Here is a 288,358-nt window from a genome sequence, read left to right as displayed (position 1 = left end):
GGAAAATTGCCCAATTTCATTTAAGAGTACACCCTAAACAGGCAGGGGCATATTCTGGACAGACAAAGGGTATGGTCATGAGGCCCCACGTACATTAATGGAGACTTTATGGTGTACAAATCTTTCAAACATAAAGAAAGTATGTGGAGTGGTACAGTAAACCACTCGATAAGGGTTTTTCCACTCTAGCCCCGTGCTCTGGAGCAATCTATTGTTGGATCTAAGATTGACATGACAGTGAGGCCCTGGTTGAGCTCTTGAACTTTGAACCCACAGTTACTCTACCCGGCAGGAAGGGAATCCTCACCCGTTGCCTGTGATTGGAATATCCTGATGTAGGGTTTCATTGATGAGTTTGAACTCAATGAGTTACTTCTGCAATATTAAAGATGTTAAATATCTGGGTGCATTCTATAGCGCAAACCTATCCAAAAGGTTGTGGAGCGCTGTACACTGTCAAAGGCAAGCTAAAAGTTGTCAATTAATAGAAGTGGAAGCTGAGTTGCAAAGTGAATGCACTGTGATGTAGTGTTCTTTAAAGAGGTGAGTCTTTAACTCTTTCCTAAATTGGAGCTGCATTGATGAAATCCTGATGGATCCGGGGGGACATAGAAGGAAAAGGCCTGCTGTCTTGCTTTTTTCCTTTTATACACTTCTTAGCCTTCAGTCTGATGGTGTCCTGGCCGTGGTCACAAGGTAATGTATAAAGGAAAGTACCAGAGGAAGTGTTGGCAGTGTCAGAGGCAGAGCACCAGGGACCGTGTTGAACGAGTGTTAGGGGAGTATCGGCTGGAGCATCAGGGAGTGTATCAGGGGAGTGTTGTGTAAGTATCAAAAAGAGTGGAGGAGATGTTGTGTGAGGCCCTAGCAGAACTGTCATGATGGGCACCGGGGGAGTGTTTGAGGAGTACCAGCTGTCATTTTGACACCCTTGCACCCTTGAAATTGCATGAGCAACTGCTCATGCAATCTCCAATTCATTCCTATGGGCCTGGAGGCCTATAGGAATGAATGGGACGGCTTTCCTTAATTGCGACTCGCAATTTGCGAGTCGCAATTAGGAATGTGTAGGAATCGCTATTTTTATAGCAATTCCTACATGCATAGGCTTTTGCAATTCCTTAATTGCGATTCCTTAATAATCGCAATTAAGGAATCGCAAAAGCCTACGTTGATGCATGTGCCAGTATATTGTTATGGTTTTAACTAACTGAAACAATAAAATATTTGATTGATTGTATAAGGGTCACCACTTTTTTTTTCATCCATGGCTAACAGACAGCTGTCCATGATCATGTTTGTTTAGAAAAGGATTAGCAGGGGATTAGCAAATGTTTTCAAAACATATTGATTCTGGAAAAAACCCAGAGTGACCACTTTCGTATAAAAGACCCTCACTCCCCCTTAAAAAGGCAGAGGAGAATTCCTTCTGAGCTGGACCGAGACTCTGCAGGCTAATCCTTCGATAGGCAGAGATCTAACATCCCTTGCGGGGTGCCATCCTCGACGCAGAGACGGGGTCCTTCATTCAGAACCATCAGGTGAGGGGTGAGCACTTCCATGGAGAATTCTTGGCTGCATTGGTTTCCATTAGGACATATCCTAGCACTTACACATAAATGATTCACCTACGCCTCTAGGCTAGGCGCATTATAGGAGTAGGTCAATGCTATTGTTTTATATAATATGTTCTCATTCATCTTATTAGCACTATGGTAGAAATGTATCTACTTTTTATGATATTTGTACTAGCGATTACATTTGTCTGCTCCTGCCTTTTGATTGTCGCAGCTAACATGTTTCATACTAGACTGATGCTTGACCCTTAATAATTATTGAAACCGTTCCAATCTATAAATTCTGAGAAAAGCAAGCACGAGTGACTGAGTGAAAGATACCGTATTGTTACCACGATATCCGAGGAATCAGGGTTGTCATGTTCAGTGGTTGCCAGAAACATACACCATTGTAGAATACAGGGGGGTGGTAGTAGCACCGTAGAGATAGCTGGTCTAAAGGCAGACACATCCTGTGGAGGTGTCCAGAGTCTGTCTGTACACCAAGCCTGCAGTTTAGATCATCCAAGACGCACAGGTCCTGGGGGGCCCTAGGAACTACAAGACATGGCGCCGCCAACTGAAGCGGGAAGGTTAATCCACCTCAGCTGAGCAGGCACACCCTGTGTATTGACTGAAGGTATTAGACTATCTTATAAGGATTAAAAGTTCCCCTATTGTGCTAAACCCTACCTCTTAAAACTTTATTTTCCTCTCCTTCCAAAATGACTGAACCGGTAAGTAGCAGTGAAGTGCGGAAGGAGACAAATTTGCTAAGGGACGCGCCTTACTTGAACTTGCCTATGCCTTGAGGGGAACGGCTGGAAATCCTCCCTCTTCCTACAGCCTCCATCTCTGCTGCAGTCCTGCTGCCGCCACCTTGTTACTTGTGACGTTGCCGTGAGGGGAACGGCTCGAACTCCAACTACATCTCCCAGGGGGCTGTGTGAGGGAGACGCCGAGCATCATTAGAGGGCGCTGAGGACTATAAAAACCGCGAGAGCCTCCCGCAGCACGGGACGTGCCTTATTTGAACTTGCCTATGCCGTGAGGGGAACGGCTGGAAATCCTCCCTCTTCCTACAGCCTCCATCTCCGCTGCAGTCCTGCTGCCGCCACCTTGTTACTTGTGACGTTGCCGTGAGGGGAACGGCTCGAACTCCAACTACATCTCCCAGGGGGCTGTGTGAGGGAGACGCCGAGCGTCATTAGTGGGCGCTGAGGACTATAAAAACTGCGAGCGCCTCCCGCAGTGCGGGACGCGCCTTATTTTTACTTGCCTATGCCGTGAGGGGAACGGCTGGAAATCCTCCCTCTTCCTACAGCCTCCATCTCCGCTGCAGTCCTGCTGCCGCCACCTTGTTACTTGTGACGTTGCCGTGAGGGGAACGGCTCGAACTCCAACTACATCTCCCAGGGGGCTGTGTGAGGGAGACGCCGAGCGTCATTAGTGGGCGCTGAGGAGTATAAAAACCGCGAGCGCCTCCCACAGTGCGGGACGCGCCTTATTTGAACTTGCCTATGCCGTGAGGGGAACGGCTGGAAATCCTCCCTCTTCCTACAGCCTCCATCTCCGCTGCAGTCCTGCTGCCGCCACCTTGTTATTTGTGACGTTGCCGTGAGGGGAACGGCTCGAACTCCAATTACATCTCCCAGGGGGCTGTGTGAGGGAGACGCCGAGCGTCATTAGAGGGCGCTGAGGACTATAAAAACCGCAAGCGCCTCCTGCAGCGCGGGACGCGCGCGGGTTCGCCCGGGCCAAGGGCGGGCCCGTCCTTGCCCGTCACTGCCCGGAGAAGCCTGGACTGGGCAACCCCTCTGATCTGTGCACTACTGGATCCTTGCTCGTTGTCTTCACTCAATAATCCGATCCCCTCTACATTCAGGTACTGTTGTATCTTGGTTCTGATGGCGCCAAAACTCCCCCCTTCTCGCATACAGGGAAAACGTGCTTGTGTAGCAAAACGTTCTGGTCTACAACTGCTCACTCCCTCCCCAGCTCTCCCTACCTCTATTGATCTAATGCTCCAGAAGGCTATTGGAGTTGTCACCTCTGAAATTGAACAGACTGAGAGGCGTCTTTCTATCACCCCGGACTGTTTCCATTCTAACCAGTATTCCTCGAATGACTGTCCAATTTCTTCTGTCACTAACTGTGATCAAAATGAGGTTCTTGTTGTCTCTGATTTCCCCCCACTTCCAAATAATGTGCCCACAACTGAGGGATCTGTAACTAAAACTAGGAAGGATAAACCTGTTTCACGGGGGGGGGGCAAAGGGAAAGAAACATAGAGCGAGACCTGTATTAGGACCGTCCTCTACCTCCTCTAAATCTCCTCAATCACAGTCTTATCCTCCCTGGGCTCAAGCCCTTCTTACTGTCTTACTTGCCCAGTGCCGACAGATGGTGAGGGAAGAGATTGCTCCCGTTCTATCTATACTCCACAATAGTACATTCATGAATAATACTCCACAGGTACACCTGAACCAGGAATCTAGGCCAACTTACTCAGAGTCCAATACAACCGCAGGGACCTTACACACACAGTATCTAAATTCCCCATTGACTCTACACCCTCCCGCAGTTGCTAACTTGTTGCAAGACCGACCTATTTTGAATCTTGCAGATTCCAGTAATAAACAAGCTGCCATCCCAGTTGTTGGTCAGGTTAGGGATGGTTTACCTCTTCGTAACTCACATAACACTACCCATCTCAAAGCGTTAGGCAAAGTGAAACCACAACTGGACCCCATGCTGTCACTTCCAATAGCCATTTTCCCTCTATTTTAGAGAATGCTGGGGGGGCCAGTTCTCCGCCTACACAATCTTGTCTCCGCACAATCAACTTACCCCCGGAAGCTTCCCCCTATGTATTAATACTCTCAGGGTTGCCTGAATTAAAGCATGGTAGTAGAGGATCTCAGCTGGAACTCCGTAACAAGTGTCTATTTTGGTTAGCCAGAAACAAGCAATTTCCATACAGTAAGGCTGACGATATTTTGCTGGTTAGGCGGGATGCCTGGCGGGATGCCCTGGTGGGCCCCACCCACAAGTCCCTTCCTGGGGACTGTGTGATCATAAACTTTAGAACTCCAGCACTTATTTGTAGTATATTAACCCAACATCCTACACCTAGGGTCCCTCCCTCGCCAATTTGTGCTCATACTCTTGACTTCTATTATCCCCGCCCTCGGAGGTCGGATGCTTCATTCTCCTTATTCAATTCAGATAGACGCATTTCGCCTCAACAACTTCCATCTCTTAATTTGCAGCACTACACCTCTTTATGTAATTTACCAGTCTCAAATCGTTATGCTCCACTGGAAGATGTAGATTGACTTATTAGGCGATCCAATCAGCCTCTAGACAGTTATCAGCAAGGCTTTCTGGTCCACGACAGAGATCCCACCGTGATTACTCCTAATACACCTAAGAGCAGGCCTGATCTTCCTGGGGGTCTCTCTTTTCCCCTATCTCCACCTGCTGCTGGGTTTCAACCAGTGAAAGCTACTACTAAAGTAGCAAATTACCTGGTCAGATTTCCTTCTTTTCCTGCACCTGTGGCTCTTAGTTCAATAAACACCAATGGTCTTGAAGCCTCGGGTATTGCCAACAAACTCTCTCTTTTGTCATGGAATGTAGCGGGGCTTCGTAACAAGATGGACTCACCAGACTGGGGTTCCTTCATCGATCAGTTCGATATTTGTTTATTCCAGGAGACATGGTTTGTGGAACACTTCACCAGGTTGGGTTTTTTATCTATTAACAATCTGGCTTCTTCTGCTGTGAGGGGCAGACCATTTGGGGGTATGTCTATTTTAATTGGCTCACACTTAGGTTGTACAGTGTCTCATGTACCTAGTCCTTCTCCGGATATCCAGTGTGTTAGACTTTTATTTTCCCCAAAACTTCCCTGACTCTCATCAATGTATATTCTCGGCCTTCCCAGTCTGGTAAAGAATCACCGATATTAGTCACCCTGGACAAATGTATTCCTACTGTCCAGGGCGAGACTATTTTGATAATTGCTGGTGATTTTAACTGCCAGTATGAACCCCTGCCGGGTCTTGTAGAATATATTACCTTAGAGGAAGATTCTCTTTGGTCTATCCCCGACCTTCAAGTTCCACCGATCAAGTCCTGGTCTCCCCTCGCGCTGCAGCTTAACTCCATCACTCTCGCACACTCTTTGAGAGCTTGTAACGGCCGTTCTCTATCAGACCTGGAAGGCAGACCAACCTTTAACCGTCCCGGTCAGTCTTCTCGTATTGACTACATTATGGTAGAAACCAAGACCTGGCCTAGGGTAATAGATTTTAAGGTTCACCCCCGCCATGACAGTGATCATGATGCTCTTGTTATCGATGTAAGCCTCCCCGTGTCTGGTTTAAACACCGAGGATAGAGATGTTATTCATGGCATTTCTTTACTTTCCAATGACAGAAGAAGGCTTAAATGGCCACTGGTCAAAGGATCTCCAGAAATAATGACTTCCCTATATCAAGTGGTTCATCAGGCACTTTCTGAACTAATTGCCCATTCTGTTATGTTATGTTATGTTAATTTATTCAGCGCACAGCTACTCGGAAGTGTCCCGGCGCCATAGACCGCTGGGGAACCCGTCCTGGCTATCCCTGTGAGATGGTCCCTTTCTGGGTATCTCCAAGGTGAAACCAGGCATCCCCGGCGTCCCCGGCGTCTGTGGGGGGCCGTTGTAGAGATGAGGCAAGCTTAATGCCCAGAGTTGCTGAGTGTGTTCCAGGTTAGAGTAGGTACCGAGGCGAGAATTATCGAGTCCGTTTTGACCCTGGTCCACGACCCTGCCGCGTCGGGAATTGAACCCTGGTCCCTGGCCGATTCTCTGCTTACGGGTCTGCCGCCTCTAACCAGTGAGCCACACCTCTGTACAGATTCGTTCACTCATCAGATACATCATATCTATCTGGACTTAGTGTCCTCCCTTGCTGAAATACTAAATCCCCCATCGACCAAACGTGGAAAATCCAGGCAACCCTCCACCTGGTTTGACCACAGCTGTAAGTCCGCAAAGGGGGCACTGTTGGCTGCCATTAAATCCATGGACAGACCATTGATAAGGCAACAGAGACTACATTATAAGTCAGTGCTAAACGAGGCTAAGCTGAACTGGGACAAAAGTAAATGGGAGGACATAAAATCTGCATTGGACAAAAGAGGTATGAGGGAATTTTGGCAAATAGTCAGAAATGGAAGCAGGGATGCTTGCACAGCAGATGACCCTAATATTGCCCCTGAGAGCTGGATTGAACATTATCAATCCCTGTATTCCCCGCCTATTGTCCCTCACCTTATCTCCAAACTTCCTTTTTACCCTCCATTGCAGTTTGACGAGACCACGTCCGCATGCTCACCAGCCACTCCTACCTATATACCAACTGAAGCATACCATCTTAGAGTTACTTTACTAGAGGTCGAATCGGCCATTAAGAGGCTTCCTGCTGGAAAGGCGCCAGGGCTCGATTATATCCCTGGCGACCTTTATAAGGATCAAGTGGCTATTTGGGTCCCTTATCTTTGTTATTTATTTAACGCTATAATTTCGGGAGCCAAAATTCCGGACACTTGGGCGGGAGCTGAGATCATCCCAATCTTTAAAAAGGGTTCCCCTCTCCTCCCAGTTAACTACCGACCGATTAGCTTGATCGATGTCAGTCAGAAACTTTTTTCCCCGCATAATACTCGATCGGCTACAGTCTTGGATGGTCGACCACTCGATCCTTAGTTGTTACCAGGCAGGTTTCAGGGACAATATATCAACGCTAGACCAACTACTCAGGCTTCTTCTCCTATATTGGAAAACAGTTAGTGTAGAGGGTGGCAGCCTCTACCTAATTTTTGTAGATCTTAAATCTGCCTTTGATCTTGTCCCTCGTCATATCCTATGGGCAGTGATGGAGGATATGGGAGTGCCCGCATACCTTCTCAATATTATCAGGCGTCTTCCACGGACAATTTTGCTCAGGTCAGGAGTGGTAAAAGGGGTGCTTTAACACCTAGATTTCCAGTTTCGAGGGGAGTGAGACAGGGTTGTGTCTTGGCCCCCACTCTGTTCTGTCTTTTTGTGAATGGATTAATCAGCCACCTTAAAGGGGTTAAGGATATTGATGCCCCATAATTACTCAATGATCAGGCGGTTGCTTTGATGTTTGCAGACGACACTCTACTGCTTTCTAAATCACCCATGGGTATTCAACGTGCCCTGGATTGTTTTGCCAACTTCTGTCATATAAGGGGATTGGAGATTAACACCCAAAAAACCAAATTTATGGTCTGCAATCCCCCTAAGACCAGGTGCTCCAATCCCTCCTTGAATGGCATATTATTAGACAGGGTTACTGTGTTTGAATACCTGGGCATCACCCTGAACGATAGAATGGAATGGGGACCTCAACTGGCTAAAGCCAAATTAAGATTGTCACAAACCGTAGGCGGTATACTTAGACTCCATAGAGAGTCTCCTACCAAGCCAGTAGCTCCTATCTTGGAAATATATAGCTGCCAAGCACGCGGTGCTATACTGTATGGCGCCGAGTTGTGGGGATACTCCACGATTCTGGATATCTCCAAGACCGAAAACGCATTCTTTAGATCGCTGCTGGCTCTACCCTCGAGCACCCCCCTAATTCCTATTAGAATGGACTTGGGCATCAGACCCATTGAAGAACTTGTCTCTTTACGTCCTTTATTGTTCTGGCGAAGACTCTGGGTAACTCCCGAACTGCTCCACTTTAGACTGGAGATCCAAGAGTTGCTATTACTTGCGGGTACCCATAATTTGCCTTTGTTTGCCCACATAAAGAATGTAAGCGCGAAATTAGGCATCCCAGGTCTTTGGTCTAATCCTGCCTCTTTCTGCGCTGAGATGTCCCGTGTTGATTTGGTCAACTTATATCGTACCCACAATACTTCGACCATTTTTTGCAATCCCGGGTTGGGTCCATTAACATCGGCCTACCTTAACCATAAAATCTATTATAAAGTAGAGCCATTCCTTGATGAGATTGTGCCTTTTTCCGCGAGAAAACTGTATTTACAGTTCAGATACGGCACACTCCCACTAAGGGCCTTTTCCCACAAATGGACGAATGACAAACACATGGTATGTGCAGCTTGTGGCGCTTAGGAAGAATCCCTTGCTCATGTATTTTTTTTCTGCAAAGGGTACAAACAGATACGACATCGTTGGCTTGTCCCACCCTGTAGAAATTTGGAGTTAGAAACTACAAACAGGCACTTAGTACTTTACACACTAACACTTCCACGCCCATAGTTTTTTCCGTCTCACGTTTTATTAATGCTATGTGGCGTAGGAGAAAAACATTTATATAACTATGTGTCCTTCTTTTACTGTTTTTACCCTGGAGATTTGTATTTTACTTTATCTTTTAATTGTAGATAATTTTTATGGATAATTTTACTCGTGCTTTTATTTTTTTTTGTCTTTGATACTCATATGCTTGTAATCTTGTATCTTTGAAGGTCTTTGACCGAAATAAAGATTATTTGACTGACTGACTGGCTAATGCTCTTAACATTACAGAAAACTGCAGTCAGGCAGGAACTCTAAAATTATTATAACATGGATTACCTGCAAAAGGTGGCCATGTTACCTTCGTGATTGAGGCACACAAGGTGTTCGGATCAGATGTGTTCTATTCTTGGGTATTTCCTGCTATTTGAATCTTCACAATCGACAGCACCAACATTCCAAGACTTCAAGGGCCCGATTCACAGAACTAACTTAAGACAAAATCCTAAACTTACCACCATTTTGGTATTCACAGAAGGCACTTAATCATTTTGGTATTCACAGAAGGCACTTACTCATTTTGGTATTCACAGAAGTTAGGAGTCCTAACTTTAGGATTCCTAAATGCCTTCTGTGAATACCGAAAGTCTTAAAATTAGGATTTTTCTCAGTTTAGAAGTAGTATAGTTAGGACTCCTAACTTTAGGACTCCTAAATGCCTTCTGTGAATACCGAAAGTCTTAAAATTAGGATTTTTCTCAATTTAGTAGTAGTATATTTAGGACTCCTAACTTTAGGACTCCTAAATGCCTTCTGTGAATACCGAAAGTCTTAAAATAAGGATTTTTCACAATTCAATAGTAGTATCGTTAGGACTCCTAACTTTAGGACTCCTAAATGCCTTCTGTGAATACCGAAAGCCTTAAAATTAGAATTTTTCTCAGTTTACTAGTAGTAAAGTTAGGAGTCCTAACTTTAGGACTCCTAAACTGAGAAAAATCCTAATTTTAAGACTTTCGGTATTCACAGAAGGCATTTAGGAGTCCTAAAGTTAGGACTCCTAACTTCTGTGAATACCGAAGTGAGTAAGTGTCTTCTGTGAATACCAAAATGAGGAAGTGCCTTCTGTGAATACGAAAATGGTAGTAAGTTTAGGATTTTGTCTTAAGTTAGTTCTGTGAATCGGGCCCCAAGATTCTAACCTAAGAAGTCCACAACAATCATAAACGGACGAATTGGGATCAGCAGAGCCCTCGTCCACAGCTCTGGTGGTCGGCGCCAGCTGAACAGCTTCTCCCAGACCCTCAGAAATGTCCTTCTTCTTGCCCTTGGGTGCTGATGAAAGAAATTAGGAAGATAAATAAAAGTAGATTAGTGATTTAGTTAATAATTTCCGCAAAATGTTTTATGAAAAGCAAATGCAGTTGCAAAAACAGATCACCTATAGTACTAGAAGTTTCGACTCAAGTCTAATGACTGTCATTAGACCCATATTCGAAATTTCATTAACAAAAACTGCATTTGGAACTAATGTATTGCAGTGAATGATCTTTGATTCTATCTATTCCAATTTATCAACACCATTGATGAGCCAACTCAGTCTTCCTTTTTGTGCTATGCATAGATGCATACTTCACATCATCACTATGAATTTAATTAAATAACCTGGAACTGTGCCAGCTACACGCAGAGTCACAGCGAGAACGCGCTACTTAGTGATTCACTATAGTGACAGGAGAAAAGTCTACAATGGCTTCTTAATTAATCAGCGAAAGCGAGCACCTGATGAGTGCGTTTAGCAGCACTGAGCATCTGCCTAGCAGAAACTATAAACTGGGTCCTACAATAATATACCAGCGTAAACTAAACATAACTTACCTCTGAGTGTGAGCAGCATGGTATTCAGAAAGAAATTGTTAGAATTGTACAATGCAAACACAGCAAATAATTAATACTCACCGAGTCCCGTAACACGACACCTAGCAGCTCGAGCAGGTTCTGTTCCTGGTCCAGAATGTCAGCCCAGTGGTTCTTTAGCTGCTGGGCAGTGCACCGAACCTAGCTGGTGCTCCGCACACACCAGCGCACCATCCCCCAGCACCGCCGATGCTCCCGCAGAGGGTAGCTGCTACCAGGCCTGTGGCCTGCTGCCAGCATTGAGGGCAGGTGGCACGGCGCGAAAAGAAACTAGTGCTGCCACCTCCTCCTCTCCAAAGATTGCCCGGGCTGAACACCTAGGTGGCAGCGCCGGCCTCAACGAAGACGTCTCTCTGCCTTGGCGCTGGGTGGGGTAGAAATAATGAGGAAAAGGAAGGGAAAGTAAAGAAGAAATAAATAAGGAAAGAAGGGGAAATAAAGTCAAACTGTCACAAAAATACAAACAAATGTACACAAAAACATAAGATACACAAAGACTCACAATAATATAAAACAAATAAAAATGAGGGCTAGAAATTAATAAAGGAGTAGGATTACAAAGATTAAGGACAGATAAAATTTAGGCCCAGAACCCTTACAGATAGCAAAAAAACAAGGGGCCCGATTCACAGAACTAACTTAAGACAAAATCCTAAACTTACTACCATTTTGGTATTCACAGAAGCCACTTACTCATTTTGGTATTCACAGAAGACACTTACTCACTTCGGTATTCACAGAAGTTAGGAGTCCTAACTTTAGGACTCCTAAATGTCTTCTGTGAATACCGAAAGTCTTAAAATTAGGATTTTTCTCAGTTTAGGAGTCCTAAGGTTAGGACTCCTAACTTTACAACTACTAAACTGAGAAAAAAACTAATTTTAAGGCTTTCGGTATTCACAGAAGGCATTTAGGAGTCCTAAACTTAGGAGTCCTAAATTTAGGACTACTAAATTGAGAAAAATCCTAATTTTAAGACTTTCGGTATTCACAGAAGGCATTTAGGAGTCCTAAAGTTAGGAGTCCTAACTATACTACTACTAAACTGAGAAAAATCCTAATTTTAAGACTTTCGGTATTCACAGAAGGCATTTAGGAGTCCTAAATTTAGGAGTCCTAAATTTAGGACTACTAAATTGAGAAAAATCCTAATTTTAAAACTTTCGGTATTCACAGAAGGCATTTAGGAGTCCTAAAGTTAGGAGTCCTAACTATACTACTACTAAACTGAGAAAAATCCTAATTTTAAGACTTTCGGTATTCACAGAAGGCATTTAGGAGTCCTAAAGTTAGGACTCCTAACTTCTGTGAATACCGAAATGAGTAAGTGCCTTCTGTGAATACCGAAATGAGTAAGTGCCTTCTGTGAATACCAAAATGGTAGTAAGTTTAGGATTTTGTCTTAAGTTAGTTCTGTGAATCGGGCCCAAGATGCCTGCGCCCATGTGGGCCGAGTAGTGCTGTTCGTGCACGATTTAGAACGCAAGAACACACTTGAGAACTGCGTAGTGCCATTCACGTGCGATTTTGGAGCCTGCGGATGCACTCTGCATTAATAAAGCAAAGCAAATGGGGCACCGGCACCCGCATAGTGCGGAGGATGTTTTCTTTTTACTCCACAGAATTCTGCATAGTAGGGCTCCGCAAACTCCTCACACCCCTAGTCTGTGGTCGGCAGCAGCACTAGATTGCTTGCAGACCCTGAAAGGCTGTAACCTGGAGTTCAGATGGGCCCCAACAGAGCCCCCCCAGTACATGGTATCATACTTCCAGCACTGGAATCGATGTTAGGTATGATGTCAACATGTTTGATGCCAAACATGTCTGGGTTCAGGGCAGCCACTATATAGTTAGACATCTCGTAATCACTGATGTCTTCTATATGCCTAAAAATGGCTGACCGCACTTACAAGGCCTGGAGAATCTACTCTGTGGTTTGCAGGGGTGCCCTGTGCATGCAGGGGACCCCTCACACTTATAACCAAGCACTCTGCCCTCAGGACTAAAGAGCCTGCCATAGGCGTGGCTTATAGGTTTTAAGTGCAGTGACCTCAGATATCAGGAAACATATCTGTAGTGAGAGGTGCAAACACCAACTCACACAGGCAGCAATGGCAAGTCTCTAGTCACAGTTTAGGTGGACTCCTATGGGTGGGACCCCTGGTGTACCTATGCCTAGGGTGCTTTAACATCATACACTAGGGACTTACAAGTGTACACCAGTACCCTATTGTGGATGTACCAAAGTACTTACCATGTCAATTTGGGGCAAAAGCACCCTCAGGCTGATAAAGAAGTTATTTCCTTTCATCCCACAACATCTTCAGGAAGCAGTGGTCACCTCCCTTGTGCTATCCAGGCTTGACTACTGTAATGGTCTGTACTTCAATGCACATCAACATGTGCTCAGCGAACTCCAAACTCATCAAAACACCACTGCCTGTCTCCTACTCAAGGTCCCAAAACACCACTCGGTAGCCAAACCCACAAGAAAGCTGTTCTGGCTGCCCATCAAGCTGAGAATTTCTTTCAAGGTTCTGTGCATTGTACACAAAGCACTACACGGTCAAGGCCCTGTGTTAATTTCAACTAATATACTGCTAACAGCCCTTAAGATTCTCTTCTGCCAAATCCGTGATTGTGCCCAGATTTATATGTGTGGCTTGGAGTGGCTGCAGCTTTGTGCTGGTAGCTTCAAAAGCCTGGAGTTAGCTTCCTCTGCACATCAAAACGTCTTCTAATCTTTTGGCTTTTAGGAAGACCCTCAAGACTTAGTTGTTCAATTCTTTATAAATTCCTCCTCCTTGACTCTTCATGCCGCATATATAGCCAGTGCCAAGACACCCTGGGGTATTCAAGCACTTAATAAAACTATTTAACATAGCATTTTTGCCAGCAACGTCCCTGGAAAAATTAGTAAGCAACTGTGTCCCCTCTCAGCCAGTGCCACCCCTAAGGTGCCTGAACTGAAGTGACCTCCACCCCCTTCTTTCAGAATCTTCCATATTGTTTTGGAGGACTGTAGCCAATAGGGCTAGGAATATGCCCCCTCCACAGAGGGAGTAGACATACAAAGGGATACCCCTGAACCTTAATCGTCGGATTACAGATGACCTATGAAGAAGAGGACACAGAAGAGCCGATCCCTGCATGACAAAAAGCTCCAACTACTGACTTGTTCCCAGCCCTGCCAGCCTGTCTGCCAACTTTGAACTTTGCAAGCTTCCACAACTCATTTTGCAGATCAGCGACCTCCAACACCCTTACAGTAATACCTGCCTTCCATAAAGACTCCTGATCTCCAAATGAGCCCTCATCGGGACTTTCAGGGTAGCTCGGCCATCTGGACGCGCTATTGCAAAGCATTGCATGTGACCTAATTGCTTAGGGATCACCCTAAGGTCGCACTGTTTCTTACTGAAAGGGCTTCTGATTGTTCTTGGAGGAGATGGGGACTTTGCAGCCTGGGTGCTCAGAGCCCCTGCTGGGTCTCAGGCACGAGGCTACGAGGGGGGCCCCTGATGGACCTCTGACTCGGGGCTCAGTCGGAGCACCTCCCTAGCCTCCAGGACCCCATCCAGGGCACTTTCCCTCGGGGCTGGCCTAGGACAGGGCACGGGATGGGGTGCCCAAACCCAATGGCCTGTTTGGATTGAGTCAAATCCCCGGGCCACACAAGGGAGGCCTCCTCGGGACCACGGGGCCCTGTCCTGAGAGCTTGGCGATTCGGGATGGAGCCCAGGACAGGGGAGGACTCACACTAGGCCCCACAAGGGCCCGCCGGGGCCACGTTCAGAGCTTCTCTGGGCCCGATGGACCCCCTTAACAGGCCGTTTGCGTTACCGCAAGCCAGAGTACAGAGCTCAGGGCGGAAGTGCCCAATCAGAGGCCCTCTCAGTGCTCCAGGACCTGTCTGAGCAGGTGAGGCATACCCAGGCCCGCGGAAACCCATCAAGGGGGCTTGACCAATTGGCAGAATGGAGGACACAGCCCAGGTTAGGAGGGCCCACAATGCCCACAGAAGGGCCCCCAGGGCCCACATGGGCCCCTGTCAGAGCTTCTCAACCCAGCTAGGCAGGGTAAGCCTCCTCGGGCCCAATGGGCTCTGTGAAAGGAGCTTAGCCATGAGTGGACCGCAGGACAGAGCCCAGGTAGGGAGCCCCAAATCCAAGGTCCTGCCAGGGTACCAGTCAGAGCTTCGGGACCTAGCCAAGCATTGGGAGTCTCCCGGTGCCTTAAGGAACCCCTGTACTGGGCCGTTTGCAGTGCAGCAGACCGGAGGACAGCTCCTGCCCTGGAGCACATTGCAATTGCACATAGTCTTTACCAACCAGTGTAGCCTATGATTTGTGGATCATGAGGCCAGAATGTCAAGCCACAACTAGTCAGATGTAGTGCAATCATAAATATGTTTGCAATTGAGACCCATCACAATATGCTTCAAGGTTGTGTAGTTACTTGAAGTTTGGTGATGGCTATTGTGTCATACACCTGGCTTCATGTAACATCTTGTGAGCCATCAGGCCTGCCTTCATAGAACACCATGCGTGTCATTGCACCTCCCTCAGAGGATTATTGTGTGTCAGTTGAATGCTATGTATGTCATAGGCTATGTCACAGGGAGGCTAAAGGAGGTTGTTAAAGCTGTGGCAGTTGACCCTCAGCAGCTGTTGGCGATGGGTTAGAACTTCTACGTAGAATAAACCTGAACTGTCAAATCAACTCTGTGCATTCAGTGAAGTGCTTCATTTAGGATACCACACTGGCGTAGTCGGCAGGTGTATGCCTACAGGAAGATCTCAATGCAAGAAGCTGAATTTGGTCTCTTGGTGATCTTTAGACCCAGCCTTCTTATTTGGTGAGACCTAACTTATTGGGAGAAGCTGCTTTGTGCATGAAGAGAGATTGTTATTTTTGTTGTGAAACTGTGTAGTAAATTACTTGTCTACTGTTCTCCACTGTACTGCTCTGCTAGAATGTTCCATGACATCATAGAATGCCTGTGTGCCTCTCTGGGTTAGCGTGTCAGTTGGTTAACTCAGGCTGAGCTGTTGGGAGCCTGCTCCTGGTGGGGCTATCTTTGTATCATCTATCTTCTCCTACCATCCTGACCACCTATGCTGGAACCAAGCTACTAATAAAGAAGTAACCTACATGTACAGATGGACTCTGTATCTTCCTTTACAACAATTTTGGCGACGATCTGAAGAACTGACGCGTGAATTAAGGAGTAAAGACAACTAAGGAATCAAGCAACCAAAAGACAAAGATCCATGGACATTAAGGACTTTCAAAATGTCAATTGAAACATATAGGTAACGCCCTGGTCAGCCCCACCAGTGTCCTGTACCATCTGGACAGCCTGCAGCCTGGGCGTTTGTCTTCAAATTACTGAGGAGCCTGCTGTCACCTGTAAGACTTCAACAGTGAACAGTCTCTCTGCCAACAAGCCTGTGGTGTTTTCTGGCTTTCCCCACCACGTCCTGTACTATTTGGAGCCTGCAACCTGGGTGTTAATTATTCTATCACTAAAGACTCTGCTGTAACCTCTCCAGCAACAAGCCTTCCTGCGCCTCAACAGGTTTGCTCTTCTTGGTGTGTTTGCATGTCTTAGTTGGGCCCAATCTGTGTGGGGAGTCTGAGCTCGACAGCAGCTTCTTAACAAAGTCTGCACTGTTCACAGGAGAGTATCCCAGGGTCTTGAGCGAGACTGTTTTTTTAACATTGTGTAGCCTAAACAACAACAACAAGCACCCTTTGGGTGTGTAATTTGGGGCAGTGCTTTATTGCGGACAGTGATTGCTTCAAACGGCTTTCACCAAGCAACGCACGCAACTCATTCACCCTACTCACCTGCTGCGTGTGGCCTGCTGCCCGCTGCGTGTGACGTTGCTGCGACAGTTGCTTCGGGAGGAGCTCCGCTGCCTTTGACCTCCTCTCTCATTCTGGTGACATCATAGAATCTTCACAGGAGTTGGCGGAACTCTTCGTCATTCCACACCGTGAGTACTTCGTGCTTGCGTCCTGTCTATGCCGTCAGTCGTCCCAATTACGCTGCTACGTAGGCACGTTTCATACGTGGTGGCCATCTTTGTTTCTCATTGCCGTGACAACGCTTATTTGCCGACAGCTGATGAGGACACTCGGCGCTTGGCAGACATCGTAATTCCCACAACACGTCGTCTCCTGGTTACAACGGTGATGCACACGCCTTTGTGTGTCCTTTGGTGACTGAATATCACGTTTACTTAAACAGTTATTCGCCAGACATTTTTACATGCTTATAGTCTCTACATCGACTTCAGAGCGTTCATAGTGATACACATGCCGTTGTATGAGTGAAGGACGAAATACATCGTTTCAACGGGATATGGAACTCTTGGCTCCGCTTTGGTTTCTGGCTACCGTATGGAACTGTCTATCAAACTGTCTGTCGAGGCGTCGGGTGAGAGAACGCTCACCGGAGCTCCTTCTTTTTAATTGCCTATATTGATAATTCATGTATTGGTCTCTAACTTTCTTTTGTGGGCGCACTCAGTTTACTTTATAGTCTCTTCGGTGGGCAGTTTATGTTTAGATGTTTCTAGGCGGTCTCTGCCTCAGCTCTAGCTTGTTTTCTAGGGTGACGTTTACTTGCTTACTCTCTGTGTACCCTACTAAGGGGAAGTTGTGTGCTTTTCCACGTTGAGTACACCTGTGGTGTACTGGGGTGTACCCTTGTTAGGGGAGGTTCTGTCATTTGTGGGTAGTCAATGCCCCATATCAGTTCGCAGGGTGAGCACCCGGTGGTGTACCCTTCTAGGTTTAAACTAGTTAGGGGAAGTTGTGTTTGTGGGTAGTCAATGCCTCATGTCAGTTCCCAGGGTGACTACCCTGTGGTGTACCCTTCTAGGTTTAAACTAGTTAGGGGAAGTTGTGTTTGTGGGTAGTCAATGCATCATGTCAGTTCCCAGGATGACTACCCTGTGGTGTACCCTACCTAGGGGAAGTCGTGTTGTTTTTTAAAGTGTTTAACTCGTAGTGTACCCATCTCTTTGGGGAGGTTGTGCCTCTAATTTAGTTTTCAGTTTTCTAGGGTGCGTGTACCCTTTGGTGTACCCTATCTAGGGGAGGTTGTTTTATTTTCATGGGTTAGTACCCTGTCGTGTTCCTTGGTGAAGTTTTTTGGGTTGGTTCCTAACATTATCTTGGGTCTTCCTTTCATGTGGACACTATGCTCCGGTCGAAGTCTACCTGCGTGGAATTCGTGGCCACAGGTTTCACGCTTGTACAACTTTGAGTGGGAAGCTTTCCTCTAGTGTTTAGACCTCTTTAAGTGTCAGCATGCCTTCTACCAAGGGACCTCGTGTTTCTTTACAGAGCGTTTCCTCTCTGGAGTATCTTTGTTGTTGAGGTGGCACTCTTCTTGTTATCTAGAGTGTATCTAGCCCCTATTGTACCTCTCTATTGGGGATGTTGTTTTCTCCCAATGGTTAGTGTTTGCACCCACCTTTGTTTAACAGGGTGTCTACCCTGTGGTGTACCTGCTTATGGGGAGGTTGTGTGGGCGATCACCCTTCTCTGTTGCATTGTTTTTTTCACATGCTTTGTTTTCTCTGAGTGAGGGGGGTTGGGCGTGTGGTAGTGTTACTTGCAATTTTAATGTTTCTTTTATTTTTGCATCACATTGTCGTTCATGCCAGAGAAATTCTTGATACCTCATGTAATACACCTTTGGATATGTCGTTGTTGCACTTTCGTGTTAATGATATATTGGAGGTATCTTACTTGTCTTCATCTTTACTTCTGCTGTTGTTCCCTAAGGAAGGAGGATATGTAATAAATTACTTGTCTACTGTTCTCCACTGTACTGCTCTGCTAGAATGTTCCATGACATCATAGAATGCCTGTGTGCCTCTCTGGGTTAGAGTGTCAGTTGGTTAACTCAGGCTGAGCTGTTGGGAGCCTGCTCCTGGTGGGGCTATCTTTGTATCATCTATCTTCTCCTACCATCCTGACCACCTATGTTGGAACCAAGCTACTAATAAAGAAGTAACCTACATGTACAGATGGACTCTGTATCTTCCTTTACAACAAACTGCCTAGTGGGAAAAACTGTTAATAATTATTTGTGTGTCATTCTCTGCCTTGAGCGCGGAGCCTCTGAAGTGCGCTCGTGCTGAACTGTATTATTATCTGGCTCGAGCGCGGAGCCTGAGAAGTGCGCTAGTGCTGAACCGTAGCGCACCACCAGTTTATTGATTACTCAGAGCTTTGTAAGAAATCTGTCCCTATTGCAGCTAAGTGAGACTTACCTCTCTCTTCCATGGAGGTTCCTGCCTTAGGCTCTCTTTGTTCGCCTCTATCTTCTCCCGGCCAACTTGGAACTGTACTGACTTATTAGCGGGCTTCTTGTTGCAGCATTCTCTTCCGATCCTGCTGCTGGATTTCTCAATGGGACTGATCTACTCCTAAGAAACACTAGTGCGCTAACTTGCCTCGTGAATGGCTTATGTGCTTGTCATTTGCAGTGACACGCACACTATTTCAGTAAATACTTTCGACACTTGAGAGCCAACTTGCCTCGTGTAAGGCTTCTGTGCTTGTCATTTAAGTAATAATCACACTATTTACAGGAGTACTTTTGTGTATGGCCTATGTCCTTGTCATTTTCTGTGACTTTCACACTATTTATAGTAAATACTTTTGACACGTGTGCACCAACTTGCCTAGTGAAAGGCTTATGTGCTTGTCATTTTCAGTGACACGGACACTATTTACAGTAATATTTTTATTTATGTGGTGAATTTAGCCTGTGGATCTTTGGTGCTCCAATCTTCCTCTTGGAGGGTTCATGTCTTGTTTTCAGTGATGCACACTATTTGCAGTAATATCCTCGTTTCTCTAGTGGATTCAATCTTCAGTGGCACGCACACTTTAAATTCTTGGCATGGCTCAACTACCACATCTATCTGCTGTTATACACACACCTTCTGGGTCATAGTTGCTTTCTACTGCACTCTACATTTTTTAGTGTGTTGTTCATTGACAGTCATTCAGAATATATTTGCACCACCATTCTTCATGTCTCGTCCAGGCACTACTGCCATCAAATGGCAGAATTGAAAAAAGTTTTTTGACAGATATGCCAAGGTGTGTGGGGCATCATTAAGTGCAGAGAGAAAGACCTCCTTACTACTTCACTGCCTGGGTTCTGAACGACAGGACATTTTTGATCATTTTATATATCTGCCAGCTATGGAAGCTGAAGATCTGAATGAATATGAAATTTGTATTAAAAAAATTGACAAACAATTTTTACCAAAAGTTAGTACACTATTAGAGAGATACCATTTTGCCAAAAGGACACAGAGGGATGAGGAGTCAGTCAAAAGTTATCTAACAGATTTAAGGAAACTTGCATCTTCATGTAAGTTTGCAAATTTGATCGTGTATAAAGACAGACTGTTTTCTGGGAAGAATTATTTTTCACGGAGGGGTCACAGTCTCATCAGTTGGTTGCATCAGGGTGATTTGGTGATAATGCTCAATCCTAACGGTAATCCTCCCATTCTACTTAGGGAGAGGGTCAAAATGTGTGCTGTGGAGATGCACTCTGACAATGTTTTTTTGAATGTCTTGAAGTGTGATTTCCGCAAGGCGTTCAGGGATGAACTTGGATGCCTGAGGGTTTACAAGCATAAGATAAGGCTCAGCCGGGATGCCAAACCTGTGTATTGCAAGGTCAGAAATATACTCATCTCTCTTAGAGAGGTAATGCAGTGTGAAATTATGAAGTTGAAACAAAATGAGATAATTGAAGAGATAGAGGGTACAGAATGACTTGCTCTGTTTGTAGCGGCCAGGAAAGCCAATGGTAGCTTATATCTGGGACTTTATTTGAGGCAACTCAATAAGAATTTTATCATTGATGGGTACCCTTTACTTAACATTATGGAGCTGTTGATATTGCTAGGGGGTGCTAGAGTATTTAGTACCATCAATCTCACCTCCGCATATCATTAAGTCTAGTTGGATGAATCGTCCAGGGATTACACAGCTTTCATTAAACCTTTTGGCATGTATAGGTTTAGCAGGCTTCCTTTTGGGTTGGTTTCTTCTTCATTGGTCTTTCAGTGTGACATGGAGAGGGTGCTGAAAGATATAGATGAGGTATGCATCTATCAGGATGATATCATAATCTTTGGAAGGGATGAGGCGAAACACACTGTTCCCCTGAGGTTAGTTTTGGGGAAGTTGTGTGAGTGCAATCTCACGATTAAGGTGGAGAAGTGCACTGGTTCCATTAATTATCTTGGTCACAACATTACTGGTGTGAGCATCAAACTGAATCACAATCTAGTTTCCACTATTCAGCGTATGAGTTCTCCTTCATCCAAAGAAGAGTTGATGACATTTTTGGGGATAGTGGAATACTATGGCAAATTTGTCAGGAATTTTGCGGATCTGAGCATTAACATGAGGAATCTTTTAAGAAAAGGTGTGGATTTTGTGTGGGATGATGGTCGTGAGAAAGAATTTCTCATAATCAAAGAGAGGCTTTGTACTGCGACCAGTATGAAAAACTTTGATCCGAAAAAAAACCCTGTTTTAACAGCAGATGCGAGTGCAATCGGACTGGGTGCAGTGTTACAACAGCGAGGCACTGATGGTATGAATACCATTATGTTCTTATCATGGAGTTTGAGAGATGAAGAGTCTAGTTACTATTTGGTGGAAAGGGAAGCCCTTGTCATCTATTGGGCAGTTAGAAATTTAAAAAATATGTGTGGGGTGGTGATTTTGAAAGTCGTACTCATCATAAGTGTCCGATTTAATTATTTGATAAAAAAGAATTAGACTTAGTCTTATGCAGAATTGCCAAGTGGGTATTTGCCCTAGAAGAATGCCGTTTTTCTACAAGATACATTCCAGGTGTGGAGAATGGGGTGCCGGATACTTTATCACAACTTGTTCCTAAAGAGGACCCTTCCGTGATGGATGGGGATATGTTGGAAGATGAGTCAGAATGGGTGTGCTAGTTGGAAAGTGAAGCCATTTCTGATCAAAGGTGGCGGGAAGAAATGACTGCTGATCTGGCCATAGCTGAAGTGTTGTTACTCATTCAGAAGGGCTGGTACAATAGGAAACAAGGATCAGAATTTTCAAAATCTTTTTTGGGGGTGAGGGAGTAACTTGGTGTGCATAAGGATTTGCTATTTCGAGGCATGAGACTGGTGCCTCTGGATAGCCTCAGGAGGGAATTAATTGATGCAGCTCATGAGACTCATCTGTGAATCACAAAAACGAAGGAGAGATTGCGTGCTCCTTATTGGTGGCCAGGCATGGATAAGCAGGTGGAGAGAATCATACATGATTGTTTTTATTGTGCCATGAGTGAGAGGTCCAAGAGTCCAAGAGTGTAACCCATGGTTCTAAGAGAGTATCCCACATGGCCTTGGAGGGATATTGCTCTGGAGGTTTTGGGGCCTATTCATGGGGATGGTCTTCAAGTCTATGTTATTGTAGTTGTATCGTTAGCCCAAAGTCTGCTTCACTTCTGTAATTGATACTAAGCATATCATTATGTTCCTGGATAATCTTTTGTCTAGACAGGGGGCCCCAGAAACTATTCTAATGGAAAATTGTGTTTAACTGGTTTCTAAGGAAATGGAAGAACTCTTGTGTAAAAGAGTCATACAGCATTAAACCTGTGCTTTATCACCCAGAAACCAGTGGCATGGTTGAAAGGTTTAATAAAGTGCTCAAAGAAATGATGAGGATGGCTAAGTTCAATGCATTGAACTGGAAAAAAGATTGAGATGTATAGTTTTACATCACACAGCACAACTGGGAACACTCCTTTTCAACTCTTGTGTGGTTGCTTAAAGTTTGGTGATGACTATGCATTTAGGTCTTAAGTTCACCTGCGATTTCCTAGCCACATTGGAACACTATGTCTTGGGATGCATCAGTGCACGGCACCTTGGCAATATGGACCTTGCTTTTTGTGATTTCTAATGCTCAATTGTTACATATTCTGAATCTGTGTGTTGTGTCTTCACATTGATACTAAGACTATACTGAGAGGAGTGATGCCGTTGAGTGCAATACACCAACATGGTAGGCTACTTCACTGCTTGTCCCATTGGCATGTAAGTCTGGTATGGCAAGTGTGGATATCTTCTCACTAGGTAGACACTGTTGCACTGGCAAAGTATAGTATATGACATTCGTATGTGTGACACAAGATCTCCTAATGGATTTCATATGTGGATGCAAATTTTGATGTAGAATATGTTGACTGCAGTTTTATGACTGTGTTCCCATGCACATACTATGTTAATCACTTCACAGTCATCATACTATGAGTGGACTCTACTGTCGTCCACAAGCATGAGGCCGTACAAATGACTAGCTGTAGGAGAGACACACACACAGTCATAGCACACTGTCTACTTTAGCACACCTTGTGGCAGGCAATGGAGGACTATTTGCTACAGGTAGTTGGCATGCACACTATTTTGTTTGTACTAGATGTTGTTCAATACTGTTTGCTACACATAGCTACATAAAGTTTATGTGTGGCAATTAGTAGCAGATATGATGAGAATGTTTTGATGTGGCTATAAATTCAAAATGCTTACGCACTGGTAGTGCTCATATATTTATTTACATATATAGGTACACCGTTTCACGCAGTTACCATTTTGTGACTTCATGAAAGTCACTCATGCATATGTGAAAGAATGTTGAACTTCAAGGTCCCTCTGCTGTGTTGCTGCTACTGATGGAACAGTTTGATGTGGCTCCTCAGCTTCCTCATCCTCATCATCCAGTAGTTCCTGTTCCTCATTGGCATCAGCCCATGGTACATTTGTATGCACACAAATATTGTGCAACATGCAGCAAACAATTATAATTTGCATGCCATTGGTGGCGAGTAGCGCAATCAGCCCCTAGACATATCCAGACTCCTGAAGTGGGATTTGCGTGCGCCAAATGTCCGCCCTTCTATGGGCCAGGTCTTGCTTAGGGCATGATTGTGCCTACGCTAGAGGCTTTTAAGAGGAGTCATCACCCAAGGCTGCAGAGCATATCCTTGGTCAGCTGCAATTAGTTAAGAGTCATGACAGGGGATGGCCCCACACTCATGTCCGTTCTGTTATGTGCCCTGAATGACTTATACACCTTGCTTACTGTAAGAGACATGTGTGGCATACACGCAAGTAGGAATTGGAAATTACTGATCCTGTGCTACACATACAGATGTGCTGACATCTGTGGTTCACTTACTATTTGTCATACTTGTGAGTGCCAATGCCATGAAGGTGATGATTAGCCACCAGTAAGGAGAGTCAATTAGCCATTGAGCAGACAAATCTCTCACACTCATCTATGTATCTTTCTGCACAGTCTGGAGCCTTGGAAGAGGGACATAGTGGCTTGTGTACCTCAAAACAGTGTACCCATAGTATGGGATGTGTATATGATGAATAATGTAATGCAGCATGGTAGAGATGATCTTGTGATATGACTATATTTCTCAGTTTCACAGGTCTGGGATACATCCCATGCCGAATTACCATGGGAGTTACCTGTGGACACACAGACAAAAGAAAGGGAATCTCTTCAACACGGTGTTTGGACACAGCATTCCTCATAGTGTTGCATTAGTGAGGCTCTTTCAAACAATTGAATGCACACACAGGGCCATTTAGCAGTTGTTGACACCCGGCAGCACTGGATGTCACCTGGCTGCGCTGACCTTCATCCACAGTGAAGGGCTGGAATGTGCCACATTCCTCACATACAGCACATCCATGGTTCATCCACATATGCACCATCACATGGTAGTGACTAGTGCCATCACCTCCCCCCTTCCACTATGGTGCATGTGCGTCGGCGTTCTGTCCTCAAATAACTTAATGGTTTAATTTCCTCATTATGACACATAGAAATTGAACATGACAAAGAGACGTAATTATGAATCATTATTTCACCTCCCCTTGGAAGGCACAGCATAAGCAAACAGTCCCAAGCTCCCTGATCCTAGGATATATGGAAATATGTGAGATCCTCATTGGTGTTGCATGAGAAAAGCCACTGCAAGGCCCATGGAACATTTAATAAATTTAGAGTGCTTCAATGAAGAAATTTCCTCTTGCTTGCCTTACTGTATATCTATGAGGCCATGCAAGGGCACGCAGGCTGACATTGCATTGCCTCATAGATATGTGTTGGGGACCTGCTCCACCAGAGCATCGTGAACAGTGATGCTCCAGCAGTGCAGTTCACTTATACATGTGACTGACAGTGGAATAGGCGGTCTCAACATTCGTGGCTTGTAGGGTTGTGTTGCGCATCTGCCATGTAGAATGGAGCATGTATGTAGGCCCACACCTACTGCGTATGAACTGTCTAAATTAGCCCAAGACTTATATGGCAATGTATTCCAACATAATTGACTATCATGTGGTCTGTCATGTGCTTCAGAAGTACTTACCAGCCAGTGGCCATTCCCATTGGTCCCATTATGGAAGCGCTCATTGATGGTGGAATGACGGAAGATGAAGGAATCTTGAGCACATACTGGGTACTTTACGAGGACATTAATGAAGAGACCCAGATGGTCCACGATTGCCTGCATGTTCATGGAATGGGTGTGCTTCTTATTGAGGTACAGGTGTGATGCAGCCAATGGAGGACCAAGTTCTGCAATCAATTCCCTCCAACTCATGTGGAAATTCTAAAATTGACCAAAAGCATTTCTTGTTTTCGGTTGTTGCTGCGCTGTGATGGAGAAGATGAGGTAGTGGGGTATGAGGCTTATGACGTCATCCAGGACAGAGGGGAGGAATCTAGAGAACGTTGACTGGGATACTCTTGCCACTCTGGCTGAGGTGGGTTGGAAAGTTCCAGATGCCAGCATGTGTAGGATAGCCAGTAGCTTGGCCTGCGCTGAGATGTTTGTGTACCGCTGCGAGACTGGCTGCAGCCTTGGTGCAATATGGTGCAGGATGCAAACAATGGATTCCCTCCTGAGCCTGTTATAGGAAATGACGTCCTCCTCCCTGAGGTCAATGAGGTTTATCCTCTGCCAGTATGTCTGCCCTTCTCCTCCGCTGCCTCCATGGTGATGGTGGTGGTGATGATGGTGGTGCTAGTGGTGATGGTGGAGGAAGTCTTCTGGTGACCGAGCTGCAGTAGGAGTAGGGCCATGGTGTTGTTGAGCTTGCCACAGTGTTTTGGGTATGCTGTGCTTTTATACCAGTGGACATGCATCATTTTATGTCTGGTTTGCCGTAGCAGTACATTTTTGCCACTATTGGAACTCTGCATTCCTTTTGCCAAACTAGCATAGTTTTCCCATTTCGTTGTGAATAGGGCAGCATCAGTTTTGTTTCGCTTTTGGCCCGTGCAAAAGAGCACTGTTTAAATCACTTCCAATTTTTGCTGGACTTTTTGCATAATACAATCTTCTGACTAACTTCCGCATTTGAGAGTGATGTGCTGCTAACATTCTGAAATGATGAAAAACACTTTGACACACTTTCTAGAAAGACAAGCCAGAGAATGACCTTACAAACCAGTATTTTTTCTCACTTTGCAAGGATCTAGTCCTTGCAGCATCTTAATCTTTTGTTTAACACTTTTGTTACTGTATGCTCGTAAAAAAGTTCATAAAATATCAATAGGCTCCTGTCGTATACTACAAATACTACTACAATCCCAAGTATACACTGGGGCTTTACTATGTCTCCCTAGAACTACATCAACTATCACTTCTTTGAAATTTCCAGGGACCATCTTTTCTTTTTTAATTAGACAACCGTTCTTCACTTTATAAGCACGACCACTGGTTTCAACTGCGTACACTAATGTATTGGTTTGAAAATAGCTCTCCTCATTAAAAAAAGGCTCTGAGCTCGAACTGTTTTTCATTCACCCCAAAAAATATCACAAACGTTAGTTCTGTTAATTACTCTCTTCTTACTTTTGGCCTTCATAAAATGTATTGGTTAATACATCATGTTTTTAAGTCTTTGTTTTTATGATGTGCTTTTGTGATTTAATTGCTTTTAAATCGAATAAAGCGTATATTTTGATTTGATTTGTATTGGTTTATCTAATGATCAAATTCTGGTTAAAACTAAAATGAATAATTCCTTTTTAATTCAAAAGCCTTTTCAACTATAGTTTCAATCTGTATCTTCTTTTTATAAAATGCTGATTTTTTTTATATTTCTTGAGGTCTTTTAACATTCTTTTCCTTATTTCATCAAATTGATTCTTTCTCCTTTGACATAGATTGTTTTTTGAAAACATAATTTCCCATTAATTTCTCCTTTTTTCTTTTTATTCTTCTTTGTTGTTGAGGTGTACTTTCTACTTTCCACAATGTGCAAACTGTTTCTAGCCTTTGAAAGTCTTTTAATAAATTCTTTTGTTCTCTTACCGCAAGACTTTTTCTTTTTTCCCACATGTTGTTGTTCATCTAATTCCTGCTGTTGTCTTTTGTTGTTTCCTCTTTACTGTTTTTTTAGTCATGGTAAGTCTTTTTTAATGATGAAGAATATCTGTAAAAAAAAAGTTACATTATTAATATACATCTATAAAATATACCAATCTATTACTAAACAAACATGTTCCACATAAAAAGCATTTAAAAGCTTTGTTTTGAAATCACAATGCATTTACTGTAGTAAACAGGTACTAACCGGATAATTGTAGGAGTGAATGAGCAGTGTTTAGGTGTTTAGAGGACTGCATGGGCAGTGAATAGAGGATTTTAATAGTGCATGTATTAGTACCTGGGTCGTTGCATACATACATGGGTAGTGACTGTATGATTAAAGAACTGCAAGGACAGTGTATGGTGAATTTATAAGTGCTTCTTTTTTGGTGGAGTGATTGGATTAGTACATGGTATTGGCCGTGTGATTGGAGGAGTGCACGGAAGTGACAGTGTGATTGCTGGACTGCATGGGTACTACCTGGATAATTGGAGGAGTAAATCAGTAGTGTGTAGCTGGTTAAAGGACTGCATTTATAGTGGAGATATGATTGCAGCCCTGCATGTGTTACTGTCTGGGTCATTGCATGAGTACATGGATAGCGACAGGATACTTAGGGGCAGATTTATGATCCCCTTGCGCATCATTTACCCCGCCGTTGCGTCACTTTTGCGCCACAGCAGCAGCACAAATCCTGCGCCATGCTGTGGAGTATTTACAACGTGACGCATCTGGGAGATGCGTCACGTTGTAAAGCCCTGTGCCAGCAGTAGGCGTACCTGTGCAGGGGGGGGCGTTCCGTCGCAGGAACGCCTCCTAAAAGTGGCTGAGTGAAATCTACAAGATCACTTTTGAGCCCATGCTGCGTCAAAACCCTGCGCCTGCTTGAAGCAGGTGTAAGGATTGATGCAGCATTGTAATGATAGGGCACCCCCGAGCCTTGCTGGAGCTGCGTCATGCTTGCGACGCAACTCCAGCAATGCGCCGCCTTTCCGACAGGAGATGTGTCACGCATCTGCCCATCCGAGTGCCACGGTGCACCGCATTGTAAATGCGGCGCATCAATGGTGGCGCTCGGGTGGGCAGATGCGTCGCAACTCTTCTGGCGCATCTCTGCTGATTAGCAGAGATGCGCCAGATGTCATAAATCTGCCCCTTAGAGTGCTGCAAGGAGAGTGCATGGTAATTTTATAAGTGCTTGGGTTTTGGCAGAGTGATTGGATGAGGACATGGGACTGGCTTGGTAATTGGAGGAGTGCATAGGTAGTAACAGGGAGATTACTAAACTGTATAGGTAGCACTCAAAGGATTGTAGAAGTGCATGAGTTAGTGCCTGGGTAATTGCATGAGTACATGGGTACTGACTGGATGATTAGAGTACTGCAAGGAGAGTGCATGGTGAATTTATAAGTGCTTGTGTTTTGGCAGAGCAATTGGATTAGTGCATGGTACTGGCTTGGTGATTGGAGGAGTGCATGGGGAGTGACAGTGTGATTGCTGGACTGCATGGTACTACCTGAGTAATTGGAGGAGTGAATCAGTAGTGTGTAGGTGATTACAGGACAGCATGCATAGTGCACTTGTGATTGTAGCACTGCATTTGTTAGTGCCTGGGTCATTACATGAGTACATGGATAGTGACAGGATACTTTGAGTGCTGCAAGGAGAGTGCATGGTGAATTTATAAGTGCTTGGGTTTTGGCAGAGTGATTGGATGAGGACATGGGACTGGCTTGGTAATTGGAGGAGTTCATAGGTTGTAACAGGGAGATTACTAAACTGTATAGGTAGCACTCAAAGGATTGTAGAAGTGCATGAGTTAGTGCCTGGGTAATTGCATGAGTACATGGGTACTGACTGGATGATTAGAGTACTGCAAGGAGAGTGCATGGTGAATTTATAAGTGCTTGTGTTTTGGCAGAGCAATTGGATTAGTGCATGGTACTGGCTTGGTGATTGGAGGAGTGCATGGGGAGTGACAGTGTGATTGCTGGACTGCATGGTACTACCTGAGTAATTGGAGGAGTGAATCAGTAGTGTGTAGGTCATTACAGGACAGCATGCATAGTGCACTTGTGATTGTAGCACTGCATTTGTTAGTGCCTGGGTCATTACATGAGTACATGGATAGTGACAGGATACTTTGAGTGCTGCAAGGAGAGTGCATGGTGAATTTATAAGTGCTTGGGTTTTGTCAGAGTGATTGGATATAGGACATGAAACTGGCTGGGTAATTAGAAGAGTGCATAGGCAGTAACATGGAGATTAGTAAACTGTATAGGTAGCACTCAAAGGATTAGAGAAGTGCATGACTTAGTGCCTGGGTCATTCCATGAGTACAAGAATGCACAGAGTGATTAAAAGAGTCCACAGGGAGTGACAGGGGGATTGCTGAACTGCATGTGTAGTGCTCTTGAGATTTTACCACTGCATGAGTTAGTGCATGAGTCATTGCATGAATGCATGGGTAGTGATTGGATACTAACTGAGTGATTGCACAATATAGAATCAGTAAATCATTTCTTGTGTACTTATAAAATCACATTTCCACTACCTTAGCACTCCTCTAATCAGTCGGGCACATCTCAATACTTCAGTAAATATACATACAACTATATAAATACAATCTGAACACATACATGAGTCATTACATACTATCTAGTTAAATAGATAAGTACAACATCCCAGAAAGAGTAATATGTGGTTGTTACTTTTGAGCTACATCTTGACCATTAAATCTAGAAATATGCGACATTATCAAACTATACCTCTCAACAGACTTACAAAAGAAGTCTAATTAACAACACCTTTATGAGCATTTCTAAAACCACGCTTTTATTATACATCTTCACCATTGTATCTAAAATTATTTAGCATAATTCAACTATACCTTTGCTCAGACTACAAAAAGAAGCATACTTAACAACACCTTATTTCACCATTCTATCTTAAAACATATGGCATCATTTAACTTTACCTTCTGTACGAACTAATAATAGAAACTTAATTATTAAGGCCTTATATGATCATCTTTCAAACAGCACGTTGTGCTGCATTTTACCAAACTACCTATAATTATGCAGTATCATTCAACTATACCTTTGTAGAGAGAAGAGAAAGTGATGCTTAATAAACTACACCTTATATGAACATCTTTCAAAATACACATCTGTACTGCATCTTCAACCAACAATCTAAAAATATGAGGCATCATTCAGCTATACCTTTGAACAGATTTAAAAATATATATATATTACTGTACAGTCTGTTTTTTAAACAAACTTCAAGTACAATAAAACTAATTCCAATGTACATCTCTACATTTAATAATATATTTCAAACAACACAGTTTTAGAATAATGTCAAATCTTTTTTAAATAAACCCCAAAAATAAATAAATAAATAAATCTGTTGAATGAAAAATCTCAAACACTCAGACAGGATTTTCGTTTACACACAGTCAATATAAATCACCAGACTCTGCAAGGTAAAACCAGTAATGGCAAGGTTTCCCTCTCTTTTTCCATACAAATACACATAAGCAACAAATGACATTGCTTCCCAGAGATTTTCAAATTGTAAAACACATTTCCACTGGGCACAAATAATATCCCTTATCAACTGACTTTTTCACCCCTTCTGCTTAATGTCAGTTTCCATAGCAACAGGTCATGCAACATTCAACTTAACTGACAGGTCACAAGTTCACCACAGAATGTTGCAAATAAGAGCAGCAGCTGTGGTTGCCTTTGCAAAACATGACCTTATCCTTTCTGCTGTACCTTTCAAACATTTTTTACTAACCAATATGAAACTTGCTTTTTAAACAAGCTACACTGCACCCTATTTTTGAATTTATAATCTTCTTAAACAGCCAATCAAATCTCTACTTTCTTAAAAACAGCATCTTCTCCACCATTTTAGATACCTTTCATTCTATCAACTGACTACCTCAGCCATAGACATCTTCTGATTACCTACAGACACCCCTTCAAGATGTTTTCTGTGTGGATTGTTGGGCACAGCTATGTATTCTGGTGCAAAAGGTATGCTGAACACAGAGGTATTGACAAACACCTAGCATTGCAAAATGTAGACATTAAATGGAATGGACAGAGAGGATTAAAGTGGTACCAATTGATGCCTTTGGTTAAAACCTTTTAACATCTCCAACCTCATGATTGTGCACTGTGGTGGCAATGACCTAGGCACATTGACTGGGGTAGGTCTGGAAATGCTAATGAAGGACACCTTTGCAGAACTGATGTTGCTTTTCCCCTAAACTGCCTTTGTATACTCTAACATATGCCAAAGACAGAAATGGAAGTGGTCCAATCAATTTTGTCCTCAGATTGAGAAAGCTAGAAAGAATGTCAATAAAGCTGTTTCTGTTACCTCAGAGCCCTTTGAATGGGCTCCATATATAACAACAATCTACATTTCCATATGGAGGGCATCTACAGAAGTGACGGAGTACACTTCACTGAGAAAGGGAACAGAGTGTTTCTCAACAACCTAAAGCTCTGCATCCGCCCTTACATGTAGCTGCAAGAAACTCATAATAAACACAAGGGGTCTTTTTAGAGCCACCTAATTAGCAAAAATATAACCTAGATTTATATTAAAAAAATCCGAATTATTTTTGCTTGGAGTCGCGAATCCATCGCGATTGAAAGCCGTGCACCCATTGCGTTCACACAGGGGGCCACGCTGAGTGCCACGCACCCCTCGCGTTCACACTAAGGGGCCGCGCTGAGCGCCGAGCACCCATCATGTTCACACTAGGAGGCCGTGCTGAGCTCCGCACACCATTCACGTTCACACTAGAGGGCCGCGCTGAGCGCCGCGCACCCATCGCGTTCACATTAGGGGGCCACACTGAGCGCCGCACACCCATCGCGTTCACACGAGGGGGCCACGCTTAAATTGCCCACTTCCATTAATTTACACTCGCCCCGGGGACCCCATCCCCGGGGCAAACCCAAATATAATTTTTTTATTTTAATTTTTTTTTAAAGAAGGAGGGGGTACTGCCACTCCCCTCCCGGGCCATTTTGGGCCCCGGGGACCCCATCCCCCGGGACCTGGCCTCATGGTTAGGGACTGTGGGGGGAGCCTCAATGACCCCACGGTCCCGCCGGCTCCCCGTCTCCTGCAGGAGCCGGCATTGCTTTTCCAGACAGGGAGCTGCTGACATGCAAATCCAAAGCAGAGTTTGCTATGACAGGGCGAGAGCCATGCTCCCGCCCTGTCATAGCAAACAGCAGTGTACCGGGGGTAGGCACTGGGGGGTGGCGGTCCCCAGGACCATCAAGGGCTCCAGGAGGGGGGACGCCTGTCCCCGGGAGGTGCTAGTTCCTGGGGCTCAGGGGGGCCATGGAGGCCCCCCACACATTAAAACACAAGCCCCAGGAGGTGGTGGTCCCTGGGGCTGTGGGGGCCCCCACGGGCACCCACTAATGAATTTATAGTGCCCCCGGGACCTGGCCCACCTGGAGGCTTTTTTTAAACGAAGCGCAGGAGTCCGCACTTTGTTTTTTTAAAAATGTCAGAGGGATTCGCGACCCCGGCGCAACTTCTGCCAAAATAAAAAAAAAAAAAATTAGTCCCTAGGGGTCCTTGTGGGACCCCCCTGAGCAGGCCTAGGGGGTCAGGGTGTTTCTACCCTGCCCCCTTTTCTTGTTTTTAACATTTTTTCAACTGTTTTCTTGTGACTCAGTTCTACCGAGTCACAAGATGGCTGCCAACACTTCCTGGTTTGGAGTGTTGGCAGCCATTCACAGTGAAGCTCATGGTCAGGAGGGTTCGCGAATCCACCGCTGGCCTAGATATTGAAACTTTTATTTTTTGCATTTTTCAACAACTACTGAACGGATTTACACCATTTAAAAAAAGTCACTTTCTGAACCAAGCACTACCTTTTTGCCAAATTTGGTGTAATTCCGTTCAGCAGTTCGGGCTGTAGCCTTGGCTAAAGTTTCCTATGGAAAATTGATTATCCACCTTTTTTAAACTTTATTTCTCAGGAACTACTGAATAGATTTACACCATTTAACAAAAAGGAAACAAGGGGAAAACGTGTATTGGGACCCCCTTTTTTCTCAGCTCCCGCTTGGTGAATCTAACCGAAACTTTTAAGACGGGAGATGACCGGAACTGATCACAAGTTTTGAGAATTTCACGGCGATTCGTCAACCGGCACCAAAGTTATTGGAAAAACAAAAACGCTTTTCCTATGGAAACTATATCCTAACTATAACTTCCTACTGGCAACTGCCAGTAGGTAATTAATTAATAAATATATGTATATATATATATTACCTACTGGCAGTCGCCAGTAGGTAGTTATAGTTAGGACCTATTTTCCCTAGGAAATCTGCTACATTCTATTTGGAATAACGTTGGCGCTGATTGTCGAATCTTCGCGACATTTTCCAAACATTTGGCCAGCTCCGGTCTGCTCCTATCCTGAAAATTTCACGGTGATTCCTCAAGCGGGGGCCGATAAAAAAGGGGGGTCCCAAAACATGTTTTCCCCATGCATTTTCCCATAGGACCTTTTGATGCAGCTACAGCCCGAACTGCTGAACGGAATTACACCAAATTTGGCAAAGAGGTAGTCCTCAGTGCAGGTTTGTGCCTTTTACTTAAATGGTGTAAATCCGGTCAGTAGTTCCTGAGAAAATGAGAGTTAAAAAGATAGATATATCTGGGCGGAGCCTAACCACACATCTCATCGTGAGATCTTATTGGCTGTCAGTACTTCATCCAAGAAGTGTTGGCAGCCATCTTGGGACCAATATACATGATAGCACCTCATTAAAAAGCATTGCAGTTAATAGAAGGTTTTAAGACTTTAGTTACATTATAAATCATTTGTTGATGGTACCATACTCATTTTAGGAATTGTGGTGTGTTTTAAGGTGATTTTACCATGTGAAAAAGCCTTCTGCTGTGATATCATGAATCATGTTTGAGAGAAAACTATTTTCTCATGCTTTTCCCACAGAGGTTTGGAAGGTGATCTATAAGCTAAACTGAGAGCATATTTTCGGTAAATCACATTATCTTTCTCAGTCATGTGAAAATGAAGTCTGACATTCTCAGTAAAACATGTACATCCAACAAGGGCAGAGACTGTCAGTTGATTCCTTTGTGTTCTACTGCAGCTTCCCAGAGTGTTCTAAAGAACAACTAGAGTGCTAACAGTTCTACTTATGATAAACGTATTGCACACCTGAAGCCATCTTGATTGGAATAAAGTGGTAACTCTTAAAACATTTAATTTCAAAAGGAACAAAATGAGGGGGTTCATTTTGCCATAGAAAGTATGATTAGTGCTGCAGAAAGAAAAATTAGGGCACATTTTGAGTGACTTCTCAAATCCTCTTCTATTTCAATAAAAAATTCTGACATGCAGACTGAAACATGCACTTTCAATACCAGCAGCAGACTTTCCCGGTGAGCAGTAGCTTTACTACAATGATCTAATAAGCAACTAGATTGCTAACATTCTGAATTTATGGCAAATGTGTGACACATCTGAATGCCTTCTTGATGGAATCAAAGTAAAAAACTGAAAGTATTTCCTACCGAGAAGACTGTAGTAAATGAGGAAATTAGGAAACTTCATAACAAAGAAGTCTCCCAAAATGGCCACCAGAGACAAAAGAGCCCAAATGTAGCACACATTTCACCCAGATGTAGCCCAAGTATAGCCCAATGACAGAATGTCCCAGAGTGTTCTAACGAACAACTAGAGCGCTAACAGTCTTACTTATGACAAAAGTATGGCACACCTGAAGCCATCTTGATTGAAATAAACCTGAAGCCATCTTCATTGGAATAAAGTGGTAACACTTAAAACATTTAATTTACAAAGGAACAAAATGAGGGGGTTCATTTAGTCATTGAAATTATGATTAGTGCTGCAGAAAGAAAAATTAGGGCACATTTTGACTTCTCAAATCCTCTTCTATTTCATAAAAAAATTCTGACATGCAGACTGAAACATGCACTTTGAATACCAGCAGCAGACTTCCCTGGTGAGCAGTAGCTTTACTACAGTGATCTAATGAGCAAAAAGAGTGCTAACATTCTGAATTTATGGCAAATGTGTGACACATCTGAATGCCTTCTTGATGGAATCAAAGTAAAAAACTGAAAGTATTTCCTACTGAGGAGACTGCAGTAAATGAGGAAATTAGGAAACTTCATAACAAATAAGTCTCCCAAGATGGCCACCAGAGACAAAAGGGCCCAAATGTAGCCCAAATATCACCCAGATGTAGTCCAAGTATAGCCCAATGACAGAATGTCCCAGAGTGTTCTTAAAAACAACTAGAGCGCTTACTGTCTTCATTATGACAAAAGTATGGCACACCTGAAGCCATCTTGATTGGAATAAACTGGTAACACTTAAAACATTTAATTTAAAAAGGAACACAATGAGGGGGTTCATTTTGCCATAGAAATTATGATTAATGCTGAAGAAAGAAAATGAGGGCACATTTTGAGTGACTTCTCAAATCCTCTTCTATTTCATTAAAAAATTCTGACATGCAGACTGAAACATGCACTTTTAATACCAGGAGCAGACTTCCATGGTGAATAGTAGTTTTACTACAGTGATCTAATGAGCAACTAGAGTGCTAACTTTCAGAATTCATGGCAAATGTGTGACATATCTGAATACCTTCATGATGGAATCAAAGTAAAAAACTGAAAGCATTTCCTACTGAGGAGACTGCAGTACATGAGGAAATTAGGAAACTTCATAACAAATACATCTCCCAAGATGGTCACCGGAGACAAAAGAGCCCAAATGTAGCCCAAAATCACCCAGATGTAGCCCACATATAGCCCAATGACAGAAGTGTGCAAAACACTTATTATTTTCTTTTTTTGCAGTGTTATATAGTGCAGACTTGTCAGGTATTGGAGTGCTTTACATGAGCATTGGTTACATCACACAAGAACAAATTCATTTTGGTTGTAGACATGGGGAGACTAAGTGATTTGACCAGAATCACAGAATGTCGAGCTGAAGCAGAAACTCCAACCTGGTTCCCCAGTTGCAAAGTCTGCAGTTCTGGAAGTAACACCACATCCTCTCCCCTAAGTGCAACATTTAATCAAGTGGTCAACTGAATAAAAAAACATAAAGATAACAAATAATTTAAAAGTGCTTTGTCGCTTTTTGAAAACTCAGAAAATATGTCCTTATTTTAGTCTTTTAGAGCACTAACCATAATTTTGATGCCAATAAAGACCCTCTCATATATGTAATTTCTAAAGGAAATGCTCTAGGTATTACAGTTTTGATTACATCAAGATGACGTCAGGCGTTCCACACTTTTGTAATAAATATAGAATGTTAGCAATCTAGTTGTTCATTAGGATACTGTTGAGAGGCAGAGGCCAGGGGCACGGACTCTGAAAATTGAAGGCAGGTAGGAGGGTGCAAAGGCAACAATTTAACCACACTGAGCAGGCAGGAAGGGCCGTGGCAGCACAACAGACTATGGAGGGCAGTGGAAAGGGGGGCAGGGGCAACAAACCAACAATACAGGACTTGCAAGAGAGGCTGTGGCAATGTAATAGACCATTGTGGGCAGAAGGAAGAGGCAATGGTAGTACAACCATATATGCCAACAGACCCAGATTCAGCCAGGAAACGTCCAATGTTTTTAAGCTCCAATGGGCTTTATTTGATCTGTCTCCTGTCTACAATCTCCTCTTTTTCAATGTAACTCAAAGGGGAAAATCAATACCCCAGTTGTTTTTTCAAAATCTCCCTCTTACCAAGTTCAAAATGTTCGCAAGTATGGTACATTGGATCAAGGAAGGAAATGGGGTAGGGACATGGACTTGGATAACAGAGGACAGGAGGGACATGGAGAGGTGCACCAAACTGACCCTGCAGGGCAGGCATCAGGGTTTGCAGCAGCACAATACACCACACAGGGCATGCGGGTCGGGAGTGCAGCACAACAATCCATAGAAAGCAAGAGGGAGGGGACAGGACCATGCACATGGACAACAGAGAACAGAGGGGCAAGAGGCAATGGTAGCTAGCTGACCATAATGGACAGACAGGAGAGAAAGCTGCAGCATAACAGACCATAAAGGGCAGGAGGGACGGATCAGGGGCATTACAATGGAACAGACAAGCCAGGAGGGAGGGAGTAGGGGTTTGCACATGTAAACAGAGGGCTGGGGGCAAGGGGGCAGGGCAGGAGCAGCAAGATAGCCATGGAGGTCAGGCAGGATGGGCACTAGAAGCAAGACACACCATGAAGAGCAACAGTGAGACTGTGATGGCATACACACAGACCATGGAGGGAAGGTGGGAGGAGGTCATGGGCAGCTAACTGACCACACAGGGAAGGTGGGAGGGGCCATGGCAGCACAGAAGACCATGCATGGCAAGTGGGAGGGTTAGTGGAGCACAATGGCTATGATGGGCAAGAAGGAGGGTGCAGGGGCATGCACAAAGGACGATGGAGGATAGAACGGAGGGTCAGGACCTGTGCACAGACAAGAAAGTTCAGGGGAAGGGGCCTCACAACAGACCGCGCTGGGCAGGCAGGAGGAGCAGTTGCAGCACAACAGACCAGGGAGCGCAGAAGGGTGTGGCAGTACAATGGACCATGTAGGACAGGAGGAAGAGGATAGGGGCCTGGCATGTGGACAGGCAGGGTGGAGGTGGCAGGGACAGGTTACAGTCATCTGACAATGCTAGGCAGGTGGGAGGGGAGTTGCAGCTCAACAGAACACTCAGAGTAGATAGGAGTGGCAGGTCCATGGAACATGGTGGGCAAAAAGGATGGAGCAGGGGCATGCACAAAGACATCGGAGGGCAGTGGGAAGGAGAATAGGGGCAGCAAGCTAAGCACAGAGTTTAAGCAGGAGGTCAATGATGGGGCATAGAATTGGGCAATGGAGGGCAGGAGGAGGGGACTGGTACATCATACTAAATTGAGGGCAGTGGCAACACATCAGACCATGCATGCCAGGAGGGAGGAGGCTAGTCCATGGATTCACACAACAGAGGATAGGGAGGAGGGGGATGGGGCAGCAAGCTAACTGTTCAGAGAAGGCGGGTATTAGGAACTTTATTGTTTTTAAAACGTGTGTCTGTGCGAACTACTTAAAATATGAACAAGTATGCAGCATAATCTCACTTTTATTCAGGAAGAAGAGGACGTTTGTGACTGTGACTCCGGGCTCACTTGGCAGAAACACCCCCTGACCCTCCACCCCCTATAGCAAAATGTAATGCCCGTGAAAAGGGTAGGTGAACACAGTGTTATATAGAACATAGTCCTGAGAGCACGATTGAAAATGAAAACTAGATATAGTGTATGGTATAAACTATGCACCAAAAAGTGTGATATAAGATGAACCGGGCGTGAAATATAATATGCAATACATTGTGCGCAATGCCAGATTCAATGGAGAGCGCGAGATAGCACCGGCACTAGCGCGTGCTATGCGATGTGCGCCTTGGAGTGTAATATGCACAGGGCAGTGTTGCGTAACCTAACTAGTCTCTAAAGTTGTAATATAAAATATGTGCTGGGGAGTGTAACGTTGCATATGCACTGTGACAAAGATATGGATCCCAGATTGTAATATGTATGGCATAGCACTGTGCGTTATAACATAGGCATCGAGGAAGGCACGTTAGATGGTGCAATATAACCCGTGCGAAGACAAGTGTGGCATGACATATTCACGGGGTGGTGTTACAGTGCACATGGGCTAGAGAGTGTCATAGCATATGCACTAGCTGGTGGAATACAACACAGAGGTGTGTGGCACTCGGCAGGCAATGGTGGGTGTAACACAGCATTGGGCTCTGCCAGGAGCGCGCTGTGACTCTCAAGTGATGTTCGTCCCCTTTCCAGAGAGTAAAATAAAAAGTATTACACATCCGGCAGTGGATGTGTGTTTTATTAACCGTGAGGGGGGTTTCTTACATAGTTTTGGTCGAATTTTTGTCGAATCCCCTTTGAATGGCTTGGTGTGCATGTGTATTAAATGTGCCCGTCAATAGCTACCCATGTTTGTATAAATAAACGACAAGGGTGTCTACCGGGATTAGGCACGGTAGGGCATCAGACATGTCAGAGCTTCACTAGTGGTGTAAATACATTCCACGTGGATTCATTGTATGCATAGTCGCCTTTTAATGAATATCACTCAAATCGTCATGGTGATATGTACGTACGGTTTGTCCAGCATGTCCTAGGTGTGTCTATAAATATATATTTTTTTTAAATAATAAAAAACAGTGGCCGGCCCTGGGGATTGGGGTAAAAAAAATATAATTAGGAGACAGGCCCTGGGGGTGGGGTCATCAGGGCCAATAAATTAGAATAAGAAAGGGAACCACACAGCCCCCCTTCTTAAAAAATTAAAATAAATGAAAGACTGGCATCGTGCCAGAGGCCACGCCCCCTCCTTGCAGCACTCTGCAAACGCGCCCCCTAGCGAGTTGTAAGTTGGGGAATTAATTCCTCTTCAATACTGAGGGTCCCTGAGGGCCAACTAGCCCAACAGGCATCTCCAGTATGCGCCAGGGAGCTGCGCTGCAGACAGGTGTTCTGAGGCCAAGCCCCTTTTTACACCTCTCTGCCACGCAGCTCTGTGGCGCTTACTGGCGGTACCTAGTGGTCTAGTTTGACCCTAGGGACCCTTAGGATTCAAGGGGACTTAATCTCTCAACTTAGAACAGCCACAGGGCGCGTTTACACAGTGGTGAAGGGAGGGGACGGGGCCTGAGGTGACGTGTGCGAACACGCACTATGGCACGTTTTAAATTGGGGATATAATTTCCCTTCAATACTGATGGCCCCTGGGGGCTAACTAGCCCACCAAGTGCTTCCAGTAAGCGCCACTGAGCTGCATTGCAGAGAGGTGGTCCAGGCTGTGCCACTTTTTACACCTCTCCGCAACGCAGCTCTGTGGCACTTACTGGAGGTACCTAGTGGGCTAGTTGGACCCTAGGGACCCTCAGGATTCAAACGAACTTAATCTCCCAACTAAAAACGGACACAGGGTGTGTTTACACAGTGGTGAAGGGAGGGGACAGGGCCTGAGTTAACGTGTGCAAAAACGCCCTGTGGCCTGTTTTAAGAGGTAGTTTTAATCCCCCTGCCCTATTATATACTAGGGGCTTACAGAGGAGGTCATGCTAATCACAGGGGAACCCCAACGCATAATGTTCCCTAGTGTATGTAGGTGTTTTCACTGTATTCTAAGTGTCTTTTAACATAGCACTGGCTCTAGGACTGGTTAGTCAGACTCAGTTACCACCAGTATCCGTCTGAAAAAGTTGAGGGTACAGGATGATTTTGCAACAAGGCTTTTTTCTGCTCTTCTTTTTGTTCTTTCTGCACGTTATCCTTCTTCATGCACTTTTCTTCGTCTTTGAGGACTTCTGTTGCTTCTTTCTGCACTTCTTTTTTTTCTTTCTGTGCATTTTTTCTTCTTTCTTCACATGTCCTATCTCTGTAGGCATAGTTAGAAATTAGCATTTAAAAAACCTTTGAAATTCACAGAAAAAACCATAGGTTTCAGGCACGTTATGGTTAGGAATTAGCATTTAAAAAACCTCAGAAATTCACTGAAAAAACCATAGGTTTCAGGGGTGTTATAGTTAGCTGGACTTTTCACTTGTACAAAACCATTGAAATTCCCCCGTTAAAGTTAGTTCAGCTAACTATAACTCGCGCGCCCGCAATACACTGCTGATGACGTCACATATTACATCACTCATGACATGGTCAGTGACATCACTCATGACATCACTGATGACATCTCAAATGACATCACTGATGACATCACTGATGACATCATCCTTGTGATAGAGTGGCAGACCTCCTCTCACCCTAATATAACCTTTGATACACACATTCAAAAATAGAGACTACAATTTTCAAAACAATGGACATACCAATACCAGTTACAACAACCTCTTCAGTAATTCTAAGATCCACATCCACATCCACTCATTCACCAACAGTCCTATACAGTCACTCATACATGTACTCACTCATCATATGTACTCATACACCTATACATCCTGTTACACAATGCCACTCATCCATAGAGTTACTCACACACATAGTCACTCATGCTAATAAAGAATCAAACATACATTTACTTGCATATACAGTTATACACACACCACCACACTTACTTCTACGGAAACTTACACATATTTAGTCTTTTAAACAATCACTTATAGAAACACATACTTATTCATACAGGAACTCCTTCAATCTCTCACTCTCACATATACTCACTTATATACACCAATAGTCACATATACTAGTTTAAAACATATGTAGTTACTCATAAAGACACTATTGAGACAGTCATTCACTCACTAACACACCCATACACACACTCATCCACCCATACAGTCCTGCACACATGCTGTCTTCAACACATACAAACAGTGAGTCACTCATTCATGCAACTATGCACTACGTAATACCCCCCACCGAACCATGCAGACACTCAGACTGATACTCAAAAAACCAACTAATAACCTATATAGACACCCATGTAGCTACTCACCAACCCATGCAGCCACTTATACACAAAGTGAGAGACTGATACAGATATTTACATATTTAAACATTACTCATTAAGCCATGTATTCACTATGATACACTTAATCAGTCAGTTACACAATCAATTTTCCAAAAACAAATCATCCATTTAGACACTCATATACCCATTTATTCTTCCATCGACCTTGAGATATACATATGTAAAACATATTTAATTTTCAGAAAAACACACATTCACTGGATGATGTCATCAGTGATGTCATCAGTGATGTCATTTAAGATGTCATCAGTGATGCCATGAGTGATGTCACTGACCATGTCATGAGTGATGTAATATTTGACGTCATCAGCAGTGCATTGCGGGCGCGCGAGTTATAGTTAGCTGAACTAACTATAACGGGGGAATTTCAATGGTTTTGTACAAGTGAAAAGTCCAGCTAACTATAACACCCCTGAAACCTATGGTTTTTTCAGTGAATTTCTGAGGTTTTTTAAATGCTAATTCCTAACTATAACGTGCCTGAAACCTATGTTTTTTTCTGTGAATATATATATATATATATATATATATATATATATATATATATATATTCACAGAAAAAACAAAGGTTAAAGCAAAATTTTAATTAGGTGAATTATCAATCAATCAATCAATCAATCAGTACATTTGTAAAGCCCACTGTTTACCTGTGAGGGTCTCAAGGCGCAGGGGGGAGGGGTGCCGCTACTGCTCGAATAGCCAGGTCTTGAGAAGCCTCCTGAAGGTTAGTAAATCCTGGGTCTGCCGTAGGAGGATGGGGTGGGTGTTCCAGTTCTTGGCGGAGAGGTGAGAGAACGATCTGCCGCCGGTGATCGCTCTTCGGATGCTGGGGACGGTGGCGAGGTCGGCGGAGCTGAGCTGTTGGTTCAGGGTGTAGAAGGTGAGTCGTCTGTTGAGGTATTCCGGTCCGGTGTTGTGGAGCGCCTTGTGTGTGAGGGTGAGGAGCTTGAAGGTGAGCCTCTTGTTGACGGGAAGCCAGTGCAGGTCTCTCAGGTGTGGTGTGGCTGTGGCACAGGATGTCGAGGATGAGGCGAGCAGAGGCGTTCTGTATGCATTGTAGTCGTTTCAGGAGCCTGCTGCTGACGAGGGCCTGGGTGACCGTTCTTCTTGTCTCGGTGGGGATCCACCTATAGATCTTGCGGAGCATGCGGAGGTGGTTGAAGCAGGGGGGCAAGACGGCGTTGACTTGCTTGGTCATGGAGAGTGTTGAGTAGAGGATAAACCCCAGGTTGCGTGCATGGTCGGTGGGTGTCGGTGTTGCTCCCAGTGCGGACGGCCACCAGGAGTCATCTCAGGCCACCAGGAGTCATCCCAGGCTGAGGGGCTGGAGTCGAGGATGAGGACCTCTGTCTTGTCAGTGTTCAGCTTCAGACGGCTGTTCTTCATCCACTCGGCGACGGCTTTCATTCCTTCCTGGAGGTTGGTTTTGGCAGTGAGGGGGTCCTTGGTGAGGGAGAGGATCAGCTGGGTGTCGTTGGCGTAGGAGATGATGTTGAGGTCGTGCAGTTGGGCGACGTGGGTGAGTGGTGCCGTGTAGATGTTGAACAGTGTCGGGCTGAGGGATGATCCTTGGGGTATGCCACATATGATCTCGGAAGCATCGGAACGGAAAGGGGGAGGCGGACGCTCTGGGTTCTGCCGGAGAGGAATGAAGTGGTCCATTCCAGAGCCTTGTCTCCTGCGTCGTGGAGGCATTTGCGTAGAGTGCGGTGTCGAAGGTGGCTGATAGGTCCAGGAGGATGAGGGCCATGGTTTTGCCATTGTCCAGCAGGGCCCTGATGTCATCGGTGGCGACGATGAGGGTGGTCTCGGTACTGTGGTTGCTGCGGAACTTGGATTGGGACAGTAGTTATCCCTTCAAATCTAGGGGGACAGAATGCCTTTCTGTTGCCCCCTATACAGCTACGAAAGTCTAACAGCAAGATAATCAGAGTGCTTGCTCTTTTGAGACTCGAAGGAGCCTTTGATTCCCATGGGACCGTGTAGGCTCATGGCAAAAAGGGGCCTCTCACCCAATCACAGGGCTTCATTTTTTAATTTGCGATCTTGTGACCCCAACCATCCAATATCTATATTTTTTAACCTAAATAGCTCAAAAACGTCTGAAAGGATTTACACCAAATCACAAAAAGCACAGCGAACTAAGATCTAGTTTCCTGCCTAATTTGGTGTAACTCCCTTCAGCAGTTTTTGCTGTAGCCCATCTTAAAGAAGTCTACGGAAAATGCATTGGAAGTTTGCGTTCTGGGACCCCCCTTTTTTCTCGGTCCCTGCTGGACGGATCACCACAAAACGTTCTAGGAAGGACTGAGGTGGATAAACGTTTTTTTGAAATTTTTGTGACAATTGGTCAAATAGGGCCACACATATTACCAAACCTAAAAATGCGCAGTGTATGGAAAAACAGATATAACTACAAATACCTAGTGGCAACCGCGAGGTAAAATATTATTCAAGACAATCTGGAATGAATAAAAACAACCCCCTACTCATGTTTCACTCTTCTTAGTGGTATAGCTTTGTTCAGACATAAGGGATCACCCTGTATAAGTATATATACCTATAAGTAATGCCCTAAGGCAACGATAACTAAAGCCTCCACAATGCACAGTTTTCTTATCAATAATTTAATTGAAACTTTGCAGTGATATTATCAACAATGCCATAGAAGAGGTTATGAGTAAGGTAATATGAGGGGTAATCAGGAGTGCTTGGCGAGGGCACGAGCTACAGTTACCTTAAGTTAAGAGTTATAGTTACTTGAGATAACTATAACTGTAACTGGTGAATTTATATGGTTTTTAGAGTTTGAAATGTTACGCTGATACTGAAATTTTCACCAAACTATAAATTTACTTTAACCTTTGTTATTTACAACGAATTTCAAGGTTTTTTTTTTACCATAAAGTAATATTTTATATATGTTTTGGCCCTGCAGCAAACCACCCCCTCCTCTCCACACCCAACACCCCATATAAAGTAGATCTCTTATAATTCCCCCTAAATGACCAATCATTTTAGTCAAATATATAGTTCATTAGGGAACACAATGCAATGTTTATTATTATTGATTGCTTGAAAATATTTAATAAATTGTATTAAACTACATGTCTTTGACTTTCTTTTACATAGTTTCTATTATTACATTTTGAGGGGGAAAAATGTGAAAATAAATAGTCAAAGATCTATTATTATTTCCTTCTTTAAGAAAAAAATTAAACAAACATGTCTCTGAGTCTACCTTTTAACATTTTCCACCCCAATGAACCCGAGTCTAACTAGCTATCGTGCCTCACTTGGCCTCCTAATCTTACCAGAAAAACAAGCAAATTGGTGTCCCAGAACACAACACTCTCGACCCTCTCAGGGATGGCAGTAACAGGACGCACCCTTTTGCTCTCTCATTCGTACTAGTCCACATAAAATAAACAAAAGACACAAAGACAATGTAGAATATTTATTCAAACTATTGTATCATAAAATGCAGTATTCATGCCACAACTGGAAAACAAATGCGTATCAAAAACACTGTTAGTATGGCTAATAAACCATATACTATCAAAAGCCTTAACAGGTAATAATAAGACAGATTAGCCTAAACCCCCCACTTACTACTGAGGCTAAATAATTATATATCTAAGATCTCTTGGACTAGTGGTGAAAACCCATACCTTAGCATACACAGTTGGACGTTCTAAATCTCAGCTGACATAGAAATCTTGTCTCAGAGTTCTTGCTCAGTCTTCGTGTTTAAACTCTTGTACTCAGCAATATGACTAGATATGTGCTCACAAACAGCAGCTGTATTCTCGTCTTATGTCTAGGTAAAAGTGTCTGACCAGATAGAATAACAAGGGACATTGTTGTTTGAACTTGTCTCTGGTGTTCGGAATAAATCCCAGGAAAATAATTGAACACGAAAACAGATGCAGGTTCTGTGTGAAAGCACATACGAAAAAAAAGCAAGCGTGTGTATAGATTAATGTTTACAATTAAAAATGCAGCCTACACCATGCACAATTAGGCTAACATAGTGTTGTAAATTGAAACGACGATGTGATTAAGCATTTACTAAAGACATTAATTCCCTTCTCCAGATCATGTTTTCTCCGTTATGTTGACCGTAGTTCGGACTCCATTTTGTATTGGTATGCTTCCACGTGTTCCCCTCGAGAAGAGTCCAACCTCTGTGTTAGTTGCTCTTGTAATCTGCCTAGTAACAGTCTATAAATAGCTCCTTTGTCCATCTGGCACATGCCCAGACTTGACCACATCTGTTATCAGTTAGCCTTGCTTGACCATGTTTTCGCGGGCTCAAGGAGTGTGTTAGCTCCGCCCACATATTGATTCAGTATCGAAAATGACCATAAATGGTAATGTTCTTCGGCCTCATGTTGTATCCACCCACTTATGAGCCCCTCTATTGTGTATAAAAGGGGACCATGTACGTAAGTTCTTTGTGCTACTCTATGCAATACTGAAGAGTGTTGTATGGATTGTAGGACCACCCTTAAGGGTTAATAAATGCTGTCTTTGTACTTTGCAGTTTCCGTGCCAACTTCCTTATAGATTCCATTACAGGAGAGCGAACCCTTGTGTCCTGCGGGCCTAGCTGGGGCCTGTATTCATCAATTGGCGCCCGTCACGTGGGGCTCATCGGCGACTCGGATGCTCGAAGGACTGGTCGCGACGAAGGTGAGGAATTTGGCCGGGGACGTGATCACTGCCAGCGGCGTCTTAGCCCTGGCATCCCGAGGTTTTTCTTCCTTCCCTTCCGAGCTGACCGTCTGGGTGGCGCCGGTCCTCGACTGAGACCTCTTCTGTCGGTCTTGCCGTGAAAGCCGTTTGGGCGATTGTGGAGCTTGGCAGTTGGAATCTGGACTCTTGATTGGTAAGAACCGGTGTACGGTACATGCTCCGAGTTTTTGAAGCCTGATTTGGCTATTTGAGTTTGATTTGTGATGACTAGTCATATTTTGTATTTGTCTTTGTGAAAATATATGCGTTGCAACACATATAGGCAGGTAATGTGGAGAGATTTCTCCGGAGCTGTGTAACTTTGAACGGCGCAACGATTAAGTGCCATTTTTCTATAATATTGCATATTTTGCATTATTTCTGAGCATGCCTGCTTTCAGCGCACTCCGTAAGTGGTGTTGCTGTTTCGGAAACCGGTTGAACCTCGAGGAATCTGCTCCAGCTCCCCCAGAGGGGACTCCTAATAGGGATATGTATGTGAAGCATGGTCTTTCTTCCATAATGTACAGCGCAGTATGGAGGAAATATACTAAAAAAGATCCTGAGTTGCGATGGCCTTTGTATGGATCGTTTGATATACGTAAGATTGAGTATGTGGAACAGTGTATGTGTAAGCGGCGTGCTCGTCAGGATATGTTTGAGTGTGTGCGGTTGTGGGTGAAGGAGGTGCGTGAGCGAGAGAAGCGTGAGAAAGCGCTGTTTGATAAAGAACAACGGAAGAATGATCATGTGCGAGCCCAGGAAGCGAAGCGTCGGGAAGACAGAGAACAGACAGAGAGACAAGAGAAAGAGCGTAGGCTGCAAGTTTCGGGTCAATATGCTGTTCGGCAGCCACTTTATCCTGTCCTTAATAATCTTGATGATGATTTTTATTTACTAGATCGCTCTCCGCCCCCTTATGTCGGCGCATCTGCTCCGAGGCCGCAAGATTCTGTCCCGGGTCCGGGTAAGGTAGATACGCGGTCCATGTTATCGGCTGAGCATATGGCTGAGCTTCGGCAAATTTCCTTCCGTGCACTTAAGGGTAAGGTGTCCGTGGATGAATTGTTCCATACGTGGGGGTCGTGGCAGGATAGAGAGAGATTGTATTTTTTGAGCCATTTCGCTGAGGAAGTGATTGCTGCTTTTCGGAAATATTCTAGTGTCTTTGAGCCTGAAGAAGTGACATCGGATGCTAAAGCATTGCATGATGGTGTTTTTTCTCCCTCTAAGGCTCCTGATACGGCTCGGCGGCTATTCACCTTGCGGGACGCGGTGCTGGCCCATAAAGAAAAAGCGCGCCAACGAGCAGGGGAGGAGACGCAGTCGGATTCGTGTACCGCAGGAGGCCACTCATCCACCTCTCAATCAGATAAGAGCGATCTAGTGCATGCTAAGCCAATGCGCGAGGCGGCGCCTTTGTATGTTCCTCCTAAAGGAGCGGGGACTAGCTCGGACATTACCTCCGCCGATGCTAAGGGATATTTTGTGTATAATTGGGTTTACACTCCGTGGCATAGAGCTGATGTTATGGCATTAAAGAATGCGCTGCCTGACCCCCGCAAGAATCCAGCGGCCTTCTATGAAGAAGTCGAGGGGGCCTTGAATTCTTGCGTTATGACTTTAGCAGATATAGACCTGTTCTTTGGCCTTATTCTACCACCGGATATGTGGCGATCTGTCCGAAAGGTAGATGATATAGTTGCCTTTAAGGCCCGGTGGTCTGACCTTGAGGATGCGGATAGGGAGCGGAAGCCCGCGCAGAAACCGCCCCAGAGTATTTTAGATCTCCCCGCTGCTATTGTGGCTAAGTTGAAGACAATTATCCCCCCTAAAAAGATTGACTGGAATATGTTAGCTAAACAGAAAGTTGACGAGTCAGTTGCGGACTTCTTTACGCGCTTTGAGGAGACGTTTCATGATTTTAGTGGCCAGTCGCTTACTGACGATACGGGCCGCCACCTTTTTGCGGATAAATATGTGGCTAATCTGCTGCCGGCAGTTGCAGCCCGTTTAAAAGCGAGTGAAAGTTCTTGGTCTTCCGCTACACCGACGGCCCTCCTGACTATCGCCCAGTATTATGAGCGTCAGGAGCAAGAAGCAAAGGGCCAGGAGGAAAAGAAATCGAAAGATTTGAAAACAAAGGTGATGTTGGCACAAGTCTATGGCCCGCCCCGACGGGGTGGTAATAGAGGTAGGGGTGGATCTTATGGTCCTCCCTCGGGCCGATCTGATTTGAATAGGAACCAATGTGCGTATTGTAAGCAATCGGGTCATTGGGCTAGGGACTGCCCGGTGTTGCATGCATCGCGTCAGGGGCATACCCACGGTGGCTCGCGAGGTAGAGGGGGTTTCTCGAACTTTCGAGGGAATTCTAACGAACAGGCTCGTTTTGACTCTGCTGGGCAGCACCGCGATAGATCAAACGTTTTTGATCGCCAGCATCAGTACCAAGCGTCGGGGATTGACCGGTCGGGGTACCATGACTCTCAGCTTGCATAGGAATGCGTTGGATGGGGGTTAGAATCAGTTGAGGTGCCAGTCGATCAGAAGGGTCCTTATGTATCGGCTGAGGTTTTGGGCTCTACTGATCAGTTCCTAGTGGATACAGGAGCGACATGTAGTGCACTGTCTAAGCAATTGGTTCCGGGGGCTCCCCCATCCGGCTTAATGGTCACATCGGTAGGGTTTGACGCTACACTCTCCCGAAGCCCTCTTTCGCAGCCCCTCATGTTTAAGGTTGATTCTTTTTCTGCACCCTGTCCGTTTCTGCTTGCCCCGTACACACCAGACAACATTATGGGTCTTGATATGTTAAAGCATTTTAGGGCTACGATCCGCTGCTCCCCTGCTGGGGTGCGGGTAATATTGAATGACAATTACCCCCGATCTGAACGGATGTGTGCGATGTCAGAGGATGCGCTGTTATCTACCCTCCCTCGTGCTTTGTGGGCAACTTCGGATACTGATGTGGGACAAATGGTAATTCCACCGGTCCACATTAGCGTCCAGGAGGGGGCGGTGTTACCACGCCTCCCACAGTACCGTATTTCCCAGGAGGGTGAGGAGGCTCTTGTGCAGATAGTGCAGGATTTGATGGCGGTAGGAGTAGTGGAGGAAGTCCCCTACAACATTTGTAATAGTCCGATTCTTCCCATACTGAAAAACGATACGGATGCCAGAGTTTATCGGTTTATAATTGATTTGAGAGAAGTGAACAAGATTGTGATACCTCAGTACCCAGTGGTTTCCGATATCACAACGTTGCTTACTTTGGTACCACCTACGGCGACTATGTTCTCTGTGATCGATTTGAAGAATGCCTTCTTTTCCATTCCCATTCACCCTGATAGCCGATATCTCTTTGGGTTTACATTAAATAATAGATCTTATCGTTTTTGTAGGATCCCCCAGGGCTACACAGAAAGCCCTAGCATTTACAGTCAGGCTTTGAAAAGACAATTGGATTCCTTTGTTTTGCTCGAGGGGGTCGCCCTCATTCAATATGTCGATGACATCTTGCTGGCGGCTGACACCCTGGAGTTGTGTGAAAAAAGTACGTTATCCTTACTCTCCTTTTTAGCATCCCACAATCATAAGGTATCTAGGAAGAAATTGCAATTCTGTAGACCAAAGGTGACTTATTTGGGTCACCTTTTGTCTAAGGAGGGACGTGCACTCACACCGGATCGTATCCAAGTAATTTTGGACACACCGAGACCGTCCACACAGAAGGATGTGCGTGCATTTTTGGGCCTTGTTTCTTTTTGTAGACAGTGGATATTGGGGTTTTCGCACATAGCTAAGCCATTGTTAGCCCTCTTGACAAAGGACACGCCTATCCCAATCCCTTGGTCAGATGAGTGTGATACTGCTTTTCAGCAACTCCGACAGGCCCTTTGTTCAGCACCAGTGTTAGGGACCCCTGATTATGCAAAACCCTTTTCGTTGTATGTGCATGAGAAAGATGGATGTGCATTGTCAGTTTTAGTGCAGATGCACGGCGATAAGCAGCGCCCTTGTGCATATTTTTCGGCTGTACTTGATCCTGTCGCACGAGCATTACCAGGGTGTTTTCGCTCGGTTGCGGCGACAGCTGTGTCAATACGCCAAAGTGAGGGAATTGTGTTATCTCACAAGCTGTTGGTATTAGTCCCCCATGCTGTCGATGCCCTGCTTAATCAAACAAAGACGCAGCATTTGACCAGTGCCCGTTTAACGGGATATGAGTTGACGCTTTTGGCTCCTCATATTACGTTAAAAAGGTGCGTAACGTTAAACCCGGCAACATTGTTGCCATACCCCGAAACCCAGCCTGAGGCACGGAAAGCGCATGATTGTATTCTCGTGACTGAGGAACAAACAAAGGGTCGTATTGATCTCCAGGATACGCCCTTTCCAGATGTAGATGGAGAACTGTGGGTGGATGGATCCTGTCTGAAGCTACCAGATGGTACGACTTCAGCAGCGTATGCGATTACCACATTGCAAACGATAGTGGAGACAGCACGCATACCACAGAAATCAGCTCAAGCAGCGGAACTGATAGCATTAACACGAGCATGTGAGCTCAGTACAGGACTATGTGTGAATGTTTATACAGATAGCCGCTATGCCTTCGGAGTAGCGCATGACTTCGGCCTACTCTGGAAGGAGAGAGGGTTTTTAACGTCACATGGGGTACAGATAATGCATGGAGAGTTAGTTCACAATCTTTTAACCGCATTGACATACTCAAAGAAAATTGCCATCGTTAAGTGTAGCGCCCATAGGAAAGTAGTTGATAAAGTTGGAGAAGGAAATGCGTTAGCGGATCGAGTAGCACGGGAGACTGCGATGCAGCCCGGTACTACTGCCATGTATGTAGTGAAGTCACAGGTGGAAAGATGGCATGATGCGAAGGAGGAAGTGCGAGAAATGCAAAGGACCGCTTCTGACAAAGAGCGGGAACAATGGGCTAATGAGGGAGAACTGGATGACGAGGGCTGCTGGAGAAATAAGCAGATGGATAGATGGAAATTACCCACGGCTTTTGTACAACCTATGGTTCAGATGGCACATGGGCTAGCACATGTTGGAGCTTCCGCAATTGTGAAATTGCTTACCCAAGTCTGGGAGCATCCAGAGATTGCTAGCACAGCGAAGAGGGTGGTGCAGACCTGTATGATCTGCCTGAGGTATAACCCAGGAAAGGGGACTCGAACTCCGGCAGGAGGATTTGTGATACCTACTGCACCCTTCGAGGTTTTGCAGATGGATTACATCCAGCTTGAGCGCTGTAATAATCTGAAGTATGTTCTAGTAGTGGTCTGCGCTTTCAGCAAATGGGTTGAAGCATACCCTACGAAAGACAATACTGCAATGACTACTGCGAAGTTGCTGCTGAAAGAGTTCTTCCCTCGATATGGCGTCTGTAGACTTCTGTGGAGTGATAATGGGCCTCACTTTGTAGCGGATGTTATAAAGTACGTCTTGAAGGGCCTGGGCATCACCCAGAAGTTTCACGCGGTATTCCACCCCCAGTCTGCAGGACTAGTCGAGAAGTATAATGGTACACTGAAGCTTAAGATCGCTAAAATTCAAGCTTCGACGTCTTTGACTTGGCCAGACGCTCTGCCACTGGCGTTATTGTCAATTAGATCGGTACCGCACTCTCGAACTGGCCTTACACCGTATGAGATTGTTTTCGGACGCCCAATGAATATTTGGGGTCCACCAAAACCTAAGGCTGTGTATGATGTACCTTGTGTAATGATGAACGATTATCTGGCACAGTTAACGGATAACTTGGTTTCTATTCATCAACAGGTCCGAGAGGCGCTCCCTGATCGGTCTACCGGTGAAGGACATGGTCTCCGGCCTGGGGACCACGTGATGGTGAAAATATTTGACAGAACAAACAGCTTGGAACCGAGATGGGTGGGTCCTGAGCAGGTCCTCCTCGCAACGAGGACGGCTGTGCGAGTCTCCAACAGAAAGAATTGGATCCATTCCCTGCACTGTAGGAAGGTGCCGCCCGGATTGGTGGAACCTGCCGTGCTGACCGATCAACGAGAAATCTTGGCTGCAGAGACAGGCCGTGCTGCGGAGCCAAACGCCACTGAGGAGCTCTTTCCGGACCACGCGACTCCTGGAGGAAGGCGATATCATCTTCGACCAAGGAAGTGAGTTTTCCAGTACCGGGACATACTGTCAGAACGGCCCTTGGGTTAGTGAAACGGAGAGCCGATGAGGCAAGGGGGGGGGATCAGCCCTGCATTAGTGTAGCGACACCCGTCTTGGCCCGCTGGTGAAGAAATCAACCGCTGCCCAAGGGGAAGAGTTCTGACAGACTTTTAGTTTCAGGAAGATATTGGGTTTTATTTTTACTTTGATATGGAGAAAAAGAAAATCCTTTGTGCATTAGGGTTCATGTTGACAGTAGCCATTGTTGGGATAACCACATGGTTCGTGGAGGATGTAACTCCCGCTCGGAAGATTCTTGTGTTGACAACTCCGGTGCCTGAGGAGCACTACTTTTATACATTACCGTATCAAGAGTTGAAGCATCGACAATCTTACTTGAATAACACTTTCATCCAGATGCTGCATCATACCCACGTTGCTACGAATGCTACGAACTGTTGGATATGTGGGATGATGCCAGCTCATCAGAAGAAAGGAGGAACGCCATTTATACCACTTCCTTTCTCTCATAATGGCTCTTGTAGAGCATGGTATACTTTGCTTTTTGCCACTCGGAAACCGACAGTGGGACGATTGCTTTTTAGACTTAATAAAGAATGCCATCAAGACAAAAATGGGTATCCACAAGTGAATGGGACAATTTGGGAGTGGGAAGAGTACCGACCAGACAATGAATCCATTCCCTACATCTTCACGAACACAAGAGACACTGTGGGAAAGGACAAATTTGTGATCCAAGTAGCCCAAGCTCAAGTGGATCTGTGTGTCCAGAGTGTGGGTTTTATCCCTGTTGGTGTTAGTGATTGTATTACTGTTCTGAATATTGATGGGTTGAACAATAGTACCTTTTTGGCCTCCCATAATACGTACTTTGTGTGTGGAAATAAAGGTTATTACCGTCTGCCGGCTGGGTGGTCTGGGGTATGCTATGTATCATTTCTATTACCTCCTGTATTCCTAGCTCCCGCATCTTATCATAAGGATTTGAAATTATTGAATAATGTGACTGTAAATAGGTATAAACGTACTTTATCAATTGACGATGTAGATCAGACTGATACCAGTCTGCAGCAGTATATTGATTTTAACTTAGGACTGTTTTTCTTTGTTGGAGCTGCCCTGAACAGTAGGAAGATCCGAAGATTAACAAGAGTGGTAGAAGCTGTGACAAATCAGACTGCTGCTGCTCTTGGGAATCTTACGGAGGAATTGCAAATTACTAGAATTGTTGCATTGCAGAATCGTATGGTATTAGACGTTATGCTAGCTGACAGAGGAGGAGCATGTAAAATTATTGGAAGTAGCTGTTGTGTGTTTATCCCTGATCATACGCCATCAGTTTATAATGCCATCAATAAACTGCATAAAATTGCAGCTGAGATCCATACAGAAAACGGCACTTGGTCCTTTTCTGGATGGTTTTGGGCGTTAATTACTGCCTGGGGATGGAAGGTTCTAACTGGTCTCTGCATTATTGTAGCGGTTCTGTTTTCGTGCTGTATCTGCGTTCAATGTGGTCCCTTGCTCTGCTCATTATGTGTATCATTCTGTATCCCTGATAAGAAAGCTATTGCCGATGTTGCTCACCAAAAACGTTTAGCTAAAGAAGTTGAAGAAATGATGACAATTGACATACATGATGATTATCCTAATAAACCGGATGTCTTCAGTAAATGCTGAAAGGGTCGTCTGTTGTAAATTGAAACGACGATGTGATTAAGCATTTACTAAAGACATTAATTCCCTTCTCCAGATCATGTTTTCTCCGTTATGTTGACCGTAGTTCGGACTCCATTTTGTATTGTTATGCTTCCACGTGTTCCCCTCGAGAAGAGTCCAACCTCTGTGTTAGTTGCTCTTGTAATCTGCCTAGTAACAGTCTATAAATAGCTCCTTTGTCCATCTGGCACATGCCCAGACTTGACCACATCTGTTATCAGTTAGCCTTGCTTGACCATGTTTTCGCGGGCTCAAGGAGTGTGTTAGCTCCGCCCACATATTGATTCAGTATCGAAAATGACCATAAATGGTAATGTTCTTCGGCCTCATGTTGTATCCACCCACTTATGAGTCCCTCTATTGTGTATAAAAGGGGACCATGTACGTAAGTTCTTTGTGCTACTCTATGCAATACTGAAGAGTGTTGTATGGATTGTAGGGCCACCCTTAAGGGTTAATAAATGCTGTCTTTGTACTTTGCAGTTTCCGTGCCAACTTCCTTATAGATTCCATTACAGGAGAGCGAACCCTTGTGTCCTGCGGGCCTAGCTGGGGCCTGTATTCATCAATAGGGAAAACTACAATGGGTCATGCAGGAGACACATGACACCGGTCCCACCTGGGACACCCATTTGTTTTCTATACAGGGGGCATGGGGAACCTAAGGGCCCCCACAACCCTGATGGCTCTCTGCAAGTGGAGCTGGATTTTTATTTTAGTTTACTAGGTGCCCTGGTGCCCAACAGGGGAACCCGAGGCTATTATTCTGTCTGCAGAATCCAGCATTATTGCACATTTTATTTATATACTGACACAGCCACAGCTGGTCCCACATTGGGAGCCCGCATGGGGAGGCCAGGGGCCTGTGCAGGCCTGTCCGCTCCCCTGCCTGTACCCATCGCAGGTGCAGGAGAAGCTGGGATTGCTCCAAACCCACGGTAGCAGTCTTCTGCTGTAATGCAATGCATTTTCCAGCCTAAGAGCATGGCCAGGGAAATGTTTTGTTCTCTCACCGGGCAGCAGCACCTTTGTGCTCCTGCTTGGTGGAAGAACAGTTGCACTTTCCCTGGCCACACCCGTGGGCAGGGAAACAGACGGTATACCATAGTTATGGGGAGGAGAGCCATGTGCTACCACACTACAGGCCGATTTTTGCCTCAGAGACCCCATCCCCCAGGGCCCGGCCACAAAAGCAAAGTGGAGGGGGACGTGTGCCCACCTCCCAGAGCCATTAATAGCCCTGGAGACCCCATCTATCAAGGCTGGCTTCTGCTATGTCCTGGGGTGGCCAACCTCCGGGACAAAGCAATTTCCCTGTCCGCACTGGTGTAGGCAGGAAAACCTGTATTTGCTCTTGCTTGGCAAGAGCAATTTCAAGCTCCCGCCAAGCGTGAGTGAGCATGAAATCCAGTCCAAGCTGGTGGGAGCTTTGAAAATTGTCCTGCCAGCTGGAATTGGAATTCAGAACTGTTCCCCTGCCCTCAGTGATGCAGCAAGAGAAACGAATATGAATATTTCTTCTGCCCGCTTGGAGCAGCATTTTTTAGCTGGCACCTGCAGCCAGGGGCAATGCTAGCTCCTGCTGGATGGGGGGAGCTGGCTGGAGTCGAAGGGGCCTTGGGGCTCTCAACAGCCCCTAATGAGGATATGGTGGGTAGCCGGGCTCCTGGGGATGGAGTCCCTGAAGCCAAAATCAGCATGAAAAGGAGGGGCGCGAGGTCCCCTTTCCCCTTTAGTCATTGGCCAGGCCCCAAGGGATGGGGTGATTGGGGAGGAAATTGGCTAGGGGAGGGGGGAAGGTGCCTGCCCCCCCTTTACAAATGTGCTGGGCCCCGGGGGATGGGGCTGCCAGGGTTGTTTGCTCATGCCTTTTCACTTCCTGCTGGCCATATACTAGATCATGAAGCCATTCACAGCAAGGAGAAGAAATAGGATCCAGTGGACTCCTTGGATGTAGCTTGATGAACTGGACTTTGCAGATGACCTGGCCCTACTCTACCATACCCATCTGGAGATGCAAGAAAAGACAGACAATGTAGCAGCCACATCAGCACAATGTGGGCTCAACATCCACAGGGGAAAAACCAAAGAGGGGAAAAACCAAGATCCAGCCAGCACAACTGCAGTCTCTCATGCAGGTGATGCACTGGAAGAAGTTGAGGCCTTCACCAATCTGGGCAGTGTCATAGACAAGGAGAGAAGCATAGATGCTGAGGACAAGGTAATAATAGGCAAACCCAGGGCTACCTTCATTCAGCTAAAGATGATCTGGAGCTCCAAAGCTCCTAAGGTTTAATGCAGCAAACTTAGAGTACATCAGTGACCAAAAATAGAATAAGAGGGCCTGGGGGTAATACATTTCTAGCACATACACTCCCACATATATAATATCCAACAAATTGCCATTGATTTGCTAAGACACATAAGGTAAGAAAAACGTAAATTTTTTTGGTAATATAGGAGGACCTCATCTCCCATCATATTCCTGCTTCATTTATTTTTAACCTTAAACAGGTATTTTTTCAATAAAGTACTTTTAAGGGATTCCCTACTTAATTTTAATACTTTTGAGTTGACACATCCAGTCAGCACTGGGCTTCTGAGAGAGTTCTCAGACTCAGAATGCATAATAAAGAAAAGATCTCTGGCAAAGAGCCCCTTTTCGGGGCCCATTGGGCATTGCAAACCTGGCCTCGCAAGGAGCTAGCCCAATGATGAACCATGCCACCCCTAGAGGTGTGTGAGGGATCTTTTTCCAATATTCACAATATCCCTTCTAGCCTGAGATTTGTTAGGTTATACGCTTGGTGTTATCCTTAATTCTTTGAAGGATTGGCACATTGTTTTGTTGGACAACCGTCACCACCACGAACAAAGTGCAGGCCTTCATCAACACCTGTATAAGGAAATTCCTTGAAAGCCACCGGCCAATTACCATCAGCAACATTGATCTGTGGCGGCAGACTTTCCAACATCCTGCTCATGAGAAACCATGAAAAGATGCTCGAGCTGCATAGCTCACGCTCTCCACAAGTCTGCATCAAACACCACCGGCAAGCCCTGACCTGGAATCCTCAAGGGAAAAGGGATAGAGGAAGACCAAGAAACACCTGACGCTGAGGCTGCGGGGCTGACTGCAAGAAGATGGGTCACACCTGGAGTCAGACTGAAAGAATAGTTCAGTACAGAGATAGATATGCCCTGTTTGATGGCCTATACTCCAGAAGGGGTAGTAGGCATAAGTAGTAAGTAAGTGTACTGCCTTACATGGTGGGGCTAAGTGAATACCATTCTGCGTATGGTGCTTAACATGCTGAGGCAATATGGATAATGGCCTATTTATGGTGGCCTGCATGTTGGTGCAATATGACACTGGGCTGTCAATGGTGTTTGCATAATTTTAAAAACTGATCTGGCTATATTTCTTTTATAGAAACTGGCTATGTTAGAGTTTTGATTTACAGAGAAATTGCGAAAATTGGAATTGTGATGGTGATCTATATACTGTGATAGTGGGAACACTGGCATAATGTCAATATCAACAACCTTTCAGATCTCTCCATTATCTGTGGCCACATTCTTTAAAATAATACAATAAAGTAAAACAAGCATGCAGTATGTTTCAAGCACATTGTTCAATTATATATTGTCTAGGGTAAGGAAAGAAAAATCAAATTTATGGACTAATATGGTTCATGCAAACAAGTTCTAGAAAGAGAAAGCTAAACATATGCTCTAACACTGAAAGCAATCAGCAGGTCCAGCATGGAGGAGAGGCTACAGCCCTCTCTGAGCGGGTCATTGGGAGGTTCTAATTGGATGATGCAGGTGGATGACAAAGCAGTCACTGTACCACCACGTCACTGCTAAAGGGCAAATCCCTTCGGAACAATGAAGAGAGTGGCAACCTTGAATGCTGCTCCTTCTGAAGAGGAAGTAAGAGCCTTCGGGAAGACGGTTGGAAAATGGCTAGTAGTGGATCTTCCCCAGTGCCTGGGCAGAACTGGAGATTGAAGATGGCAGCATCAATGCAGTGCCTGCAGCCAATATGCCCAGTACCCCAGGAGGTGGGGGAGTGAAGGACCTCCAGTACCAACAGCAGGTCCCACAGGAGGCTTCATAGAGATTGACGAGGAGCAGGCCGGGGTCATCTAGATAGAGGCCATGGCTTTCATTGGAGGATGTGCATCTGGGTATGAGGAGCAAAACTTGGCCATCAAGGCAAAGGGACACATTTTCTCAACATCAGCATGGTAAATTTAACAGCACCATCCAAGTAAGGAAGAGGGCCACAGGGTGGGCCACCAAGCACAGAGGAAGGCCCTTAGTAAGGCATGTGAGCACATGAAAAACATAGAGAGGGCTTAGGCTGGAGAGCCAGAGACTGAACTAAAGGGAGACTGGCAGGAACTGCCAGGCCACTGATGAAGGCTTACATCATGGTAATTCAGAACCACAAGATAAAGACGGTCATCTCCAGAGGAGAACACACCCAAGCTCACTCAAGGACCCTGATTTAGAGAGACATGTTCACTGTGGCATTAATCCAAGTGAAACGGAAAAAGGAGAGGCAAGAAAGTACAGGGGCAAATACAGAGAAAGGCAGGGTGGTTTGGGAGGGGGTAACTTCTGCTTCAAGTAAGTACGAAGTGGAGGATCCAATGGAGAACGGTGATGATGTGATGATATATGAGAGGATTAGGAGACAGGAATGGGAGAAGGATGCTGAGTTATAGCCTAGGGAGAAACAACAGCAGTGACATGCTGTACTCCTGAGGAAGAAAGAAGGTAAAAAGAGGGGCAGATTAGCCAGTTTGCAATGCAAAGAAAGAAGGTAAAAAGAGGTTGAGATTGGCCAGTTTGCAATGCTTCCATAGGAAATCCACTTTTCTTGTATGGTCTCCCTGGATTTTTTTGCCTTTTTGCTGAAAGCTATTTTTCGTTGCGGTAGAACTCTGTGCACTTTACCCCTGCTAATCAGAACTAAAGTGCCAGTGCTCCCCTTTTATACATGGTTGAATTGGCATTACCCTAACTGGTATTTATCAAGTGTACCCAGCACCTGTGAGTTAAATGACACCTATTGTGCTATCCACTACAGTGTCAGTGTTAACATGGCTCTAGGCCTTATATTGTAGCCAGACTGGAGCAGTTATAACACTGAAATTCAGCCTGCCAAAATAACCCTTTTTAACAGGTTAAACTTTCCTTTTAAATATACATTTTTGTCACCCCTAAGTAGGGTGTGTAGCCCATAAGGCTGGTTGCATGGCATTTGAAAGTAGGACATGTAGAAATTGAATGTTAAACATGTCCTAACAGTGTCTAGCACCTAAAAACCTTTCTCACTGTAGCATGGCTGCCTGTTCCTTAGAGAAACAGTAGGATGTACTACTAAATTTAATAAAGCTATGTTTAGCTAGGAAACACTAAGAAAATACATTCTTTCACTCTTTGTAATATTTATTACAAGCCCATTTACTTGAGCATTTTGAATAGTAATTAAGGAACAAAAACTTTCAGAAACATGCCATTTTGCTGTCTAAAGCCTCTGGTGGCTAATGGGATAATTTTTGTGCAGGAAGATGGAGTAATTATCATCGCCATAGCTGAGTACTTTACTCCTGGTATGCTGAGGGTAATCCGCCTGCCATATTTAGAGATGGTGATTGCCCTTGCGAACATCTCTTTCATTTTTAGGAACCGCCCCCTCAGCAGTTCCAGGAAATGCAATGTATGTTTGATGGATGGCTCCATCAACATGACAGAGATGTATGTCAAAAACTTACAACTTTATTTTTATTTTCAAAAAGAAAATCCCAAAGCGAGATCTTCTTTATGAAGATGAAAACCAAAAGAAATTCCCCCTTTGCCCTGGGAGTTTCCTCCCATTGCGAGGGGGTGGGGGGCATTGAGGACTTTTCATTGTCCCTTAATGCCAAGTATTTTCTGGCAGTCACAGGCATTGAAAATTGGCTGTGGGCACGCCCATCTAAATTAGGTGGGGAGACATATAGTCAACACTCTGACGATCCTTAATCTGTCAGGCCGTCGATGGGTTTGATCACGGCAGAGATGGAATAGTCTCTGCCATCTTCACAACTATGGTCTACCTGACTTTAAATTGGGTGTGTTGACCATTGTGTTGGCAGGTAGGGAACTCTTGCGATGGAGTTCTCTCCCCGCTAACATATAAATTAGGCCCGAATTTACATTAGCTTCCAACTGCAGCCCTCTAAGTGCTCAAGCCCTGAATGAGGAATGAAACTGCTTTTGACTTTTACCAGGTGAAATATGCCTGGGCAAAATTGCAAAAGATTCAGAACAGGGGTTTCTAAGACAATCTTAACGAGGTGTATTGAGGTAAAGATTGATTTTTAAATGAATCAATTAATTGCACTAATTTAAGACAAAATACAGAAAATTTCCAAAAAGACTAAGGGGCAGATTTACAAGCCCCTTGTGGGACATTTACGCCGCCGTTGCGTCACTTCTGTGATGCAGCGGCAGCGTAAACCATGCGCCATGTTGCGCCTTATTTACAACGTGACGCATCTAGGGAGATGCATCACGTTGTAAAGCCCTGCGCTACATTAAACCTGCGTCAGGTTTAATGTATGCAGGGTGGGCGTTCCGTCGGAAAAAGCCTCGGAAAAGTGACGCAGTGAAATCTACAAGATTTCACTGAGTCACTTTTCCGACGCTGCTGCGTAAAAACCCTGCGCCTGCTTGCAGCAGGCGTAAGGCATGACGCAGCATGTTCGGCATGGGCAGCCCCTGAGCATTGCTGGAGTTGCGTCGTGCTTGTGACACGACTCCAGCAATGTGCCGCCCTTATGCCATCAGATGCGTCACGCATCTGTTTATCCTTGCGCCATGATGCGCTGCATTGTAAATGCGGCGCATCTGTGGTGGCGCAAGGGTAAACTTGCGTGACGCATCTTTCCTGGCGCATCCCTGCTGATATGCAGGGATGCGCCAGGAAACATAAATCTGCCCCATAGCCTATAATGTAAAGCACTCAATTATCGCAAACAAACATTGTTTAACTGTTAGTGGGTTAGTATGTCACTATTCCATTGATTAACTGTTAGTGGGTTAGTATGTCACCATTCTATTACTAGCTGTTCCCAAACAGGAGTTATCACATATTAAGTGTAATAGGGCAAACCATCGTGAGCTAGTCTTACTACAGTGAAAAACGACTTTTGGAATTTTTCACTGCCAGAACATGTAAAAATAAATACAGGTGTCCCACCATTTACATACCATACACCCTGCCCTATGCGTTGTTTGGGCCTACACTAGGGTTGACTTTTAACTATTAAAAACAAAAGTTTATGCCAGGCAAAAGGTTTATTTTGCTAGGTCAGAATGGCCGTTTTAAAACTAAACCACAGTCTGCAGTGACATGCCAAGAACATGTTTGACAGTGCTACTTAAATGGGTGATAAAATGACGGCTACATCCCACTTGTAGCATATAATTTATAGGCCCTGGCTACATGTAGTACTATGTACTATGTACTTAGAAGTAAATTAAATGGGTTAATCAAGTTTATGCCAATTTTAACATGTTTGGAAAGGAGAGTAAAAACATGTTACAATTGATTAGCGGGAGTATAGTGTACAGAGTCCTTTACCCTGCAGAAAGTGCCAGGTCAAACAGTGATCTGAAGGGAAGAAGAGATAGAAATGTTTCACCCTGTTTAACACACTTTCCTAGGCATGATACATTCACATGTCATCCAATCTAAACAGAAAAGTTGATTCTTGGATCTGATCTATGTTTCAAGCACGTTTTTGATTTATTAAATGGGCTCTACCACAGATCGAATAGAAAACGTCTGCACTGAAACATCTTCTTTACCTTCTCAACAGACAAATCTGTAGAAAAGCATCATATACTTGTATGTTTGTAACATCTGAGTGTTTAAAAAAAAAGACAGCGGGGATGATTTAGAGTTTGTCTGATTAGGAAATTCAGCCATAAAGCAGGTGATGTCTTACTAACCCTATTTGCAGGGCCGGACTGGTGATTCCGGGCACCGGGCAATCCCCCGGTAGGCTGCATGGGGTGGGGGCCGGTTTTTTTCAGAGGGGGCTGGTTTTCCTGCTGGGGCTGATTTATTGTAATTCACCCGTCCGGTCCACACAGTCCGGCCGGGAGTGATCGATGACGTCAGGTGCGTCAGCGTCACCACCTGACCACCAGAGAAAGATCTAATCCTCCCCTAGGGTTCGGCCGTGCGAGACAGGCGGGTGAATTTGAGGAGGGGGCACAGATCATTGGTCTGACTCAGCGCGACGCTGACCAATGATCTTCATCCCCTCCCAAAGTTCGCCTGCTTTCATTATGCATAGTATAGTAGTGCGCACGTTCAGCTTCTGCCTGATACACGGACATGTCGCAGGCGTCGCAGACAGCAGCACACAGAGTAGAGACAGTGCAGAGTGCAAGGCCGCCCGCCGCCACCACTGTATAAAGTGAGTGCCCCGGCGACTGTCACCTGGCTGGCTTAAGTTAAAATTGTAGCAGTCCCACTCCCGTCGCGGCCTCGCATGATGATGTATACAACAAATGCGTTTACTCTGAACATTGAAAACATTGAGAGAGTGTAAGAAACCAGGGTTAAAGTTCACAGACTGATTTCGTAATTCAAAAATGCAAGGAAAAACACGTCTATACCACCATTACTTCTGTATCGTCTGTGAACAAAAAAGGTGGTTTATTCAGTACAAATGTTGCTATCTTTTCTGCAAATGGGTGAATACTTTCACTTCTGGCAAAACACTAGCGTGTTTATTCTTACAAAGCTGTTAACTAGTGAACCTAAAAAGCGTAACGTTGTGTTTACATACAAAATACATTTGGATGCAAAAGCGTCTTATGATGGTAGCATGGGGTACACAGCAAAGACAATAAAGTTACACAGCGACTGAGTGACATGTTTTTATGGCACAGTACTGGATAGGTAGCTCTATGCCATTTACATGCACAGTAATTATGCGTATCCCTTTATAAAATACTAACTTTAGGTTTGGGCATTTGGTGCACACTAAATGATGCAGCTGTCGTTATTGATAGTAGTACAATTGACCTGGCCTTGTCAAAGAGTAAGGGGCAAAGGGTATCTTCCATCGAATTTAGCTTCTGGAAGACTATAAAAAAAGGAAAAGAAAAAAAAAACGCCATTTCAGTTTTGTCTTCATGTGAATAATACCTATTTAGTAGTTTATCACGGCGTGATTGCGTGAAGGACTCACAACACTCCAAACTTAAAGGGCCCTTTCAACCTCATCCCATCCACCATATTTCTGCCAACACGACAGCATGTTGCACCATCAGCCAGGCACACACACGTTTTTCCGAATAATGCACTGGGCATTGATGAACCTACATTGTAGGTTCATCATGCGAGGCCGCTACAGGAGTGGGAGTGCGACTGATGGAGGTGCTACTACAGCAGGGGGCAAGGCCCTGGCCCGGGGGCTGCTCTTGTTATGTATCCTCGTGCATCCTGATGACATAGCTGCCACGGTTTCAGATTGCTATGTGTGACATTTTCATAATTTCACTGTAATTATGAGGGACATTTCAGCGGCTATGAGTGACACTTTGTTAGGAGCAAAATCAAGTAATGAAGATGAGGGAAGAACCCATTTGAGCAATGAAAAACGATAAGATCTTAAAACTGCTGGAAAACACAAGAAATCAGGAGAGCAAGCACACATTACAGCCAACTAGGATGCTGTATAGATCTTGACTATTCTACCGCGTGTTCAACCCTAATAAAATCAGCACTGCTGAACGGTGTCTGCCTCAGTGGGCGCACTGCTGCCTGCTGCCCAGCCCCGCAGCACCAAATTTGCCAGTAGGCTGCGAGTGCGGCTGCCACAGAGCTTCTATGCACACCAGGCTCTTGTAGAGTAAGTGCCACCGGCTGCGCGGAAAGTTGACAGACACCAGTGCAGGCCTGCACCGGTGTGGTCACTCACTGCAGGCTGGCGCTGTCTGCACTCACTAGGGCTGAATGGGGCTCCGGAGCTCTCTTGGTCCTGGGAGGAGGTATCCCAGACCAGTTCTCTAGAAATCCATGTGCTACCTGATCCTGTGTCCCACAATGGCTCTGGAGGTTGTGCCAAGAGGTTTTGTGCCTGACAGGGTATTTTGGCCTAGATGTGGAAAGCACTACATTGCTGGATTGCGCAGGCGGGATGCGGCTGCCACAAGGTCCGTTCAAACACCGAGTCTTAGCTGGCGCCGCTGCCGGCCTCAAAGGGTTAGACGGGGGCAGGTGTGTGCTTGCGCTCGCTGTGGCGCTATGGTTGGCACATTTTAAGTGAAGGAATCACTTGGTTTTGCTTGGTGTGGGGACGGGAGCGGCAATTTGTGCGGGCAACTTCATGGCCGCGGCGACTACTCCAGTGGCAAACGCTGGCACGGCCGCGATTCTGGGCCTGGCTCGGCAAATCAGCAATCAAGAGCAAACCAAAATCCCCACACTTAAACTTCAGGATTTATCGCCGCAGAAAGGACTGGGGGTGTTCACGGACGTTCAAAATCCACTCTCTAGGAATGTTTGTGATTTATGACTGGGTATCCTGGTGCTCCATAAGGTAATCATTTACTATGCTTTAAAAGTTAATGCAATCTAATATGTAATGAAAAATGTGTTGAAAAATGCATTGTTTTGGCCTTTCTGTTTCCAAAATTTTCTTGGGGGGGGGGGGGAGAACCCCTCAAACTCCCCATATTTGTGGTTGCTCACTGCGCTTGCTCGCTACACACCATATGGGGGCTGGTCTCACTGAAACTTTGTTCTCTCTGATTCACTACTCTTGTGTCTATTTTTGGTGCTCTCTGTAAGAATGTCTATTGGTACATATGACTCGGTAACCTGGTGCTCTTTAAGGTCATCATCTACTATTTACTGTGCTTTGAAAGTTTATAGAATTTAATATGTAATGAAAAATACACTGTAAAATGCACCATGTTGGTCTGTCTTTTTCCAAAATTTTCTTGAGGGAGAACCCCCCCAAATCCCCCTAATAGCTGTCGGCCTCGCTCTCTGCGCTCGCTCGTTACGCACCAGAAGGGGGCTGGTCTGGCAAAATTTGCCCGGGCTGCTTTCAGTTCCCAGTCCGGCCCTGCCTATTTGGAATGTACAGACATCAACACCTTCTTAAGAGCGTGCACAGGACTTCCGCCACTTTTTGGAGTATGTCGCGCTTCCACCGAACTCGACGATTCTGATAAACTTACACTAAAATTGAAATGCATTTTATGGCATCTTTCGTTTGACTTTTTGTAGTGCTTTCCATAGTATACAATGCCATTCAAACAAGATTTTCAAGAAGATTAGAATAAGAAATGTCTAACAAAACGAGGCCTCACCCTTTTGTAATGTATCCTTTCACTCCATAATAAGAGGCAGACTACTGTTGAAATCAATCCCCAGGATTAGGTCATCAACGCACAAAATACAGTCGTCATCAGCATCACCCTCCACCCCCTCTGGTTCAGAATCATACATAACACATTTGACCGTGGCATTTCTGGATTTCCTTCTGCAGACTTTACCAAAGTGACCCATTACATAACATTTGACTCGCAATGCAGGACACAGCCTGTCGTTAGCCATATGTGTGGGACTCCCACACCTATAGCAACTGCCTGTGTGGTCGCTGGGGAATTTGTTGGGTCCTGTAACTTTCGTCCCCGGTTTCTTGCTGTTTCTGGACCCAGTATTGGGTGGAGGTTTGTCAGTGGGCGTTTTCGTGTCACTCACTCTGCACACAGTGGGTTTGCTCTTACTGTCTCTCTTTGCCGCTACTGAGCATCTTTTGGACAATTCAGCCTTCTTTACTATCGCAATGATCTCGTTAAGGGGGGCATCCCCACTAACCCACAATTTCTCTTGTATATTCGTGTTGACTATGTGCATTATGATTTAATCTCGCACTAGATCCTCATGAAGATGGCCAAATTTGCAAGTGACTGCTAGTCTTCTACAGTCTCCGTTTAGTTTTGCTTCCTTTGGAAGAAATTGTATCAGCCTATGGCTGTGCAAACAACTGGTTGATAATGATTGTCCAAGTCTTCCAACGCATGTTGGAAAACATCCGTATTGTTGGGACCCCTAGTCTTTTTTACCATGCTCTCGTGTGCTCCCAAGCCTTCTGGCCCCAGATTGTGCAACAAAAGTTTCTTCCTGCGTCTACTGGAAAAGGCCTCTTTCCCTTCATCTTCCAGGGCTGACAGATAGTTCAGGAAGTAGCCCTTCCAATCCGCCCACTTCATCGCCGGCTTGCCTGGCTTTGGCAGGAAAGGGAAAGAGTTGGTGAGCGAGAAGGTCTGCACACCTTTCCCATGTAAACATTGAATTAAATACACTGGGGCAGATTTATAACGGACTTGCGCCACTTTTACGCCGCCGTTGCGTCACTTTTGTGACGCAGCGGCGGCGTAAACCCTGCGCCATGTTGAGCCCCTTTTACAACGTGACGCATCTAGGGAGATGCGTCATGTTGTAAAGCTTGCGCCACATGTGGGCGTACCTGCACAGGGGGGGCGTTCCGGCGCAGGAACGCCTCCGAAAAGTGGCTGAGTGAAATCTACAAGATTTCACTCAGTCACTTTTCTGGCCATGCTGCATCAATACCCTGCGCCTGCTTGAAGCAGGCGTAAGGATTGACGCAGCATTGTAACGATAGGGCACCCCCGAGCCTTGCTGGAACTGCGTCGCGCTTGCGACGCAACTCCAGCAATGCGCCAACCTTCCGCCATCAGATGCGTCACGCATCTGTCTATCCTTGCGCCACGATGCGCTGCATTGTAAATACGGCGCATCTATTGTGGCGCAAGGGTAAACTTTCTTGACGCATCTTCCCTGGCGCATCCATGCTGATTTGCAGGGATGCGCCAGGGAACATAAATCTGCCCCAAAGTATTCTAGTTGGGCTTTCAGAACATCGGAATATTTTAGTAGCCACATCACAAACTGCCCAGCCAGAATGAGCAGTCTACTCTACTGTGCAAACATGGAGCAAATACATTTTGCTGCTTCATTCTTAAGGAAAAGAGCAACCAGACTTTGCGGCCAATCTGGTTCCGTCTGTCACTGTACTACAATGGAGAACATTTCATTTTCCCTTCTAAATTAAGTAAACATAGCTAAAATAGCGCAACATAAAAATAAAGACATATATATTTTTTAATCACATTAATGTCCAATCCCTTTTAAATGTAAACTTCAACTTCAGCTGAACTGAGAGAACGATGGATCAGAAACAATAGTTAAAAGTTCTGGTGCTCCAGTTGTGGTTTTGTCTTTCCCATGTTGGCTTCTTTGTACCTCACTGTAAGAAAATATATTACCCGTTTCATTCTTTATTGTGATTGGCTATGTTCCTTTATGTGAGCTACTGATTACAAAACTGTATCCTCCTCAATGTGCGCTCCCTGCACAGACAAGCCATAGAGATCTGAGACCTCCTCGACACCCTCTCACCAGACTTTGCCTCCCTCACAGAAACCTACACCACTGCCTCCTCCGCCCCTGACATCACCACCGCCATCACGGATGGATACAAGATCCAGAGGAAGGACCGCCCCAACCGCCCAGGAGGAGGACTCGCCCTGGCACACAAGAGCTCCCTCCGACTCTCCACCTCCACCACCACCAGTGACTCCATCTCCAACACCGAACATCTCCATTTCCAGAACCAGACCAACCCGAGAACCACACTTCACCGGACCCTCGTCTACAGATCCCCTGGACCCTGCGCACCTTTTGCCACCGTCGACCCCATCTCACCCCACGCCATTTCCTCCATCGACTACATACTAATCGGAGACCTGAACTTCCACCTCGACAACTCTAATGACCCCAACTCCACCACCCACCTGGACAACCTCAACAACATTGGCCTGAAACAGCTCATCACCACGCCCACCCACAAAGTTGGACACACCCTTGACCCCATCTTCGCGGGAGGCAACAACATCCACATCAGCCACACCATGCAACCCCCATGAAAGGACCACCACTACGTTCACTTCCATGTCAACAACTCCACGCTGCCCAAACCCGCACCACGCCCTCCAGGAAGGAACTGGAGCAAAATCACTGAGGAGCAGCTCAACTCCACCCTCAACCACGACACCCCCACCACCTCGACAGACACCAACCTCGCAGCCAAAGAACTCGACAGAAAGGATCTCCAACTGCGCAGACAAGCTCACACCCCTACCTCACCCCAGCAAAGAGCACCCCAGGAAGGCTACCTGGTTCACCCCTGACCTCCTAGAACCCAGACGCACCTGGAGACACCTCATGAAGAAATGGAGAAACAGAAAATCGCCTGGAGACCAGACCACCTACAAGAACGCCATGATGGAATACCACCAAAGCATCAGATCCACCAAAAAGACCTTCATGCAAAACAAGATCCTCGCCAACTCCAGCAACTCCAAGGAACTCTTCAACCTCATACAGGAATTCACCAAGACGGCCAGTCAAACCAAGGATATCACCCCTTCCCAGGACTTTTGCACCAAGCTGAAAATTAAGAGCCTCTATGGCAACTTCAACGACTAGACACCCGTCTCCGAAACCACCTCCCCCCAGCAATGACAGCCAGCCCACCATTTCCTCCTGGACCCCAGTCACCACTGAAGACACCACTTCAACCATGAAAGGCATCCACTCAGAGGCCCCCGTGGACTCCTGCCCACCACACATTCTCCACAGAGCCATCACCTCCATCGCTCCAGAACTACAATGCACGATCAACGCAACCTTCAAGACTGGCATTTTTCCCGATGACTGGAAAGGCACAGAAGTCAGACCCCTGGTCAAGAAGCCATTGGCAGATCCTACGGACCTCAAGAACTACCGGCCAATCTCCCTCCTCCCGTTTGTAGCCAAAGTCACTGAGAAGACCGTTAATGCTCAACTAACTAAATTCATCGAAGAGAACACCATCCTTGACCCCTCCCAATGAGGATTCCACAGCAACCATAACACCGAGACCGCCCTGCTTGCCGCCACAGATGACATCCGCACCCTCCTCGACTAAGGCCACACCGCGGCCCTGATCCTTCTACACCTCTCGACAGCCTTCAACACCATCTCCCACTGCACACTCACCGCCAGACTCCACGACACTGGCATACAAAGACTGGCCCGCAACTGGATCTGCTCATTCCTCACTAGTAGAACCCAAAGAATCAGACTACCTCCCTTCCACTCTGAACCCTCTTCAATATCTACATGGTCCCCTCACCGCCATCGTCAGGCAGCACAGACTCAGCATAATATCCTATGCAGACGAAACCCAGTTCATCCTCTCCCTCACCAAGGACCCCAGCATGACCAGACTCAACTTCCAGGAAGGAATGAAGGACGTTGCATCCTGGATGAGCAGCAGTTGCCTGAAGCTCAACTTGGAGAAGATAGTGGGCCTCATCCTCGGACACTGCCCCTTGGCTTGGTACAACACTTGGTGGCCCTCCACCCTCGGCAGCCCTACCACCCACACCGACCACGCCCAGAACCTCAGCGTCGTACTCCACTCCTCACTCTCCATGACACGACAGGTCAACGCCGTCGCCTCCAGCTGTTTCAACACCCTCCTGAAGAACTCCAAATGGATCCCCCCCGAATTGTGAAAGACCGTCACCCACACACTCATAACCAGCAGACTCGACTACAGAAACGCCCTCTACACTGGGATCAACAAGTCTCTGCTCTGCAAGCTCCAGACCATACGGAATACTGCAGCCAGACTCATCTTCTGCATCCCTCAACAAGAAAACATCACCCAACACCTGCAAAGTCTCCACTGCCTCCCGTTAAGAAGAGAGTCACTTTCAAGATACTCACCCATGCCTACAAAAGCCTCCACAACACCGGGCCCCAATACCTCGACGAAAGAATCTCCTTCCACATACCCAAAAGAAACCTCTGATCCGCCGACCTCGCCCTCACCAAAATCCCTCGCATCCGCAGAGCAGGCGGTAGAGCCTTCTCCTACATCGCGACCAGGACCTGGATCAAGCTCCCTATCAACATCAGACTCGGCCCCTCCCTGAACATCTTTAAGAAGACACTCAAGACCTGGATCTTCGACTAAACACAGCTGCTGCCCCCCCACCCCAGTGCCTTGAGATCCTCACAGGTGAGTAGAGTGCTCACAATTCCACTGATTGATTGATGAATTGATTGATTGATTGATTGATTTTTATCAGGGGAGTGAAAAGTTGGAGGCCAAAGGCCAGTGCATTGTTTGTAAAGAATTGTTGCACAGTGCAAGCATGCTTACTACCTTTAAACCTCAGCTGAAAACATATGTTCTGACTTCAAACTCATGCAAATTTGTGAGGTAACACTACTGGATGTAAGATTTGTATTGGAGCCGTGTTCAGATATTTTAAGTTTATACTGTTCTATAGTTTATGTCTATGTTCATTTTGTCCTAGGGGAGTGGGCTTGTGAGCATGTGCACATACACTCACACACTCATCTCTCTCTCTCTCTCTCTCTCTCTCTCTCTCTCTCTCTTTCTCTCTCTCTCGAACATGGAAAATGCAACCCCCCCGGAACCATGTACCAAGATCTGAGCATCCATGCCTCCATTCATCTCTCCATCCACCCACCTCAGCATACATCCATCTTCTCTCCAACCAACTGCCCATCTCTCAACCTTCTATTTCTTCCTTCTTTGACTGCAAGAGGTTGGTTTTATAGATTATTGGAGAGCAGAGTCTAGAAACTAAGTTAAAGAAGCCATAAATAAGAACCTAAATGTTTAATGTTACACAGAATTACCTAGAGACTCTGCCACCTCAGTGCCCCCACCCCACGCTCAAGCTGCTTAAGTGGGGATAAATGATGCCCCCGCATGGAAATTCTCTAACCATTTATAGAAGATTAAATCTAAATTAAATCTAAATATATATTTTCAAATATCATAAATAACTATACTTTTTGAAACACATAAAAAGAGACCACTTTGTTATTCAAATATTTAACATTTATTTCTGAATGAAAGTACAACAGAGGTTTTTAGCAGTTTAGATATAATCTACTTTTTTGAACGAACCAACCCTGGGGCTCATGGCTCCCCAATCGCTGTACCTTCTGTACTCCCCAGGTCTCAGGTAGTATTGACGTCCTCTGTAATTCGGCTCGTCATAGAAAATCCAGTGCCCATCTTGCACATTGCACGAGTGGATGTCATTGAAGTTGAACCGGTCATAAACATTTGGGCAGTCATCTGTGAAGTCCATCATCTGACCCCCAAAGTTGTCTCTTTCATAAAGCCTGATCTTGAATAAACCCTGATACTGTGGAAAGAAATAGAACAAGAAAATACTTTTTAAATATAGCACTGGACGTTGGAAGTTATAATTGACAACTCACTACGTAGACTAAATGAAATATAACTCAGACTTCTAGCATACATAGGGGCAGATTTATGTTCCCTGGCGCATCCCTGCAAATCAGCATGGATGCGCCAGGGAAGATGCGTCACGCAAGTTTGCCCTTGCGCCACCGCAGATGCGCCGCATTTACAATGCGGTGCATCGTGGCGCAAGGACAAGCAGATATGTGATGCATCTGCCGGCGTAAGGTTGGCACAGTGCTGAAGTTGCATCGCATGCGTGACGCAACTCCAGCACTGTTCCAACCTACCCTATCCCTAACATGGTGCGTCAAGCCTTACGCCTGCTTCAAGCAGGCACAGGGTTTTGACGCATCAGCGTTGGGAAAGTGACTCAGTGAAATCTTATAGATTTCACTGAGTCACTTTTCAGGGGTGTTCCTGCGACGGAATGCCCCCCCCTGTGTCGCAACGCCCACATGAAACCTGACGCAGGTTTCACATGGCGCAGGGCTTTACACCGTGACGCATCTCCATAGATGCGTCACGATGTAAATCGGGCGCAACGTGGCTCAGGGTTTACGCCGCTGCTGCATCACAAAAGTGACACAACGGCGGCGTAAAAGGGGCGCAAGTCCCACATAAATCTGCCCCATAGTGTTGTCACAAATGATGTAACTTGCGATGTCATGAATGTTGCTATTAATGCTATAATTTAACGTTGCATAAGTAATATAATATGAAAGGATATGAGCTGTGCATGGTAGAAGGGTGAGTCCTAGTTCATTTAGTCTGTGCAGCAAGTTCACAACACTCTGTAAGGAGGTGTGCGAGTCATATTAAATTTTGTGTGGTGCTCAAATTATAACTTTCAGTTATAAATATAGTTTACGAATTTCTCAATTTTGTGTAGTTTAATTGTTTTTTTATACAATAAATACTTCTCATCAACCTTTGTTTTTTATTGAATTGATTTTTTTATAGTTTTTTAATCATATAATGTTTATTTTGGTATGAATTCTTCCATATACCATTGTTTTACACTTTTAAATAGTACCTCAATACTTTCAGTAATAATTATAGATAATTTATATGGCCAAAGGTGTTAGCTAACAATGGAATTCATAGAAATAGTTATAATCTTTCCTATCTGACACTTGCCCCATCTGCAAATCTCCAGAATTAGTGTATTCCTATAACTACTTGTGACACCTGAGCTTGGGTATTTTAGAACACTTTGGGGAAGATTTACGTTCCCTGGCGCATCCCTGCAAATCAGCAGGGATGCGCCAGGGAAGATGCGTCACGCAAATTTGCCCTTGCGCCACTGCAGTTGCGCCGCATTTACAATGCGGTGCATCGTGGCGCAAGGACAAGCAGATGCGCGACGCATCTGCCGGCGTAAGGTTGGCGCAGTGCTGAAGTTGTGTCGCAAGCGCGATGCAACTCCAGCACTGTTCCAACCTGCCCTATCCCTAACATGGTGCGTCACGCCTTACGCCTGCTTGGAGCAGGCGTAAGGATATGACGCACCAGCGTCGGAAAAGTGACTGCGTGAAATCTTGTAGATTTCACTGCGTCACTTTTCCGAGGCTTTTCCCGACATAACGCCCACCCTGCATACATTAAACCTGACGCAGGTTCAATGTGGCGCAGGGCTTTACAACGTGGCGCATCTCCCTAGATGCGTCACGTTGTAAATCTGCCGCAGCATGGCGCTAGCTTTGCGCCGCTGCTGCATCACAAAAGTGACGCAACGGCGACGCAAAAGTGGCGCACAGGGCTTGTAAATCTGCCCCTTTGTGTGTATCCTCAGCCATCTTACAAATGGAACACTGAGAATGTCATGAGGCATCTCATAGGTGGGCTGAGGGAAGAATGTTAAGTCTTTGACAGCTGAAGTCAGTTACCCTCAACTTCTTGATGTGATGGATGAGATCTTCTCTGTGGAAGAAACTTCAAGTTATCAAACTATCTTAATGAATCTTGGTGGAGTTCTTTACTCAGATACCACACTACTATTCATCAACAACTATTTGTTTAATCAAGAAATCTTTTGAAGCTGCCCATTCAAGGTCTACTATTTATTTAGCTTGTTAGCAGGAGGAGCAATCCATGTTATAACATCAAATGCCGCAAAGCTAAATCTTTCCTCATTAATGAGATTAAATCCTGCATTCCACCTGTGATCAGGAAAGCTAGATCTGATTATAGGTATACACTTAAAAAATTTAAAGGGAATGGGATGAGGCTGTCTGGATGGACCACTTGAATTCTTAGAGTGCTTAATATGTGATATCCTTCTGGCATATAATTTCACATGGTAGCAGACAGGGTAAACATCCCCTTGATTATTCGATACAACCTACAGTATGAGTGTCTCATTTTGAGAGTTTCTTTTCTTCTGTACCTGCTTTGGATGCCTACCTTGCAACAGATTCCAAAAATGTCTCTGTACCTTGTGCCTCTACTCCTAATACAATTTATTTTTCCCATGGCTGATACTATGGTTGCTGTAGACACACTAAAACCAGGGAAAGCACTGGGACCTGATAACAATTCAGGGGATATCTTTCACCATGATCCGCAATTATGGTTCCCCTACATAAATTTATGATCACATGCTATATTTTAATGAAACAGAGATCCCAAATTTGGCACAGGGCTGCATTGTGCCTATATACAAAAAAGGGGACAAAGCACTGCTAGTGAACTATAGAATGATACGTCTAGTAGTTAATCTCCAGCAGATCTTAGCCAGTTTTTGAATAAACTTGAACAGTTGATATCAGATAACAACATCTTTTCCCCTTTTCGGACAGGCTTTGGAGCTAAAATAGGTACAGTTGACTAATTGTTTTGTTTTGAACTCATATACTGGAAATATGTCACCGGTCTTAAGGATCATTTTTATTTTGCAATTATTGATCTGGACACAAGATACATACATTGCACAACTCATTTCATTTTATGGCACAAACTATTTTCGGCCAACAGAATGGCCATAAAAGTACAAACACACAATAAAATATCTTATTAAAAAAATGATCAGTACATATCAGTTTCATCATAAAATCAGGTTGCAAATAACAGCATCAAAATAAAAGACACATCTCCATCCAACATAAAAATGCTATAAAGCATTATAAAAGAGCCTAATTAGTCAGAATACATTGTGCTTCTCGAGCGAACCGCAGCATGCAAGAATGAACTAACACAAAAACAGGTTTCAACATCTGGTAGCTCCATTAAACAGTGATATGCTAACCTGCACTCTCCATGATTTCTCGTTTTAATAGGGGAACCAGTATTGCTTAGTACATCTGGTATAATAACCACACAAAAAAGAAAATGCAGTACAGACTGACCAGAGTGATCATATGGGTACGGTTGAAACTTGAACTTTTGCTGAAAACCTATAGGGAAGGACAGCAAGTATTTCACGGTGTCGTCTCTAAAACAAAATATTTCTACCAATACCCCACATGCAGCTAGTGAGGGGCTTCTCTGGGCACAATTATAGATAACTGGTGACCGTAGGCTTGTGGGATTCTGACCTATGTCTGTAGCCTTGTGCCAGTGCTGATAGCAGAGCTTGAACTTGTTTTTTCTCGGCTAAACTGTGAGGTTCAGTGTTGAAAAAGGCATGGCTAAAGCTGATTCCATCAAATGTATTCTTTACACCCGCCAGCCATAGTATGGTCAAACCTTTGCCACATGCTAAGCAGTAACTGATTATGGCAGCTGTAGTGACGGGACCTAAGGCCTGGAAATAAGGTCACACCACACGTGTATTTAGGTAGTGGCCAGTGTAATCCCTGGTCATGCCCAGCGCTCCGGGCTATTTATTAGCATAACAGGCACGCCATCTGTGGGGACGTCGGGCGTAGCCACTGTGCACACACTCAGGGGGGAGTTTGTCCCAACACCACCTGGGACCCTCGTGACAATGGTCCAGTCCAGCTTGGGGCAACACTACAGCAGCTTCCTCCGTTTTCCATATAGACAACTAAAGCAGGGCCAGGCAGGTACTGAGTCTTTCAGTCATACAACCTAGGCCCAGCTCATTCTGACATATAAAATGTGGGGTCGGGGGGAGTGAAATACAATATCGTTCTATAAAAAAATGTTTTGTCTGTTTGAATAGCTGTGCAATTACTTATTCCTCCAAGTTCACACTGGGAGGTATACATTTTATTTATTGGGGCCAAAGGCCTGCCTCCTGGTGGAGAAGAAGGACTGAATAATGATCCAGAAGTTTGCAATAACATTGGAAAAACTCTTAGGTCAATGGGTCTGCCTTCTCCTCTACTGTCAGTCATTATTAGGTTGCATGAGATCTAACTATGCTCAAGTGCATTTGGGCAAACAGGGTGAGCTTGCGGAGCGCATTTCTGCAGAAAGAGGAGTGAGACAGGGTTCTTGCCCCACTCTTTTCTCCCTCTTTACTAACAATGTTTTTAAAGAACTGATGGGCTGTATTCACGGCCCCCCCATACCTGCATTATGATTTGTAGATTATATCCTTCTCTTTTCTATAACGCTCAGGGGCTTACAAAACCTTCTACCTAAGTTTAAAGACTATTGTGATTACAAGGACCTGGAAATCAACACCTCAATAACTAAATATATGGCTTTGAATACTCAAAGGTCTTTTAAGAGTAACATCCGCATAGGTACAATACGAACTTAAAAAGGTGTAGAGCTTTGAATATCTGGGAACAAATATTGACAGTAGATTTTTTTGGGTGTCCCAAATGGAGAAAAGTAGATTGATGCTGCAGCATGGGGCTGGTGCACTCTTAAGGTTCCAACATGCATCAATCAATAGAGCAGAATCACAGCGTAGGAGATTCATAAAGCCAAGAATCAGACAGCACACCTTTACCGGCTGAGATTTGGGGCTATGTAAATACATCAAGGCCGATAGTACCAGAAAATGTGTTCATTAGATCTCCCCTTAATCATCCTCAAGCTACTCCTTTGTGTTTTTTACATAAGGCTACTGAGAATTGAGCAGATGGCTGATTTGAGACCCCTTTTATATTGGGTACATGTCTGGACCATGGCCAAATTATCCCCCTACAAGGCACATGTTTCTAAAATAGTTTAATCTTGCATGTTTAGTACTATACCTTGGTTCTGCGGTGTAAAATATCTGTTAGCCACATTAGGATTAGGCCTGGGCAGTGATTACAGTTTTGCGTAGTGACAAAAAACTCTGCTAACCTACGTAGAGCACCCCGAGAGGCGGAGTACGTTACCTCGAGCCGTTGGCAATGAATGTTATCATCAGTTGTTTGTCCTGTGCTGTAAAATCAGCACAAACAGCATCACGACCAGCGAAAGAGGGTGCTGCTTCTTTCTGCTGCTCGAGTAGAAGTTCTACTCAAGCAACAGCTTCCTCATCGTAAATGAAAGGCTTCTCAACGCGAGCGGTAGCGACCATCCTGCGTTGAGACATCTAGCTGAGACGATGTATAGCGTTGAACTTGCCTTTGGTGAGAGAGAGCGAGGAAAAAACTCTGCTATGTGGAGTGGAGTTTTTTGGAACTCCGCAGAGCAAAAAGTGGGAAAAACTCTGCAAACTCAGCGAATGGAATGGAGTTCACCACCAAGGCCTAATTAGGATTAGGAAGTTGGTGGACTGATCCCTCATTCCTAACTCCTTTTAGCTAAGGCTGTTGTTAAAACAATTGCAATGGTCATATGTCATAGACCAGATGCACTGGAACACTGCAGAAGGGAGCCCAACTGCCAAGTATTTGGAGCATGAACGCTCACCTTTCTTAGAGATATTTCTAGACGCAATCTACCCACCCCTAGCAAAAGCATTGTTCATAAGAAGGGAACCCAACTGCCATGCATTTGGAGAATAAACCTTCACCTTTCTTAAAGATATTTATAGACAAGATCTATGCATTCCCTTGCAAAAACAGTGTTCATGGGGTTTCGGTATAGAACTTCGTGTATTAAAAGTTTTAGTTCAAGTTGGTCCACTCTACAATTCTATAATATGCACAGATCTCTTTGTAACTGTTTGGCTGTTGAGGTTATAGAACTTGTATTTTACTTCTGCCCAGCATACTGTATAGTTAGGTGGAAATCGATAAACCCTATTTGCCTTCATTTGAGTACACATCAGTCATCGCGGATGGTACAATTTGATACCTTTCGTCCAATTTTGTTTCTACTAAGCAAATACTTACACTGCCTGTGGCTCATCCAGAAATGTTCAGGCCTGCCATTATAAATTTTTTCTAACTACTTCTTCTAAATTCAGCAATAGTAGTTGCAGGGCCTAAAAAAGTATGTGTTGTTTATATAAGGGATGTGTTCAAAACATTTATACACCTGAGCACTTGAAAGTTGAGTATAAGTATATCCTACTATTAACATATATAGTTATAACATTTTAACTAATTTGATCTATTGTATGATTTATTTACAATGTTTTTATTCAATTTCTATATGTATGTTTTTAAGCAGTTTTTTTGCAATAAAAATTAATTGATCAATCGATTGATTGAATTTCTCTCACCTGTACCCAGTTTGCTAAAGTCCCTAATGTCTTTCTAGATATGACAAAAATCGTACTAATGTATGTTTGAGTACAAAACACAGAACCCACACAAACAATATGGCTGACTTTTAACTTTTTAAGGACTGTAATGAGGCAAGAATTTTGTCATCACCATGTACTGTGGTATACCTCACAATTACTGTGGTATATAGCGGCTCAATATATAACTTAGATTTTGTCCCTTATTATAACAAAACTACAGAACCAATTTTCATAAACTACCAAAAAGGATCGTTTCCACGCCATAATCTATATTCCTGGCACATTCCATGAAAATCCTTTCAGCCATTTTGCTGCTGCGTCTGTGTAAAAAGTGTATGGGAAATGCATTGGTGAAAAACTGTGCTTTGCCCACCCATTTTTTCTTTGCACCCATGTAACTAATCGCCACAAAACTTTACATCTCAGCCAATGTAGAAAAAAAGAAAGAAGTCTGCAAAGTTTTATGTAGATTCTTCAAACAGTGGCAAAGTTGCATACAGAGGTTAGGTGCGGATTTTAACACCCACTGTGGGAATTTGGGCAAGAAAGATCTATAAGGCCACATTAATCCAAATACCGGAACCAGTGCAAAAATTGTTTCGCTCTGAATTTTGTGCTAGGGAACATAATAAAGTAGTATTCTAGCTTTCAAGAAAAAATGCAGACGATAACAGCTTAGTATTTCTGCTCAAAATAGAATCTACCAGTACCAGTTGTGCAGAAATTACTGCCTAAGAAAATCAATCCTTGATATAGATGGGAAACACAATCATGAAATAGTAAATCATATAATGGCATAAAATCTAAACTCACTTGTGGGATCATCCGGGTAGACCTGATGGAGTCATTGTAGCCATCCCACCGCTGGTAATCGGGGTACTCGCCCTTTTTCAGGTGATATTGATGCCCCTTGTAGTTGGGGTGCTCATAGAGCATCCAGCACCCGTTTTGTACTTTGATGGAGTTACAGCGGCTGAAGTAGGAGTGCAGGTCAGCACAGTCAGAGCTGCACTCATAGCAGCGTCCACCAAAGTTACGGTCCTCGTAGAAGATGATCTGCAGGAGAAATTGATAGTAGGGTTTGGAACCTTAGTTGCATCACAGAGCGCTCTGTTCATCAGGCAAGAGTGATGTTCACAGTCAGAAAATTGGAATGGTATTTGCTGGTTCTGATCCAAGTTTTCACCATGAAGTTAAGTTCATATTGCACATGTCCGCCTCACTAGTTTTGAAACGATACATTACTTAGAGCTCCATAAGTTAAGTGGCGACAGACCCAGCTTATACATTGTAACTACTAATAGGGACCGAGCACCACCACAATCCGCAAGAGTGTCTGTAGAATGCTTTTACAGGGATCAGAGTTCTGAGTTGTGTGATAATTATCACAAGACTCCTGTTTTATTTCAGCAGGTCCAACCTGACAAAATATACTGGATGAAAAGGCTGAGAGAAAAGGCAAAACAGGAGTTGTTTGGAGCTTTAAATACCGATTCTGTGAGTGAAAACCTGGATTAGGAGGTATTGCACCCAGTAAATACCTCATCTAGGGGTATAGGATACATGGGGTCTTGTAAATCTTTTAGCCCTAAACAGCCCGCTTGTATTCATGGACAGAGCATCTTTTCCTGGGCAGCACTGCTGATGTGTAAATGCCCTCTGCAGTAATACGTAGATGCTATGATTTTGCTGTAAATTCCCTTAAACCATATCTCCGTGTTGTGCATTTGTTTTACCATTACAGAAGCCTAACATGGACAAAGAGTAAATGAAAGCACTATACCCATCTGCATACCTCACTCAACCAGTAGAACAAAACTGTTACCCAATGTGGCTTGGAATTCAATCAACTATATTCTCCAGCAGTCACACTGGCTGCAAAGTGACTGCACTGCTCGAAATCAAAGCCGGAGTCACCATCTGACCACTTTGCTTAACACAAGCATTAGTCCACGGTAAAACCCCAAACTTCCTCAGTAGCAAATTCGAATGTTATATCCCTGTGAGAGTTTAGGTTATGCCCAGAAAGATGTGCTTCCAAGCAGTTAAACACCCCAGTTTTGCAGGTGCTTTTGTGAATAGCTGCACCAAGAGTGACTACTTCCCTTTTGGAAAGAAGCTGAAGAAAAGCCTTTCATGAATATCAGCATTTCTCCACTACTTCAAGCCAGGAAGCACCGGGAGATGCTGCCTTGTCACCTCATGTATACATTTGCGCTTTTGTTCTTCCATCTATTCATCATTTTTTTATTTGTTTGTGTGTTCATTCACTCGTTTACTTTCACTTTTGTATTTATTGATTCACAATGTTTTTAGGTCAAGTCTGAGCAGCGCATGCACTGCTCTGCGAGGCATGCTATATTCGAGTATGGACTTGAAGCTCTGCCCACTCTCTGCCCATATTTTTAATTGGCTTTTCTCATTGACCTTTGTAAATGCTGGCTTCTGATTCGTTAATACGCTATTCAGTCCCTCCTTAGTACTGCCTTGTCTTCAAATGTAACTTTCCATGAGGTTTGGCCCTTTTACTACTGTTTTTACACGTTATGTCTTATTTAGTCTGTAAGCAGACTTTAATGAGTTTCTCCTACTGCAGGCACGACATGCTTTCCTGCAACATTCAGCACAGCATGCGAGCTTTCACTTGTCAAGCAGTCCGGGACAATGGTGGCAATGTCTCGCATTTAAAAGAGTTTGAGCTATTGGATTTGTAAATGCCAATGCCTTTTATTTATGTGTCAATTATCATAACAAAATAAAAATAAAAGGTATGGTCATTTACTATACAAATAGCTTAAACTCTCGAAAATGCGGAATCTATTGCATTGCAAATGCTTGTTGTTTTTAGGTGGGGCTTATTTTCATCGTGGACATCCTAAAAATGATAATCTAATGACATTTTTATCCCTTTGCTAATACAAATATGAAATAGTCAATATGTGAATCTGGTGTATATACACTATTTAGCTTATGGGACCATAATTAGATTTTCTTTCTAACTATGTTTCTACATGTTCCCAAAATCTGAACATTTTAAAAGACTCTATTTACAGGTGTGTGTACAAAGATAAAAATATGTACCAAAACTTTTTACACAATTTTTCAAAATAAATAGTGTTAGACCTGGCACCTTGGCGTAAGTCTCCCTTCCACTTTTTGTTGCTGTGCCTCATGTGTTTTGCTGGTGTTAGCTGCGCAGAGCACTGTGCCACTGCCAACCAGTGCCACAGTGCAAGTGCTCCCTATATAAAATGTATATGTTGGTTGGATTCCATGATTGGCTTATTTGGTTTACTGTCAGACCCCAGTAGAGTGCACCTGGAGTTCCCAGGGCTTGTAAATCCAAATGTGCCACCCACAGAAGCAGCCTTGTAAAATGTGTCTAAGGTCTGCTATTGCAGAACCTGCGTGCAGTCTGGTACTGTCATGCTGACTGGGCAAGTGCACCCACTTGCCAGTCCCTAAACCTTCCCTTTTCTTCATGTGAGTCACCCCTATGGTAGGCCCAAGGGCAGGGTGCATTGTAAGCATAAGGTAGGACAAGCCCTGATGTGTGTGGCATGTCCTAATAGTGAATTGCAGCCATTTTCGTTTTTTCACTATTGCAAGGCTACCTGTTCTCCATAGGCCAGAATGGGCAGTTAGAATTGTTACATTCTATGATCCTAACAGACCCAGGGAACATGGTAGAAATTCGAGTTTAGTATGCCTGAACTCAGAATAATAAAATACATCTTTTAGTAAAGTTTATTTTAATATTCTGTGTTTGCAAATACCACTTTTACATAGCTGGTATTTGCTTGCCTAACCATTTCAGCCCGCCTCTGCTATGATGTGTATCTGCTGTCTGGCTTCTGTGAGTCACAGGGCTGGGGGATTCCAGAGGGGCAGGGCTACGTAGCCTGGTGGTGAATAGTGAGATTGACATCCAGATGGGTGAGAGGAGTGCACCTGGACTCTGAATAGAGCTGTGCTCTGCTACCACAATGCTGGCTCCACGTCCTGCGGAGCGGCGATGTTTCTGCCCTGCACCTTAAATAGAAAGTCAGAGTCATGTCAACAAAGTGCTCAGGAACTGGTTCTGGCTTGGGGCAAAGGGCCCTCTACCCCAGAGGAACAAAGGAATTAGGGGTATAAGTATTGGGACCCTGCTCCCAAAAATGTATATCCTGCTTGACAAGAAGAACTTCTGCCTGAGGAGAAGGAACCGGGAAAGCTGTAGGGAGGAGTACTGTCCCTGACCTGGGGGATTGGCCTGCAGCGGTTGCCTTGCTGCTGAAGGAGAGGAGAAAGACTACAAAGAAACTTTGCTTCAACTTGAGCTTGCCCCCTGAACGAAGTCCCAGGACCAGTGGACTTCATCCGCCTCGCAATCCGCTGCTAGAAACGCTGTTTTTAGCATTTGCCGAGGCCGGGAGCTGTGTACACCTCGTACCTCCAATTCGTGTCCATCAACGCACCGTACCCCGCCTGTCCGCCTCAATCAACACGCCCTACGATCCGTAGATCGCACCGTGACTGGCCGACTTCGCCGCGTACATACGCTTCGCTTCATCGAGTCATCTTGGTTGGTACGACTCGCACCCTGCCGCTGAAGTTCAAGACTGCCGCACGCATCGAAGGGGGGAGTACGCACCGTATGTCCGCCCCGCACCGCAGCGAAAGACTGAAAGCCACGGCTCCTACAATAAGGCTCGTACGCCGCAACGAACAGCAACCGCACCGCACAAAACCACCGTCCCCTCAAGCAATGCGACTCTGGGCCCCTACAAGCCGTAGCTCGCACCGTGAATGAAGGACAACGCTGCGTGCAACGCTTTTGTTTTCACCGCTTCGTCCGTGCCGGACTCATTGAATTAAGGTAATGTGTACGTCTCGCACTGCATTTGTGTGCGCTTCGGACCGGAGCGTCCGCTGCGCCTGTTTGACTCTTTCTGGGCATTTTCATCACCATGAGAGCCGGACAAAGGGTATGAATCGCACAGAACTCTAAAATCAAGCATTTTAACAAGAACTCTTTATTGCTAATAGTATTGTGGTCATTTTTGTCGTTATTTGGTCTTGTGCTAAGTCTTTACATAAAGATAACTATTTTTAATATAACTCTAGTGTGGTGTCCATTTGTGGTGTTGTCACTGGGTTACTGTATATGGTCACAAATGCTTAACCTATAACGCTCTGGGATAAGCCTTGTCTGCTCGCGCCAAGCTACATAGAGGGTGAGCAGGGTTAATTTTAGGAGTGTAACCCCTTACCCTGACTAGAGGAGAGGGTCCCTGCTTGTCACAAGTCTCTACCTGTGCCAACCAGAGACCCCCAATTCTAACATAGGTGGTCAGCGGTGAGGATCCTGAATTTGCATTTGTGATTCATGTACAGTGATTGGTGAACACCACTTAGTGAGTTCAGACCATAGCGCAGCCACATACTTTTTTGATTTTTGGTTGCCAAGAAATCTCCATTATTGAAAAAGTTTGCCTGGTTCAGTCATTGTTGAGAAAGCGCCATCTGTAGTCTCTGAAAGCGAAGAAGTAGAATGGGAAGAGGAGAGACTAGAGAGCTACACCAAGGCCCAGCTGAAGGACTTCTGCAAAAAGTTCAAAGTTCCCCATGCTGGATGCAAGGTCAAGGCAGATCTACACAAGGTGCGAAGGGCCTGGATTGAGTCAAGGTCGCCTAAAGAGGTGGTAGTAATTGAACCAGCAGAAAGCGTCCATAGCTTTGGCAGAGGCCTGTCGCCAGAAGAGTTGGCAGACAGGAAAGAAACCTGGATGCATGAGATGGAGATGGCAAGGCTCAGATTGAATGGGCAACTGGAGCTGGAAAGCAAAAAGCTGGCTCTGGAAGAGAGAAAAATCCAAATGGAACATGAAATGAAGTTGAGGGAATTGGATCTAAAGGCTAAGAGTTTAGAGTCTACTCCCTCTGGTGGCAGCACACCGCCAGTGCAGGTAGAATCAAGGGTGTACATACCAAAAGATGTGGTGAAAGAATTTTTTAAGAATGATGACATAGGGCAGTGGTTCAAAGCCTATGAGGTAGCCATGTTTTCCCACCGGGTCCCTGAGAAAGATTGGGGAGCGGGGTTGTGGGGACGGTTCCTTAGTGAGGGGCGGGACACACTGCTAGACTTGCCTTCAGATGTTTATAATTCTTATCCCCATATGAAGGAAGCTTTGATGACTAGGTATGGGTTGACCCCTGAGTTGTATAGACAAAGGTTCAGGGGTTGCACAAAGATTCCAAACAGTACGTATGTTGAGTATGTAACTTTTTTTTGCAGTGGCTCACACAAAGAGGGGTTAAAGGAAGAGCTAGGCTACCTACAACAACTGTTGTCCTATATGTCTTCCAAATTGAATAAATCTCACATGTAATATAGGGTAGCACAGTAAAAACTAAGGACCAACCATTACCTTGGGCATGTGCCAGTTATGGACGAAAACCCTCACTCACCCGACGGTGACATGCTTCATCATTGGGTTTCTCCAGCACACGGGGACCGCAGGGTACCCCGTGTGGGCTACAACTTAACCCGAGAGGGAAGGAGCAGGAGTGCAAAAGCACGCGTTGGATCTACCAACTCGAAATGGTAAGGAGGGGAGAGTGCAAAGTAATAAATTGGAAAAAGTGAAGGTTAAAAACTATCTATTTAGGGGAAACCATTTTATTCTTCCTGCCTAAATGATAGTGATTAAAAGGCAAGTGAGTATAGGGTTAGATTTACCCTATCTATTGATCAACATGTTTCTGCCCAGGTGACATAGCTGTTCGAGGCATTCGTCAGGATCAAAAGATAGTCACTCTGCTGTATCAGTGCTCAAATCATAATAAAATTGTATACTTAGGCCTCAGGATCTTGACCTTCAAACGGACAATCGTTCAGCGTGATAGGTCAGGGGGCTCTGAAAAACATCAAAACTTGTAATAATACTCTTCAAATAGTATTCACCCATGTGACCATAGCCCAAAATGGTGGTAAAAATTGTGTTATAGGAAAGAATTCTTGTCTTACCTAAAGCATATTTGTGTGTGTCAACTCGACCGACTTCAGAGTCTTACATCACGCTTGATATGCTATGAAAATTAAAATAAATGAGCTCCTCTACTTGTTTGGTCTAGCTCATAATACAGACACCATAGTATAAGACCAACCTTAATAATTGCATTACTTGTGTAGAATATATCTTCAACAAAACAGAAAGAATGGCTATGTTGAATCAAATGGCAGTACTCTATCAGGAGTGGTAACGCACTGATTGTTACTGAATTCCGGACGGTGCAGTCAATTTGTGATTACTGCAGACCCTAATTGCCAACCCCGTAGAAAGGACTCTTACAGTAAACGGAGACAACGTCTCAGGGACCAATGATGCCGGCAATCGTAAAAACGATTGTGCAGTTAAAAGTGCAACAAGCGAGGCAGAAAGAAGGCTTAGCGACAAAACATCTCAATGATAGCTTACTTGATCAACGCGTGATGCTGCTTCAAGGACTCTGCTGGGAGTTACGCTTTGGTAGAGCGTGTTTGTATTTATGCGGAAGTGTTTGAAGGTTGAGTCACGTGATAACGTGCTCAATGTAACTGCGTGTGTATGAAACGATCGTGATAGCACCAAAATGAAATAAAATAAACACAGCCCGGGACTGTAGAAATGTTGACTTTCAACGCATTTTACTATTATTCACAAACATGTGGATATCTATGTTTCTTATAAAAAGCGTGAACGGGATTAAATTAAAACCAACAACGCTTGCCTTACTAGAATATGGGAAAGCTAAAGAGGCTGATCACGTGATCTATGTTCCTTGTCTATTGAGATGTATCCCCTCTAGTTATCGAAATGGCAGATATCGAAGGGTATAAAAACAGATACTGATCAACACACTCGTATATATCATACAGTGCCTCCATGTGTTCAAAATAGTAGAACCACCATCTGGAAACATTATTAAAAGGTGAATAGTGGTCTCAGGTCTGCTCCTAAATTATCCGCATCAGTATTAGACTGACAAGCAGTATATGGATGTCATGTTAGCAAATAATTTTTTTTTTGCCATATATGAGCCACAACATGGAATTAGTAGACAAGGAGTATGTGAACATATTATATTCTCTTTAATGGCCAATAGCCATAAATAGCCTCTTAATATTCCATACATTTGAACACATATAACATACAAAGGTGCAGAAAAAACTGATCTGATATACTACTAGGATGCTAAAAGAAATATACCACAAGATCGGCATGTATGGAAATGAAGTTCGTAATATTGTAGTAATGGCACATGGCATCATTTAGTGGGGGTTCAGTGCACACCAGGGTATATCATCATTGAGCCCAATTATATGACTACCCAATCTGAAAACCCATCGTTGTTCTCTTTGGAACAAAACTGTCTCCAAAGGGCCCATGTTCCTATGATAATGGGGTTTGTCTAGGACCACCCATTTAAGATCCATTTCAGTGTGGTCTGCATCTAGAAAGTGCCTGGTCAATTTCGTATTAGATTTCTTGCACCTGATGGAACTTTTGTGTTCAATCAACCTGGTTTTAACCTTACGAGTAGTCATGCCTACATAGTAAAGTTTACAGGGACACTGTATGAGGTAAACAACTCCATCAGAATTGCAATTTGTATGTGTAGTAAGACGCCAGGGCGTTTTTAATCCCAGATCTAATGAAAATGTTCTTGTGGTAAGGTGACATACCGCGCAAGATCCACATGGATAATGACCTAGAACTGGTGTACCTGTATTGATTGTTCGTAGCTCACCAGTGGCACAAGTAACTCTCGGCCGAGAATGTACTAAAATGTTGCCAAGGTTCCTACTTCATCTAAATGCAAAGAGGGGTTTCTCACAAGTTTTTTTACCCTTATTAAGGATGTTCCAATTGGTGTTGATTGCTTTTTTTTATAGTTGTGCTGAGATGGCTGAAAGTACTGACACAAACTAAGCGATCGGAAGAGGGTTTGTCATATGTTTCCAGCAAAGCCTCTCTGTTGTTGTTCATAGCTCTCTTATTTGCCTTGTGTACCAAGCGTGCTGGATATTGACATTTCTGAAGTTGCGCGCTGAGATTGCTGGCATGTTTCTGATATGTCAAAAGTTCGGTACAGTTTCTTATCAACCGTAAGAATTGTCCGATAGGGAGATTATCCCGGAGTGTCCGTGGATGGAAGCTTCTGTAGTTGAGCAAGGAATTACATGCCATGGGTTTTTGATATAATTCCATGTAAATGTTACCTTCATGTGGATATAATCTCAAATCAAGAAAGGGCAAAGTCTCCTTGCTGGCTTCCCATGTAAAATTGAGGTGAGTGTTAAGAGAATTAAGCCAAAAGGAAAATTCAGATAATGAATTGTGGTCACCTTCCCAGATGATTAAGATGTCATCAATATATCGCTTCCACAGTAATCACAAATTGACTGCACCGTCCGGAATTCAGTAACAATCAGTGCGTTACCACTCCTGATAGAGTACTGCCATTTGATTCAACATAGACATTCTTTCTGTTTTGTTGAAGATATATTCTACACAAGTAATGCAATTATTAAGGTTGGTCTTATACTATGGTGTCTGTATTATGAGCTAGACCAAACAAGCAGAGGCGCTCATTAATTTTAATTTTTAATAGCATATCGAGCATGATGTAAGACTCTGAAGTCGGTCGAGTTGACACACACAAATATGCTTTAGGTAAGACAAGAATTCTTTCCTATAACACAATTTTTACCACCATTTTGGGCTATGGTCACATGGGTGAATACTATTTGAAGAGTATTATTACAAGTTTTGATGTTTTTCAGAGCCCCCTGACCTATCACGCTGAACGATTGTCCGTTTGAAGGTCAAGATCCTGAGGCCTAAGTATACAATTTTATTATGATTTGAGCACTGATACGGATGTATGTCGTTACAACGCACACTTTTACAACGCATGCACTTACAACGCATTTTTTACAACGCACAATCCATTACAACGCATGACATTACAACGCAGGACACTACAACGCATTTTTAAAAACTACCTTTACAACGCATTTCCATTACAACGCATACTACCTTTACAACGCATACCATTACAACGCATAATATTAAATTGCATTTAAGGTAAGTATTAGATAGTATAGGGGTAAAAATTACTATTCTAACTCCAGGGGGTGCAACAGTAGGGTAAGTGTTGGATAGTATAGGGTTAAAAATTACTATTCTAACTCCAGGGGGTGCAACAGTAGGGTAAATGTTGGATAGTATAGGGGTAAAAATTACTATTCTAACTCCAGGGGGTGCAACAGTAGGGAAAGTGTTGGATAGTATAGGGGTAAAAATTACTATTCTAACTCCAGGGGGTGCAACAGTAGGGTAAGTGTTGGATAGTATAGGGGTAAAAATTACTATTCTAACTCCAAGGGGTGCAACATGAGGGTAAGTGTTGGATAGTATAGGGGTAAAAATTACTATTCTAACTCCAGGGGGTGCAACAGTAGGGTAAGTGTTGGATAGTATAGGGGTAAAAATTACTATTCTAACTCCAGGGGGTGCAACAGTAGGGTAAGTGTTGGATAGTATAGGGGTAAAAATTACTATTCTAACTCCAGGGGGTGCAACAGTAGGGTAAGTGTTGGATAGTATAGGGGTAAAAATTACTATTCTAACTCCAGGGGGTGCAACAGTAGGGTAAGTGTTGGATAGTATAGGGGTAAAAATTACTATTCTAACTCCAGGGGGTGCAACAGTAGAGTAAGTGTTGGATAGTATAGGGGTAAAAATTACTATTCTAACTCCAGGGGGTGCAACAGTAGGGTAAGTGTTGGATAGTATAGGGGTAAAAATTACTATATTATGCGTTGTAATGGTATGCGTTGTAATGGTAGTATGCGTTGTAATGGAATGCGTTGTAAAGGTAGTTTTTAAAAATGCGTTGTAGTGTCATGCGTTGTAATGTCATGCGTTGTAATGGATTGTGCGTTGTAAAAAATGCGTTGTAAGTGTAGTGCGTTGTAAAAGTTGCGTTGTAAAGGTTGTTCCCCCACTGATACAGCAGAGTGACTATCTTTTGATCCTGACGAATGCCTCGAACAGCTATGTCACCTGGGCAGAAACATGTTGATCAATAGATAGGGTAAATCTAACCCTATACTCACTTGCCTTTTAATCACTATCATTTAGGCAGGAAGAATAAAATGGTTGCCCCTAAATAGATCGTTTTTAACCTTCACTTTTTCCAATTTATTACTTTGCACTCTGCCCCACCTTACCATTTCGAGTTGGTAGATCCAACGCGTGCTTTTGCACTCCTGCTCCTTCCCTCTCGGGTCAAGTTGTAGCCCACACGGGGTACCCTGCGGTCCCCGTGTGCTGGAGGAACCCAATGATGAAGCATGTCACCCTCGGGTGAGTGAGTGTTTTCGTCCATAACTGGCACATGCCCAAGCTAATGGTTGGTCCTTAGTTTTTACTGTGCTACCCTATATTACATGTGAGATTTACCTTTTTTTGCAGAGCACTGGATGGTTGGGCGAAGGGTAGCAAGGTTGATGATTTTCAGGGGCTTCTTGATTTAATGGCATGGGAGCACTTGTCCAGTAACTGTTTTCCTGAGCTACGCCAGCACCTGATTGATAGTAGGCTGACTAACCCTAGGAAGCTTGCTGAGGAGGCAGACCGCTGGGTCAGTACCAGGGTCCACAAGGGTCCAGTGGGAGACTCCGCCAAAGGTGGGCAGGGTCCCCAGCAGAAGAGTGGGGGGGACAGGGGTAACCAGAGGGAGTTCCCAAGAAGGCCCCAAAGTAATCCCCAAGGGAACCAAGGGAAAGGTTCTCAGCCTCCCCCACCCCAGAAACCGACCGGGCCCCGACAGGCCCCCCTGTTCAGAAGGGGCCCCTAAAATGTTACAAGTGTGGTAACATGGGTCATTTTGCCTCTGATCCAAAGTGTCCCTTGTTTGTTAAACCAGCACCCACTGGTGCTCCGCCCCGGCAGACGGCTTGTGTAGCCTTGGGGGAGGAGAGGGTAGGCCAAGGTGGGTGGGGTCCCGCAGAGATGTCCCTTGTCTCGTTAGGAGACTGTGAGATGGTCCCCCAAACCCAGCTGCCTGATAACACTAAAAAATACAGGCAGTGGGTGACCATCAATGGCCATAGGGTTGAAGCTCTGAGAGATAGAGGAGCCAGTGTGACAGCTGTCAAGTGTCACCTGGTGTCTCAAGAGCAGGTGGTCCCAGGAGCATTCTATCCGGTTGTTGCCGCTGACAACACAGAGAGTCACTGCAAGGTGGCTCAGGTTCCTTTTGAGTGGGGGGTCTCTGGTACTCTTCAGGTAGCTGTGAGGCCCGCCATGCCTGTAGACTGTCTGTTAGGGAATGATTTGGAGAGCTCTCCTTGGGCTAAGGTGGAGCGAGTGCTCACCTGGAGATGTTGGGTATGCCGGATTGGGTGTGTGTCACCACACGGTCCGTGGCAGCAAGTAGAGGTGCTCAAGAGGTCCTGGAGCCTGAGAGGGAGGCTGAGGGACCGGCCTTAGAGAGAAGAGGAAGGGGGCACGGGAAACCGGCCCCTGAAGTTCCCACAGTCCAGGAGGAATCAGACCTTGAGGGGGTTGCCCTGGAGCCTGCAGGGGAACAGATAGCTGAACTGGGGGACCTGTCTGAGCTGACCCATTGGCAGCAAGAAGGAGGGCCCTCCATGGAGGACTTTTGTAAGGCGCAGAAAGAATGCCCTTCTCTCGTGGGTATGCGGCAGCAGGCTGCAGCCCAGGCCGCAGGTGATCAGTCTGGGTTACATTTCATTTACTGGGAGAACGACCTCCTGTATACAGAGCCTAAGGTTGCTGAGCCTGGGTCAGCCCGTGTGCTGGTGGTACCCCAGAGCTTCAGAGCCTTCCTACTGGGGCTGGCTCACGATGTGCCATTGGCAGGACATTTGGGGCAGGACAAGACCTTTGAAAGGCTTGTCACCCACTTTTATTGGCCTCAAATGTGCAGGAGTTCAGACACTCACTGCAGGACCTGTCAGACTTGCCAGGCAAGTGGAAAGAGTGGGAGGAAGCAGAAGGCTCCTCTCCAGCCATTCCCTGTGGTCCGTACCCCATTCAAGCGAGTGGGGATTGACATTGTGGGGCACTGGACCCCAGGACAGCCATGGGCAACAGGTTTATCCTGGTCCTGGTGGACCATGCCACCCGGTACTGGGCTGGCAGTGAGCCGTCATTTGAGTTAGGGAGGTACTACAGACTGCCTAGGACCCTGTCAATTCGATTTAGCGCCTTATTTTCAAATTGTGGCGGTGGGATTTCTTTATTTGAATATGTCAGCATTTATGTGTTAACCCTGTCCTGAGGAGGCCGAAGAAGGAGTAAGGCCGAAACGCGATTGCGTAGACACTTCAAAAGGAGGAGTCGCGGAAATATAATATTGTGTTGATTTTGTTTAATGGTACACTAGGATGGTCTATACTAGTTAAGAGACCTCAGTGTATTATCTAGACTACCTCCTAGTGGCCCTCTCAGAAATTGTAAGGAGGACACTAGTAGAAAACAGTTGGTTTTAGGGTTAGTATTGATGTCTTACTGTATGTTTTGATTTATGTCATGTCATTGTGTATGTACATTTTTTTGTGTATACATGTTCTTCTTCATGAGCAGATGTCATTTTCTATGTAGTTTGAAAAATATTTTGATAGAATCTTTTTAGAGTAATTACCTAAGAGAGAGTAATTAAACGTGCTCTACTCAAAAAATTTTCTCTGAGTATTAATTCCTTTAGACCATTTTGCTTTGTATGATATCCCAGGACAGCCATGGGCAACAGGTTTATCCTGGTCCTGGTAGACCATGCCACCCGGTACCCGCAAGCGATCCCTCTGAGGACAGTGACGGCCCCCGTGGTGGGACGTGCACTGATGGGAATTTTCTCCAGAGTGGGATTACCTCTAGAGGTGGTGTCTGACCGGGGTACCAATTTCAGATCCAAGTATATGAAATCCCTTTGGCAAGAGTGTGGTGTAACCTACAAGTTTACCACACCTTACCACCCCCAAGGAAATGGGTTGGTTGAGAGATTCAACCGTACCCTCAAAGGCATGATAATGGGTCTGGAAGAACCCATGAGGCGTAAGTGGGACGTCCTCTTACCATGCCTTCTCTTTGCTTGCCGCGAGGTGCCACAGAAGTCTCTAGGGTTCAGCCCGTTTGAGCTCCTGTATGGCCACCCAGTGAGAGGACCTCTAAGTCTGGTCAAGGAAGGCTTGGAGCAATCTCCTAGGAAACCTCCCCAGAATGTATATAGCTACATGCTGGCCTTCAGGAATCAGACTAGGCGATTCAGGCAACTTGCTGGGGCAAATCTGGAAGCCAGCCAGGAGGAGATGAAGCAGTGGTACGACCAGAATGCCACTCTGGTAGAGAGTCAGCCTGGACAGAAGGTGTGGGTCTTGGCCCCCGTGGATCCTTGTGCCTATTTGGTGGACTTGCGGTCTCCCAGGAACCCCTTGAGGGTCCTACATGTCAACCGTCTCAAGCCCCACTTGGAGAGGTCCCAAGTGGGCATTCTCTTGGCAACAGATGCTGGGATGGAAGAGTAGACCGAGCCTCTTCCTGACCTCCTGTCAGCACAGGAGCAAGATGGGTCAGTGGATGGTGTCATCCTCTCTTCCACCCTGACCCCTGAGCAACAGAATGATTGTCTCCAGCTGCTGGGACAATTTTCTGATCTGTTTTCCCTGCTTCCCGGTGACACTGATTGGTGCATCCATGATGTGGACACTGGGGACAGTACACCTGTGAGGCACAAGGCCTACAGGGTGACTGACAGGGTGAGAGCGTGCATCAAGGAGGAGGTCTCCAAGATGTTTTCACTAGGCGTAATTGAGTCCTCCAGCAGTCCTTGGGCCAGCCCAGTGGTCTTGGTCCCAAAGGCTGCAGCGCCGGGAGCCACACCCGAACTCCGGTTCTGTGTGGACTACAGAGGACTCAATTCAGTCACCAGGACTGACGCACACCCCATCCCCAGAGCTGATGAGCTCATAGATTGGCTAGGGGCTGCCAAGTACCTCAGCACGTTTGATTTAACGTCTGGGTACTGGCAGATCGCCTTGACCGATGGGGCCAAAGAGAGGTCAGCATTTTCCACCCCAGATGGGCACTACCAGTTCCGGGTTATACCCTTTGGGATGAAGAATGCCCCTGCCACCTTCCAGAGGTTGGTCAACCAGGTGTTGGCTGGGCTGGATTCGATCAGTGCTGCTTACCTGGATGACATCGCAGTGTTCAGCTCCACTTGGGAAGAACACCTGCACCACCTCTGGGAAGTGTTGATGGCGCTGCGGAGGGCAGGCTTCACGATCAAGGCCAGTAAGTGCCGGATCGGGCAGGGTTCCGTGGTGTACTTGGGGCACCATGTTGGGAGCGGCCAGGTGGCGCCCCTTCAACCCAAGATAGAAACCATCCTGAATTGGGAGTCGCCCAAAACCCAGACAGAGGTTAGAGCCTTCCTAGGTCTCACCGGGTACTACAGGAGGTTTGTCAAGGAGTATGGCAACATTGTTGCCCCCTTGACAGCGCTTACTTCGAGGAAGCAGCCCAGGAAAGTGATTTGGACTGACACATGTCAGAAAGCTTTTGAGGCCCTGAAAACTGCTATGTGCACGGCGCCCGTGCTCTTGGCTCCCAACTTCTCCAAAGAGTTTATCATTCAGACAGACGCTTCAGAGCATGGTGTGGGGGCTGTTCTTTCACAGATTAATGAGGAGGGCCTAGATCAACCTGTAGCCTTCCTTAGCAGGAGGTTACTTCCACGGGAACAGAGATGGAGTGCTATTGAGCGTGAGGCATTTGCTGTGGTCTGGGCACTGAAGAAGTTAAGACGATACCTGTTTTGGTCTCACTTCAGGGTTCAGACAGACCACAGACCCTCAGATGGTTCATGCATATGAGGGGTGAGAATCCTAAGCTGTTGAGGTGGTCCATTTCCCTACAGGGTATGGATTTCACGGTGGAACATCACCCTGGCACAGATCACGACAATGCTGACGGTCTGTCCAGATTTTTCCGCCTTAGTGATGAGGAACTTCCTGGGGTAGGGTAGTTCTCCCCACATTTCTGCTGGAGGGGACACATGTTAGACCTGGCACCTTGGCGTGAGTCTCCCTTCCACTTTTTTGTTGCTGTGCCTCATGTGATTTGCTGGTGTTTGCTGCTCAGAGCACTGGGCCACTGCCAACCAGTGCCACAGTGCAAGTGCTCCCTATATAAAATGTATATGTTGGTTGGATTCCATGATTGGCTTATTTGGTTTACTGTCAGACCCCAGTAGAGTGCACCAGGAGTGCCCAGGACTTGTAAATCCAAATGCTGCTAGTGGGCTTGCAACACTGGTTGTGCCACCCACAGAAGCAGCCTTGTAAAATGTGTCTAAGGTCTGCCATTGCAGAACCTGCGTGCAGTCTGGTACTGTCATGCTGACTGGGCAAGTGCACCCACTTGCCAGTCCCTAAACCTTCCCTTTACTTCATGTGAGTCACCCCTATGGTAGGCCCAAGGGCAGGGTGCATTGTAAGCATAAGGTAGGACAAGCCCTGATGTGTGTGGCATGTCCTAATAGTGAATTGCAGCCATTTTCGTTTTTTCACTATTGCAAGGCTACCTGTTCTCCATAGGCCAGAATGGGCAGTTTGAATTGTTACATTCTATGATCCTAATAGACCCAGGGAAAATGGTAGAAATTCGAGTTTAGTATGCCTGAACTCAGAATAATAAAATACATCTTTTAGTAAAGTTTATTTTAATATTCTGTGTTTGCAAATACCACTTTTAGAAAGCTGGTATTTGCTTGCCTAACCATTTCAGCCCGCCTCTGCTATGATGTGTATCTGCTGTCTGGCTTCTGTGAGTCACAGGGCTGGGGGATTCCAGAGGGGCAGGGCTATGTAGCCTGGTGGTGAATAGTGAGATTGACATCCAGATGGGTGAGAGAAGTGCACCTGGACTCTGAATAGAGCTGTGCTCTGCCACCACAATGCTGGCTCCACGTCCTGCGGAGCGGCTGATGTTTCTGCCCTGCACCTTAAATAGAAAGTCAGAGTCATGTCAACAAAGTGCTCAGGAACTGGTTCTGGCTGGGGGCAAAGGGCCCTCTACCCCAGAGGAACAAAGGAATTAGGGGTATAAGTATTGGGACCCTGCTCCCAAAAATTTAGATCCTGCTTGACAAGAAGAACTTCTGCCTGAGGAGAAGGAACCGGGAAAGCTGTAGGGAGGAGTACTGTCCCTGACCTGGGCGATTGGCCTGCAGCGGTTGCCTTGCTGCTGAAGGAGAGGAGAAAGACTACAAAGAAACTTTGCTTCAACTTGAGCTTGCCCCCTGAACGAAGTCCCAGGACCAGTGGACTTCATCCGCCTCGTAATCCGCTGCTAGAAAAGCTGGTTTTAACATTTGCCGAGGCCGGGAGCTGTGTACGCCTCGTACCTCCAATTCGTGTCCATCAACGCACAGTACCCCGCCTGTCCGCCTCAATCAACACGCCCTACGATCCGTAGATCGCACCGTGACTGGCCGACTTCGCCGCGTACATACGCTTCGCTTCATCGAGTCATCTTGGTTGGTACGACTCGCACCCTGCCGCTGAAGTTCAAGACTGCCGCACGCATCGAAGGGGGGAGTACGCACCGTACGTCCGCCCCGCACCGCAGCCAAAGACTGAAAGCCACGGCTCCTACAATAAGGCTCGTACGCCGCAACGAACAGCAACCGCACCGCACAAAAGCACCGTCCCCTCAAGCAATGCGACTCTGGGCCCCTACAAGCCGTAGCTCGCACCGTGAATGAAGGACAACGCTGCGTGCAACGCTTTTGTTTTCACCGCTTCGTCCGTGCCGGACTCATTGAATTAAGGTAATGTGTACGTCTCGCACTGCATTTGTGTGCGCTTCGGACCGGAGCGTCCGCTGCGCCTGTTTGACTCTTTCTGGGCATTTTCATCACCGTGAGAGCCGGACAAAGGGTATGAATCGCACAGAACTCTAAAATCAAGCATTTTAACAAGAACTCTTTATTGCTAATAGTATTGTGGTCATTTTTGTCTTTATGTGGTCTTGTGCTAAGTCTTTACATAAAGATAACTATTTTTAATATAACTCTAGTGTGGTGTCCATTTGTGGTGTTGTCACTGGGTTACTGTATATGGTCACAAATGCTTAACCTATAACGCTCTGGGATAAGCCTTGTCTGCTCGCGCCAAGCTACCTAGAGGGTGAGCAGGGGTTATTTTAGGAGTGTAACCCCTTACCCTGACTAGAGGAGAGGGTCCCTGCTTGTCACAAGTCTCTACCTGTGCCAACCAGAGACCCCCAATTCTAACATAGGTGGTCAGCGGTGAGGATCCTGAATTTGCATTTGTGATTCATGTACAGTGATTGGTGAACACCACTTAGTGAGTTCAGACCATAGCGCAGCCACATACTTTTTTGATTTTTGGTTGCCAGGAAATCTCCATTATTGAAAAATTTTGCCTGGTTCGTCATTGTTGAGAAAGCGCCATCTGTAGTCTCTGAAAGCGAAGAAGTAGAATGGGAAGAGGAGAGACTAGAGAGCTACACCAAGGCCCAGCTGAAGGACTTCTGCAAAAAGTTCAAAGTTCCCCATGCTGGATGCAAGGTCAAGGCAGATCTACTCAAGGCGCTGAGGGCCTGGATTGAGTCAAGGTCGCCTAAAGAGGTGGTAGTAATTGAACCAGCAGAAAGCGTCCATAGCTTTGGCAGAGGCCTGTCGCCAGAAGAGTTGGCAGACAGGAAAGAAACCTGGATGCATGAGATGGAGATGGCAAGGCTCAGATTGAATGGGCAACTGGAGCTGGAAAGCAAAAAGCTGGCTCTGGAAGAGAGAAAAATCCAAATGGAACATGAAATGAAGTTGAGGGAATTGGATCTAAAGGCTAAGAGTTTAGAGTCTACTCCCTCTGGTGGCAGCACACCGCCAGTGCAGGTAGAATCAAGGGTGTACATACCAAAAGATGTGGTGAAAGAATTTTTTAAGAATGATGACATAGGGCAGTGGTTCAAAGCCTATGAGGTAGCCATGTCTTCCCACCGGGTCCCTGAGAAAGATTGGGGAGCGGGGTTGTGGGGACGGTTCCTTAGTGAGGGGCGGGACACACTGCTAGACTTGCCTTCAGATGTTTATAATTCTTATCCCCATATGAAGGAAGCTTTGATGACTAGGTATGGGTTGACCCCTGAGTTGTATAGACAAAGGTTCACGGGTTGCACAAAGATTCCAAACAGTACGTATGTTGAGTATGTAACTTTTTTTTGCAGTGGCTCACACAAGGAGGGGTTAAAGGAAGAGCTAGGCTACCTACAACAACTGTTGTCCTATATGTCTTCCAAATTGAATAAATCTCACATGTAATATAGGATAGCACAATAAAAACTAAGGACCAACCATTACCTTGGGCATGTGCCAGTTATGGACGAAAACCCTCACTCACCCGAGGGTGACATGCTTCATCATTGGGTTCCTCCAGCACACGGGGACCGCAGGGTACCCCGTGTGGGCTACAACTTAACCCGAGAGGGAAGGAGCAGGAGTGCAAAAGCACGCGTTGGATCTACCAACTCGAAATGGTAAGGAGGGGCAGAGTGCAAAGTAATAAATTGGAAAAAGTGAAGGTTAAAAACGATCTATTTAGGGGCAACCATTTTATTCTTCCTGCCTAAATGATAGTGATTAAAAGGCAAGTGAGTATAGGTTTAGATTTACCCTATCTATTGATCAACATGTTTCTGCCCAGGTGACATAGCTGTTCGAGGCATTCGTCAGGATCAAAAGATAGTCACTCTGCTGTATCAATGCTCAAATCATAATAAAATTGTATACTTAGGCCTCAGGATCTTGACCTTCAAACGGACAATCGTTCAGCGTGATAGGTCAGGGGGCTCTGAAAAACATCAAAACTTGTAATAATACTCTTCAAATAGTATTCACCCATGTGACCATAGCCCAAAATGGTGGTAAAAATTGTGTTATAGGAAAGAATTCTTGTCTTACCTAAAGCATATTTGTGTGTGTCAACTCGACCGACTTCAGAGTCTTACATCACGCTTGATATGCTATGAAAATTAAAATAAATGAGCTCCTCTACTTGTTTGGTCTAGCTCATAATACAGACACCATAGTATAAGACCAAACTTAATAATTGCATTACTTGTGTAGAATATATCTTCAACAAAACAGAAAGAATGGCTATGTTGAATCAAATGGCAGTACTCTATCAGGAGTGGTAACGCACTGATTGTTACTGAATTCCGGACGGTGCAGTCAATTTGTGATTACTGCAGACCCTAATTGCCAACCCCGTAGAAAGGACTCTTACAGTAAACAGAGACAACGTCTCAGGGACCAATGATGCCGGCAATCGTAAAAACGATTGTGCAGTTAAAAGTGCAACAAGCGAGGCAGAAAGAAGGCTTAGCGACAAAACATCTCAATGATAGCTTACTTGATCAACGCGTGATGCTGCTTCAAGGACTCTGCTGGGAGTTACGCTTTGGTAGAGCGTGTTTGTATTTATGCGGAAGTGTTTGAAGGTTGAGTCACGTGATAACGTGCTCAATGTAACTGCGTGTGTATGAAACGATCGTGATAGCACCAAAATGAAATAAAATAAACACAGCCCGGGACTGTAGAAATGTTGACTTTCAACGCATTTTACTATTATTCACAAACTTGTGGATATCTATGTTTCTTATAAAAAGCGTGAACGGGATTAAATTAAAACCAACAACGCTTGCCTTACTAGAATATGGGAAAGCTAAAGAGGCTGATCACGTGATCTATGTTCCTTGTCTATTGAGATGTATCCCCTCTAGTTATCGAAATGGCAGATATCGAAGGGTATAAAAACAGATACTTATCAACACACTCGTATATATCATACAGTGCCTCCATGTGTTCAAAATAGTAGAACCACCATCTGGAAACATTATTAAAAGGTGAATAGTGGTCTCAGGTCTGCTCCTAAATTATCCGCATCAGTATTAGACTGACAAGCAGTATATGGATGTCATGTTAGCAAATAAAAATTTTTTTGCCATATATGAGCCACAACATGGAATTAGTAGACAAGGAGTATGTGAACATATTATATTCTCTTTAATGGCCAATAGCCATAAATAGCCTCTTAATATTCCATACATTTGAACACATATAACATACAAAGGTGCAGAAAAAACTGATCTGATATACTACTAGGATGCTAAAAGAACTATACCACAAGATCGCCATGTATGGAAATGAAGTTCGTAATATTGTAGTAATGGCACATGGCATCATTTAGTGGGGGTTCAGTGCACACCAGGGTATATCATCATTGAGCCCAATTATATGACTATCCAATCTGAAAACCCATCGTTGTTCTCTTTGGAACAAAACTGTCTCCAAAGGGCCCATGTTCCTATGATAATGGGGTTTGTCTAGGACCACCCATTTAAGATCCATTTCAGTGTGGTCTGCATCTAGAAAGTGCCTGGTCAATTTCGTATTAGATTTCTTGCACCTGATGGAACTTTTGTGTTCAATCAACCTGGTTTTAACCTTACGAGTAGTCATGCCTACATAGTAAAGTTTACAGGGACACTGTATGAGGTAAACAACTCCATCAGAATTGCAATTTGTATGTGTAGTAAGACGCCAGGGCGTTTTTAATCCCAGATCTAATGAAAATGTTCGTGTGGTAAGGTGACATACCGCGCAAGATCCACATGGATAATGACCTAGAACTGGTGTACCTGTATTGATTGTTCGTAGCTCACTAGTGGCACAAGTAACTCTCGGCCGAGAATGTACTAAAATGTTGCCAAGGTTCCTACTTCGTCTAAATGCAAAGAGGGGTTTCTCACAAGTTTTTTTACCCTTATTAAGGATGTTCCAATTGGTGTTGATTGCTTTTTTTTATAGTTGTGCTGAGATGGCTGAAAGTACTGACCCAAACTAAGCGATCGGAAGAGGGTTTGTCATATGTTTCCAGCAAAGCCTCTCTGTTGTTGTTCATAGCTCTCTTATTTGCCTTGTGTACCAAGCGTGCTGGATATTGACGTTTCTGAAGTTGCGCGCTGAGATTGCTGGCATGTTTCTGATATGTCAAAAGTTCGGTACAGTTTCTTCTCAACCGTAAGAATTGTCCGATAGGGAGATTATCCCGGAGTGTCCGTGGATGGAAGCTTCTGTAGTTGAGCAAGGAATTACATGCCATGGGTTTTTGATATAATTCCATGTAAATTTTACCTTCATGTGGATATAATCTCAAATCAAGAAAGGGCAAAGTCTCCTTGCTGGCTTCCCATGTAAAATTGAGGTGAGTGTTAAGAGAATTAAGCCAAAAGGAAAATTCAGATAATGAATTGTGGTCACCTTCCCAGATGATTAAGATGTCATCAATATATCGCTTCCACAGTAATCACAAATTGACTGCACCGTCCGGAATTCAGAAACAATCAGTGCGTTACCACTCCTGATAGAGTACTGCCATTTGATTCAACATAGACATTCTTTCTGTTTTGTTGAAGATATATTCTACACAAGTAATGCAATTATTAAGGTTGGTCTTATACTATGGTGTCTGTATTATGAGCTAGACCAAACAAGCAGAGGCGCTCATTTATTTTAATTTTTAATAGCATATCGAGCATGATGTAAGACTCTGAAGTCGGTCGAGTTGACACACACAAATATGCTTTAGGTAAGACAAGAATTCTTTCCTATAACACAATTTTTACCACCATTTTGGGCTATGGTCACATGGGTGAATACTATTTGAAGAGTATTATTACAAGTTTTGATGTTTTTCAGAGCCCCCTGACCTATCACGCTGAACGATTGTCCGTTTGAAGGTCAAGATCCTGAGGCCTAAGTATACAATTTTATTATGATTTGAGCACTGATACAGCAGAGTGACTATCTTTTGATCCTGACGAATGCCTCGAACAGCTATGTCACCTGGGCAGAAACATGTTGATCAATAGATAGGGTAAATCTAACCCTATACTCACTTGCCTTTTAATCACTATCATTTAGGCAGGAAGAATAAAATGGTTGCCCCTAAATAGATCGTTTTTAACCTTCACTTTTTCCAATTTATTACTTTGCACTCTGCCCCTCCTTACCATTTCGAGTTGGTAGATCCAACGCGTGCTTTTGCACTCCTGCTCCTTCCCTCTCGGGTCAAGTTGTAGCCCACACGGGGTACCCTGCGGTCCCCGTGTGCTGGAGGAACCCAATGATGAAGCATGTCACCCTCGGGTGAGTGAGTGTTTTCGTCCATAACTGGCACAAATGCCAAGCTAATGGTTGGTCCTTAGTTTTTACTGTACTACCCTATATTACATGTGAGATTTACCTTTTTTTGCAGAGCACTGGATGGTTGGGTGAAGGGTAGCAAGGTTGATGATTTTCAAGGGCTTCTTGATTTAATGGCATGGGAGCACTTGTTCAGTAACTGTTTTCCTGAGCTACGCCAGCACCTGATTGATAGTAGGCTGACTAACCCTAGGAAGCTTGCTGAGGAGGCAGACCGCTGGGTCAGTACCAGGGTCCACAAGGGTCCAGTGGGAGACTCCGCCAAAGGTGGGCAGGGTCCCCAGCAGAAGAGTGGGGGGGACAGGGGTAACCAGAGGGAGTTCCCAAGAAGGCCCCAAAGTAATCCCCAAGGGAACAAAGGGAAAGGTTCTCAGCCTCCCCCACCCCAGAAACCGACCGGGGCCCCATCAGGCCCCCCTGTTCAGAAGGGGCCCCTAAAATGTTACAAGTGTGGTAACATGGGTCATTTTGCCTCTGATCCAAAGTGTCCCTTGTTTGTTAAACCAGCACCCACTGGTGCTCCGCCCCGGCAGACGGCTTGTGTAGCCTTGGGGGAGGAGAGGGTAGGCCAAGGTGGGTGGGGTCCCGCAGAGATGTCCCTTGTCTCGTTAGGAGACTGTGAGATGGTCCCCCAAACCCAGCTGCCTGATAACACTAAAAAATACAGGCAGTGGGTGACCATCAATGGCCATAGGGTTGAAGCTCTGAGAGATAGAGGAGCCAGTGTGACAGCTGTCAAGTGTCACCTGGTGTCTCAAGAGCAGGTGGTCCCAGGAGCATTCTATCCGGTTGTTGCCGCTGACAGCACAGAGAGTCACTGCAAGGTGGCTCAGGTTCCCTTTGAGTGGGGGGGTCTCTGGTACTCTTCAGGTAGCTGTGAGGCCCGCCATGCCTGTAGACTGTCTGTTAGGGAATGATTTGGAGAGCTCTCCTTGGGCTAAGGTGGAGCTTAGTGCTCACCTGGAGATGGTGGGTATGCCGGATTGGTTGTGTGTCACCACACGGTCCGTGGCAGCAAGTAGAGGTGCTCAAGAGGTCCTGGAGCCTGAGAGGGAGGCCCAGGGACCGGCCTTAGAGAGAAGAGAAAGGGGGCATGGGAAACCGGCCCCTGAAGTTCCCACAGTCCAGGAGGAATCAGACCTTGAGGGGGTTGCCCTGGAGCCTGCAGGGGAACAGATAGCTGAACTGGGGGACCTGTCTGAGCTGACCCATTGGCAGCAAGAAGGAGGGCCCTCCATGGAGGACTTTTGTAAGGCACAGAAAGAATGCTCTTCTCTCGTGGGTATGCGGCAGCAGGCTGCAGCCCAGGCCGCAGGTGATCAGTCTGGGTTACATTTCATTTACTGGGAGAACGACCTCCTGTATACAGAGCCTAAGGTTGCTGAGCCTGGGTCAGCCCGTGTGCTGGTGGTACCCCAGAGCTTCAGAGCCTTCCTACTGGGGCTGGCTCACGATGTGCCATTGGCAGGACATTTGGGGCAGGACAAGACCTTTGAAAGGCTTGTCACCCACTTTTATTGGCCTCAAATGTGCAGGAGTTCAGACACTCACTGCAGGACCTGTCAGACTTGCCAGGCAAGAGGAAGCAGAAGGCTCCTCTCCAGCCATTCCCTGTGGTCAGTACCCCATTCAAGCGAGTGGGGATTGACATTGTGGGGCCACTGGACCCCAGGACAGCCATGGGCAACAGGTTTATCCTGGTCCTGGTGGACCATGCCACCCGGTACCCGCAAGCCATCCCTCTGAGGACAGTGACGGCCCCCGTGGTGGGACGTGCACTGATGGGAATTTTCTCCAGAGTGGGATTACCTCTAGAGGTGGTGTCTGACCGGGGTACCAATTTCATATCCAAGTATATGAAATCCCTTTGGCAAGAGTGTGGTGTAACCTACAAGTTTACCACACCTTACCACCCCCAAGGAAATGGGTTGGTTGAGAGATTCAACCGTACCCTCAAAGGCATGATAATGGGTCTGGAAGAACCCATGAGGTGTAAGTGGGACGTCCTCTTACCATGCCTTCTCTTTGCTTGCCGCGAGGTGCCACAGAAGTCTCTAGGGTTCAGCCCGTTTGAGCTCCTGTATGGCCACCCAGTGAGAGGACCTCTAAGTCTGGTCAAGGAAGGCTGGGAGCAATCTCCTAGGAAACCTCCCCAGAATGTATATAGCTACATGCTGGCCTTCAGGAATCAGACTAGGCGATTCAGGCAACTTGCTGAGGCAAATCTGGAAGCCAGCCAGGAGGAGATGAAGCAGTGGTACGACCAGAATGCCACTCTGGTAGAGAGTCAGCCTGGACAGAAGGTGTGGGTCTTGGCCCCCGTGGATCCTTGTGCCTATTTGGTGGACTTGCGGTCTCCCAGGAACCCCTTGAGGGTCCTACATGTCAACCGTCTCAAGCCCCACTTGGAGAGGTCCCAAGTGGGCATGCTCTTGGCAACAGATGCTGGGATGGAAGAGTAGACCGAGCCTCTTCCTGACCTCCTGTCAGCACAGGAGCAAGATGGGTCAGTGGATGGTGTCATCCTCTCTTCCACCCTGACCCCTGAGCAACAGAATGATTGTCTCCAGCTGCTGGAACAATTTTCTGATCTGTTTTCCCTGCTTCCCGGTGACACTTATTGGTGCATCCATGATGTGGACACTGGGGACAGTACACCTGTGAGGCACAAGGCCTACAGGGTGACTGACAGGGTGAGAGCGTGCATCAAGGAGGAGGTCTCCAAGATGTTTGCACTAGGCGTAATTGAGTCCTCCAGCAGTCCTTGGGCCAGCCCAGTGGTCTTGGTCCCGAACTCCGGTTCTGTTTGGACTACAGAGGACTCAATTCAGTCACCAGGACTGACGCACACCCCATCCCCAGAGCTGATGAGCTCATAGATCGGCTAGGGGCTGCCAAGTACCTCAGCACGTTTGATTTAACGTCTGGGTACTGGCAGATCGCCTTGACCGATGGGGCCAAAGAGAGGTCAGCATTTTCCACCCCAGATGGGCACTACCAGTTCCGGGTTATACCCTTTGGGATGAAGAATGCCCCTGCCACCTTCCAGAGGTTGGTCAACCAGGTGTTGGCTGGGCTGGATTCGTTCAGTGCTGCTTACCTGGATGACATCGCAGTGTTCATCTCCACTTGGGAAGAACACCTGCACCACCTCTGGGAAGTGTTGATGGCGCTGCGGAGGGCAGGCTTCACGATCAAGGCCAGTAAGTGCCGGATCGGGCAGGGTTCCGTGGTGTACTTGGGGCACCATGTTGGGAGCGGCCAGGTGGCGCCCCTTCAACCCAAGATAGAAACCATCCTGAATTGGGAGTCGCCCAAAACCCAGATAGAGGTTAGAGCCTTCCTAGGTCTCACCGGGTACTACAGGAGGTTTGTCAAGGGGTATGGCAACATTGTTGCCCCCTTGACAGCGCTTACTTCTAGGAAGCAGCCCAGGAAAGTGATTTGGACTGACACCTGTCAGAAAGCTTTTGAGGCCCTGAAAACTGCTATGTGCACGGCACCCGTGCTCTTGGCTCCCTACTTCTCCAAAGAGTTTATCATTCAGACAGACGCTTCAGAGCATGGTGTGGGGGCTGTTCTTTCACAGATTAATGAGGAGGGCCTAGATCAACCAGTAGCCTTCCTTAGCAGGAGGTTACTTCCACGGGAACAGAGATGGAGTACTATTGAGCGTGAGGCATTTGCTGTGGTCTGGGCACTGAAGAAGTTAAGACGATACCTGTTTTGGTCTCACTTCGGGGTTCAGACAGACCACAGACCTTCAGATGGTTGATGCATATGAGGGGTGAGAATCCTAAGCTGTTAAGGTGGTCCATTTCCCGACAGGGTATGGATTTCACGGTGGAACATCACCCTGGCACAGATCACGACAATGCTGACGGTCTGTCCAGATTTTTCCGCATTAGTGATGAGGAACTTCCTGGGGTAGGGTAGTTCTCCCCACATTTCTGCTGGAGGGGACACATGTTAGACCTGGCACCTTGGCGTGAGTCTCCCTTCCACTTTTTTGTTGCTGTGCCTCATGTGTTTTGCTGGTGTTTGCTGCTCAGAGCACTGGGCCACTGCCAACCAGTGCCACAGTGCAAGTGCTCCCTATATAAAATGTATATGTTGGTTGGATTCCATGATTGGCTTATTTGGTTTACTGTCAGACCCCAGTAGAGTGCACCAGGAGTGCCCAGGACTTGTAAATCCAAATGCTGCGAGTTGGCCTGCAACACTGGTTGTGCCACCCACAGAAGCAGCCTTGTAAAATGTGTCTAAGGTCTGCCATTGCAGAACCTGCGTGCAGTCTGGTACTGTCATGCTGACTGGGCAAGTGCACCCACTTGCCAGTCCCTAAACCTTCCCTTTACTTCATGTGAGTCACCCCTATGGTAGGCCGAAGGGCAGGGTGCATTGTAAGCATAAGGTAGGACAAGCCCTGATGTGTGTGGCATGTCCTAATAGTGAATTACAGCCATTTTCGTTTGTCACTATTGCAAGGCTACCTGTTCTCCATAGGCCAGAATGGGCTGTTAGTATTGTTACATTCTATGATCCTAACAGACCCAGGGAACATGGTAGAAATTCGAGTTTAGTATGCCTGAACTCAGAATAATAAAATACATCTTTTAGTAACGTTTATTTTAATATTCTGTGTTTGCAAATACCACTTTTAGAAAGCTGCTATTTGCTTGCCTAACCATTTCAGCCCGCCTCTGCTATGATGTGTATTTGCTGTCTGGCTTCTGTGAGTGACAGGGCTAGGGAATTTCAGAGGGGCAGGGCTAGGTAGCCTGGTGGTGAATAGAGAGATTGACATTCAGATGGGTGGGAGGAGTGCACCTGGACTCTGAATAGGGCTATGCTCTGCCATCACAATGCTGGCTCCACCTCCTGTGGAGCGGCGATGTCTCTGCCCTGCACCTTGAATAGAAAGTCAGAGTCATGTCAACAAAGTGCTCAGGAACTGGTTCTGGCTGGTTCTGGCTCTGCCCCAGAGGAACAAAGGAATTAGGGGTATAAGTATTAGGACCCTGCTCCCAAGAATTTAGATCCTGCTTGACAAGAAGAACCTCTGCCTGAGGCGAAGGAACCGGGAAAGCTGTAAGGAGGAGTACTGTCCCTGACCTGGGGGATTGGCCTGCAGTGGTTACCTTGCTGCTGAAGGAGAGGAGAAAGACTACAATGAAACTGTGCTTCAACTTGTGCTTAATCGAGTCATCTTGGTTGGTACGACTCGCACCCTGCCGCTGAAGTTCAAGGCTGCTGCACGCATCGAAGGGGGGAGTACGCACCGTATGTCCGCCCCGCACCACAGCCAAAGACTGAAAGCCACGGCTCCTACAATACGGCTCGTACGCCGCAACGAACAGCAACCGCACCGCACAAAAGCACCGTCCCCTCAAGCAACACGACTCTGGGCACCCACGAGCCGTAGCTCGCACCGTGAAAGAAGGACAACGCTGCGTGCAACGCTTTTGTTTTCACCGCTTCGTCCGTGCCGGACTCATCGAATTAAGGTACTGTGTACGTCTCGCACTGCATTTGTGTGCGCTTCGGACTGGAGCGTCCGCTGCGCCTGTTTGACTCTTTCTGGGCATTTTCATCACCGTGAGAGCCGGACAAAGAGTACGAATCGCATAGAACTCTAAAACCAACATTTTAACAAGAACTCTTTATTGCTAATAGTATTGTGGTCATTTTTGTCATTATTTGGTCTTGTGCTAAGTCTTTACATAAATATAACTATTTTTGATATAACTCTAGTGTGGTGTCCATTTGTGGTGTTGTCACTGGGTTACTGTATATGGTCACAAATGCTTAACCTATAACGCTCTGAGATAAGCCTTGTCTGCTCGCGCCAAGCTACCTAGAGAGTGAGCAGGGTTTATTTTAGGAGTGTAACCCCTTACCCTGACTAGAGGAGAGGGTCCCTGCTTGTCACAAGTCTCTACCTGTGCCAACCAGAGACCCTCAATTCTAACAAATAGGCTGCTTTTTATGACAGTTTTTTGGGAACATTCAGAACTCTAATTGTGCAATAAAAATGTATCTCATAAAAAATATATACATATAAGTAAATTATTAGGTTTAATGCATATTTTAATTGCCGCTAATGACCTCAAACATAATGGTGTTTTAGTAATTTTTGGTAAATTAAATTGAGTTACCATGGTTACAATGTTACCCCAGGAGTGCTGCCATTTTTGTTTTACACATAAACTCAATTTTTATTTTTTACTTTGTATTAGCCACAATGTACATCAAGCTAAATACAACTTGGGGCATGGGCTTTATAATAGTCAGATTGCTTATTGGTAATCTTCATTACTCTGATTCTTCCTTATTTATTTGGGAGTTTTATATAGCGCTAGCGAGACCCAAGGGTATCTGAGCGCTTTACAAAAAAGGAGATGGGAAAATCAATACAAAACGTATCAGTAGTATACATATTGATTCGAGAGTCTCAGAACAGAATGCAGCCTTAATATCCCAAAATTTACAAAATAAAGGGGTGATATCCACAGGGGTGAGGTAGGACTAAGTTGGTAGGTGGGTGGGGTAGAGTTCTTAAACTTAGGGTGACTGGATGGTGTGGTGGGCAAGAGTCTGCATTCAACCGGCAGCTATCCATTCAGCAGGGAGCGATTGAGGAAGAGCTCTTTGAGCTGCCTTTTGAATTTTACAAATGAGGGGTTAGTCCTGATATGGACTGGGATGGCGTTCCAGATTCTTGGAGCATTTCCAGAGAAGGATCGAGAAGAGGCTTTTTGTTTGCGTGTTTTCGGGGGATGCGGAGTAAGGTGTTTGAGCTCCGGAGGGTCCTTGTCTGCCCGGCTTTCTTGAGTTTGGCGGCCAGGTAGGTGGGCTTCCCAGTGTGCAGGGCTTTGTGTGTGAGGCAGGCAGTTCTGAAGTTGGCACGCATTTCAATTGGGAGCCATTTTAACTCTCAGAGTGCCGGTGAAATGTGTTCAAATTTCTTCACTCCGGTGACCATTCTGGCTGCTGCATTTAGAGTTGCTCTCAGAGGGGCTAAGTGGGATTTTGCTGTCCCTGTGAGGGTTGCATTCCCATAGTCCAGTCTGGAAAGCAGCAGGGACTGGCTGGCTTGTTTGAGATCGCTGGGATGGATGAATGGTTTTATTTTGTTGAGCGGTTTAAGGTTGAGGAATGCGCTCTTGGCGGAGTTCCTAATGTGTTTGGTCATGTTCAATTTTGGATCCAGAGTGATTCCCAGTGATTTAACTGAGTCGGTCAGGGTGAGGTTGCAGTTGAGGGCATCCATTGCTTTTATCCACTCTGTGACTTGGGGGTTGTGCTCCTTAGTGGAAATGAGCAGGTTTTTTGTCTTGTCCTGGTTCAGTTTCAAGTAGTTGAGTGTTATCCAGTGCTGGACTTCCCTTAAAGTGTGGTTTAGTCTATGAATGTCTTCCATAGAGGAGGTTTCGAGAAAGATCTGGGTGTCGTCCTCATATAGGTGGAAGGGGATGGTTTTTTTTTGAGGATAGAGGTGTGGGGTTCCATATAGATGTTAAAGAGTTGCGGAGAGAGAAACTGATCCTTGGTGAACACCCCTGCTGACGGAGTGTGAGTCGGACAAGAAGTTATTCATTTTTATTCGTTGGATGCGATTCTGTAGAAACAAGGTGAACCATTTTAGGACCACCTTGTCCGCTCCTACTCTTTCTTGCAGTGCCTTAACGAGTAGATTGTGGTCAACAATGTCGAAGGCTGCCGATAGGTTCAAGAGTACGAGGAGACAGCATTGATCCCTATTGAGGGACTTGTGGATGTCGTCTATGACATTCAAGATCGCTGTCTCTGTGCTCCAACCTTTTCTGAAGACCGATTGGTGAGAGTCGAGAAGGTTGTTGCAGTGTATGTGCTCGGTAAGTTGAAGGAGGACGAATCTTTCCAGGGTTTTATCTAGGAGGGGGAGGTTGGAGACGGGTATGAAGTTGTTAAGATCATTGGTGTCCGATCCCATTTTTTTTAATAGTGGTGTGACTTGGCCAACTTTGAGACAATCCGGCATGACTCCAGTTTTCAGGGAGCTATTTATAATCGTGGTCCCGATCGGGGCTAGGGTGCCTTTAAGCTTTTTGACCAGTTTGCCTGGAATGGGGTCCAAGATATGAGAGGAGGGGGTGGAACAGGAAATCATTTTTTCAACCTCAGCTACAGAGATGAGGTTAAAGGATTTCCAGTTTTTTGGGTGGAGCTTGTGTGTAGTGCCTTCTATCTGAGCGAGCGAGCTGTTTCAGGGGGGGGGGGGGGTAGTCACCCAGCGATATCTCAATCTTTGTGATTTTGTCCTTGAAGAAAATGGCAAAGTTGTCGCAAAGGTCTTTAGAGGCCTGGAATGATGAAGCAGGGGGCTTGAAGGTTTGTTGTCTGATTAGATTGTAGAGTTCTCTCGGCCCGTTTTTTGCGTTGTCAAGAGCACTGCTGAAGAAGGCCTTTTTTCCATCCTTGATGTGTTTATTGCATTTCCTGCGTACTGATTTGAATTGATTGAGGTTCATTGTGGACGGGTGTTTCTGCCAGAGTCTTTCATTAGCTCTTAGTTCTCTTCTTTCAGAGTTTATGCTTGTATTGAACCATGATCTAGATGGGGTGTTCCTTACCCTTTTTTGTTTGCACGGGGCTAGTTGGTCTAAGATGGCAGTCATAGTAGTGTTGTAATGGGAGGTGAGTTCGGTTGTGGAGAGAATGTCAGTATCGATGGGGAGGAGTATGCTTGCCTTTTTTTCCAGGTCAATAAGGGGGATTTGATTTAGATTTCTCACCCAGTGGGTGTGTTCCTGTGTGTGGGGCCGGCAACGAGTCATTAGGTTTATGTGGAAGAGGATGATGTGGTGGTCGGACCAGTCTACAGGCAGGATAAGATCGATAGAGACAGTTTCTACTTGAGCAATAATGGCATCCAGTATTGATCCTCTGTTGTGGGTTTGTTCTGTGCACTGTTGGATTAGGTTATTGTTGTGTAGAAGATCGTTCAAGGTTTGTATCATCGAGTTCTTCACCTCGTTCCAGTGTAAGTTGAGGTCAGCTAGAATCATATTGTTAGAGTCCTGAAGTGCACAGTGGGTTATCAAGTTGGAGAGGTGTTCTCTGAAAGCGGTGACTTTCCCAGGGGGATGGTAGAGCATATGGCAAAATAGTGGTTTGTTGCCGCTCATCTTAATGGAAGCAGTTAGACATTCAGATGAGTTGTAATTGAGGGAGTCATTTTCCGATATGAGGATGTTGCTCTTATGGATGATTGCGACGCCCCCTCCTTGTTGGATTTTCCTATCTTTATTGAGGATTTGGAAACCCAGAGGTACAGCCTGTCCATGTCTGGGAGGGACAATTCATTCATCCATGTTTCGGTGATGAACGTGATGTCAATGTCATGGGCCAGGATAGTCTCTGGCAGTTCCGTTGCATGTTTCGTGGCCGATCTGCAGTTGATAAACAAGCATTTGGTGGAGTTCCCCTCGTTGTTGAATCTCTCTGTTGGGGGAGCCCTTGGAATAGAGGAGATGAAAGGGGGGGTCTTGATGTTTTGGGTGGGAGGCAGGGGAGGCAGTTTCTACCGAAACCAGTGATAACCCGGGTCTTAGAGCTTAGGGTGGTAGTAGGGTAGGTTCAGTAGGAGGAGGCAAGTTCTGTCGCTTCTCTCTCGGACATTGCGACTTTTGTTCTTTCGGGTTTCTGTGTTTGCTTCAAGAGGGGGGTTGTGTTCCATCTGGTTCAGGGTGTCCTGCGAGGTATTGAGTGATTGGTGTTGTTGGTTATGGGTGTGGTGTGTGGGCGTTGGCGAGATCTCTGGCGAGAGGTGAGGTGCAGTAGGATTTTGTTAAGGCCCATTATTATATGTTCTAGCTCTAGCTGGCTTTCTAATAGAGCGAGTCTCTGCGTCGTCTCCCAGGAGGGGGGTGAGGGAGTGTCCGGGCTTCAGCTGTCCTGGGTGGGGTTGTTGATGGAAGGGAGGGGCTTGGGATTTGGAGATTGTGTTTTGAAGATGGTGTAGCCTCTGTTATCCCTGTGATCATTGGACATGGGGTGAGTGGAGTCTCGTCTAGTTTCTGTCGGACATCTCAGGCGCATAAGTGGGGGCAGAGAGCTAGGAGTCGTGGATTGAGTGTTCAGTTCAGTAACCGTTTGTGAGGAGTAATAATTTGGTGAGAGACGGTGTTTGTCTGGGGGTTGTAATGTCTCCCCTACAATTAGCCTTGGATTACCATTAGCAGGTAGCTCTGAATTGTGCATTTCCAGGGGGTGGTGGAGGGAGGAAAGGTTAATGGGGAAGGTCTGTGTTGTCTCAAGAGGGTTCATTCCTTCGGGCGAAGGGGAAACGTTCTGGAGTGAGTGGCGTGAGTCATTGAGGGCTTTACAAAGCGTGGGGAAGAGGTTGTCGGATGCATCTAGGTTGTCGTTGTTGGCTTGGATCATAACTGTACCGTTAGTGTAGATAGTCGCAGCAGTGTTGCCATTACGCGTGTGGTGATTTGGGATTGAAAGCGTTAGTTTGCAACTGTGAGGCGTGTTAGTTATTTTGGATATGAGGAGATGAGTTTTGAGGATGCAGATCCAATTCGCTGGGCATCCAGTATGGAAAATAAAATTCATTTTCTGCTGGCCTTTAGAGGTGCAATTGTATCTGTCCGTAAATAGTGTGTCTGGGTGTTGTCTGATCAGTCTGTGTTTAGAATTTCTGTTTGCTTTAGGTGAGAGGTTGGGGGGAGCGTGATGGTGAAGGAGTTAGGGCCGTGTGGTTTCAGGTAGTTCGGGTGGAGGGGCCGAGGGCGGTTGTGGTGGTGGGTGGCATTTGTTTTGATTTGGAGAGGTGAGTAGGTATCTGGAGTTGTGCACGGTCTTCTTAACCGACTTCTGAATGCGGGAGAGGAAGCAATAAGTAGGACTATAATTAGGATGGTGGTGGTGTTATAGTAGTGACATCGTTTTTGAGTCTGGCATCTGGTACCGAGACCTTCGTCTCCCACAGCTGTTGCAATACTGTTAGAGATCTTTTCGGTTGATCCAAGTCTGTTCACTGGTCTTAGGGATCTGTTCTGACTCAGATTTGAGGTTTTTCAGCCGAATTAGGGGGCGTTTGTGCAGCCATTATAGAGTCAGGCATGAGTGCCCTGGTCTTCGTCTCCCGTTTGTAGGGGGGAGATTGAGTCAAGTCTCAGGGGGGCTGATATTTACTCTGACAGACCCTGGGGCCCATGTAACCTCGATGTTGTGGCCGGTGCGTGCATCCTTTGCTTATTGGGAATTAGTTTACTGGAGGATTGCCATGGCGGCCATCACCAGGTCAGGCATCAAGGGTCAGCAGTTGGCAGAGCAGATAGCTGGAGCGGTGGCCATCTTACGATCAGGCAGTGTTGAAGGGGCAGTCAAGGGTCGGGCAATGCGCAGAGCGGTGCAGCAAGGCAGGGATGCGGCAGGGGCCCCTCGTTACCTCATTGTTATGATCGGCAGGAGAGATGTAGGAGATGCAATTCACTTTTTACGAAGGACGGAGGCTTCCAGGAAAGGCGGGCATCTTTAGGATAGGCAGTGGATTACTGGTGTGGTCAGGAACAGGCGATTCTGCAGCGATGCCCATTGGCAGTGACGCTCATCATTAGGTCCTAATATTATTAACAAAATCCTAAGTCCCAGATGGAGAGGGGCTCTCATGGATCGTCCCTCAAGGTGTCGGTGCGGTTAGCACTTTGTATCATCGGCGGAGGCTTTCTGGGTCAGCGGCCATCGTAAGGTCAGGCATAGGCATCCATTAGCAGCACTCATCAGTAGTTCGCAAACTTGAAAATATAATCTGCAATCTTGGGTCCCAGATAGTGAGGGGCTCTCATGGATTGTCTCTCAGGGTGTCAGTGCTGTGTGCACTTTGTGGGATCGACCGAGGCTTACTAGATCAGCGGCTATCATAAGGTCAGGCACAGGCAATTTTGCTGTGGTGCTCGTCCGTATCGCACATAGTCTACTCAACTAGTTTGCGATCCTGGGTCCCGGATCGTTAGAGACACCCAGAGACTGTCTCTCAGGGTGTCAGTGTAGTTTGCACGTCAGCTTGCACATAAACGTGTGAATAGGGCCAGGGGTTGGCTGTCTTCAGGTCAAGCAATGGCAATAGTGCGACGGAGCACGTAAACAGCTCTGTGGCTAGGGTCCCCTTGAATATGGAGAATTGGTTGCGCGATTTCTTGCGCGTTGTTCGAGATGGTTAGCACATTTTTGCAATGGGCTTTTACACAGATCAGCAGGCATAAGGAGGTCTACTACCTAGATGATTTTCTCTTCCTGGGGAGGGCGCAAACTGGGGACTGTGGCCGGTCATTGGCACAGTTTCAGGAGATGGCACACTGCTTTGGGGTCCCTTTTGCACCTGGAGAAAACAGCTGGGCCCAGTTAATTTTACGTTTTTGGGGATCGAACTAGACTCAGTTCTGTGGATGGCCCGGCTACCAACAACGAAAGTGATGGAGATACAGGCGTGCCTGTTGTGGGCGATCGGGGAGAAGAGGATTGAGTTGAGGGCGGTGCAACAACTTTTGGGTTTCCTGAATTTTGCATACAGGGTGGTGAGGGCAGGACGGACGTTCTGCAGGCAGCTCGGCATGGTCATGTCGGGTGCAGTCTTACCACACCACAGGGTCCGGATTTCGATTGGGGTCCAGGTGGATCTGAGAACATGGCTGACTTTCTTGACTGATTTCAATGGGGTGTCGCTGGATTTTGTGGAAGAACGAACGATTTGGCAAGTACAGATTTTCTCTGATGCGGCTAGGACAGCTGGCTTCGGGCTCTTTTGGGACGGCAGGTGGTGTGCGGAGGTCTGGCTTGCCCATTGGGTGGAGCAAGGGAGAAGTATTGCATTCCTGGAGTTTTTTCCTCTATTGGTGTCACTGGAAGTGTGGGGTGCTGAATTTCAGAATCGTTCGGTGCTGTTTCATGTGGATAACATGACTGTTGTCGAGTTGGTCAACCGGCAGAAAGCAAGGGATCTGAGGGTGCTGGGGCTCTTGCACAGCTTCATGCTGAAATGTTTGTAATTGAATGTGGTGTTTCGGGCAAAACACATCCCTGGGGTGAATAATGACATTGCGGATGCTTTGTCTTGTTCGCAGTGGCGTCGGTTCCGGCCACTGGCACCTGGCATGGAACAGTGCAAGACCGAGCAGCCGGATGGCATCTGGGCCTGGGGGGAGTGAGGGTGATAGGCCTGGTGGAAAAGTCTGTAGCCGACACCACGAGACGCAGCTACAAGCTGGCCTGGGCAGAGTTTGGATCCTTTATGGGCCGGAGCAGGGAGACGGTGACTGGCTCCCAACCAACTGTTGAACAGGGAGTGCTATAATTTGTTTCACATTGCATGGATAAGGGTTTGTCCTCAACAACGATAGCAGGGAAGCTGGTGGCTATAGCAGGGAAGCTGGCGGGGTTATCCTTTTTTGGCAGTTTGTTCCTGGGGTTGGATCCGGCAAAGGATGTTATCATTAGCAGAGTGCTCAAAGGTTGGGTTCGGGAGAGGGGTGGGCGAGGAAGGGAGCGCCGAGGGAGGCAATTACTTTTGAATTGTTGATCAGGCTGGTTGGGGCATTGCCTTTGTGTTGTTACGACAGTTCTGAGGTTGCTGTTTTTCGTTTATGTATGTTGTGGATGTTCATTGGGGCCTTTAGGGTGTTTGAGTTGCTGGGCACGAAGGGGGCAGGGGGAGGAGGTATGAGGAGGTCAGATTGGATGGGGGCCACCTGGGAATTTGACTTGGACATTCGAAGATGGATCAGGTGGGGCGCGGCAAATGGGTCTGGCTGAATGAGAGTGGCTGTGCAGGAGCATGCCCGGTGGCAGAATGGAGGAGTTTTTTGAGACAGGCTGGTGTGCCGGCAGGGTAAGTTTTCTTTCACGCGTCTGGGGAACGGGTGACGGCAGACCAGCTATTGGTCGTTTTACGCATGACTTAGAGGCGATTGAGTATGAATATGGCTGGGTTTGGTACTCATTCTTTCCACATTGGGGCAGCGACGGCTGCAGCGCGTCTGGGATGGTCCTGCAATAAGATTAGGCAGATTGGGAGGTGGAGGTCTAGGTGCTGCAAGCGCTATGTGCGGAAGTAAGGGGATTTGGGGAAGGGGTACAGACGGTGGAAGGGATTGTGGGACGAAAGTGGGTGCGTGGTGTGCTAACGCTTCTTTCTCGCCATAGGTTGTGTGGGTGGCCCGGGGACCAAGACGGTCACCTGGATCGTTGGGCACTCATTCGTGCACTGGGCATCAAAGTATGCTGAGCAGCAGGTATACGGCCGTAACCTGGGACTCAAAGGAAGTCATCATGAGGTGCATTGGTGAGGGAAAGGAGGGATGCGCTGGGGAGCACTCATGCCCTGGCTCAGGAAGATGGTTTCTCAAATAGGTTATCCGGACTTGCTTATAGTGCATCTGGGGGAAAATGATCTGATTCGGCTGTCGGGTTTGGCGCTCTTACAGCTGATGCAAAGATCATGAAACAAAGGATGGTGGGGACATGTATTGCATAGACAGAATTTGTTCCCCGGAAAGTCTGGAGAGGGGCTGTGAAACATGGGGCAGTTGAGAAAGCCCGCAGGAAACTTAACAGAGTGATGAGGGTTTTTTGTGAGGAAAAGTGATTGGGCATACAGGACTGCGACTGGAGGAACCGCTACTGTGCAGGGACAATGGTACCCACCTTTCAAGATTGGGAAATGCATAATATATGATGGAAATGAGGGATGTGATCAGCAAGTTGTGGAATGAGGCCATTTGTTGTCAGAGGAATGTGTGAGTAGGTGGGCAAAAGGTGCACAATGTGACACGGGGGGGAAGGTAACCGCCCTACAGGGGGTTCCCTGGTTGGCGGTACTTTGGAGGGGTGGGGGAGTCACTGACGAGCGCAACCATCCCTCGCGGGTGGAGAGTGAATGATGGGGGGCCGGATGCATGAGTGCAATGGCAGGTGAAACAGGGGAGGATGCTTGAAGAGAAGTGAAAAAGTGGATGAAGAACTGAAAGGGTCATGGAGTGGAATGAGAGGCGAGTTGGGAGTTATGTGAAGGGAGTGAGTGGATGAAAATGTTGATGTTGGGGATTGTTATTGGTTATGTATTTGGTTTGTGCAGCCTGGTCCTAATAAATGGACTTTTACGCTTAGCAACTGCGTGGAGTGGTTATTGCGCGAAGTTCCACTTCGTGCAGTGAGATGCTGAGATCGAGCAGCTACTTGGCCGAGGTTTCTGAGCAGGTGCAGGGTGACGTTTGCAGTCTGCTGGGCGTGGATACACATGGAGAGCAGGGACCTAGTGCTGCAGGTATGGCTGCCGCTATCAATTTTAGTAAGCAGGGTCTGGTGAGGAAAGCCAGGTGTGAGGGTCCTCTTGATAGAGGAGTAGGTTGGTGGGTGCGAGCTCCATATGAGGACAGTTGTGACTTGGCATTGGTGTCTGGTGTTACCCTGCAAGAAAGAGGGCATTTTTCCCCAGTTACTCTGAGCGAGTCACAGAGGCACAAAGAAGCTGTTCTGCCTCACGTGCTGTCATCAGTATGAAGTTCTTGACAGACAGGGTGCGGCTCCTGGACTTCGGTCCAAAGATGTGGGATAATCTGATACGGCTTTCCCACTGCTAAGGAAGCCACAATAATTTTCTCTGGGGCATGGTGCAGTTACAACGGTTATGTAAGTGATGGAGTGGGTCTGGGTGTAAGTGGTATGTTTGAGAAGTTGGAGGAGGATGCTTTGGTTTTTGATTATGGTGGGGACAGTGATGAGCTTGAGGGGGTAGTTTGCATGAGGGGAACACATTGTTGTGGCTGTGGGGCTCCATTTGGGGGAAGGGCAGTGGGGCACTTAACTGGAAGGAGTGAGGCAGTTGGTGCTTTTCAGATGTTAAGTCCCTTGAGAAGTACAGCTGCGACACCACAACGCTTAAAAGGGAGTTGCTCGGATGGCACAGTGGGAGATCATAGACTTCAACGAGGTATGGGTCCACAGGGATCAGAAGGGGATGTGCAGTGGGGCACAGAGGAACTGTCTTCCTTCCCTTCAGTGGGGGTTGGGGTGTTTCCTGAGGGGTTACGAAAGCAGTTCACAGTTTATCAAGTTGGGTGTACGAGGATCATAGGTCCAAACGGGTGTAACCTTTAATGTGCGCTAAAGAAATACAATGTGATGACCCAAATCAGAAGGAACCAATGTGGTACAAAAGGGAGGTTGGGTTGTTCTGAACAGTCGAAATACTAAATTGCCATATAGGGGGCTTGCAATGCCACTGGGATCTCATTTATAGCAACAAACACACAACCAGGCATGACCCATACAGGTAAGAGTGTGGGGTGGGCAGGGGGGGAGTCGACTTACGACCTGCATGGGCTGCTCCTGCACACAACAAGTTCTGGAAGCATGAGTATATTGATGTTTTTAAACTACTGTATCGTGACATTGAGTCTAAGGAAGGGTCAAAAGAGGAGGAGTGGGAGTTGACATGCAGTACGAGGGTGCCTATCAACGTAAATAATTGGATGTCTTCTTTTCTTATTTATGTTAGCATATACTGCGAGAAGCATAGGGAGAGGGTGGTTGCTCTTTTCAAGTACATGGATATTATTTGCAAAGCGTAAGTGCACTTTGGTGTTTTTTGTGTGGTTGTGGTACAATGACGAGTTCAGAGCTAAACTAAATATTAATACAGACAAGCTATGGGGTGACGTGGATCAGGAGTTGTGACTTCAGTGGATGTCTACTATTCATGCCGCAAGCGTCTTACCCATATCATTTTGGCCTTTCCCGTATGAGTCCACATCGTCAGGGGGTGGTTGCTGGGGGTAGGAGTGAAAGTCTTCCCTCAGGGAGCCTGTTGGGGTTTCACCAGGGGATTTTGTCTCAATATGTTTGCAGGTACAAACCCGAATGTTACAAATACGTTTTGTTTTGGACATGCTCAGGTGCTGTTTATGTTTGTGAGGATGCTGGGATGGAAGGGCAATTTTTATTGTCTTGGTTCTGCATATCCATGGGAGTTTGTATTATATACACTTTTTAGGTCGAGGGACCGTCCGGTCTGCCGAAGGCAGAACCGGAAGTCCGGAGATCTTATGTTTCTTAGAATGGCTATTTAGCCCGCCTCTCTTTTTGCCACTCCTCCGTTGGCTGGCTCCCTAAACGGAGGCCAGCCATTGGAGGAGAGAGCCGTCCCTCCAAATAGGCTCTGTCTTTTTCAGATTCGGGGGCGTGTTCTGTGCTCTTCTTTCCACTTTTTAGCCACGCCCTTTTTTAGGCGTGTTTTACTCTCCTCCAGCCAATGGCAAGAGGAGAGAAAAAGAAACACGCTCCCGAATCTGAAAATGCCACTGCGTTTCTCCGAGGCATTTCTGCTTTGCCTCGGAGAAAGGCGGTGGTGTGCTTGTTTGTCTAAGTTCTTTGTTTGTCATTAAGATGTTTAGTATAGACTTTATCTGTCTAAATTACTGCCATTTTTAAAGAAATTGTTGTTCTGACTTGGCGCTTATCGCTGCATGCATGTTTAAATCCTTAGATTGTTTGCCTGAAATATTTAATGGTCATTTTCACTTAGAAGCTCAATTGTTTAGTGGGGGCAATTTTATTTTATTACGGGTCCTCTTGCGAGCGAGGCTTGAGCTGGCATGTTCGTTGGTGACAAGCGCGTGTGCACGGCGCCACCACTGGCTTGAGGAGCGCGAGACCATCGCGCTCAATGGTACGTCGAGTGCAAGGTTTTTTTCTCTTCCCGCTCGAGGCTGTACCATGTTGATGCTTGAATTTTGGGCCACACGAGTGTTTTACTCGAGTCCTGGGACACCGTTCATTGCGAGTGGAGCGTGTTCATTGCGAGTGGAGCGTTAGCGAGTGCGCGAACGTTTTTCCTCAAGCCTCTCTCGAACAAGGCTTTATTGTAGTTTTCAAACTTAAAGCAGGCAGTGCGATCATCGCACACGATATTAGTTAGTTTGACATGTTAGATAGTGTGTAGAAGTTTATCTTGCTTACCTGACTGTGCCAGAACCTCTTTGGCCACCGTAGGGAGGTCACGTGACCCGGCGGCCATCTTAGATTAGGCAATTTACATTAACTTCTAATGTGATTTAAGGGGCCATCTTTTGGGATATGAGTGAGCAAAATTTACAGTTTTTTTGCTTGGAGTACATTCAAGTCAGAGTCAAGAGTCAGTTGAAGGTGTACCTACCTGTGTCTACTTCTTTTGTTCAAAGCTGGTTTTGTTAAGGTCTGTGGTGTTTTGTTCGGTGTTTTGTTTATCTATGATATTCAAGCAGTTACCAAAGTGTTGCAGTGACAGCAGGATGCATAGGTAGTTTATAAGGCGCTAAATGGAGCCAAATAACAATGCCGTTTCTTTAAATGTTTTTTTTTTTTTTTGAACCAACTTTTATTGATTTTAACGGTCGTGCAAAAATCCGTACACAGCTTGTTCGCCTACAACCACATTGGCCGGCAGCAGGTGACTAGTCATTGGCATACATACAGGCATATGCGTTAGCACCAGGAACATGAGCTATAGCCCAGAAACCGGCCCCCACCGGTACATTGACTTCCAGAGGTTGTGTGCCTTAGTAGCGTTAAACCCTCAGTAGACCTCCCGCCCAGCAACCCTGTAGAGACAGTTCTTAAAGGCTAGAAACCAAGGCGAACGAAATGACCCACTCGTCCCGGGCCAGCCGGGCAGGGAGCGTTAGGGTAGGGCAGTGCGGTGTCCCAGTTGTGCGCTGTTAGGGTCACAGCATATGCTAGCAAATATTACCTAAAGGAGGCGCAGCACAAGTCAGGTACCTTTCATCAATGATGCACAGAGCAGTAAGTAGCGCCCCGCTCCCCACATCAAAGATTGCCAATGTGACGACCGATCAACCAGGGGGAAAAAACAGGGGAAGAGGGGGAGGGTGTGGACCATCGCAAAGGGCGATAGTCGTGGCGAGGGAGAAAAGATGCGCGCTCAGCTATCCCCAGTAGATGGGGGCCCTCCAGGGTGTAGTCCGCTAGCAGCAGGGCCTCCTCCCCTCCCTTCGGGTCGGCTCTCACTAGTGGGTACGTTACCTACCCCCTGCGGTGTTCCAGAACCCCCCCGGGTCCGTGGGAACTAGCACGTCATCGAAGAGCTTCAGGGCTCGAAGTCGCGGCGGCTGCAAGCGAGCATGCTCTAGCCGCCCCAGGTAGTCCACCAAGGGCTTCCAGAGTTTCTTATATTTGGTGTCCCGAAGCTGTAGACGCGCCGTGAGAAACTCCATCGCCACCACTTGCCACAGACGGGTAAACCACACGTTTACTGAGGGCGACTCCGGCTTCTTCCAGTGAAGGGCTACTGTTTGTTTTGCTGCGCCCAGCATATGGAAGCTAAGGTGCCGATCACGACCCGTCATGGCTCTCAGGGTTGTTGGTCTAACCCCCAGAAGGACCACCAGCGGATCCTCCGGGAGAGGGAACCCGAGCACCCTTTTTACATGGCTGAGGACCTCCTTCCAGAAAACTTTCAGAAGTGGACATGTCCACCAAATATGTATGAAGTCTCCCTGCGCCTGAGTACATCGCCAGCACAGGGGAGAGGAATTGGGGAACATTTTGTGGAGTCTGGCAGGGGTGTAGTACCATTGGGTCATTACTTTGTACGCCGATTCTTGTTGAGGGATGCTACGTAGTATTTTAGGGATGTCGCCCCAAAGCCGGGCCCATTGGGCAGGGGTGACGTCCGAGCTAGTAGAGGAGTGCCATCTCGTCTGATAAGGGTGGAGGTCAAGCCGGTGCGAGCGCTGCAGCACTTTGTAGATGCGGGAAATGAGCCCCTTATAGTTGCCGAAATCCCGCGCTAGCTGTTCGAACTGTGTGTAGGGTCGCGTGGCCGCCGGCGTCAGAGACGAGCCCTGTATCCAATGCCGCAGCTGTATATATTGGTATTTGTCCCCGTCCAGGAGCCCAAATTCCTGTTTGCACTGTGTAAAGGTTTTGAGAGTGTCACCGCAAAATAGGTCTCGTATCGTCCTGCAGCCCGACTCCGTCCAGTTCGCAAAGTAAGGTGTCTGACATGCGGGCGGGAACTGTGGATTTCGCGCAATCGGGGTGTGTGGGGATGGAAAGGTGGTCAAGCCCCTACTCACCGCCACTTTATCCCAGATCTCCAGGACCGTTTTGGTAGGGACGGCCATGTAGGCGCTGCGATGTCGGGCCGCCCGAGGAAGCCAAGCATGGTCCCATAGCGGCCGGCAGGTGACTGCCCTGTCCATGTGGAACCACACCTTTTCACTCTCCCACGCCCCCCACTCCAGAACACAGCGAAGGTGCGACGCCCAGTAATATTCGAGGAGATTAGGGCAGGCCAGGCCACCCCTGTCCCGGGGGAGGCTCAAGATTTTATTCGAGAACCGTGGTTTTTTCCCCCCCCAGACAAACGCGCTGAGCTCGCGTTGGAGCCCCTGTATTTGATGCTCCGGAATCGGAGTTGGCAGTGTTTGAAATAGATAGAGGACCTTTGGCAGTATCGACATCTTCACTGTGTTTAGGCGGCCCAACCAGGAGAGCGGTAAGGCCCTCCACGCCCGCAGGTCAGCCAGGACAGAGGTTTTGTAGTCTTGCCAGTTGGCTTGCGTCCAAGTGGCCAGGTCTGGAGTCAAGTTAAGACCCAAGTATCGCACCGACGCGTCCGCCCACTGATACGGGGCCGAAACTTGAATCGCTGGGAGCTCTGCGGCCGGGATTGAGATATTAAGGGCCCAGGACTTGGTGTGGTTAATTTTGAGCCCAGAGGCACGTTCGTAGGTGCGGAGTAGCGAGTGCACCGCCGGCAGTGAGCGCAGAGGCTCAGAGAGGGTGAGAAGGAGGTCGTCCGCGAAGAGAGCAATCTTATGCTGCACTCCGCGAAGGGCTATACCACAGATATCAGGGGACCGCCGAATCATAATGGCCAGAGGCTCCACCACCAGAGCGAACAATAGGGGCGATAGGGGACAGCCCTGCCGAGTGCCTCTGCAGATGGGAAAAGGTTGCGTGAGCTGTCCATTAACCCGCACCCTGGCAACTGGCGAGATATACGGGGCCATAACGCGCGCCACCATCTTAGGGCCCAGGCCTATTTTCCGCAGCACTGCTCGAAGAAAGGTCCAGTCCACCCTGTCAAACGCTTTTTCCGCGTCGAGCGACAACAGGCAGGCCGGGATCTTCCAGTGCTGGGCCTTCCCGACGATATGCGCAATACGCCGCACATTGTCCGCGCCCTGGCGCTGATGGATGAACCCCACCTGGTCGGGCTCAATGAGATTGGGGAGGTGAGGGCTAAGCCGCTTGGCTAGAATTTTAGTGTATAGTTTTAAATCGGTGTTCAGCAGGGCAATAGGCCGGTAGGAGGAGCACAGCGTATGGTCCTTCCCGGGCTTCGGGATGAGCGTTATGTCGGCCATTGTCATATCTGCTGAGGGCCCTACCGACTCCCCAAAAGAATTGAAGAGGCGCAAAAGGTACGGCTGCAATTGCGGTAAAAAGGCGCGGAAGAACGACACCGGGAGCCCGTCCGGGCCAGGCGCCTTGCCAAGCGGGAGGTCGCGTAAAGCGCCAACTAGCTCTGCCGGGGTGATAGAGTCCTCCAGAAGCCCGGAGTGATGCCCACTCAATGGGTCCCAATGACAAGCGTCTAAGGCTTCTGCAACCAGCTCCGCCGCGGGGGGGTCGCCAGTGTAAAGGCCTGAATAGTAGTCGTGGAACGTTTGGAGCTTCGCCGATTCCGTAACGGCCCAGGACCCGTCCGCCTTCTGTAGTTTCGCGATATGTGCCGTAGCTGCCCGCGTCCGCAAACGTCGCGCCAGAACAGCGCCCACCTTGTCGCCCCCCGCATAGTAGCGCTGCTTGAGTGCCATCAGAGCGCGCTCAGCCTTGTTAACCCTATGTGCGCGGAGTTGCCCCCGTAGGACGGCCAAGCGGCGCTTGTGCGTCGCAAGCGGGCGCTCTTTGTCCATCTGTTCGAGCACCTGCAACTCCCTCGTAGTTTTTGTCTCATAGAGCTGGGCCTCACGCGCTCGAGCAGCCGCCAAGGCTGTGAGAGTGCCCCGTATAGTGGCCTTGAAGGCGTCCCAAAGGATAGGGAGGGGGGTCCCTGGCAGGTCGTTATCCTCGAAATATGCCAGGATAGCTGTTTGGAGCTCCTCTCTGTCCCCTGGATCCCGGAGGACGTGGTCCGGAAAGCGCCAGCGGCGCGGACGCAGCGGGTGGGGAGGACCTTCCCGTAGAAGCAGCTCGACATGGGCGTGGTCCGAGACCGAGATGGTGGAGTGGGACACCGAAATGTAGTCCTTGAGTAGGGAGTGCGATACGAGGAGGAGGTCAATGCGGGAGTAAGTGCGGTGAACATGGGAGTAAAAGGTGTAGTCGCGCAACCCCGGGGAGTGGTACCTCCAAACATCCACTAAGGTTAAGGCGGTTAAGGAGCGTTTCACAGCCGCAGACATGGCCCCCACCCCGTGAAAAGCGCCCCCACAACGGTCAAGCTCCGCGTCCCACACCCAGTTGAAGTCCCCCCCGACTATGAGGTCTGTGGTTACCGGCTCTAGGTGTTCCCTGATTACCCTACGCAAGAAGAGGTCCTGACCCTGATTGGGGACATATAGATTACACAGTGTCAAAGCGCGGGAGCCCCGCCTGATCTCCACCCGCAGAAACCGCCCCTCCGCATCTCTATGTACCTTGGAATCACCCCGGGTTATCCCCGCCCGGCACAAGATCGCCACCCCTGCCGTCTTTGAAGGAGCCGAGGACCAGAACTGAAGGGGGAAGCGCGGATGTGCCATCCGGCCCACGTCGGACTTGAGGAGATGAGTCTCTTGAAGAAGAATGATGTCGGGGTTCTGCAGGAGGAGGTAGCGCCAGATGAGGCGTCGTTTGTTGGGGGAGTTGAGCCCATTCACATTGAGAGAGAGAATCTTCCAGGTAGCGATGGCAGTCATTGTCATAGAATCCCCAGTAGGGCACCACCCGCTTGAGCGTCCCACCCGAACACATGGCCCCCCCGCCAAGGGTAAGGAAGGAAAGAGGTTACGGAGGAGAACAAATATGAACAAGTATAACCATGTAAACCTGTAGTCGGCCAACAGGGCCGGAAGAGCCTATTCCAGTCAAGAGAGTAGCCAGGCACTATGGCACAGGCTGTCTCGGAGATGTCACTCTCCCAGAAATAGGATGGGGGGTTCGCCATCGTTGAACCGCAAAGTTATGGTGTCGAGGGTCTAGCCCGGGCCGCCGCCCAAGCCTGGGAGACAGTGCCCCGCAGAGGAGACGACGATGCGCCTCCAAATGAGGCGTCCAGGGCGCTAACAATGGGGGGAAGAAGTAGTCCACAGCCGGCCATGCCTCCGGTCAATTCAGCCAGCTCAATAATGTGAATGCAGTCAAGTGAGCAGATCCGCGGTGGGCGTTGGTCATTTAACGACAGAGGCCTGGGAGCCCAGCGGCGAGGAGGAGCCCTCCAAGGACTTGATATGTTCGATAATGTCCTGCTTGTCCCGGGAGGCCCGGCTGCCATCCGGCGACGGGGGGTGTCCAGGGTGCCGCACCCTGGACCATTGCGGCTTCGCCGGGACTCTGAGCCTGGATGGGCGCCGCGCGGGGCTGGCCGGCGGTGAATCAGGAATCTGTAGGAGTTGGGCCGCTTCCCGGTATGAGCGCAGCACCCGCCGCCTGGACTCCCACTGAAACATGAGGGCGAAGGGGTGGGCCCATTGGTAGCGGATGTTGAGCTCCCTCAATTTGGCAGTGATGGGCTTGAAGTCCCGGCGTCGCCGGAGAGTGGTGGAGGCCAAGTCCTGGAACAGTTGAATGGGCTTCCCTCCGCAGAGGATTTCGGATTTGCCTCTGGCCGCCTGAAGAATGGCTTCCTTTTCAACAAAGAAGTGAACCCGCGTCAAGATGTCAGGGACCAGGCCCGGCCTCCCCATCGGCCCCGAAACCCTGTGAGCGCGGTCCAGGGTGGGCGGCGAAGTGTCATCATCCCCTCGGATGTCATGGAGTAAGTCCGCCACGAAGGACATAATATCTGCCCCTTCTGCCCCAGGCGGCACCCCCCGGATGCGTATGTTGTTCCGGCGCCCCCTATTTTCCAAGTCCTCCTGTTGGATCTGGAGCTCAACATGTTGTTCTTCCAAAGTCGCCAGCCTTTGCCACAGGTGCTCTTGATCCTCCGTGCGTGCATCCAGGGTTTTTTCCAAGTCATCCACTCGGCCACCCAGCTCTCCCACATCCCTCCGGAGGTCCTTCACGCATGCCTGGACCTCAGAGCGAAGGGACCCAATCTCCGATTTAAGTTCGTGCATGAATGCCGTCATGAAGGATTGCGTGACGGGGGCCGCCGAGGCCCCGGCCCCCGAGGGCTCCACGCTCTGTGACGATGTGGCCGGCTTGTTCCACAAGTCCTTAACCGAGGCGTCTTTGGGGGTTGCCGGCGGCTCCTTCCCCTGCTTCGTGCGGGTCATGGTGTGGCCGTGTTCAGGATCAGCCTCACAGTGAACAGGGGTAGCAGCCCCAGCAGCTCAGAGGCCCGCAGTCGTGTGGCGAATGGCCAGCCCCACCTTTCCCGGCTCAGAACCACAGGGGCGCAGGGGTGAGCGCAGACGACAATGCCACGGCGTAGAGCGCCGCAACGCAGGAGGTCCTCGAGGCCCAACTCCACGTAGCAATGCAGCCGCTAAATAGTCCCAGGGTTAAGCTCCCACGCCGTCCAAGAGAGGCCCTCCAGCACTAGGAATGGCCGTCGCGCCTGTAGCGAACGCCACCAGCTCCCAGGTCAGGGCTCGTCAGCGGACCCCACCCAGCCCAACGCCAGTCTATCGGCTGGTTTGCATGTGTATGCAGCAGGCCACGGACATCAGGGCGCCGGTCGTCCCCTGGGCACGTTTCCGTCTAGAGCGCCCCCGGATCCAAGCCCAGGCCCCAGTTCAGTCGCCGTGTGGGCTAGGCCTCTCCCGCGAGGCGAGTCAAGGTGGCAGCCAGCGTCTCTCAGCCCCCGTCTAGTCCACAGCCACACGCACCTCCCGCGTCGCCCGCCTTCACCTTCGGGCCCCCGCCTCCGCTCTGGCCCCCAGCAAGCGCCCAGGTCGTCCGGGAGGTCCCGGCCTACCAGCTCTCGTCGTAGTAGGCGTCGTCCGCCGTTCAGTTCGGTGGCTCCGCGCCGCCCCGCTCCACGGATGGCCGGCGCCCTCCAGGCTCAAAGTCGTCACAGGCTGGCAGAACGACGCCGCGGCCAGGGCCCGGCCGGGCCAGTCCAGGGGCCCCAGTCACCAGCAGCAGGGCCCGCAACGCCGCCACGCGGCAGTAGCTCCTCGCGTGCAGTGAGTCGTAGGTTATGGCCAGGTGCCCCAGCAACCGCTCCGCGTAGCAATGTCAGGGCCGAGGCCTCATCACAGTCTGCCTCCTCCTTGGCGTCACGGGACGGGCAGCCGCAGCGACGGGACAGGGCCAGCCGCAGAACACAAGATGGCGGCCGCGCCCGTCCCTGAGCCCGATCTCCCTCGAGTCGCCGCTCCGTCGGCCCCAGCCGCCTCAGGGTCGCTGTCGCTCTATCCCACGGCCCCAGCCGCCTCAACGTCGCCGTCGCTCTGTCGCACGGCCTCGCGGCTGCTCCAGCGGCACTCCTCTCGGTCAGCCAGGCGCAGCCAAGATGGCGGTCGCAGTCTCTCCCGCCGGCTCCTCGCCTCGCAGGTCACCCCTGCTCGCCACAGCCGGTGTCGGGAGACTCTAGAGCGCCTGGCAGCCGCCCGCTGTCAATATCCAGCCGGTCCCCCTAGCTAGCTCGTCTCCGCATCCACCGTCCCGCTTTACAGGCTGGTTTCCACGGCGGCGGCCCGGAGCCTCAGCGATGTGCGACTCACATCGTCCGCGGCAAGACCACGCCCCCTCTTTAAATGTTTTAAAACATAAACAAAAATAATGTCATGAGCAATGCCAATAGCTCTAACTTTAACAATGCCGAGATTGTAAATGCTTGTTCTGGGATTGTTGCTGTGCTTGCATTTTGTGGAGAATGGTGTTGGGGTAATCATCCAGTTGACGGTGTTCTGGGGCAGAGACTTTTATCTGTTAGCATCCTGGTGTTCCTGGAAACTGGGCTTTGCTATTGGCTGACTAACCGTGGTATGGCAGAATACTAGGCCCACCTATCAGTCGACATGAAATATTCTAGTGAGGCATGAGGATACTGTTGTGGTTGGAAAGTTTCTGTCTGTTTTTGGGTTTAGTGGTCCTCCAACAGGGTTTTGTCATAATTATTACCACTGATTCATATAGGGGTGGATGAGCTAATTCATCCAGTGGGCCTGAAATTGCTGCAGCAGAAGACAGTGGGATTGCTGTTGCTCAGAGGAATATGGTCAGAGGTCAACCTTTGTATTGCCTAAGTTCGTGCTTTAAAGGAAAACAGAAAAATATTGACGGAGCAAAGGGGGTAAGTTGCTAGTTTAAGGGTTTTATGGTGTTGGCTCAATCACTCATGAAGGACTAGATACGGTTTTGGCCAGTTGCATGTGATTAAATTTGGGTATGCATTTTGATGGAATTTGGGGAATTGTTGGTGGACGTGCGATGAGTTATCTTGGGTAGTGCTTTGCTGTGAGTCCGTGTTTCTTCAGGAAAACACTGCACAGGATTTTCCTGGGTGGCGATAATTTGGTGGGTGGAGATTAAGGTTCAAGCTCATTCATCCCTTGAGGAGGGTGTGGGGACAGACCCACGGGAAGGGAAGAGGAGCTTGGAGGACGTGGAGCAAGGCAAAGAGGAGCGATTTTAGTGAGGATGGTTTGGGCTGAGAGAGACATTGGTTAACCCCTTCAGTGCCACGCCCTTTCCCCCTCCTGTGCCGGGCGTTGCATTAGTGGGTGGGGTTCATGACGAGATAGTCTCGTCATGGGCACAGCGCGACCGTGCTCCATGACGAGACTATCTCGTCATGGGCACAGAAGAGGTTAATGTGGTATCTTGAATAAATTGGAGTTTTTGGTTGGGTTATGCATTAATGAAGTTATTGCTGTATGCTGTATATATTGAAACGCTGTGTAGCTACAAGCCTATTGAAATAAAGTGGCCTTTTCTGCTACAACAGGATTGTGGGTGTGCTCTTTTATTGCACAACGAGCGCAGTGCCCGAGCAGCTGCTCTGAAAAAAGAGTGGCACTTAAGCAGCTGCTCTAAGAGCAAATATGGTGCCCGAGCAGCAGGCAGTGAAAACAAAGAAGCAGCGCACGAGCTGCCGCTTTCAGCAAATGCAACGTCCAAGCAGCCGCCTTCAAACCAGGGAACGCAGCATTGGCCACCAAGAAGGAAGCCACAGTGCCCGTAAAAAACAGAACTGCAAAGAGGAAAAGCAGCTCCCAAGCAGCCGCAATCCCAAAGCAATACAAATAAAGTAAAATGCACTTACCTGGCAATCTTTGAGGGTGCCGAAGCAACCTCCCGCAGTGTGTTTAGCCAGAGCTATTGACTTTGCCAATGTACTTAAGCTATGTTGTAGGGAAGTGTGGCTGCTGTGTAGAATGTTGAAAAGTTATAATAAAAAAGTGTTAGAAGCATTTTTGTTACCGCATAAATAACCAAGAAGACATTATGTACAACTGAACGGCCCTATTAAAAAAATAATTAACTTAAAAAATGTCTTCTAGTTTTTATGTTCTTGCAATGCTGGCAACTTCTTCCTGCCTGTTCTAATGGTATAAACAATGCGAGGGTAGAGGTTGGGAAATAGTACCTGAATTAGTACACGAGCAGTGGACGGACATTAGGGGAGAATCAACAGAAGCCAGATTCCGATGGAAGACTGAAGTGGTGCTGCGGTGGTGGGGTGCTGGTGCAGAGGTGATGCTCAGGTGATGCTGTATGATACTCAGGTGGTGCTGAGTGATGCTGAGGTGGTGGTGTGCTGGTGTGGAGGTGATTCTCAGGTGATGCTGTATGATATACAGGTGGTGCTGAGGGATGTTAAGGTAGTGGTGTGCTGGTGCATAGGTGATGCTCAGGTGAAGCTGTGTGATACTGAGGTGGTGCTGAGTGAGGCTGTGGAATTGAGTCATGCTGAGCTGGTGGTGCTGCAATGATCCTCAGGCGGTGCTGACCTGGTGCTCAAGGGGTGCTGAGTGATGCTGAGTTGGTACTGTGCTGAGATGATGCAGTGCTGATGCTAAGGTGGTGCTGCACTGATGCTGAAGTGGTGCTGCTTATGTGCTGCATTGCTGCTGTGGTGGGGCTGTGCTGGGGTTGTCCACAAATGCGGAGGTGATGCTGTGCTGATGATGAGATGGTGCTGTGCTGATGTTGAGGTGATCCTGCACTGGTGTTGCGGTGTTGCTCTGCTGGTGCTGAGGTGGTGCTGCGCTGGTGCTGAGGTGGTCCTACACTGGTGGTGGTGCACTGATGAGGTGGTGCTGTGCTGATACTGAGATAGCACTGTGCTGATGCTGTGGTGGTGCTCAGGTGGTGCTGAGTGATACTGAGGAGGTGCTGTGTGATGCTGAGTTGGTGCTGAGTCATGCTGAGGTGTTGCTGTTGTGCTGGTGCTCAGGTGGTGCTGAGCTGGTGCTCAGGTGATGCTGAGTGATGTTGAGTTGGTGCTGTGCTGACGTGATGCTGTGCTGATGCTGAGGCGGTGCTGCACTGATGCTGAGGTGGTGATGTGTTGATGTTTAAGTGGTTCTACATTGGTGTTGAATTACTGCTGAGGTGGGGTTGCACTGGTGCACAGGTGGTGCTGCGCTGATGCTCAGTTGGTGCTGCACTGGTGGTGGACTGATGCAGAGGTGGTGCTGTGCTAATGCTGACATGGTGCTGTGCTCATGCAGGAGTGGTGCTGTGGTGGTGCTCAGGAGGTGCTGTGCTGATGCTTAGGTGGTGCTGCACTGGTGCGCAGGTGGTGCTGCACTGGTGCTGAGTGATATAGAGGTGGTGGTGTGCTTCTGCAGAGATGGCACTCAAATGTTGCTGAGTGATACTGAGGTGGTGCTGAGATGATGGTGAGTGATGCTTTGGTGAGGCTCAGGTGGTGCTGAGGTAATGCTTTACTGGTGCTGTGTTGGAACAGTGTCCATGAAAGTGTGTCTGTAAGGGTGGATGCGCTGCATGATGGACAGATGAATGGATGAGTGAGTGGGTAGATGGATAGAAGGAAGGATGGAAGATTGCATGTGGATAAATGAATGGCGTTCTTGTGAATGTGTACATGGATGGGTGGATGAGTGAATGGCAGAGTCTGTCTAGAAGGATGCATGCATGACCAGACAAATGCCCTGGATGATGGAAGCCGTTATATAGTTGGATAGATGTGCATATGGATTTATTTATTTTTTAAATTTAAATAAGGGGTGCTGGTGGCCAACGTCACATCATTGCTTAATATCTACTGGCGAGTTTGTCGGGTAGCAGGTGCAGGGCTCCTTTGCCCAAAAGATCACCTGCTAGAAGGTCATGGAGGTTTGGGTCCGGGCTTGTGTTCAGGCTGTAGACTGAGGCAGGTAGCAGCACTGTGGGCAGGCAGTGGGCATTTGCTGGCGGCACAACAAAGTAGGCAAGACCACACGTTTCTTGAAGTGCAAAGATAGCAGTGTGCAGTGTGTGTTCAGACGAGCCAACCAGAAATATTTGAGTTTGGGTTGGTGGTGGGCATAAGGGACAGGAAGCTGAGGCACCCAAGGCACTTTGGCCAGGGTCTGGGCAGCGGCAGCAGTGTGGTAAGAAGTGAAAAAAGTCCTGGTCCCCCAAAGTGAGGGCTGGTGATGCCCACCATCCACCACCACCAGAAATGAAGTACTGGCACCGGCAACCACCAGCACAAATGCATTACTGGCACTGGCAACCACCAGAACAAATTAAGTACTGGCACCGGCAACCACCAGCAGACATGGAGTACTGGCACCGGCAACTACCAGAACAAATGAATTACTGGCACCACCAACTACCAGCACAAAGTAAGTACTGGCACCAGCAACCACCAGCACAAATGAAATACTAACACCGACAACCATCAGCACAAATGAAGTACTGGTACCGACAACCACCAGCACAAATGAAGTGCTGGCTCCAATGAATTGATAGATCACACTCACAATTGACAGTCTCTGACCAGCTTAGGGGCATATTTACAAGCAGGCGATAAAAAATTATCGCCGTTTTTGCGGCCGTCTACGGCCGAAAAGCGGCGATAATTTTATCGCCTAATTAGCAAAGCCACGCTGACGCGTGAAACCTTGCTTTAGCATGGGGATTCGTTACGCCCAGCTTTGCATCTCTAATGAGATGCAAAGTGGGCGTTCCTGACCTAACATGACAGGAGAAATGTCGCTAAGTAACATTTCTGCTATCATCAAGCCCCACGCTATGAAGCATAGCGTCAGGAAAAGTAGCGATAACCCCTGTTATCGCTACTTTCCTTACGCCTGCTTCAGGACTGACTTAGCCATGATATCCTATGGAGGGTGGATATCATGGCTAAGTTTGTGAGTCCCTATCATCAAGCTAACTCCACATTGCGTGAGATTATCGCTGGGTTTCCAGCGATAATCTCACGTTAGGCAGTTAGCGTGAGGATTTTTATCGCTGAGGAGATAAGCGTTGCTAATAGCACGTTATCTCAGCGATAAAAATCCACGTTACCCGGCGATAATTATCCTCACGCTAAGAGCGCTGAGTGATAATTATCGCCGGGTGTTGCTGATCTGCCTCTAAATTCCATGTTCACAGCGTATCCTGCTGAGACTTAAAGACAAGAAATAGGGAGGGTGGTTTTAGAAAAAAATACACAACTAGTTGAATATTATAATGTCCCACGGGAAGACAGTTTTACGATAAAGCAACAATTTATTGTGACTGGCAAATTCCACTAACACATAATTAATCTATTTATACAGCAGCACACGCTATCCACGATGGGTAAGGTTGCATATTTTTTTTATTATTTTGATCATAAACAATACTATATAAAATGGAGGCAATTGACTCACAATAAATCTGCATTTAAATGCAACATACTGATTGTTCAGTGTGTGGACCCCTTATTGCCATATCGGCTGTGCTGCTAATACAAAAGCAAAGCGTAAGCACAACAGCGTGGCTTCTGTGGCACGCCATTCAAATTTGAGCAAAGGAAGGCTGCTGGTTGATAAAAGGAGAAATCAACTAAAAATCTATCAATGGTCACCTTGAAAGGGTTCTGTTTCCCCGAGGAGAAAACACAGCTGATAAGCATCTCTGTGTCACAACTGTTGAAACTGCGTGCGCTCCTTTGATAGTGGAACAAATAAGCAACTATTTTTTAATCGTACATTCAGCAGGAGAATGGTTTAAAAGGGGAACGTTAAGGTGCCTGTTATGCTATTAAAAGGCACTCATCAAGCACAAACATACTTGCAAAACCCCTTTGGAAATATGTTGTTCTTCTGTAAATATGTGTCTTCCTCCTTTCTGGTGAGATGTGCGGCTGGCAGCCACAAATGCCGAGTCACAGCAACCATTCAGTTAATCCTATTTCCGAATCAGAATGCCCCCCAGCCGTTTAATCAAAGGGTAGGCAGTAAGTTCGAAAAAAAGATACCCACTGGCTATAAACAGGGTAAAACAAATGGCCCTCTGCTGCTCTGTAATTGGGAGAAATCACTCCTCAGCAGACAAGGCACAGGCAAAACAAGCAATTAGCTGGGCAGAAGGGCAAGAGATGGGATGTTAAAAGAAACAATTAGCAATATACCTTTTTCTATGAATCACTGTTTTAAACATGTTTAAGTAACATGCTCATTGACGACAGCCTCAGTGTACCCTGAGACATCATAATATAACAGAAATGTACAAATGGTGTGGCAGATCTCTGTAGACCTGGTCTTCCAATGTCTTGAGATAAATTTTTGCTCCTCCTTGTGCCACTGGCATCCAATTTTCCCTCGTTCAGGTCTACGGGAGGTGCCAGGAGATAGCATGCCAGCCACAACTGGCTCACACTGACTGCCCCTTGGCTGGTATTGCATTAACGTAACCACAACACAAATTGGAGCTATAGGGGCAGAGAACAGGTCATCCCCCACTCAAACGTTTCATACAACAAGTGACCTGTTCCCAAGGTGAAAGACCAGTCAAGCATCTATACCCTTAGTCTTATATTTAAGACAAACTATTGAGCATGTGGTCACACCATCAACGCTGCTTATGGGTATGATTTCACCTATTTAGAAAAAGAAAAGAAGAAATTCATATGAGGTACAATTGTCTCATTGATCCCAAATGTCTGTCTCTAAAACACCCAATAGAAGTGAAAAAGTGTAGGAAAGGAACGAGGGAGCCTCACGGTAGCACCACCATGGAGGTTTAAGCAGGAAGGTACTCGCCTGCTGCCTCAAGGTCTCATCATCAGCAGCCCTCGTTCCGAAAACAAATTGAGTGTAAGGGAAGAGAAATAGGTAACAACCTAGAGAGTGCTAAGGTGTGTGTAAAGAAAGGTATAGTGCCAAATTATGTGCACCAAGGAATCCCCACAACTTATATATAAAAGTGAACTAGTACACACTGGCTTACAATTTTATTCCGTGCTGTGTGTCTACTTCAATTTAAAATGCCGACATGTTTCATTGCCTTTGGGTACACTCATGGCAATTTCATCAGGGCGTGGGGTTTTTTTCTCAACCCTGCATTTCCGCCTGTCTTTTCGTAAAAACTTCTGTAAGAGACAAAGGGTAGAGAGACAAACAACAACACGAAACGACATCAATTGGCAAATGGGCAAAGAATATTATTCCCCTCGTAGCGTATAGGCCATGTCATTTACCGGAATTTGACCCAGGACGGGTATACCTTTACCCTGGAGCTCTGGTATGCGATAAACTGCATTCGTTCTGGGCTCTTCTGGACGGCTCCTACTGTGAGCCTGTAACACATAATCATGGATCGTGAGTCTGTTATTATGGATTTGGGCATATCGTAACTCACTGTCCGTATATCCTTCGGTTTTGCGCCTCATTTTACTAGTATCAATGGCGCCTCCCTGTCTTACAGTTTTCCAGTCTCCCCAATGTGTTACGGCGTCTCAAATTGCGGCTGTAATGAGACGCTGTATCTTCGCTACTCAAACCATCATCATTGTGTTTTCGGAGGTTGTATTTAAAATAAGGGCTGGGAAAGGGACCCCCTCGAGATATTGCAGACCCTCCCGTCTCGCACTCTGTAGCCCCAAAATCACCACTCATGCTTCCAGCTAATTAAAAAGTTCCAGCTGATTAAAGAATTCACAGAGTCCCTGCTTTACTAGTATCTCTTGCTGCAGCACCCACCTTAGTCACTTGTGCGTCCGGCGTTAGCTCAGCACCGCGTCAACCCGGTGCGCTGTTGCCTGGGATTAAATACACCTGGTTCAACTCGTGTACTAACCCGGAAGGGAACCGCCCTGCTCAGGAAGTGTCTAATGTGGTGCTCCTATCTGTGTCATGCGTCGCCGCCATCTTGGACTGGTGTCCATAACCTGTCAGCCCACTATTCGTTCCTGGGGGGGTGGAATAGAGCTATGTCTCTATCACTCTAAATAGGTAGCTCTGTAGATTTTTACCAGATTTTACTTCACAGTCACAACTATTTCTTTTCTAGCTATCAGTCGGACCTGTCTCACCACGAGGTACAGAGTTCTCTTTTACAGGTTGTCCGCTGGTAGTCCCTTGCTGTTTCTACTCCTTGGTCGAGGTTGGGCCTGGACCTAAATTTCTGGCATACCACCGCAAGCTAGTTTTATCTGGCTGTATAGGAGATTGATGGACTATACACTTACCCTATTCCACTCAATAAGGTCATTAAGTCCATTTTTGTCCACCCCTTCCTGGTAAATCCAGCGTGCTTCCCTGGTGCTTAATCTGGTCTCCATATTGAAAAGGTCCCCCTTCACCCTTTCAAGGACCACCCACCGTACATCTTTTGGCATATGTTTTTGGGACTGATAGTGTTGCACCAGTCTGGTACTTAGTCTCCCTGCACGTAATGTACTCAGGTGTTCTTGTATCCTGATTTTGACCTTCCTGCTAGTGAGGCCAATGTAGTGGAGGTCACAGGGGCATGTCAGTCTGTAAATAACATTAGTTGTGTTACAATTGCTAAACTGGTTTAAAAACCAGGTGGTGTTATTTGCAAGAGTTACACTTTTAGTGGCAGATGTAAACGCACACACAGAACAGCTCCCACATGGGTAATGTCCCTGCGGAATGTTGGTCTCACGGGGGTCCTGTCTTGGTCTTGAATGGACCAGACGATCACGGATGTTCGTTGATCGCTTGAATGCGAAGCGGGGAGGTGGCATTTGCATGTTCGCAGTACTTAGCAGATGCCAGTGTCTGCGAATGGTCTGTCGAATTTTAGTGGAGAGTGGACCAAAAGTAGTCACTACTGGAATGCAGTCGCTGCTTTTCTTAGGGGTTTTTTCTAATAAAGCAGCGCGCGGGGTATTATAAGCTCGCTTTCTTGCTTGTTTGATGACCTTAATTGGGTATGCCCGGTCCCTCAACTTAGTGGCTAGCACCTGGGATTGCTCAGAGTAGTGTTGTAAATTGGAACAATTGCGGCGATACCTCAGAAACTGCCCCACGGGCAAGTTATCCCTGAGTGCTCTAGGGTGGAATGATCTGTAGTGCAGTAGGGAGTTTTTGTCCGTTGGTTTTTGATGGACCGTAGTAGTCAGACCCCCATTTTCGGCCTGTATATCAAGGTCCAGGTATACTGCAGTTGTACTACTCACTGACCATGTAAATTTCAAACATCCATCAAGGCCGTTGAGCCACGTGAGAAACTCGTTGAGTCTCTCTTCTGAGCCTTTCCAGATACATAGCACATCGTCTATGTATCTCTTCCAGAGGACAATGTTCCTCTGGAAGGGATTGGTATCTGGGTTGATGTAATAAGCCTCAAATTGGCCCACATAGATACATGCCAGGCTTGGGGCAAAGGTAGCCCCCATCGATGTCCCGGATACCTGGAGGTATAGCTGTTCCTTGCATGCAAAAAAATTCCTTGTTAGGGCAATCTCAACACACTGGAGAACAAAGGTCTGTGGTGTATCATAAAACCATTCGGAATCTCTCAGGGCTCGTGCTGCTGCCACCAGCGTGGCCTCCTGAGGGATACTCGTATATAGAGATTCTATGTCTATAGTGACGAGATAATGGTTATCAGGGTTGTATGATACATTTTCCAGAATTCTCAAAACATCCGTTGTATCTTGGACGTATGAGGGTTGAGTAATGACACATTCTCTCAGGAAAAAATCTGAAAACTGGGATAGTGGTTCCAGTAGGGACTGAATGCCCGATACTATGGGGCGACCCGGGGGAGGGCGTTGTACTTTGTGAATCTTGGGGACTATATAGAACGCCGGAACCCTTGGTTTTAAATTGATCAGGAATTCAGCTTCTCTATATGTCACCCACTTCTTTTCCTTGGCTTCCGTCACTAATTGAGTGATCATCACTTGTAGTTCGTTGGTGGGGTCCCGTGCCAAGGGTCGATAGTTGTTACGATCACCCAGGAGCCTGGCCACTTCGATGTCATAGTCTTGTGTGTCCATCACTACCAAAGCCCCGCCCTTGTCGGCCGGCTTGATAGTGATGGATTGGTTGTTCTGTATGCTCCTCAGTGCTTGCCAATCCACATAACTCATATTGCTATGTGTTGGAGTTTGCATGTTTTGTTCCAACTGAAGGATATCCTGTAGCACCTTCTGTTCGAACACTAATGTTTCGGGGCCCACTGCACTGTTGGGCGGGCAGAACTGAGAGGGGCGGCGCAGATTTGTTGAAAACACCGACATATTTTCCTGTTCTTTCCCCTCAAAAAATTTTTTGAGTTTAATTTTCCTCATCAAACCATGAAGCTCGGCCCGGAGTTGGAACCCATCGTGACGGGGAGTGGGTACAAACCCTAGTCCTTTATTTAGTACTGCAAGTTCTGTATCAGTAAGTTGGTATTTTGAAAGATTGACTACTATATTGTTAGTTGCAGTTATAGGGGTGTTCTGCCTCTGCTGCGTGTAATCCTGGGGGAGAATGGCTGCCAGGTGGAGTTCTGGTTCTGGCGGGCCCGACCGCGTCCCCGACCTCTGTAACTGGCCCCTCGTTGGTCCATCGGGTTCTGTGTTTGCTGTCCTAAAAAAACCCTAAACATTGCTCCCAAATCCTCATTGGTTTTGTCCTGGGGATTAAATCTAACCCTCTGGTTAGACGTGGATGCTTGAGCCGGGGTCTCATCTTCCTCACTGCTGGTATTTTCAAATGTCCAGTTATTTGGAGCTCTTCTCCCCTGACGACGTCCCCCTCTCCCACCTGGTTGGAATGTTGGTTGGGGTTGGGTCTGTTGATAGTGTTGATCTTCAACATATGGAAACGCCCATTCATGGGTAAACCTGTCTAGATTACGTCTGAGTCCCTTAATCTTTTGGTTGACCATATATGCTTGATATTCATTTAGGTCTTCTTGAATTCTGGCCAGCTGTTCTTTTGTGTCAGTGATAGTTGTGTCTGCCTTTATGGTCTCCTCTAACTCTAAGATCTCCTTGAGGAGCTCGTCACTGAGCCTCTTGGCCGTGTTGATTATCAAGACAAGCCAGTCCCGGGTGCACTTGTTCGCTATGTAGCTCCAGTCCACCCGGAATTTCTTGTCTTCCAAAAAGATTTTAGGTTCTATACGCACTAGAAGGCTGGCAGGTGCTGCCCCTGCCCTAAGATATTCTGTCATCAGGGCTCCATGGAGTGCTATCCTCACTTGTCTTTTCCTAGTGTTGGATAGTTTCTCCCATTCGTCACGGGCAGATGGAGCCCCATTTAAGGGAGCATTAGGTAGTAAAGAAGGGCCTGATAGGATTGACGCTATATGTTCGTCCGTAAATGCGAGGCAAAACTTGTCCATATTACTATCTCTCTACTATTGAACCTCCCACAGTACAAGTCCTCCCGATATTATCTATGAAAATGGTGAGTGAGATGTACAAGGTGCAGGAATCGGAGAGGAAAGGGGTGAATATTTTCAGGGGATGGCTTCCGAAGGAAGCACAGCCAAATGTTAATGTCGCTACGTGTTGTCCCTCGTAATGAATAGAAAATCGTTTAAAAGCTCTCACGGCTAAGCTGCCGTTCTCATAACCACAACACAAATTGGAGCTATAGGGGCAGAGAACAGGTCATCCCCCACTCAAACGTTTCATACAACAAGTGACCTGTTCCCAAGGTGAAAGACCAGTCAAGCATCTATACCCTTAGTCTTATATTTAAGACAAACTATTGAGCATGTGGTCACACCATCAACGCTGCTTATGGGTATGATTTCACCTATTTAGAAAAAGAAAAGAAGAAATTCATATGAGGTACAATTGTCTCATTGATCCCAAATGTCTGTCTCTAAAACACCCAATAGAAGTGAAAAAGTGTAGGAAAGGAACGAGGGAGCCTCACGGTAGCACCACCATGGAGGTTTAAGCAGGAAGGTACTCGCCTGCTGCCTCAAGGTCTCATCATCAGCAGCCCTCGTCAGAGCTCCAAATAACTGGACATTTGAAAATACCAGCAGTGAGGAAGATGAGACCCCGGCTCAAGCATCCACGTCTAACCAGAGGGTTAGATTTAATCCCCAGGACAAAACCAATGAGGATTTGGGAGCAATGTTTAGGGTTTTTTTAGGACAGCAAACACAGAACCCGATGGACCAACGAGGGGCCAGTTACAGAGGTCGGGGACGCGGTCGGGCCCGCCAGAACCAGAACTCCACCTGGCAGCCATTCTCCCCCAGGATTACACGCAGCAGAGGCAGAACACCCCTATAACTGCAACTAACAATATAGTAGTCAATCTTTCAAAATACCAACTTACTGATACAGAACTTGCAGTACTAAATAAAGGACTAGGGTTTGTACCCACTCCCCGTCACGATGGGTTCCAACTCCGGGCCGAGCTTCATGGTTTGATGAGGAAAATTAAACTCAAAAAATTTTTTGAGGGGAAAGAACAGGAAAATATGTCGGTGTTTTCAACAAATCTGCGCCGCCCCTCTCAGTTCTGCCCGCCCAACAGTGCAGTGGGCCCCGAAACATTAGTGTTCGAACAGAAGGTGCTACAGGATATCCTTCAGTTGGAACAAAACATGCAAACTCCAACACATAGCAATATGAGTTATGTGGATTGGCAAGCACTGAGGAGCATACAGAACAACCAATCCATCACTATCAAGCCGGCCGACAAGGGCGGGGCTTTGGTAGTGATGGACACACAAGACTATGACATCGAAGTGGCCAGGCTCCTGGGTGATCGTAACAACTATCGACCCTTGGCACGGGACCCCACCAACGAACTACAAGTGATGATCACTCAATTAGTGACGGAAGCCAAGGAAAAGAAGTGGGTGACATATAGAGAAGCTGAATTCCTGATCAATTTAAAACCAAGGGTTCCGGCGTTCTATATAGTCCCCAAGATTCACAAAGTACAACGCCCTCCCCCGGGTCGCCCCATAGTATCGGGCATTCAGTCCCTACTGGAACCACTATCCCAGTTTTCAGATTTTTTCCTGAGAGAATGTGTCATTACTCAACCCTCATACGTCCAAGATACAACGGATGTTTTGAGAATTCTGGAAAATGTATCATACAACCCTGATAACCATTATCTCGTCACTATAGACATAGAATCTCTATATACGAGTATCCCTCAGGAGGCCACGCTGGTGGCAGCAGCACGAGCCCTGAGAGATTCCGAATGGTTTTATGATACACCACAGACCTTTGTTCTCCAGTGTGTTGAGATTGCCCTAACAAGGAATTTTTTTGCATGCAAGGAACAGCTATACCTCCAGGTATCCGGGACATCGATGGGGGCTACCTTTGCCCCAAGCCTGGCATGTATCTATGTGGGCCAATTTGAGGCTTATTACATCAACCCAGATACCAATCCCTTCCAGAGGAACATTGTCCTCTGGAAGAGATACATAGACGATGTGCTATGTATCTGGAAAGGCTCAGAAGAGAGACTCAACGAGTTTCTCACGTGGCTCAACGGCCTTGATGGATGTTTGAAATTTACATGGTCAGTGAGTAGTACAACTGCAGTATACCTGGACCTTGATATACAGGCCGAAAATGGGGGTCTGACTACTACGGTCCATCAAAAACCAACGGACAAAAACTCCCTACTGCACTACAGATCATTCCACCCTAGAGCACTCAGGGATAACTTGCCCGTGGGGCAGTTTCTGAGGTATCGCCGCAATTGTTCCAATTTACAACACTACTCTGAGCAATCCCAGGTGCTAGCCACTAAGTTGAGGGACCGGGCATACCCAATTAAGGTCATCAAACAAGCAAGAAAGCGAGCTTATAATACCCCGCGCGCTGCTTTATTAGAAAAAACCCCTAAGAAAAGCAGCGACTGCATTCCAGTAGTGACTACTTTTGGTCCACTCTCCACTAAAATTCGACAGACCATTCGCAAACACTGGCATCTGCTAAGTACTGCGAACATGCAAATGCCACCTCCCCGCTTCGCATTCAAGCGATCAACGAACATCCGTGATCGTCTGGTCCATTCAAGACCAAGACAGGACCCCCGTGAGACCAACATTCCGCAGGGACATTACCCATGTGGGAGCTGTTCTGTGTGTGCGTTTACATCTGCCACTAAAAGTGTAACTCTTGCAAATAACACCACCTGGTTTTTAAACCAGTTTAGCAATTGTAACACAACTAATGTTATTTACAGACTGACATGCCCCTGTGACCTCCACTACATTGGCCTCACTAGCAGGAAGGTCAAAATCAGGATACAAGAACACCTGAGTACATTACGTGCAGGGAGACTAAGTACCAGACTGGTGCAACACTATCAGTCCCAAAAACATATGCCAAAAGATGTACGGTGGGTGGTCCTTGAAAGGGTGAAGGGGGACCTTTTCAATATGGAGACCAGATTAAGCACCAGGGAAGCACGCTGGATTTACCAGGAAGGGGTGGACAAAAATGGACTTAATGACCTTATTGAGTGGAATAGGGTAAGTGTATAGTCCATCAATCTCCTATACAGCCAGATAAAACTAGCTTGCGGTGGTATGCCAGAAATTTAGGTCCAGGCCCAACCTCGACCAAGGAGTAGAAACAGCAAGGGACTACCAGCGGACAACCTGTAAAAGAGAACTCTGTACCTCGTGGTGAGACAGGTCCGACTGATAGCTAGAAAAGAAATAGTTGTGACTGTGAAGTAAAATCTGGTAAAAATCTACAGAGCTACCTATTTAGAGTGATAGAGACATAGCTCTATTCCACCCCCCCAGGAACGAATAGTGGGCTGACAGGTTATGGACACCAGTCCAAGATGGCGGCGACGCATGACACAGATAGGAGCACCACATTAGACACTTCCTGAGCAGGGCGGTTCCCTTCCGGGTTAGTACACGAGTTGAACCAGGTGTATTTAATCCCAGGCAACAGCGCACCGGGTTGACGCGGTGCTGAGCTAACGCCGGACGCACAAGTGACTAAGGTGGGTGCTGCAGCAAGAGATACTAGTAAAGCAGGGACTCTGTGAATTCTTTAATCAGCTGGAACTTTTTAATTAGCTGGAAGCATGAGTGGTGATTTTGGGGCTACAGAGTGCGAGACGGGAGGGTCTGCAATATCTCGAGGGGGTCCCTTTCCCAGCCCTTATTTTAAATACAACCTCCGAAAACACAATGATGATGGTTTGAGTAGCGAAGATACAGCGTCTCATTACAGCCGCAATTTGAGACGCCGTAACACATTGGGGAGACTGGAAAACTGTAAGACAGGGAGGCGCCATTGATACTAGTAAAATGAGGCGCAAAACCGAAGGATATACGGACAGTGAGTTACGATATGCCCAAATCCATAATAACAGACTCACGATCCATGATTATGTGTTACAGGCTCACAGTAGGAGCCGTCCAGAAGAGCCCAGAACGAATGCAGTTTATCGCATACCAGAGCTCCAGGGTAAAGGTATACCCGTCCTGGGTCAAATTCCGGTAAATGACATGGCCTATACGCTACGAGGGGAATAATATTCTTTGCCCATTTGCCAATTGATGTCGTTTCGTGTTGTTGTTTGTCTCTCTACCCTTTGTCTCTTACAGAAGTTTTTACGAAAAGACAGGCGGAAATGCAGGGTTGAGAAAAAAACCCCACGCCCTGATGAAATTGCCATGAGTGTACCCAAAGGCAATGAAACATGTCGGCATTTTAAATTGAAGTAGACACACAGCACGGAATAAAATTGTAAGCCAGTGTGTACTAGTTCACTTTTATATATAAGTTGTGGGGATTCCTTGGTGCACATAATTTGGCACTATACCTTTCTTTACACACACCTTAGCACTCTCTAGGTTGTTACCTATTTCTCTTCCCTTACACTCAATTTGTTTTCGGAACGAGGGCTGCTGATGATGAGACCTTGAGGCAGCAGGCGAGTACCTTCCTGCTTAAACCTCCATGGTGGTGCTACCGTGAGGCTCCCTCGTTCCTTTCCTACACTTTTTCACTTCTATTGGGTGTTTTAGAGACAGACATTTGGGATCAATGAGACAATTGTACCTCATATGAATTTCTTCTTTTCTTTTTCTAAATAGGTGAAATCATACCCATAAGCAGCGTTGATGGTGTGACCACATGCTCAATAGTTTGTCTTAAATATAAGACTAAGGGTATAGATGCTTGACTGGTCTTTCACCTTGGGAACAGGTCACTTGTTGTATGAAATTGCATTAACGTAACCCGCAGACTCCACCACCTCATCAGATCCACCAAAAGGACCTCCTTCAAAGACCGCCTAGACAACAACGCACACAACAGCAAAGAGCTCTTCAACATCGTGAAGGAACTCTCCAACCCCAGCTCCAACACCAACGAATTCTCACCTTCGCAAGACCTGTGCGACTCGCTGGCCACCTTCTTCCATCGCAAGATCGCAGACATCCACGACAGCTTCAACGCCGTCACCACCACTGAGACCCCTCCTCCCACGACCACCACCCGCACCAACCACCTGCTCAACTGGACCAACATCAACAACGACGACACCATCAAGTTCATGAACACCATCCACTCCGGATCCCCGGAAGACCCCTGCCCACACCACATCTTAAACAAACCCAGCAGCACCATCGCACCCCATCTCCAGAAAACCATCAACATCTCCTTTGAGACAGCAACGTCCCCGAAGAGCTGGAAGCACGCAGAGATCAACGCCTTACTCAAGAAACACAAGGCAGACCCCAAGGACCTCAAGAACTTCCAACCCATCTCCCTGCTCCAGTTCCAGACGAAGGTCATCGAAAAGGCCGTCAACAAACAACTGACCAGCTTCCTCGAGGAGAACAGCATCCTGGACCTGTCCCAGTCTGGGTTCCGCAGCAACTGCCCTCATCGCTGCCACCGATGACATCAGGACCCTGCTTGACAACGGAGAAACCGCGGCCCTCATCCTCCTGGATCTGTCAGCTGCCTTCGACACGGTCTGCCACCGCACACTACGAACATGCCTCTACGACGCCGGAATCCAAGAGAAGGCTCTGGACTGGACCTCCTCCTTCCTCTCCAGCAGAACACAGAGCATCCGCCTCCCCCCCTTCCGCTCCGAAGCCACCGGGATCATCTGCGGCGTACCCCAAGGCTCATCCCTCAGCCCAACGTGGTTCAACGTATACATGGCACCGCTCGCCATCATCTCCTACGCCGACGACACCCAGCTGATCCTCTCCCTCACCGTAAAAACCAACCTCCATGAACGAATGAAGGCCGTCGCCGACTGGATGAGGAACAGCCGACTGAAGCTGAACTCGGACAAGATGGAGGTCCTCATCCTCAGATCCACCCCCTCGGCCTGGGACTACTCCTGGTGGCCGACTGCGCTAGGAACACCCCCAACACCCACCGACCATGCACGCAACCTAGGGGTCATCCTCGACTCTACCCTCTCCATGACGAAGCAGGTCAACGCCGTCTCCTCCTCCTTCTTCAACACCCTCCGCATGCTTCGCAGGATCTTCAAGTGGATCCCCACAGGAACGAGAAGGACAGTCACCCAGGCCCTCGTCAGCAGTAGACTGGACTACGGAAACGCACTCCACTCAGGAGCCCTGGCCAAACTCCTGAAACGGCTCCAACGCATCCAGAATGCCTCCGCACACCTGACCTTCGACATCCCTCGCTGCAGCCACATCACACCCCACCTGAGAGACCTGCACTGGCTCCCTGTCAACAAGAGGATAACCTTCAAACTCCTCACCCACGCACACAAGGCACTCTACAACACCGGACCAGCGTACCTCAACAGCCGACTTAGCCTCTACACCCCCACCCGCCAGCTCCGCTCCACAGACCGCGCATTCGCCACCATCCACCACATCCAAAGAGTGACCGCTGGCGGCAGATCATTCTCCCACCTCGCCGCCAAGACATGGAACACCCTCCCTATCGGCCTACGGCAGACCAAAGACCTTCTGACCTCCAGGAGACTTCTCAAGACTTGGCTCTTCGAACAGTAGCTGCTCCCCCCCCTCCCCCCAGTGCCTTGAGACCCTCACGGGTATGTAGTGTGCTTTACAAATGCTATGATTGATTGATTGGACGCATGTACAGCCCCTAGTTGTGAAGCTGGGCACAAGGGGGCACACAGACACTCGGTAGCCATACCGTTCTGTTGGAGCCAGAGTAGGCGCCCACAGCACATACAGCTGTATCTTTAGATGAACCAAATCCTGAAAGAAGCCGCAAACTAACGGACTGCATGCGGCTCCAAAACTGAAATATGTTCTTCAGGTGGCACCAGTCTTTAGTGTGGATTCTTTCTGGAACTTTTCATGACATAGTGAATTGTAGTACTGTCAACTTACAAACAAGCAGCTACGGGTGACAGTTCCTAAATTCAATTCAGTATGAAAAATATACAAGGTCATTTCCAAAAACTGCAAAACTCTGTCCAGTGGCTCCTGCCCACAAACTAGAAAGTCTTAAAGCAGGCACAATGTTAACTTCTCTGTCTCTCGCAGCACACCCGGTATTCCCCCCACCCTCTCCTGCTGCAGGGTGAGGTTACAGGGAAGCATGTGGAAAGTAAATAAAGAGCATTGCCTGGAACAAGACTAGATTGATAGCACACGCTGGGCACCCTCAGGCAAATGTGAGAAGATTGTAATCTTTACAAGCCCGTTTATGGGGGAAGCCTGGGGCAGTGATCCATTTGCTGCATTCCTCATTCTGTCGACCGCACTGGGAGATTATGTGAACTGGACTGCAAACAGTAACCCCACCAGGAAGCAAAGAAGAAACTAGTCCCACAAAACATCAGATAATCACACAAAGCGTAATGATACAGTACTCGGCCCATGCTCCCTGGGAGGAGCAAAAGACAATTAGGAGGGACAAAGAGGCAGGACTGACCACTAGCAAGAAAGGATTTTTAAAGGACACCAAAGCAAACAAATGAAAAGCAGGGGATGGCTGTATGCCCCTAAAGAAGTATACTAAAGTATACAAGAGGTCTCGAATGCTCGACCTAAAAACAGGAAGAGTGAGAAGAAGGCGAGGGGTTTTATGGATCTTTCCTTCGACCCTCTCATAGAACGGGAAAACAGCTGTACAGTAGTGAGTACTAGGGAGTGACTGGGCACTCTCACTCCCTCAGTTTGGAATGGTAGGAGGAAGTGAAGAAGAGGAGGTAGTCACGTTTCTATTCAAGAACACCGTCACCCAATCAACTCCAGGCTGTCCATATAAATGAAGTGTAAATAAGCAGGCAGTGTTAGGTCAAATATGATACAGTACACATCGGCTCCATTCGCCCAGGCCTGCTTTGAAAGTGACAAATGTGGTTCAGTAGAACTAAACCTGCATTTGAATCCAATACATAGGATTCACACCCAAAAATCCCAGAGAAACTCAAGAAACGTGTGCCAACTCTTAGTAGATTTCCAGAAAACACAGAGTTTTGTGCAAGTGGAAATTGTGTGTACATTAATCTGACACAAATGTATTTTTTTAAATACTTAATTTACATTTGTTTTTCTACAGGGAACTTATCTTTGATGAGCTACTGAAATGCACCCCGATTACGTGCGGGGTATTTCGCTCCACACTCACACACGGTTCAGGATTGGACCCGTTAGGATGAAAACCTCAGTCTTACCTTTCCCATGTTGGCTGTTGGATGTGGTACCTCTCTGCCCATAGTCCGAGCCTTTATATACACACACACTCACGCCAGGAATGCAAGCTCGACAGGGTTTGCATTTCTGCCCACTACGGAGAATGCCGGCCCCTATTCATCCTTTATTGTGCTGGGGTATGTTCTTTTTGTGTTGGTTTTGTTTGTATTTATAATGGGGGGTGGGGATGATGGTTCAATGACATTGACAGACGAAAGCTGCACTCCAGACCAGGGGCCGGACAGGAGTGCTAGTGTGCATTATTTGCTGACAACATTTGTGTCAGCTTTGGACCTGGCAATTAATACACGGGTAGCAGGTAACACAGTGGTGCTTTTGTTTAAGCAAACCATTAATAAATCTATGCAACACAGTAGTTTCTTCTTCCTCACATGCGGTTTTTGACTTGCTTAGTACTAGGACGAGGTAGAAACGTGTCCTAGCCGACTTTGGAAGGATGAGATTAGATTAACTCTTTGCAAAATTAAACATTACCAGTAGAATTTCATTATTCCTCTTCCTTTATTCATGCATAATTTCTCGTTTTCAATTAAAAACGAGCTGAAGTTTCACAGTCCAATTTCATTAGCAGGTCTACTTGCCCCTGAGGCCTATCTATGGCTGTATTTATCCAGCTTCAAGTCATGGGACAAAGGTGGAACCGTATTTTAGCCTGTTTTTGGAAGGATGAGGTGCAATTACAGTTTGCAAAAGAGAAATTAAAAATTATCAGTAGAATTTCATTACCCCTCCACTTTCATTAACAGGGCAACTTATCCAGGCAGCCAATCTGTGAATGCTTTTGTCCAGCTTCAAAGCAATAGAGCATGGTGACTCAGAACATGCTACATCTTTGCGGTGCCACTGAAAAATATTGAGGTAAGACTATTTTAGTTTAGAATGATGTTTATTTTCAGTACTAGAGTTTATGTCATTGCTGGAAAGTGTTGTAAGTCTAGTTGAATTTAATAAATACGACATTGTGACCAGGAATTAACAGCATACTATAATCCGTAAATTACAGGATATATCAAATAGTACGCAAACTATACTTTAATCAATTGTATTTATTTATTTAAATTGAATTATCTGTACTATTTTTCTAATATGTATTACGTCCATTTGTTGAGATAGAGTAAGGAGCAAGCTGTGTTGTTTTTGACCCCCATCTCCGCATCCTCACTCATGTGTTTGTTCTGAGCCCTTTCTGCGATGTTGAATGAGACCCCGTGCAGGGTTTGTTGAGTTGGGAGGGCACACCAAGGGCACCTCCTCTTCCTAGGAGAGTGACTATTGTCCGTTCGAAGGCCTGTACAGGAATGTCCATGGTGGCAGCAAAATAATTATAGTTAAGGGGAGTGCAGCCCACCAGTGTAACCCTGCTTTAAACTAGCCTGCCAGTCCTCTGTAATCTGGTACTTCACCCATCAATGAGGCGTGGATGCTGCATGTGCGGGACCCAGAGGAGGGTAGCAGTTTCATGCGCTTGGAAGAATGCATGTGAAGAGCAAAACACTTATTGTGGCTAGAGATACAGTGCCTTCAATTTTGTAGCAATAGCTCTCTGTGACTGTGGATGGTACCTAAGATGGAGGCTTGGAAAGAGAGCACACGCAGAACATGTGTATTGCAAGCTTCCCCAGAACATCCCAGTGATCTCTGTTAGTGGATCACACAGTGGGGTGTTGCTGAAATTAAGAAAGGAGGCAGAGGATCCCTTTGAAGCTAGGCAGTCCCCCCTGCACCTTCCTGGCCCATTGTTTATTGACACATTGTAACCGGTAGTTAAGGGGGGGGGGGGCCTCCCTTGCCACTGTGCTCTTGCTTTAAGTTACTCCTGACAGGAGTCTCCCAACTCCCCCCCCCCCCACCCGCTGCACCAAATGCTGGAGTCATCATCAACCAGCCCTATCTTGTGCGGTTTAACCCCGTTGAAATAGATTTTGTTTTCCATACCTGATATGCATCAACCGCAATCTGCAAGTAGGGAATAGAGCTGGTCTGGGTGCAGCAGAATCTCCATTGCCCAGCCAATATGTTTAGAGCAGTTTCCCAGATCATCATCACTCTGGGAGTGAAGACCACGGTTTGATCTTGTACAACTGAGTACATTCGCTCATCAACTGCTTAGGAGAAGAGGAAGCCAGCACACAGTGCAGCGCTGCACGGCTTAGGGGGTCCAGTGGGTGGTCTTTATGCACCGTTTACATGAACTCTGCAGGACACAGTAGAGCAGTGTGTCCAGCAACATGCACTCCGCTGTGTTCTGGATGTCTTACAAAGCAATAAAGGTCCCATCCGGGTACAAGCCACTCACCTTATTGAGCCCCATATGATTACGTTGACAGCAGACACAGCCATCCATTGAAAGGGCTACAGACAGGTTACATCAGCCTTTGGCCAAAAGCAATCCCACACCCATACTGTGCATCAGACCTCGGAGGGTTGCGCAGTGGGACAGGCAAAGTGCATTAGCAAGCAAGCACAGGCAGCAATATCAAACACCATCGCAGCATGGGACAGGCGATGTGTTGAGTATACAAAAAAAGAAACACCTGGGTCTGGGAAGGAGCATTGAAAGTGAAGCCTAAATGAACAGGGATGTTCCTTTTTCAGATCAAATTCCCTCACCCACAAGAGGTGGCATGCTTCATCATTTTCCGAATCTCCTTGCACCCTAACAGCTGATCACGGTGCGGGCTACAACTCCCTTTCTGAGAAGGAGGCGCTCTATGGATGCTTTAGAAGAGTCAGTAGAAACCCTGCAGTGAGCTAAAGGGTGGTGAGGTAGGCAGAGTGGGGAGAAAGTGATTAAAACTGACTTCAGGACAGACGTTCAACTTTATTCATGCGTGCCTGGGTCAAGGTTAAACAAGCATTGGCTTAGCCAATAGGTCTCGCCTTTGGGACCTTATAAGTGTTTAATTATCCAGCACAATATCCTTGGTGCAACAACATCAACTGTTGCGTGGCTAAACACTTATAAGGTCTCAAAGGCGAGACCTATTGGCTATGCCAATGCTTGTTCATTATCTTAATGGAGCAAAATGGGTTGATTTGGGTCGAAATCAGTTCAGTAAAGACATCCCTCTACCATGGTGGTACATTTTAAATGCTGTGTTTGTGCTTCTCCAGTGCAAGCACTCTTAAACTATACCCAGAATGAATGACATGTGACCAGTACTTACTTTGCGAAAAAAGAAGTGCCACAGCCCTTATCGGCAGGCCATTCAAGGTTGCACCACATATTGCCCCCACTAGCACTATCAATGACAGTACCATTACAACTAACTATCACACTTATACAAGTATGACAATTCAGGTTTTAAATATACATTCAAAATGACTAATACATGCGGCCAAAACTATTGTTATAGCTTTGGGTGGCAGGTATTAGTGATTTTAACGTATATTTAAAACAATCACAAAATTAGACAAACAGCGCCACCATGTGACAGGCTGTTATAGGACCAGGCGTTGACAATAAAGTGCTAGTGCGGAACACTGGAAACCACTGGCTCAAATTATGCACTGCATGTCACTCCTATATCTTGTACTCCTTTTTCTTATGTAACATTTCTTAGGCACTGATTTACACGTGTGATTCATTGTCTATGTGTGATGTAAAGTGCTGCGACACTCTACACTGATATGAGTAGCTCTGTAGAACAAAAGAAAAGCATGTGAGGGAGTGGTTATGGGGACTTGAGGGTCACTGTTAAAGGGTGGTAAGAGAGGGAATTCATGGCGAATGTGATCAGTGAGGCGGGGGGAGGGGTTGCCAACAAACATATTTGCACTGGGCGCCACCAGCGATAAAGCCAACCCTGACTGGGAATAAATGTTTTGCTGAGTAGCGAGACATGCAGATTTTGGCATGGAGGCCACCAAAATCCACGTCTTACAACTAGGCCTGGGTGAAAATTTCGTTCTGTTCTCGGAAATTGCGATAATTTGACATTTTCGCGTTCCGCGGAGAGCACGAAAATGTCAAAAATTTTCGCTTTCCGCAGCTTGGCGATAATTTGTTTCTTGCTCGCGCTGTAAAATAATACATTCTCGCGCGCGCGCGATCGCCTTACCTGAATCCCTGCGTTCGCCGACAAGTTTTCTTGATCCGGTCGCGTTCTCCATGAGATGTTGTATTGTTTTTAGCCATTTGCGCTGTCTCGCGACAGTTTGCGCCCGCAGTGACGTCATGCGTCGCGCGATCACGTCTTTCTTCTCGCGATCATGCACAGCGAGACAACTCAAAACAAGATGGCCGCGCCCGCAAGCAACCACATGGGTAAGTTGGCGACCCGCAACCATGCAGAAAATCTCGCGAACATGCAGGAAAAAAACTTCCGCATCTTCGCGATTTTTCCGCTTGTTTGCGATAATTTTAAACATTTTCGCGATAATTTGCGAAAGTTAATTTCGCAAATTCCGCCCACCCCTACTTACAACCCATTTGTTACGCAATATTTAGAAATCATGATAATTATCGCACCTGGTTAATCACTGTCAGATTTTATTGCGTGCAGCAATTATCTCACTGGAAACTAGGGCAATGGTAATTGAGGCCTGATTGTGGTTAAAAAAAAATCTTCCCCACGGCGTAGCATAGTTATCACACAAGCACACACACAGGGATATCATCTCAAGCACACACACAGGGATTTCATCTCAAGACTTGTTGCAGCAGCAAACTGATCCTTCTTGCCACAGATGACTCCCTGTAACCAGCACATTCGACATAAACGGTGCCCCCGACTGTTTTATAATGATGTGCTGGTTCATAGTTGACGTCGCTCCAAACAAATAACAGAACAATATCCCGGATACAAGCGTGTGCACCAGGAGTCGAATTACTAAAAGCCAGAACTGTAAAACGGATACTTATGCGTAAAAGTGCCCCAAACTACTTATTTTTCACTGCATAAAAGGGTGTGTTAATAATAAACTATAAAGGGCGAGAGGGAGTGTCGCTGCATACAGTCTGACTTTTTCTCACCTGGGCAAAGTCTTACAATAACATGAATCGAGTAAGGCAACGCCCGCTAGCACACAAGCTCCCTTGTGTTGCTTCAGCACGCTGCTTGGAGAGAGGAGCTCAGAGAGCTGAGATGTTTGCGGATTGTAGGGGGTGCAGTGGGCATGAGCTGGGAATTGCTGCCGGTTAATAGTGCCCACTTGCCAGGAAAGAGGCGGGGTGAAGCCTGGGAAAAGAAGTCTCGAAGTGCAGGCTGCACCCGATCACGTTTATCCGTGCTCTAGTCGCTGTTCCCAGTATCCAAAAAACCAAGGGGCAGATTTACAAGCGAGACATTTACGCCGCAGTTGCATCACTTCTGTGACGCAGCGGCGGCGTAAACCATGCGCCATGTTGCGCCTTATGTACAACGTGACTCATCTAGGGAGATGCGTCACGTTGTAAAGCCCTGCGCTACATTAAACCTGCATCAGGTTTAATGTATGCAGGGTGGGCGTTCCGTCGGAAAAAGCCTCGGAAAAGTGACGCAGTCAAATCTAAAAGATTTCACGGAGTAACTTTTCCGATGCTGCTGCGTCAAAACCCTGCACTTGCTTGAAGCAGGCGTAAGACATGATGCAGCATGTTCGGTATGGGCAGCCCCTGAGCATTGCTGGAGTTGCGTTGTGCTTGCGACACGACTCAAGCAATGCGACGCCCTTATGCCATCTGATGCGTCACGCATCTGTTTATCCTTGCGCCAAGATGCGCTGCATTGTAAATGCGGTGCATCTGTGGTGGCGCAAGGGTAAACTTGCGTGACGCATCTTTCCTGGCGCATCCCTGCTGATTTGCAGGGATGCTCCAGGAAACATAAATCTGCCCCCAAAAGTTTTGGCGGGGATACTGCTGTGTGTGGTCTACCTGAGGAGAACTTACCGGTGGTTACGAAAACTTTCTTCAATATAGTTGAATGTTAGCCACATTAACACTTTCTAGAAAGTCAATACACCTGTAACATGGTCACCATTACATTTAATCATGGGGCTACAGAAGGTCGAAGGTAAACGCATTATTACCAACCCTACTAAAAAAAAAAACATTCTTTTCGGGTTTTTGACATTCTGATCTCATAAAATATGGAAATCTAAATATGCTGCTCAGTCTATTATTTAAATTCGCTGTCTTGTATGAATAGAGGTGCCTAGGCTCGCAACATTAAAACAATAATTAACATAGAAGTTATAAGAAGCAGTGTTTTCTGCAGGGAGTTCGGAGGGCGATGGAGTTTTTCGTGACTGGGTCGCAGCGGTGGGCTGTGCCGAGGAGCCCGGTTGCAGGAGATTCCCGCTCGGGAATGCTGACGGTGCTGTTGCGCTCCCATGACTCAGCGCTTTTTTTTGTTTTATATACCAAGAGGAACCTCGCCGTGTTTATCAGCCGTCGGTTATGTTTATTTTCATCCACCTGGGGAGCCCCTTTTCCCAGCTGCCTTCCCCGACTCCCCCCTGAGGAAGGAGCACCACTCTCCGCTGAAGGCGAGGGTCCTGCATGGGCCTGCTCGGAGCGGGAGAAGCTGCCAGTCTCTCCCTCCAGCGACCGCTGTGAGGAGGCAGCAGAGGTGCTGCGTCAGACCTCAAAACACAGACAGACCGCTGCTCTCCCCTCAGCGCGACCACTCGCTCGGAAAGCAAAATAAAACAAGCGCGCACCTTGAGCGGCAGCAGGGGGAGGGGAAAGAGGAGGGGGCTTGCGGGAGCGAGCAGCAAGGCGCGATAATTGCTAACATGTGGTGCCGCTGCTCGCTCCCGCAAGGGAATCTCCAAATGTGCACGCATTGCCATTGGAAGCAATGCAACTCGTGCACGTTTTTGCCTACAAAAGTGAAGCAATGGCAAAAGGTCTTTCCCTTTGCAGCGCATACGCGCTGCGTAGGCGAGACCTAAAAAGGAAGACTGCAGTGGCCAATTCACCCTGCTTTGATGTGTCTATAACTTTAGGTCAACATGTTTCTGCCAGGTACACCCTCACAGGAGCTGTGTTGGCATTTGCCAGTAACTCTAAGTAGAGCTCCTGCTTAAAAAAGTGTGCTCATGAATGAAAAAATACAAAACCAATCAGTAGTCCATAGTGAAACTCAAGGATGGGTCCACAGTGATTCAACCTGTACAGGGTTACGAAGACAGCTAGGTTATAATTATAAGACCAGTAACACCTATCAAATATGCAAGCAGAGACCCAAAAAATTGTAAATATTGAACCCCACAATTTAGGAAACGTGGCGTAGAAACAGAATTCACCCAGAATGTGGTGAATATAAAACACCACAATGAAGTGTGTGCAAAATCAATCAAACATGGCATTCATACATTATTCTCAAGTTACCTGCAATCGTCAGGTGATGTGCCTCAACTCAAGGAACCTTGGCTTGGGCTCAGGGTGCGCTCGGTCCTATGGTAGAAATATAGGCGAGAGTCATATAACACATTTTTTGGCTCTTAGGTACTGGTACACTCAGTGCTGTTGGTAAAAAGCATTATTGGACAAGAAAGATAGGGTCTTCTAAAGGAGCCTGGGACTCATACGAATGTTCAAAAGGAATGTTCAGGATAGAGGAAATATTTATTTCCAAACAAGCACCGTGGAATGTCCATCTCAGTGTGAGGCTGTCGGTAGTAAAAACCAAAAGTGAAATGACCTATAATGAAGAAAGTTGTGTGTCTGTCCGATGTCGTGCAGTTAAATGAAGTCAAAATTACAGTGTATAAGCATGTGCAAAAACGGCATAAAGAACGAGTCTGGCAAAGCACAATTAAAAGGACCATCAGAGGTCCATGGCCTGCTTCGTTTGAAGAGCTCACTGGTTAGTCAAAAAAGCTATGGGCAATCAGAGGTCCAGCACCCCTTTAGCTTAATGTGTGACTATCTTGTTACAAAAGCTAGTAGCAGCTCTAGGTTCATGTGTAATACAATTAGGCTTTTATAAAACTTTACTGCTAAACAGAATAGAAAAACAAACATGTGCTAGAATACTCGTTGTTCTGTTCTGCACTGGTTACTTAATGTGAAAACCAGAGGCTACCCCGTAACAGATTTAATAGCATGCGCTGGTGGGCGCAAAAACAAATAGTGATAAAGGATGGCTCAGGAGGTGAGGCCAAAACAAAAGATGCTGAGTGGTTACGAGCTCAAAGAACTTAATAGAACAATGCATGGGGCATGTGTAGGGCGTCCCTCAGAATAGCGACTCGCAGTGGTATGTGTAAATGGTTTGCGACCAAAATGCAGTTATGAAAAAGTTGCATTTTACAACCAACTCAGAGTTGGTGGTAACCCATTCGCAAATGAGAAGGGATTTCCAAGAGACCACTTCCCCTTTGTGAATGTTGGTGAAATCTTCTTTTAGGAGCAGGCAATGGTCCTGCTTTTCAATTTTTATTTTGAAAAGCATCCCGTTTTCCTTTAAGGAAAATGGACTGCATTAAAAACAAAATTGCTTTATTTAAAAGCAATCGAAGACATGGTGGTCTGCTGACCCCAGCAGGCCACAATCCCTGTGATACTTGCAATTCGCAAGGGACACCAAGCCAAAACCTACCTCATGAATATTAATGAGGTAGGTCTATTTGTGATCCACTGGGAATCACTAAAGGGGCTCATTACGATGTAAGTCGGAAAGCCTCCAACCGACACCATCTCGAACTCAGGACCGACTGACTTGTGGTCAGTGGTTCCGACCGCCGGGTTATGATTCGACTGAACACTGCTAAGTCGGACTTCCATAATTGCCTATGGGAGCTCGTGTTATGCCAGAGAACCGGCCGTCACACTGGCTCCTATGGCGAAATGGTCTGCGTATGTAAAACCCTGCATCCTATCGCAGGAACCCCATGGTGCCTGCCACACAAAGCAAGTTTTTACTTGTGGGTTCCATGAGTATCCCCGTGCCCACCAACAGTAGGCCGTGGGGGCTAGGGGGCCCTGCCAGGGGCCCTCAAAGTCACTTTCCAACAGCCTTTACCTGTCGGAAGGGCTGCTGCGGAAAGGCTGTTGGAAACCGGCATCGTGGTCCCGACGGCAGGAACGCCGTCCATTGGGGGTTACGGTGATGTTCCGAAGAACAGGAATACGCTGCAAGTCGGTCGGAACCAGGTAAGAATGACCGGACGGTTTACTTCAGACCGTGAACATCGTAATCAGGTGGTCGGACTGTAACCGACTGAGTCAGGAGGAAGGGCTCCGACGCGGGTGGAAAGCTTCCAACTGTCGAGCAGAGGCTATCTGCCCAACATCGTCATGAGCCCCTAATGTGTGAAACCCACATTTGTACATAGTTGTTTGCGATTTCCAAATAGCGAATCACAAAAACCACTATTCGGCAATTGCAAACCCAAAGCGATGTACATCTGGCTCTTTGTTAGCAGAGTAGTTGAAATGGTGTGGAACATGGACCAACAAAGGGTTAAAGTAGTGAGTAGATGCCAGAGCTCAACTACTAGACAGTCAGTACGCTTCATCACTAGTAAATTCAGCTGCCAAAAGAGCTAAAAATAATAATCAAGATGCCTTTTTGGAAACAAGGCCTCCCAAACCACCATTAGAAAAACTAGTCTGTGTAAATACCCTTTTCTGTCTCTCTAACTCCATCAAAAAATCAGTATGCAGCAATTGGCACATATTGAATAAGGGCAACTAGACCATCCCATCCCCCCTTTTTGCATTCAAATGCAGTCAAAACATGAGGGATAAGCTAGTTAATACCAGACACTGTATCCCGACAATTATCTAACAAGACACACTTTGGGGTCCACCAGCGGTGCAGGGGCATGTCACCTGTGGCCCCTGTAGGGTTTGTGCTCTCACTGAACACACTACCCACATTAACATTGGAACCTACATTTCCCGGGAACAGAGAGAGCATACTAACTGCAAGAGCAATGAGCTTATCTACCTCATTACTTGCCCTTGTGGCTTGCGATGCATTGGCATGACCACACGCAAAGTATGAAACCGTATCACTGAGTACTGGAGCACCACAAAAATACAAAACTGACTAACCACTTTATCAACCAAGGACACACAGCAGACAAGCTACGCTGCACAGTGTTAAACAAACTGACATGATGGGTGTCTGTTCAAATCTTCTCACAATACATATTTATGAAAGAAAATTGGTGGATTTTTAGATTGCACAGTCACATACACCGGCTTAATGATGAGATTTCTTGGCCATCTAACCCCTTTTAATATGTGTACGTGTCCGTGATTACCATATAATATGTTTCTCGAGCTCATGGCTACCCATGCACCTGATGTGAGCTATCACATCTACTCACTGCATTTACCCTTTACTGGACCATGTTCTACACCTTGAGTGTTGTGTGAGTTAGCAATGATGGAACCCTTTTAACTCCATAGAACTGTCACGTAAGTGTTAGAGCGTAGTGAAGTGAATGCAGGTTTAGAATGTTGGGTTTACAATTACACGCAGGCGAATAAAGGCATGTGATAATAAGCTCCATGTGTGTGTGCTGTAGTTATTGGAGGGTACCGAGGCTGGGGAGGATGCTACAACTGGCAAAGAGATAGGGGATAAGTTACCCGAAGAATGACAATGCTCTTCCAGAGAGTTTGTTATGGTCCAGCAAATGGCTTATGCGTGCCATGTGTGCCTCAGTCAAAGTGCAGAATCACCGTTTGCCATATGTGGAGACGAATCGCAACTCTAGCCATTGTGAAGCATTTGAAGATAACAAAAGCTTTACCGAGAAATCTACACATCATTGGCCAAGAACCTGATGGGAAGGTTGTGAAAAGAAGTACTGTGATACTATGCAACCTAAAGCTATGCATCATATGGAGTGATATCTTTAAAGGCAGACATAACAAGGTTACAAAAGAGCGGCACATAACAGCAAATTGCAAGATAATGCTGCGATCAGAAGCGCTGCGAGGCAGAGAACAACTAGGTATCAGACAGTACAAAGAGGCACCTAACAGCAAAGCAATTCAAATACAAGCAATGATCATCTGTTTACCAGACCGGGTAAAGAGAGTCATCATACAACAGGGCTGACTGGAGTGGCCCCAGAGGAAGTGTCTGGGGTTGATCTTATGGAGCCGTCGATACTCGAAGCGGCACACCACCATAGCTGTCGAGTGGCAGCTCACAACAACTCCACAAGTCTCCAGACAAGTGAATGGCTCCCCTGGAGACCAAAAGGACGTCAAGGTTCCACAGGCTGTCCAAGATGACCCAGAGACCAGCACGGCACAGGGCCTTAAAGATGGCATGGATGAAGTGGGTCCTAGTGGACATCAGACAGTGTTGGTGAGAACTCCACTCAAGTGTCAGCCAAACTCAAAAATGGTTACAATGCTGCCACTTTCCTGAAACCACCAACACCTTTTGTTGCTGTTAAAATGCAAAATGCTGGTGACATGGACTGCTTGGAAAGAGACACTTGATGATTTTATTGTTGTGATAGAAGAAGCAGATAACAAGAAGATTATCAAAAACCTTAAGAATCTTACTGATCATAAAGAAATTTCTGCGAACTAACAAAAAAACATATTGTCAAATCAAAGCCTAGAATCTCAAATTCAATCAAAGGCCAAATGTAGATTATGAAAGATACATTTTCAGTCAAGAACAACAGAAAGTTGGTGAAATAATCAATGAATTTGTTGGGACACTGGGTACGCTCATCAAACACTGTAAGTTTAATTAATTTATTGATGAGTAAGCTATACGTCTCAGAGTTATTGATGGATGCCTTTCAGATTTTTTCAGAAGTGAATGCTGGGAGAAACTCTTAGTCTGAAGCGAGTTCTCATGGCTGCCAAAGCTGAAGAGGATGCTGATCGACAAACTGCTGACATGGAGGCCATAGTTGTCCAGAGTGAGTCAGTCATGACCCTGAAAAGTAAGCAAAAGTACAAGACAGAAGTACACAGAGTTATTTCTCCATGGAAAAATAAATTGTGCTTCCGGTGTAGATTTTCATTTCCACACAAAGGTATATGCCCCACTATTAGGCTGACTGCAAGGGCTGTGGGAAGGAGAACCATTTTGTAATGATATGCAAGGGAAAGCAATTTTGTCACAGCTCAAAGACAAAATGGCCACCCGAACATTCCAGAAACGAAGTTTGACGCAAACCCACAATACCAAGAGACCACACCATTTGAGGCAAGTCGAACCCAAACTACGTTAATCGTCATCTAAATCATCATTCAAAATTTCTTTAGGATAATGTCAAGTGAAACTGAAGAAGATGGTTGTGTAGTGTCAATGTCGATCTCAGAATAATGGTAATATGGAACTGATATCAATAAACTGTTGTAAGGAGATCAACCCAATTACCCGATAGTTACCCATATTTCAGAAGTCGAGTCCGCCGTCTAAGGACTGGAACCCAGATTCCTCCTGGAAAGAAGAAAAATCACACATTTCTCCTCTGTACGTAACACCCCCTTATCCCTTGTTACCACAGGACGACCGGGATTGGGTGAACAGAAACCAGGAAGGAGGAGCAGACCACTGAAGGAGGCCAAAAGAGAAAGAAAAGAAGGGCGAAGGACGTGGCAGCACTTCCACGAGCAGAAGAGAGCGACCCTGACCCAGGGAATCCCGTGAGGACAGCGAGACCAAAGATGAGCCAGAGAAGTGGAGTGAGAAGTGGTGGAGCCCTCCAGAGGATGTGGAAGTGCGACCGCAAATCTAGAGAGTTGCAGTGGAGCGGGTAAGTACAGACGGGATGGGTGGGTAGAATGTAGGGGAGAAATGGGAGTGAAAGCACGTTTGTGGCAGGGGAGCACGAATGTGGTGTTCATCCATATAATTCCACTATCTCTCTTCCAGCTACGTAAGAAGCCACTTTGATGTTACCGAGAGCACTATTGCTATGGTTTAAAGGGGACAGAACTGGTGGGTAGTGAACACAGAAACAAAGCATGGGTTTTTCTATTTTCCGTGAGGTGAGGAAACCTATGGAACACTAAGCCGGGCAGGAAAGTCTGGTCGAGACTTTTGGAATTCCTTTCCTTCCTCCATCTGTTATACTACACCATCGCACAGAAAGGGTGTGGTGAAGGGTAGACATCATCCCTGTGATTAGGGAAACAAAAAAACTTACAGCTTCTTTTCTATCTTCATTTCGGATCTTCCGGGAGGTGCCGCTGATGAGAACACGAGATTAAAAAGAGAAAGCCTAAGAAAAAGGATCATAAGAGGATACCTTGACAACCTGATGTGACCTTTTTATTTAATCGGTTTACAATAAACTGCATTAGGAAGCACATACAGCTTTCACGTCTGTTTACCCAGCCTGCCCTCCCACAACTATAACATGAATGCTCATCACGAAGGGGGGCGTGGCCTGCATGGGCAAGATGGCAGACACGTTCTAGCTCCGCTCTGCAACCCATTCCTGTTAACCGAGAAATTGCTGAGCACCATCCAGACGTGCAAGGCACACCAACTAATCACCCAAACCCTCCGGACTACTCCTGCAAAGAGAATTAGGCTGCAGTGCCAAGATTGCCTTTGGCGTTAGCTGGCGGCCTGTGACTGAAGGTGCTGAGCGGATGGGAGCCACGAGCAGGAGTGAGCGGTGTCGAGCGGCGACCTGTGCTGACGCCGGGATCTTCGGCGAAGAGTTGAGGAGTGGGAGCCTTGGCTGCTGTGGGAATGTCTGACCCCCTACTGTTGGAGACGGCCTAGAAGCCCTTGGAGTTATGGAGGCTGGGGTGTGACAGAGGGAGCCGCGTATGGAGCCTAATTGAGGAGTGCTGAGACCCGGGGCTGGGCATCAGCTCCTCTTCTGCCTGCTCCACAGGCTCCACACTCCTGACGGGATAGGTGGGGCTCCCTTATCTCAGAGACAGCCTGCTAAGCGACTTCCTAGATCGTGGGGACTGGAATCTGGTGCTAGTCCACAGCTTGTCCATTGCTTTGTACTAGCTTGGAGGTGGGGAGGCCACGCGGCAATGCTGGAGCCTACTTGCACCTCATGGTGGGCCGCAGACTGGAGGGCACCCCCCCACGACGGTTACAGGCCTGCAGAACTGGCTGCTGAGGATTGAGCGGACTCTGCTGCAATAAATGGAGCGCTTCCCACCACAGACTGCCGGACTGGTGGAGCTACAGATTATGACACTGAGGCAGTAAAAGTAGATGTAGTGGCACTTACAGCTTTTATGATGGGTCCCTCTGGGAGCAATCAGCTGGTGAGGGCCTAGATCTCGCTCTCTTATTGGGAGCCCCCAGGGAAGTAGACTTTGGAAGAATCTCCTTCAGTGGATTAACACTTGCTCGCCCAAAGCATCTGTTACATAGCAAGTGCCCCCCATCAATGGGCATGAAGTGACTTTGCTCCACCAGCTGCTCTGAGTGATGTTGTAGTAGGGTGCTGGACACCACTGAATTAGACTGCATTCACAGTGCTGCATTCCCATACAGACATGATAGTACTTCCACCCTGGACATTGCACCTAAGTGAATCCTTGTCACCTGTGTAGCCCAGAGACTTATGAACTGTGCTGAAACACAAATGTCTGGTTCGTAGTGGCACTTGTCCATAATACAGCCGACTACAAGCTCCATTGTCCACCCTATTGCTGTGAAAAAAAGGGTATACACCCATGGAGGCTAGTGCATCACAGGTGACAGAAGAGTGGGTCGCCCCCCGCGGCATTGTCTCTAAAACTTCCTCACGCTCTTCTTTCATAATGTAATCAGAAAAACTAGACTCCCAAGACCAGCACCCCCTTCCTGGGCACAGATTTGATGCTGTGCTGGATGTTATAGAACGTTCTTGTGTCTCATTGGAATCTAAAACCAATAGTGTGGCTTCGGACCGCACACTACTGCACGCTGACCACAGAAAGTTGTCTGACCGAGTAGTAGTCACAGAGCAACTCTATTGGTGGTGCAACCTGTTACTGAGATGGTGGAAAATGAGTTGTGGGACTGTGAGGCCAGAATTTGTCACCTGGAGAACAGGGTCGAGGATGCAGAAGGATGCTCGAGGCGCAACAATGTTGACCTAATTGGCCTTCCAGAACGGGCAGAGTGCCAAGATGTAGTGGCATTCATTGAGCATGGCTCAGAGAGCTGTTATTGGTACCCTCCCTGTCATCATACTTCACTGTTGAAAGGGGTCACCACATTCCCTTAGGAAACCTGTGCAAGGCTCCTAACCGTTCATCTTTAAGGTCTTGCACTTCCATGACAGAGACTCAATGCTATGTGAAACACAGAAGCTACAAGAGGTCAGGGCTGGAGAATACGTGTGTGATTTTTTTCCCGGATTATACCCTAGGGGTAAAACACCAGCGCGGCTCCTCTTAAGCAGTGAAGCAGCAACTCCAACAGCTGGATATCCAATACTCCTTGCTTTTTTCTGCAAGGCTGAATGTGGTGGCTGGTGGCAAGGCATGGTTCTTTGACATGCCGCAGGGTACCTGGGATTGGCTAGAGGCCTCTGGGCAATCCCAGGTAGCAGAAGAGAGCGACCCTGACCCAGGGAATCCCGTGAGGACAGCGAGACCAAAGATGAGCCAGAGAAGTGGAGTGAGAAGTGGTGGAGCCCTTCAGAGGATGTGGAAGTGCGACCGCAAATCTAGAGAATTGCAGTGGAGCGGGTAAGTACAGACGGGATGGGTGGGTAGAATGTAGGGGAGAAATGGGAGTGAAAGCACGTTTGTGGCAGGGGAGCACGAATGTGGTGTTCATCCATATAATTCCACTATCTCTCTCCCAGCTACGTAAGAAGCCACTTTGATGTTACCGAGAGCACTATTGCTATGTTTTAAAGGGGACAGAACTGGTGGGTAGTGAACACAGAAACAAAGCATGGGTTTTTCTATTTTCCGTGAGGTGAGGAAACCTATGGAACACTAAGCCGGGCAGGAAAGTCTGGTCGAGACTTTTGGAATTCCTTTTCTTCCTCCATCTGTTATACTACACCATCGCACAGAAAGGGTGTGGTGAAGGGTAGACATCATCCCTGTGATTAGGGAAACAAAAAAACTTACAGCTTCTTTTCTATCTTCATTTCGGATCTTCCGGGAGGTGCCGCTGATGAGAACACGAGATTAAAAAGAGAAAGCCTAAGAAAAAGGATCATAAGAGGATACCTTGACAACCTGATGTGACCTTTTTATTTAATCGGTTTACAATAAACTGCATTAGGAAGCACATACAGCTTTCACGTCTGTTTACCCAGCCTGCCCTCCCACAACTATAACATGAATGCTCATCACGAAGGGGGGCGTGGCCTGCATGGGCAAGATGGCAGACACGTTCTAGCTCCGCTCTGCAACCCATTCCTGTTAACCGAGAAATTGCTGAGCACCATCCAGACGTGCAAGGCACACCAACTAATCACCCAAACCCTCCGGACTACTCCTGCAAAGAGAATTAGGCTGCAGTGCCAAGATTGCCTTTGGCGTTAGCTGGCGGCCTGTGACTGAAGGTGCTGAGCGGATGGGAGCCACGAGCAGGAGTGAGCGGTGTCGAGCGGCGACCTGTGCTGACGCCGGGAACTTCGGCGAAGAGTTGAGGAGTGGGAGCCTTGGCTGCTGTGGGAATGTCTGACCCCCTACTGTTGGAGACGGCCTAGAAGCCCTTGGAGTTATGGAGGCTGGGGTGTGACAGAGGGAGCCGCGTATGGAGCCTAATTGAGGAGTGCTGAGACCCGGGGCTGGGCATCAGCTCCTCTTCTGCCTGCTCCACAGGCTCCACACTCCTGATGGGATAGGTGGGGCTCCCTTATCTCAGAGACAGCCTGCTAAGCGACTTCCTAGATCGTGGGGACTGGAATCTGGTGCTAGTCCACAGCTTGTCCATCGCTTTGTACTAGCTTGGAGGTGGGGAGGCCACGCGGCAATGCTGGAGCCTACTTGCACCTCATGGTGGGCCGCAGACTGGAGGGCACCCCCCCACGACGGTTACAGGCCTGCAGAACTGGCTGCTGAGGATTGAGCGGACTCTGCTGCAATAAATGGAGCGCTTCCCACCACAGACTGCCGGACTGGTGGAGCTACAGATTATGACACTGAGGCAGTAAAAGTAGATGTAGTGGCACTTACAGCTTTTATGATGGGTCCCTCTGGGAGCAATCAGCTGGTGAGGGCCTAGATCTCGCTCTCTTATTGGGAGCCCCCAGGGAAGTAGACTTTGGAAGAATCTCCTTCAGTGGATTAACACTTGCTCGCCCAAAGCATCTGTTACATAGCAAGTGCCCCCCATCAATGGGCATGAAGTGACTTTGCTCCACCAGCTGCTCTGAGTGATGTTGTAGTAGGGTGCTGGACACCACTGAATTAGACTGCATTCACAGTGCTGCATTCCCATACACACTTGATAGTACTTCCACCCTGGACATTGCACCTAAGTGAATCCTTGTCACCTGTGTAGCCCAGAGACTTATGAACTGTGCTGAAACACAAATGTCTGGTTCGTAGTGGCACTTGTCCATAATACAGCCGACTACAAGCTCCATTGTCCACCCTATTGCTGTGAAAAAAAGGGTATACACCCATGGAGGCTAGTGCATCACAGGTGACAGAAGAGTGGGTCGCCCCCCGCGGCATTGTCTCTAAAACTTCCTCACGCTCTTCTTTCATAATGTAATCAGAAAAACTAGACTCCCAAGACCAGCACCCCCTTCCTGGGCACAGATTTGATGCTGTGCTGGATGTTATAGAACGTTCTTGTGTCTCATTGGAATCTAAAACCAATAGTGTGGCTTCGGACCGCACACTACTGCACGCTGACCACAGAAAGTTGTCTGACCGAGTAGTAGTCACAGAGCAACTCTATCGGTGGTGCAACCTGTTACTGAGATGGTGGAAAATGAGTTGTGGGACTGTGAGGCCAGAATTTGTCACCTGGAGAACAGGGTCGAGGATGCAGAAGGATGCTCGAGGCGCAACAATGTTCACCTAATTGGCCTTCCAGAACGGGCAGAGTGCCAAGATGTAGTGGCATTCATTGAGCATGGCTCAGAGAGCTGTTATTGGTACCCTCCCTGTCATCATACTTCACTGTTGAAACCTGTGCAAGGCTCCTAACCGTTCATCTTTAAGGTCTTGCACTTCCATGACAGAGACTCAATGCTATGTGAAACACAGAAGCTACAAGAGGTCAGGGCTGGAGAATACGTGTGTGATTTTTTTCCCGGATTATACCCTAGGGGTAAAACACCAGCGCGGCTCCTCTTAAGCAGTGAAGCAGCAACTCCAACAGCTGGATATCCAATACTCCTTGCTTTTTTCTGCAAGGCTGAATGTGGTGGCTGGTGGCAAGGCATGGTTCTTTGACATGCCGCAGGATACCTGGGATTGGCTAGAGGCCTCTGGGCAATTCTACGGTCCTCGACCGACTGGCAGGGGAGGAGAGAGGAGTTCTGTCATGAATGCACTTGGATCATGTCGGTGGCTGGGCAAAAGACATTCACCTAAACTGATCACTGTTCCGAACTTGGAGCAAATCATCAGAGAGCGGCAGCAGTCTTTCCAGGAGGAGGAACGGATATCTGATTTCACTAATGAGTCCGATGAAGACACAGCGTCAGCTCGATCATCCGTAGATGGGGAATCTTCAGTGGCTTGCCCATCAGACATTAACTCGCTGATTTTACCACACATTACACCGTAGATGTCTAATGGCATTATCTGACGTGTAACTTGTCTTCAACTATTATCTGCTATCTGATACATTTCTAATTTCCTATCTTTATGCATCCTGAAATTGGTATACTGTTTGGGCTGGGCTGGTTCTAAGGGGAGTGATTGTGTGTCTTCACGGCCTCCCTAGCAGAAGTGATGATGGGGAGCTGGTCTATTAATCCATGTCTGGAGTGTCGCCAGAGGCATCACATTTACTTACTAATGTTGGGGGATGTTGCCTCTGAGAGCTCTGAAGGGTTACACGGCCTCCTACCCACATATTTAGGGGTCATTCTTGTTTGACAAAGTTTGAGTCTTGGTTTGGGCAGATCTTCCTTTTGTAAGGACCGTTCTTTTGGTATTGCTAAACCGCCATGTTGGCGCTCAGTTTTAAGATTAGGTTGATTAGGTTCAGCTGTTTGTTTTCCTTGCGGACTCTAGCCATCTTCTGACATAGTCACATGTACACTTTTAGTCTCTGGTATCACATTCTCCCACACAGGCATAACATGACAACTCAATGTATTATCACCTGGAATGTTCGGGGCCTGTGTAACCCCTACCGTCGATACCCAGTATACTCATACCTCAAAAGACATACCGCTGAAATCGCCTTATTGCAAGAATCACACCTAACACATTTAAAAGCATTAAGCTACAACGTAGATGGAAGGACGAGTATTTGCCACAAATCTTTCCTCATATGCTCGTGACGTGTTAATTTGGGTCTGCCCGGGTACCCCTTTCCTGATAGAAGAGGTGGTGACGGATACCGAGAGCAGGTCTGTCTTTCTCAGTGGAAGACTTGATGGTCGTCACCTCCTGTTGGGCAACATCTATGCCCATATTTTTGAGCAGGGCTCCTTCTTGCGATCATTATCACAGATACTCTCTAAGTGGTGTGACATATCATGGTTCATAGGTGGAGACTTTAATAGTTTTCTGGACACAGACTTAGATCGCTCCTTCCGCCCACTGTGATTCAGGGTGGCCTCCACTAACACTGTGATACTGGGGGACTGGAAGCAGAGGTGGGGATTGGTGGACATATGGAGACATCACAACCCCACGATGCAGATGTATCCCTTTTAGTCTTCCCCACATGCATTACATGTCCGTCTATATAGAATTTTAAGCACGCCCTATTTATTAGCCTCCACACATTTTGATTACTTGGGATGCACCCACTTAGAACATAATCCGTAATACATAACAGTTGCTTGGGACACAAGACCCTCCCCAGTTCCTACCTGGCGTCGGCAGCCTGCCATGCTGGATGACCCCCCTTCTGCGAATCTCATCTCACTGCCATTACATAGTATTTTGAACATAACACGGGTACAGCTGCATCAGCCTTGGTGGAATGGGATGCACTAAAGGTGACACTGCGGGTACACTGCCTTGGTCTGGGTTATGGAATATTGAAGTATGTGGAGAGCAAATTATCAAAGGTGGAGAGAACTCTGCTGTATCTTCTTGTGCTTCTGAAGTAGGGGATATGAAGAAAACGCATATGACGCTGCTCGAGCAGCTGAGATGCCTGAACTACACTGCGGATTCAGCCAGGATACACGTGACAGCTGACTGCTTAGGAAACCTTCTTGCTAGACTGATCCGACAGGAAAAGCCGATATGACCTATAACTGCGCTGATGTCTCCTGGCGGCGGGATGCCTTATACACAACATGAAATACATAAGGAGATGGTTCTCCATTTTACTACGTTATGCCAATCAACTTCAGAGGCGTCTGATATGGAAATAGGCAATTTTTTAGAAGATCTTCCTTCCTCTTAGCTGACCCCAGAACAACGCTTAGAGTTGGGCACCCGCATTACAACTGCTGAGATTCAGGGCACGATGCACTCCCTTGCCCCTGGGAAGGTGCCGGCCCCAGATGGTTTCCCATCTGAGTTTTATAAGACGTATGTGGACCTCCTGGCCCCACAGCTGCAATGGGTGTATGATGAGGCACTTTACTCCTCGCATCTACCGGACTCCCTTTCTGAAGCCACGCTGGTCACTGAAGCCCGATAGAGGTCCTACCACCCGTGGGCATTGCTAAATGCAGACTACAAGATTTTAGCTGGGATATTAGCAGAGAGATTGGGACCACTGGTACCCTATTTGATACATAGTGACAAAAATGGGTTTGTTCCGGCTCGCATCACCTCTTTCAATCTGCACCGACTTTTCTGGCCACGATCTTAGTGCTTACTGCTTGATCTGGAAAAGGCGTTTGATACCATTGAGTGATCCTTCCTCTTCAATGTTTTACAGAGATATGACGTTGGACCTCACTTTATCCATTTTGTCAGGCTTCTATCCGGCAGATCGACCATATGGGTTCAGACTAGGCCTGGGACAAAATTCCGTTCCGTTCGCGGAAATTGCGATAATTTGGCATTTTCGCGTTCCGCGGAAAGCGCGAAAATGTCAAAATTTCCGCATTCCGCAGCTCAGCGATAATTTGTTTCTTGCTCGCGCTGTAAAATAATACATTCTCGCGTGCGCGCAATCGCCTTACCTGAATCCCGGCGTTCGCCGACAAGTTTTCCCGATCCGGTCACGTTCTCCACGAGATGTTGGATTGTTGGTAGCCATTTGCGCTGTCTCGCGACAGTTCGTGCCCGCAGTAACGTCATGCGTCACGCGATCACGTCTTTCTTCTCGCGATCATGCACCGCGAGACAAGTGAAAACAAGATGGGCGCGCCCGCAAGCAACCGCATGGGTAAGTTGGCGAGCCGCGACCACGCAGAAAATACAGCGACATTTCCGCGTGTTTGCAGAGATTTTTAACATTTTCGTGATCATTTGCGCAAGTGAATTTTGCAAATACCGCCCACCCCTAGTTCAGACTAGAAGCTTTGTATCGAAACCCATAAAAGTGTGTAGGGGTACCAGACAAGGCTGTACACTTTCTCCCCTTCTCTTCTCATTGACCATTGAGCCATTAGTTCCTGCCATTCGCACCTTTGCAGGACTATGCAGTATACCATTAGGCGAGGACACACACGCAATATCGTTGTATGCAGATGATCTGTTGTTGTACATCAAAGAGGTCGGATCCATCCCAAAGAGGGCGGATCCATCCCAAATAGTATACCTAACATACTTACTCTTTTTGCACACTTGTCTTGATTACGTGTCAACTGGGGAAATCATGCCTGTTCCCTTTTGTCCCCCACACGCCGGATCTGATGCTCATTGTTTGTGATGTCCCAGTCACTTGGCAGTTGACTATATTTAGGTACCTGTGTGTCCGGATTTATCATAATGACCAAGATCTAGGGCACTTATCTCTTTGACATCGCAGATAGCATTCTGAAAAATGCTTGCTCTTTCGGTGGCAGAGAGGGTCGCACTTACCAAAATGGTGCTATCTTCACAGCTTTTATATTATTTTACTAATCTACCACTGTACCTACCACCCTCCTTTTTCCGCCCTATTGAGCATAGGCTCTGTGATCTAATATGAAACACCTCACGCTGTAGAGTGGTGCTTGTGAAGCTGTATTTACTGTCAGCTCATGAAGGATTAGCGGCGCCCAACCTAGAACATTACTATTTAACATCCCAAATAGAGTAGGTAGCCGTTGGGTGGTGGAGTTACATTTATCGGACACAGTAGAGGATGCCCCCCCTATACACTTGACACTCTTTGTCAATTGTTCCACCCCTGCACTATAATGTCCAGGCCTCTCCCTTTGCTATTGCAGGTGGCCTACCACTGTTTTTGCCGCTGTTTATTTCTCACCAAACATATTACCTCCATATGCTCCAGCAATTCTATTGTTAGGGATGCCTAGAGGCAACAGGAAGATGCTGCCGTCTGAACTCACATCTTTGCATACGGCAGGCATTCATACATTAGGTGATCTGGATGGCACAATCGTGTCCTATGAAATCATAATGCAGTCTTAAGGAATGCCACTGGGATATTTCCTTAGCCATGCCCTTGGCACATTGCATCGCCAATGGGTAGATATTACACAAGAGCTACAAAGACACCTCACACTGCAGTACATACATGTCATGGGAGAGGGGAGTCATCTTTCTTGGTGGTTTGCAGATGCACTCGCCTGCAGACTGCAATGGATATGACTTCCCTGCAAAACCGCTGGGAGACAGACCTGGATCGTCCATGCACACCTGGGGAGTGGAATATGATACTGGCGAGCCCTACATACGTCCCCCATAACACCAGATTTTGACTAATTGAGTAATACATAATACATAGGGCATATCTCACTCTGAAAAAAATTAATCGCTACTTTCACAGGCAGGATATGAGTTGCCACTGATGCAGTCATCATGATGCTGACATTTTACATATGTTATGGGCGTATCCCAAACTATAGATCTACTGGGAGGGGAGAACACACCACTTGTTCGAATGCACTGACAGACATCTTTCAAATTCATGCGAAGTCGGCATATTGGGTGTATTACCAAGAGAAAAGAAACACAGAGCCACAAATCGATTTCTAGACCTCGGCTACATAGTGGCTAAACGCCTCATTACAATACGCTGAAAATCTAGTGAACCACCGTCCTTTATGGCCTGGTCACATTCCATACTCAATTGGACTAGAGCAGAAGGAGTTTCTCTTCACAGAGAGGATACCCTGGGCCTGCTCAAATTTCCTATTTTATACAGTTGGGACGTGATCCTAACAGCTCTCGAAATAGCATTACTTTTTCAAGATGTCATTTGACATTTCATAAAGCCTGTCATGAATGCTTTCATATTATAGTGGTAACGTATTGGTTTTCAGAGCTGGAAGAAGCACGATAAAGCACTCATGCAAGTGTGTTTTTTGCTCACTGATGCAGGTTTAACTTTGAATGCTATGTAATGTGAGTTCCATAAGACAAAACAAAAACAAAAATTCTTTGGCTGTATCTTTTCTGCTGGGGGTATGAAACCTGATCCCAATAAAGTGTTAACAACTGCCAGTCCCCCACAAGATATTTCCATGTTGCGTTCATTTCTCGTCATGGCCAGCTACTGTTCTAGATATATATGAGACTTTGGCACTGTTAGACCTGGCAGCCTTGGCGTGGGTTTCCCCTTTATTTTTACCTTTGCCTCCTGTGTTTTTACTGTGTTTTGGACTTCAGTTTAGCTGGTCTATGTGCTTTGGACAATTTGCCACTGCTGTTCAGTGCCAAAGTGCAAGTGCTCCCTCTTTAAATTGTTGTCATGGAATAGTGTTTCCATAATTGGCTTATTTGGATTACTGTCAAGTTCCTAGTACAGTGTACTGTATGTGCCCTGGGCCTGTAAACAAAATGCTGCTAGTGGGCTTGCAGCACTGATTGTGCCACCCACACAAGCAGCCTATCAAAAGGGTCTCAGGCTTGCTATTGAAGTGTCTGTGTGCAGTCTAGTACTGTCATGTCCACCTGGCAAGTGCACCAACTTGCCAGGCCCAAACATTCCCCTTTCTTACAAGTGAGTCACCCCCAGGGTTGGCCCAAGGTACCCCTATGGCTAGGGTGAGGTGTATGTGAAAGGTAGGACATGCCCTGATGTGTGTGACATGTTCTGATAGTGAAATACTGCCGATTTCGTTTTTCACTATTGAAAGGCTATCTGTCCCATAGGATAGAATGGGGAGCTTACTTATAACATCTTAAACGTATAACTGACCATGGAAACAGGATGGGAAAGTGGAGTTTGGTATGCCTGAATTGAGAATATAAAGATGCATCTTTTAGAAAGGAGGATTTTTATATCCTGTGTTTGAAAATACCACTTTTTGAAAGTGGATAATTTCTTGCTTAGCCATCCAGTGTGCCTCAGCTAGGTTTTTGTATTGACTGATTGGCTTTGGAGTGACAGGGGCTGGGGATGTGCTTTCTGTTCAGACAGCCTCATGGGGGGTGGGGGTGAGGTGTATCCTGCCTTTCCAGAGTGAGTCAGGGCTGGGCTGAATAGACCTGGGCTGCATTCACAGTAGGAGGAGGAGATTTCTTTCACACCTGAATGGGCCTGATCTCCCTTGGACAATGCTGTTTCCACCTCCTACTGGGAAGCTGCACCAGAGAGGACAGAACTGTTTTTTGCTGGGCAAAGAGCTTCTATGCCACAAGAGAACAAAGGAATTTGTGCTATAAAGAGTGGGGTCCAGAACCTAGACTTTTAGATTACTTCTGGAATTCAAGAGGAACCTCTGCCACGGAGAAGAGCTGGGAAAACCTAAGGAGAAGTACTGCCCCTTAGCTGTGTGCTGTCAGGGATGGCCTGCAGTGGCTGTTTCTGCCAAGGAGAGAATGAAGACTTTGCTGTGTGCTGTGTCTCCTGCTTGAGGAAGATCTCCAAGGGCTTGAAATAGAGCTTGCCTCCTGTTTTGAAGTCTCAGGGATACAAATAATTCACCCCTAGGTCCCCTGAACTTCCTTGCTGTGAGTTCTGACCTGCCAAGAGGTGCCTGTGATTGGTTGGGCCTCTGGAGGTTGTTCCTGCTGTTGGGAGCTAGAAAAATAACGGTACTACGAGAAGTGCGACTCATTCGCACCTGTTTCCGATGCATCGCCGAAGAAACCGACTCAGCGCCTGCCTGCAGCTCGAGAAATCGGTGCACGCTGCATCGAGTGCACCGATCTACAAAGCCTGAGATCACCGAACCGATTCCAACGCAGGCCCTGCTGTGCAGCTGCAAAAAACAACTCATTGTGGGACCATGGCTGAAGAAACCAACGCAGCGCCGTTGCTGTCGCCGCATCAAGAACCATGCATTCCTGATCCCATGCATCGCACCGGGGCCCTAAGGCTACACGAACCCCGGGATTCAATAAGAAACTGACGCATCACCTTCCCTTATAGTAAGAAACAGGCACATCACCTCCCCTTCAGTAAGGAACTGAAGCATCACCTCCCCTAAAGTAAAAAAACAACGCATCACCTTCCCTGGGCATAAGGAACTGACATCACCTTCCCTGCGGCTGTTTTTGTTTGCGATTGTGACGCATCCAAAGTACTTTGTGTTGAAAGTGTCACAGCTACAGTTTGCTATGGGCAGACCTGTTTCTACCTTTTAAAAGTCATATTTTGATTAATGTATTGTGGATTTTTGTTATTTTGGTCTTGTTTGGTTTAGATAAAGATTACATATTTTTCTAAACTGGTGTGGTGTCCATTTGTAGTGTTTTGACTGTATTACTGTATGTGTACACACATGCTTTACACACTGCCTCTGAGATAAACCTGTCTGTTTCAGTTTCAGTTTCAGTTTATTTTATTTGTTTTGGTACTCTACTGAGGACCACAAATTTTATACGATAAAATTCAGTTACATATACTTTTAGAATTTCATATTAATACAAAGCTAAAAAAGGTTTTAAAAATGTATAAAAGTTATAACAAACTAGTTCATTAGGAGGAAATTTGCATACTGTGATCAAATCCTTTACGGTGGTTATACGGCAGTTAATGTATATAGGATACAGATGTTTTGACCTAGCTGCCACTACTTTTGGGTTAGGGCATATGAATAAAAGATGTTCTACATCCTGCACCCCTCCGTGGCAGAAGTTACATAATGAAGATCCGTTTGGGTGCCATCTTGATGTTGTGGTTAGCACTGGTAAAATGCCGAGCCTTAACAGGATAATTGATCTCCTTGCTCCGTGCGAGAGATTGAAGTATATGTTTTGTTGCACTTGCTTAGGTGCGATTGTTTCCGTGAAACTTTTATACAGAGTCAATTTCGCACAATGTGAAGAATCAAGGTCATGACTGAGTCTAGGGGTGAAACATTTTAAAAAGAGTTTCAATTGTGACGGAGTCCACGTGAGCAACAGGTTAACATTAATCTCAGCTAGTTTAAATACGGTGGACATGTTGCTGAAGAATACTTGTTTCGGAGCGTCACAGTCAAAGGTCTCGATTTTAAGTAGTGAACGGAGAGTTCCAGCCTTTGCGTGCAGCAGATTATATGCCCACCTGATGACGTTTGCGATATCTCTTGAGTAGGAGCTGGTGATAGAGAATTCAAGGCGAAGAGCTTGCACCGGGGTGGAATGTGATACCTTCAGCATTTTCCTCAGTATCTTCCCTTCTTTTTGGTCCAGGAATGACCACTGTTTTATTGGAATATATTCCAAAGCAAATGATAAAACTGGAGGTATCTTTGTACCATACACTTTGAGATGGGATGAAAAATGTCTGTTGCCTGAAGCCACGTATAGTCTTTGAAGGGCTCCGGCATGCACCTCGGATTTCGTAGTCAGGTTATTAACCTGTAAATTGTTTTTTAATGTTTTAGTGAAAATCCTACCCAGGTATGTGTATTCCTCTGTCTCTTCTATTGTTCCGGCGCCGAGTCTCCAACAAAATTTGGTGCTTCTTTTTCTTCCTGAGAAGGAGACTATTTTTGTCTTGGTGAGGTTCGGGATTAAGAAGTTTTCCTGACTATATTTGTCCAGAGTGTCTAGAAGTCTTTGCAGGCCAAAGGGCGTAAGATCTAACATTACGATATCATCTGCATATAAGAGGGCGTGAATATTATGGGCTGCGATCTTTAGAGGCAGACTTGGCGTTTGTTGCAAGTGCTGAGGCAAATCACTAAGATATAGTGAGAATAACAAGGGGGCTAGGAGACACCCCTGCTTAAGACCATTTGCTGTTGGAATTATATTGGTCAGGCCCTTTTCACTCCCCATTTGCACTTGACACCACGTATGCGAATGCAGTGTAATTATAATTTGTAATAATTGTTCAGGGATTCTTAACTTCCACAGTTTTTTCCAGAGTGATGGTCTGTCTACTCGATCAAATGCGGTAGAAAAATCAATGAATGCTGCGTATACCGGTTGGGATTTTCCAACAACGTATTTGTCGAGGATTGTTTGTAGTATCGCGATGTTATCGATGACCGAATGGTTAGGCCTGAAGCCGGCCTGATATAAGGGGATTAGATCCTGAGAAAATGCCCAATTTTTAAGTTGGTCCAACACTTCGGCGGCGAAGATTTTCCCCGTGGCATCTAGTAATGCTATTTGGCGATAGTTGCCAGCCTGGTGTCTTGACCATTTTTTGAAGATCGGTATTATGATACTCCCCTTCCAGGATTTTGGCACTGATCCTGTTTTAAGGATGAAGTTAAAAAGGGGAGAGAGCATCTTACTCCAACCCTTAGGATCTGCCTGCAGGACCTTGATTGGGATTTGGTCTGGGCCGGAGGCTCCTGTGGATCTCGCCTTTCGAATATGCATTTCTATTGAGAACGGGGAGGCGGTTCCGATCAGAGCGTTGTCACCTTCGCTGTTACTCCCGGTATTTACAGCCTCTTCATTACTCGTGTTTGCTCTGTACAAAGCTGTCAGGTAGATTTCCCATTCTTGAGGTGGAACTGGAATGGGGTGCAGGGCCTTTTTTGTTCCGGTTTCCTTTGCGATTAATGACCAGTATGATCGTTGGTTGCGCTGTTTTGCCGCAATTTGTAGATCGACCCAGTTTTTGTCCTGTGTTATTCTTTTTAAGCGACACTTTTCTCGCTTTAGTTGATTTTTCAGTTTTTTAATTTCTGCCTGTTTTGTGATTGAGCGGTCCACATATTGCGCTCTGATAAGTTTGTTTAGTCTTTAGTTACAGAATTTGTGGTTTTATTTTTGTTTTTATTCGTTACTGGAACGACTTGCTGCAATTTGTTTTGAAAAAATTGCTTTAAGTTCTCGATAATGGATTCAAAGTTTATTATTACATCAGCAGAGAATTCTGTAGTTAGAAGATGATTTGTATCGATTAGGGTAGTTATTTTATCTAACATAGATGAATTCCAGTAGAGCCTCCTTTGGTTTGTTTTTGCCTCCACAGTGCTATGTTTATACATAATTTGACTAGGTGAGCAGATGCTTATCTTCCATTGCGTATGTAATAGTAGGATTGCGTGGTCACTCTCTTCAGTGAAGTAGATGCGGAGATGTGAGGCGTACTCAAATGACTCCATACTGCTGATCATATAATCTAGGATTGAGAGGGTACTATTTCCCCGTCTGGTATGCGATGCTGGAATGTCACCTTCCACGTTCCCATTCAAAATAATTCCATTTAGTATTGGAAGTGACGCTAATAGCATTTTCCCCCTTTTATCAGCCCTGCTTCTAGTCGGGAATGTCGGCACCGGTATTTCTAGGGCTTCATCTTTGTACCAGTTTGCCCAGTTGGAGATTTCGTTGTTTGATATTTTTCCGTTGAGATCACCCATTATCAGGAATGGCGGGTAAGATTGAGCTTCGATTATTTGTTGAATGGTTTCAAAGGTTTCCTCAAATTGGACATCGTTCTTTGGTCCGGGGGGGACATATACGTTGAAGAGTAATAAACCTTTTTGGGGGTCTGAGGAGTGAATCTCCAACCTGATTTTTATACACTGGAATTGCTTAGAATTGGTGTCAACGATCTCTTGAGCCCAGAGATACTCTTCCCTTAGTAGAATAGCTATCCCTCCCTTAGCGTGTCCCTATTTAGCTTTCTGCGCCGGGGTGTCATAAACGGAATATCCGTCCTGGTAAAAAGTTTTTATGGACCAAGTTTCCTGTAATGCCAGTATGTCCGGTCGATTTTTTGTGACTTCCGTCATTTTTTCTGTGGTTTTCCCTGCCATATTCCAGGATATTATCGAAAGGTCGTTGCTAAACGGGTTGAGTCGGGTAATTCGCATTTTTCCTACCGTTAAGTGACTCTGAAATCCATGACCATGGCTGGAACAATTTTGCTGCTTCCTTTGCTTCTGCATCATGGCTCCAAACTTCTCTTTTTCCGTTCTTTACTGAGATCCTTAGATTTTGGTCTGAATTTGGGTTTGTTTCTGGGTCTTCAATGCTGTAAGTAGTTTTGTTTTGAATTTGGGGGTTTTCCCATAAGGGTCCTTTGGACAATTTTTTTGGGTGGTTGACTGTGGTTTTCTGTGTGGGGACCAGATCGTAGCCACATTTTTGTAAGGTCTCTTGTTCTCTTAGGATGATGCCTGGTAACACCGGTGACCGAAATGCTACCACCGCTATTTTGGTATTTTCTTTGTCTGGGAATATTACTAAGTCGATCTCATTTCTTGTTAAGGTTTGTAACGGAGTTATGCGTTGAAGAAGGTTGACTATTCTGCCTCGATTTAGTGGAATGCTGTCTGTAGGAAAAAGCTCTGTTATTTGTAAAAGTTTTGATGATGTTTCTTCCCCTAAAGGGGCTTTTTTGTCGTGATCAACTGGCCCTTTGTAGCGCTCCCTTGACCCTGTAGTTGTGAGATTGAGGTGAAATTCTTCATCTCTTGGATTTAAAGTGATATATTGTCGAGGAATTTTATTGTCTGTGTTTTCCGCCGCGTTTCGGTGTGTTCCCTTTGTGGGAGTCGGTGTTTTTGTGCTTACGTCGTGCTCATACTGGGATGCGGGGGGAGTTATTGCTTTCTGGAATTTGAGCCTACGCGCTTTCTTCTTTTTGATTCTACGTTGCGGTTTTCCTCTTTTTTTCCTAGCTCCTTCTTGGTTCTTCTTGATTTCTTGTGTGCCTCCCGCTTGTTCACCGTCGAGGATGATGTTTGCCTTCTTTCCTTGGTCGTTCACCGAACCGGACGTTGATGATTTATTTTTGGTGTTTGTGAAAATAGGATATAGGTTGTGGGCGTCAGTTGTATCTTCTCTGAAGAGTTTCTTTAGGGAATATATAGTTGGTTCCTGGTGGTTATTCTGGGTTCCCTTATTTGGTCTTCCTTTCGTTTGAGTACCTTTCGTTTGAGTACCGGTATCGTTTTTTCCCAGGACTTGCAACATGTTGGTGATATTATTATTACCTGTTGCCTCTTGAGAGTTTACTGACTTTTCTTGTGTTTTTGTTGACTCGGAGTGATCTTTTTTTCTTTTTTCTTCTACTAGGAATTTTAGTATTCCTATTTGAGTGTCGAGGGTTTGGTCTGAATTCTCCAGAATATGGCCTAAGAGTGAGAGGACTGATTCTAAAATTTCTTGCAAGATAAAGAGTGATTTGGACACAGGAGTGTTGTGATTGGTTATGCTGGAGGATTTAAACATGTAAAGGTCTGGTGAGTATTCGAGTTCAACTACTCGGTCTGGGGATTTTTGTAGTGTACTGGTAAGTATCTCCTCTGGCCTTATTTGCGGTTCGAGCTTCTTATCGTCCTCCTTGACAATTATTTCTAGGCGTGAGTTGTTACAATCAGTACTGCGTTGGATGTTTAATAGACTCGGAGTAATTAGACCAGATAAGTCTGATTCCAGAGGGGATTCCTCTATAACTGAAGGGCTAGAATTTTGAGTCGAATTCAGGATTTGTTAGGTTTTGTTCACTTGATTGGTCGTGTAATACCCCCGATGTGTCTTTACCACCCTCCTTAAATTCGGGTTTAGTTCCTTTATTTTGCAGTTGAGTTTCTGTTTGGTCTTTGGTGGTAAGTGTGGAAAAATAATTAGTTATTGCGGGAGTCCTTGTTACCCGTCCACTTTTCACCGCTTTATTGGAGGACTTCCTGATTGCCTCTTCAGTTCCCATTTGTTTCATAAAAATGGTTCGTGACCTCAGTTTCTTAAAAGCCATATCCTTATCCTGGGGCGGTAGATTATTCCGCCTTCCCGGGGGGGTAGTTATTTTGGGCTTCCCCACGTGTTACGAGGCGAAGTGCGGGCTGTGAGGAGGCGTCGAAATCCCTCTTGGCGCAAGACAAATTGTTGGATGGACTCTCTTTCGAGGGCGCAGGGCGTTTTGGGGGGGGGCACTGGGGCGGGGAATGGCAGCGCTGACTGCTCAAATCACCACCACCCCCTTCCCCGAAACCCAGGCACCCCACTCACCGTCCCACTGCCGGAGGCCTCCTCTCGAGCTGTCCGCCTCCTTCCTCTGAGTCCACCAGTTCCCGGGGCTCCTCACCGATGCCTCTAGCCACTCCGGTGCTGGGGCTCCGTTGGCGTCTCTGATCCTCTGCTCACACTCTAGTCCGCCTCAGACTGTTCCCTGATCTCCTCTGCTCCGCTGGTCGACGGCAGGCCTTTAGCTGGTCAGACCAAATTCGCCGCTGCGGCCGCCGCCATTCTGCGTTTCACTCTGTTGAGACCCGAGTGCTCGGTCTCGCCTTAGGGGTTATCGGCAAATTGGTGGTTATTTTCTTCGCTTGGGCCGCCGGCTGCGCTTCAAATCACGCTGCGGGAGCCCAGCGGGTGGCGGGCGGGCGGGGTTGCTTTCGGGCGCGGAATTGCCTACTAGCTTCCTAGTCCGCTCCGCTACGCTCCTGCTCCGCTCCTCAGCTTCCGGGTCCTCGCTCTCTAGAAACCAAGTCTTTCTCAATAACCTCTCCTCCACTCCTGTGCAAGATCCTGTAAGATCCTGTAAAGCACCACAAAATAGTGTAACGGTGTGACAGTGTGAGCCAAACACACTACACACAGTGTGCCACACATGATACAACGGCCCCCTCGGCGTTCCTGGTACCTGGTGCCTTGTACCTGCTATTGGAGTGCTGCAGACCCTCTGGCTCCCTTACTTCCTTGCTAGCTCCTCGCTGTTTGCAGTTCGATTTTCACTGGCTCCTCGCTGTTCGCTTTTCTGGTGCTCTGCTCGCGGTTCCGCAGCCCTGCGGCTCCTCGCGCTGCCCACCTCTCAGGGACTCGCAGCCTCGCAACTCCGGCAGATCGAAGTGGGCTCAGGTGTTTGGCTGGTTGCGGCTGGTTGCTGTTCACAGTGGGACCACAGGACCTATTCAGCTCCGATGGCAGGGACACACCTCCCGGGCTTACTGCACCGCACAGACTTGCTGCCCAGTCAGGTCGATAGGTTAATTTGCCCCACGCCAGTAGGCTTCGACCTCGGACATTGGATCGCGGCTGCCGTTCACAACCGCAGCTCTCGGCGTCTGCTGCTACTCCGCTCTGCGCTGCTCTCGCCTGTTCTCGCGTGTTCAGGGGGCAGGAACAGAAGTGAGCTCCGGAGCTTCGTTATCGTCAGTATATTCCGGTTACGTTAAGGATATGAATCCTCTCGGGTGTATTTCATGTCTGCTTTTGCCAAGCTACCAAAGGGCGTACACAGGGGTTATTTTAGAAGTGTATCCTCTTTACCCTGACTAGGAATAAGGATCCCTAGTTGGACTAAGGGTCAAACCATTGCCAACTAGAGACCTCATTTCTAACAGGCACCATGAGTGCTCCATTAAGAGACTTGACAAAAAATAATGTTTCATTTCATTGGTCACTTGAATGCGAGGAAAGCTTCAAAACCATCAAACAAGCTACTGATAACTCTACCAAAATCATCCCATCAAGCATTTATTTTAAAGCTTTATTTAACAGTATCCTAAATTACAGTACAAAAGAAAGAAAAGTTACCATTGACCGGACCCTGACATCATGACGGACACATAAACATTGCATGACAGGCTATATAATTTATATATATTTCAGACAGTGGCATGGCAATTGTTGACAATGTTTAGGGAGGGCAGAGGGAGATCTATAGTCAAAGAAATTTATGAGAAAGTGCTGAAGGATTATGCTGTGGTGTCCTGGCTGGAAAAGTCTGAGGACGGTATGGTTGCAGGTGCCTGAGGAGTGGTTAAGGTTGAGTCTGGACTCAAGGTAAGTAAGTATAGTCTAAGTATAGTCTAAGAGGTTGCTATCTTTTGGGCGAGCTGAGGGGGGCTGTAGAGAGGACTACATCTCACTTGTGAGCTCGCAGTAGGTCATACTGCGGGGACAGGCTTAGTGGTGGGGCATATACCATTGCCTCAATGAAGTGCAATCTCCCTTTTTTCTAACAGCAACACAAAGGCGGTGAATCTGCGATATGCTAAAAGGGATAGAGAAGACATTACCCAACAGGGCCACAAGGGGTGATGTGTCTACTGTTAATGAAATCATCTGAGAGAGGATGCAGAATACTTCTGTCCACTATGTGGCAATCATCAGGCAGTTCCAGGTTAAGTGCGGGAAATCTGCATTTACGGCATAGGGCTGATGTACCGGGTTTAATCCAGGCGAGTCCACTAGGGCTCACATAATATCTATGCAAGAAACGAAGGACCTGATCTTTGTTTCTGTATTGGACAACTCCTAGATATTAGATGGTGTCTGCAGATCATTTGAAAGGATAATTGCATGTTGGGGGCTTGGTGATATTGGTGAGGGGTAACAGCTCCGACTTCAACCAGTTGATACATAGGCCAGAGAGGTCGCCAAACTGGGCCACCTTCTTTTCTATCGGGGTCAGATTGATTGAAGGGTGTCTAATGAAAAAAATATATATAGTCAGCATACATTGACATAAGAAGCAGCCTTGAAAGCGAACTGTAAGCCTCGGTGCATGTGGCGCTATTGAAGGTGACGCACAAATGGGTCCATGGCTATAATATATAATAAAGGCAAGAGCGGGTATCCATGCCTAGTGCCCCGGATGATGTTAAATGGGTCAGAAATTGAACCGTTCATTCTAATACAGGCTATAGGGCTCAAGCACAACAGAGAGGTAAGAGCTGTAAATCTGCCCGGGATGCGAAGCTTACCCCGGGGGATTGTGAAGAAAGGGTCACTCCAGAGAGTCAAATGCCTTCTCTGCATCAACAAGGGTGGCCACTGCGGGGGTATCGGGAGATATCCTACTTAGGACCGAGAAGACAGCACAGAGATTACAGGAAGTTAATCTATGGGGTGTAAACCCTGTCTGCACAGGTGACAGTATTGTATCTAACAACGGCAGTCTATGAACTATTGCCTTGGTAAGAATTTTATTGTCGAAGTTGAGTAAGAAAAGTGGTCTGTAAGAGGCATAGTGTTTGAGGTCCTTCCCATATTTAAGTAATATAGAGATTGCCTCTTCTCACAAGGTAGGGGGGAGAATCCTATTGGTGAGGGCCCCAGTCAGCAGACACCTCCAGTAAGTGGGGAATCAATGTGTTTTTGTAAGCTTTATAAAAAGCACCCATAAGCCGTCTAGGCCAGGGGCTTTTGCGCCATCCAGGAGTCAATTACCTGACCAATTTCCTCTACTGAAAATGGCTCACTCAGGAACTGTGATTGGCCGTGGTGAGCCAGAGTATGGTATCTTCTCCAGGTAGGATGGTCGTGCCGTCGAGTCTGAGGTGAGGCGAGATGTCTACCGTGATTTGTAGTATGAGACCATAGTCCCATTAGGGCACCAGGCCTCACCCTTACCACAACAGAGTATGCATGCATAAATATATACACAACACAACTTTTGTTTGGGAAAAATATTGCTGCAGGTTTATTCCATACAAAAGTATGCAATATGGTGGGTTATCTTACGGGCGATCCAAGGGCAGGCAGCTGTATAAACCTATGCTGCCCTGCCCGCCTGATGAGCCACGCACTGTGGAGAAACCAATCAGCGCTACCCTTATGGGGGGTCATCCCCTTACTGGATCATGTGTGATCCCCTTACTGGATCATGTGACACATTGGTCCCTTATTACTCACGCCCTTTTCAGGGCGGAGCGTAGCAAGGCAAAACCCCGGTTGTTCAGGCCCACAACCGCCCGAAGGACTAACGGGGCGCCGACGTAGTTGTTCCAGGACCCTCCACACGAGGTTCCTGTGATTTGGCTCTGGCACCCCTATTTTGCTCTTGCAGAGGTAAACTTTCTGTACCCATATGCTTCCAGATCGCCCTGTAACTCCGCCTGCAACGACAAAGAAAAACATTACAACATCCTATGTAATTCACCTGCCAACCCCACGCCGGGTAAGCGGTAGGGTGGGAGACGGCGTGTCTGGCGCAAAGAGGACGCCAAGATGGCCGGGGGAGGCATAAATACCTCCCCCTCCTCTTTGTGCCGGAAGTGTCGTATCTGGCCAGGGGACTCCTCCTATAGGCCCCCGTATTAGTGGGGGTGGGGGAGTGCCAAATGCAACTAAGGGTGGCCGCCCACTTAGGGTGGCCCCCTGCGGGGGCCGCGGGCAGCCGCATAGTCCCATTATGGCACCAGGCCCCACCCTTACCACAACAGAGTATGCATGCATAAATAAATACACAACACAACTTTTGTTTGGGAAAAATATTGCTGCAGGTTTATTCCATACAAAAGTAAGCAATATGGTGGGTTATCTTACGGGCGATCCAAGGGCAGGCAGCTGTATAAACCTAAGCTGCCCTGCCCGCCTGATGAGCCACGCACTGTGGAGAAACCAATCAGCGCTACCCTTATGGGGGGTGATCCCCTTACTGGATCACGGGCGATCCCCTTACTGGATCGTGTGACACATTGGTCCCTTATTACTCACGCCCTTTTTTAGGGCGGAGTGTAGCAAGGCAAACCCCTGGTTGTTCAGGCCCACAACCGCCCGAAGGACTAACGGGGCGCCGACGTAGTTGTTGCAGGACCCTCCACACGAGGTTCCTGTGATTTGGCTCTGGCACCCCTATTGTGCTCTTGCAGAGGTAAACTTTCTGTACCCATATGCTTCCAGATCGCCCTGTAACTGCGCCACAGCTCTAGAGGCGGCTACCGTCGCCTAAAGAGCCCCCCCACCAAAACAGTTCCTTTCTCACTGCCACCTGCAACTTCCCGGGCCATATTCATGTCCTGTAAGAACAGATCCAAGCCCACCTGTGCCATGTGCACCCCAACTTTGTCACAATAAGCTTTGGGGTTCGCCCGGCATGGCTCACGCCTGATGAAGCCAAAGCCCCTTGCCCTGCGAATTTGCGCATGGAGCGGTGCATGCTTCTCTGGGAATGACCAGTGCATCGCATGCCCTGCAAGGATGTGATGGCCTCACAGGAAGCACATAAGAACATACCTTTGGCCATAAGAAACTTGAATAATGTCAGGAGCCATTCCAATAGCTCTAACTTTAACAATGCCAAGACCATTGCATTATAAATGCCTGTTTTTGTTAGGCGCGGGGAGATTAATTGATTTGCCCAGAATGACAGGATGTTCAGCGTCATTGCCGAGACTCGAACCAAGTTCCCCAGATTCGAGGCCGACGGCCCTAGCCGTTAGGCCAGCTCCTCTCCATTTGCTTTGGCAGGGAGAAAATCGTTGAATCTGACATTCTACCCTAAAGGGTGGAACTACATAACCCACGGGACCACGGACTCGTGTGTATATTACCAGTGATACTCTTAGAAATTAAGGTTCCCAGTGTCAAATGAGGGCTGTTCCGCCATGGACTGAGACATGGTCACTGGGTTTCCCACTTGACCCCTACAGGGTGGTGATACTAACATCCCCCAGCAAAAGCTGAAAGTCTTTGGTTGCTATCATACCACCTGTGTCCTTTGAATCACCCCCATTTCCTCCCTGCAGTAGTTATACTGGTAAGTGGGCAATCAATTCACCATCCCTCCTTTCCTGTCAGACTGGTGCCTGTTCGGTTTTATCTGTGGTGGCTGTCCAAGACTTCCCAAGCAGCCATACTGCTAAAATTGTGAGCAGTTGCTAACATTGATGGGAACTCACGCTTGCAACTACAGTGAGTATTTAAATTATTATGATCCGAGTGTCCGGTCGAACTATGCACAGGTAATTGACACTCCCACATGTAGTCGCTGTGAAACGTTTGAAATAGTCCATCAAATTCAGCCAGTCACCCTCCTAGGTGGAGACTTGCCCTCCCAACTACTGCTAGTCTAACCCCCGTTCATACCTCCTGCTCAGTTGAATTTAGAAATTCACGACACTGCCAACCCCAGGGACCTATTACTGGGCTGTGTATATGCGGCCCCAGATGACCTTAAACCGTTTGCTTTGATTGGATGGGTGTTACCATGGACTGGCTGCCAACCCGCCTGCCGCCCCGGCTAAGTGTGGGTGAATATGTCTAACACGGGCTACCTGTACCCTGCCCTTGCATGCAGAGGGCACCTATAGCTGCATCTACCATACCTAGCAAGACACGACAAGATAGCAAGCCCTATCCACACACAACCAATATTAAAACATGGTCCCTCAGGGACCGAAGCCTTGACTTTGCCCTCAGTTGTGTGACCTGGATTGCTCAAACCGGGCGACATGAGGGCACAAAATCATGTGTACCCGTTCTTGTGCCACACTTGCAGGAGGATTAGTATGCTCCTTGCCTGTTTGCTTGGAATTAGTGATGGTCCCTCGTGGAGTGAAAGCTCAGGGCCTTATCCCTGAAGCTTGTCCATCTATACTTCCCCAGGAAATCTAGCTAATTGTACGCCTGCCTAATACCCAAGGCTGGCTGGTTTAATGCTTTCCAAATTAAACTGTCCAACCAAATGAGGCCATGTACTAAAACTTTACTGGGTTGTCTCAGGTTTCTTTTAGCGCTAGAAACGCCCCCAAGTGTACATGATACCTGTTTCTATATGGTGCCAGCAGATGTTCCTAAAGGCCCTTGTAGCCCATTGCCCTATGCAGTCTCAAAACATTTCGCGGCACCTCTTATGCATTGTAATTGCCCAGAGTAAGTGTAAAATTATACTTTCCCACCAATGGGCTGGTAACCGGTGGCCAAGAAAGACAGAAACCGGGCATAACCTCCCCGTTTCCTACAGTAATGCAATGATTGTCTTGCACCAGTATGAACTGTGCCACATGCATCCATGCCCTATCATCAGTTGCTATGCAGCTGGCAATCCAATTCAATGACTTGTATGTTTGTGGGCAACCAATTCCATATGCCGGGATTTCACCACTACTATCTATGATGCTGAACCTGGACTTGCAAGGCAAACCTGAATCGACGATCGTCCCATGCTAATCGCCATATTTCCAACCCCTCAATATCGTCTGACTTACTGAGGGCACGACGAGGACTCGTGGGACGGAATAACGGTCTGAAGCATTAGCGCCAATTAAGAAACCGCCAGGAAACATCGACATCATGCCAAAGGGGGGGCCCTTCTCTGAAGAACGGCCCCCTATCCAGTACACCCCCATAATACTGCAACCCTGACGTACACCCGGGGTGCCAACATGCGACTTTGGTAAAGGTGAAAGAACGTGCAGCTTACATCCCTGCAACCCAGGCATAATACTAAGTTATTCCCACAGATCAATATAGGCGACCAAAAGGACCGCCGAGCCCAGCTGTGCCACATCCAAGAAGAACCATCTACAGTTTGAAGACCACTGAGGGGAGAAGTACAGTTCCAGCGTACTCCGCAAACCATAACACTAACGAGGAAGTAGACGTCTCTGGCGTGCCCACTTCGGCCTCCAGACATGCACAAGCGCTAGGGGGAGGTGAGGGCAGAAAACAAAGACCAACTGATGCCCCAGGTGGGCTTGCATCCCTAGTCTTGGTGGGAGCACACACAGCATCCCTGGGAAAAGCTGGCTCTACATACCCATAGCAAACCGTACCCATCGCGCCTTGCTGCTGCGCGCACGCCACATGCTCCGCACAGCCCCCAGAGCTGAGGTGTAAGCATACTCCGCGCTCCTGTAGGGGCAATCGGCAGCTGAACTAGCTGTTGCTGTGTTAAAGTATTGAAAGCCCGACCCCGTCCGCGCATATTGGATGGAATCCTTCGGAATTTGGACGAGTGTGTCTATGCAATGTCAGTAACCTTCCTCAAGGTGGGCATGAAAGAACGGGCAGTCTCAATAAAAAGCCCTTCCAACGGGTGTCCCCAAAAATTTCTGACGATGGCGGCTGGTAGTACTACCACATGTGTGATTGAAAACAAGTAAATGCATTCCTGACCTTAATCTTCAGGGTGACGTGTTTTAAACGCCTCAGAGCCACCCACGCGTGCTGAATAAGGCCATGCCCTTGCCTAGTATTTTGCCGCTATGTCAATGCGTCCCTGTATTTCCTACAAAAGGAGTACTAACCTACAACAAGCCTAACCATTGTCATAGTCAATACTTCTATTTGCATAAGGTAACTAGGCCACCATTATAGCTACGTTGCATAGCCAAACGAGAGCTAGCCGCCTCCATCCATAGCTGCCAAGGTTTCATATTGCTATGTATGACATTTGATAATTTCCGCGCCACTGTGAGTGACATTCAAAGACTATAAATTACACTTCCTTGGGAGCAAAATCAATCAATGATACGGCGCATATCCAACCTACCCATGCACATTTCGGAGACATGTTAGGGCAGCGGGACCTGTGATGCGATCTGCCGGTATAGATCAAATTCTCTCGCTGGCTCCAAAAGTCAACCCCATCATGGGAAAGAACTCCCACTCAGTCTGTACCCCTAACTGTATTTGCATTGAGTGGTCCTATAATGAAATTAAACAAATTGTGTGCTTGTGTGAAGGCGTCTGCGAAGCATGGTTCATGTCGTGGCTGCTCAAACACGTGACGTATCCTGTGCTGACCTCGACACTGTGGGACTGTTGTTAAATGGACATGATCCCTACGGCCTAATATTAGTCAAACATTGCAGCACATGACAACGTAAATAAATTCCACTATATCTCCTCCATATTACCACTTCTTTCCGACTTAGTGATGGTACCACAGCCCCAGTGCCAACTGGTGGCGTACCATATGCAACATAGGCAAGCATAGAACTAGTGACTGTCTTATAATGTACTAGAAGCAACAGGTTCTATATTAGACCCTCAGCCGGCAAGGCATCCATAAATGTGCATCGCAAACTCCCTGTTTAAAGTTTTGAATTAAGCCGCAGCATGGCCTTATATCAGAACGAGCTGGCAATAAAGGAGAATCACATAAGCCGCGGCACAGTGCCACCCGGGGGCATAAACACCTTATAGCACTCTGGAATATACACCCACAAACAATAGGGTGTTCGTACGTAAAACAACCAACAACGAAACCCGCGGGCAGGCCAGCAGACTCACTCACACCGAGCCAGCATGGCCTTACACAAGAACAAGCTAGCGATAAAAGAGAATCACAGAAACTGCGCACAGCCCCTGTCACTGTGGCACTGCAGGAGGCCTACAGGGTCGTACCGTTCTCCTGACCACCACAGTACCAACCACAGTCCAAACCGCAACTCCCTCCATGCAGCCAATGGCACACTGGCCCCTATGTCCTGCACAATGCTTGTTTGAAATTAAAGGGGGTGGGGTCCAACGCCTCCCTCGTGTGCAGGATTGTAACCTTACCCCGGAATGCATCCCCCTCATACTTCCCTTCAATGCACACCGAGCGAGTATCAGGCTGAAAGTTGCTCAAAAGCATGCAGAGACTTGGACCGACTGAGAGGCAAGACCACTAAACTGGAACGAATAAAATATGACCATTTATCACCAAGACATAGCCGCCTGCTGGAAAACGGGCTGCATTTAAAAAAAAGAACTGCTTTATTAAAAAAACAGTCCCAGACATGGTGGTCTGCTGAGCTCAGCAGGCTACCATCCCTCGGAGGGCCTGTCATTCCCAATGGGCTCGCAAATTGCGAGAGGCTCAATAATATTCATGAGCCTCGCTATTTGTGACCCCATTGGGAATCGCAAACAGTGTAAAACACACTGTTGTACATGCAAAATAGAGCATCGCAAATTGCGAGTCGCAAATGACTCGCAATTTGCGATGCGCTATTTTGGAGGTCGTACATCTGGCCCTAAGTGACCTGTGTCTGTTCCAAATTTAGGTGCATCTTTTACCCACAACAGCATATGAGTATGAGGAGCACCTCTTGCTCGGTACTCTTTTTGCATAATGAAATCAGTAATTTCTCGATGAAGTGGATTGTTTTTGCTGCAGATGAAGGACAGCCTACTTTCAAAACTGTGCTTAAAGTACCTGCAAACATTTGCTGGATACAAAGAGCAAAGGTCTCCTGGTGTCTTTAATTTGATGTCTTTATTGTTACAGTTTGTGTATATGAAAAGGTTATGTAAGTTATCCCATATATATTCTGCTCAGCTCAGAGTTAGAAATCAAGTTTTGGGTGTGAGGAGGGGTTTGTACAAAATGTATGCTTGTTTTTTCCCTCCTGTTCATTGATGATTCTTTCAACAGTGCATCACATTTGGTATATGAGTATAGAACCCGAGAATAGTAAAAAAGTGTAAATGCACCAACAAAATACATTTGTATGGTGAGAAGCATGTGGCATTTCAGACAGTGAGTAAACATCTCACCTAAATGTTTGAAGGCAGGTGCTATTATAGCGACTGCAGCTGGCTATGGTATTCCCAAGGGTACTGTGCAGGTGGACTGTCCTGCTGCACCTACTTTATTTTGCATAATTTAGTTGTGGCCTTTTTCTGGAATTATTTTTAAGTGCTTCCACAGGGAAATTGTCCCATGTAAATAATACTGTGTAGTGCCCCCGGCATGTATTGCAGTACAGATATTTATCTATAATCTTTTTTTCCCTTGACTGTATTTTAAGATGCTTCAAAACATCACTCTGTTTTGTGCTTCCTGAAGTACTTGTGCACAAAAGTGTATTTGCAAATAGTTAAATACGTTATGTTTATTTGTTAATATGTTTATTTGTTAATTGTTTGGCATAAATTGTTTTCTAATGTTTTAATAAAATGTATTTGTAAAGCTATAAAAATGTATATTCGTAATTTTAGTTATAGGTAACAAACACTCCCACACGGGTACTCATATATGAACTCGCACACCTATAGAGTCATTTACACAGATACTGACAGACCCACACATACAACTCATATACTCAAAATCTCATAGTCAGTTACACTCCCGTTTACACATGGAAACTGCTACTTAGATACACTTATAGACCCACAGAGCCATTCACACACCGACTTACACATTCATACAGTGACTCGCACACCAAGACACACACTGAAACAGTGACTCATACACCTAGTTATATATGGATACACTCACTCTCACACCCAAACACATACACCAATACAGCTACTCTCATACCCAGTCAAACACTGATAAAACTACACCGGGACTGACACATTTCAGCACAGATCAATGCAGCCACTGACAAACCCAGGCACTCACCAATACAGCCACTGACAGACCCAGGCTCACACTGATCCAACCTCTGACACACTTAGGGACCCAATGAGACAGCCACTGCCATGCCCAGACACACACTGATACAACTATTGATACAGCCACTCCGACACACCTAGGCACATACTCATACAGGCAATGACACTCCCAGCCACATATTCATACAGCCACTTAGACATTCAGGCTGTTAATATGGATATCCATACATTTATCGATAAAAATCCCCTATCTCGAATACCACTTCTAGCAGGCATGTAGTCAGGCAGACCCTGTGTCCTAGGCCCGGTATAACTGATTAATGGGTCACAGGTAGGAGGGTGCATAGTTGGCAGGCAAAAACACGGGCAGGAAACTCTTGATCAATCGCGTAGATAGGTGCAGTGTCACCACAATAGTCTAGGGAGATTGCCCTCAATAAAGCACTGTTGTCCCGAGGGGGTACGTGTGTTTTGAAAAACACTATAAAGTCAGATTCCACATGAGTTAGGAACACATAGCCCATCAGGGCATGGCACACGTAGTGATCACGTGCTCCCCATTCCGGACATCTGGACACATGCACCACTGACCACACTTGGTCCACGCAAGGTCGAGACCCACCTACAGTAATCATTTGACCATTAACCCTTTCCCTGCTTCGGACAGCCAGGAGCCGTCCAATGTCACAGTGGGTGTGTGTGTCGGACAGCTCTCGGCCATCCTAGCACCCACCCACGGGGGAAGCGCTGCACTCCCACGTGGGCCACCCTTCATGCTACCCTCATCGGGGAGGGCAGCAGAAGCCTTTTCGCTGCCCCCACATCCTCCTCCATATCATCTAATGACATCAGTGCGCAACGTGCGCCGACATCATTAGGTGATACTGGACGCACTAGAAGCCATTTGCTTCCAGCGTGTCCAAGGAGGAGAGGTGAGTTTCTCCTTGGGGAGGGTGGGGACATTTAAAAACAGAAGCAATCGGAGGAAAGTAAAGGGTTTTCCTTTCCTCCGATGTCTCTTTTCAACATTCCTGCCGCACGATCGTGCATGTGGCGCGATCGTGTAGCAGGAATGCCCACTAGACCCCAGGGCTAAAAAATAAATACAAAATTTAACTAAAAGGATTGGTTGTTGGGTTGGGGCCCCTTGGTCAAGGGTCACTGCCCTTTGGGGAGCAATTTATTTGGCTGTTTCTGGGGGCAGATCGGCCCAAACAATTAAATAATTTCATTGTGTGCCCACTAGGCCACCAGGGTTTTTAAAAAAACATCTGTTTGTGGGGAGCAGCCCCTTAGGCAAGGGTCTCTCCCTCTTGGGGAGCATTCATTTTGGCCGCTTCTGTCCCCCCCGCGGGGCAGATAATTTTTTTCTTTGTTTTGTTTTTGTGCCCCATTTGTCCACCAGGGATTTCTTTTTTTATGTTGGGGAGAGGCCCATTGGGCAAGGGTTGCTCCCCTTTAAGAGGGTGAATTATTTGTCTGTTTCTACCCCCTTAGGGGCAGATCGTCCTTATGTTTTTAGGCCCATCTGCCCCCAAGGGGGGCAGAAGTCATTAGACAGCTGGGTTTTTTAAAGTTGGTGTTGGGGAGTGGCCCCTTGGGTAAGGTTCACTCCCCTTTTACAGGGTGAATATTTTGGCTGTCTCTGACCCGCCTTGGGGGCAGATTGGCCTTAGGCTTTTAGGCCCCTCTACCCCCAGCTTGGCTGGTGAATTGTGTGTGGACTGGTGCTTTATTTGCATATGTGATTGTAATGTTTTATTTCTCCATTTTATTCTAGTGCAAAGTTTTTGATTCTTGGTTGTGGTTTCGGCAGTGGTTGATCTGCAGTTTTGGGTAGTTGCATTTATTTGGTAAGAAAAACATTTTTGTTGTGTTTACTCCAATGAGTATTATTGTTAGGCATGAATGAATGTTTTGTTAGTGGTTTCATAATAGCAACATATTTAGTTAAGTGTTTTGAGCGTGAAATACACGTGATGTGTTTTGCTTTGTTTTATGTGAGTGGTATCGTTTTGGAGTATATAGGACTTTGTGAAAAAGCCACATTTTTGTATTACTTATTTTACAAAGTTTTTGTTGTTGTTGACTTGTTGGATTGTGGCTAGCCGCAGAAATACTGCTCAGAAGGTGGTTGGTATGCTTTTTGAATCTTCCTCTGAACATGATTATGAGACTGACAGTGTGTTTAAGGGAGAGGAGGAAGTGCAAGATTCTGGCAGTGAGTTTTCTGTCCACAAGCAATAATCTGATAATGAAGCTACTCCCAGTGCAGACTAAGCTACTCTCAGTGTGGAGGAAGTGCCTGTTTTTGAGACGGACACTAATGTGTTGATTGTGCAGCAAGCAGCATCTGGATTGCAGCCTGGGGCTGCAAGGCTTCCCATTGGAAGTGCTGGACTCTGGGTTGATCCAACCATGGTGCAGACGGTTTTGCCTGCCTTTAGTGGTGATGCAGGGTGCAGAGTGAATTGTGATTTAGTTTTTGGCCATACAGTTTTTTCGGTTGCTTATGGATGATGTATTTTTGGCTGAGATTGTAACCCCTGCCATACACTACTGAAGAAGTGTATGGCAGGGGTTATATAAGTGCCATGGGCCCAGATGGAGAAAGAGGGACCACAAGCAAAGTTAGCATCACTCCTGGATGGGACAAGGAAGTGGATTACATTCTTCAAGAAGAACACCACCGGTATCAATATTGCGATAGGCGATATTAAGAGTCTGTTAAGCAACCTAGTTGGGGAACAGACTAATATGGTGTTTATCAAAGCCCCATTCCAGCAATAAAGCTACCAGAGACCCAGCATGAAAGGGCAGCATTTAATTCATACTGGCACCCGATATGGTCCACCCTGAGGGAAATTTTCCATGACCGCCCAGATGTACAGGGGCTAATGGCAAAGACCACAAAGCCAGAAGAAAGCATAAGCGAGTTCCTGAATAGAATGAGGGAATGATGGGGACAGGAAACAGGACAGCTGTGGACCGGCACTGGTCCACAAGCCTATGTTGGTGAAACCAGCAGAGAATATAGAAAGAGAATTGGTGAACATAAGTCTAACATCAGACTTAAGAAACACTCTGCCCCCCTGGTCAATCATTGGTTAGAGACAGCTCATGTAGAGAGCAATCTGAGATGGTCCATTCTGGAGAAAGTGTAACCACAGGCAGGCAGGGACCTGACTGCCATTATAAGGAAAAGAGAAGTCTTCTGGATCATTCTTCTTAACTCACAAGAGAAAGGGTTAAATTAAATCTGCCCATGGGAGAATGCGATTTTATGATACATCTACTTCAAGGTAATTCCTTACTCCCTAGGACCCCAAACTTACCCAATTGATTGTGCCAGCTTAATTAGTCATTCCTCCGAAAAAGGACTTCCATCTCTGCATGAATTGATCATGTTCTATCATGCCCTGAGGTTTTTTCTTCCCTTTCCTCTCATCACTTCGCCCTTCTTTATATTATCCCCCACTAATCCAGTATTGTGGAGCGGGAACTTGTCTCCTTCCTGGTAGTACTATTTAATAATATTCTACTGGATGGTGGTCGTCCTCCGACTTCATGGGACAGTGCGTCTATAACAGTAATTTTAAAACCGGGGAAACCATCCACTTCATGTGGCTCATATAGGCCAATCTCCATACTAAACATAGATTACAAAATATTTGCTTCAATTCTGGCCAATAGATTAGCTCTTGTTGCCCCCAACATCCTACACCCTGATCAGAAGGGGTTCGTCAAGGGGCGGCAGCTATATGAATTAACCTTTGACTTAATAGGGGCTATTGACTTGGCAGTTTTAGAGTCTCTTCCCCTGGCGGTCCTTACCTTGGATGCCACCAAGGCCTTCGACAGAGTCAATTGGTTGTATCTGTCGGAAGCCCTGGCAAAGTTCATTGTGGGAGCAGGGTTTCGCCGGGCAATTGGTCTTTTATATCAGAACCCAAGTGCCTGTGTACTGGTCAATGGCAATTTATCCGATCCCTTTAATATCACGAGGGGTACACGGCAGGGCTGCCCCCTCTCCCCGCTTCTTTTTGATCTATACGCTGAACCATTTGCCCAAAGTCTGAGGGATAATGTTAATATCAAGGCGTTTGCGTACAGGGGTTGGGAGAGAAAAGTGGCCCTGTACGCTGATGATATTCTCATCTTTACATCTGACGCCCATATGGTCCTCCCGGAAATTTTTAAGCTAGCCCCGGAATTTGGAGAAGTGTCTGGGTATGAGATTAATGCCACAAAAACCGAGATGATGACCTGGGTTATGGACCAGAGTTTGTGTATTGTGGGTATTCGGCCAGGAAAGAAGATGAGATATCTGGACCTTGATATTGTAGAGGATATAGACCAGATTGTCAATACTAATTTTTCCAGGGTAGTTAAGGACTGCCGTAAGCTACTTCAGTCTTGGCTCCATCTTCCATTGTCATTATTAGGAAGGGCTAACTTGGTCAAGATGTCTGTCTTGCCAAAGATTTCTTTTCTTTTTAACACTATCCCCCTGTATTTTGATTCAATTTCTATTAAAACATTTCAGGCAGAGATTAACACATTTATCTGGAATAAACATCTTCCAAGAATTTCGTGGAAAAAGTTAAGGAGGCGTAGGGAAAAGGAGGGGTTGGCTGCCCCGGACATCCAGGTGTATGCCTGGGCGTTCCAGTTATCTCATGCCAGGATGTTGTTAAAGAATCCATTAGAGTATGGGGTGGGAACTCTATACACCACTTTGCTTATTGGAGAGGGGGTTAGCCAGTTTGGATTCCTTTTAAAATTTGGTGATCCCAAGTTTTAAAAAAAAAATTAAATTGAAGATTCTACTGGGAATGGCAAGGACTTTGGCCCAGATATTAAAATCTATTAAAATAGGGTACTATGGCTGCAGGACTCCCTTATGGGATCTGCCTGATAATCCGCCCTGGTTGGGAGATTCACTTGCAGTACCTATCAGAGAGGCAGGGATGGAGGTTTGGGGAGACCTATTTGTTGAGGGGGAATTGCTTTCCTGGGAGTGTTTGAGTAGGAAGATTGGCCCAGGCCTAGCTAGGCTAAAATATCTGCAGATGTCCAGCTGGTCTCGATCTTACACTGCACAGCCCTCTCGAAGAAGTAAGTTCCCATTAGGTGGTCACAGTACCCTCATATCTTTGTTGATAGACAAACCCCCTGCTAAGAAGGAGATTTCGTCTTGGTATAACTTGATTTTGGAGGAGATGGATGGGGTATTCTTGTTACCAGATGAGCTTTGGGGGCCAGATATAAGCAACACTAACTTGCAAGAGCTATGGAGTACATCATGTAGAATGTTGTGGGATGTTGTGAAACCGGCGGGGTTGCACAGTAACCACCTCTATACTATCCACAGAGCCTACTACTCTCCCCTCTGACTTTCTAAATTTATTCAGGGGAATATGGTGGTGTGTGCTAGATGTGGTCTCTTGGCTGCCTCGGACATCCACATGTTTTATGAGTGCCCTCTTTTGTCTCAGTTCTGGGAAGCCATTTGCAAGATCCTGTCGTCTTCAGTAGACTTCAACATAATATTAGATCCCCAGTTGGTGATTTTCGGAATCTTAGAGGGGGTTTCCACATTGGCGAAGAAGTTAGTCTTCGATGCTATACTACTTGCTAGAAGGGAGATATGCAGGAAGTGGAAGGACTCTTCACCCCCTTCTATCAATGAATGGTTTGCTTCTGCCCTGCAGGTCTCCAAGCTGGACTTGGCCAGAGTAGGGAATCCAGATAAAAGATCTTTTTGGCGCCTCCTGAAATGGGATCATTGAGAGACTGGAGGTTTTTTTTTTTGGTTTTTTTTCCCCCCAGGTCCAATGATTAAGCCATTTATCCCATTCCCGGGTATAAGCCGTGCTTTGATACTTCTTTCAGTATTCTGGCTGAACTCCTGAATCCCTCTTAAGGTTATGGTATGGTGATCGCAGGTATGTCAAGCCCTATCGCTGTGGGACGAGGTCCTCGCTCTATGTCTGTCCCTTCCAGTTTGTATGTACTGAGGCAGCATATCGCTTGTTAACCTATTGATTGCACATATAAAACCTTGGTGGCATATGAGGACAAAAAAAAAAAATCCAGTATTGTGAGAATCATTTGGTTTTCTTTCCCCCTTCTTGAACTTTATTGATCTTCCTTTGAACTGATGTATCCGTAGTTTTCCCCCATCCCCTCCCGCTGCGTCAATTGTTTATAAAATAATGTTTCCCCTGTCTAAAATGGCCACCGTGAAACACTGTTCATCCAACTGCCTAGTGCAGTCCTATTTCTATTACTGTCTTTCTGACGTTTAGGGAGTGGCTTGACCCACTCGATCGTGAATGGCTGCCGTATTCTGTTTCACCCTTATATACTCGCAGAGCGCCGCCCTGGTTGCTCAGCTGATTTGGCACCGAGCAGGAGTTTTGTTCCCTGCAGGAGGACCATGATATCCCATTTTGGGTGAGTCTCACTTGTAATTCTTCCTCCCGAAAGAGGCCTCATGATAGAGCCGATATTATTGCTGTCAGAATCCTCCGAGCTAACCACACGTCCGTATCAAAGGGCACTTTCCTTATAACCTATGTTCTGCCTTAACTTTCTGTGGGACGTTATGATTTTGCGCTTCCCTTTCTCTTATTCTGAACGTTGACACAGACTTACCAGCTGTTTTTTTCAATCTACGCTTGATTTGGGGACACATGTAAACCATGTGGTGTCTCTTTAGTTTAGATCATTTACACTCACCCGCTATATGAGTATGTACGTTTCTTACGCACATTGTATAGAAACGAATAGGGATATATATGTTTTTTTATCCCGTGTCCTCTAGTAGTCTAGCGCAGCACATTTGTGTGATGCCTCTTCTTAACCCCCGGATGTCCACCCGCTTTGGACATCGCGATATCCCATTTTGACATATTTTTTTCCATGACTATCTCATATTTCACCCCCACGGAGATGCTCGGTGTCTCTATATTTGGTTCAATTACCCAGTTGCTTATCTGGGTGGCTTTTTTCACTCTCCCCGAGTTATTTCTTATTTGTTTACTTTGTTCGTTTTTATTATCTCCATAGATGTATTCTGTACTCTCCTGAGTAAGCGTCATTGTAGAGCTACTCTCTTGGAGATTGGATCAACTCCAAAAATTATCCTTTCGCATTTGAACTACAATTCAAGTGGAGTCGGATGACCGTCTTGTTTGCTTACCCCTCAGCTGTATCTGTTCAAGTTTCTCGATAAGCTCAATACCATTGTGTTGGATCTCGGGATTGGTCTGTCTACCCCTGAGACCTTTGTTCTTCTACGTTCTCACTTCATATCCTTTATTCCTCCAGACCCTGTTTGTCGAGCCTTTTTTCCACTCACTCCTTTACTGCTGTTGACTTAGATGCCCTCAATTCAGATGTATTTTGTATTTGTATTGTGTAATTTTCTTAAATCTACTATTTTCACCATATTCAGTTCTTTTTTGCACTATGGGAATATCAAGTAAATTCTTTGTTAACCTGCAAGCCCTTCATCGGTGGAATTCTTTGGATTTTCCCTGTATGCTTCTGTCTATCTCTGCCTATTTTCCTTGTGCACATCCCTCCCTTTGATTTAAACGAGTCTATCCTATCTAAAATGACCTTCATCATCTCGCTGCAAACGTTTAATTCTCCCTCTCACATGTTTTATATCCAAGAAATGTACCCCCCCTGAGTTATGTTGTTATTATTTATGTTGTATGATATTTATTGTTTACTTCATTTCATTATCCTTCTAGACGCATCTATTCTTGTGTCCCACATTTGATTTGACCGCCCTGATGATGGTGTGACCCATATCGGGTTAGACACCGAAACGCGCGTTGGCGCTGGAGAACCTCATGCCTCCGTTTGTTTCCACCTTCTATAACTAGAAGACACATGAACGACTCCTGACTACTAATTGAGGTCAGAGGTTTGCTATTGGTGTTCCGGGCACTTTTGGAGCATTATATTTTGGGTTAAAGGTTGTTTCAAAGTGACAATGTTGAAACATGGAGCAGTGCCATTTTATTTTAATAATTTTACATATTACGTGTTGGATTTATATGCAACAAACTACGAGTGTTGGGCGCCATATGTTCAATGTATATAATATTCCTATATAGGCGGGTATTATGCATAGTTTTGAATTGCATTTTTAATCATTCATGCTTTTTAAAATTACGGTAAAACATACAGAGTGATTATTAGCACCATGCTAAATACATATTTTTGTTTTACGTGTAACAGCATGTGTATATCAAAGCATAGCTTGATAGTATGTCTTCTGTGTTTATCATAGCCTTAAGTGAAAAGGACACTATATACACTTACTTGATGTTGGCGCCAATCAGATTGACAAAGGCTTCTGTGAAGCTGAAATGCGTCTCTTGTATGTCCGGGTTGAGGGTGACCTGAAAAAATAAAAGAAGCCATATCCTTAACATACATTTATATATTACCTACTGGCCGTTGCCTGTAGGTAGTTATAGTTAGGACCTAGTTACCATAGGAAAATCGTAACATTCTTTTCCCAATAACTTTGGCGCCGGATGACGAATCTTCGTGAAATTTTCAAAACTGGTGGGGCTCTCTAGTCAGCTCCTATCCTGAAAGTTTTGGGGTGATTCGTCAAGCAGGGGCCGAGTATAAATGGGGGTCCCAAAATGCGTTTTCTCCATGTTATTTCCCATAGGAAATTTTGGAACAGGCTACAGTCCGAACTGCTGAACGGAATTACACCAAATTTTGCAAAAAGGTAGCCCTTGTTCCCTTCTTTTTAAATGGTGTAAATCCGTTCAGTAGTTCCTGAGAAATTCAAAAAATAGAGGTCAAATAATCAATTTCCCATAGGAAACTTTAGACACGGTTATAGCAAAAACTGCTGAACCGAATTACACCAAATTTGGCAAAAAAGGTACTGCTTGGCTCAGAAAGCTACCTTTTAAAAAATTGTATAAATCCGTTCAGTAGTTTTTGAGAAATTAAGAAATAAAAATAGTGATATCTATGACCGCGGACGATCCGCGCACCCTCCCGATTTACGAGCTTCATGCTAATTGGCTGTCAACACTCCAAACCAGGAAGTGTTGGTAGCCATCTTGTGCCTCGGTAGAACCGAGGCACAAGAAAACAGAAAAAGAAATGCGAAAAACAAGAAAAGGTGGCAGGGTAGAAACACCCTGATCCCCTAGGCCTTCTCAGGGGGTCCTACAAGGACACCCAGGGCCAAAAAAAGCATTTGTTTTTTTCAAATCTGCGAGATTCGCGCACCCAGCGCGAATTTCAGCTGAAATTAAAAAGAGTTAATTTCCCAACTTAAAACGCGCCACAAGGCGTGTTTGCACACATGTCACCTCAGGCCCCGCCCCCTTCCTTCACCACTGTGCAAACGCACCCCATAATGAGTTGTAAGTTGGGGAATTAATTACCCTTGAATACTGAGGGTCCCTGGGGGCCAACTAGCCCACCAGATACCTCCAATATGCGCCATGGAGCTGTGTTGCAGAGAGGTGTTCAGAGGCCAAGCCTGTTTTTACACTTCTCTGCAATGCAGCCCTGTGGCGCTTACTGGAGGTACCTGGTGAGCTAGTTGGACCCCAGGGACCCTCAGGATTCAATGGGACTTTATTGTCCAGCTTAAAACGCGCCACGGGTGTGTTTGCACAGTGGTGAAGGGAGGGGGCGGGGCCTGAGGTGACATGTGTGCAAACACGCCCTGTGGTGCATTTTAAGTTGGGGAATTAATTCCTCTTCAATTCTGAGGGTCCCTGGGGGCCAACTAGCCCACCAGATACCTCCAGTATGCGCCATGGAGCTGTGTTGCAGAGAGGTGTTCAGAGGCCAAGCCTGTTTTTACACCTCTCTGCAATGCAGCCCTGTGGCGCTTACTGGAGGTACCTGGTGAGCTAGTTGGACCCCAGGGACCCTCAGGATTCAATGGGACTTTATTGTCCAGCTTAAAACGCGCCACGGGTGTGTTTGCACAGTGGTGAAGGGAGGGGGCGGGGCCTGAGGTGACATGTGTGCAAACACGCCCTGTGGTGCATTTTAAGTTGGGGAATTAATTCCTCTTCAATTCTGAGGGTTCCTGGGGGCCAACTAGCCCACCACTTAACTCCAGTAAGAGCCACTGCCCTGCGTTGCAGAGAGGTGGCCCAGGCCATGCCCCTTTTTACACCACTCTGCAACGCAGCTCTGTGGTGCTTACTGGAGGTAAGTGGTGGGCTAGTTGGCCCCCAGGGGCCCTAAGGACTCACGGGGACTTAATCCCCCAATTTACAACGCACCAAGGGGTACGTTTGCGAAGTGGTGCAGGGAGGGGGCGTGGCCTGATGTCACAAGTGTGCAAACGTGCCCTGTGGCGCGTTTTAAGTTGGGGAATTAAGTCCCCTTGAATCCTGAGGGTCCCTGGGGGCCAAATAGGCCACCAGGTACCTCCACTAAGCGCCACAGGCCTGCGTTGGAGAGAGGTGGTCCAGGCCATGCCCCTTTTTACACCACTGTGCAACGCAGCTCTGTGACGCTTACTGGAGGTACCTAGTGGGCTAGTTGGACCCCAGGGACGTGCAGGATTCAAGGGGACTTAATTTCCCAACTTAAAACGGCCACAGGGCTTGTTTGCACACATGTTACCTCAGGACCCCCCTCCCTTCACCACTGTGCAAAAGCGCCCCCTGGCACGTTTTAAGAGGTAGTTTTAATCCCCCTGCCCTATTATGTACTAGGGAGGAGGTCATGCTAATCACATGGGTACCCCAACGCATAGTGTTCCCTAGTGTATGTAGGTGTTTTCACTGTATTCTAAGTGTCTTTTAGCATAGCATTGGCTCTAGGCCTGGTTAGTCAGAGTCAGTTACCACCAGTACCCGTCTGAAAAAGTTGTGGGTACAGGATGATTTTGCAACAAGGCCTCTTTCTGCTCCTCTGTTGGTTCTTTCTGGACATGTTTAGCTTCTCCTGCACTTTTCTTTGTCTTTGTGGATTTCTGTTGCCTCTTTCTGCATTTCTTTTTTTCTTCTTTCTTTTGCTTTTAGAAATTAACTTTAAAAACCATAGGTTTCAGGCACATTATAGTAAGAAATTAGCATTTAAAAAAACCTTAGAAATTCACTGAAAAAATCATAGGTTTTAGGGAAAGTTATAGTTAGTTGGACATTTCACTTACAAAACCATAGAAATTCCCCTGTTATAGTTAGTTCAGCTAACTATAACTCGCGCCCCCGCAATGCACTGCTGATGACATATTACATCACTCATGACATGGTCAGTGACATCACTGATGACATCACTGATAACATCTCAAATGACATCACTGATGACATCACTGATGACATCATCCAGTGACTGTGTGTTTCTGTAAAGTTTAAATATGTTTAATATATATAGGGAAAGGCGTATTGAAGAATGAGTGGGTGTATATGTGTCTGATGGATGATTTAGTAGGTGCGTGACTGAGTCTATAAATGAGTGATTAAACGTATCTTACTGAATGCATGGGTTGGGGAGTAAACTGTGTGAATGTCTGTATCCATCTGTCTGTTGGTGTGTAAGCAGCTGCATGGGATTGTGATTAGCTACATTAGTGTCTATATGAGTTATTGATTGTTTGTTTGAGTATCTGTATGGGTGCCTGAGTGTTTGTGTGGGTGGGGTGTGTGTGACTCTGTGCATAGATGTGTGAGTGGGTGAATCACTGGGTGCATGGTTTCAAGAATGCATCTGCGATGGACTGCATGGGTGGGTGAGTGTCTGTATGGGTGTGTTAGTGAGTGAATGTATAGCTCAGTAGTACATGTGCGAGTAACTACATATGTAAAAGGCAGTATATCTGTGTGGTAGAGTATTTAAATGGCTATAAGTGAGAGTGTGTGATTGTAAGAGTGGCTGTATGGATGAGTGTGTGCTTGTAGCAGTGATTGTATAAGAGCGTAAGAATGTGCTAGTATTTGTATGTGTAAGTGAGCTGGTGTGTGAATAACTGTATAGGTGAGTAAATGGGTGTGTGATTATTTATTTGCATGACTTACTAGATGTGTGAGTACCTCTATGGATGATTAGCGATGTGTGAGTGTTTATATAGGTGTATAAGTGCATATGATAGTCCTGTACTAAGTGACCATAAGTATGAGTGACTGTACGGATGAATGAGTGGATGTGTGTGTAGACCCAAGAATCAGTGAGTGGGTATGTAGTTATTGGTATTGGAGTGTCAATGGTTTTGAGGGTGTGAGAAGATGCATCAATTTATCACATGGATGATGTCATCATTGATGTCATCAGTGATGTCACTGACCATGTCATGAGTGATGTAATATGTGACGTCATCAGCAGTGCATTGCGGGGGCGCGAGTTATAGTTAGCCTAACTAACTATAACGGGGGAATTTCTATGGTTTTGTACGAGTGAAATGTCATGGTCAGTGACATCACTCATGACATCACTGATGACATCTCAAATGACATCACTGATGACATAATCCAGTGAATGTGTGTTTTTCTGAAAATTACATATGTTTTATATATGTATATCTCAAGGTCGATGGAAGAATAAATGGGTATATAAGTGTCTAAATTGGCCTGGGCTACAATTCCGTTCCGCTCGTGGAAATTGCGATAATTTGACATTTTCGAGTTCTGCGGAGAGCGCGAAAATGTAAAAATTTCCGCAATCCGCATTTTAACGGAAATTTTTTGCTTGCTCACTCTGTAAAATAATGCATTCTCGCGTGCGCGCGATCGCCTTACCTGAATCACCGCGTTCGCCGACAAGTTTTCCCGATCCAGTCGCGTTCTCCACGAGATGTTGGATTGTTGGTAGCCATTTGCGCTGTCTCGTGACAGTTCGCGCCCACAGTAAAGTCATGCGTCGCACGATCACGTCTTTCTTCTCGCGATCATGCACCGCGAGACAAGTGAAAACAAGATGGCCGCGCTCGCGAGCAACCGCATGGTTAAGTTGGTGAGCCGCGACCACGCAGAAAATACCGCGAACTGGCGGGAAAAAAACGTCTGCATCTTTGCGATATTTCCGCATGTTTGCGGAGATTTTCAACATTTTCGCGATAATTTGCGAAAGTGAATTTCACAAATTCCACCCACCCCTAGTCTAAATGGATGATTTGTTTTTGAAAAATTGATTGTATAACTGACTGATTAAGTGTATCTTAGTGAATACATGGCTTAGTGAGTAATGTTTAAATATGTAAATATCTGTATCAGTCTCTCACTTTGTGTATAAGTGGCTGCATGGGTTGGTGAGTAGCTACATGAGTGTCTATATAGGTTATTAGTTGTTTTTTTGAGTATCAGTATGAGTGTCTGTATGGTTCGGTGGGGGGTATTACGTATTGCATAGGTGCATGAATGAGTGACTCACTGTTTGTATGTGTTGAAGACAGCATGTGTGCAGGACTGTATGGATGGATGAGTGTGTGCATGGGTGTGTTAGTGAGTGAATGACTGTCTCAATAGTGTCTTTATGAGTAACTACATATGTTTTAAACTAGTATATGTGACTATTGGTGTATATAAGTGAGTATATGTGAGAGTGAGAGATTGAAAGAGTTCCTGTATGAATAAGTATGTGTTTCTATACATGATTGTTTAAAAGACTAAGTATGTGTAAGTTTCTGTAGAAGTAAGTGTGGTGGTGTGTGTATAACTGTATATGCAAGTAAATGGATGTTTGATTCTTTATTAGCATGAGTGACTATGTGTGTGAATAACTCTATGGATGAGTGGCGTTGTGTAACAGGATGTATGGGTGTATGAGTACATATGATGAGTGGGTACATGTATGATTGACTGTAAAGGACTGTTGGTGAATGAGTGGATGTGTATGTGGATCTTAGAATTACTGAATAGGTTGTTGTAACTGATATTGGTATGTCCATTGTTTTGAAAATGTTAGTTTCTATTTTTGAATGTGTGTATCAAAGGTTATATTAGGGGGAGAGGAGGTCTGCCACTCTATCACAAGGATGATGTCATCAGTGATGTCATGAGTGATGTCACTGACCATGTCATGAGTGATGTAATGTGTGACGTCATCAGCAGTGCATTGCGGGCACGCGAGTTATAGTTCGCTGAACTAACTATAACGGGGGAATTTCAATGGTTTTGTACGAGTGAAAAGTCCAGCTAACTATAACACCCCTGAAACCTATGGTTTTTTCAGTGAATGTCTAAGGTTTTTTAAATGCTAATTCCTAACTATAACGTGCCTGAAACCTATGGTTTTTTCAGTGAATTTCAAAGGTTTTTTAAATGCTAATTTCTAACTATGCCGACAGAGATAGGACATGTGAAGAAAGACGAAAAAACGCACAGAAAGAAAAAAAAGAAATGCAAAAGAAGCAACAGAAGTCCTCAAAGACGAAGAAAAGTGAGGGAAGAAGGATAATGTGCAGAAAGAACAAACAGAAGAGCAGAAAGAAGCCTTGTTGCAAAATAATCCTGTACCCTCAACTTTTTCAGACGGATACTGGTGGTAACTGAGTCTGGCTAACCAGTCCTAGAGCCAGTGCTATGTTAAAAGACACTCAGAATACAGTGAAAACACCTACATACACTAGAGAACACTATGTATTGGGGTCCCCCTGTGATCAGCATGACCTCCTCTGTAAGCCCCTAGTATATAATAGGGCAGGGGATTAAAACTACCTCTTAAAACGCGCCACAGGGCGTGTTTGCACACGTCACCTCAGGCCTTGTCCCCTCACTTCCCCACTGTGTAAACACGCCCTGTGGCCGTTTTAAGTTGGGAGATTAAGTCCCCTTGAATCCTGAGGGTCCCTAGGGTCCAACTAGACCACTAGGTACCTCCAGTAAGCGCCACAGAGCTGCATTGCAGAGTGATGTAAAAAGGGGCACGGCCTAGACCACCTCTCTGTAACACAGCGCAGTGGCGCTTACTGGAAGCACCTGGTGGGCTAGTTGGCCCCCAGGGTCCCTCAGGATTGAAGGGGAATTATTTCCCCAACTTAAAATGCGCCACAGGGCTTTTTTGCACACGTTAATTCAGGCCCCGTCCCCTCCCTTCACCACTGTGTAAACACGCCCTGTGGCCGTTATTAGTTGGGATATTAAGTTCATTTGAATCCTGAGGGTCCCTAGGGTCCAACTAGCCCACTAGGTACCTCCAGTAAGCGCCACAGAGATGCTTTGCAGAGAGGTGTAAAAAGTGGCACGGCCTGGACCACCTCTCTGCAACGCATCTCAGTGGCGCTTACTGGAAGCACCTGGTGGGCTAGTTAGCCCCCAGGGGCCCTCAGGATTGAAGGGGTATTATTTCCCCAACTTAAAACGCGCCATAGGGCGTGTTTGCACACGTCACCTCAGGCCCCGTCCCCTCCCTTCCCCACTGTGTAAACACGCCCTGTGGCTGTTTTTTAAGTTGGGAGATTAAGTCCCCTTGAATCCTGAGAATCCCAAGGGGCAAAATAGCCCACTAGGTATGTCCAGTAAGCGCCATTGCAAAGAGGTGTAAAAAGGGGCACGGCCTGCACCACCTCACTGCAACGCAAAGCAGTGGCGCTTACTGGAAGCACCTGGTGGGCTAGTTGGCCCCCAGGGTCCCACAGGATTGAAAGGGAATTATTTCCCCAACTTAAAACGTGCCACAGGGCGTGTTTGCACACGTCACCTCAGGCCCCGTCCCCTCACTTCACCACTGTGTAAATGTGCCCTGTGGCCGTTCTAAGTTGAGAAATTAAGTCCCCTTGAATCCTAAGGGTCCCTAGGGTCAAACTAGCCCACTAGGTACCTCCAGTAAGCGCCACAGAGCTGCGTTGCATAGAGGTGTAAAAAGGGGCGTGGCCTCAGAACACCTGTCTGCAACGCAGCTCCGGCGCATACTAGAGATACCTGTTGGGCTAGTTGGCCCTCACGGACCCTCAGTATTGAAGGGGAATTAATTCCCCAACTTACAACTTGCCAGGGGGCGCGTTTGCAGAGTGATGCAAGGAGGGGGCGTGGCCTCCGGCGCGATGCCAGTCTTTTATTTATTTTATTAAGAAGGAGGGCTGTGTGGCCCCCCTTCTTTTTCAAATTTACTGGCCCTGTGGATCCCATCCCCCAGGGCCTGCACCCTAATTTTTTTTGTTGAGAAAAATAAACTTGGCCCTCCCAAGGCCTTAATCGGCCCCGGGGACCCCAACCCCTGGGTCATGGCCTTTTTAAAAAAAAAATATTTAGGAGGGGGCTGCATTGCCCCCCTCCTCAGGCCACTTATGGCCCCGGGGACCCCACCCCCCGGGGCCGGCCTTTGTTGTTTATTATTTTTAAAAAATATATATTTATAGAAAAACCTAGGACATGCTGGACAAACCGTATGTACCTATCACCATGACAATTTGAGTGATATTCATTAAAAGGCGACTATGCATAGAATGAATCCACATGGAACGTATTTACACCGCTAGTGAAGCTCTGACGTGTCTGACGCCCTACCGGGCCTAATACCGGCGCCCCCGCCGGTGGGTACTCTCCAAGTAGACACCGTTGTCGTTTATTTATACAAACATGGGTAGCTATTGACGGGCACATTTAATATACACGCACACCAAGCCATTCAAAGGGGATTCGACAAAAATTCGACCAAACTATGCAAGAAACCCCCCTCATGGTTAATAAAACACACATCCACTGCCGGATGTGTGATACTTTTTATTTTACTCTCTGGAAAGGAGACGAACCTCACTTGAGAGTCACAGCGTGCTCCTGGCTGAGCCCAATGCTGTGTTACACCCACCAGTGCCCGCCGAGTGCCTCACACCTCTGTGTTGTATTCCACCAGCTAGTGCGTATGCTATGACACTCTCTAGCCCATGTGCACTGTAACACCACCCCTTGAATATGTCATGCCACACTTGCCCCATCTAACGTGCCTTCCTCGATCCCTATGTTATAACGCACAGCGCTATGCCATACATATTACAATCTGGGATCCATATCTTTGTCACAGTGCATATGCAACGTTACACTCCCCAGCACATATTTTATATTACAACTTTAGAGACTAGTTAGGTTACACAACACTGCCCTGTGCATATTACACTCCAAGGCGCATATCGCATAGCACGCGCTAGTGCCTGTGCTATCTCGTGCTCTCCAATGAATCTGTCATTGCGCACAATGTATTGCATATCATATTTCACGCCCCGGCTCATCTTATATCACACTTTTTGGTGCATAGTTTATACCATATACTATATCTAGTTTTCAATTTCAATCGTGCTCTCAGGACTATGTTCTATATAACACTTCGTCCACCTACCCTTTTCACGGGCATTACATTTTGCGATGGGGGGTGGAGGGTCAGGGGGTGTTTCTGCCAAGTGAGCCCAGAGTCACAGTCACAAACGTCATCTTCTTCCTGAATAAAAGTGAGATTATGCTGCATACTTGTTCATTTTTTAAGTAGTTCGCACAGACACACATTTTAAAAACAATAAAGTTCCTAATACCCACCTTCTTTGAACAGTTAGCTTGCTGCCCCATCCACCTCCTCCCTATCCTCTGTTGTCTGAATCCATGGACTAGCCTCCTCCCTCCTGCCATGCATGGTCTGACGTGCTGCCACTGCCCTCCATTTAGCATGATGTACCAGTCCACTCCTCCTGCCCTCCATTGCCCAATTCTATGGCCCATCATTGACCTCCTGCTTAGTCTCTGTGCTTAGCTTGCTGCCCCTATTCTCCTTCCCCCTGGCGTCCGATGTCTTTGTGCATGCCCCTGCTCCATCCTTTTTGCCCACCATGTTCCATGGACCTGCCACTCCTATCTACTCTGAGTGTTCTGTTGAGCTGCCACTCCCCTTCCACCTGCCTAGCATTGTCAGATGACTGTAACCTGTCCCTAACACATCCACCCTGCCTGTCCACATGCTATGCCCCTATCTCCTTCCTCCTGTCCTTCATGGTCCATTTTACTGCCATACCCTTCTGCCCTCCCTGGTCTGTTTTGCTGCAATTGCTCCTCCTGCCTGCCCTGCACGGTCTGTTGTGAGGCCCCTTCCCCTGAACTCTCTTGTCTGTGCCCAGGTCCTGACCCTCCCTTCTATCCTCCATGCTCCTTTGTGCATGCCCCTGCACCCTCCTTCTTGCCCATCATAGCCATTGTGCTGCCACTAACCCTCCTGCTTGCCATGCATGGTCTTCTGTGCTGCCATGGCCCCTCCCACCTTCCCTGTGTGGTCAGCTAGCTGCCCCTGACTCCCTCCCGCCTCCCCTCCATGGTCTGTGTGTATGTCATCATAGTCTCATTGTTGCTCTCCATGGTGTGTCTTGTTTCTAGTGCCCATCCTGCCTGACCTCTATGGTCATCTTGCTGCTCCTGCCCTGCCCCCTTGCCCTCAGCCCTCTGTTTCCATGTGCAGACCCCTATTCCCTCCCTCCTGGCTTGTCTGTTCCATTGTAATGCCCCTGATCCGTCCCTCCTGCCCTTTATGGTCTGTTATGCTGCAGCGTTCTCTCCTGTCTGTCCATTATGGTCAGCTAGCTACCATTGCCTCTTTCCCCTCTGTTCTCTGTTGTCCATGTGCATGGTCCTGTCCCCTCCCTATTGCTTTCTATGGATTGTTGTGCTACACTCCCGTCCCGCATGTGCTGTGTGGTGTATTGTGCTGCTGCAAACCCTGATGCCTGCCCTGTAGGGTCAGTTTGGTGCACCTCTCCATGTCCCTCCTGTCCTCTGTTATCCGAGTCCATGTCCCTACCCCAATTCCTCCTGCCTACCATGATCCAATGTACCATATTTGCGTACATTTTGAACATGGTAAGAGGGAGATTTTGAAAAAAAAACTGGGGTATTGATTTTCCCCTTTGAGTTACATTGAAAAAGAGGAGATTGTAGATAGGAGACAGATCAAATAAAGCCCATTTGAGCTTAAAAACATTGGAAGTTTCCTGGCTGAAACGGGTCTGTTGGCATGTATGGTTGTACTACCACTGCCTCTTCCTTCTGCCCACAATGGTCTATTATATTGCCACAGCCTCTCTTGCCAGTCCTGTATTGTTGGTTTGTTGCCCCTGCCCCACTTTCCACTGCCCTCCATAGTCTGTTGTGCTGCCACTGTCCTTCCTGCCTGCCCAGTGTGGTCAAATTGTTGCATCTGCACTCTCCTACCTGCCTTCAATTTTTAGAGTCCGTGCCCCTGGCCTCTGCCTCTCAACAGTATCCCAATGAACAACTAGATTGCTAACATTCTATATTTATTACAAAAGTGTGGAACGCCTGACGTCATCTTGATGTAATCAAAACTGTAACACCTAGAGTATTTCCTTTAGGAATTACATATATGAGAGGGTCTAATTTGCATCAAAATTATGGTTAGTGCTCTAAAAAACTAAAATGAGGACATATTTTCTGAGTTTTCAAATAGCGACAAAGAACTTTTAAATTATTTGTAATTTTATGTTTTTTTATCCAGTTGACCACTTGATTAAATGTTGCACCTAGGGGAGAGGATGTGGTGTTACTTCCAGAGCTGCAGACTTTGCAACTGGGGAACCAGGTTGGAGTTTCTGCTTCAGCTCAACATTCTGTGATTCTGGTCAAATCACTTAATCTCCCCATGTCTACAACCAAAATAAATTTGATCTTGTGTGATGTAACCAATGCTCATGTAAAGCACTCCAATACCTGACAAGTCTGCACTATATAAAACTGCAAATACACAAATAATAAGTGTTTTGCACACTTCTGTCATTGGGCTACATGTGGGCTACATCTGGGTGATATTTGTGCTGCATTTGGGCTCTTTTGTCTCTGGTGGCCATCTTGGGAGATTTATTTGTTTTGAAGTTTCCTAATTTCCTCATTTACTGCAGTCTCCTCAGTAGCTTTCAGTTTTTTACTTTGATTCCATCAAGAAGGTATTCAGATATGTCACACATTTGCCATAAATTCTGAATGTTAGCACTCTAGTTGCTCATTAGATCACTGTAGTAAAGCTACTGCTCACCACGGAAGTCTGCTGCTGGTATTAAAAGTGCATGTTTCAGTCTGCATATCAGAATCTTTTAATGAAATAGAAGAGGATTTGAGAAGTCACTCAAAATGTGCCCTAATTTTTCTTTCTTCAGCACTAATCATAATTTCTATGGCAAAATGAGCCCCCTCATTGTTTTCCTTTTTAAATTAAATGTTTTAAGTGTTACCAGTTTATTTCAATCAAGATGGCTTCAGGTGTGCAATACTTTTGTCATAAGTAGGACTGTTAGCGCTCTAGTTGTTCGTTAGAACACTCTGGGATATTCTGTCATTGGGCTATACTTGGGCTACATCTGGGTGATATTTGTGCTACATTTGGGCTCTTTTGTCTCTGGTGGGCATCTTGGGAGAGTTATTTGTTATTAAGTTTCCTAATTTCCTCATTTACTGCAGTCTCCTCAAGAGGAAATACTTTCAGTTTTTTACTTTGATTCCATCAAGAAGGCATGCAGATGTGTCACACATTTGCCCTAAATTCAGAATGTTAGCACTCTAGTTGCTTATTAGATCACTGTAGTAAAGCTACTGCTCACCAGGGAAGTCTGCTGCTGGTATTGAAAGTGCATGTTTCAGTCTGCATGTCAGAATTTTTTAATGAAATAGAAGAGGATTTGAGAAGTCACTCAAAATGTTCCCTAATTTTTCTTTCTGCAGCACTAATCATACTTTCTATGGCAAAATGAACCCCCTCATTTTGTTCCTTTTTAAATTAAATGTTTTAAGAGTTACCACTTTATTCCAACCAAGATGGCTTCAGGTGTGCCATACGTTTGTCATAAGTAGGACTGTTAGCGCTCTAGTTGTTCTTTAGAACACTCTGGGAAGCTGCAGTAGAACACAAAGGAATCAACTGAAAGTCTCTGCCCTTGTTGGATTTACATGTTTTACTGAGAATGTCAGACTTCATTCTCACATGACTGAGAAAGATAATGTGAATTTACAGAAAATATGCTCTCAGGTTAGCTTATAGATCACCTTCCAAACCTCTGTGGGAAAAGCATGAGAAAATAGTTTTCCGTCAAACATGATTCATGATATCACAGCAGAAGGCTTTTTCACATTGTAACATCACCTTAGAACACACCACAATTCCTAAAATGAATATGGTACCATCAACAAATGATTTATAATGTAACTAAAGTCTTAAAACCTTCTATTAACTGCAATGCTTTTTAATGAGGTGCTATCATGTGTATTGGTCCCAAGATGGCTGTCAACACTTCTTGGATGAAGTGCTGACAGCCAAACAATGAGATGTGTGGTTAGGCTCCGCCCATATATATATAAGGCACAAGTCTGAACTGAGGACTACCTCTTTGCCAAATTTGGTGTAATTCCGTTCAGCACTTCGGGCTGTAGCTGCGTCAACAGGTCCTATGGGAAAATGCATGGGGAAAATGTGTTTTGGGACCCCCCTTTTTTCTCGGCCCCTGCTTGACAAATCACCGTGAAATTTTCAGGATAGGAGCGGACCGGAGCTGGCCATAAGTTTGGAAAATTTCGTGAAGATTCATCAATCGACGCCAACGTTATTCCAAATAGAATGCTGTGGATTTCCTATGGAAAATACGTCCTAACTATAACTACCAACTGGCGACTGCCAGTAGGTACTATATATATACATATATATAGTACCTACTGGCAGTCGCCAGTAGGTAGTTATAGTTAGGACCTTGTTTTTATTCAAAAAGCGTTTTTTGTTCCCCCAATAACTTTGGCGTAGTTTGACGAATCTTCGCAAAATTTTCAAAACCAGGGGGGCGCTCCAGTCAGCTCCTGTCTTGAAAGTTTTGGAGTAATCCGTCAAGTGGGGGCCGAGACAAAAGGGGGGCCCCAAAACGCGTTTTCCCCAAGTAAATTTCCATAGGAAAATTTAGACAAAGCTACAGCCCGAACTGCTGAACAGAATTACACCAAATTTGGCAGAAAGGTAGCTCTTGGTTCAGAAAGAGCCCTTTTTGTTAAATGGTGTAAATCCGTTCAGTAGTTTTTTGAATATTAAAGGAAAAAGACATTTATATATCTGGGCGGAGCCTAACCACACATCTCATCATGAGATCTGATTGGCTGTCAGCACTTCATCCAAGAAGTGTTGGCAGCCATCTTGGGACCAATATACATGATCGAACATCATTAAAAAGCAGTACAGTGAATGAATTCACATTATCTTTCTCAGTCATGTGAGAATGAAGTCTGACATTCTCAGTAAAACATTTACATCCAACAAGGGCAGAGACTGTCTCCTGAACTGTAGATCCCTCCCGATACACTCCCTAGAGATTAACTTCCTACTTCAGGACCACAAGCTAGATATACTGTTTCTCATAGAGACGTGGCTGACACTCAATTCTGAGGCCGATATTGTACGTGCTCTCCCCAAAGGATTCCTAATCCACTTTCAGAATAGGCCCGTTGATAGAGGAGGCGGTCTGGCCATATTATATAGGGATAAATTTGTATGTAGGGCAAAAGATAGCGGCATCGCAGACTGTGAGAGCTGTTATTTCACTTTACAAATATCACCTACAGTCTCCCTCTCTGGCCTACTTGTATACCGTCCACCGGGCTGCCCTAACCATTTTGTTAGTGCCCTATGGAAACTGTCACTGTACTGGCATCCTCTACTCCTAATTTCATGATTTTGGGAGATCTCAATCTCCATTTTAATGACCCTCTGGACTTGGTGGCGACTGACCTCCACCTCCACCTCACATCCTATGAGTTGGGACTGGTCAATACAGGGGCGACACATAACAAAGGACATTTGCTCGACCCGATTTTCACCAACGCTCACGCATTGAAAGCGAGACCACTCTATCCTCTCCCGTGGACAGACCACTTCCTGATCCCTTTTTTCTTGCAAGCCGTGGCCGTCCCACTACAACCCCCCAATACGCGTGTCATGGATAGGGTCTGGTCCAAACTCTCTGTTGAGAATTGGATCTCCAATCTAGAACATTCCCACCCCCCTCCAGTTCGTGACCCTGTGGCTGCAGATACGAACTTTGAAAACTGGCTTACCAACTCACTTGACTCTATTCTCCCCAAGAAAATTATTCAGAAACAGGAGAAGAGAGCTGACTCTGCCCCCTGGTACACGCCCGAGCTGAAACTCCTAAGAAAAGGATGTAAGAAGCTGCAGCGTTCCTAGAGGAAAGACTGGGCGGGATCCAGCAAAGATGAGTATCGCACCGCCATGAGAGCATATAAGGCTGCCCTGCACAGCACCAAGAGACTATTCTTCGACGAAAGAATTAAAAATTCTTCTAATTCCTCTAGAGAAACTTTCCTAATCATCAAGGAACTGCTCAAGGTGCCTGAACCCCCTCTGGCTCAAGACATCTCAGGGGCCAAATGCAACAAATTGGCGAACTACTTTGATGCCAAAATTCATAACATTTTAGCCACCCTGCCCGAGTCGATCATGGAATAGATATAAGCAGTCAGCTAGCAACACCCGACATTCAGCTCGATGCCTTTGGTCCAGTGTCAGTGGACGAGGTACTCAAAACTCTAGCCGACATCAAAAGCGGTTCTCCTAGCGATCCGGTACCCATGCGGATCCTGAAGCAGATTGCAACCACCATTTCTATACCTGTTACTGACCTCATTAATGCCTCGCTTTCGCAGGGAGTGGTTCCACCTGGCTGGAAGAGAGCTATTGTGAAAGCTCTTCTTAAAAAGCCTCTCCTAGACCCGGCAGTATTGGCCAATTATAGGCCAATTTCACTACTCCCTGGACTTAGCAAGGTCACAGAAAGACTAGTTAATCAAAAACTCTCCCACTTCCTAGAGTCCAATGTGCTTCTTCGGAACTCACAAACTGGCTTTCGCCCTGGACAGGGTACGGACACCGCCCTTCTGGCAGTCGTTGAGGAGGCCAGATGCATTCTGGACTCAGGAGGATCAGTGGCAGTGATCCTCCTGGACCTAAGTGCAGCTTTCGACACTGTTAATCATCAGGTCCTAATTCAGCGACTGACAGACATAGGTGTGGCAGGGACAGCCCTGTCCTGGCTTACTTCATTCCTTAGCAACCGCACCTTCCAGGTCTGGGAGAATAACTCACGGTCAGTGGCAATTCCCCTCCAGTGTGGGGTACCACAAGGCTCATCCTTAAGCCCCACATTATTTAATGTGTACATGGCCCCACTGGAGGAGGTGGTTGCCCCGTTCGGAATCCAAATCGTGAGCTACGCTGACGACACCCAACTGGTCGTCTCCTTATCCCAACTTGCCCAGTTCCCATACACCCTCCACACTTGCCTATCAAAAATGTATACTTGGATGTGTGAATCCTCTCTAAAACTGAATGGGTCTAAGACCGAAATTATGCTATTAGGGCATAAAGGGTCCACATTGCCACCGAACATCTGGCCCACCTGTCTGGGGGAGCCCCCCTCCCCAAAAAATGAGATTAAAAGCCTGGGGGTCTGGATGGAACAGGATCTTTCATTCAAGACCCAAGCAAAAAAAATGGCAGGAGCCTGTTTTGGTCTCCTCCGATCGGCTCGGAAAGTTCTGCCACTTCTTCCGCAGCCCTCTAGGAAGCTGCTGATTCAAGGACTGATCCTGTCCAGATTGGACTATAGTAACGCTATCTTCCTGGGTGCACCGGAAACCACATTTAACAAACTCCAACAGATCCAGAATGCTGCAGCACGGCTTCTAAGGGGCACCTCAGTCAGAATGTCAGCTAAACCAGCTCTTAAACTGCTGCACTGGCTTCCGATACGCGAAAGGGTAAAATTCAAATCCCTATGTATTGCACACAAACTGTTGCAGGGTAAGGGGCCCCCCATTCTGAAGAACTTAATCGTACCCTACAAAGCCAACAGACCACTCCGTTCAGATTATGAACGCCTGGTCATTATGCCCAGAGTAAAAAAGGGACGCACAGGAGGACGGCGATTCTCGGTAAATACAGCTAAATTGTGGAATTCCCTCCCCTTGAAACTACGGGCTGAATCCTGCCATCTGCGGTGTCGGAAACTCTTGAAAACCCACCTCTTTCCTTAATCATTTCTAACTATTTCTCTGGTACCCGCACTAGTCTCTCTGTTCTGGTTTAGCGCTGGGATGCTTCCGGGTAACTACGCGCTCTATAAATCCCTCATCATCATCATCAACTGTCAGTTGATTCCATTGTGTTCTACTGCAGCTTCCCAGCGTGTTCTAAAGAACAACTAGAGTGCTAACAGTCTTACTTATGACAAAAGAATGGCACACTTGAAGCCATCTTGATTGGAATAAAGTGGTAACACTTAAAATACTTAATGTGCAAAGGAAGATAATGAGGGGGTTCATTTTGCTATAGAAATTATGATTAGTGCTGCTGAAAGAAAAATTGGGCAACATTTTGACTTCTTAAATCCTCTTCTATTTCATTAAAAAATTCTGACATGCAGACTAGGCCTGGGCCAAAATTTCGTTCGCGGAAATTGTGATAATTTGGCATTTTCGCGTTTCGCGTAAAGCGCGAAAATGTAAAAATTTCCGCATTCCGCAGCTTAGCAATAATTTGTTTCTTGCTAGCGCTGTAAAATAAAACATTCTCGCGTGCGCGCGATCGCCTTACCTGAATCCACGCGTTTGCCGACAAGTTTTCCCGATCCGGTCGCGTTCTCCACGAGATGTTGGATTGTTGGTAGCCATTTGCGCTGTCTCGCGACCCGCAGTAACGTCATGCGTCGCACAATCACGTCTTTCTTCTCCCGATCATGCACCGCGAGACAAGTGAAAACAAGATGGCCGTGCCTGTGAGCAACCGCATGGGTAAGTTGGCGAGCCGCGACCACGCAGAAAATACCGCAAACGGGCGGGAAAAAAAGTTCTGCATCTTCGCGATATTTCCGCGTGTTTGCGGAGATTTTTAACATTTTCGCGATAATTTGTGAAAGTGAATTTCGCAAATTCAGCCCACCCCTAATGCAGACTGACAAATGCACTTTGAATATTAGCAGCAGACTTCCCTGGTAAGCAGTAGCTTTACTACAGTGATCTAATGAGCAACTAGAGTGCTAACATTCTGAATTTAGGGCAAATGTGTGACACATCTGCATGCCTTCTTGATGGAATCAAAGTAAAAAACTGAAAGTATTTCCTCTTGAGGAGACTGCAGTAAATGAGGAAATTAGGAAACTTAATAACAAATAACTCTCCCAAGATGCCCACCAGAGACAAAAGAGCCCAAATGTAGCACAAATATCACCCAGATGTAGTTCACATATAGCCCAATGATAGAATGTCCCAGAGTGTTCTAAAGAACAACTAGAGAGCTAACAGTCTTACTTATGACAAAGGTGTGGCACACCTGAAGCCATCTTGAGTGGAATAAACTGGTAACACTTAAAACATTTAATTTAAAAATGAAACACATTGAGGCGTTTCATTTTGCCATAGAAATTATGATTAGTGCTGAAGAAAGAAAAATTAGGGCACATTTTGAGTGACTTCTCAAATTCTCCTCTATTTCATTAAAAGATTCTGACATGCAGACTGAAACATACACTTTCAATACCAGCATCAGACTTCCCTGGTGAGCAGTAGCTTTGCTACAGTGATCTAATGAGTAACTAGAGTGCTAACATTCAGAATTTATGGCAAATGTGTGACAATCTGATTTCCTTCTTGATGGAATCAAAGTAAAAAAACTGAAAGCATTTTCTACTGAGGAGACTGCAGTAAATGAAGAATTTAGGAAACTTCATATCAAATAAATCTACCAAGATGGTTACCAGAGACAAAAGAGTCCAAATGTAGCACAAATATCACCCAGATGTAGCCCACGTGCAGTCCAATGAAAGAAGTGCGCAAAACACTTTTTATTTTTTGTGTTTTTGCAGTTTTATATAGTGCAGACTGGTCAGGTATTGGAGTGCTTTACATGAGCATTGGTTACATCACACAAGGAAGAATTCATTTTGGTTGTAGACATGGGGAGATTAAGTGATTTGACCAGAATCACAGAATGTCGAGCTGAAGCAGAAGCTCTGACCTGGGTACCCAGTTGCAAAGTCTGCAGCTCTGGAAGTAACACCACATCCTCTCCCCTAAGTGCAACGTTTAATCAAGTGGTCAACTGGATAAAAAAAACATAAAGATAACAAATAACTTAAAAGTGCTTTGTCGCTATTTGAAAACTCAGAAAATATGTCCTCAATTAAGTTTTTTAGAGCACTAACAATAATTTTCATGCAAATAAGACCCTCTCATCTATGTAATTTCTAATGGAAATGCTCTAGGTATTACAGTTTTGATTACATCAAGATGACGTCAGGCATGCCACACTTTTGTAATAAATATAGAATGTTAGCATTCTAGTTGTTCATTAGGATACTGTTGAGAGGCAGAGGCCAGTTGTACGGACTCAGAAAATTGAAGGCAGGTAGGAGAGTGCAGAGACAACAATTTGACCACACTGGGCAGGCAGGAAGGGCAGTGGCAGCACAACAGACGATGGAGGGCAGTGGAAAGGGGGTCAGGGGCAACAAACCAACAATACAGGACTGGCAAGAGAGGCTGTGGCAATAAAATAGACCATTGTGGGCAGAAGGAAGAGGCAGTGGTATTAGAACCATACATGCCAACAGACCCGATTCACCCTAAAAACGACCAATGTTTTTAAGCCCAAATGGGCTTTATTTGATCTGTCTCTTGTCTACAATCTCCTCTTTTTGAATGTAAGTCAATGGGGAAAATCAATACCCCAGTTTCTTTTCAAAATCTCCCTCTTACCAAGTTCAAAATGTTAGCAAGTATGGTATATTGGATCATGAAAGGCAGGAGGAATTGGGGTAGGGACATGGACTCGATAACAGAGGGCAGAGGGAACATGGAGAGGTGCACCAAACTGACCTTACAGGGCAGGCATCAGGGTTTGCAGCAGCACAATAAACAACACAGGGCATGCGGGATAGGAGTGCAGCACAACAATCCGTAGAAAGCAATAGGGAGGGGACAGGACCATGCGCATGGACAACAGAGAACAGAGGGTAAAGAGGCAATGGCAGCTAGCTGACCATAATGGACAGACAGGAGAGAAAGCTGCAGCATAACAGACACTAAAGGGCAGTAGGGAGGGATCAGGGCCATTACAATGGAACAGACAAGCCAGGAGGGAGGTAATAGGGGTCTGCACATGGAAAACCGAGGACAGGGGGCAAGGGGACAGGACCATTGAGGTCAGGCAGGGTGCGCACTAGAAGCAAGACACACCATGGAGAGCAACAGTGAGACTATAAAGCCATACACACAGACCATGAAGGGAAAGTGGGAGGGGTCAGGGGCAGCTAGCTGACCACACAGGGAAGGTGGGAGGGGCCGTGGCAGCACAGAAGACCATGCATGGCAAGCGGGAGGGTTAGTGGCAGCACAATGACCATGATGGGCAAGAAGGAGGGGGCAGAGGCATGCACAAAGGACCATGGAGGATAGAAGGGAGGGGTAGGAGCTGGGCACAGACAAGAGAGTTCAGGGGAAGGGGCCTCACAATAGACCACGTGGACAGGCAGGAGGAGCAGTTGCAGTACAACATACCAGGGACAGCAGAAGGGTGTGGTAGTAAAATGGACCATGGAGGACAGGAAGAAGGGGATAGGGGCATGGAACATGGACAGGCAGGGTGGAGGTGGCAGGGACAGGTTACAGTCATCTAACAATGCTAGTCAGGTGGGAGGGGAGTGGCAGCTCAATAGAACACTCAGACTAGATAGGAGGGGCAGGTCCATGGAACATGGTGGGCAAAAAGAATCGAGCAGCGGCATGCACAGAGACATCGGGGGCAGGGGGAAGGAGAGTAGGGGCAGCAAGCTAAGCACAGAGGCTAAGCAGGAGGTCAATGATGGGGCATAGAATTGGGCAATGGAGGGCAGGAGGAGTGGACTGGGACATCATGCTAAATGGAGGGCAGTGGCAGCACATCAGACCATGCATGGCAGGAGGGAGGAGGCTAGTGCATGGATTCAAACAACAGAGGATTGGGAGGGGGTGGATGGGGCAGCAAGCTAACTGTTCAGAGAAGGCAGGAAGGCCAGTGGCAGAACAACAGCCACACAGGGCTGTAATAAGGGAGCAGGGACATGCACTTGGACAATGAATGGCTTGAAGGAGGGGAGGCAGGAGCAGCAAGCTTGGATGGGGGCAGCACAATGCTAGGCCAGGCCCTGCTTTCAACCCCTTACCATCCATTGTGATATGCATCTTACTTAAAGTTAATAAAAACAGAAATTTGCTGAAAAAAACAAAGATTACAGGGACGTTATAGTTAGACTCAGATTTTACTCATACACAACCAGTGAAATTCAGCTGTTATAATTACCTTAGCTAACTATAACTTTCGCCCCACAATGTACTGCTAATGACCTCAGACATTTCATCATTCATGACATGGTCAGTTACATCACTCATGACATCACTCATGACATCTCAAATGAGCTGTGAATGGAATGGAACTATATTCGCTAGAACTTTATTTAGGAATAGTGTGTGTATATTAATACCCCTTTTTTTCTCTTCTTTCGTCGAAGAACCATTATAATACGCAACGTGCCCAGATCAATATGGCCGATAACCTTTCACTTTAAAGTAATGTGTTTTCCATTGTTTATGTTGATGTTAGCAAGTATGTTTATGATGCATAAGTCACGTTGACAAACATACAGCTATGTCGGTCACGGGGCAAGATATGCTGAAATGACATTGTGTGCATATTAACACTTGTTTTCTTTTTTTTATTGTCAATTCCTGAATTTTCACACTGTGACCAGGCCAATTTGGCTGCCAGCTTTTTGGATTAAAGTAATATGTAGTCCTTTTTTAATAGTGGCAACTGGAGGCATTTGTACATTTAAATAAGGAAGCTACAATGACGTCTTGTATCGTTATCAAGGTTCGGACGAGCCGAAACACATGGATCGCGTCGTTTGCAGATAAAACACTTCCAAAGTACAACCTGAGTGCTGATTCCTTCCTTGTAAGAGTGAGAGGAGATTAAATATATATACATAAATTCACTGGAAAAAAACACAAGTTTCAGGGACGTTATAGTTAGAAATTAGCATTTAAAAAACCTTAGATATTCACAGAAAAAAACATAGGTTTCAGGGATGTTAAAGTTAGTCTGACATTTCACTCGTACAAAACCAGAGAAATTCAGCTGTTATAGTTAGCAAAGCTAACTATAACGCACACCTCCGCAATGCACTGCTGATGATGTCACATATTACATCACTCATGACATGGTCAGTGACATCACTGATGACATCTAAAATGACATCACTGATGATATCACTGATAACATCATCCAGTGACTGTGAGTGTTTCTAAAAAGTTTAAGAATGTGATATATATATATATAGAAGATGATTCAGTCAGTGTGTGACTGACTGTATATGTGAGTGATTATACGTGTCTGGGTGAATGTATGGGTGAGTGACTAATCTGTGTGAATGTATGTATCAGTCTGTCAGTTGGTGTGTAAGTGGTTGCATGAGTTGGTGAATAGGTGCATGAGTATCTATATGGGTTATTGATTGATTGTCTGAGTACCTGTATGGGTGCCTGAGTATATGTGTGTTGTGTGACTACCTGCATGAATGTGTGAGTGGGTGATTCACTGGCTGTATGGGTTCATGAGTGCATCTGCAAGTGGCTGTATGGGTGAGTGAGTGTACATATGGCTGTGTTGGTGAGTGAATGGATGTCTCAGTGGTATATGTGTGAGTAACTACATATGTGAATGGCAGTATATGTGGGTGTTGGAGTATATAAGTGAATGTATGTGAAAGTGAGTGATTGTGAGAGTGGATGTATGGATGAGTGTGTACTTGTGTCAGTGATTGTATGAGAGAGTAAGTATGTGTTAGTATCTGTATGAATAAGTGAGGTGGTGTGTGTATAACTGTATAGGTGAGTAAATGGCATTGTGATTGACTCTTTGGGTGACTGACTAGGTGTGTTAGTAACTCTATGGGTGAGTGGCGATATGTGAGTGTCTGTATGGGTGTATGAGTGCATATAATAGTGGCTGTAGTTATGAGTGACTGCATGTATGAGTGACTGTATGGGTGAGTGAGTGGATGTGTGTTGTAGATCTATGAATCAGTAAGTGGGTATGTACTAACTGGTATTGGTGTGTCTATGGTTTCAAGAATGGTAGTCTGTATATTAGAGTGGGTGTATAAAAGGTTATATTAGGGTGTGAGTAGGTGCATCAAAGATTTAGTGGAGGATGCCATCAGTGATGTCACCTCCGGTGTGAGAAGGTGGTCTGATATATGCTGTCCACTAGTTCTCGTGGGCACCTTGTATCAGTCCAAACAACCCCTCATGGTGATAGGTTAAAGACAACCTTTATTGAAAGCTATCCTAGTGGTAGTCTTGAAGGAATGTAAAGCAGCTTGTTTTACCAGTCTATAATCTCCTGAATGATCAAATGAAAGGACAACCACACCAGGTATATATTCAAAATATATGTATCTAAGATAGAACACACACCTCTAGTCTCTTTATGAGACTGGAGTTCGAAGTACTTAGTTTACAAGTTAGCAATCAACAGTAGTAGCACAAATACACGTTTGGGCCCTAGGGGCGTACCAAACCATATACTAAAAAAATGGTATAAGAACAACGACTGAACTAGACACAAGGCCTAGAGCCTATAGAATGGCTGTGAACACAACCGCGGGTTCCTCTTATCTTCTATGGGAAATGTCGCGGTTGGAAATTTAAAGATTAGGGACACTTAGAATCGAGTCAGGACCAAACCCTTTTGGATTTAAGAAGTTCTAGGGCTAGCACCCATGGGATCACCGGAGTACTCGAGTTACCTCACCCAGGGAAGCCGGGTGCATAGGTGTCTTTTGGTGTCGGGTCGCGTAGTCAATTTCAATAGAAGCCTGTAAAGAACTGCTGCTGCCTTGAAGAGGAGAAGTGTCCGAAGAGATCCAAGCCTGGATCTAGGATGGAAGGAACCTGAAAGCAGAGGGGACAGAGTTTGGGTCACTAGCTAGTGACCGAGGGCAGGATGGACCAATGCCCACAGATGTTGGGTGCTTCAGGTGAGTTGATGGGTGTCTTGACTCTTCAGCCACGAGGTCCATGAGGTGTCGACGAAGTCCATGAACCAGATTCGAGCTGGCCCACAAAGTTTGTCGAGTGCTGCGGTGTCGGTGACCAGAATGGACCCAACAAGCCTTGACAACAGCAAGTCACTGGAATTCAGAGAAAGGACTGCGGTGCAGACCAGCAAGGTCTGAGGGACGCACACAGCGAGGGTAAGTTGGGGCACATCTGGAGCAACCAGGAAAGCCCAAGTAGAAGAGGAGTTGCCTTCATGGGGACCTGCTAGCCAACGGGCAAGTGATCACGAAGGAGCCTCAAGCGGTCGCACTTGAAACTGGCCCACGGATCACTCGTGGAGTGGAGGCCAGCAATCTTCAGTGCAGGAGGTGCTCAAGGCTGGGGCTACTCGAAGCCCAAAGCACAACTTCGAGGAGGACCAGGAAGATAGTGTTGCTGCAAAAGTTCACGGTCTCCAGGGGTTACAGTTCCACATCACCCACGATAGCCATGGGCCTCAGCTTTGCTGTGGACTCAGGGTAGCCTCGGGGAAGTCTGGAAATCCACCTCTGGTGATGCAAAGACTTTGGCGTCCGGCAGGAGCTTCAGCGATGCAGACCAGTCAGTTGCTTCTTTGGTGCCTGCCAAGTAGGGGAGTCACTCCTTGACCCCAAGGGAGATTTCTTCCATCTTCTAGTCGAAATAGAAAGTCGAAGGTCCAGGATTTATGTTTCAGAGTTTCGTCCAGGGCAATCTATAGTCCTAGGGACTGGATTCCTATACATATACTAAGGTTAGGGGATGGACTAACTCTAAAGCCCCACCTATGGGTGGGCTGGGAAAGAGGGGTGGTTACACCCATTTCCTTTGTCCAGTTTCACGCCAGAGCAGGGGCAAGTAGCCCCTGCAACTGGTTTGAACTGGACTATGCACAGGGACAACTTGTGTGCCCCAGGCAGTGTCTCAAAAGCAATATCTGAATGCACCCACCCTGCCCCAATACACATCTGCCTGTCTGGGGAGGTGGTTACAACTCCCTGTGACAGGAAACCTATTGTCCAGGCCTCCCCTGATGGAGTTTCCCTCAGCAGCTGGAGGCCAGACCCGTGTCTGTGGCAGTGGCATCCATTTTGTGATGCCAGGGCTTTGGAAACTTTTAACCGGGTAGACCAGTGTGAACATGTCTCTCCCTCTAGAATGGTGCAATGCTACTCCCGCCATCAGAACTGGCGGGGGGTAGTATTCCAAAGCATTTGACACCAAATACAACATGTTTTGATGCAGCCATTCCAAAGTTAGCATTTACCACGACGTTATAATGCACTTAAGAGTATATGGTATGGCTGTATCACAGAACAGCCATAAGGAAGTATTTCCGAAAGCTGCAGAGGGGCTCAGTTCATGCTTGGGCACCCTCTCACACAAATTCAAGCACTCTGCCTTCAGGATTGTCAAGGCATGCCATAGGAGTGACTTATAGGTTTATATGTGTCTGTATATATAGGTGGATATAGGTAGCCTATACCACTGTAAGGGGTGCACGCACACCCTTACCCAGGCTGCAGTAGCAGACCTGTGGTGCCATTTTGGAGTGCTTCCCAGGGGTGGCATAATACATGCTTCAGCCCCTGGTAGGCCTCTGAGGTACCTATGCCCTAGGTACATAGTATACCATATACTAGGGGTTTATAAGGCACTCCAGAATCCAATTAGATATGTACCTAATGTACATGGAAACCATTTTACAGAGAAATCAGATAGACTGGGGCCCTGAATAGCAGGATCCCAGTCCAACTAAGTCATAAACCAGCAACACACCAGGCAAAAAGTGGGGGCAACCATATAGTCAGATTCCACCTTCCTATATCCGGCATAATGCATTTCAGCTCATTAGCCTTCCTCAGATGCCGCTGATGACACAAAGGTAACACCCACACCTCCTTTTGAGATTTACCAGCTCTCTCATTGGTCAGAGTTCAGTTGCCTCACTTAGATGTTGAAAGTCTCTGCTGCAGTCTCGAGTCCTGGACTACAGCTTCCAGCATGCCATTGGCCGGGTGAGTACTACTAAGGGGACTAATGTTCTTAGATAAGTGCTGTAATACCGTACAAAAGGGGTCCTTTCATTGTATCGCTGGTGAACCTGAGTTGGGTGGTGTCCTGGATCTCCTCAAGTACCCCATCACAAGACTCAGCCGGGTCCCGGATTGCTCGCATAATGACAGAAAACCCCCTTGAAGTCACGGACTGCTCCTGACAGAGGCCACTTGCTTGGCCTGATCTCGAGGCGGTTCTGGGTTGCTCAATACCTTGAGAAAATGTGCCACGTTGCCAGAAAAAGTCCAGAACGCTTCAGGACGGGTCCTCAAAACGCGCTCCTGGCAGGCGCATCAAAAATCACACCAGCTATTGCTCCATCTAAGCAACCAGAGGACACAGCGGGGAAAGGAAATCCTTTTATTGAACACCTTCAGCAAATTTAACACCTCCGACATAATGCATTTTGGCTCATTAGCCTTCCTCAGATGCCGCTGATGACATAAAAGTAACACCCACACCTCCTTTTGAGATTTTACCAGCTCTGATTGGTCAGAGTTCAGCTGTCCCCACTTAGATGTTGAAAGTCTCTGCTGCTGTCTTGAGTCCTGGACTACAGCTCCCAGCATGCCACTGACCGGTTGAGTACTACTATGGGGACTAATGTTCTTAAATAAGTGCTGTAATACCGTACATATATATATTCACTGAAAAAACCATAGGGTTCAGGGGCGTTATAGTTAGCTGAACATTTCACTAGTACAAAGCCATAGAAATTCCACCGTTACCGTTAGTTCAGCTAACTATAACTCGCGCCCCCGCAATGCAATGCCCATGACGTCACATATTACATCATTCATGGCATGGTCAGTGACATCACTGATGACATCACTGATGACATCTCAAATGACATCACTGATGACATCATCCAGTGACTTGTGTTTCTGTAAAGTTTAAATATGTTTTATATACATGCCAAGCTATATTGAAGAATCAGTGGGTGTATAATTGTCTGGATGAAGGATTTACGACATGTGTGACTGATTGTATAAGTGACTGATTAAACGTGTCTTACTGAATGCATGCATTAGTGACTAAACTGTGTGAATGTCTGTATCAGTGTGTCTGTTGTGTAAGCTAGTACATGGGTTAGTCAGTAGCTACATGACAGTTTACATGGGTTATTGACTGTTTGCCTGAGCATTTGTAGCGGTGCCTGAGTGTGTGTGTGGGTGTGTTGGAGGTGTGTGACTGTGCATAGATGTGTGACTAGTTGATTCACTGGGTGTATGGGTTCAAGACTGCGTGTGGAAACAGCTCTATGACTGGGTGAGTGTATGTATGGGTGTGTTCATGAGTGAATGGAGATCTCAGTGGTATATGTAAGTAGCTACATATGTAAAAGGCAGTTTATGTGAGTGATGGTGTATATAAATAACTATATGTGACAGTGAGTAATTACGAAAGTGGCTCTATGGATGAGTGTGTACTTGTATCACTGATTATATCAGAGAGTAAGTATGCACTACTATCTGTGTGAATTAGTGAGATGGTGTGTTTAACTGTATAGGTGAGTAAATGGGAGTGTGATTGATTCTTTACATGACTATCTAGGTATGTGAGTAACTTCATGGATGAGTGGCGGTATGTGACTGTTTGAATAGGTGTATGACTGCATATGATAGTGTTGTATTGAGGAGTGACTGAATGTATAAGTGATTGTCTGGGTGAATGAGTGGATATGAATTGATGGAGCAGGGGAAATACAAAACTTTTTGTACCTCCTTCGAAGTTAATGACCTCATAACCTTAAAAAACTAATTGTTTGAATGCATGAATTAACCAATAAATGCACATTTTATTAAAACACTACATGCGGGAAACTAACTGGCATTTGCAAAAATCTAATTTATTTACAACTGTGAAATTAAATTAACATAGGTTTGGGATTTGTGTAGAAAATAGAAGTAAATTGCATGTATTTCGTTTGTAGTATAAAATGTTGTGGCAAAGAATGCAGATGGTAAGTAAAATGGCTCTAAATGTCGCTTATGCTAGGTAACAGCTAACACGGGTCATTAGAATGGTGGGTGGTAAACAGAAGGGCTTATTTTCTATGTCTAATTTCTGTTATGTTGTTTTCATATTAGTTCCGTTCGGGCCTGCTAGGCCTCGCTGAGAAAAATGGCCGCTGTCGAGAGAGATGTGACTGTATGCAAGAACAAAGATGCCCCTGTGCGTGAGCAGAATGTAAGTTTTAGTCACGAGTGTGTGGTCTATGCCCGGAGCGAAAGATGTCAAGGCCAAACTGACGTAGGGCAAGAGTTGCGCCAAGATTTTCTGTGTGAATACCTGGGAGCGGATGAGAGACTTGAACTGCAGAAGATGATTGTATTCATTATTAACCCCTTCAGCGCGGCGCGGATTTCCGCGCCACGCTGAAGGTTCTGAGCGCGGGCGGGGCCATGACAGAACGGTTCCGTCATAAGCACAGCCCAACCGACGTGCATGACGGAACCGTTCCGTCATGCGCGTCGAAGGGGTTAATGGAAATTGTTGCAAATACAATAACAAAGTTAAATTATGGGACTTAACAAGTCACAAGAAAATGTGCATGAATGTATTATTTACAAAACCGGTTTAGGCAAGGAGGACAATGAGGTGACCATCACCACCCCTCCAATGGACCAATCAGAATGAATGCAGCCCCTAAAAAGTTTCAATTTTGGGTATAGAAAGTTAGTTAAAGGGTATGAAAAAGATGTGCTTATAATGACGTGGTCGCACTCGCTTATTTTACCATTCAGCACGACGCGCCATCTGTTGAAACAATTTTTCCTACCTGAATGTTGAACAGACTTTGACAACTTTGAATTTCGAACTTTGATGGGGAAAAGGAATGAGACCGTCGCGGGATTCTATCCTGGTAGGGAATACGTCCGAGGAGGCTAGAGGGACAATCAGTTAGTTTGGGAACCTATCCTGTGATCTGCGGTTCATGAAATGGTGAACCATTCTCATCATCGCCCTAAGGCCAAGGGTAATGAGTATTTTCCGTTTCTATGTTTAATCTTTAATTGAATGCTTATGAAATTAATGTCTAGAATTTTGTCTAATAAACTTTTACTTATTAAATTCACTCAGTGAATCTAGATAAAATGTCATGCTAACTCAAAAGTCTGTGGTTATTAGAATTAAAGTTATGATCAATAATTGTAAAAGATTTTAATTGTGATTGAGCTGGACTTAATCTCCATCAACTGATTCCTACTAGTTGGTCCATCGACCAAAATAGCGGAGTACCTTGATGTTTAGAACCGACAATTACAGAGTTAAATGTAAATATTGTATATAGCTTTCATCCACGAAAAGTAAATATTAACAAGGTACCCCGTATGTCTTGTGACTTGTCTACTTATCACTGATCCAGAAAACTGAGTGAATGTGTGTTGTGTTTCGGTGTTATGGGTCCCCCGATTAACAAGTGATTTAGGGTTTTCTGGGTTGGAGTCATTTATAAAGGGTTTTGTTAAAGTCGCGCTGTATCAGTTTTCTTGGTAGCAGAGTTATGGTTCCTATAGGTCAGTTAAAGGGATTATTGATTATTAATCTCTAGGTTTAACACTCCATGTTGAGTTTGTGTCACGTTATATCAAGTTGGGATTTTGAAGCTTCCGGGAAGTAGGAAGTGGATTTGTTTGACGAGAGAAGTCACATGGAATTGTGCATTGTCTGATTTCAATCTGGTGATAACACAGGATTGTGTTATGTTAGGGAAATTCATGTGTGAATTGTGTTGAGTGGAATAGCAACAGGTTTTCTTGTGATACTCTGGACTTACTTCTCAGGAGCAGTATTGTCTCCACATGTGTTTTATCCCCAGAGAAACTGGTTCACCTCTTGTTTGAGAGAAGGGTAAGGTAGAGGGATGTGCTACACTTATCGAGTGAAACAGTATTCTTGAATGTTTGAACAAACTATCTCTTTTGTTTAGAGAAACGGACAATGGAAACGTGTTTATGTCGTAACTAACCGGTTTTGTTAAATAAACGAGTTATACAACAGTGCCGATAGTTTTGTAAAGGAGGGGTCAGCAGGAGTAGAGCTGACGTCAACAAGAACCGCACTAGGATTGGACAGTTGCGAAAGTATGTGGAGCTTTCTGATTGGTGGGTTAGTGTGATTCACGCTGGAATAGGTCAGTGTGAGAGTGACGTAAAGCTTTCTGATTGGTGCGTTAGTGTGAGTCGCGCTGGGATAGGACAGAATAGTCAAGCAGAGTAAAGAAGTGTGCGTAAATTTTTGCTCGGCAAATAATTGTGAAATTATGATGGACGTGAGATAGAAAAAACTTCATGGTTTAAGAAATTCAAGAACCTTTTTAAGAAAGATAAAAAGATTGTAAAGAGAGAGGGAGAAGTGCTTTCTCCACCGAAAACACCCGCATCTTACATGATGACGAAATATGGTTATCATACTTGCATTTGGTTGGAAAAATGGGCAAGATATACTCAAAATGATGGAGTATTGGTGTTTCCAGAAACTAGTTCGTTTAGTACAGCTATACTACGAAATTTAAGAAATAAAATGATGAAACTTGAACCGAGACCTAGACCGACACAATTTGAAGCCCTAGGTGAATGGGAAGATGAGATGTATGAAAGAGAGGGAAACAGAGGTACAAGGGATGATGGTTATGTTCCTGGAAGAGTATGGTGTCGGAATCATGAAGACAGGATGAGATGATGGCGGTACACTAATATGACGGATGGTATGTTTCCTGCTAGAACAGTTGAAGAGGAAACAGGGAAAAAGTGTATAGAGAAAAAGAACCATCCAGTACCAGAAAGGTGTGGATATGGAGTCAGTGATACAGATGATGAGTTGCTGGAAGATATATTAAATAAAAGACCCCCTCCATATCAACAGGATTCTGCGGTGGTGACACAAAATGCACCTCCAATGAAAACTGTGATGAATTAAAACCCAGAACAATTTTCTGAGATAAATAGTCCATTTCATAGGCAGAAAATACCACAGACAGTTGAACCTGATAACCATAATGCATCTGAATTAGCAAGAACAACAAAGGAATTGGCTGAAAAGATAAAAGATTTGACAAAGAATGTAGAAGCTGTAACTGTACCAGTAACCATTGGTCCAGTGATACCTGTATTTGATCATCAAAAAATTAGATGAACATTCCTTAAAGATTCCCTTAATTCCAGTATGCAAAAGGTATAAGAAAAGATTCATCCTGAAGTTAGGGAGACAAAAGATTCGGTCAGATTAACTCCACCTATGCATTTGACAACAAATCAGAGTCCAATAAATAAAATTCCTATGGGAACTGAATCAGCAACAGAAACACCAGAGAAATGTGTGAATAGGGTAGATTTAAATACGACCCCTGTGGGTCCAACGACAGAAGAATTAAATGATTGGGTCAGGAATTTGCAGAGAAAAGATACAGAACCACAACCTTTGGATGTAGTTAGATTAAAAATAGACATGGATGAACTGATTATAGGAACTATTAGTACGGATCGGTTAAAAACAAACCAGGATGAGGAATTGATGTTTATGTGTAAAAGTATTACTTGGAGGGCTAAGAATTTGCATGAAAAATTGGAAAAAACAGCAATTGGATTGGGAGTAGATTTTGCGAAAGTTAGAGGATTACAGAAACCTTACAGAGTAGATTTTAGTGAAAAAGATATAGGGAATTTGAGCACTTTAGGACGGTTAACTCAGATAAGAGAATTAATTGTGTTACTGAGAAAATGGGGAGTTGTAGACAGATGGAGAAGTAGATGGACTAAGAGAAAAGAAGATACGGCTGATAAAATAACTTTAGCTTTCCCAGTAAAAGAGAAGGAACCAATATGGGTAGAATGTCCAATGAGAGACATTCCAGGAGGAGGCTATGTACATGTCCCATGGTCCAGACAGGATATATTGTCATTTACAAATGATTTTCCAAAATTGAGATTAAAACCTGTAGAGTGGTATAGACAAGTGGAAAGGTATTGTGGGAAGATTTGGATGGATTGTTTGAAATTGTTGTACCTGCTCATTTTTGGACAGAATGTAAAATCACAATTGATTGGCCAAAGGAAGAATATCTTAGAGACGCAAAAACAGGAGCTCCAGGTCCAGAGGTAATGAGAAAATATGAGCAAGTAATCTCATTTCTGAAAAATAAGATTCCTCCAAGAGAAACAGATTGGGTGAAGATCGGTAGAACAACACAGGAAGCGAAGGACTCTGTGCATGCTTATTATGAAAGGTTGCTTTTCGTTTTTAAGCAGTACAGTGGATATGAGAGCTTGAGTGAAAAAGACATGAGTCACTTTGTATATCGATTTGTGTATGGTCTGAGACCTGAGATAAGTGAAATGATTAAGCAGCACATGTTGTGTTGGCAGTCTAGTACAGTGGATGAGGTACTAAGGTATGCAAAATATTATAGTGATGACATTGAAGCTAGACAACGTAAGCTCAAAGAAAAGACAATGTGGGCACAGGTGAAAGTTGCAAAACAACAAGAAACCCTGCCAATTAGGGGTGGGTGGAATTTGCGTAGTTGCGCTACACAAAGCTCCGCAAAATGGTAAAAAATCTCCGCGAGCACGCTAAAGTTCCGCAAACACGTGGAATTGCTTGTTCTGCACGTTCGCAATGCTTTTTTCCTGTTCGTGAATGCTGTTTGCCTGCTCGGGGAGAAATATCTCGTGAACACACATTTTGAAAGCGCGAACAAGCAAAAAATTCCGCAAAGATGCGGATCGCAGAATTTTCGTCAATTCCGAGTTCCCTGCGGAACGCAAAATTACCCAAAATTCCGCAAATTCCACGAGCGGAACGAAATTTACCGCCTAGGCCTACAGATAATTAATCAGATTAATGAAGTAGGGCAGACAAAAATGAAACCGAACATAGGTAGAGGAAAAGGTCAAATGAATATAGAAGAAGCTAAAAAGAAATGGCCATGTCATAATTGTGGAAAGTTAGGGCATTGTAAAAGCGAGTGTAAATTACCTCTAAATGTTAATATCGAAAATAAATTATTAAATCCACAGGTGCAGAATGAGGTGGGTTATCAACTACCGCCACAACAACAGGTAGTTGCTCAACAGAGTCAGGTGCCGCAGCCACCTCTCCCAAAGAGTGTAAATCTTCAGAGATACAGTGCAGAGACAGGATTCTACGGTGGAGAGCAGGTAATGTAATTGCCGCGCGCAGCTGCTGTTTCACAGTAGTGGCTACGACCAGATGGAAATGAGTCGAATGAAAGCTTATGACAGTGCCTAGGAGAGGAAGAGGAGTGAGTGCTTGGCGCAGCTCTAGAGGTAGATCAGTCAGGTCCATTTGTGGATGGAAAGGTGAATGGTGTAAATGTTACTTTCCTTGTGGACACTGGTGCTACCCGTTCTACTGTAAGATCAGTTGTAATTCCAAACCTTCCTCTCTCAGGTGAATTCATCCAAGTCGTAGGTGTCTCCAACAGACAAATTAAAGCCCCTATCACTAAACCAGTAGAGGTGGAAATTGGTCCCTTTAAAGACATGCACCGTTTTGTAGTGTGCGATTGCAGTCCTGTAAATCTACTTGGACACGATATCCTTTGTAAAATGAACTGCACCATCTACTGTACACCAGATGGTATTGCATTCCAGAAATCAGATGATGATGTTCTGTATAAAGTGACTATGACAGCACTTGAACCAGAAAATTGTGATACTTGGTCTAATGAAAGGAATTGACCCTGTAAAAATTAATGTAAAGAAAGAAGCAATTTACCCGAATACTCCACAATACAAATTGACGCCAGAAATTATTGAAGGAATAACTTCAGTGATTGATAAAATGATTGAACAAGGGATTCTGAGAGAAATAATGAGTAGCCCATGTAATTCTCCTATAATGGGATTGAAAAAACCTAATGGAACTTATAGGATAGTACAAGATCTGAGAAAGTTGAATAAAAGAATTTTTCCCTGTTGTCCAATTGTACCAAACCCTGCTGTAATACTGTATCAAATTCCACATGATGCAGAATGGTACACAGTCATTGATTTGTGCCATGCATTTTTCTCAGTTCCATTACACCTTGATAGCCAGCAATCATTTGCTTTCCGGTTTGGCGAGCGTATTTTGGCATGGTTCAAAATTCCTCAAGGGTATACTGAGAGTCCTTCCATTTTTAATCAGATTCTGAAGAAATCTTGGGAAAGTTTGAAAATGCCAGAGAAATCTGTTTCGGTCCAGTATATTGATGACCTATTGGTGGCATCAAGGACCAAAGTGGCATGTATTACCGACACCATCACATTGTTTTTTTTTTTGCCCTCGTTTGCTAACATTGTTGTTTGGGTGTACTCTGATCGCTCAAGGTCTTACAAAAAGGGAGGGGCTTGACCAGTGACCAATGAGGTGATCTTCAGTACTGACCCACAAGCATGCTACTGTATCTACTTCCCTCTCCTATAATCGACCGATACCGCCAATAGTAGATAATAGTAGCCCACAGCAGGATGGCATAATCATAGGACTCACGTTTCCTTCTCTCTCCACCTCACCAACGGAGCCCAAATTTTTCTCTCGCTCGAAGGGTCGCATGCCATATCAGACTCACTATTATAAATTATATTTCTGACACACTCTATAAATAGGGGCGGGCTTCCTGATTTCCACAGCCTACATATATCCCGCCGGGCCAAGAGAATCACATAAAACAAAAAATATTGTTGCACAGTGAAGGCTGTGCATCTTCCTCCAAATGTAACCCCCAAAAAATTAGGCAAGTACAAACACTGATGTGCATCCCGGTTGTTTCCCTAATAAAGTCACAAACTGAGTTCCAATAAGAAAATACTTTTGGACAACACATAAATAGGTGGATATCGTCTGCCGCTATCCGCATACATCTAGGGCAGTTATATAAATTACTAGTACACTCTATATGTGGTGAATAGGTGATTTCTTTTAAGTGATGCCGGTTTAACTACTGTTCGTAAAATGCCATAGGAGTCCCGCCACATTTAGATCAAATCTTCTCCAAAATCATCACCTCAAAATTTTGCGATTTCAGAGTCCAATTCCTTATCTGTTTCAAAGAAGGCCAAATACCAAAATTACATCTCACCTTTCCAATGATCCATTCTCGTCACCTGACTAAATTTTGATTCTTCATCCTCAACCCAGTCCTGTGTAACCCACCAGGAACTTAGTTGATAATATTTAAATCTAGTTAACTGCCCCTTACACAAATTATTGATGGCGTCCCAACTTATCAAATGTAATCCCTGCTTAAGATCTGCCCAATAATAAATACCCCCTGATTAAAGAGGCTGACTAGGTTGGTCCCTCAGACATTCAGGGGTTCCGAGGGAATCCCATATTGGGGCATAACTTGAGAAATAAGGGACTTTCAATATTTTCCACACATACAAAAACATACCCAGTGCAGCCTTCAAAACCTTTAGTCCTCCTTTCTTGAAAAACTTAGACTATCCAAATTTAAAAAGAAAATGTCGTTGACCATGCAGGCTATCCTCCAGCAAAGCCTCAAAAAGTGAGCCTATAGGAGACTTATCAATCTTATTTGCCAACATGTGCACATTTTTAAAAAGAAAAGCATAAATATACGCAAACAAATCTGGAATCGCATTGTTGAATCATTTGGCAGAAGGAGGAAATAAGGTGTCCCCATCTAAACTGCAAGTCTGTCAACAAGAGGTACAATATTGTGGTCATACGATTGAAAAAGGGATGAGAAAAGTAACAACCGAAAGAATCAGGATTATCAAAGGAATGAGAGCCCCAATGACACAGAGAGAGGTGAGAATGTTTCTGGGAATGGTTGGTTAATGCCGACAGTGGATAAGTGGATTTTCATTGATTGCAAAACCTTTACAGCAGTTAACAAAAAGTGATGTGAACGATCCAATTGTGTTGAATGAGCGGGAGATGGAAACTTTCGAGCAACTTTGAAACAGGATGTGTGAAGCCCCAGCATTGGGAATGCCAGATTATGAGAAAGAATTTGAGTTGTACTGTAGTGAAAGGGACGGATGTGCGCTTTCAGTACTAGTACAAAGGCATGGAAGAATGAGACGTCCAATAGCATATTTTTCAGCTGTTTTGGACACAGTAGCAAAATCATTGCCTGGATGCCTAAAAGCAGTAGCAGCCACTTGTGTGAGTCTGGAACAGAGTGAAGGCATTGTGATGGGATATCCGTTAAAGGTATATATCCCACATTCAGTTGAAATCCTTTTGACTAGAACAAAGACGCAATTCATGACACATAGTCGAGTAACCAGATATGAGAAGGTGATTTTGGGTGCAGACAATGTAACGATTGTGAAATGCATAAGTGTGAATCCTTCCACTTTATTACCTGATGCAGTAAATGCAGAGGTCAAAGATGATGTTGATCACTATTGTTTGGATGTACTTGAATTCTGCACAAAGCACCGCCCTGACATCAGGTATGAACCACTAGAAGAATCAGATTATGTGATGTTTGTGGATGGATCATGCTTGAGAATGAATGAATGAATTTTGAGTGCTCTGTCTGCTGTATGTACGGTGGCAGATATTATGGAAGCATCTTGTTTGAAAGGGATACGTTCAGCCCAAGTTGCTGAGGTGATTGCACTGATTTGAGCTTGTAAACTGGGAAGAAATTTGCGAATCACTGTGATCACGGATAGCCAGTATGGCTTCGGAGTGGTACATGATTTTGGACAGTTCTGGACCCATAGGGGATTCATGACTTCTTCAGGATCTCCAGTTAGGAATGGTGAGTTTGTGAAAATGTTGCTTGAGGCGATACAGCTGCCTAAACAGATTGCAGTGGTTAAATGCTCTGCACACAAGAATGGTGATGACTACATTACAGAGGGCAATACGTTTTCTGACGAAATTGCTCAATATTGTGCCAGACACACGACCTCAATGAATCGGAGGAGGGAAAAAAACATGTTTCATGTCCTTTGATATTTACTAACACGAAACGTGGGAAGAAGTGAGACAATTGCAGGAAGAAGCAAGTAATGAGGAGAAATATATATGGGTAAAATCAGGTTGTAGACAAAGAGAGGAAGATGGAGTTTGTGTTTACAGGGATGAAAGACCTGTTATGCCTGATAGCATGATCTCTAACATGGCACAGATGTACCATGGACAGGCACATATAGATAGAGATGCAATGATCAGACTTTTTAAACAGACTTGGTACAACCCAAAATGTAGGGTTATAGCTGAAAGCCTTTGTCAAAGATGTCTTGTATATCAACAATTGAATCCAGGAAGGAAAACAGTAGTGAGTCTGGGAACAATAGGACGAGAAGGAGGTCCTTTCACCAGACTGCAACTAGATTTCATTGAAATGCCCCCGAGTAAAAGACTGAGGTATGTCTTGGTGGTTGTCTGTTTGTTTTCTAGTTGGGTGGAGGCATATCCGACATGAAGGAATGATGGAGTTACTGTAGCAAAACTACTGCTGAGATAATTCATTCCCAGATATGGTTTTCCAGTAAAGATAGAAACAGATATAGGAAGTCATTTCCAAAATGAAGTTATCCAGCTGATATGTGAAGCATTAGACATTCAACAAAAGCTGCATTGTGCCTACAGACCAGAGGCTTCTGGGGTGGTTGAGCAAGTAAATGACACAATCAAGAATAGGCTAGGGAAAATGTGTCTAGCCACAGGACTCAAATGACCAGATGCCCTACCACTTGTGCTCATTAGCATGAGGAGCCTACCAGACAAAAAAACTGGTTTGAGTCCGCATGAAATAATAATGGGACGAGTAATGAGACAAGCATTCGTACCTGTCAACAAACTGCTGACTATAACTGATGATCTTATTCTGGACTATAGCAAAGGACTGGCTGATGTGGTACGTTCTGTGTTTCATCAGGTCGGACCGGATGCGATCACTCTTGAAAAAAACCCAGCTCATGATCTGAGTCTAGGAGATTGGGTTCTCATAAAAGTCCACCGAAGAAGAAATTGCCTGGTTCCTCGCTGGGACAGACCACGACAAGTGATCTTAGTGACTACCACGGCAGTAAAGTGTGCAGATGAGAAAAATTGGATTCATGCCAGTCATACAATCAAAGTTCCAGATCCTGAAGATCGACCTGTAAGTCGACATCTGGAAATATCAGACACCAGTTCGGCATCTGAGACAGAAACTGAAGCAGTCAAGGTTCCAGATCCTGAAGATCGACCTGTAAGTCGACATCTGGAAATATTAGACACCAGTTCGACATCTGAAGCAGAACAATCTGAAATTGGTGAAAACCAAACTGAGGACATTGAAAAGCAAACAGAGACAGTTGATATTGAAACAGGAGAAACAGAAATAATTCTCAGTGATGTTGAACAACCAAGTACGGGTTTTGAGGAAATCCCTTCGGAAGTAATTGAAACAACACAAGAAGATCTAAAATCAAACAAAGAATCTGAGATCATAAAGTTCAAAGTTAAAGAAAAGGAAGTGAGATCTGAAACAGAATCGGAAGAAAGTGAAGAAGAATTAAGACAAAGGAGAAGACCAAGAAAGAGAGCTTGGAAAGTAGAACGAGAAGAAACAGAGACTGGACTAAAAAGGCCAAGGAAAGGAGACAATTGGCCCAACGAATTTAAAAGACTGAGATATAAAATAGTAAATTTGAACAAAGACAAGGAAGAACAAGTGAATGAAATAACCACAAGTCAAAGAAATTGTATAAATTTGGATAAAGGACGATTGCAGAGACTGAAAAGAATAGACTTACATAGCACTTCCTGTTATCGAAGCGGTGGATAGCAGTCAAGAGAACTCAAAAGAAAATTGTAAACAGGAGGGTGAAAGTGAACTGTGCCCATCCTGAAGAGACTGAGGAAACCGGAATAAGGACAAACTGATTAATTTAAAGAAAATGTAAAGGACCAAACAGTGCCCCAAGGGCAGTTAGTTCAAAGGCTATATACTTTCATAATGTGGAGAGATACAATTTTACTTTACATATTTTAGACTGTAGTTTATCATGGCAGAAAATGGAAATAGAAGATCTAGGTGTAATTTTCTACGCAGATGGTGTAGAATGTGTTTTTATTGTACAGGTTTATTGATGCCTATTTGGTTCATTTTAGCAGTAGTTATTCCACTTAGATTAACTGCAGAGAATACGCCTGGAATGAACAATAAACCAAATAGTGATAAGGCACATAACACAAAGGATACTGCAACACTGATAGATAATACTGAGTTACATAGAGACAGGTCAATACATTATTTTTCTATGAATGTTTTTACAAAGCTTTTATATGAATATCTAGGGACAATGGATGTTAAGGATTGTTATGTCTGGATGCAGTTACCTGCGTCTGTGACAGAGGGTGTACCATATCATCACCTTCCTTTGATGTATGGAATAACTTGCTGTGTGCTCGCTAGTTTATTTTGTAAGACAGGCAAACTAGAATATTACTATAATGATATGGATGATGTTTTTGCTAAAGTTTCTGTAGTTTCTGAACTAAACAAGGTGAAGCCTTGTAAAGTATTTGGAGAATTTTTCTTAGAAACAAAAGAATTAACATTAGAATATGCATTTAGACACAACCTTACTTGTAGATTAAGAAAAGAAGAACAAGTATTTTTAGACATGGTAGAGGATAGAAGAGCCAAGTTTCAAAGAAAAGTAGCAGCAGAAAAGATGAAAACACCGCTTTGGGGTTTTGAGGAAGAAAGTTATGATAAGAGCGAAACTAATGTAGCAATAGGGTTAGATTTGCCTCAACAAGGAAAATTGTGCATTCATAGAGATAACACTATGTATGATAATTATTTTGTGCGTGCTAGTGAATGCCGAGAGACATACAGAATTATAGGGGGATGGGGATTCAAAGGAGGTAAAGATCCAGTATTTCCAGGGATCTATTTTATTTGTGGGAACAAAGCTTATTATAGGTTGCCGGACCATTGGTACAAAACATGTTATCTAGGCCTGGTCTTTCCAAAAATATTTCATGTAGATAGGGGAACTAAAGGAGCTCAGGAAATTGGTAAACCACTAACACATAGGAGAAGGGAAAGTTTCTCAGAGATAAGAGGTAAAATTTTTGGTGCATTGATACCAGCAGTGGGTATATCTTTTAATGCGTATAAGATTCGGAAATTGTCAACAATAGTAGATCGTTTATCAACGAATACTGCTGAAGGGTTCTTGATGGTAAATACCGAGATGGTTGCCATGAGAGCCATGGTGATGCAAAATCGACTTGCCCTTGATATTCTTTTGGCAAAAGAGGGAGGAGTCTGTGGAATGCTGAAGGTACAGCATTGTTGCACTTACATTCCTGATAAAAGTCAGAATATACAAAAATATATGAAGAATATTACTAAATTGCATGAAGAAGTTATCCCACTGTAGGTTGATGGTGCTTGGGAGAAACCTGGTAAGAGTTTTTCCTCAGTAACGAAATGGTTCGCAGAAGTAGGTAGTTCATTAGTTGGGAAAATATTAATACCAGTGACAATAGTAATATTACTGACATTAATGTTGAGATTAGCATGTGTGTGTATTAGAAAAATAAAAAGAGAAAATAAAGTAAAAAGACTAAATGAGAAAAATAAACAAAGAGAACGAGAAATGGGAGAAATTGAATTAGAAGAATTGAAAGCGAAAATGTACAACACGTTTAAGAGACAGAATGTGAAAAATACAATTGTTTGAGCTAACAAATGAAGAAGGACAAGAAACATGATTTAAGATCAATTGGTAGAGATGGTTTTGTGGTGATATTAAAATCACCAAAGGGGGGGATTGATGGAGCAGGGAAAATTCAAAACTTTGTGTACCCCCTTCGAAGTTAATGACCTCATAATCTTAAAATACTAATTGCTTGAATGCATGAATTAACCAATAAAAGCACCTTTTAATTAAGACACTACAAGCGGGAAACTAACTGGCATTTGCAAAAATTTAATTTATTTACAATTGTGAAAATAAATCAACGCAGGTTTGGGATTTGTGTAGAAAATAGAAGTAAATTGCATGTATTTCGTTTGTAGTAAAAAATATTGTGGCAAAGAATGCAGATGGTAAGTAAAATGGCTTTAAATGTCGCTTATGCTAGGTAACAGCTAACACGGGTCATTAGTATAGTGGGTGGTAAACAGAAGGGCTTATTTTCTATGTCTAGTTTCTGTTATGTTGTTTTCATATTAGTTCTGTTCGGGACTGCTAGGCCTCGCTGAGAAAAATGGCCACTGTCGAGAGATGTGACTGTATGCAAGAACAAAGATGGCCCCCGCGCATGAGCAGAATGGAAGTTTTAGTCACAAGTGTGTGGTCTATGCCCGGAGCGAGAGATGTCAAGGCCGAACTGACCTAGGACAAGAGTTGCGCCAAGATTTTCTGTGCGAATGCCTGGGAACGGATGAGTGACTCGAACTGCAGAAGATGATTCTATTAATTATTAATGGAAATTGTTGCAAATACAATAACAAAGTTAAATATTGGGTCTTAACAAGTCACGAGAAAATGTGCATGATTGTATTATTTACGGAACCGGTTTAGGCAAGGAGGACAACGAGGTGACCATCACCACCCCTCCAATTGACCAATCAGAATGAATGCAGCCCCTAAAAAGTTTCAATTTTGGGTATAGAAAGTTATTGAAAGGGTATTAAAAAGATGTGCTTATAATGACGTGGTCACACTCACTTATTTTACCATTCAGCACGACGCGCTGTCTGTTGAAATGATTTTTCGCGGGATTCTATCCTGGGAGGGAATACGTCCGAGGAGGCTAGAGGGACAGTCAGTCAGTTTGGGAACCTATCCTGTGATCTGCGGTTCATGATCTGGTGAACCATTCTCGTCATCGCCCTAAGGTCAAGGGTAATGAGTATTTTCAGTTTCTATTTTCAATCTTTATTTGAATGCTTATGAAATTAATGTCTAGGATTTTGTCTAATAAAATTTTACTTATTAAATTCACTCAGTGAATCTAGATAAAATGTCATGCTAACTCAAAAGTCTGTGGTTATTAGAATTATGAAATTAATGTCTAGGATTTTGTCTAATAAAATTTTACTTATTAAATTCACTCAGTGAATCTAGATAAAATGTCATGCTAACTCAAAAGTCTGTGGTTATTAGAATTAAAGTTATGATCAATAATTGTTAAAGATTTTAATTGTGATTGAGCTGGACTTAATCTCCATCAAATGATTCCTACTAGTTGGTCCATCGACCAAAATAGCGGAGTACCTTGATGTTTAGAACAGACAATTAGAGAGTTAAATGTATATATTGTATATAGCTATCATCCAGGAAAAGTAAATATTAACACGGTACCCCGTCCCGTATGTCTTGCGGCTCGTCTACTTATCACTGATCCAGAAAACTGAGTGAATGTGCGTTGTGTTTCAGTGTTATGGGCCCCACCGATGAACAAGTGCTTTAGGGTTTTCTGGGTTGGTGTCATTTATAAAGGGTTTTGTTAAAGTTGCACTGCATCAGTGTGTAGACCTAAGAATCAGTGAGTGGGTATGTAGTAACTGGTATTGGTGTCTCCATGGTTTCAAAAATGGTAGTCTGTAGTTTAGAATGGGTGTATTAAAGGTTATATTAGGGTGTGAGGAGGTGCATCGGATTATCACGTGGATAATGTCATCAGTGATGTCATTTGAGATGTCATCAGTGATGTCACTGATCATGCCATGAATGATTTAATATGCGACATCATGAGCAGTGCATTGCGTGGGCGCGAGTTATAGTTAGCTGAACTAATTATAAAGGTGGAATTTCTATGGTTTTGTACAAGTGAAATGTCCAGCTAGTTATAACGCCCCTGAAACCTATGGTTTTTTCAGTGATTTTCTACGGTTTTTTAAATGCAAATTTCTAACTATAACTTCTGTAAAACCTATAGTTTTGTCAGTGAATTTCAAAGGCTACAATGTCCCTGTAACATATAATAATTTTTAAGTAAATTTTAAAAAGACGTGTATACTTTTTATAGTGAAAACTAACTTAACAGTAAGTAGTCTTTTATAACTTATAATTATGGCTCCTGGTTTTATGGTATTTATTTTTTGGGCAATTCCGTCTGTATTTATCCATTTTTTTTAAAATAATTGTATCTGTCTTTACCGATATATATTTTGGGTTTTGTGTAAAAATGAATCTGAAATGAGTATATTTCAACATTTATTTGTCTGATAAATATGCACTCATGCCTGAAGGACTGACCGTTATCAGTCATATAAACACTCTCAGATGATAAAATATGCACAACCTTGATATTAAAATGTGCATGTTTTCTTTTACGAGCATATATATTGCTGTTTAAGGCTCTTTACTAAAATTCTTTTATTGTTTTAACCCTTTTACTTTTAGAACGACAGACCTATTGGCCTGACAGTCATGATTGACAGCATTTAGAATCGCTCAAAAAATAACCCTATTTCGGTTTTTATCCACATTTTAAAATAACTACAGAGAGGAAAAAAAATAGTTTTCCGTCTGTATTTTTCTGTAAAAATCAGTAAAAATGGAAAACAGGAAGCCCTACTTATCATTTAACAAAGTTTACAACTTAATTAGCAGTAATTAACATATAAGTATAGTAAAAGTGTGACGCAGCACCTATAATACCTGACTTTGAAGAACAGTGTTCACAGTTTGATTCCTGGCTCGAGCAGCATGTTAGCCCACCACTATCTCACTGTCAGCAACACCTTGCTTAATCTTCCCAACGCCCCCGAGCGCCGGCACACCTTTCCGGGGTTAGCTGTACGCTTTACAAATGCTGGCATTTTTTTAATTTACCAGCATAGTGATGACAAATATTAGCACGTATTTTTTTCTCTTCTATTGTGAACGATATTTTTTTTAATGTATTCTATTTAGATGTTTTTAATCATGAGAATGCAAATAGCACAGTTTGCCGGCTATCAGTTTTTAAACTCTCTAACGTATGTACATATTAAGGACCTTATACGTGTTACGACGGAAATCAAAACCTTTACAGCTTCACATTTTGTAACTTTTCTCAACACGTGCACAAGTTAAACAGTTAAAACGTGAGCATGTGTAAACTATAAACCGTGACATCTAAATAGGCGGAGCCCCATCTTCCTTTTCTACCGTCGGATTCTTGTTTTGCGGCAACAAAACACATTCCGGAGTTGTCGGTTGTTTGATTATGGCACAGTAGATATTTATAATACGTAGCTATTTGTCAATATTTAAACATTTATATCTAGAAAAAAGCTTGTTTTCAGACACAGACAGATTACGGCAAACATTGCTCCTTTTCTGGCTCCTTTCAGCTTATATATTGTGACTTTCTATATTATAATATTGACACTGTACTTTAGTTCAGAGGTGTTGGCGATCCGTCAGCGCAAACCCTATAGATTTATAATTAATGTCACCAGCTTCCAGTTGTTAATCTGTTTTACCCTGGGGATCATATACTGTCAATATGTATATTATAATATTAACAGTCATGGTGATCTCAGAGGAGTTCATGACCAGTCGGCGCAAAGAGTAAAGATATATAAGCAACGTCACCAGCTTCCGATTTTTAGTCTGTTCCCCCCTTTTGATCATATACTGTGAATATGTATATTATAATTTTCACAGTCATAATGGTCTCAGAGATAATTATGACCCATCACCACGAAGATCAAATATTTCGAAGTCCCGGAGAAAAGAAGCTCTGAAAATGTTCACAGCTCGAAAGTATTTTGTTATTGATATGTTGTATTCATAACTTTATTTTCCTTTTCTTTTTACTGTAACAATGGTGTCACTCGTTATATTGAAATAGACTGTCCTGTTGTTACAGAAGAGGAATTGGACATTTGTCGGTGCCATCTGAAATACAGCTTACTAAGCTTTATAACATACTTGATCAGATATTTTTTCAGTGAGCATATTCTATGAAATTGCAGTCTAAAAAAATATAGTTTTCATACATACTTTCTTACTTTAAACATTCGATAAACCCTACATTTCTGAATGTTCTTTTCTAATTTCTATTTTTCTCAGTTGCGGTTCCTATTCACCTTCTCCCTATAGAATATATAAGACCAGTACTGTATAGTATAATAGTACTATCCTATATATTCTTAAATGAGTACGTGATTTGTTAGCGGAACAGTGTGCAACCTCTAAGCACTATGACAGAGCGTTCCCGAATTCTACAAAATACAAACTTGAAAAATTATAATGCATACATTTCTATTGAATATGAAGTAATTTGTGATAAACTGTTTTTTACTTGTTCGTCTGACCTCAGATGATGTAGTGCGGGAGTGTTTGTTTTAGCACTTCTTTTCTGCTTTATTTAAAAGTAACTGATGCCCTCTTATATTATCAAGAATATGGGGCAACACTTTTACAAACTATAGCAGAAAAAAGGAGGGTGTGGCCACTCTTAAGTGATATTTTATGAAATTCCATTTTTATTTGTCACCCATTTAATATATACAGCATCAGTATCCGAAGAAAGTTCACTTGTAATTGCTAAATAAAAACTGTTTGAAACCTAAACTGAAATTTGTGCTGCGTAACCACACCTTCCCTTCAGTAAAATAAACACCACATTATAAGTAAATAGTGCTCCTGGGAAGTATCCCACCCGTAAACTTAATAAAAAGAAGACCGCAACACACTCTGTTATTTTTCCGCCATGATTTGCACACCACACTGCAATTATATAAATGGTCCTTAAAACAAATAAAAAACAATTTTTACCTTCACCATCCCTCTCCACCACCTTGTGACCACTGTACAGAGTTAATAGTGTTCCTACCCTCCCCTCTACTACTTTGTTTTCCCGTACTCCTTTGGAAGTGCATCACAAAATGGCTGACAACAGTGAACCGTTCCCAGTCAATAAGGAGCAAACTTGTACTCGGAACACTTTAGCCAATAAAATGTCCATGTTGTTCCGCATGGGAGGAGGGAATGGCTGCCAACACTTCTACTTTTAATGCTTCACAGCCAATGAACATTAAGCTTGGGAAGGTCCGGCTTGGAACACGTTACCCAATGAGATGTCACTTATACTCTGAGGAAGGGGAAGGAATCGCTGACAACACTTCTACTTTCAATGGTTTACAGCCAATCAAAATTAAGCTTGGGAAAGTCCTCCTTGGAACATTTCAGCCATTCAGATGTCCCTCTTACTCCACGGAGGGGAAGTGCATGGCTGCCAACACTTCTACTTTCAATAGTTCGCTAATCAGATGTCCCTCCTACTCCGTGGAGGAGAAGGGAATACCTAGCAATACTTCTACTTTCAATAGTTCGCAACCAATCAACATTAAGCTCTGGAAGGTCCTCCTTACAACATGTGAGGCATTTAGATGTTCTTGCTACTCTGCAGAGGGGAAGTGAATGGCAGGAAACACTTCTACTTCCGAGGGTTCGCAGCCAATGAAGATTAAGCTTGTTGTTAGAACACCACAGCCAATTAAACGTTAATTTTGTTCCACGCACAGATACAGAACACGCCCTCCCACATAATAATAAATTTCCTGTAACAAAGTGACTCTATCCGTGATAAAAGTGAGCACTGCATAATAAGTAAACATTATTCCACATTATATTAAAGGAAGGCTGCAATACAGTGCATTCTTGTTTGACCGATATCATTTCCACAGCCTACTGCACCCCCTCCCAAGATAAGTGAAGACCCGGGGCTGCGGGGTCCCCAGCGAGCCCCAGCTTTTATTTTTTTAAGAAATCCCCCCGGGACCTAGCGCACCCAGGGGCCTCATTAAAATAAAATGTGAGAACCTGTGACCCCAGCTCGAATTGCGGCTTTTTCTTTTTTAATGCTTTTTTTGGCCCTGGGGTTCCTTCTGGGACCCCCTAAGCAGGCCTAGGGGGTCAGGGTGTTTCTACCCTGCCCCCTTCTCTTGTTTTATAAAGACTCACTTCTACCGAGTCACAAGATGGCTGCCAACACTTCCGGGTTTGGAGTGTTGGCAGCCAATCACAGTGAAGCTTTTGCACGGGACCTAGGATCCACCTAGATATCAAAACGTTTTAATTTTTCTCAGCAAATACTGAACGGATTTACACCATTTAAAAAAAAAGTTGCTTTCTGATCCAAGCACTACCTTTCTGCCCAATTTGGGGTAATTCCGTTCAGTAGTTTCGGCTGTGGCCCTGCACATTGTTTCCTATGGGAAATTGATTTTTTCACTCTTATTTTTTCAATTTCTCAAAAACTACTGAACGGATTTACACCATTTAAAAAAAAGGTCGCTTTCTGAACCAAGCTCTATCTTCCTGCCAAATTTGGGGTAATTCCGTTCAGCAGTTCGGGCTGTAGCTCATTGCACAATTTCCTATGGAAATTAACATGGGGAAAACACGTTTTGGGACCCCCCTTTTTTCACAGTCCCCACTAGACGAATCACCTCCAAACTTTCAGGATACGAGCTGACCTGGATAGACTTGTCTTTTGAAGAATTTTGCATAGATTTGTCAAATGACACCAAAGTTATTAGCAAATCAAAAAAAGCTTTTCCTATGGAAACTAGGTTGTAACTATAACTACCTACTGGTGACCGCCAGTAGGTAATATATAGGTGATATATATATAATATAGGTAGGTAATATATATATAATATATATACTGCTCTTCATCTGAAACTTGGGAACTAGCCCGGGTTGTCTCCTCTTTTCTTCTTTTTAAGTCGAGCCTAGCTCCCTAGAGCTTTTCCCCGTGTTATTGTTTTACGCCAACGCATTTGATTGCCCATTCCGTAAGGCGTTCACAAAAGAAAGCATGCGAATGGCCAAAAGGGTGGGTATGTCCCGCCTTATCTTTAAATATTCCCTCCCATAGCCTATGTATCTCAGGAGCGAGCGCAGTGCTTAGCGGAGCGCAGTGTGCCAGCTGCACTGCAGGATGCATTCCAGTATCAGGTTACCTGTACTAATTTCCCCAGAACGGGCGCTATGACTTTCACGACCGCGCTGGTTTCTTGTTAGTTTTACAGATAGATCACTTGGTGCTCCTTTCCCTAAAGTTGTCTTGAGTCCGCTCAGTTGCTGCAGGGCCTATGTTCTCTGAAATAATGACGACATCCACCGTGTTATGATTAACTGTAGCAACGCGGACTTCCTAGTTGTCTGTGATGTGGTGGGGGTGCTGTGTTTTAGAGAATGTCCCATCTTCGTCGACCATCGCGGGACAGCATGACAGGAAAAAGAAGGAATCAGTGAGAGAATAACATGAGCACTGTTAAGCAGAGTAACAAGGCAACCCCATCCCAACACAAACTCAGCAGCCATTAAGACCAACTCGCACACTATCGAAAGATTGTTGTACATATTGGCCATCAGTCGGGCATTTTTCTATCTTTGCATATTTTGGGGGCAATGCTTCTGTGAATTCTTGCAGTGTATATGCTCGAATGTTGTTAAACAAGCTTGCTGTCTGGATGTTTTCTGTTATTTAGCGAGATTCCCCCCTCCTCCAAGGGTCAATCTGCAGGTCGCCAGGATTCAAGTTTCTATCATTTTATTAACTTGCAGAGTTTTATTCAAGTGGACCTTCATTTTCCTCATTATAATAGCACGTACGCAGCTGAATTTAAACAGACTTGTTCTTCAACCGAGAAAGTTGGAATTGCGTCACTTCCGACTGGTGCACACCTGGCCGGGTCGGAAGGGTCACCGAGGTATAGCCCGTTACCTCCAGCTGGTGGACAAGATGGTCGCAGGGCCTCTGGTAAACTGTTGGTATGTGCTGAAGAGGAAGTTTAGACTGTTGGCTCTGCATGATGCACAGCCCGAGTAATATAGTACGCCCACGTTTCATAACCTTTTGACATAGTTGACCCCCCTTCGTGAATCACTACTGGAAGCCTGGGGACTCTGCCACAGCAATTTCTCTTTGAACCTCAAATCAATACACCAAAATGCAGAAACAGTATAAATCGAACAACTACACAAATTGTGAAATATGTTATCTCTTTTCTTAACTTTAGAAGTAAAGTATACTATGGGGCATATTATCAAGAACGGCGTTAAAATTTCCTGCCGAAAAGCGGCGATAATGGGCTTGATAATATGCCCTTGAGAATTCCAATAGAAGCCCATGTTCTGATGTGAACATGGGCTTCTATAGGAATTCTCTGCGGCATATTATCAAGCCCATTATCGCCGCATTAGCGGCAGTTTCCTGCCGCTAAAGCGGTGATAATTTTAACGCCATTCTTGATAATATGCCACATGGTGTGCAGAATGGGACCAGGTCACCAGGGTGATGGGTAACTTGACTGCACCGATTGCAGCTGTCCAGCACGTGATTTCCATCCAATGGCTATATTTAAAAAATGGGGTACAATTCGTGAAATCGCATATGACCAGTTAGGATGTCGCAACACGTCCTGCATGTGTTTTAACGGGTGTCTTACCCTTGGTTGTCGAGAACGTATTTTTGAAGGTCACTCTTCACTTGAAGTCTGACCAAACTACCTCGAATACAACGTAGTAGTCTAGCTTCAGCTCTCTTGAGGGTGCTAGCATGCCGTTTAGTGCATTTCAGGTTCCAGCTGCTGCAGTATAAATGGCACGTTTATCTAAATCTCATGGAAAGTTCATTTGAGAGGAAACGTAATCCTAGACTTGGAAAGGAGGTTATTCTCAGTGTTTATCTAAGAAATATTTTTTCCAGCGGCCATGACGACACTGTTTGGTATTGCTTTTTTTGTTTTTTTGAGTGATGGAGAAACAGTACACATTCGGTGTGTACTTTTTATTGTAATTGAGAATGATGCGGGATAGAGAAACCCCATTTTTGGCACTAGCAATGTGCCATTTATTCCAGCTCTAGGACTAACCAAGCTTGCTTGGTTGGGGAAGGCCACCCCTACCTAACATGGCACGAAGACGTATGGCCTTTAGAAGTTTATTACTGTGAGACCCAAATTCCCAGTCCAGTTCTTCCTCGGGTCACTGCTGCTGTTCCCATCACCACAGAACCCATCTGAAGCACCCTGTTCCTAATATCGTTGCTGTGATCTTCCTCAAGCTGTGTCCCTAAACGCACTGATGCAGCCCTCATCTACACAGAATGTCCTTCCAAAGCTTATTACTTTTTGGGTCTACTATTTAGGGCCCTGTGTTCCTAAGTTCATTGCTGTAGAGCCCTCTCCTTCTTGAGCTTGTTGTTTCACTGCTCATTTTTAGATCCCTCTCCTTCCTGCGCTAGTTGTTTCAGTGTGTATCTGTTGCGCACTCTCCTTACTACGCTCTTTTACTGCTCATCTGTAGAGCCCTTTCCTTCCTGAGCTTGTTGTTTCACTGCTCATCTGTAGAGCCCTTTTCTTCCTGAACTTGTTGTGTGGCTGCTCATCTGTAGAGCCCTTTCCTTCCTGAGCTTGTTGTTTCACTGCTCATCTGTAGAGCCCTCTCCTTCCTGAGCCTGTTGTTGCACTGCTCAACTGTAGATCCCTCTCCTTCTTGTGCTTGTTGTTTTAGTGCATCTACGCGAGTTTAAGCTAGTGGCATTGTAAATTACATGCCTTTTATTTATGTTTTAAAAACAAAAATAAAAGGCAGTTATTTGCAATGTCAATAGCTCAAACGCGTAAATACCAGACCTATTGCATTGCAAATGCTTGTTTTTTAAAATAGTTTATGTCGCACACTAAGCCTTAAAGGGCATTTATTATATATAGAATGCCCCTTTTATGGCTCAGTACATTAAAATGTTAAATATTAAATGAAGACAGCCCATGGTTTAGCTAAATGTCATATGCGACGATGGAGACAACTCTACCCCATGTTTTTGCAATAATTTATTGACATGTTAGGCACAAACTTCATCCTTTACCTTACAGAGCGGCTATCCAATTTTTATTTCCCCCTGTGTTTCCAACCCCTTGTACCACTCTGTGGATACTGCTTTCACTATTCTGTGAATGTTGTTCTTCATTTAAAGTGTTTTCCCCAAACTCGCGGTAGTTTCGACCGGACCTAAACCCACTGATTTTCCCCGAGCTGCCCCCTTTGTTGGCACGCACCGTGTGATACGTGTCACATGGCAATACACCTGCTAGTGTGCAGTGCATCGTCTCACGCCGCACACTAGCAGCTGCTCAGAGGAACATTACATCTACTAGTATACCATACAGTTCCATAGAACCCTTCGTCTGCTAAGATTGTTAATCATTTTGAAGAAACCATGGCCTACATATATGTGTAACTATATAGATATTATGCACATTAAGAACTGCTGCATTCTTTTTGTGGCTGAAGCAAAAAATATCCTGCGGTCAGCATGTGTAGGGGAATAGAAGGCAAACCATTCCTGCATCACAGAAGCAGAAGGCGAAAGAAACTCCCACACTTTTTGCCATAGAACATTTTTTACAACAGGGGCTATTAATTATTTTCGATAAAGTTTTGAATTCTAAATTTCTGCCCCATAGTAAATTGAGAGTAGAGTGTGCATTTGGTGTTTTACACACAACTCGTTTATTCTTTGCAAAATGTACTTGTGTTTCTTCTAGCTTTCGGTTGTTTGTCTTTCTATCTGTCTTTTTCTTTATTTCTTAGAGTGTTTTTTGTTATTTGCTCCCCACCAGTCTTTCTCTTATCATCTTAGTCTGGTTTCACTCCATTTCCCTTTTATGCTAGTATCTGTCCTTCTGCCATCCACTAGCTGCAAACGTTTTTCAATCTATGTATTTTTCTAGTTGCCCTCCCCTCTATCTAGAAGCCTGTCTTTTGCTTTTTAAGTCTTTCAACCAATCTATCTTTCAGACTTTTATCATCTGCTGCACATTAGTAGCTCTTGTCTTTTCGACATTTTCTATCTGCTTTTCTTGTTTTCTCTCTGACTGCCCGACTCTCCTATGCTCAAGCTGTGCATGGCTGCCCAAATGTGTGATTGCCATTTTCTGAGTTCCCATCCGTTTGTCATTCCATTTGTCTTTTGCCGAACTTCTTTTTTACCCTTTTGTGTCTGTGTGCCGTTTGCCCATTCTCTGTCCAACTGCTTAATTGTTCTTTTACTGTTCAGTCTGTCTTTGTTCATTTTTTAATTCATCTGTCTGCCTAGTTAAGCCTATTTTTTTGCTTTTTTTAACTGCCTGTTTTTTTTATATTATTGTATCCGTCCCTTATCCTGCCTTTATTCATTTTCCCCTCTTAGTTTACCTGTGTGTATCCCTTCTTTAACTGTCTGCCTCCCTTGTTGTCATTCTCTGTTTGCTTATACTTTTTCCGTAGCCAAATCTTCTCTGCCTGCCTGTGTTTCTTTGCTGCGTGGCACCTGTCCGTCTGAATATTCGTTCATCCTTTTGCCTTTTTTTCTATCTGCCTGCCTCCGCTTTAGCCATAGCTCATTGTAACTGTCTCTTTGTTGTGATTTTAATTATTTTTCTGCGTGTTTCCCTTGTTACCTTTGTTTCTGTCTGTCTTTTCTCATTTTCCTGCCCCTCTGCCCATCTTTTCCCATTTTCTATGTGTCCATCTTCTCTGTTTTCTACTTTACTTGCCTTTTTTCGAACACTCCAACTGTCAGCCTCCTCACGCTCCCTTGCCTTTTCTATATGTTCCTGTTTTGTTTTCATTTTATATATATTTTTCTCAAATTCTCCCGCTTGTTTTTGCACCTAACTCTAAACATTTATGAAGTCATGCCATCTTGTCCCCGAGCTCTTCGGTGCAATGCATGTAGACGCTTAGCAAGTGACAGAACCACAGGACAGGCTTCTGCAATGGTTTACAAGACTCACGTCATGGGTCAGAGGGACCTGAAGACAGACCGGCATTTCACAGCGCATAGGTGCCCACACAGCGTACCTCTTCACCCCCTGCAGCAAGCATGCCAGTGGGGAACCCTAAGATTCTAGAGAAGCAAATGGTACTGCATGGATCAATATGTCATAAGCCTCTTTTTGCACCTCTGTTGGTTCTTTCTGCAATGCACCTCTTTTGCTTCTTTCTGCATCCCTCTTGCCTATTTCTGCACCCCTCTTCCTTTTTTGTCTACTTCACTTGCTTCTTTCGGCACTTCTCGTGCTTCTTTCTACACTGCTCTTGCTTCTTTCTGCACCTCTCTTGTAAATTTCTGTATCCCTCTTGCCTCTTTCTGCACCACTGCACCCCTGTCCTGTAACTTTCTTGCCTGCTTCTGCACTTGTCTTGACTCTTTCTGCACTTCTGTTGCTTCTTTCTGCACTTCTCTTGGTTCTTTCTGCACCTCTCTTGGCTCTTTCTGTACCCCTTTTGCCTCTTTGTGCACCTCTCCTGCTCATTCTGCAACTCTCTTGCCTTTTTCTGCAGTTTTCTTGCCTCTTTCTGCACCTCTTTTACTTCATTCTGCACTTCACCTGTCTCTTTCTGTACCAGTCTCGCCTCTTTCTGCACCTCTGTTCGTTCTTTCTGCACTCCTCTTGCTTCTTTCTGCACCTCTGTCCCATATTTCTATATCCCTCTTGCCTCTTTCTGCACCCCTCTTCCCTCTTTCTGAACTTCTCTTGCCTCAGTCTGCCCACCTGTTCCCTCTTTCTGCAACTCTTTTGCCTCTTCCTGCAGTTCTTCTGCCTCCTTCTGCACCTCACTTGCCTCTTTCTGCACCTCTGTTGGTTCATTTGCACTGATTTTGCTTCTTTCTGCACCTCTCTTGCAAATTTCTTCACCTGTCTTGCCTCTTTCTGCACCCCTCTTACCTCTTTAAGTACCTCTCTTGCCTCTATCTGCACCCCTCTTCCCTCTTTATGTACCTCTTTTGCCTGTTTATGCAGGTCTCTTGCCTCTTTCTGCAGTTCTCTTGCCTCCTTCTGCACCTCTGTTGCTTCTTTCTGCACTTTTCTTGCCTCTTTCTGCACCCCCGTTGATTCATTCTGCATTTCTCATGCTTCTTTCTGCACCTGTCTTGCTTCCTTTGCACCCCTGTCGTCTCTTTCTGTACTCGTCTTCCCTCTTTCTGTACCTCTGTTGCCTCTTTCTACACCTCACTTGCCTCTTTATACACTTATCTTGCTTCATCCTACACCTCTATTGCTTCTTTCAGCCATTCCCTTGCCTCTTTCTGCACTTCTCTTGCTTGTTTTTGCACCTCTCTTGCCTCTTTCTGTACCTCTCCTACCTCTTTCTGCACCTCACATTCTTCTTTCTGCACTGCCCTTGCCTTTTTCTGCACCCCTCCCCCACTTCGTGCAATTCTCTTGCCTCTTTCTGCACCACTCCTGTCTCTTTATGTACCTCTGTTGCATCTTTCTGCACTTCTATTGCCTCTTTCTGCACCCTTCGTGCCTCTTTCAGCACCTCTATTGCTTCTTTCTGCACTTCTCTTCCTTCATTCTGCACCCCTCCTGCCTCTTTCTGTACCCCTCTTGCCTCTTTGTGCACCTCTCTTACTCCTTTGTGCACCCCTCTTGTCTCTTTTTGCACCTCTGTTTTTTCTTTCTGCACTGATCTTGCTTCTTTCTGCACCTCTGTTCCAAATTTCTGGATCCCTCTTGCCTCTTTCTGCACCCCTCTGCCCTCTTTCTGCACCTCTCTTGCCTCAGTCTGCCCACCCTGTTTCTGTACCCCTTTTGCCTGTTTCTGCAACTCTCTTCCCTGTTTCTGCAGTTCTCTTGTATCCTTCCGCACCTCTGTTGCTTCTTTCTGCACCTCTCTTGCAAATGTTGGCACCCCCTTGCCTCTTCCTGCACCCATCTTGCCTCCTTCTGCATCTTTGTTGGTTCTTTCTGCACTGCTCTTGCTTCTTTCTGCATTTCTTTTGCCTGTCTCTGTACTTCTCTTGCCTCCTTCTGTACTCAAATGGGAAGTGCAAGCTGTCAAGTTTAAAGGTCTGCATGCTCTCGTGACTGAGGTATATGTCTACTTGTATATGTATTCTTACATGTGTTATGCATCTGAAGATTGTAACTTAAACAGCGGGTAACTTCTCCAATAGGTGGTCAAATCTTCTCAGTTCTGCTCTGCCATTCGGTTGCACAGGCAGACATGTCTTATGTATATATGTGTTATAGAGCCCCTCAAATAAACTATTGAATATCCATGTGCCCTGTATTGTGAGCAGAAAGAAATGCATACACATTCTTTTACACAAATTTACAAACACAGGTATTCAAGTGTTTGTATGTTTATTTTAATTTAACATGTCACTAGGTAAAAGCATAGACACGCATGCATACCTTCACAAACTTGGTCAGACTTACAACAGTGCTTAGGTTTGCTGTTTTATATTTGGTAGGCCTAACATTCTGAGCAATCGGTTACTAGTGAACCTTCAAGAGAAAAGTGAGGTTTAAGACATCTTCGGGGAAGGATTAGTGTTTTAGTGATTAGGGTACTTTGTATGAGTCTGTTGTTAGGTATAGTCAAAGTAGGCCTCTTTCTGCACCTCTGTTAGTTCTTTCTGCGCCTTTCTTCATCTTTCTGCATGTCTTACCTATGTAGGCATATTAAAAAATTAGCATTTAAAAAGCCATACAAATTCACTGAAGAAACCAGAGGTTTCATGGACGTTATAGTTAGGAATTAGCAGTTAAAAAACCTTTGAAATTCTCTGAAAAAACAGAGGGTTCAGGGACGGTATATTTAGAAATTAGCATTTAAAAAACCTGAGAAATATATATATATATATATATATATGGAGAGAGATTTCTCAGTGCTGAAAATAAGAGACTGTGAAAGAACTATAATGAGTCTCTTTGAAGTTACATGAAAGCCAGTATAGTGTGGTACTGCTGCAGAGTACAAAAGAAAATCCTGCTAGATAGAGATCTCTAACTTTTGTCTAGTGGCAGTTTTGATGCCATAAAGTTATGTGGATAGCTAAGTGGATTAGTAAAGCCACGCATTCAAACACTATGAAACAGATGAAATGTATGTGAGAGAGGGGCTATGGAGAGATGAGGGGCACGTTTGCAAGGATGGTAGTGAGGGAATCAAAGGAGGTCATAGTGTGCAATTGTAAAGCACGTGTTCACCCGTAGGCATCTTGGCGCTGAATAACAGATATTTATTGAAAGTCGTGAGAGGGTGCCAAAATGATTGTCGCACTAGCTTCCATCAGCGCTAAAGGCTGTGATGATGGATATGTGGCAAGGTAAAGTAATACTGTGTATTTTTTCTCTCTTTCTTAGTCTTTTTGGAGAGCGTACAGATTTCGCAGAGGAAAGGTAAGGTGACTTTGTCATTACTGACTGTTAAACACTTCACTCACTCACACACACACCTACACTTTAAAACCAACAACCTATCTGCCTTCTACATAGGATAGTGTTTTAATAGGATAGTTTTAGGCACTAGCAGCGATGGCGTAGCATTGGATGAATGCTGCCCAGGCCCTAAGTCTGGTTCTGGAGTTCAGCTCTGAGGCAGGATCAGAGACGGAGACAGCAGATACTGAGACAGCATCTGAGGGAGAGGACAATGGAGCAGAATTTGGGAGGGATTTTTCGGCCGGCGCAGTTCCATCCGACGACTCGTCTTCCAGCGATTCTGAAGGAGATGATGTCAGTCAAGCTGTCCCTTTGCCAGCACAGTCTGTGCTGCCGGAAACCAGTAGTAGGTTAGAGCAACCCAGATAGCAGGCATTTGCGGCCCCAAGCACAGACGGAGCGCTGTCTTGGCAGCCTCCCAATTTAGTTTAGCTCCAAATTCCACCTTTCACTGGTGACGCTGCTGGATGTAAAGTCATTACGGCACATTTGATGCCAATTGACTACTTCCATCTCTTTTTGGATGTTGACTTCCTCGACGAAATTGTGCAGCAAACAAAATTGCGTGCAGAACAATTTCTGAGGGAGCATGGCGGCACTCTTGGGCCTCATTCGAGGGCACCAAGTGGACTCCCACTTTTTTAGGGGAGTTGAAGCTATTTCTAGGCCTCACGCTTAAAATGGGGGTAGTGCATAAACCAACCTTGCTATCCCACTGGTCTACTCACACGGTTTGGTTAACCCCCATATTTGCACTATACATGAGCAGAGATTGTTTTTTGCTATTGCAACGTGTTTTTTGCTATTGCAACGCATGCTGCATTTCAATGACAATTCTACTGCATTGCCCTGGGACTATCCAGACCATGACAGGTTGTTCTAAATTCGGCCTGTTGTGGAACATTTCTGTGCCAGGTTTACAGAGGTTTGTACTCCTGGAAAGAATATAGCCATTAATGAGTCCTTGATCATGTATAAAATGTGGCTGCTGTTTAGGCAGTACATTCCAAGCAAATGCGCTCTCTATGGTATCAAGCTGTACATGCTGTGTGGGAGCTCAACTGGCTATGTGTACAGCTTGTGAGTGTACACAGGGAAGGACGCAACTCTTAACCCTGTAGGTTGCCATCCCACGCTAGGGGTCACAGGAAAGATCGTATGGGAGCTTGTCCAGCCACTTTTTCACAAAGGTTATAACCTTTATTTGGACAATTTGTATACAGGAGTAGAGCTGTTGAGTGTGCTCTACAAAGCTGGCACCGTGGCTTTCAGTAGAATTCGTTGTTGCAACAAAGGATTACCACAGGAGGTTGTTTGCATGAAGCTCCAGAAATCCCAGAGCACTGCGTTGCGTTCCAACAAACTGCTCGCAGTCAAGTTCTCAGATAGGCGTGACGTGTACATGCTCACTACAATTCATGCTGAGAGCACTTCCCCTATCACGGTTTGGGGTCATATGGCCGAAGTCCACAAGCTCACCTGTATACTTGATTATAACAAGTACATGGGCGGAGTGGACAAGAACGACCAGGTTCTTCAGCCACACAATGTGAGTCGTAAAACACACACTTGGTATAAGAAACTGTTTACTCACCTGATCCAGATGGCAACATACAATGCGTATGTTGTTTATCATCAGACCACCACACAAAGACTACTTGCTTTATGTTGTATCATACTAAAGCAAAATACTGGGAAATTGACTGGGGTGGAGCTGCCAATAGGTAAACCTTTCAATTGGTTTGAATCGATACCTCCTGTCTGTGGGCCACTCCTTCACTAAGCAAGCAGCTGCAGAAAATGTGTTCCTCTACTTCAGGAAATCATGGACTTCTCAACACCTTTATCTGCTTTCAGAACGTAGTAGTTGTTCTGTTCGCCAATTGACAAGTGCATTATAGTCCCCACGCTGCACATACTAGTAGACAGAACATAGGCCACTTTGTCACAGAGTACCCGAGTTTCACATTCAACCGTTCTTCATAGTTATAGTTTATGATGTTCTCTATAGAAAACTTTTGAAAATTTCCAGCATGTTTGCCTTAGTTTCAAAGGTAGATATGCTTGCTCAGCTCGATGAATGGCTTTGTGGCATAGTCGGGCACCCCCCAAACTTGCATCCACAAACTGGAAGGAGTTGGATTTAGCACAGTAAGAGGATTGATAGCACGTGACAGAAATGTTTTCTCAAGCTTCAAGTAGTTAGAGATTGAAGGGCGTAGTTCATGTAGTTTTGCTACGCGTAACTCCGCGAAGTTACAAACAACTCTGCGAAGGTCCGTGAGTGGCGGAGTGCAGTGAGAATTGCAGTTTGTGCTGGTATTCCTGTCACTCGGGTAGAAATTCTACCCAAGCTGCAGCTCGCGCTTGCAAACTTACCGCTCGCGCTCGCAAGCGGGGAAAATACTCCGCTGCACATCGCGAAGCAGAGTTTTCTGCACTCCACGAGTTCCGCGGAGTGCAGAAAACTCTGCGAACGGAGCAAAGTTCTCCACCCAGGCCTAATTAATATAGGGTCTCTTGACAATTAGACAGGGTTAGTCAGGACTTTGTTGAGGACAAACACACGAATGGGTTAGAACAGCTTATGGTCGGAGCGTTTTCCGAGGAATATTGCAAAGGTAGAAGGCAGATAGTAAAGGTAGTATGGATACATGTCATGACTTAATCTTCACCCATGGATTCAAATCCATTGCTGCCACTCTTGCACTGAATTTACTATAGTACTTATGGGTCAATGCTGCTTGCCGTGTTCATCCTCCGTTAGAGCTTAGTAGATGCTCAGTTTGCTGTATGATAAGTGCATTACAGTCACTGCATTTTACTGTGTATTGGACATATGCTACGTTGTCACTGACTACCCGTGTTTCACATTCATCCGTTCTTCATAGTTTATGATGTTACCTTTTGAAAATTTCCAGCATGTTTGCCCTAGTTTCAAAGGTAGATATGCTTGCTCAGCTCGAGGAAAGGCTTTGCGGCAACTTGCATCCACAAACTGCAAGGAGTTGGATTTAGCACAGTGAGTGCGCTAAAGGCTCATGAAAAACACGTTTTCCTGAGCCTCATGTGGCTGTCATGGGAGCCATTAGTAAAGGTTCACTCGGCATGCATTCGGTAACGTTCAGGAAGAAGGAGGGGGATACTTGACAGGTAGTAAAATGTGGGCAAACTCATTATGTCTTGTCGCATATGAATGTGGTGGGCACTTGCATGGCGGCGGTATGTTTATGTGAGTGCAAGTGATCTGGTTGGTTGGGCCCGTGGCTGGCGGTATGGAAGTCTTTTCTGTGGTGTGTGAATGGCATTTGAATGGACCATAAAGTGGCTGGTACCATGAAGTGGCTTTATGGCTTCCCTTCAGAAGGCTTGGCTTCAATATTTATATAGTTTGATAAGTATTTGTGCTTTGAAGCCAGCGTTTCTGGAGGTGCTAAAACCAACCAGTGTCAGTGGTGGATTCGCTTTATCAAAATAGTGTTAGATTTATATTTGTGTTGGTTTAATGGCCCTCTGTAAGACTTCTTTTTGTCAATATGGGTAGCAGGGAATTTTGTTCCCCAAGCTCAGTCGTCACCTAGGCAAACCTTCACATTTTTGAGTAGTACACAAAGTGGGAAGTACAAGGATGAATGACATGCGTGATTCTCACTGTTTTTTTTTTTATCCCACATGCCCTACAAATCTAAAATTTATCTGAAAAAAACACTTTTTCCACACATTTTTGTGTTGGAAAGTTGTGGGATCACCGGGCTGACACAAATTTCATACCATGCAGCGTTCTCCCAGGTGACCTCCCTTGCAAAACCAGGTCGCTTTGTCATAGGCAATTTTGATGTCTCCTCAATATGTTTTGGGCCCTTACGTGTCACGGGTACTTGGGCCTCCCAAACGAGTGAGGCACCATTTTTATTGGGAGACCTGGGGGAATGCTGGGTGGTAAGAAATTTGTGTCAGCCCAGTGATGCCACAACTTTCCCATACAAAAATGAGTGGAAAAAGGGATTTTTTTCAGCTAAATTTGAGGTTTGCAGGAATATTGCAAAGATAGAAGGCAGATAGTAAAGGTAGTATAAATACACGTCATGACTTCATCTTCACCCATGGATTCAAATCCATTGCTGCCACTCTTCCACTGAATTTACTATACTACTTATGGGGGATTCTGGGTAAGAAAATGTTGGGGAATCCACACAAGCCATACCTGCCTGGAATCCCCCCGGGTGTCTAGTTTTCAGAAATGTGTGGGTTTGGTAGGTTTCTTTAGATGGCTGCCGAGTACGGGGCGCCAAAAACCCAGGTGACTCCCCTTGCAAAACCATGTCATTTTGTGATAGGTCAATTTGATGTCTCCTCAATACGTTTTGGGCCCTTGCCTGTTGCGGGGAACTTGACCCACCCACACAAGTGAGGTCCCATTTTTCTCAGAAGACTTTGGGGAATGCGGGGTAGGTGGAATTTTGTGGATCCACACAGATTCTAGAACTTTCCACCACAGAAATGTGAGGAAAATATTGTTTTTTTGGACAAAGTTTGAGGTTTTCAAGGGATTCTGGGTAACAAAACCTGGTGAGAGACACACAAGTCACCCCATCCTGGATTCCCCTGGGTGTCTAGTTTTAGAAAATGTATAGGTTTGCTAGGTTTCCCTAGGTGCCAGCAGAGCTAGGGTTCAAAATCTACAGCTAGGCACTTTGCAGAAAAAGGGTCAGTTTTCACTGTAAAAATAAAGTGTGTCCACGTTGTGTTTTGAGCCGTTTCCTGCCGCGGGCACTGGGCCTACCCACACAAGCGAGTTACCATTTTTATTGGGAGACTTAGGTAACACAGAATTGTAGAGCAAATGTTATTACCTATTGAATTTGATGCATTTCTGACTTCCAAATGAAAGACAATGGGGTATACTCACAAGAACGTGTGATAACTACCGCAAGAGTAGCGTAACGCAACTTTCAATATCGCAGCCGATCGCAGGAAAATAACCCCGTGTCAACAAAGAATTCACAACAAGGTGGTACCATGCGATAGACACCAGATAACGTGTCAAATGACAGCGTCAAAATCAACCCCACACCGCAAAAATGCGAAACGCGGAAATTCATGCGATGAGGCCAATCGCGGCACAAAAAGTAGCAAAAACCAGCCACAGGCCTGTAAATCCCATGCGTCTTGCGGGAAAATGCACCATAAAAACCACAGAAATAAAACACCAGAAACAAGCCTAAGCACGGAGCAACATGGATGCACCCTGACCCAGCGCAGAGGACAACGCAAACCACACAACCCCCATAGACCATCAGCAAGGAACAAGAGGCACGGGGAAGGCCAAGGAGAAAAGGGAGAGGAAGATGGGGTGCATACCACAGGAAAACAAAACCAGCGTCACGGAGGTGACAGAACACTAAAAGCAGACCAGCTGGAATGCAGTCGGAGTGTCGAGGAGGCCAACGGAGGAGGCCATGAGGCGCCGGCAGGACGTGACAACTTAAACCAGTTACAAACCCCCTACCAAAAGGAAGGCAGCAACGGCAACTGGAGGTGGCAGTCCAGCTCCACAGAAGGAGCTGGAGAAAACCAAGCCACAGTCATCAGTGGAGAAGGTGCAAGGAGTAGGGTGTATGGACACAGCTAAAGAGGACCTCACAACATCAACAGGGAAAGTAACGGACAGGGACTGGGTGGCCGGGGGGAGATGGGCACAATGACACACATGCACAACGAGGAGTAGCACACTGCACACCCACAATTACCCAGGATCATGTCCCCCATTCCCTTGGCACACTGCAGCACACACACATAGCAAGAACAGCACACCCACGTCGACGACAACGTGGTACAATGTGCATAGCCAACACTGCAGAACAGAGGACACAACTGGCTCCGCACATGCACAGAAACATGCCTACCACATATGACAGAGCAGGAGACTGAAATGCTAATGTACGCTTACAACCTCACATCCATCATGTAGTCCAAATCCACACTGTCCCACAGAAGCATCCAGCACCTCACAAACAGTCACAGTCTGCATGTAAACCAGAACAATGCACCAACATGCGCAGTTTCCACAAGAAGACGCGATGGAGACGGATGGAAGCCCGGGGACGCCGCCGATAAGGTAAGGTTATTTGAAATGTGCTATTTAAAGTTATTTAATACTGCGGGCGGGAGGCGGGCGGCGGACGGCAGGCCAACTTACGTTACGCCTGAGTGTGCGGAGATTTGCCTTGTTTCTCCGCCTATATCGCGGAAGGCGGAAGGGGCAAATCTCCGCACATTCCGTGGGCGGAACGGAGTTGTCCGCCCACCCCTACCTCTTGGGTGACTGGGCCACATGATGGGTGGCTCCAGGTCATCTGTTGCCCTTCCGATGTGGCCGTGGGCTGTGCTCCCTTTTGTTGTGCAGGCTGCCATCCGACTTTACACAAAGTCAGAGCAGGTGTAGATTTCCCGGTGCTAACGTGCCTTATCGCTTGTTTTGTGTTTTTATCGCAGTTCTGTCTGGTCGTTGAGAATGTTGAGATGTGATGTTGTTGTGGCTTTTGGCACGGGCCCACACCCCCTATCTCATTAGCGATAGTTGCGGGGGGCCTCTGTGGTGATGTGTTTTGCGGCTGCTATCGCGGGTAAACTGGTGCTGTGGGCTGTTAACACCAGCTTGTGAATGGGGTGATAACATTGACTCGGCGATAGTTCCTTGTGAATATGCCCCAATGTGTAAAAATGAAGTCACTTTGAAAAATTTCCTATAATTCTCATGCTAATATGGGTACTCACAATTTCGGAAATGTGCAAATATCTACTGTTTCTAAACTCTATATTTTGTTCCAATTTCAGAAATACATAGGTGCCTTTCATACCGATTTTTCTATGTATATATTTTCCCAAATTAATTGCTATTTACCCGCTACATAACAAAAAAACATTGCAAGACGCTGCTCAGTTATTGGCTCTGGGTTTGTTGGGTTCTTGGTGAACCTACAAGTCCTATATATACCCACAACCAGAAAGGTCCAGTGGATGTAACAGATTATTGCTTTCAAACAGCTGTCGTAATTAGAAGAAGTTACAGGTGAAAACGTTGGCACAAATGGCTGTTTTTTTCCAACTAATTTTCAATTTTTCTTAGATTCAACTGTTAGTTTCTATAAAGAAACCTTGAAGGATCTACACAAATGACCCCTTGCTGAATTTTGTCTTCTTTTCTAAAATGTATAGCTTTCCAGGATCCATTATTGCTTTCATACCCATTTCTACCATTAACTGGAAGAAGGCTGAAAGCACAAAAAATAGCAAAAATAGGCTATATCCCAATAAAATGCCAAACTGTAAAAAAAAGTTGGTTTTCTGACAAAAGTCTGTCAGTACCTAAAATCTGGGGAAATGGTGATTTCAGCCCCACAAACCCTTTGTTGATACCATTTGCAGGAGAAAAAACAGACGCTTTTATTTGCAGCACTTTTTTGCCCATTCCCCCCCCCCCAAAAAACAAATTTAGCTGTATTTTGGCTAATTTTTGGGTCCCCTCCGGGGTATCTACAAACCCTGGATACCTTAAGAATTCCCATGATGTTAGAAGAAAAGGACGCAAATTTGGCGTGGATACCTTATGTGGTCAAAAGTTACAGGGGCCTAAGCGCAAACTACCCCAAATAGCCACCAAAGGGCTCAGCACTGGGGGGGAGGGGGGAGGCCCAGCAGTTAAGGGGTTAAAAGGAACTACCCATGTCCCACAGCCAAAGTCAAAAAGGGACACATTCAGATCACCAAGTCAAAAGGTTTCCTTCATGGCATGTATTCCCAGCAGCCCCCCAAAAGCCAGATGTTTCTGCACCAAATGGAGGTGGAGGCCCCCTTTCAGTTCTAAAACAAAGCTATCCTCAGTGGCAGGAACCAGGATTCCGGTGTGCCTGGGATGGTAAAAGTCTAAAACTGCACAGCACAGACAACCAAAGAGCAAATAAGCTGTGAGGCTTCAGCATGAGATTGCTTTCAAGCCTCAGTTGCAACGGGTCCACCAGGGTGACCAGGTATCCCAGATTTGCTGAGGCAGTCACGTTTTTTCATCGTCACCCGGCAGACTTTTGCAATTAGTTTTTTGGGCAAAGGTCCTGGTTTTTCGTTTTGTGGTTACAAGGCAAATACTAGCTTAGCTAGCCTTCTATGTTTGGTGAACTGTCCCGGTTTTTCCAATATACAGTCACCCTTCCTAACCTTTTCAACATCAACAACAGATGCACCAGTTCACTCGGTTACACACAACCGTAGTGACCCCAGCCACAAGCTAGGGTCAGCAGGCCTGCCACTTCGCTGAAAAGAAGTGGGGTGTGGTCAGAGGAAGATGTGGGTGCCTCAGGAGGGTGCAACCAAAATCTCCATTCCGGCTCCAAATGAAGGTAGGGCACTGAGTACCCTCACCTCCATACCAAGCATAGTGACTAATGGTACTACAGCCTTGCAGGCACCAACCAGGGAAAGCAGTTGGCCCCAGCCTCGGACACCACGAGGAGGCATAGATGGGAGCCCCTGACCCTCTCCCCCACATGACAAATATAGCAATAAGATTACGTGAGTGTCAGGGAAATGCCCAGCACCATAGGAAAAACTACCCAAAGCTTGCCCAAAAGGAAGACTCCAGATGCAAAGGCGGGGTAAAGATCAGCCAAAGCCAGGTACCTGGAAGTCCAGAGGGAGCGAGGGCAGGCCACACCATGTTACACACCACGTGGCGGGAACAAAGACATGCTTACGGCAAGTGGCACCAGCACCAGTGGTTATACGCCCTTTCTTCCCACATGTTCCACTGACTTATATTGGCCACAGCTGAGCAGGGCATAACAAACACAATGGAGGGTAAAATCAAAAGGTGTAGCCCGATCCGTAAAAACCACTTCGGGAAAGGGCCACACAGCAACTGGACCCCGTGCCACTGGGCAAAGTGCCAATGACAAAAACTAGTATTGGCATAGGACTCCGACTAAAAGCCACAATTCCATCCCTAACTATGCTCATAAGACCACCAAACAAACATATAGCACCCTAATGAGTCCCAGGAGCCCCACCTCCATTGTTATGAAAATACCCTCGGGACCTGTCCCACCCGGGGCCCAATTGCTAATGAAGCGTGGAAGGTAGCACTTCATTTTTGGGGGGGCGGGATCCAAGTATCATGCGCAATTCCAACTGAAATCTTTTTTTAAAAAAATGCTTTTTTGGCCCTGTGGAGTCCCTGTGGGACCGACCATGAGTCCTGGGAGGGCCAGGGAATTTCTACCCTGCCCCCATGTCTTTTTTTGTTTTACCCTTTTTCTGGAACTCAGCTCAAGCCGAGTTCCAAGATATCAGATCTCGGCAGGAGATCGGGAGGAGACGCTGGTTCCTCTGCGCCCCTATGAATAGAATTGGAAATTTCTTTGAAAAACTGTGCAACTACTGAACAAATTTACACTGAATCACAAAAAGGCAGTTTCCTGACCCAACATCTACCTTTCTGCCAAATTTGATGTAATTCGGTCCAGCAGTTCGGCCTGCAGCGAAATCAAAGTTCCTATGTAAATTAACATGGGGAAAATACATTTAGGGACCCTCCTTTTTCTCAGCCCCCGCTTCAAAGATGACTCCGAAACTTACCAGACAGCAGCTGAAGTGAGAATTGATATTTGTTTGGAATATGTTGTGAAGATTCATCAGACGATGCCAAAATGATTTGCAAATGAAAAAAACGCTCATCCTATGTAACTACATCCTAATTAAAATATAATGTATATGTGTGTGCAAATATGTGTAAGAAATGATGAAGCAATTTGGTGTAAACAAGTAGAAACATCACATTGAGTCTATTCATCCAATCATGTGCAAACCAGGAAGGCACACACTTGGGCAAAGCTAATCTAGCATGACTAGCATAGGAGCATTGCACCCATTCCGAAGGAGTGTCTGTAAATAATAGTTTGAAGGCATTACCGATCCCTCCATACAGAACATGCTCGATGTAAAGTTGGTGATATCCATAGAGTGAGATGTAAGAGGCCATCGGTCAGACATTTCACCGATCTCCTTAACTCATCCCGTGTATCATCTCAAATGTTCTCTCCCAGTTATCTGGGATATACTTCTCTGAATTCTTGAAAAGGCTCACACATAAAGTTAACAACGAGTATGCCATTGTATCGGGCCTCACCACAGTCTAGAATTTTATAAGCATGATCAGTGTTTGGGACTGAGGCAGGTAGGTGACGAGACATAAAACCAATAAAATGTACCTTTAGATTTTGAAGAATTTGAGCGATCCATAGATCTATTTTATTTCAGAATTAGATCATGTGACTTTTTGTTATAAATAGGTATTACAAAATCAAGATATCTCAGAATGTCCAGGAAGGCTAGTGTACTCCTGATGGACATGTTTTTGTATGATGCAGAGCGTGAGTTGCAATCATTGAAAAGTAGAGAAGACCTTTAAGAGGTAGAAAGAAATAATATTGGTAATGTCCTGTCTATAGAACAGTGACACCCTCATTAGCAAATCCTTTAAAAAAAAATCAGAAGCTAAATTATAAACACAATTATAATCAGTGCATAATTTGCATAATGCACAGGCTTGTGTGGTAGGCCAGACACTAGATTCCCTTATGAGTGTTAATATTTGAAATGAACAAACAAGCAATTAACAATAAACACTCCTGTCCATGTGGACGATGGCGACTCAGTAAGGAAGGCATCGAGCCCCCAGTTCTGGATTCTGTCCAGGAATCGACGTTCAAAGAGCAAAAAAAGAGGCCCCACTCAAACATCTACAATGTGAGTAGCATCTTGTTGGGCCTAGGGAGGACTATTCCATCCTATTGCTAGTGGTAACTCGAGAAGTTCTAGGATAAAAATCTCCTACTAAAAATGACCCACAAATACAGCACTTTAAACACAAATCCCTGCAAGCAATAAAGAGAGATTTTGCGCCACAAAAGGCAGCTACGTCTCAACGGGGCAGATTTACAAGCCCCTTGCGAGACATTTACGCCGCCGTTGCGTCACTTCTGTGACGCAGCGGCGGCGTAAACCATGCGCCATGTTGCGCCTTATTTACAACGTGACGCATCTAGGGAGATCTAGGGAGATACATTAAACCTGCGTCAGGTTTAATGTATGCAGGGTGGACGTTCCGTCGGAAAAAGCCTCGGAAAAGTGACGCAGTGAAATCTACAAGATTTCACTGAGTCACTATTCCGACGCTGCTGCGTCAAAACCCTGCGCCTGCTTGAAGCAGGCGTAAGGCATGACGCAGCATGTACGGTATGGGCAGCCCCTGAGCATTGCTGGAGTTGCGTCGTGCTTGCGACACGACTCCAGCAATGCGCCGCCCTTATGCCATCAGATGCGTCACGCATCTGTTTATCCTTGCGCCATGATGCGCTGCATTGTAAATGCGACGCATCTGTGGTGGCGCAAGGGTAAACTTGCTGATTTGCAGGGATGCGCCAGGAAACATAAATCTGCCCCAACATATTTAACAAGGTTACCTCTAGCTTACTCCACCCATCAGTACTAAAGAAAACATACTGATTCACAGACGCATTAATCTTGTAATAGGGACACAACGTTTTGGGGATTGTTGATTACAAGCCCCTCTAAACTATATACATTTATTGGGAGCCAATTTAGTAGTGAGTAAAAGATCCAGATCAAATGCTCGAGGGTCTACTCTAGAAACAATGTTACTATTTTATTTATTTATTTGATCTGTTTGCTAATTACATGTTTTCCATTGGGGCATCTTGGCACTAGTGGTGAAACTTCGACCAGCAAGAAGCAAGATAATGCTACTGAGGCAAAAAGAAAGTTACAGAAGTATTTGTGGACATACCAGATCATTGCTAGCCTCTCGAATGTTCCAACAGGAACTAGAAAACGAAAATTATTTCTGAAGAAAGTTTGGGTCACATGCCAGGAAGGGATTTGTGACAAATAAACTAGCTCTCAAATATAATGAGCTTGGCCACAGGGTGTCCACGAAGCTTGGCAAGATGGTCGGATATAGTGGCACAGTGCTGAAGGCAAAGATGGAGTCTAGCTGCTGAATTCTGCACTATTTAAAGTCAACCGATTTGGGTTTATGGGATTCCCTCATTATTATGTCCTGTGAATCACACTGGGAGTTTATAGTGGAGTGTAGTGCAATGTAAATTAAATAAAAACTATAATAGAAAAATAGATAAATACATTTTCATATAATATTCTTGTCAACTGTTTGCCTTCGTTTTCTTTGTTAAGCAGCCTGACATAAAGCAATTATGTACATGGTAGAAAGGTCTTCAATATTTTTGGATACCACACGATTGAGGCTGCACCAACATAAGTACACTAGGCATTGTGAGATAACAAGGTCACCATGATACACTGCATGGATTAGTCAACCTATAACACAGTGTGTGGGTTAGTAACACAGTTCCTCCAATGGACAAAGTTTTTACGTTTGTTGTGAGTGTACACAACTGTTGCACTTTGCCCTTTCTGCAGGTCCAACTCACATTTTTGTCTTCTCTTCTTTCTTTGCTGAACCCGCTTTCGTTTGCTTTTCGAACTTGGTGCACTTTCTCCCTGTTAATTATGGGTAAAGTGCTTGCTCTCTCTCCCCCCAAAGCATGATAAAATTGGCCTATACCCGATTGGCACCTTTAATTCACTTGTAAGACCCTAATATATGGTACTACAAATACCCAGGGCGTATAAATTAAATGGTACTGGTGGGCTGCAGCACTCTTTGTGGCACACGTTAAAGTAGCCTTTTCAAACATGTCTCAGGCCTGCCACTGCAGCTTATTGTGCAGTTCTAAACTGCCGTTTCAACCTGGCAAAGTACACCTTTTGCCAGGCCTAAACTTTCATTTTTAATACTGTAAGTTACTCCTAAGGTAGCCCCTAAACGCTCATAGGACAGGGTGCAAGGCATTTAAATTAGCAGTGCTCTAAGACTATCTCTCCCACAGACTAATACTGGACTACCTTACTACACTTAGTAAGTGCTAACTTCAGTTTGGGACCAGATAGAGATGTTGTTCACACACAAATGAATTGGGATTTAAAATCCGCTTTAATGATAAAGTTGGGTTTTAAGTTACTATTCTGAAAAGGCCACTTTAGAAAGTTTGCACTTGTCTTCCTAAACCAAATGTGCCTTTCTGTCTCTGTACAGGGTTGCATGACTGTGAATGGCTCTCCTGTGATGTATTATATAATTTTAAATCAAATCCCTGCTTTGAAAGTTTTTACCATTCCATCATTTAAAATCTGATAATTTCTGACAATTTCTCTGCCTGTTGTCCTCTTTATATGTGTGCTGTTGTGTTGCTAGGCAGTTACCTATGACCATACTGAGCAGGAGGGATGTATGTCATTACATCGCATACTAATACCACGCGTGCCATTACAACGCGGGTATTACTACGCGATGTCAATAACATCGCATGCCATTACATCGCATACTTTTACCACGAGTATGCCTTTACCACGCATGCCATTACAACGCAAAGGCATGCATGGTAAAGCTATACTCGTGGTAAAAGTATGCAAGGTAAGTGACAACCCTACACCTACACAACACACTACTCCCACCCCTATACTACCCCTAACCCAAAAACACTACTACACTACCCACACTACTCCCATCCCTACACTACCCTAAACCCTAAAACAATACTACACTACAACACTGCCCACACTACTCCCACCCCTACACTACCCTAAAACACTACTACACTACAACACTACCCACACTACTCCAACCCCTAAACTACCCTAAACCCTAAAACAATGCTACACTACAACACTACCCACACTACTCCCACCCCTACACTACCCTAAAACACTACTACACTACAACACTACCCACACTACTCCACCCCTACACTACCCTAAACCCTAAAACACTACTACACTACAACACTACCCACACTACTCCCACCCCTACACTACCCTAAACCCTAAAACACTACTACACTACCCAAATTACTCCCACCCCTACACTACCCTAAACCCTAAAACACTACTACACTAGCCAACCTACAACCACCCCTACACTATACACTACAACACTACCCACACTACTCCCACCCTTACACTGCCCTAAACCCTAAAACTCTACTACACTACCCACACTACTCCCACCCCTACACTACACTACCCTACCCTAAACCTCTACCCCCACCGTAAGCACAATCAGCCTTACCTCTTTCCTCGTGGATCCAGCGTTGCCGTCTCTGCTCCCGGTTCCTGCTTCCTGCGTCGTCAGAGGTCCACGTCGTTGTGAGGAAACAGTCTCAGTTTCCTCACAACGACGTGGATAGCCATTACATCGCAAGCATTGTAAAAGCGCATGCGATGTAATGATATGCGTGTTTTTTACCACACGTTGTAACATCGCATGCGTTGTAACGCATGCGATGTAATTGCAACGCGTGGTAAAAGCCACGTTGAAATGGATGTTCCCCGAGCAGGAGAATTGGGATGGTGCAGGATGCAAGAGAAGCACAGGCATATGTAGAAAAAGTGGTGAATTAGATAGGGGCTAAGGAAGTGAGCGGTGGACGTAGACAGAGACTTGAGAATAAAAAGAGATACAAGGTAAAGAGAGAGCGCAAAGACAAAGGGTATAGAAAAACAGGTGAGTAGCTGGGAATTGAGAAAGGTAGAGAGAGATGTGAAGGGTAGAAAGAGAAATGTCGTATAGACCAAAAAAGGCAGCTGAGAGACTTACTTGGAGTAGAGAAATAGAGGTGAGACTTATACAGATATAGAGTATTGTGACATGGAAAAAGAGAAAGGGATGGTAAAGTAGAAAAATCTATAATGAAAGAGGTTGAGGAAGATAGATGATGTGGAGAAGATGAGGTGAAATGGGTAAGGAGGTCCAGAAAGAGATATGTGTTTTTTTCTAGCAAAAGAGGCAGAGGAGTTGACGAGAGAGGAAAAGTGGAAGAGGTGGAGCAATAAAGGTAGCCAGAAAGTAGTACAATATAGAGAGAGGTAAAGGAAAGGGAACAGAGGTAGAACAAGTGAAAGAGGAAGTGGAGAATTGAGTTAATGAACAAATGGTGAAGTAATGAGAGAGAAAGCGGTGAGGTATACAGAAATGAGAAAGAGAGGGAGATGTGAGATAGAGAGAGAAATGAGATAGAGCATTGAGGGAGTGGAGAGGTAGAGAAAGGTCCGAGAAAGAGGTAAGGTAGTAGAGGCACAGAGAGAGACAGAATGGTGAGGTAAAGATAGAGAAGAGGTAGAGTAAGAAATGAAGTAGATGGAGGAGAGTTACAAGGGGGTCAGATGGAAAAATGCTGCAAGGTACACAAGAAGAATGAGAAAGAGAGATGAACTAGGGAGAAGAGAATGAGAGTAATTGATATAGATGTAGGTACAGAGAGTGATATAGGGAGGCACAGAGAATGATAGAGAGAGATGAAAGGCCATGAGAGAGAGGAAGAGGTAAAAGAAGTTAAGTGTGGTACACTGGGAGTACTGATAGAGAGGCGAGGTAGACAAAGGAGAGGTAGAGAGAGCTGAGATATATGATGACGGTACACAGAGAAGTTAAGATAAAGAGAGAAGGTTAAGGTAGAAGAGGTAAGGTGAAGGTTGGAGAGAGGAATGACACACATTATGTTACAGTGCAATTGCCACCATCCGCTTGAAAGTGTAAGGGTTAAGGCTGGGTAGGCCAAGTATGCACACTAAGGGGCAGACATATTTTTAGCACAAAGCAGCATAGCAACCACAATAGTAGCATTGAGCTGGGAAAGGGAGAGAAAGTAGCTTAGAACTCACTGTCACTGCTGTGGCAGTCAAACAGGCTATCTAGCACCACACCCATTTGCACCATGGTTCATAGGTCTGTGTGTGTGCTGTGTAGTGTGGGATTTTTACTGGGAGCATACCCTTCCAGTGCAAAATCCTATGCCTAGTCAAATTCTTAAACATTCCACATATTGTGTATGTGATTACAGAGCAACACACATGTAATATGCGTAATGTTTACAGAAATAGTTTTTTTTCTATGTTAGTGCCTGCTTCAAAGAGGTGCTTTTTTTTGGAACAAAGCTCGGTCTAGCTATGTTAATAGATTGGGCCGTGCGTCAAACACTATGGGCCAGATGTACGACCTTTTTTTGCATGCGCAAATGGGTTTGCAACCCGTTTGCATATGCAAAAACACAAATGGGCCATGTATTGCCCCTATTAAGAGAGTGGCAAATGATTTGCGACTTGCTAAATAGGATTAGCGACTCGCTATCAGGAAGAGGCAATTGCGATCGCAAAACAGTTGCAGTTTACCACCCTTCTCAGAAGGGTAGTAAAGCACTCGCAAACTGGAAGGGGTCTCCAGGGGACTCCAGTCTTCTTTTAGTCTGGTTTTCTTTTTTTTAATATTTCTTTATTAGTATGATGAGCAACAGCAGGTTCAGTAACAAACATAATTGCATATATATTTTTGAGCAATCCTAACATACACCGGTACAGTCTTTGATGGGGTTCCAGTGGAGGTGTTAAGCATAATGAACATTGTTCAGTCTGACAATATTTCTGTGTATAAACTGTTGAGTTAGCATTAAGAATCAAACATGTAAACTATGCATTTAAATGCATGTGACTACCTGAGGTACCCCAAGAGAGAGTTCGCTGAAGGGGGAGGGGAAATGTGTTCTCTAGGAGACCGTTGTTGTTTGCTTACAGCATCTACGTACAGGAGAGATACAGGGTAGGGAGAAAGAGGCAGTAGCCCATCTACAGGGTCTCGTACGACCTTGCTTAAGGATATGGTCGGTGGAGGGGTGACATTAAAAGATTTGGCATCTCCAAATATCCTTGCCAATTTGGGGGGTCAGATGAAGTTGGGCGCCCTGACATAGCATTTCACAATGCTTCTTCTCAGCCACCATTATACCAGCGCACAAATAGGATTGCCACAATTTAATAGATGGGGCAACAAGTGACTTCCAGTTCATGGCAATCCTGTGTTTAGCTAAGGCCAATGCTAGATCAATAATTTGTTGATGGGTTTACGTGCAGCAGAACGGGAGGCGATTCCCAGCAGATATTGTGGACATCCTTTCTGAGTGGGAGCCCAAGGTCTGAGAGAGAATTTTCGTTATCTCATTCCAGTAAGGAACTAGCTGAGGACACGTTCACACATTGTGGAATCCACTGAAAAAACCCTAAGGTCACGGGGACACTATAGTTAGGCTGACATTTCACGTGTACAAAACCAGAGAAATTCAGTAGTTATACATAGCTGAGCTAACTGTAAGTCACGCTCCAGCATTGCACTGCTTATGACCTCACATATTACATCACTCATGACATGGTCAGTGACATCACTGATGTCATCACTGAGGACATCTCAGATTACATCACTGATGACATCATCAACATAATCTCTGCCACACTCACTCACACCCCAATTTAACCTTTCATACACCCACTCCAACTTCCCCACTATCATTCTCAAAACCAATGACACACCCATACCAGTACCTACAGTACACCCACTCACTGATTTATAGGTCTATACACACATCTACTCAGACACCCATACAGCCACTCATATTCCAACTCACTCACTAATACAGACACTGCTATGTCCACTCATACACCCATATAGCAATTCACATAATGTCAGACACCCATAGAGCTACTCACACACCTACTCAGTCACCCATAGAGTCAATCACACAGCCACTTACTCACCTATACAGTTATACACACCCACTCACTTATTCATACAGATACTAATGTATACTCACTCACCTATATAGTCAGTGGTACAAGCGCACACTCACCCATCAATCTACTCTCACAATCACTTATTCACACATATAATCAATCATATACTTCAGCACTTACCTATACTGTTTTCCACATGTGCAGTTACTCACTCATATACCACTGACACATCCATTCACTAACTGACACAGCCATACACACACTCAGTCACCCATTCAGCCCCTCACAGACACACTCACAAACCCATACAGCCACTGACTCACCCACTCATTCATCCATGCAGGCAGTCACACACACCCTCACCCACCCACACAAACATTCATACATCCATACAGGTGCTCATACAACCAATCAATTACCCATACAACCATTCAAATACCCACTCACCAACCCATACATCCACTTAAACACCAACTGACAGACTGATACAGACATTCACACAACCTAGTCACTCATCCATACCTTCACTGAGACCCCTAATCACTGAGCTATACAGTCAGTCACAAACACACTGAATCATCCATTCAGGTACTCATAAACCCACATAAACTTTTTTTAAACACTCACAGCAACTGGATGAAGTTATCAGTGATGTCATTTGAGATGTCATCAGTGATGTTACTGATCATGTCATGAGTGTTGTAATGTGAGGTAATAAGCAGTGCATTGCGTGGATGTGAGTTATACTTTGCTCGACTCACTATACCTGTTGAATTTCTCTGGTTTTGCATGAGTAAAATGTCAGCCTAACTATAACGTTAGGTTATAGTTAAGTTCAGATTTTACACACACAAAACAATAGAAATTCAGTAGGTATAGTTATTTCAAGTAACTATAACTTGTACCCTAGGGTAACTATAACTTGCACCCCTGCCATGCACAGTTTTTCATCAATATTTTTACAGCAAATTTTGCAGGGATATTATCAATGATGTCATAAGTGGGGTAATTTGTAGTGCATGGTGATGGTGCCAGTTATAGTTACCTTAGAACATGAGTTCCAGTTACTTGAGGTTACTTTAACTGCTGAATCTCTATGATTTTGTGTATGGAAAATCTGAACCTAACTATAACGTCCCTGTATCCTTAGTTTTTTTAGTGAAGTTTGATGTTTTTTTAATGCTATTTCCTAACTAAGGAGTCATTGTAACCTTTGTTTATTTTCAGTGAATTTATAGTTGTTTTTTTAATGTATTGTAATATTTTATTGTCATACGTTAATCCAATAACACCTGCTCACAGCTCACCCCCCTCATGCAGCCAACCCCATTTATGGTCTTTGGCCATGCACAGTGGGGGGTTGGCCGCAAGGACTAGTGTGTGGCAAGGCCCTGTGGCCAACCCCTCAAAGGTAGACATCCCAGGAGGAAGGCATGCTGCCCCATGCCCAGGACAATTTTGGCCTTTGGGTCCTATCCTCAAGGGTCAGCCCCCCTCTCTAGGCCCATTCCGGCCTCAGGAACCCCATCTCCTGTGGCTTGGCCATATTGTAAAGGGGAGGGGTGAACGCAGCCCCTCTCCCCTTGACTGATTTGGCCCCGGGGTCCCCATTCCCGGGTCCCACCCCTTTTTTAAATGGGGAAGGGGCATGCAGCCCCCCTCCCCGGGCTGATTTTGGTCCCTGGGACCCTGTTGTCTGGGGCTTGGCCAGTTACGCAAGGGCGAGAGGGGCCAAGCACCTGACCTCCAGGGCTGATTATGGCTCTGGGGGCACCATTCACTGGGGCCAAACCAATAAGTGTGAGAGTATGAGAGTGGGTCTGTGAGTGAGTGCCCAGCCAGGGCACCCACCATATCATTGTTTAGGGCTGTGGGGAAAGCCCCCTGGCCCCTGCAGCCCCAGCTAGTTCCCACATCGGCAGTCAGCATTTCTCCTGCGTGCAGGGAGGACCTAAAAATGCTACTCCCTACTGGTGGGAGCAATATTCAGATCTGTTTCCCTGCCCACATTACATTGGGCATGGAAGAGGATCTAAAGCACTCCTGAGGCGGAAGCCGGGAGGTTTTTTAAAACTTGCTCTTTTCACTGTTGTGTCACTGAATTCTGTGTTTTTACTCTCACTACGCGCCAGCAAGCGCCAGGGCACTCACCTTCATTTGGAACTACAGCGAGCAGCGGACCTAGCGCTCACTCGCTGTCTGAAACATTTCCCTGACAGAAAACGCCAAGCCGGCGAGAACTCAGGCCACCCCCCCTGAAGGCCACGCCCCCCTGACGCGATACTTAAAGCGCTGCACAAGCGACTTTAACCCAACGATCGCGCACTCCTGAGGCGGAAGCCTTGAGGTTTTTTAAAACTTGCTCTTTTCACTGTTGTGTCACTGAATTCTGTGTTTTTACTCTCACTACGCGCCAGCAAGCGCCAGGGCACTCACCTTCATTTGGAACTACAGCGAGCAGCGGACCTAGCGCTCACTCGCTGTCTGAAACATTTCCCTGACAGAAAACGCCAAGCCGGCGAGAACTCAGGCCACGCCCCCTGAAGGCCACGCCCCCTTGCCCCCTACATCATGTGCTGTCACCGGAGGCGCAGCGGACGAGCGCAGCGGGAGCGCCGTTTGCGCGCCGAAGGCGCGCCTAAGGCATGCCCGTCTGCGCCCGTCCGCGCCAGACCGAGCCTAGAGCCCACACCCCTGGCCGGTTCCGAACCGCCTCGAATCAAATACTCACAAGAAACTCTGCACCAACTCAGAGAACCGTTAAACACTAGATGTAACGGACCTATTACCCCGGAACAGGAGCCTCTTAGATGCCCAAACTGCGCCTACAGGGCTTCGCCCTTACCCCATCCTGAACCTGCGTGCCTGGAGATGGCCCTGCTGAATTGCAGGTCACTACCTAAACACCACACTGAAATTAACCTGCTATTAACTGAGTCGGACTTGGACGTTCTGTTTTTAACAGAAACTTGGCTGTCCGAGAGCTCCGACCCGGACATTATCCAAGCACTACCTCCTGGGTACCTCATTAAAACCTTCAACAGACCGACGGGCACGGGAGGGGGCATCGCGATTATCTATCGCGACAACCTCGCATGTCAATTCAAAGACAGCCCCATTCTCGATAGCGAAAATGTCCTTTTTTCCTTACACCTTCCACCTTCTACCACACTTACTGGGGTGTTAATCTACCGTCCGCCAGGACAGCTAGGGTGTTTCATAAACTCACTCATGGATGCCATCTCCTCCCTGGCTTGCGGGACGCCAAACTTCACAATCCTCGGGGACTTAAATCTCCACTTCGATGATCAAGGCAATAAACTTGCCACAGACTTAAAAACTGATTTAAATTCCCTAAATCTACAACTACTCAGCAATGATCCCACCCACATGAAAGGACACCTATTAGATCCCATCTTCTCTAACCTCTCCAAACTCTCTGCTCAAACTCCTCTCCCTCTCCCCTGGTCTGACCACTTCTTGGTTCCTTTCAAATTCCAACTTCCAGGGAAGATCTCGGATACTCCTCGCCCCCGGGCCCCGTCACGCCCATGGAAAAAACTAGACACTATCCTATGGGAACGCCTTCTGTCCTCCACTCTACCCACAGTCGACCCCGACCCCTCCAAAGCCGACATTCAATTACATAAATGGATTAGTGACTCTCTCGACACAGTCCTGCCACTCAAAGTCCTCCCTCCCAATAGGAAATCCTCCAAACTACCGTGGTTCACTGAGGAACTACGTGAATTAAGACGGAAAGGCAAAAGGCTCGAACGCCAATGGAGAAAGCATTGGAACACAGAAGACAGAAGTGGATATAAAGCCCACATTAGGCTCTACAAAAATGCATTAAAAACAGCACAGGCCTCCTACTTTGAGGATCAAATAGCAGCCGCGTCCAACTCCGCAAAAGAGACCTATCGGATAGTTAAACTCCTTTCCAAAATTCAGGAATCCCCACCACCACCTGACCTGGATGGCGCAAAATGCAACCAGATGGCCGAATTTTTTTCGAAAAAAATCGAAAAAATCCTGAACTCCCTCCCGGTGGCGCCAATTGCACTAAGAGGCCCTTACCACCCGGCCTCCCAAGACACCCCGAAGTTGCTCTCCTTCCCCCAAATCACCACCGAAACGTTTCTCAACGTCCTGCACAAAGTCAAAAGCGGCGCCCCATCAGATCCAGCCCCGATCAGTAAACTGAAGCAAGTTGCTTCTACTATAGCCCCTCCTCTCACCAACTTGATCAACGCCTCTTTCAAAAATGGTACAGTCCCAGCAAATTGGAAAAAAGCCACTGTGAAGGCTCTCATAAAAAAAACGCATCTTGACCCCACAGACCCATCAAACTCAAACCGATCTCACTGCTACCGGCGATTAGCAAAATCGCCGAGAGAGTAGCAAATCAACACCTTTCTGAGTTCCTAGAGACCAATCACCTCCTCCGCCAAACCCAGACAGGTTTCAGACCAGGACAAGGGACGGATACCGCACTGTTAGCCGTGGTCGAGGAAGCTAGGGGCATACTGGACGTAGGAGGATCAGTGGCAGTGATCCTCCTCGACCTGAGTGCCGCCTTCGACACGGTGGACCACGCAACCCTTGCTCACCGTCTTGGACTGATAGGAGTGGCTGATTCCGCTTTAGCTTGGATCTCATCCTTCCTTGAAGACAGGTCTTTTCGAGTGACAGAAGGACACTCCATCTCCAAGGCTCAGGCACTCAAGTGTGGGGTGCCTCAGGGATCCTCCCTGAGCCCCACACTTTTTAACGTGTACATGGCACCCCTCGAGGATGTTGTTAAACCTTTTGGGATTAAATCAATAATGTACGCCGATGACACTCAGCTTGTTGTTTCCCTCAACCAATCAGACAACGCCCTCTCCAATCTATTCAGCTGTCTGGAAAAAGTGCACCAATGGATGTGCGAGTCCCAGTTAAAACTGAATGGGGAAAAATCAGAAATACTCCTTCTGGGAAACCCAAATAAAATCCCCACACCCCTTCCCTGGCCACCTTGCATGGGATCTCCACCATCCCCAAAATCTGAAGTAAAAAGCCTAGGGATATGGCTGGACCAGGATCTCAGTTTTAAAACACAAGCGAGGAAAACTGCGGGAATGTGCCTCGGCCTTATGAAGATGGCACGAAAGATCCTCCATCTATTCCCCCTTCAATCCAGGAAGCTCTTGATGCAGGGACTGGTGAACTCCAGATTGGACTATGGGAATGTCCTATATCTGGGGGCCCCAGTCTCTGTAGTCCACAGACTTCAATGTGCACAAAATGCGGCGGCAAGAATACTCACAGGAACCGCAGCGAGGAACTCGGCTAAGCCAGCCCTTAGAAGTCTGCACTGGCTGCCAGTTAAGGAACGGGTCAACTTCAAGACCCTGTGCATTGCCCATAGAATACTGCACAATGAAGGCCCTCCCATCCTCAGGCCTCTTGTGTCCCATCATCAATCAATCAGACAACTTAGATCTAACTCCCTCTCCCTTGCAAAAGTCCCCAGAATTAATAAGGCCAGAACAGGCGGTCGCCTGTTTTCGTACAATGCCCCCAGACTGTGGAATGCCCTCCCACTCTCCCTGAGGCAAGAACAAAACCACCTCAGATTTAGGAAAAGACTGAAGACCCTTCTCTTCCCCTGAGCACTCCCCCCCATGACTTCCCACCCTCCAGGACTGTGATCACTAGCGCCGGGATGCCCAAGGGTAGCTGTGCGCTCTATAAAACCCAAAATCAAATCAAATCAAATCAAAGTCTCCGCCCAGCAGGCAGGAGCATTTTAAAGCTCCTGCTAGTTGGGAGTGGACTTTGTTTTTGCTCTCGCTTGGCAGGAGCTTTGAAATTTATCCTACCAAAGGACAGCAAAAACAAGTTTCCCAGAATGCACCTGTCAAGACAGGGAAACCGATATGTCCCAGAGGGGGGACTTGGCAGGAGCCGGCCGTGGAGGATGGGTCCCCAGGGCCATTAATGACTCTAGGAGGAGGGCCGCACGACCCCTCTCCCTTTTCAAATTGTGACTGGGCCCTAAAGGGATGGGGTATCTGCGGCCAAAATCAGTCCAGGAGGGGGGCCACATGCCCCCCTCCTAATTTATTTCAATGGTCGGGCCCAAGATGATGGGGTCCCTGGGGCTGAGATCATCCCACTGGGGCTGGTGCGTGCTATCCTCACACTTTTTAATAAGGAATGGGGTCCCCAGGGCCAAAACCAGCCCTTTTAGGAGGACCATGCGGCCCTCTCCCTTTATCAATATCAGCCAGGCCCCAGGCAAAGGATTCCCAGAGGCCACAATGGGCCTGGGGAGGAGGTGGGGCCATGTGCACCCCCTCTCTGATATTAATATGAATTCCCCCGGGACCTGCCCAACCCATGGGGCAAAAACAAACAACCACCAGTAGGTAATATTACCTACTGGTGGTCACCAGTAGGTATTTATAGCTAGGACCTAGTTTACATAGGAAAAGCATTTATTTTTGCAAATAACTTTAGCGCTGTTTGGCAAATCTTTGAAGAAGTTTCACTTCAGCTGTAAGTTTGCAGGTGATTTGTCAAAGAGAGGACGAGAATAAGGAGGGGTCCCAAAATTCATTTTCCCCATGCAATTTCCCATAGGGAATTTAGACATGGTACTGTCCAAACCACTGAACGGTGTTACACCAACTTTGGCAAAAAGCTAGTTCTTGGTCCTGAAAGAGCAAGTTTTGTAATTTGGTGTAAATTGATTCTGTAGTTTTAGAGTTATTAAAGAAAAAGAAGTATGAATATTTAGAGTAATGATGGGTGGTTAACTCCACGCCATGGACGGAGTTTGTGGAATTTTGCGACTCCGCACTCCACTTGGAGTGCGGAGTTCAGCAAAAAACTCAATGTATGCCACACAGCAGAGTTTGCCCCCACCGCTCACCCTTAATAAGAACATACAAATGATAAAATCGTATTTCTATGCCCAGTACCTCGAAACGACTGCCCCTTATAAGAACCATAACCATCCTCTTCCTTGTATTCGCCAGGCATTTTCTATGTCTAAGCAGAAACAGGCACCCAGTGCGTGTGCTTCCCTCCTTGTCACTTCCGCCCAGAATCATTGTTGCTGCTCTTTGGACGTGTCACCACGCATGCGTAAATCGCTGGTAAGGCTTCTGACTGAGTTGCATCTCTGGCATTTAACTGGCAGCAAAAGGCATGAGTCTCCAGTCCTCAGAGCCCACTCTCCGCCCAGAGAAGGTGTCCGACAGCAGCAACTTGACATAGAGGCCATTCTGGAAGGCAAAGGTCTTGGCACCTGCACACTGTACATTGCGGAGATTTGAGTGGGAATGCCCATTCCATCTCTAACATCTGCAACCAGATGGGTTAAATTAATTTCCTGTATTTGTTTCACATGTGTATGATTTATTTTAATGGGAATTGATTGTAGGGGTGTGCTAGTAGAGCAACTCTGCCCGCCCGTGGAACTCCATGGAATTCCATGGAGTTTTTATGCAACTCCATGGAATTCCGTGCAGTACAACTCCATGAGCTCTGCCCACCCCTGATTTAGAGACGTAGAACCACCATGGATCCAGCACGGTAGATCCATAGATCCACGCACCAACAGCAATGCCACAATTGACTGGCGACAACCTGAGAGAAAATTTTCCGTTTTCATTTTGTTAATTGGGACACAGTTCCCAGGGGGAAGAATAAACTATAAATAGGTAGGTAGGATATAAGGGGTCAGGATAGAGGCATCCAGACCCCGTGGGACGGGTGGAAGAATCTGTGGGGAAGAAATTGCTTTATTTTTGAAGCAGGAGGATCCGTGTATCCACCGTGGCAATCAGCGTGGTCCTCTGTGTGAATCCTCAGTGGGTCCATGGATCTATACCCCAATTAAAAAAAAAACACTCATTCGATCACAGACCCACTTACACACGCACACAATCACTCACACATACATACAGCTACTCACACACCCACCCAGAGAACCAGAAAAGCACTAACACACCAATTCAGTCACTGATACATCCACTCGTAGACTCAGAGAACCACATACACACCCACTCACAGACCCAGAAACCCAGAAAAACACTCACATACCCATTTACATGCTCATAGTCACTCACACACCCATTCAACAAACCAGAAAACTACTCACACACCCACTCATTCACCCATACAGATACTGATACATCCACTCAGAGACTCAGAGAACCACTCAGACACCCACTCACAGACCCACACAGGTAATCACAGACTCACTCACACACCCACTTACATACCCACACAACCACTCACACCTACTCACACACCAATACAGCCACTCACACATCTACTCACAGACTAACAAAACCATGCCTATACCCACTCACAGACCCACACAGCCGCTAACATACCCACTCACACACCCACTTACACAACCATACAGCTACTCACATAATCACTCACAGACCCATAAAACCACTCACACACCCACACAGCCACTAGCACATCTACTCACATAACCACACAACCACTCCAACACCCACACACATCCACACACAATCACTCACACACCTATATAACCATTCACAAACCCACAGTCACTCATACAGCCACTCACACACCCACTCATACAACCACTCACACACCCACTTAAATACCCACACAACCACTCAAACACCAATACAGCCACTCACACAACTACTCACAAACCTGCAAAACCATTTACCCACCCACATAGTCACTAAAACACCTGCTCACACACCCTCACAGCCACTCCTACACCCACATACACACCCACACAGCCATGCACACACCCATATAGTAACTCACATACACACCCACATCCGGCAGTAATACAGTTATAGAAATTGCAATAGCATATGTTTGTATTAAATGTGTTGTTGTTTTAGTATTGAATCCGTGCTTCTGGTTGGAAACAAATCTGAAGATCCATAAAATGAATTAAAGAAATAAGACTTGGTGCGTTGCATTTATAGACAATGCACGTTAGTTGACCTTATTTTTTTATTTTTGCTTTAAAATATATACGAATGAATATGTGAATAAAATAATTTGGAAACTTGTTAAAATGTATATTAGTAAGTTGAATGTATTAGTGAAATTTTAGTGCAATTTATATTTTAAAAATCAGTGACATTTATTAAAGAAGCAAAGGTTAGAGGGATGCCATGTTAGGAAATAGCATCAAAAACATAGAAAGTCAGTGAAAAAAACTAAAGTTACACGCACTTTATAGTTAAGTAATAGAATTAGAAAAAAGAAACATAGAACTTCACTGAAGAAAACAAAGGTTAGAGGCACTTTATAGTTATGCTCAGATTTTACATGCACAAAATCATAGAACTTTAGCTGTTATAACTACGTGAGCTAATAATAACTTACGCCCCCTCAGTGCACTGCATATTATGAGTTCAATATTACATTACTCGTGACATGATTAGTGAAATCACTGATGACATCACTGATGACATCAACCAACAGAGTAAACTTCAAAATACTTCATAGAATAATAATTAAAATCTTGTAAAAATAAGAAGACAACACATGTGAGAGACGTACAGCACGGAGCTCCCTGTGACCTTGCCAACTACTAGACTCACTTATCACCTAAGAGACAGTTCTGAGTCGATTGTTCTGTCTCTTCTAAAACACTTCTCTAAACATTAATGACCAAAGTAAAAGGTCTAACTGTATAGACCCACAACAACACTATTAGTTGACATGGAAAGAGGTTTTAGTGCAAGTGTCAGATTTACACAAACCACAAATAGTGTCACAAACCACTAGTTAAATCATTCTTCATCTTGGAGAAAGGTCAGTCTAGTGTAAATGACTACTACACTCATTCAATGTCCTCTAGAAAGGTCATAGGGAACAGATTAATGTATTGTCATTCATCATAAAGAAGAGAGGGCTAAGGAAACTGGTCAGTATGTCATAAAACATAACTTTACTATGCCATCACTGTGGTGTGAAGTCTCACTGAACAGCTTAGACTGTCGCAAAGCACAGTCATGCACATACATCAGCAGGGGACATGTGTCAGTGTAGAGGCTAGTACACTGATAAATAGTACACCCGTTTTAAAAACGAGATTATGATCAAATGACATATACATTAAAAATAGTATCACTCATTAGTAGTACAGCAAGAATAGTAATGAAACATATACAGTAGCTCAGTATTGTTTAACTCCTTCAGTGCCCATGACGAGATGGTCTCGTCATGGAGCGCGGTTGCGCTGTGCCCATGACGAGACTATCTCGTCATGAACCCTGCCCGCTAATGAAAGGGCCAGCACAGGGCGGGGAAAGGGCGGGGCACTGAAGGGGTTAATTCTCAGAAACTTTTACGAAATGCTTTCACCCACTGGATTATGTCATCAGTGATGTCATTTGAGATGCCATCAGTGATGTCATCAGTGATGTCACTGGCCATGTCATGAGTGATGTAATATGTGATTTCATAAACAGTGCATTGCGGTGCAGAAGTTATAGATAGCACAGGCAAATATATCTACTGAATTTCTATGGTTTTATGTGTGTAAAATCTGAGCCTAGCTATAATGTTCATGTAACCTTTGTTTTTTTTCAATGAATGTCTGTTTTTTTTAATTCTATTTCCTAACATGGTTTATTCAGGCAATATACATCGCCTGTGTTTTTTTATTGTTGTGCCCATTTACAAATCTGTTCAAAAACATTTTAAAACAATACGTAAGGTCTCTTTAGATACTTAGGAAGGTGAGCAATGCATTTGTCAGACCTTACTCTGCTGATGATAACAATTATTCTGATCTGTGCATATACACATGAATGTCAGAGGTAAACACTACATGGAAATAATGGAGCAGGGTTTTGCGAAAATAAAACCTGCTTGGATTAAACCCTTGGTAACATTATTAATAGTGTGCTGTGCGAAAAAATGAAAAATAAATACTAACATGGGGAATTGCTTTTGCGTATGCGTACGGTAAATGCGTATATTAATATATGAATTAATGCATGGAACTAGGCCGCAACTGCTGTTTTTTCGCTTACAGAAAAATAAAGACTAATGCTGCTTGGTGTACGTAAATAATATTCGGCTAGGAATAACATGGGATGTGCATGGGTTAGTCCAATGCTGGGATGGTGCGCTTTGAAATTAAATTTCATGAAAATGATAAATGTTTGTGTCTTGTTCATTGTAGAGAAACAAGCATGGGCCTTCACTTCTGCATGCTAGTATGGAGTTAACTTTTGTAAAATGGGAAAAAATGAAAAAAAACGATGAAATAAACTCTGAAAGAGGAATGGAAATGCAAAGGCACAGAGCAACCTTCGTGAAATGCTGACTGACTGCCAAGCTGCAGAACAATAAAATGCAACTTCCTTATGAGATGGCAGAGGCACAACAAAGAAAGCGTGAAAGACTTGCTACATTCCATACATGTATTGCTCTTCAGGAAATATGTGCTAAGATCATGTCCAGAAATGTTTCGTGGGTAAAGGATATTGTAATGTCGAAAGTTTAAGCTAGTGAAAAAATGTATTATTTTACAGCGCGAGCAAGAAACAAATTATCGCCAAGCTGCGGAATGCGGAAATTTTGACATTTTCGCGCTTTCCGCGGAACGCGAAAATGTCAAATTATCGCAATTTCCGCGAACGGAACGAAATTTTAGCCCAGGCCTAGTCATTACCCAATACTTGCAAGCTGAAGCAGCCTGAGGGTGGCATTTCTCACTCATTTAAATACATTGATTTGTGACTGTGGAGACTCCCCAGTCGGCGCGGAGAACTCCACACATAAAAAGATGGCGGGCCTATCCTTGCATGTGTGGGGTTCTCCACTCCGACAGCGGAATCTCCGCAGTCATAAATTTACTGTTAACTCGTAGTCTGTCAATAGGAACAAATAGTAAACTTACTCAAATTAGTACATTTACCTTGAAGTCTTTCTAATGTTAACAAATAAATATATTTAGATACGCAGATATTTAAGGGTAAACAAGACACGGGATCAACATACATTTTAATATGAGTAGTTCCAAGTTTAGGGAATACTGCGGATAACATTTTGATATTTTTCTCATTGTGAATGCTGCATTTTGAACATTTGAGGGGCGGCTTCTGCGAAGTGACTAATACTGTCAACTACTTATTCATGCTCAAATCCTGAAACAGACGACCAAATCACTGTGTCAGGTAAAAAAGCATGTTAAAGTAGCTCACGTTTTTTTGTCGCAAATGTCCTCCGCAACCTGATGTGGCTGAAAAGTCAATGCACTTATAATCCGAAACAAGCTTGGAAAGCAGGATGAGTAACAACACTGGTTGCAAATACAACTAGTCTCACCTCTGGGATCATTCGGCACGACCCTATGGAGTCATTCTATCCCATCCACCACTGGTAATCGCGATAGTGACCCATTCTGAGGATGCACTGATAAACCCTGTTACTGGGGTTCTCATACAACATCCACCGTGCACCTGGAGGGAGTTGCAGGCTTGAGGTAGGAACTTAGGTCCACGCAATCAGACGAGCACTCATGGGAGCGGCCGCAAAACATCCTGTCCTTGCAGGAGATGATCTGCAGGAAATAAAATATGTACAGTGAGAGGATATCTCACACCTCATTCACGTTTTATAAGTATGAGGGGAGTGGAACACTCCAAAACAAGCTCTTTTACTGCTAAAACATGAAACAAAGCAAGTTTTATAGTTTATGTTGTCATAGAATGAAGTTACAAGAAGTGAGCCTTTGCCTGACATATCTTCTTCTGTCTGATTACTACTCTGCTCCATTGGACGTCGGTTTCTTTCATTATAGCTTGGAAAAATTGCCTGGATTACAACATCCCTAATCTTCGCTTTTCAAACACAGCCACAAAAACCAAGGGGCATATTATCAAGCCAGGCGATAGAATTATCGCCGCTTTAGCGGCAGAAAACTGCCGCTTAAACGGCGATAATGGGCTTGATAATATGCTCTATGGAATTCCAATTGAAGCCCATGTTAGATGCGAAGGACACCTAACCTGAGCTTCAATTGGAATTCCATAGAGCATATTATCAAGCCCATTATCGCCGTTTTAGCGGCAGTTTTCTGCCGCTAAACCGGCGATAATTTTAACGCCGTCCTTGATAATATGCCCCGTTATTTTCAGATGTAAGATAGCTCCATATGTATTCCTTTGGGTACAAATCCTAGGAGGCGGAATGATATCAGAAATAACCAATAGCAAAAGGTGAGAGATAAATACTCTTCTAGGTGGAGTCAAATCCCATTCCTTGCCTATGTTAACGAATTGGTAACAATCGGTCGCCAAAAAGTGAGCCAAATTAGACAGGGGACTTCAAATAAACTGATGGGTTTAAAGAGAGTGAATTGTGTACCAGTTGCCGAGCTCTAGTAACTGATAATTAACTTCTCAGTATTGAATGCGTACAATAAGCGGTGCTTTACATTTGTGGTCTACTACGCCCAACAATGTTAACTCCTCCATATTCAACATTTAGGGGCAGATTTACAAGAAAGTGACGCATCTGTACAGATGCGTCACTTTCCCTGCGCCACCGTTAGAAACCCTTGCGCCACCATAGATGCGCCGTATTTACAATACGGCGCACTATGGCACAAGGATTGACAGATGCGTCAGAAATTCTGACGCATCTGTTGGCGGAAATGTCACGCATTGCTGGCATCATGTCGCAAGCATGACACAACTCCAGCAATGCGTGTTGAGGCCTACTCCCACTACACTGCGTCACTACTTACGCCTGCTTGAAGAAGGCGTAAGGTTTTGACGCAGTGGCGTCCTAAAGTGGAACAGTGAAATCTTGTAGATTTCACTGAGTCACTTTTACGAGGCCGTCCTGCATGGGAATGCCCACCCTGCACACATTATACTTGACGCAGGTATAATGTGACGCAGGGCTTTACAACGTGATGCATCTCCCTAGATGCGTCACGTTGTAAATAGGCCGCAATGTTTGCGCTGCTGTTGCGTCAAAAAAGTGACACAACTGCAGCGCAAAAGTCACGCAAGGGGCTTGTAAATCTGCCCCTAAATGTGGAGCTGAGCCACTACGCCTCCAAGATATTGTGCAAATTTGTTAAGTCTCAGAGGTCTGCGTTCTGTGTCTGCAGCTCTGACGCTAAATATTTAGAAATCTGTGGGGTAATAATGCTTGTCGTACTTAAATAGCTCCATAAGCACTGAATTAATATTGATGATCTATAGCGATTAACTGAAAGAAAAGGCTTAATTTGTCAACTGTGGGGCATATTTACAATGACTGGCGCATCCCTGCATATCAGCAGGGATGCGCCAGTTATTGTGCGCCACAGCTCCGCCGCCATGGATGCGCCGCATTTACAATGCACCATGGGGCAAAAACGGCACAGATGCGTGACGCATCTGTGCCGTAAAAGTGGCGCATTGTTGGAGTTGCGTCGCAAGCGCGACGCAGCTCCAGCAATGCCCTGGGTGGTCCTATCTTGTTAATGCTGCGTCAATCCCCACGCCTGCTTCAGGCAGGCGCAGGGTTTTGACGCAGCATGGGCCTAAAAGTGACTGAGTGAAATTTTGTAGATTTCACTCAGCCACTTTTAGGAGGCGTTCCTGCGCTGGAACGCCCCCCCTGCGCAGGAATGCCTACATGTGGCACAGGGCTTTACAACGTGATGCATCTCCCAGATGCGTCATGTTGTAAATACCCCGCACCATGGCGCAGGATTTGCGCCGCTGCTGCGTCACAAAAGTGACGCAACGACGGCGCAAAAGTGGCGCAAGTGCAACATAAATCTGCCCTTTAGTCTAAACGTATAAATGATGCCTGCATTAGCAGACGCCACATCCGGTGATACCTTCATAACTGGTTTGTTTTTCGTGATAAATGCTCATTCAAATAGCTCCTCTGCGCTAGTAACTCCGTTGCAGACCCTAATGTCCCACCAGTAGCATGCTGAAAGTGCCGAATACACCTGCTATGGATGCTTTCACCCGTCCCCTCGACAAAATATACATTCATTTGCAGTGGAAATGTGGGGCTGGTTTTGTTGTCAAATGTGCTCTTACCTTTCCCGCGTTGGCTGCTCTGTAGAGACGGATGCCTGCTGTGTGGCCTGGGACTACAGTCCTTATATACAGCCGCCTGATGCGGGAGCGAGCCTGTGACCTCAACAAAAGGGGCGTTTTCTCTATTCTCAGATAACACTGCATCACACTACTGATTCTTTATTGTTGAGGGGGAGGTCACATTTTTGTCCAGCTGGTATTGCCTTTGTTTAGAGGTAAGGAAAGGTTAAAGTTCATTTCAGTTTATGAACATGAAGAAAGCCTAACACAGGCTGCAGCCAAGCACCACTGGGCGTTGCGTTTAGCAGATGAAATGTGCCAAGTGCTACATCTGCTGACTGTAGGAAATCCGGGTGAAAGGCAGACAATTAGCAATTAGGAAATGACAAATATAAGTTGCAAAGTCGCAAAGCTTCATAATTATTGTTTTTTGCCTGCAGTTCCTGTCATTCGCTGCCTAATTTGCCATGATATGGGGTTTACGCATTAGCAATATACCTTCCTAAAAGTAATGGTAGTTGCAGACAAGGTTACGTTTCAGTCTTGCTATTTTCCTGTACTATACATTTTGACCTGCTAGACATTTCAGGGCAGATTTATGTTGCACTTGCGGCACTTTTGCGCCGCCTTTGCGTCACTTTTGTGACGCAGCAGCGGCGCAAATCCTGCGCCATGGTGCGGGGCATTTACAAACGTGACGCATCTCCCAGATGCGTCACGTTGTAAAGCCCTGCGCCACATGTAGGCGTTCCAGGGCAGGGGGGGGCGTTCCGGCGCAGGAACGCCTCCTCAAAGTGGCTGAGTGAAATCTACAAGATTTCACTCAGTCACTTTTAGGCCCATGCTGCGTCAAAACCCTGCGCCTGCTTGAAGCAGGCGTAAGGATTGACGCAGCATTGTACAGATAGGACCCCCCAGATCATTGCTGGAGCTGCGTCGCGCTTGCGACGCAACTCCAGCAATGCGCCACTTTTTGGCACAGATGCGTCACGCATCTGTGCCGTTTTTGCCCCATGGTGCGCCGCATTATAAATGCGGCGCATCCATGGTGGCGCAGCTGTGGCGCATAATAACTGGCGCATCCCTGCTGATATGCAGGGATGCGCCAGTCATCATAAATCTGCCCCTTCGTTTGGCAAAAATATTTATATTCACCTAAAATATAAAATACAACAATTTGTTGAAAGAAGTCATATATTAAGCAGCTCATAAAGATAGTTACGCGTTTAAATTAACCTGCATTCCAGAATATGCACCAATACACTCCCTACTTTTCATATTTGGGAATCAGACTTTTCCTCTGACCTCGTATTTCTTGAAGTTGTAAGTTCTGTAAATAACCTCCGTTCCCGAATCATTGAGATGTTTTCACTTTATTTTCTGTACACTGACTGACAAGATTCCTAACCAAAGAGGAAACAAAAATCATCCATGCATCAAGACGACGGACTGTACTAATTCTTTTAGGGGTACCGCAATATAGCCATTCTCAAATTCTGACCGGAATTCTGGCTCGAAATGCAAATTTAATGTACTAATGTGTTTCTTGAAATTGTATGTTTTGTAATGAATAAGGCCGCCCTTCCCCACGCATGATGAGGACTTCATTAATCGAAAATCATTACTGCACTAATCCTCTTAGAATAACACAATATTGCAATTATCAAATTTTGCCGGGAATACTGGCTCAAAATGCAATATTTTTTCCCCCGGGATATGTTTCC

General features: G+C 45.6%; 1 protein-coding gene and 1 long non-coding RNA gene across 2 annotated transcripts; both read right to left on the bottom strand.

The window, feature by feature from the left end:
• Positions 1–71,550: 71,550 nt before the first annotated feature.
• LOC146858120 (gamma-crystallin-1-like) lies at positions 71,551–147,104 on the bottom strand. Its single transcript, XM_085646887.1, has 3 exons — positions 147,011–147,104; positions 79,296–79,538; positions 71,551–71,879 (listed from the first exon to the last, which is right to left on the bottom strand). The coding sequence occupies exons 1-3, from the start codon at positions 147,050–147,052 to the stop codon at positions 71,607–71,609; spliced, it is 558 nt and encodes a 185-aa protein (XP_085503013.1). The 5' UTR covers positions 147,053–147,104; the 3' UTR covers positions 71,551–71,606.
• A 7,264-nt stretch (positions 147,105–154,368) lies between these two features.
• On the bottom strand, positions 154,369–284,042 carry LOC146858119 (uncharacterized). The gene is made up of 3 exons (XR_014979655.1): positions 283,909–284,042; positions 197,863–197,942; positions 154,369–154,434 (listed from the first exon to the last, which is right to left on the bottom strand). It is a non-coding gene; the product is annotated as an uncharacterized LOC146858119 (long non-coding RNA).
• Positions 284,043–288,358: the final 4,316 nt, after the last annotated feature.

The sequence above is a fragment of the Triturus cristatus genome, chromosome 3_2 (assembly GCF_964204655.1).
Source record: "Triturus cristatus chromosome 3_2, aTriCri1.1, whole genome shotgun sequence".
Classification (NCBI taxonomy): domain Eukaryota; kingdom Metazoa; phylum Chordata; class Amphibia; order Caudata; family Salamandridae; genus Triturus; species Triturus cristatus.
The sequence above is the reverse complement of the archived record's forward strand: the minus strand, read 5'-3'. Positions and strand labels throughout refer to the sequence as shown.

Coding starts and splice junctions, on each gene's coding strand:
- LOC146858120 (XM_085646887.1), bottom strand. CDS start 147,052: ATGGGCAGAGAGGTACCACATCCAACAGCCAACATGGGAAAG. Junction 79,539..147,010: donor CAACAGCCAACATGGGAAAG/GTAAGACTGAGG, acceptor TTTCTCCTGCAG/ATCATCTTCTACGAGGACCG. Junction 71,880..79,295: donor CTACCCGGATGATCCCACAA/GTGAGTTTAGAT, acceptor TTCTTTCCACAG/TATCAGGGTTTATTCAAGAT.